At 43.4% G+C, this 280729-nt stretch overlaps 4 protein-coding genes and 2 pseudogenes across 7 annotated transcripts; 4 read left to right on the top strand and 2 right to left on the bottom strand.

Annotated features, from left to right (window-relative positions):
• The first annotated feature begins 57281 nt into the window (after positions 1 to 57281).
• Positions 57282 to 58306, top strand: LOC139412414 (somatostatin receptor type 2-like; annotated as a pseudogene).
• A 1752-nt stretch (positions 58307 to 60058) lies between these two features.
• Positions 60059 to 141969, bottom strand: LOC139411359 (phosphorylase b kinase regulatory subunit beta-like). Of its 4 annotated transcripts, none has more exons than XM_071157631.1 (32): positions 141855 to 141965; positions 140472 to 140575; positions 138679 to 138765; positions 129980 to 130118; positions 124362 to 124461; positions 122651 to 122758; positions 122435 to 122515; positions 114302 to 114417; positions 113111 to 113174; positions 106887 to 106982; positions 105623 to 105820; positions 99955 to 100012; positions 99638 to 99715; positions 98563 to 98721; positions 98123 to 98217; positions 80809 to 80864; positions 78126 to 78219; positions 74904 to 74987; positions 74044 to 74148; positions 73805 to 73887; positions 70973 to 71063; positions 70437 to 70495; positions 69249 to 69411; positions 69026 to 69107; positions 67583 to 67640; positions 67215 to 67305; positions 62469 to 62665; positions 62160 to 62294; positions 61940 to 62069; positions 61488 to 61595; positions 61138 to 61275; positions 60059 to 60757 (listed from the first exon to the last, which is right to left on the bottom strand). In XM_071157631.1, the coding sequence occupies exons 2-32, from the start codon at positions 140524 to 140526 to the stop codon at positions 60620 to 60622; spliced, it is 3246 nt and encodes a 1081-aa protein (XP_071013732.1). In that variant the 5' UTR covers positions 140527 to 140575; positions 141855 to 141965; the 3' UTR covers positions 60059 to 60619. The 4 variants fall into 4 exon arrangements, with proteins under 4 accessions (XP_071013732.1, XP_071013733.1, XP_071013730.1 ...); XM_071157632.1 differs by lacking the exon at positions 67215 to 67305 and adding an exon at positions 63883 to 63973; XM_071157629.1 differs by lacking the exon at positions 140472 to 140575 and having other exon boundaries at positions 141855 to 141969.
• On the top strand, positions 141970 to 252573 carry LOC139411360 (T-cell immunomodulatory protein-like). Its single transcript, XM_071157633.1, has 18 exons — positions 141970 to 142398; positions 143609 to 143693; positions 143905 to 144044; positions 144181 to 144232; positions 144376 to 144453; positions 144671 to 144765; positions 162198 to 162256; positions 167193 to 167274; positions 174240 to 174334; positions 189277 to 189449; positions 213122 to 213272; positions 214965 to 215073; positions 225421 to 225464; positions 227081 to 227159; positions 240837 to 240961; positions 243654 to 243736; positions 247390 to 247507; positions 250881 to 252573. Exons 1-18 carry the CDS (start codon positions 142221 to 142223, stop codon positions 250938 to 250940), a joined length of 1806 nt encoding a protein of 601 aa, XP_071013734.1. The 5' UTR covers positions 141970 to 142220; the 3' UTR covers positions 250941 to 252573.
• A 290-nt stretch (positions 252574 to 252863) lies between these two features.
• LOC139411357 (neuropilin and tolloid-like protein 2) lies at positions 252864 to 266286 on the top strand. The gene is made up of 9 exons (XM_071157627.1): positions 252864 to 253255; positions 255691 to 255747; positions 255890 to 256036; positions 257691 to 257939; positions 258254 to 258301; positions 258608 to 258735; positions 259374 to 259602; positions 264433 to 264546; positions 264675 to 266286. Exons 1-9 carry the CDS (start codon positions 253246 to 253248, stop codon positions 265337 to 265339), a joined length of 1647 nt encoding a protein of 548 aa, XP_071013728.1. The 5' UTR covers positions 252864 to 253245; the 3' UTR covers positions 265340 to 266286.
• A 1259-nt stretch (positions 266287 to 267545) lies between these two features.
• LOC139411358 (dnaJ homolog subfamily A member 2-like) lies at positions 267546 to 272357 on the top strand. The gene is made up of 9 exons (XM_071157628.1): positions 267546 to 267700; positions 268873 to 268932; positions 269067 to 269293; positions 269431 to 269511; positions 269692 to 269825; positions 269930 to 270126; positions 270886 to 271030; positions 271148 to 271275; positions 271549 to 272357. The coding sequence occupies exons 1-9, from the start codon at positions 267623 to 267625 to the stop codon at positions 271732 to 271734; spliced, it is 1236 nt and encodes a 411-aa protein (XP_071013729.1). The 5' UTR covers positions 267546 to 267622; the 3' UTR covers positions 271735 to 272357.
• Positions 272358 to 279793: 7436 nt separating this feature from the next.
• LOC139412413 (borealin-2-like) overlaps positions 279794 to 280729 on the bottom strand; it is a 2605-nt pseudogene continuing 1669 nt past the window's right edge.

The following is a 280729-nucleotide window of genomic DNA, read 5'->3' as shown; positions in this document are numbered from 1 at the left end:
AGCAGTGTTACACCTAGTAACATCTCCAATGGTTTATTACCGCAAAGCAAATTAAAGGAGTTTTGCTTAGCAGTAGAGAGAACATTTGTACATACAGAGTGTGTGGTGGGATTTCCCCCGTTTTACTTTGATCTTGAGGCGATTACAGGTTTTAAAATGTTTCATTACTTTTAAGCCAGATGTCAGGAGAAAGACATTGCCCATTTCCTTTGAATCAGCACTTGTATTTTTTTTTACTCCATCTCTTTATACCCTCAAACAAATCGACGTGCTAACTGATTTGTGTGTGTGTCTGATAGGGCTACTTACTGAAAGAGGGTTAAAGGACAGATTGCATGATATATTTCCACAAATCTAACAATGTAGATTGATGATATTCCATCTAAATGGCAAAAGTTCATACAAAAATAAATAATTATACACTTCTATTTTTGACCTCAAGAGGAACGGCCTGGTGGTGGCGGCAGTGTGTTGTTTACTGGAATACATGTTTGGTCAAGATGGGAAGAAAGTCGGACCGCTTCGGGTAGACTGGGTCATGGGAACCTATTATGTCCCATTATGTCTGGTGAAAACCAAACACTGCATTCCACAGTAAGAACCTCATACCAACGGTCAAGCATGGTGATGATAGTGTGATGGTTTGGGGATGCTTTGCCGCCTCAGGATCCTGCTCTGTATCAGAGAATTCTACAGGAGAATGTCAGGCCATCCGTCTGTGAGCTGAAGCTAAAGCGCAGCTTGGTCATGCAGCAAGACAATGATCCAAAACACAATGAAGTCTACAAGAAAATGGCTAAAAAACAGCAAATTAGAAGTTTTGGAATGGCCTAGTCAAAGTAAAGACCTAATCCCAATTCAGATGTTGTGGCAGGACTTGAAATGAGCCGTTCATACTTGAAAACCACAAATGTCGCTGAGTTAAAGCAGTTCTGCATGGACGAGTGGGCCAGAATTCCTCCATAGCAACGTCAGAGACTGATAAACAACTACACAAAGTGTTTGGTTGCAGTCATTGCAGCTAAAGGTGGCACAACCAGGTATTGAGTGTAAGGGGGACATTACTTTTTCACACAGGGGAATTGAATGATGCATAGCTTTGTTAATTAAATCAATTAAGCATATATATTTTTTGTTATTTGTAAATCCAGGTTCCCTTTATCTAATATTAGGTTTTGATTGAAGATCTGATAACATTCAGTATCAAAAATATTCAAAAGTAGAGAAAATAATAAAAGGGGTCAAATACTTTTTAATGCCCCTTCACTCCTGCTTGTGTAGTGTTTCTCTTCACGTCACTTTTACAAATGTTTTTTCCGACATGACCAGTCAAATTCGGATAAAATATAAATGTAAAATAATATGTCGTATTGGGACTTTTAGTTGGAAGGATGAAACAAATCAGAATGTTTAACAGCAACAGACCTCTACACTGTTCCCAAATGAAAACAATTAAACAAGTTACTGTCACAAATAATATTCAGTTGAATTATTTTGTGAGAAGAGTGCCAACCCTTTTTTCCCTATAGTTTTGGGCTCCAGGGCCCTTAAACATACTTTAGATGATGTGATCAGAAAGCGTACCATTTGGCCCTGGTCCAAACCATCTGGGACTCTTTGGGAAGAGGCACTAGAAGTAGAACCCAGAGAGAGAGAGAGAGAGAGAAGAGCCTTATCAGGCCCCAGATTGTACCTGGTGCTATAGGTGGGCCCAAGGCCTAGAGGGGTGGGCTACACCAGCCAAGCCACCTGGCTCAAAGACAGACCCCTCTCAAGTGAACTGCCACTCATCTCACACAAACAGATTCACACACACACACACACACCCATACTGATTCACAAATTTTTCACATTGTCATAGGAAACACATATAGAAACATACACTGCACAGCAAGCACACATAGAAACCAATGATCAAAGGAATGAGAAATTGACTTTCATGTGTTCTTGTTTATCCATCTCAATGTAAAATGCACCAGTATGACTTAATGATTGTTCAAGATTTTTATTATGAGTGAGTCATGTACTGTCTCCAGCTTTATTGATCCAACATGAATCACAACCGTTGCTGAAGGACAAGTCCCTGTGTGTTTCTAAATGCCTGTGCATGCATTTATAGAGAAACTTTATAGGAACCATAATGATGCATGACACTCAAATAACCTATATTACTAAACAACCGACTAAAAAGCTTAGAATGAATAGTGACCGTAATCTGCGGTGGATTTAGGTATGGGTGACATGGGCAGCCGACCAGGGCGGCATCACGGGGCGCCTGCACCCAAAAAAACTGTTATGGTGACATTTGCACGTCGCGTCAATGATATCATGTGTGGGACTGTGGGTCAATTAACCTTGTCAGAGTGGGTGCCCTGATTCTAGTTTGTGAGCTAGGCAGGCTACTGCCTGGGAAGGTCTCCCACTCAGAAATACAAGATGGGGAGGGGGGCAGGGGTAGGTTGACCTCAGGACCGGAGGCCCGAGGTAGGAGGAGCGGGGGAATCTATCAAATAGTGCACCTCTAACTGTCACGCCCTGACCATAGTTTACTTTGTATTTTCTATGTTTTGATTGGTCAGGGTGTGATCTGAGTGGGCATTCTATGTTTCATGTCTTGTTTGTCTATTTCTATGTTCAGCCTGATATGGTTCTCAGTCAGAGGCAGGTGTTCGTCATTGTCTCTGATTGGGAACCATATTTAGGTAGCCTGGGTTTCACTGTGTGTTTGTGGGTGATTGTTCCTGTCTATGTGTTTTTCACCAGATAGGCTGTTTAGGTTTTCGTTACGTTTTGTTTTGTAGTATTGTATTGGAGATTCGTGTTTCGTATTATTAATAAACATGGATCGTAAACCACACGCTGCATTTTGGTCCGACTCTCCTTCGTATGAAGACGAAACTCGTTACAGAATCACCCACCACCAACGGACCAAGCAGCGTGTCAACAGGCAGGAGCAGCGCGAGGAGAAGCGCAATAAGGATTTCTGGACATGGGAGGAAATCCTCGACGGGAGAGGACCCTGGGCTAAACCAGGGGAGTGTAGCCGCACTAAGGTGCAGCGGGAGAAGAAACAACAGGAGCAGCCCAAAGAGGAGATATGGACATGGGAGGACGAATTAGAAGGAAGAGGACCCTGGGCTCAGCCAGGAGAATATCGCCGCCCCAAAGAAGAACTGGAGGCGGCGAAAGCTGAGAGGCGCAGATATGAGGAGGCAGCACGACGTAGCGGATGGAAGCCTGAGAGGCAGCCCCAAAAATTTCTTGGGGGGGGGGCTAACAGGGAGTATGGCTACGCCAGGTAGGAGACCTGGGCAGACTCCCTGTGCTTACCGGGGGGCTAGAGAGACCGGACAGGCACCGTGTTATGCAGTGGTGCGCACGGTGTCTCCAGTGCGGGTGCATAGCCCGGTGCGGTATATTCCAGCTCCGCGTGTCTGCCGGGCTAGATTGAGCGTCGAGCCTAATGCCATGAAGCCGGCTCTACGCAGCTGGTCCCCAGTGCGTCTCCTTGGGCCGGCTTACATGGCACCAGCCTTGCGCTCGGTGTCTCCGGTTCGCCTGCATAGCCCAGTGCGGGCTATTCCACCTCGTCGCCCTGTCGCCGCACTGGCAGGGCGACCGTGAGCATTCAACCAGGTAAGGTTGGGCAGGCTCGGTGCTCAAGAGCTCCAGTGCGCCTGCACGGTCCGGTTTTTCCAGTACCACCTCCACACCCCAGCCCTCCGGTAGCAGCTCCCCGCACCAGGCTTCCTGTGCGTGTCCTTGGCCCAGTACCACCAGTGCCAGCACCACGCATCAGGCCTACAGTGCGCCTCGCCTGTCCAGCGCTGTCGGAGCCCTCCTCCTCTCCAGCGCTGTCGGAGTCTCCCGCCTGTTTAGCGCTGTTAGAGCCTTCCTTCTCTACAGCGCTGCCGGAGTCTCCCGCCTGTTCAGAACTGCCAGTTAGCATAGAGCTGCCAGTTAGCATAGAGCTGCCAGTTAGCATAGAGCTGCCAGTTAGCATAGAGCTGCCAGTTAGCATAGAGCTGCCAGTTAGCTTAGAGCTGCCAGTTAGCAAGGAGCTGCCAGTTAGCAAGGAGCTGCCAGTCTGCAAGGAGCTGCCAGTCTGCATGGAGCTGCCAGTCTGCATAGAGCTGCCAGTCTGCATGGAGCTGCCAGTCTGCAAGGAGCCGCCAGAGCTGCCTGTCTGCAGGATGCCGCCAAAGCTGCCAGTCTGCAAGGAGCCGCCAGAGCTGCCAGTCTGCAAGGAGCCGCCAGAGCTGCCAGTCTGCAAGGAGCCGCCAGAGCTGCCAGTCTGCAAGGAGCCGCCAGAGCTGCCAGTCTGCAAGGAGCCGCCAGAGCCGCCAGTCAGCATGGAGCAGCCAGGGCCGCCAGTCAGCATGGAGCAGCCAGGGCCGCCAGTCAGCATGGAGCAGCCAGTCAGCATGGAGCAGCCAGTCAGCATGGAGCAGCCAGAGCAGCCAGTCAGCATGGAGCAGCCAGAGCAGCCAGTCAGCATGGAGCAGCCAGAGCTGCCAGTTAGCATGGAGCAGCCAGTCAGCATGGAGCAGCCAGAGCTGCCAGTCAGCATGGAGCAGCCAGTCAGCATGGAGCAGCCAGAGCTACCAGTCATCATGGAGCAGCCAGTCAGCATGGAGCAGCCAGAGCTGCCAGTCGTCCAGACTCTTCCAGATCTGCCAGTCGTCCAGACTCTTCCAGATCTGCCAGTCGTCCAGACTCTTCCAGATCTGCCAGTCGTCCAGACTCTTCCAGATCTGCCAGTCGTCCAGACTCTTCCAGATCTGCCAGTCGTCCAGACTCTTCCAGATCTGCCAGTCGACCAGACTCTTCCAGATCTGCCAGTCGACCAGACTCTTCCAGATCTGCCAGTCGACCAGACTCTTCCAGATCTGCCAGTCGTCCAGACTCTTCCAGATCTGCCAGTCGACCAGACTCTTCCAGATCTGCCAGTCGTCCAGATTCTCCCAGATCCGCCAGTCGACCAGATTCTCCCAGATCCGCCAGTCGACCAGATTCTCCCAGATCCGCCAGTCGACCAGATTCTCCCAGATCCGCCAGTCGACCAGATTCTCCGCCAGATCCGCCAGTCGACCAGATTCTCCCAGATCCGCCAGTCGACCAGATTCTCCCAGATCTGCTAGTCGACCAGGATCTGCTGAAACCGCCAGCCAGCCAGGTTCTGGTAGTTTCTACTACCTGCCTGGGCTTCCTCTCAGTGCTGAGCTTCTTCTCAGTGCTGAGCTTCCTCTCAGTGCTGAGCTACCCATCTGTCCCGAGTTACCTCTGTCCCGAGCTGTCCCTCTGTCCCATGTTATTATTGTGGTGGGTAACCTATTTAGGGACGTTTAGGAGGGGGATTAAAACTGTCATGGAGTGGGGTCCACGTCCAGCACCAGAGCCGCCACCGCGGACAGATGCCCACCCAGACCCTCCCCTATAGGTTCAGGTTTTGCGGCCGGAGTCCGCACCTTGGGGGGGGGGGGGTACTGTCACGCCCTGACCATAGTTTACTTTGTATTTTCTATGTTTTGATTGGTCAGGGTGTGATCTGAGTGGGCATTCTATGTTTCATGTCTTGTTTGTCTATTTCTATGTTCAGCCTGATATGGTTCTCAGTCAGAGGCAGGTGTTCGTCATTGTCTCTGATTGGGAACCATATTTAGGTAGCCTGGGTTTCACTGTGTGTTTGTGGGTGATTGTTCCTGTCTATGTGTTTTTCACCAGATAGGCTGTTTAGGTTTTCGTTACGTTTTGTTTTGTAGTATTGTATTGGAGATTCGTGTTTCGTATTATTAATAAACATGGATCGTAAACCACACGCTGCATTTTGGTCCGACTCTCCTTCGTATGAAGACGAAACTCGTTACACTAACTTTGTACAGTACTAATGCAATAAGTAAAATCAGTCACACTACAAAATGCTACGAAATAAACCACAATTCATTCATAATACTGTGAATATATAGCTTCACAGACATATTGTTGCATTTATTTCTGGTTTGTGTGAAATGGTTAAGAATAATATAAAACCAGTCTGCACACCACCAAGGTGAATTGGTTTAGTCTTGACTCTTGGTTGACAGTGTTGAGGGATAGGTAATGTATTAGTGCCAAATCAACACAAATGGATAAGAAAAGGTCTAAGCCATCAGGTGCCCAGTTTAGGAAAAAGAGGGAAGAAGAAGAGGAGAAACGCGCAAAAGATAAAGGTATGCAGCTATGTCATCTCTTTATGACTATAATAAACTCAGCAAAAAGAGAAACGTCCCTTTTTCAGGACCCTGTCTTTTAAAGATAATTTGTAAAAATCCAAATAACTTCACAGATCCTCATTGTAAAGGGTTTAAACACTGTTTCCATGCTTGTTCAATGAACCATAAACAATTCATGAATATACACCTGTGGAACGGTCGTTAAGACACTAACAGCTTACAGACGGTAGGCAATTAAGGTCACAGTTATGAAAACTTAGGACACTAAAAATGACTTTCTACTGACTCTGAAAAACACCAAAAGAAAGATGCCAAGGTCCCTGCTCATCTGCGTGAACGTGCCTTACGCATGCTGCAAGGAGGCATGAGGACTGCAAATGTGGCCAGGGCAATAAATTGCAATTCCGTACTGTGAGACGCCTAAGACAGTACTACATGGAGACAGGACGGACAGCTGATTGTCCTTGCAGTGTCAGACCACGTGTAACAGCACCTGCACAGGATCGGTACATTCGAACATCACACCTGCAGGACAGCTACAGGATGGCAACAACAACTGCCCGGGTTACACCAGAAAAGCACAATCCCTCCATCAGTGCTCAGACTGTCCACAATAAGCTGATAGAGGCTGGACTGAGGGCTTTTAGGCCTGTTGTAAGGCAGGTCCTCACCAGACATCACCGGCAACAACGTCGCCTATGGGCACAAACCCACCGCCACTGGACCAGACAGGACTGGCCAAAAGTGCTCTTCACTTACGAGTCACGGTTTTGTCTCACCAGCGGTGATGGTCAGATTCATTGAAGGAATGAGCGCTACATCGAGGTCTGTTCTCTGGAGCAGGATAGATTTGGAGGTGGAGGGTCCGTCATGGTGTGGGGTGGTCTGTTACAGCATCATCTGACTGAGCATGTTGTCATTGCAGGCAAACTCAATGCTGTGCGTTACAGGGAAGACATCCTCCTCCCTCAGGTGGTACCCTTCCTGCAGGCTCATCCTGACATGACCTTCCAGCATGACAATTCCACCAGCCATACTGCTTGTTCTGTGTGTGATTTCCTGCAAGACAGGAATGTCAGTGTTCTGCCATGGCCAGCGAAGAGCCCGGATCTCAATCCCATTGAGCATGTCTGGGACCTGTTGGATCGAAGGGTGACAGCTAGGGTCATTCCACCCAGAAATGTCTAGGAACTTGCAGGTGCCTTGTTGGAAAAGTGGGGTAACATCTCACAGCAAGAACTGGCACATCTTGTGCAGTCCATAAGGAGGAGATGCACTGCAGTACTTAATGCAGCTGGTGGCATAATGCACAAGATACTGACTGTTACTTCTGATTTTGCCCACCCCACCTTGTTCAGGGACACATTCTTATATTTCTGTTAGTCACATGTCTGTGGAACTTGTTCAGTTTATCTCTCAGTTGTTGAATTTTGTTTTGTTCATACAAATATTTACACATGTTAAGTTTGCTGAAAATAAACGCAGTTGACAGTGAGAGGACCTTTATTTCTTTGCTGAGTTTATTATGCATGTAATGAAATAGGCTAGTATAACACTTATGCCTGTTAGCCTATGTTACTATGTTGCTTGCTATGCTATTACACATAGGGCGACAATTTTCCTTTTTCTGTCCAACTAGCTTACATAACATTGGATATAATTTCATACAGTTTCATCATGATAATGTGTGTAACCCGCAGCAAACCGATTACAACCTACCGTAACTAGCACATTAGTGATTTGGTTAACTTTCATTGAGATGACATCATAAAGGTTTTCTGTGATTGTATTGACTAGGTCCTAAGCTCAGTAAGGGGAATTGTGTGTGCGTGTGTGTGTGTGTGTGTGTGTGTGTGTGTGTGTGTGTGTGTGTGTGTGTGTGTGTGTGTGTGTGTGTGTGTGTGTGTGTGTGTGTGTGTGTGTGTGTGGGTACACGCACATGTGTTTATGTGTGCATCCCTGCACAACATAAACAAAATAACAAATGTCCCTTTTGCAAAGTTTTATATTGTAGGTAACAATGATGGTTTTATTATTGTTGAGTTTGTATGTGGGATGTTCCACCACTATAAATGCTGTGAATAACTTGTGTAAACGAATGCCCATGTGCTCTCCATTAGAAATGCCTGCAACAGCATCCCCACCAAATCCTGCTGCTGAGGATGAACCACTGTCTACAGACCCTGCTGACTGGCCTTCGGTTCTGACTGACAGAATTCGGACACAACTAGTTTGCATAGGACCAAGTGGGGTACCGCCTAACTTTGTTTTCCCAAGGAATGAGAGTGATGGAAGAACTTGCCACCACCAGTATTTCAGGAAGACCTTGGTGAGTGGTGAAAAAATCAGTAGAAGTTGGTTGGTGTATTCTGAAAGAAACAACAGCCTCTTCTGCTGCAATCTCTTAGCAAACGCAGGACTGACAGACTGGAAACATGCAAGTTATTTATTGACTTCACTCAACAGCAGTCCAGAACACCAAATCTGCATTACAACAAGGAAATAACTGGCAATAAGGATCAAAAAAGGGGAAACAATTGATAAACATGAGATGGCACTTATGGAGCTTGAGAGGACAAGATGGAGAGAGGTGTTGACACGTCTGACTGTTATTGTGCAGTCTCTGGCAGTTAGAAATCTGGCACTAATGGGCCACACAGAAACACTGTACTCTCCATCAAATGGACATTTCCTCAAAGAGGTTGAACTGATGGCACAATTTGATCCAGACATGAAAGAGCACCTTAACCATGTCCAAAAAGGGACCTTGAGTCACACCACCAGCTACCTTGGCCACCAAATACAAAATGAACTCATTGATTTGTTGAGCAGCAAGGTCATTTCAATAATGGTGAGTGACATCAAGCTGGCAAAATTCTTCTCTATCATTCTGGATTGCACCTCAGATGTCAGCCACACTGAACAGTTGTCAGTTGTGATTAGAATTATGTCACTGAAGGAAGAGCCCCACATAATGAACATTTTATGGGGGTTTTGGAAGCAGAGGAGTCCACGGGCCAATATTTGGCATCCCTGATTCTCAAAAGATTATAGAAGCTAAAAATTCCTTTTGAGGACTGCAGAGGACAGTCATGATAACAGGGCCAACATTATTGTCTAACTTATTTATTTCAACTTATTTAACCAGGTAGACCAGTTGAGAACAAGTTCTAATTTCAACTGCGATCTGGCCAAGATGAAGCAAAGCAGTGCGACAAAAACAACAACACAGTTACACATAAACAAACGTACAGTCAATAACATAATAGAAAAGAAAAATAGAAAAATCTGTACATGTACAGTGTGTGCAAATGTAGGGAGGTAGGCAATAAATAGGACAGAGGCGAAATAATTACATTTTAGCATTTATACTGGCGTGATAGACGTGCAGATGATGACGTGCAAGTAGAGATACTGGGGTGCAAAAGAGCAAGAGGCTAAGTAATAATATGGGGATGAGGTAGTTGGGTGTGCTATTTACAGATTGGCTGTGTACAGGTACAGTGATCGGTAACCTGCTCTGACAGCTGATGCTTAAAGTTAGAGAGGGAGATATAAGACTCCAGCTTCAGAGATTTTTGCAATTCGTTCCAGTCATTGGCAGAAAAGAATAATAACTTATAGATGACCTGAGCCAGTGGGTTTGGCAACGGGTATGTAGTGAGGGCCAGCCAACGAGAGCACACAGGTTGCAGTGGTGGGTGGTATATGGGGCTTTGGTGACAAAACGGATGGCACTGTGATGGACTGCATTCAGTTTGTTGAGTAGAGTGTTGGGGGATATTTTGTAAATGACATAGCCGATGTCCATGATCAGTAAGATAGTCAGTTTTACGAGGGTATGTTTGGCAGCATGAATGAAGGAGGCTTTGTTGCAAAATAGGAAGCCGATTCTAGATTTCATTTTGGATTGGGGATGCTTAATGTGAGTCTGGAAGGAGAGTTTACAGTCTAACCAGACACCTAGGAATTTGTAGTTTTCCACATATTCTAGGTTAGAACCGTCCAGAGTAGTGATGCTAGTCGGGCGGGAGGGTGCGGGTAGCAATCGGTTGAAGAACATGCACTTAGTTTTACTAGTATTTAAAAGCAGTTGGAGGCCACGGAAGTAGTGTTGTATGGCATTGAAGCTTGTTTGGAGGTTAGTTAACACAGTGTTCAAAGAAGGGCCAGATGTATACAGAATTGTGTCGTCTGCATAGAGGTGTATCAGAGAATCACCAGCAGCAAGAACAACATCATTGATATATACAGACAAAAGAGTCGTCCCGAGAATTGAACCCTGTGGCATCCCCATAAAGACTGCCAGAGGTCCGGACAACAGGCCCTCCGATTTGACACACTGAACTCTATCTGAGAAGTAGTTGGTGAACCAGGCGAGGCAATCATTTGAGAAGCCAAGGCTTTTGAGTCTGTCGATAAGAATGTGGTCATTGACAGAGTCGAAAGCCTTGGACTGGTCGACGAATACGGTTGCACAGTACTGTCTTTTATCGATGGCGGTTTGATATAATTTCGGACCTTGAGCGTGGCTGAGGTGCACCCATGACCAGCTCGGAAACCAGATTGCATAGTGGAGAAGGTACAGTGGGATTCAAAATGGTCGGTGATCTGTTTGTTAAGTTGGTTTTCGAAGATTTTAGAAAGGCAGGGCAGGATGGATATAGGTCTGTAACAGTTTGGGTCTAGAGTGTCTCCCCCTTTGAAGAGGGGGATGACCGCGGCAGCTTTCCAATCTTTGGGGATCTCAGACAATACGAAAGAGAGGTTGAATAGGCTAGTAATAGGGGTTGCAAAAATTTGGCGGATCGTTTTAGAAAGAGAGGGTCCAGATTGTCTAGCCCAGTTGATTTGTAGGGGATCCAGATTTTGCAGCTCTTTCAGAATATCAGCATTCTGGATTTGGGTGAAGGAGAAGCAGGGGGAGGTTGGGCAAGTTGCTGCAGGGGGTGCTGAGATGTTGGCCGGGGTATGGGTAGCCAGGTGGAAAGCATGGCTAGCAGTGGTAAAAGTTCTTATTGAAATTATTGATTATCGTAGATTTATCCGTGGTGACGGTGTTTCCTATCCTCGGAGGAGGTGCTCTTATTTTCCATGGACGTTAGTGTGCCAAAACATTTTGGAATTAGTGCTACATACAGGAAGCAAATTTCTGTTTGAAAAAGCTAGCCTTAGCTTTCCTAACTGACTGAATATATTGGTTCCTGACTTCCCTGAAAAGTTGCATATCGCGGGGGCTATTCGATGCTAATGCAGAACGCCACAGGATGTTTTTGTGCTGGTCAAGGGCAGTTAAGTCTTGGGTAACCAAGCATCCTCTACTGACGGGATGAGGTCAATATCCTTCCAGGATACCTGGGCCAGGTCGATTAGACAGGCCTGCTCGCTGAAGTGTTTTAGGGAGTGTTTGACAATGATGAGGGGTGGTCATTAGACTGCGGACCCATTACGCACGCAGGCAATGAGGCAGTGATCGCTGAGATCCTGGTTGAAGACAGCAGAGGTGTATTTAGAGAGCAAGTTGATCAGGATGATATCTAAGAGGGTGTTCATGGTTATGGATTTAGGGTTGTACCTGGTAGGTTCATTGATAATTTCTGTGAGATTGAGGGGATCGAGTTTAGATTGTAGGATGGCCGGGGTGTTAAGCATGTCCCAGTTTAGGTCTCCTAGTTAACATGTATGAAACCAGTGCTTTTATGGTTACAGAAGTCAACAAATGAGAGCGCCTGGGGAATGGGAGTGACGCTGGGTTACCCTCTACATCACCAGAGGAACAGAGGAGGAGTAGGATAAGAGTACGGCTAAAAGCTCAAATAACTGGTTGTCTAGTAAAAGGAGCAGATTTCTGGGAGCGGAAGAATAGATTCAAGGCCTAATACACAGACAATGGTAGGGTAGGATGTGAGTACAGTTGAGGTAAGCCTAGGCATTGAGTGACGATGAGAGAGGTTTTGTCTCTATAGGCACCATTTAAGCCAGGTGCGGTCACCGCATGTGTGGGGGGTGGAACAAAAGGGCTAGCTAAGGCATATTGAGCAGGGCTGGAGTCTCTACAGTGAAATAAGACAAAAATCACTCACCAAAACAGCAATAGACAAGGCATATTGACATTAGGGAGAGGCATGTGTAGCCGAGTGATCATAGGGTCCAGTGAGGAGCTAGGCGAGCTGGAGGCGCAGCGATTCAGACAGCTAGCAGGCCGGGGATAGCAGGCTAGCTGATGGGCCTCAGGAGGACGTCGCAATGAGAGAGCCTGTTGAAACCCCCTCGGACAGTTACGTCGGCAGACCAGTTATGATGGATCGGCGGGGCTCCGTGTCGGCAGCAAAGGGTCCAAGCCAATTGGCAAAAGAGGTATTGAAGCCCAGGAATTGTCTGATGGATCTCTTCGGCTAGCCTGGAGATGGGCCTAGCTCGAGCGTATGTTCAGTCTAGATGGAAATTGAGCTAAAAAATATATACGAAGAAAAAAACGATATATACACGGGACGGGACAAAGCAGACATCGACAGCTACGCCATCTTGGAACGTGAGAGGAAAAAACAAAGGTGTCCAAGCCAGACTCCTGGAATTGAATCCAAGAGCTCTATTTGTGCCATGTGGGGCTCAAACATTGAACCTGGTTGTGGCTGATGCTGCTAAAAGTTCTGTCGATGCCACAGGTTACTTTGGCATCTTACACAAATTGTACACCTTGTTCTCAGCCTCCACACAGCAATGGGCCATCCTGAAAAAACATGTGAACATCACTTTAATGATGATGATGATGTGGACTGAGACAAGGTGGGAGAGTAAAGTTAAGAGTCGAGCCACTGACGTATCAGGTAGCAGCCGTGAGAGAGGCACTGGTTGAGGTGGCTGAAGAAGGAGGTTCACCAGGGAGCTATACAAGCTGGAACCGCCACTGACTGTAATAAAGCAAAAGTCATGCCGTATTCTTCAATTACTCACTATATAGAGATCATTGAACTGACCCTCTCTGATTACAGGCTACAGCATAACAGTAAAGATGTACAGTAGATCCTATCACAGCATATGATGGAGTCTGATTGACCCAATATTGTCCCACTTCAGTATATGTATCGACTGGTCTTCCTCTAGATTTATGTCCAGCTGTACAGTTGACCTTCTAGGTAACTATACACTTTTAAGATCTGTAATCTATTCCCCTCTGGATGGATAAGGCCATCTTTGATCACAAGCTGGAAGAGAGGAGGGGAGGGGATCTGATTTAGGAGTGTTGAGGATATCTTTACTGTATCTATACTGTTATTCTTTTTTGGGGGGGTGTAGTAAAATATGTTGATGAAGAATACATGTCAATTAAAGTACAAGTGAAGCCAGTGTGGGACTTCTACAGACTCCCAATATCTGTTGTAAGAATGAATCTCTCTGTACACTGTAAGAGAACTGACCACTCTCCCGCTCACTGGACTATGGCTTAAAGTCCTCATAGCTCAGCTTAACATTTTTCCAATTGCTGTGGTGGACAGAAACATGACTGCACAAAATGTTAATACATCGTTTAATTCCCCTTAGCCACGGTCTGGTGGTGGAGTCGTGCCCTGAATTTTACTGTTTGTATGGCTCACTTCCCACCCACTGCACCACCAAATGACCAACTGGCAGGGCTGCCTGCAGAAGTGTCCTGTCTTATCCTGAAAACATTACTCAATCTAATCAGCCTGACCTTTTCGATCGAGGCTCCACCCATGCAGATATATCGACGTTACTGTGAAACCCTGTTATTTTACAACCTGGATCTTTTCCTCATTGATAGATAGTGAGGTGACAGTTAAATAGTCTAATCAATAACAACATTGACAACAGAGAGAGACCTCTCCTCTCACAATCTTCACCCGGAGTTTGTGATGCTCTATTTCTGACAAATGAGCTTTCTGAATAGGGCCACACTCCTAAACTGAGCTTTGAGGACTTCGTTGTTTTTCTCCTTTTCTTTATTTTGTCCATCTCCATGTGCTTTCGGGAATGGGATTTTGGGTTCCATCTTTCCAGAGTCTAGAGTGACAAATTGCAGCCAATGTGGGTGTTTATTTTTTTCTAAAAATGAAGATAAAGTATAGGTTTTGGCCATTGGAAGGCTGTGTTTTGTGGATTTGAGGTCAGATTCTAAAAGACTGAATTAACCACTTCAGTGACTGGTGAGAGAGACATTATAGAACCTACGGAAGCCAGTTTGGCTAAAAACTGGTAATGCATGTTTAAGTGTGTGTGACTGGAATGGCACGATGAGTTTGAACAAGGCCTTTCCTTTACGGCGCCGCCACTTCCCTAACTTCAGTCCCTATGAATTCGTAGGATTCTTTGTCTTGTTTTATTAAGAGGAGATTGCTAAATAATGTCTATCTGTAAATGTCATTTATATGACAAGCAATCCTGCCGATGGCGCTGTGGTACGTATGAATTCTGTTTTATGCATTGCGAGGAATGGTTAACATCTTTTAATTTAATTTCGATTTATCAAAGGCTGTGTAAATCTTAACTGTTTTAGGTTACTCCTAGAATAGTCCACTTTTCATACCTTGTAAAATGGAACGAGGTGCATTAGAAGTTCAGTGTATTTTGTCTTTACACGGCTCAGTGAAATCATAGGATAGGGTGAGGTGGCTTGGGGATAAATGTCCTCAGTGATTCCCCATCTTAACAGACATTCAGATAGAGGCGAACAAGGCATCCACAGGGAGGCATGTCATGAGTCTTATTGCTAATCCTGTCACATTCAGAATATACAGACCAAGGTGGCATTTGCATGGCTCTGAAACATAATACTACATCCAAAACCCTTGGGCCCAGTTCAGCTGAGATCTCCCTTCATTCAAATGCCACACACACAAGTGCGCAGGAACGCACACACACACACACTTAGCGCATCAGACTTATCTCAGGAAGTGTATTGAAGCATTAACAAGTGATGCTTTAATAACAATCAGCTTGGATCACCAAGTTACCTATTGTAAATTTCAAAAAAATACTTTGCCAATATGAGATCAACCAAAACAAAATAGACAAAGTAATATGAAGATGCAACACACAAACATGCATGCAGGCATTAGCAAGATTTATATGTAGTAACAAATTACATTTCAATCAAAAACAATTAACTTTATTTATATTATAGTCCCATAATAAAGTTAATATACTTTACAAGTACTTTACACCTACTCATTTCAGGACTTTTCTTTATTTGAACTGTTTTCTACATTTTAGACTAATAGCAAAGACATCACAACTATGAAATGACACATATGGAATCATGTAGTAACCAAAAATGTTATTTTTGAGATTATTCAAAGTAGCCACCCTTTGCCTTGATGACAAATTTGCACATTCTTGGCATTCTCTCAACAAGCTTCATGAGGTAGTCACCTGGAAAGCATTTCAATTAACAGGTGTGCCTTGTTCAAAGTTAATTTGTGGAATTTATTACCTTCTTAATGCGTTTGAGCCAATCAGTTGTGTTGTGACAAGGTAGGGGTGGTATACAGAAGATAGCCCTATTTGGTAAAAGACCAAGTCATTATTATGGCAAGAACAGCTCAAATAAGCAAAGAGAAACAACGGTCCATCATTACTTCAGACATGGTCAGTCAATCCGGGCAATGTAAAGAACTTGGAAAGTTTCTTCAAGTGCAGTCACAAAAACCATCAAGCGCTATGATGAAACTGGCTCTCATGAGTACCGCCACAGGAAAGGAAGACCCAGAGTTACCTCTGCTGCAGAGGAAAAGTTAATTAGAGTTAACTGCACCTCTGATTGCAGCCCAAATAAATGCTTCACGGAGTTCAAGTATCTCCTTTAAATAGTACCCGGCCTTCTAGGCAGAGTTTCAAAGAAAAAGCCATATCTCAAACTGGCCAATAAAAAGAAAAGATTAAGACATTGGACAGAGGATCTCTGCCTAGAAGGCCAGCATCCCGGAGTCGCCTCTTCACTGTTGACGTTGAGACTGGTGTTTGCGGGTATTATTTAATAGAGCTGCCAGTTGAGGACTTGTGAAGTGTCTGTTTCTAAATCTAGGTCCCCTTGCTCAATTGTGCACCGTAGCCTCCCACTCCTCTTTCTATTCTGGTTAGAGCTAGTTTGCGCTGTTCTGTGACGGGAGTAGTACACAGCGTTGTACCAGATCTTCAGTTTCTTGGCAATATCTCGCATGGAATAGCCTTTATTTCTCAGAACAAGAATAGACTGACGAGTTTCAGAAGAAAGTGCTTTGTTTCTGGCCATTTTGAGCCTGTAATCGAACCCACAAATGCTGATGCTCCAGATACTCAACTAGTCTTAAGAAGGCCAGATGTATTGCTTCTTTAATCAGGACAACAATCAAAAATCTTCAGTTTCCATCTACAATAGTAATTTAAAACATTAACAATGTCTACATTGTATTTCTGATCAATTTTATTTTCTTTTAATGGACAATTATTTTTTTTTTTTTTTCAAGAACAAGGACATTTCTAAGTGACCCCAAACTTTTGAACGGTGGTGTATATTTCCAAAAAGGTATTTGCATGCCCTCTTAAGGGGATGAGCTACCAAAATGGCAATGGCAGACATTTTTTTAAATGAGAAGACATAAACCTTGCAAGGATTTTCTAACTTTAAACCAGTCATATGGACAGTACCTTCAGAAAGTATTCAGACCCCTTGACTTTTTCCGCATTTTGTTAGGTTACTGCCTTATTCTAAAATTGATTTAATCGTTATTTTCCATCATCAATCTACACTCAATACCCCAAAATGACAAAGCAAAAACAGGTTTTTAGAAATGTTTGCTGATTTATTAAAAATAAAAAACAGAAATATCACATTATATAATTATTCAGGCCCTTTACTCAGTATTCTGTTGAAGCACCATTGGCAGCAATTACAGCCTTGAGTCTTCTTGGGTATGACGCTACATGCTTGGCACACCTGAATTTGGAGAGTTTCTCACATTCTTCTCTGCAGATCCTGTCAAGCTCTGTCAGGATGGATGGGGAGTGGTGCTGCACAGCTATTTTCAGGTCCGTCCAGAGATGTTCGATCGAGTTCAAGTCCGGACTTTGGCTGGGCCACTCAAGGATATTCAGAGACTTGTCCCAAAGCCACTCCTGCGTTGTCTTGGCTGTGTGCTTATGGTCGTTGTCCTGTTAGAAGGTGAACCTTCGCCCCAGTCTGAGGTCCTCTGTACTTTGCTCCGTTCATCTTTGCCTCGATCCTGACTAGTCTCCCAGTCCCTGCCGCTGAAAAACATCCCCACAGCATGATGTTGCCACCACCATGCTTCACCATAGGTATGGTGCCAGGTTTCCTCCAGATGTGACGATTGTCATTCAAGCCAAAGTGTTGAATCTTGGTTTCATCAGACCAGAGAATGTTGTTTCTCATGGTCTTAGTGTCTTTAGGTGCCATTTGGCAAACTCCAAGTGGGCAGTCATGTGCCTTTTACATGTTTTCCGACTGGCCACTCTACCATAAAGGCCTGATTGGTGGAGTGCTGCAGAAATGGTTGTCTTTCTGGAAGGTCCTCCCATCTCCCCAGAGAAACTCTATAGTTCTGTCAGAGTGACCATTGTGTTCTTGGTTACCTCCCTGACCAAGCCCCTTCTCCCCCGATTCCTCAGTTTGGCCAGGCGGCCAGCTCTAGGAAGAGTCTTGGTGATTCCAAACTTCTTCCATTTAAGAATGATGGAGGCCACTGTGTTCTTGGGGACCTTCAATGCTGCAGATATTTTTTGTTACCCGTCTCCAGATATGTGCGTCGACACAATCCTGTCTCGGAGCTCTACGGACAATTCCTTCGACTACATGGCTTGTTTTTTGCTCTGACATGCACTGTCAACTGTGGGACATTATATAGACAGGTGTGTGCATTTCCAAATCATGTCCAATCAATTGAATTTACCGCAGGTGGACTCCAATCAATTTGTAGAAACATCTCAAGGATGATCAATGGAAACAGGATGCACCTGAGCTCAATTCCGAGTCTCATAGCAAAGGGTCTGAATACGTATGTAAATAAGGTATTTCTGTTTATTTATTTTAATACATTTGCAAAAAAATGGAACCTGTTTTCGCTTTCTCATTCTTGGAAATTGTGTGTAGATTGCTTAAATTGCATCCATTTTAGAATAAGGATGTAACGTAACAACATTTGGAAAAAGTGAAGGGGTCTGAATACTTTCCGAAGGCACCGTATGTATCAATCTGCCTAACACCTCACACATCGCAATGGTGAACGTTTGGGCAGAACAAATGTGAGTACCAGTTTTCTTGTGTGAGAAACATTCTCTCTTTTTGCTTCTCTACGACAAAATTATTTTGTAGAGTAATTAAACCTGAATTATCTTTGGGTAAGCCAGTATGTGCACAACTCAATTAGTATAACAATGTTGAATGGCAAAAGAGACACATGGAAACAAGGGTGAGAAAGTTTAAAGATGGAATCCACAGTAGTGGGAAACACTGCCACTGTCTGCCCCACCGCTGTTATTTGTTTGTTTTGCTGACAAAGTGGATGTGAGGAGCGTCAGAGAGCGCTGCGCAACCCGGTTTTAAAAAAATGTCAGAGCATATTCTACTGTTCCTTCACACATGCAATGATGTCAGAGGGGGAAAAAACAGTGTTGGTTGTTTGCAGTAACTTCTTTGTTGTTGTAATATCGCAAACGGACATGGCAGTTTCACCATTGAGGATTTCATGTAGACAAAGAGATGCATCAGAAGAATGGAGGAGAGAGAGAAAGGGTAGAGGGAAAAATGAAGAGTGTTGGCTGTGTCGGTTTGAATGAGGTTTAGCTGAATGAGGAGCCAGTCTGAGAGAGGATTGTCATGAGGCTGAGCACCCTATTGACAGGCCCAGTTCTGAGTCCCAGCGGGCTGTAAGGGTGCCCACTGTGAGCTCCTGCTGGTGGGCCTTTCACTGCTCTGAATGCACCCCTGCCTCTCTGTTCCCTTTCCTCTGGCCTTTAACTAACATACACACACAGGCACAAACACACACACAGGCACAAACACACACACAGGCACAAACACACACACACAAACACACACACACACACACACACACACACACACACACACACACACACACACACACACACACACACACACACACACACACACTGAAAGATGCTTGGAAGAACTCTGCTTAGTTCACACTCCTCTTTCTTCAAGAGAGACAGAATCCTTACCTCATAGCTCAGTGTGAGCACTATCCAGGACAATACTGACAATATGGCTTTCTTCTTCCAGGAGAGAAGGTCAGAAAATGTCACTCATATCAGCTCTAGTTGGCCCTCAGATTGTGTGGCCTATTCAGACCAAATCTGAATAGGCCACTATTTTGCAGGAGGAAATAATTTCAATGTCTGAGTGGAAATGAGTTGGCTGTTGCACTGTGCTCTCTCTATCACACTGTCTTGACAGAGAATGGGCACGGGTGAGGAGATTGCGTCTATATTTGGTTCCTGAGCTAAAGGCTATAGCAGTGGAAGGAATACAGAGGAGAGCGTGGTGAGGTGACAAGAGCAGTCTTGAAGTGACACCTTAGTCTCCACCATTAGAGCAACCTGTATGAATAGGGTTTGATAATGACATCAACCCACACATGAACAATAATAACGGAACAATGTGATGAAGATCTTACAGTACCACTACTGTTGTAAGAGTGACCTGTATAAGAACCCCTTAACTAAACACACCATAGTCCATGAATAAATGTTTAACTTTCATTCATGTGCAATGCAATGTGAAAACATGAGAGGACTCGTCCCATTGAGGTCGCAACAGATAGGAGAAGACATTAAGCCAGCCACTGTCATTACCAGGGCCACCAGTGTTAACTACAGTTAGCCATTCAATAAGAACTTTTTTTTTAAAGGAAGTTGGCAGGCACATGGTTATGCGAGCAGCTCCAATTACCCATCCCACAGTGGAAGTTTCTGACCCAGTTTTTTTTGGTTGAGCACCTTTTTTATTTGTGAATGGAGAGGCATTACCTCATTGGAGGGGGGGGCACAGCAGAATGACAGAGTGTGTTTGTTGCTGTCACACGGCGCCCTGTCGGCCTGAGATACTAGCTTAATAGGTTAGACGAGACAAAGACATGGAGGCATCAGGTGACAGGTGGCAGACGGGCATAAGGATGCTAAGGTCTGGAAAAACAAAAACTCTTGGTCAGCGTTATTCCATTCTAACTGTCTTTAGTAAACCCTATACTTTAAAGAGAAGTGTTTGCTTTGATCTGCCCCTTTTTAACGAGTTAGGTAGTTTCCTCAATTACACAACAGAAGCATTTGGCATAAGTAGCTCTCAGAGCATAACTCAACCTGCCACTGCATGGCTCCTTGTTCTCCAGACATGAGAAGATTTACCTAATGTAGTCCTTGCTGTACATTTTAAAACTGAAAGCTAAAATAGTTATTTAAAATAATCATGTTCTGTTCAAATGCGTGAAAAAACAAATGGCTGATCATTTATCCTACACGAGTACAGCTTTAGCCGGAATTTACTTAAACAGTTAATGCATTATTGCATCACACCAGATGTATGGTCCTTGGCCTCCATAGATGGACTCAGAGATGGGAAGAGATTGCATGTTTGAATGATGAGCAAAAGCAAAGGGAGAGCTTCCTATCCCCCACTGTCAACAGGACTGCACACAAGCACCCTTGAGTGCCAGATCACAATACACTGCTATATTTGTAATACCATAAATTATGCTTTAGCCATAAATTGGTTTACTTTGTTCTGTTGTGTTATTTTTTTTTAAAACTCTATCTATGAAGAAAATGAGTGTGGCGAGACTTTTGTGGCATGTAAGTGGAGACGTTGGTTTGGGGGTGAAGAGGAGGAGGGCATGGCAGACGATTGGTGTATACTCCTCTCCTCTCAACCCATCTAGCCAGCCGTTTGAGAAATATTCCCAAGAGTATGTCAGTGTTTTACTGAGAATAATGCTGCGCCTCCCTGCACTAGGTCACTACATTTTACAGCCCCTTCTGAGACCATCAACCTAAGTGGACGCTGTGGAAATCCAGATCATAAAACATTACAGTGCAGTAATCCACACAAAGCGAAAGGCTTTTTGACCCGTCCTGTGAAAGTCTTAAAGTCTATCTCTGAGTCGGAGCTAGTCACAGATATATTAGCCAGTATTATGACAGGCACAATAAAAAATACTTCACTTTGTAAATACCTTTGTGTCTGTCTCTCTATGTTGTATGTACCATTGCACGTGAAGCCACATGGGCGTGGGAAATTCATCAGAAGTTGAAATCAGCAGGGAAGGTTTGATGAATATTATCAGATCCAAAGAGAATATTTGTCAGGGATTACCTAAATTAGTTTGGATTTATGGATCGTAGGAGGATAAGAGAAGCATTGTTTTGGGGACCAGCTGTCACTCATTTGTGCAAATGAGACTCAGATCTTCAAAAAGGCTGCAACAAAGAAAATGTGTATTTACTCAAGCTCTCCTCCTCTTCACTCCCTGTGGAGCATAACGCTGCCATCATTCATCTATATCAGGATAAAATATGAATTGCATGATAGTTTTTAATCTCATGTGATGAATACTGAAGAGCATGAATAGAGTTTATCTTCCCCATATATTACTTAGAACTCAGTGGCGGTCAATGCCGTTTAAGATGAGGGAGGACAAAGTTTTTTCATGATCATGGTCTTATTTCTATTACAGCATTTTGGATGACTGTCATTCATATTCCATTCACCGAGGTCAATTTAACATTGATAGGTTTAGACTAATACATGATTCTTGAATGTTCCCTATACCCATAATGAGGTTGCTACAACAACAAAGATTACAACATGCAGTAAGTGCACACAGGTCGAGAGAAAATGCTGAGGTGACAGACAGTGACACATGGAAAGACAGCGACACATTCAATACCGCCTTGCACACTCTTGCTTGCATCTTGCTGATCTAGGGTGTAATCATTAGTCCAACAGTTGCAAACGAGAGTTTCTATTGGACAAATTCAGGTATGTTTATCCCCGTTTCGTTCCATTTGCTTCCGTTTAAGAAACGTTTTTCAACAGAATTGGCAGAATGTATACACCCCTTGTCACACGTAAACACAGTTCACATTCATAGCAGCCACATTGTATACCTTCTTGCATCTACTGTATGCACTCTCATCCTCTCACCTTTTCCCTTCGTTTGTGGACTTCAATGCACAACACATCAGCTGTATGTGACCAGGCGAAATCTTTACAAGCCAAACCATATCATAACTGCCACACACAGCCTACATCGTTGTCACCATATTAGCTAAAGTAACGTCATAGTCAACATATCTAACAGAACTAACTCATTAGTAAACCCGCTTCAATCATGCAGTAACTGTACAGTAATCATGCAGTAACTTTCAATCATGCAGTAACTTTACAGTAATCATGCAGTAACTTTCAATCATGCAGTAACTTTACAGTAATCATGCAGTAACTTTCAATCATGCAGTAACTTTACAGTGTACTGTATGGTCAGTTAGCAGTTACACAGTTAAATTAGTAAAAACCAAAAGCCTTGACTTGGATGAGTTCCAGTGTTGTGTTGGATAGTCAAATCCAGCAAGCTAACATAGCAACCCTCTGTTTGAGCAGGGTGTTTGAGTAGGCTAAACTAGCTAGATGCATTTGCTAGCTAAGTAAGTGAAACTGAAAATGAAAAGTAAATAATGAAATCTCTCTCTTGCTTCTCCTTCATTTTTGAAGAAATTAATTTTTTCAAAACCGTTCAACTATTGTCTTTCTCTCTCTCTCTTTGAGTCAACAACTCACCACATTTTATGCACTACAGTGCTAGCTAGCTGAAGCTTATGCTTTCAGTACTAGATTCATTTTCTGATCCTTTGACTGGACAACATGTCAGTTCCTGCTGCAAGAGCTCTGATAGGTTGGAGGATGTCCTCCGAAAGTTGTCATAATTACTGTGTAAGTCAATGTACCCAGAGGAGGAACGGAAGCTAGCTGTCCTCCAGCTACACAATGGTGCTACCCTACAGAGTGCTGTTGAGGCTACTGTAGACCTTCATTGCAAGATAAATTATATGGCAACGTGAATATTTTTTATAGTTTTATCTAAAAAGGATAACTTATTTAATGTTTTACATTTAAATTTAAAAAATCACTGAGGAGTATAGTCCTCCCCTTCCCCTCCTCTGAGGAGCCTCCTGTCACGTTCTGACCTTAGTTCTTTTATTATGTCTTTGTTTTAGTATGGTCAGGGCGTCAGTTGGGTGGGTTGTCAATGTTCCTTTTTCTATGTTTTGCGATTTCTTTGTTTGGCCTGGTATGGTTCTCAATCAGAGGCAGCTGTTTATCATTGTCCCTGATTGAGAACCATATTTAGGTAGCCTGTTTTCTATTGTGTTTAGTGGGTGATTATTTTCTGTTTTCTGTTGTGTGTCTGGACCAGCCAGAACTGTTTTCGGTCGTTCTCTTTGTTAGTTTTGTTATTTCCGTGTTCATTTAATAAATATGGACACATATCACGCTGCACCTTGGTCCTCCTCTTCTCCTTCATACGACGACCGTTACAGAATCACCCACCACCAAAGGACCAAGCAGCGTGGTAATGGGCAGCAGCAGCAGCAGCGATCTCAGGACTCCTGGACATGGGAGGAGATCCTGGACGGCAAAGGACCCTGCGCACAGGCTGGGGAATATCGCGCCCCAAGGCAGAGCTGGAGGCAGCGAAAGCTGAGAGGCGGCGGTATGGGGAGGCAGCACGGCAGCGCAGCTGGAAGCCCGAGAGGCAGCCCCAAAAATGTATTGGGGGGGTCACACGGGAAGTGTGGCGAAGTCAGGTAGGAGACCTGCGCCAACTCCCCGTGCTTGCCGTGGAGAGAGATTGACCGGGCAGGCACTGTGTTATGCCGTGAGGCGCACGGTGTCCCCGGTGCGCAGGCATAGCCCGGTGCGGTACATAGCAGCACCTCGTATCGGCCGGGCTAGGTTGGGCATCGAGCCTGGTGCCATGAAGCCGGCTCAGCGCATCTGGTCTCCAGTGCGTCTCCTCGGGCCGGGGTACATGGCACCAGCCCTACGCATGGTGTCCCCGGTTCGCCAGCACAGTCCAGTGCGGGCTATTCCACCTCGCTGCACTGACCTGGCTACGGGGAGCATTCAGCCAGGTAGGATTGGGCAGGCTGGATGCTCGAGACCTCCAGTGCGCCTTCATGGTCCAGTCTATCCGGTGCCACCTCTATGCACCAGCCCTCCAGTGGCAGCCCCCCGCACCAGGCTGTCTCTCCGTCTCCTCCCTACAGGTGCTCCCGCCTGTCCAGCACTGCCAGAGCCTTCCTCCTGCCCAGCGCTGCCAGAGTCTCCCGTCTGTCCTGAGCTGCCAGAGTCTCCCGTCTGCCCTGAGCTGCCAGAGTCTCCCGTCTGTCCTGAGCTGCCAGAGTCTCCCGTCTGTCCTGAGCTGCCAAAGTCTCCCGTCTGTCCTGAGCTGCCAGAGTCTCCCGTCTGTCCTGAGCTGCCAGAGTCTCCCGTCTGTCCTGAGCTGCCAGAGTCTCCCGTCTGTCCTGAGCTGCCAGAGTCTCCCGTCTGTCCTGAGCTGCCAGAGTCGCCCGTCTGTCCTGAGCTGCCAGAGCCGCCAGTCAGCCAGGAGCTGCCAGAGCCGCCAATCAGCCAGGAGCTGCCAGAGCCGCCAGTCAGACAGGAGCTGCCAGAGCCGCCAGTCAGACAGGAGCTGCCAGAGCCGCCAGTCAGCCAGGAGCTGCCAGAGCCGCCAGTCAGCCAGGAGCTGCCAGAGCCGTCAGTCAGCCAGGAGCTGCCAGAGCCGCCAGTCAGCCAGGAGCTGCCAGAGCCGCCAGTCAGCCAGGAGCTGCCAGAGTCGTCAGTCAGCCAGGAGCTTCCAGAGCCGTCCGTCAGCCAGGAGCTGCCAGAATCGCCCTTCACTCCGGAGCTGCCGGAGGCTCCCGCCTGTCCGGTGCTGCCGGAATCTCCCGTCCGTTCGGTGCTGCCGGAATCTCCCGTCCATTCGGGACCCGTGGCATGGGTCCCCCGTCCGAGGTCGGCGGCGAGGGTCGCCGCGTTAAAGAGGCCACGGAGGCTCGTAAAGAGGCGGAGAAGGACTATGGTGGAGTGGGGTCCACGTCCCGCGCCAGAGCCGCCACCGCGGACAGACACCCACCCAGACCCTCCCCTATAGGTTTAGGTTTTTGTGGCCGGAGTCCGCACCTTTGGGGGAGGTACTGTCACATTCTGACCTTAGTTCTTTTATTATGTCTTTGTTTTAGTATGGTCAGGGCGTGAGTTGGGTGGGTTGTCTATGTTCCTTTTTCTTTTGGGATTTCTGTGTTTGGCCTGGTATGGTTCTCAATCAGAGGCAGCTGTTTATCGTTGTCCCTGATTGAGAACCATATTTAGGTAGCCTGTTTTCTATTGTGTTTTGTGGGTGTTTATTTTCTGTTTTCTGTTGTGTGTCTGCACCAGCTTTCCGTGTTCATTTAATAAATATGGACACATATCACGCTGCACCTTGGTCCTCCTCTTCTCCTTCATATGACAACCGTTACACCTCCACTGTTAGAACTTCCATTTTGAAACAGGATTCTGTACTTCGAGATATTCAGAATAGTCTAACAGAAATAATAATATATTATACAACTTCACATTAATACTGTATGTTACTGTACATTTGCAGTTACATCTAGCAGAAGGATCGAGCATATTAAGGCAACCATTTTTTAATCCTTCCAAACTATGCTAGCAGATAAAATGAAATATTTATCCAAAGTAGACAGACAACAGGTATCAAGCATGCTGGAAAACCTTGTCAGTGCATCAGTAAACCTTTGACCACCATCAGCTTACACTACATTCATCCCAGTCTAATTGACAGTTTAAACATGTGGTACTTAGATCAAATTAAATGGAAGTTACATTAATGGTGATGTCATTCCCAGATTGTTCTAGTGTATCTTTTACCCAAATGGAACGTTAGTGTTGGTTAATGCATGCCTGGATCATGATCATGTTTTAACCTTGAAGACAATCTGGAGACAGAAACATAAATACCTCAAAACACACACACACACACACACACACACACACACACACACACACACAGAGAGAGAGAGAGAGAGACAGAGACAGAGAGAGAGAAAGAAGGGACATAGAGAGAGAGAGAAGGGACAGAGAGAAAGAGAGAAGGGACAGAGAGAGAGAGAAAGAGAGACAAGAGAGAAAGAGAGAGGTTAGAGGAAGTTTCCCTGAGTGAGTCACTTCAGAGCAAATTGAATAATGAGGGCTGTGAGATCCAGACTAGGCCATGCTCCGCAACGACGTGCCAACATGCAGCTCTCACCCATGAGGGAGCCATCTGTGCCACATGGCATGGCCTGCTGGGCCCACAGGCCCAGCCCACAACACTTGCTGCCTAGGGCAGGGCCCGGGGGATGTTACTGAGCTCAGGACCTTCTGGAGATTGAGTCCTGGACACTGAGGCACCCACTGCACAGCACATGCTATCAGCAGGACAGCAGGAGCCTAGCGGTCAGAGGCCACAGCCTCCTCTCTCTCCCCAAAGCCACTCTGGACGGCCAAAATTACAGCTCACTCAAAGTTCCTGGGTAAACATCTGCTGTAAAAATAAACCAGGAGAGGAAAAACACAACCTTCCAGAGCAAGCAGGCAGCAAAGTGGAAGACATGCTGGCATGTTGTATTTTTAGCCTCTCTTTCCAAGAGGTCATCTCATCCCTGATTTTGGAGACGTTAATTCCCAATGTGTGGCTTTCCCTGACTGAGGGTATAATGGTTGCATTTGATGTATTTATAAATATGTATTGCTTGTTTGTAAAACGCACCACAAAATAGAAGGGGGTTGAAAACACAAGTGATATTTGGGAACAGGGATGTCATCCTTTATGTTAAATTAAGTCTTGCTGAAGATATTGAAGACTGAACATTGAAACATATAGTGTTTTATAAGATCGCAGATTTAAGTCAAGACATTCGGACAACTTTACTGAAGGGAGAGGGTACATGAGGACATGGGCAGGCAATTACATTTTTCAGTGGCTTCTGAAGATCTTTTGATGGTCAGTATCAAAGTCCAGCTATGAGGTGTGAAGTTCATTGACCTCATCTCCATTCCTGCCCCTTCCCGCTCTTCCCTCGCTTCCCTTGATCACCAATATAAACTTGGGGGCCCTCATGCTGTTTGTCAGCGCTCGCCACTCCTGGTGCCTATTGTCTGGGGTCAGTGCCTGGAAAGCCGACCTTGTCTTTGGGCTCCAGGGCCATACAATAGAGGGAGACAAGCTCCTGACCCCATCTCAAAGAGGGCACCACACTGGATTATTGTATTGTTGATTTTCTTGTTTTTCTCATTTTGGATCGTACTAAGATGTGTGTGTGTGTGTGTGTGTGTGTGTGTGTGTGTGTGTGTGTGTGTGTGTGTGTGTGTGTGTGTGTGTGTGTGTGTGTGTGTGTGTGTGTGTGTGTGTGTGTGTGTGTTTAACTATTCTTGTGGGGACCAGCAGTCCCCACAAACAAACAAAAAATTTGACGAACTGGGGACATTTTGTTAGTCCCCATGAGGTCAAATGCTATTTCTGGGGGGTTTAGGGTTAAGGTTAGAATTAGTGTTAGGATTATAATTACGTTAAGGGTTAGCAGCTAGGGTTAGGTTTAGGGTTAAGGTTAGGTTTTTGGGTTAAGATTAGGGTTAGGGTAAGAGTATGGGTTAGGGGTTAGGGAAAATATAATTTTGAAAAGGCCCCACCCAGCCTTTTGGGGAGAAAATATGCAGTTTTACAGCAAATTTGCTGAAATTCTACAAATTTTGCCATGTTAATATATCTCAGTGAGAGTGACTAACAAAATCAATGGGGGCCTGCTGGAGGTATGAATGCCTGGCCATGTGCCTGGTCTGCAATTTGATAGCTGGGTTGACTAATTTACCACTTTAATATTTTTCAGCTGACATAGGCTAGTTGAGTGACTGTCAGAGGAAAACTGCTGATGCACAGCCAAATTTGTGTATTCTACTATTATAACCCTCAACAGGTTAATGGAGGGGTCAGGGGCCCCCTAGGGGGCGGGGGCCCTAGATGACCACCTATGTCGCTTATGTCCAGGGCCTTGTGTGTATGTCCCTGCATCAAACATTTGTTCAAAGGGATACTGAGAGATTCTGGCAGTGCGATGTGGAAGTGACGTCGTACTATGTCATACTTCCGGGTCCTGTCCCCTAATCTTTTGAATGGGCTTGACGATCATTAAATTCATGAAAATGTGTTAATTTAAGATAATTATACAAATATATTTGTTTTTGTGGATTAATTTACTTCTGCCAGATACCTTTTATGAAGTTTTTGAGCTGAAGACCATGTTTTTGTCCGTTGAATACCAGCCTACAAAAGTTCCAGAACTACAAGACTACTTCCTGGAAAACAACGTGTCACTTTCATGCCGTATTAAACATTTATTCTACTTACTACTTGAGTCAGATGAACCATGTTATGTCTCTGCGTGCAGTATGAAGGAAGTTAGAGGTCATTTTGTGAGCCAACTCTACAGGTATGCTAACGTAGACTTATTTGCCAGAATCTTGCAGTATCCCTTTGAAAGAAGCACAGTGACTATCCTGAAGACAAGAAAAGAAGGAATGAGGCAGAGAAAAGGAGCAGGGCCTCATTGATGAAGTGACCTGAGGAGTGGCACAATCCCCTGTCACACACTCAATCTATACAATGGAGACAGGATATTACAGCAACATGCAGCCCTTCAGAGTATGATCATGGATGGCATTTCAAATCTTATCAGCACTCGGGGGCAATTAGAAGTGTATTTGGATGCCCTGAAAGAGCTAGTGCAAGGAAGGTGAAAGTGTATCTCCCTTGTAGGTTGATAGTTTAGACGGGAGGTTAGATAGCTGAGTTAAATGACAGAGCTCAACTGGAGCCATTCCACCTAGTGCTTTTTGATGCACGTTTGGACTTATGACCTTGGAAGGAAGCAGTTTATTTAAATGCAAAACTATTTAACTCACAATTGCAGGTTTTTACATGAGCTGAGAGTAACATTATGTCACCTTATCTAGTAATAGTAAAATAAAAAATATAATAAAAAATGTCTATTATTGAATTGAAGTGGATTCGAAACTCCCGTCTCTGCGCTTGAAATGTAGGTTTGTGAAAATAAGACGGGATCTGTGTGCATGCCGGCCAGCTCCTCCACTGTGGAATGACTAGGAATCCCTTCCAAGTTCAACAGGTTTGCAGAATGAAGTGCTTTGACCCCAAAGCCCACAGGAGGCATAGTGCTGCGTTGTGTGTTGATTGGTTAGGGCCTGGCGGGGTTTAGGTTCGGCCTTCTGCTGAGATCCAGTTTCATAATATAACAACCCAGACTGGGCACCTGCACACATGCACTGGGACTTTCTAAACAATAAAAAGTCATTTATTTCTGATTGGAAACAGCGGCTCTTCATTTACCACCCCCAAGAGCATGCCAGAAGACTGCATGATGTCCCCCTTAGCGCAATACATACTGTAGATGCATTCTATGTTCTTTACTTGAAAACCCAGAGGCAGGTCTGTACTGCTCGTTAGATAAAATACTATATCTACTATATATGTAGCATGTTATTGTCCCTATTGTTCCTAGAAAGAAGAGCAGAAACTCAATTTCCAAAGTATAGGTCTGATTTAGTCATCTATTTTGTAGTTATCCTTTAATTACAGAATGAATAGGTGGATCAACTGTAATTGCAGGGGGTTTGATGGACTGATAATCCCAGAAGTAACAAATACGGAGTATAATCAAGGCATTTCAGGGCAGTGAGCTTGTTAAGTTAAACTATGTAAGTGAAAAGGAAAGCCTTGTGCACGTCATCCACGCTACAGACTTCCCAAAGGCTTATTCAAGGCCTGCAACAGTGGGACACATTCACCTGTCTTGTAAAGCCAATGCCATACGAGCACTTCTGACACTTAGGACACATGGGCCAATAATGACACCTCTGACTGCGTCTACCCTTCTCTGCCACCTAATACACCCCACATGCATGCGCACGTACGTGCACACTCACACTCATAATACTTTATACACAATGGCTGTGTTTATTCTGCACCCTTATCGTCTTTTGGGCGTGAGTCCTTCAGGGCTGAAGGGATAATGAGTCAAACAGATCGAAATGGAAAGAGATACCCATTGAGATAGCTTCGGCTTTCAACCGGTGTGGTATAATTATTTGTGTCATTAGCTAGAGAGTTTGTTTAAGTTTTGTGCCAGAGGGATGGTGTGTTTGACTTGTCATAAAGCTTACAGGTATCATACAATGTATCATTCATACTATTTCACTATTACAGAGGGTAGTGATCTGGCCTACTAGACAGAGGTTATCAATAACCAGGTCACACCCTATTTTTAAGACTGATACCACCTTCATTAGTAATGTTATGGGTTTCTCAAACATCTGAGTATGCTGTCCATTTATACAAAGAAAGCGTCAAAAAAAAATGTCTCCCCTCAAGAGTCCAACCAAGTCACGTCTCATTTCTCCACAGACATTTTCACATATAAATCAGATTAAAAAATAGCAGCAAAACCATATTTAAGTAAATAGACGAGTCATCAATTATATTCTGCAGACAATTTGTCCTCTGTTAAAACAGGACCACTGCATGACCAAAAGCATCATAAAGTTTGAGGCGTCTATCTCGTTATGTTGACATTCAACTGCAGTAATTCAATCTCCATCTCAGTAACGTCGTTGAACAAAACCACATTAGTACTAATCAAGAATTCATTCTCTGGAAGGCGCGCTCTAAATTATTTTTTGAGAAAACAGTTGAAAAGTATTGGTTTTATGTGTTTTGGGAAGACATTTTCATTAGTTTCTACTTGCCAAAGACATTTGACCCTGATCTTAGAGTGCCGAGCCCTTGTTTCATTGAGATGTACAGCAGCCAATTCACAACCAAAGAAAACAACAACTTGTGTTTTTCATGTGTTGGTGTAATGAATCAAATGAATATACTGTATGAACACAACACAACTGGTCCATTAAATGCTGACCCAGCAGAACATTTTCTCTGTCAAATTTAGTTCCACAAATCCTATAGCAAATAGATTTAACCTCAGTCAGTAAACACAATACTGGTTTCTGATATTATGTAATTATCCATTATTGAAAAACTGGTTAACTGGTTCCCAAAATCACTAATGTGACAAATCCACGCAAAATGCTACAAACATGAATAGATTATCCGCCCTGAGTCACAACATGATAAATGGTGAACCGTCAGGAACGTAATATTCTAGGGAAAGCGTTTCAGTTTTATTAAGACAGACTTGAAGAGACAGTGAATTATGTAAGCTCGTTCCCTCACATTGCTCCTCTGATAGTGCCTGTCTGTCTGTCTGTCTGTCTGTCTGTCTGTCTCTCTCCACACACACGCACGCACACACAACCACACACACGCACACACACACACACACGCACGCACGCACACACACACACACACACACACACACACACACACACACACACACACACACACACACACACACACACACACACACACACACACACACACACTCTTCCCTATCTCTCGCTTTCCCTGTTTCAGTTGCCTACTCTACTCTGAGCCTGTGGGGCTGAGGGCTGCTGGTGGTTGTGAACCCACAGAGCTATCTTCATTAGGAGTACTGTCCCCGGCCTGCCTGAGGACCTACATGTCGGCACGATAAAAAATGGTAATTACCTCATCACACCCTCCCTCTAGCATGAGTAATTACACATGTCAAAGAAATGACATTTGTTTCCCAATGATCTGTTACAATAGGGATTGTTTTGCTGATCTGTGAGGGCACTTTGAAAGGCTTCCAAGGCAGAGAGGAGGCATTTTGCCATTGTCAGTGTCGCACTGGTCAAGCACTGGAAGTCCAGGGAAAGGCTCTTGTCTCCGATTTTCCGCCCTGTTTGGTGAGAATGAGTAGCTACTCTGTTTGGATGTGTCAGCTGAACTAAGCACTCCCCTCTCTCTGGAGACAATTCATATTATGCACACCAAATTGTAGACGTGACATCATTTCACTCATGGTAATTATTTACATGCTCAGGACACGCATTAAGTTATGTTTGTAATATCTAGGAATTCTGTCAGACATGAAGCAATGGGGTTATGCTTTGAGGGATTTGTACAGTACGCCAATATAATGATATTAATGTAATATGTCAATCGAGAGCTTTTTGAATATTGACAGCTAAGTAATGAAATTACTCCTTCTAAAAATATAAATAAAATTACAAGGAATCCCCTGTGAACAGGCAAGGTACATACTTTTAGGAGTATAAATTTTAAAAAGCACTTACAACTATCCAAACTGCAGTTGGAGCTTGTGTCTTCAATCCCATCAGCCAAAGTCAGTGGGAGATCCCAGTATACCTGAGGTAGTTCACATGTTCAATTCCAAAGTGAATGAGATACATAATGGAATGTTACCAACAGAGAAGGAAATGAAGAAACTCTGTAATGGGCTTCTATACACAGCTTTGAACGGCCTATCTCAGCTGGTGGGGACACCATAAGCCACACAAGCTACACTGCATGAAACCACATTTCCAAGAGTCTTCACAATGTCTTTGTCTTGCCTGAGCAAACATTTTATGTATGAAGGGCCATTTGGTTAGAAAATACAGTCATACACATTTATTACAACAAAAACTACTGTATCCTACAATGAAATATGGAACACAAAATGTGCAGATGAAATGTGTGTGTGCAGACATTGACTGATGTGGGTAAATCCTGTTTTAGCAGGTGTTTAGATCTATGTGGGTTTGGCACACTGCGGGCAGGGGAGCCTGAGCGGTAAAGCTGATTTACATGGGATAAAGAAGAGCCCAGAGGGACTGGCCCCATAAGAAATGGATCTGAGACTAGATGGAGGTGGAGTGAAGGATCTCTGGGAGTCCCGTAAGGGGAAGCTCCACCGACACTAACATCAGCAGCATGTGACACCCTTTTCTTGTCCATAATGGCACACGCAAATATAACTTAATTTAAATTGGTTATAATTGTGACATATTACTAAAGGCATGAGTAAATGCATGCAGTGTATTATTTGTTTTATTACAATTTTGAAGCAAATGTGGTAATTTGCAAAGTGTGAATTTACCACCATAGAGTTAGATAGAGGACCCTAGATGGCTAAAACCTGTATTGGCATGGTCATTGCCATTGAGGGCTTCCACCATTTTAAAGTAGTCAACTTGGTGGGCCTTCCTATGGGTGAAGGAAGGCTCACATGATCCTATTCGGGTCATCAGGGGGGATCAGACAATTCATTATAATCGTGGTCAAACGTTCCATAACTGCAGGAGGCAGTAAATCGCCAACCTTGGCTTTATACCTGTTCAAACAACACACTCTAGATGGCAGCATGCACCCTTTCAGTTTGTTTGCTAACTCAATGAAGTAGTAAAAAAGAAAATGGACTTCTTCAAAATTGAGATTACCTCAAGGGTGCTGTCACAGATTCCACAATTGGACATGTATAAAGAGGATGTCTCTATCATACTCTATGTTTACGACATAAGAGTGGAACATTTTTATTTAAACGGCCCTCCAACTGGTATTTACTAGTTGGAAACTTCTCCCACATGGTGACCTCTGACAAAACATTATGTAAAAAAGCTGTCTATTAATATGGTTTTTGAATACTATCATTTGTTTACAAGTCTGATAGCTGTACTTTTTGTTTATGATTGACACAGATTATAATAGATTGGTTTCCCACTAGTAATTACCAGTTGAAGGGCCGTTCAAATAGCTATTTCCCAGTCGTATGTGGTAACATAGATAATGATTTAGATATCATCTTGTTTGTTGAGTGGTAGCACCTGTGAGTGTGTAATTATGTCCCATTGTAAACCTTCGGCTCTGTTATAGTCCCATTTGTACTCTGTGACCACATGGGCGATTAAAGGAGCGCCATTGAGGCCATCTCCATTTTCAGCAGGAGCAGCGGACAAATCGTAGTCAACCGTTTTCGGATCGGATCCGCGATGGATCTACATCTATAAGTTGGCAAACAAACTGAAAGGGTGCATACTGCCAACTAGAGTGTATTGTTTGAACAGGTGTAAAGCCTGGATGACAATTTACTGCCACCTACAAAATGTTTGCTCACAAGTATAATTCATTGCATTTTTAAAGTGGTCAGAAATTACATTTCAACTGTAAAATTTGACAGCAATGGCCACACATTTTTGCCTTGAACAAAATATACAAATACTGTTAATTCTCCTTTCCCCGTGCATAGCCGGAGGGCAGGGAGGTCAGGGAACATCATCACAGTACACCATTTCTGTGAATCTTACTCAGAAGGAAATTGTGCCCGGCACAATTGAAATTCTGGAATATAGTTACTGATTTAAAAACAAAAAATATTTGTCAGTCTATTTGAGAATCATGGCATTAATGCATAAAATGGTTAATCGCTTTCATAAAGTGAAATGTAACACCTTATCGACCGGGAAGGTGGTGATCTCTACTTTAATTGTAGAGTCACGTGTACCCGCTGTTCCAGGAGGAGACTTTTGTTTGGAACATATGACAACGGAGTGCGTGTAAAGTACTTAAGTAAAAATAATTTTAAGTACTCCTCAAGTTTCTTTTTTGTGGGTATCTGTACTTTACTTTACTATTTATATGTTAAACGACAACTTTTACTTTTACACGCTACGGCGGTAAATTCCACGGAAAGAAAATAATGTAGCGCGTATAGTTTACTCCTTACATGGAAAACCGCATTTGACACACAAAAGTACTCATGCCGTATTTAAAGAATGCTCCAGCCGTTTTCCAATCCTTTGGACAGAATTATGGCACCTATCAGGGAGTGGTGGTTTATATCGATGACATTCTGTCTACTCGGCCACTCACACCGCGCCTCTGGTGCGCAAGGTGCTTGGTAGACTGCTGGAGCATGACCTATACACAACTACTGTGTTTGTGAATCTATGTCTGATATCGCATTTTCGGGGGTAGTGTGGAGGGTGACCGCTTAGGGCCGTGCGTAATTGGCCGACTCCGACCACGGTAAAGGAGGTGCAGCGTTTTCTGGGTTTTGCCAACTACTACCGGAATAATGCCTTCTGGCCAGGTTGCTTCACCTCACTGCTGAAGGGGGGCCCGGTGCGTTTGCAGTGGTCAGCAGATAGCATTCAACAAGTTGAAGGCGCTGTTTTTGCGCCCTGTTGGCGCATATTTTTAGCATTCATAGTGGAGGTGGACGCGTCCGAGGCTGGGGTGGGTGCCGTGCTTTCTTACCACTCCGACCCTGCGCTTTTCAAGGAAGCTCACCAGCGGAGCGTACTATGATGTGGGGGACCGGGACTAGCGGTGGTTAGAGCTCAAGGTGTGGAGTATTTTAGGGGGAAACTTTCACCTTGGACCGACCACCAGAATTGGAGTATATTCGGGCAGCTTTAACCCACGTCAGGCAAGGTGGGCCATGTTCTTCACCCGGTTCCAATTTACTTTGTCTTATAGACCGGGCTCCCAGAATGAAGGCTGACGCACTGTCCCGCCTTTATGACACGGAGGATGGGTCCACCGAACTTATCCTTCCCGCATCGAAGCTGGTAGCCCCAGTGGTATGGGAGGTGGACTCGGACATCGAGCGGGCGTTACGGGCTGAAGGTACGTGCCGCTTGGTGTTCGGGACAAACTGATTCGGTGGGCTCACCACCCTCCTCGGGTCAAGGACAGTGGGGACAGGGGAGGTATTGGTGGCCTACGTTGGCTAAGGACGTTAAGGGTTATGTCTCCTCCTGTTCAGTGTGCGCTCTATGTTCCACAGCGGCCATGGTCACATCTGTCCATAGATTTCCTAACCGATCTCCCGCCGTGAACACCACGGTTCTGGTGATTGTTGGTAGTCCTGCCGTTCCTCCCGTTGCCCGGTATCCCTACAGCCCTACAGACTGCGGAGGCGTTATTCACCCATGTCTTCCGGCACTACGGGGTGCCGGAGGACATGATCGGGGCCCCCAATTCACGTCCCGGGTATGGAGAGCGTTCATGGAACGTTTGGGGGTCTCTGTCAGCCTGACCTCCGGTTATCACCCCGAGAGTAATGGGCAGGTGGAGAGAGTGAACCAGGAGGTGGGTAGGTTTCTGCGGTCGTATTGCCAGGATCGGCCAGGGGAGTGGGCACGATACATTCCCTGGGCTGAAATGGCCAGAACTCACTACGCCACTCCTCTACTAACGTGTCCCCTTTTCAGTGTGTGTTGGGGTACCAGCCGGTCCTGGCACCATGGCATCCGAGCCAGACCGAGGCTCCTGCGGTGGAGGAATGGGTACAGCGCTCCAAGGAGACCTGGAGGGCCGTCCAGGAATCTCTACGACAAGCGAGTGGACGGCAGAAGAGGAGTGCTGACCGCCACCGCAGTGAGGCCCCCGTGTTTGTACCGGGGGACAGGGTCTGGCTCTCGACCCGAAACCTACCTCTCCGCTTGCCCTGCCGGAAGCTGGGTCCGCAGTGTGTAGGGCCCTTTAAAGTCCTGAGGAGGATAAACGAGGTGTGTTATCGATTACAACTCCCTTCCTATTATCGTATTAACCCCTCGTTTCATGTGTCTCTCCTCAGGCCGGTGGTAGCTGGTCCCCTGCAGGACAGTGAGGTACCGGAGGTCCCTCCCCCCCCGCTGGACATCGAGGGGTCCCCGGCGTACACGATCCGGGCCATTCTGGACTCAAGACGCCGGGTGAGGGGCCTGCAGTACCTCGTGGACTGGGAGGGGTACGGTCCGGAGGAGAGGTGCTGGGTACCGGTGGGGGACATCTTGGATCCCTCCATGTTGAGGGATTTCCATCGCCTCCATCCGGATCGCCCTGCGCCTCGTCCTCCGGGGCGACCTCGAGGCCGGTGTCGGCGCGCTGCGGGAGCCACGCGTCAGGGGGGGGGTACTGTCACGAGTCCGACCGAGGGTGTTTCCCTTTCCCGGGCAGGTGGCGCTCGGCGGTCGTCGTCACCGGCCTATTAGCTGCCACTGATTGTTTTTCCTTCCCCTCCTTGTTTGTTGAGTGGTAGCACCTGTGAGTGTGTAATTAGTTTGTCTTTATTAGACAGCCGGCCCGCCTGGTTGTTGTGCGGGATTATTTCATTGTAAACCTTCGGCTCTGTGGTATAGGCACGTTGTGTCCCATTTGTACATTTTGATTCCCTGTGTTTTGGGAACGTAACGTTTTTGTGAGCACCCTGTGGTGCATTGGTGCGATTAAAGGACGCGCAGCATTGAACTCTCTGTCTCCTGCATTTGACTCCACACCCACGACACCCGGAGCATTACAGATTTAGATATCATCTTTATATATGTCCCATTATAGTGTCTCTGTGACCACATGGGCAGTGCCATTGAGGCCATCTCCATTTTGAAGTAGTCAATTTTCTTCTCCTACATCTATAAGTTGGCAAACAAACTGAAAGGGTGCATACTGCCAAGGACCAACCTACCATGCACGCACAAACATGTACGGATGCACGTATACACACACACACACACACACACACACACACACACACACACACACACACACACACACACACACACACACACACACACACACACACACACACACACACACACACACACATCATGGGGGATAAGAAGTCCATTTCCTCTCAGACATCATCAATGAAGTTTAAGAAAACGTTCGTATTGTTTGGTGTCAAGTCTGCATCTTTTCATGAATGAGAAACTTGAACGCCAAAAACCATCCATTATGTCTGTGAATTTCTATGCCTGTCAGATTCCCTTTGATAAGAGAAATCCCCTGACATGTCTTCTGTACCCTCTCTAAAGTTCTATAGTGTTTTGGATAAACCCTGTTCCGGAAAATCTCACAATCCCCATCCAAGACTTCCTATGTTTGGCAGGATTTCAACGTTGTGAGTGAAGTCTTCTCTCCGGGTTAAAGTTCGGGTACATCATTGTATTTAGAGCCAAAACACCATAAACACAAACAGGGCCATCATCATAATGTTTGACTGACAATGGGATAGGTACACATGAAGGTAAGCAGATGTGATGATGTCATACAGGTACAATGACACTAAGGACACAGGATGTTTGATTTATTTTTTTGACCCATTTGTCCTGAATATGTCATTGGAGCTATATGGCATTGCACTCATGTTAAGAAATAGCCACATTTACTGAGATCAAACATCTTTAATACTTCGGTTTGGAAACGTGGTCTATGTTTATCCTCACCCACACACAGAATGAATGAATGCCTCTCTAATGGTGGTGAGTCCAAATCAATGCTACTGTACGCTGTCGTCGCACCGCAGCAAATTACTGTCTCATAAAAAAATGTAAGAATGCGCTTCTGATGTATTACCAGACTATACATGATAATAGCTTACTGAATTAGATCACATTATCCACTTTCAGCCAACATCAGAAAATCTTTCAATCCAAGTAGACTGGGTTGCAGAGGCATTTTCAGCAGGACAGCAATACTGCTATGCTTAAAGTTTTAATCAATGTTTGAGAGAGATAATGCATAAATAAGATAGTAGCCAAATACCTGGATCACTCACACACTACTGTATATTATTAGTATTGTGTACTATTAGCACCACTGACAGTAATATACTGCTGTATACTCACTTCCCAGTGAGCAAGGGTAACAAGAACTTCCCTGAAATATGTATGTTAACATCAAAGCTGGCTGCAAAGCATCAAGGTCATGTTTCAGCAAGTCTACTGAATGCTCAGTCCATTTGCTGTATAAACAGTATAGACCAGGTATTTACCCTACAGACATAACTGAGGTATTTTAGGAGTAATTTAAGTATCATGTTAGACGCTCAAATCCTGACTCATTTTATAATCCTGTGCCATTTTTCTCTAATATGCTTGGAGTTCTAATCAGTATTTGAGAGAGATCATGTATACATGAGATAGGGGTGTACAGATTTGCCTTTTTCAGGTACCGCCCCATTGACAAAGCCATTTGTTCCTTTTAAGTGGCAAATATGTATCTCTTCACTCAACCAAGTCCCTCACGTGTACACAGTTCACCCCTAATCCACTTTTGACACCAATGTAGCAAGTTCAGGGGACTAGCCCCAATCAGCACTTGAACCTGGGACAAGCAACTGTCAAGCCAACACCTTAACCATTACACTAAGAGGTCTGTTCATCTTGACGAGGTCACTCAGTGTAGTGCTAAGGTGGTTCTAATTTGAATTACAGCTCTTTATTGTCACATGCTCTTACAGTATGTAAGCCTTTAAAAAGACTTCACAACTTCAAACTTTAATTCACATAACCATAGACCACTTAAACTGGTACAACACTTCCACTCATGGATGTTGGTTATTAGTTACCACAGCCACAAAGTCGAAATTTGGTTATATGTTAAAAATTGATGAAAACCAAAATGCTTTTTGGTATTAATTTAAGGTTAGGGTTAGGCATAAGGTTACCAGTGTTGTTAAAGTTAGGGTTAGGTTTAAAATCCGATTTTAGGAAGAGAAATTGTGTACCGGGTAGGCCGGGTTTAGCCATAATTCTGACTTTGTGGCTGTGATAACGAGCAACGGCCTTCATGGGTGGCCAAAAATAACATTGCTGTGGGTGGCCGCTCTGACATTGCTCATCCAAGTATGTATATATTCTTAATTCCATTCCTTTACTTTAGATTTGTGTGTATTGTTGTGAAATTGTTTGATATTACTTGTCAGATATTACTGCACTGTTGGAGCTAGAAACACAAGCATTTCGCAATAACATCTGCTAAACACGTGCATGTGACAAATAACATTTGATTTGATTTTGATTTGAACAGTACCATCTAAAGTCATATTTGAAGGTGCTGTACATTGTGTATTTTGATATTTTACTGTACCCTAACCGTACCTTTTTTTCTGAGAGTGTATAGTACTGTATATCCATCATCATGGTATAGTATACAGACCTGGGTTCAAATACTATTTAGGGTATTTCAATTATTTTCATTTCAAGATATTTCAAAGTAATTATTTTGATATATCTTCTTTGAAGATACAAGTAGTTGAATAGTGGAATGTATTTGGAAATTCACTTGGAAAGTATTGGTGTGTATTTGAAAATACTGAAATACACAAACAATTGTTTTTCAAATACAAATATTTAAATACTCCATGCATTAAAACTTGGGTATGTTTGTTCTGAGCGAATATTTTAATGTGTTTGAAAAATAAATAAATAAATAAATAAATAAAAGTAGTTGATTTGGTCACAGAAAATAAGTATTTCAAATGCAAATACTCAACACATTTATTTGAACCCAGGTCTGAGCCATACCGGTATACACTGAGTTTACAAAACATTAGGAACACCTGCTCTTTCCATGACATAGACTGACCAGGTGAATCTAGGTGAAAGCTATGATCCATTATTGATGTCACCTGGTAAATCCCCTTCAATCAGTGTAGATGAATGGGTGGAGACAGGTTAAATTGGATTGTGTATTTGTGCTATTCAAAGGGTAAATGGGCAAGACAAAAGATTGAAATGCCTTTGAACAGGGTATGGTAGTAGGTGCCATGCTTTGAGTGTGTTAAGAATTGCAACACTGTTGGGTTTTTCACGCTCAACAGTTTCCTGTATGTATCGAGAATGGTCCACCACCCAAAGGACAACCAATTGAGGCTGTTCTGAGGGCAAAAGTGGGGAGGGAGGGTGTGCAACTCAATATTAGGAAGATGTTCCTAATGTTTTTGACACTCAGTGTATACAAACCCATGTAGACAGATGTGGGAAGTGAGCAGGATTATATGAAACATTTAAATGATTCACACAAAATCATTACCCATAATTCTCAACCGCAGTGCTGACAATCAGCAGCCATTCCCCAAAGAAATATACAAGTATCTTATAGACAACACACACACACACACACACACACACACACACACACACACACACACACACACACACACACACACACACACACACACACACACACACACACACACACACACACACACACACACACACACACACACACACACACACGTGGAACAGAGAGGGATTTGGCTTTTCTGGTAGAAAAAGAAAAATGAAAGATTAAATCAAGAGGTGCATCAGTATCTAAAGACGTATTAAAAGGGAGGGATCCTCTAAGCCACCGTCTGGCCACTGAGCAAATGAAACACGGACAGATTTGGGGATTGGTTCTTCCTCCTGGAGATTATGCGTCTGAGGATATGACCTTGTCCGTGCCACACGAACCGGTTTGGTCAAACAGCATTCATGGAGAGGCTGTCACAGTTGAGAGAGGGATGCTAGAGACCTACATTCTCTAGCTCCTCATACATTGGGACCACGAATGTACGACTGTACAGTAGGTATTCATATAACATATGTGTATTTTTTTCTCTTCCTCACCCCCGCCCAAATTTAGCCGTTATCTTTACAGACCGCATGGAAGGTGATACTCATGAAGGGGAAAACAGCCTAGAGGCTAGGGTTTCAGACCAAGCTTTTACTCTTTCCAGAAATGACATATATGGATGGATAGACAGACCAATGGGACACACAAACATGGTGGTTTGGTAGAGTGGTAGACAGATCAGCTGTTGAGCTGCACTGACCAGGAAAAGGAAATGGGAAATGTTATATGATATGTACATCACTATCCATGTGTATCTGTCTAAACACGGTTATGATACATACCATAGTCTGGTCAACAGATTTGTCTTGGGTGCAGGGGCTCCTTGATATTGCTTCTCTGTGCTGATGTGTAAGGTGTGGTTTTTGAACATGAAACATCATCGGTAAAATCATTTAAAACACAATAAATGTGACTACTCTCCTGTGATTGACTATTATTATTGTCCTTTCTATATGACAATAACTTATCATAAACTTACAATATTTACAATTGTAAGTTTACGGTAAGTTATTGTCATATAGAGTAATGCATACACTAACTCAGATTAAAAAGGTGAGGCACCATATTCCTGAACCTGTTTGGGACTATGCTGCTATTTGTTTCAGATAGCTCTCTTGAATCAATGCTGACCATCTCCATCTTGTGGCAGTCAGTAGTACTGTGGGATGGATTATGAAACGCTCATAGCAAATGTCTCACAATACTCAGTTCTTTCGAAATAGCCATGTTCAATTTACCGGAGGAACTACAGCGCATAAAGTATTTGGTGTTAATCTCAAGGTGGAGCAGTGAGTTCACAGTCAGCTTGGCTGCTTCCTCATGCTAGCATGCCATGTAGCAGAGCAGCAACACCCTAAAGGTTTAAGATATGAACAACCAGGGGCAATTCTTCATTCTTTCTTAATGACTGTATCCAAATCACCGGTGTTCAGTGGGACTGCAGTCTATTGTTTCTCAGAAAGCACGAGTAATGTTCTGGGCAGACCCAGGCTAGTTCTGATAGGGAATCCCCCTCTACTCTCCCCTGCCTGACCCTCCTGTACACGTTACACTATAAATGACTTAGCCTACTACAGGGAGAGGCCGTCTGTGTTATAGACTGGTCAACTCCCCCTTGGATGGTAAGAATGTGCTACAAAGAGCATAACATCTGCAGCACGAGAAGGTCACGCTGGCGCCTAACCCATATTTTGTGTCAGCTGATACCCCCCTTTCATTTTCTCTTACTCCCTCTCTCTCTGTCACTCTCTCTGTCATGATCCCTGTCACAGTTTCAATCTTTGCCTTTCCATATCTCTCATGAGTTACTCAATTCCAAAGTTCAAATGCTGAACCGAATGCAATCTGGCCGAAATGATGAACAGGGGTGCAAACGGTGCATTATGGCTCTATACTCCAAGCTAAGACAGGAGGTAAGAGTCTCAGAGCTACTGGGCATGTCAGCACCTGAACGAGGTAGCCTTGTCACTGGCAAAGGTGAAAGTTTGTTTTGGTGGAGAGGGGAGCAGCAGTACTACACCTTCAGGCAAGGTGTGGATTGGAGAAATGGTCTGGCCAGCTGCCCTGGTTTTGTCATGGTCACCTAGTGTTGGGCAACGCTTGGCCCAGCGTCGTCCAGGTTAGGGGAGGGTTTGGTCGTTGTAGGCCGTCATTGTAAAAGAGAAATTTGTTCTTAACTGACTTGCCTAGTTAAATAAAGGTTACATAAAATAAATAAATAAAATACTGTATTTAAAGTACAACAGTAGGCTTACAACATTCCATAAAATCGATCCTCCGTGTATCACGTTCCCTCCCCTTCCTCTCACCCTGAAAGGATGGTACCAGGTTTCTTCTCCAGTGTTCTGCCTGGCCTAAGTTTGCCCCTGTCTCTCCATTTTCCCATCCCATCCCTGCTGTGAAAGGGAGGTTCTCTCTGACAAGTCAGGGCTGGGACTCTTCAGTGAGCTCCCGCAGCTTTCCAGCTCCAAACACCACAGGATGCTGGGGACGAATACCAACATCCTCCTCCTCTACCTCAGTCTGCACATGTGCAGAAAACATTACTGACATTTTCCACCTCAAGGGCCCTTTTTAGACAAGTAAAGGATTATGTTACCTTAGAAAGGTAGTAGTATTTGGGACAGGTCCAAAAAAGGTGGTGGAAAACTTCAGGATGCACAATGTTCATGTTTATTTGCACCTAACCCTAGCATCCTGGCCTGGGGAATGAGAATGAAAGTATCTGTTAACCCACTCGTTAATCTCACACACTCCCTTTTCTCACACTGACTCTGCTCCCCAGTCCCACTGCTCCTGCTATTGCCACTAGCTCCTAGTTTCCTTTTAGGCTTGGATCAGTGTAATCCTAATTCAAAGAGGCAGTAGAGGACCTGCAGTCACAATGAAATGTCTTTGCAGTGAGGAAGGGTAACAAGAACTCCTCTGAAATGTGTTTACATCAAAGCTGTCAGCGAGCGTCGGGGTCATCATGTTTGAGCAAGTTAATTCAATGCTCAGTTTATTTACATACAGTACTAGCTATTTACCCAACAGAAATTCTAATTTTATAATCCTGTGCCAGTTTCCTCCAATATGCTTGGAGTTCTAATCAGTGATTGAGAGAGATCATGTATACAGACAAAATTATCCTGCAACAAGGTGTATCGAATTACATAATTTATTGGTGAGCCTGTGGGTATTTTTTTTCACACACACAAGGCCACATTAAATATTTATTTAAACCTTATTTTACCGTGTAAATTGACTGACAAAACATGATCATTTACGGCAACCACCTTTGGGAACAGTTGCAGAGGAGAGGGGGGAGGGTGAATGAGCCAATTGGAAGCTGGGGATGATTGGGAATTTAGCCAGGACACCAGGGTTAACACCCCTACTCTTATGATAAGTGCTATGTTTTTTTTTAATGACCACAGAGAGTCATGACACCCTTTTAACGTGCCATCTGAAAGACGGCACCCTACACAGGGCAATCACTGCCCTGGGGCATTGGGATTTATTTTTAAGACCAGAGTTAAAGAGCGCCTCTTACTGACCCTCTAGCACAACTTCCAGCAGCATCTGGTCTCCCATCCAGGGACAGACCAGGACCTACCCTGCTTAGCTTGGGATGCAGGGTGGTATGCTGCTGGCAAATATAATATATATATAATATACACTGCTCAAAAAAATAAAGGGAACACTAAAATAACACATCCTAGATCTGAATGAATGAAATATTCTTATTAAATACTTTTTTCTTTACATAGTTGAATGTGCTGACAACAAAATTACACAAAAATTATCAATGGAAATCAAATTTATCAACCCATGGAGGTCTGGATTTGGAGTCACACTCAAAATTAAAGTGGAAAACCACACTACAGGCTGATCCAACTTTGATGTAATGTCCTTAAAACAAGTCCAAATGAGGCTCAGTAGTGTGTGTGGCCTCCACGTGCCTGTATGACCTCCCTACACTGCCTGGGCATGCTCTGCCTGGGCATGAGGTGGCGGATGGTCTCCTGAGGGATCTCCTCCCAGACCTGGACTAAAGCATCCGCCAACTCCTGGACAGTCTGTGGCGCAACATGGCGTTGGTGGATGCAGCGAGACATGATGTCCCAGATGTGCTCAATTGGATTCAGGTCTGGGGAACGGGCGGGCCAGTCCATAGCATCAATGCCTTCCTCTTGCAGGAACTGCTGACACACTCCAGCCACATGAGGTCTAGCATTGTCTTGCATTAGGAGGAACCCAGGGCCAACCGCACCAGCATATGGGCTCACAAGGGGTCTGAGGATCTCATCTCGGTACCTAATGGCAGTCAGGCTACCTCTGGCGAGCACATGGAGGAATGCCACCCCACACCATGACTGACCCACCGCCAAACCGGTCATGCTGGAGGATGTTGCAGGCAGCAGAACGTTCTCCACGGCGTCTCCAGACTCTGTCACATCTGTCACGTGCTCAGTGTGAACCTGCTTTCATCTGGGAAGAGCACAGGGCGCCAGTGGCGAATTTGCCAATCTTGGTGTTCTTTGGCAAATGCCAAACGTCCTGCACAGTGTTGGGCTGTAAGCACAACCCCCACCTGTGGACATTGGGCCCTCATACCACCCTCATGGAGTCTGTTTCTGACCGTTTGAACAGACACATGCACATTCGTGGCCTGCTGGAGGTCATTTTGCAGGGCTCTGGCAGTGCTCCTCCTTGCACAAAGGCGGAGGTAGCGGTCCTGCTGCTGGGTTGTTGCCCTCCTACGGCCTCCTCCACGTCTCCTGATGTATTGGCCTGTCTCCTGGTAGCGCCTCCATGCTCTGGACACTACGCTGACAGACACAGCAAACCTTCTTGCCACAGCTCGCATTGATGTGCCATCCTGTATGAGCTGCACTACCTGAGCCACTTGTGTGGGTTGTAGACTCCGTCTCATGCTACCACTAGAGTGAAAGCACCGCCAGCATTCAAAAGTGACCAAAACATCAGCCAGGAAGCATAGGAACTGAGAAGTGGTCTGTGGTCAACACCTGCAGAACCACTCCTTTATTGGGGGTGTCTTGCTAATTGCCTATAATTTCAACCTGTTGTCTATTCCATTTGCACAACAGCATGTGAAATGTATTGTCAATCAGTGTTGCTTCCTAAGTGGACAGTTTGATTTCACAGAAGTGTGATTGACTTGGAGTTACATTGTGTTGTTTAAGTGTTCCCTTTATTTTTTTGAGCAGAGTATATATATAATAAACTCAATCAACAAACTTCAAAAAGACACTGACCTTCATCTGTAACTCCACCAATTACGGCATCCGTAGTGCAACAGCAGAACGATTTCACACTCAATGACCTTGTTCCTCTAAACTCATTTAGTCAGATGCTGATATTCCAGGGTACTTGTTCCTAAGAATCTCCAGGAATATATTACAATAAATAATATGAATATTTTATTTCCTATTGAGCATAGATTCTCGCAGAGATAGTTTTAAGACATTGGAACTGGAAATGATTAATTTCCCCTTTCCATTCCATGGGGCCATTAACTGTTGTTGATGCATCTGCAAATATAAATATTTTATTGTCTCTTCCTGATGATTTATCGCTACCAAAAGCTTTATTCTCTTGTATTTGTTTGCTGATTGTCTAAGCGTAAAGTGAACACTATCTCAAACCCTGAGACTCAAAGCCCTTTGTAGTCTCTTGTGTATGCCTGCTCAGCCTGTGGTTAGCATTGCTTAATGTTGGAGCCACAGGCATGAACATACCAGCACCAGCAGAGTCTCTGAGGGAAATGAGCGCAAGAGGCAGCACTGCGTAACATTAGCGGTATAATGGGGGTATAATGCGCTTGTGAATGGCTTCCCATGGCAAATCGACTCCCAATCCCAAAGCCTGTCCACACTCCTTTATCCCTTGAACCATCCGTAGAGCGATGACATCATCCCGCAGTGGGACTACAGAGGATATCGCAGGGCATCCTGCCATCCTCAGCCAACAAATCACAGGGAGATAAAACCCACATCAATATGCACATCGGAATGAATAGATTGGGGAATAGTCACCGTATCAGACACACCGTATCAGAGCTGGACACGAGACAAATTAAACAGCCTTTCCTTCTCTAATAGGAGTATCATTGCTCCTCTGGCTGAAGGCTCTAGAGAGGCTCTTGTTTGTTCTGAGATGAAACAGGAGATAGAACAACGCAACATTTGCCAGCAGTGCTGATGATTTATGCAGAGGTGGAAATGTAGGAATATGCTTAACATTTTGAAAGCTCCATCTGTTGGAGAGAATACTATCTTCTCTTTGATTGGGTCATAGGGTCATCAAAACAAAAAGCACATATACAGTACCAGTCAAAAGTTTGGACACACTTACTCATTCAAGGGTTTTTATTTCTTTGACTATTTTCTACATTGTAGAATGTATAGTGAAGACGTCAACACTATGAAATACCACATATGGAATCATGTAGTAACCCAAAAAGTGTCAAACAAATCAGTACATATTTTACATTTGAGATTCATCAAAGTTGATGATTGACTGACCTTCATGTTTGAAGTAATGATGGACTGTCATTTCTCTTTGCTTATTTGAGCTGTTCTTGCCATAATATGGACTTGGTCTTTTACCAAATAGGGCTATCTTCTGTATACCAACCCTAAATTGTTACAACACAACTGATTGGCTCAAACGCATTAAGAAGGGAAGAAATTCCAGAAATGAACTTTTAAGAAGGCACACCTGTTAATTGAAATGCATTCCAGATGACTACCTCATGAAACTGGTTGAGAGAATGCCAAGAGTGTGTAAAGCTGTCATTAAGGCAAAGGGTGGCTACTTAGAAGAATCAACAATATATTTTGATTTGTTTAATCGTTTTTTGGTTACTACATGATTCCATATGTGTTATTTCATAGTTCTGATGTCTTCACTATTGTTCTACAAATAATAAAAATAAAGACAAACCCTGGAATGAGTAGGTGTGTCCAAACGTTTGACTGGTACTGTACATTATGGTAATATAAGTGGCATATTGCAGTATGTGTATATCCTACAACAGTAGTCAACTAAGCACAGTATAGTACTATTGAGACTGAAACTATCCACAATTTTAAGTTAATCCTGAACGTTATACAACAGCAGCCAATATAGTCAATGTTTGAAGCGTCATAAAAAAGAAGAAGACAAATCATACTTTGGGGATGAATCAGTCACACATTGTGCATTGTTGTTTTTCAAGAGGAAAGTGTTGAGGGTAAACTGAACATTCGGACTAAGTGGTGAGTGAACGTGTGACACAGAGAGCTTCACCTATGCCATGCCTTGGCATCCACCAGCCTTTAAGAGGAGTTGTGACTTGCACAGGCTGCCACTGCAGATACACTTTCTCCCCTTTGGTTTTAGCTCATGGTTAAGAAAATCAAAAATATACACACAAATAGCAACCATGCTATTTCTTCCCCTATGTTGCCACAACACGCGCAGGCTCTGCCAGCCGAGGCATGGCAAGGGGTGCCAAGCACAATACTGCACTTAAAAAAATCTACCACTGCTAATTGATGGAAATGTGCATTTTATCCTATTTCCTGCGTGTTTTCCTTAAGGGTGGGTGTGTTAGATAAATATGTTTATAATTTGTTCTCTTGATTTTGTATTTTCTGCAGCAGCTTTGCCCCAACAGCGTGACAACTAAATGCTGAAACAATAAGGTTAGTAGGATTTGGATGCTTTTATCTTTTAAACGTATGAATGATCCTTATTTGCACTTTAAGCACTCAATAAATGCTGAAAGTGAGACTACTGAAAAAAGGTTGCGTATACTGCAGATCACAGGTGGCCAATGGAACCTTAACTAGGGGAAGACGGGCTAATAGTAAAGGCTGGAATGGAATCAATGGATTGCTATCAAACATGGTTGCCATGTGTTTCATACCATTCCATTCACTCCGTTCCAGACATTATTATGAGCCATCCTCCCCCCCCAGCAGCCTCCTGTTCTGCAGATGCTTTGTATGATTCTGTAACACATGGTTCCAGGCATCAACAATGCTCTCAGATCATCCATTCTGGTTTATCTCTTAAGTTCTCTGTGTTGGGCAGGAGATAGATCTCTGACATGAGGCATGTGCTGATGGGTGTATGTCATCATGTCACTCTCCTTATTCTGCTGCCAGCACATGAGGGATGTGGTGCCTGTAGGACCTATTCCATGTCACAGGGTCTTCCTAATTCATTCTTTCTGCACTGACACTGCACAGATGTAATGAAAAGATAGTCTCTTCTCAGAACTGCCCCGGGATGCAAAATGTTGTGTTACTAACAACATGAGCTGTAATCTCAGTGGAGCCGTACCATAGTATTTGCAGTGATTTCATGGCTATCATCAATCTTAGATAAAGAGAAAGCTCAATGTGTTTTACTACAAGCCACAGCACTGTTCTGCACAGATGTTGTATATGGGAGAGCAAGGGAAAAGGAGCATGATAAGGCCAAACACCATATTCAGCTTGTAAAGAAATGCAAGATACCATATGACCTCTACTTGACAACCAGTCATTTGCAGCAGAGGCATGAGTCTCATTTATCCGGTTTTAAACTTTTCGATCTAGTTTTTTTTCGCAAGCAATAAGTAAAATAAACATGCTTTATGAAACATTATGGATAAGGTTGTGATGTTTTGTTTTTCTCATTAGAAATAAATTGAAACAAACTGGAAGGCTTGAGTTGTTTTTAAGGGGACTAGCTCTGGCAGTCTAGGAGAGAACATCAGAGACACCTTATGTATCAGATATAATTGCAGTGTATTTTTTTCTAACTTTGCATGCTTTCTCTATGTTGACATATCATGTTCCGTCTATTCCAGGGAAAATGCTGATTACACTGCCATGTGAATACTTAGATTCAAGGAGTGAGTGAGAGAGAGAGAGAGTTGTGTAGTCCCATATCCACAGGTCATCTGTCTGCACAACAATACATCACCCAGAATTCCCTTTCTCCCCAGCTCTGGGCTTGCTCTCTCAGGCCAAGCCAAGCAGAGGCTGCTGCCAGCTCCCTCACATTGTCACCTTGTATTGTTCCTAGCAAGACTATCTGGTGGAAAAGCTAACTCTGTCTGGCTAGTGCGCAAAAACAGTACATTTGTTTATCTTAACAGTTTACAGTCTGTCATTTTTCCCCCCTCTTTTTTTGTGCAAAGAAGAAAAAATTTAATATATAAGATGCTGTCTTAACAATGGGAGGTTTGATTGTGAAACTGATACAGAACTTGTTTTTGGTCATTGTTCTTAGATTTTAATTGAGAATTTTGACATACAGGAGACAGTAATTCGTCATTTTAGGACAACAAACTCTTTACCAAGATTAGTCATCATTATAAGTGAATTCTGCTGTCCCCTGGTGGACTGATATAGGTATTTCTGCTTATGCATGTCTATCCAATGGGATGTCCACCAGGTGGTAGCAAAGGGTTGTGAAGACTCAATCTCCACAACATGGTTATCCAAGTCCAGGAAATGACTATGGGAATAGGGCAGGAGAAAAAGACCATAGTGAGCTTCAAAAGGCTTTCTCCTTCACTTATTCACAAAAGCTTCTTCTTTTGGGGTTCTGCTATTGTCCACCAAGTACTAACATTAATTATCTGGATAATATGTGTGCATTGCTTGATAATGTGGGGGGAAAGAAACCTTACCAAAAACTGTGGATAGATGGCGGCATTTGCACAAAACTGAAAGCATGAACCACTGCATTTAACCATGGAAAGGTGACTGGGTATATGGCCCGAATACAAACAGTGTAGCTATTCCCTCCGCGAGGCAATCAAACAAGGGAAATGTCAGTATAGAGACCAAGTGGAGTTGCAATTCAACGGCTCAGACATGAGACGTATGCGGCAGGGTCTACAGACAATCACGGACTACAAAAGGAAAACCAGACACGTCACGGACACCGACGTCTTGCTTCCAGACAAACTAAACACCTTCTTTGCCCGTTTTGAGGATAATACAGTGCCACCGACGCGTAGCCCATTACCAAGAACTGTGAGCTCTCCTTCTCTGTGGCCGATTGTGAGTAAGACATTTAAACGTGTTATCCTTGCAAGGCTGCCATAAAAAAAAATGTTGGTCTGATGTGTGTAGTGAGGGCCGTGCAGACGTTGCACTTGATGCATTTATTCAAATGTTTCTTCCAGTTATTGATAATCAAGCACCTATTAAGAAACGGACTGTTATAACTGTTTTTAAGACCCTGTGGATTGATGGAATTGAATTGAAAAAGCTGTATGAGGCAAAAGGAGCGAGGAGCTTTTTCTCCCCAATTTTGTGGTGTCCAATTGGTAGTTACAGTCTTGTCACATCGCTGTAACTCCCGTACGGACTCGGGAGAGGCGAAGGTCGAGAGCCATGCGTCCTCCGAAACACGATCCAACCAAGCCGCACTGCTTCTTGACACAATGCCCACTTAACCCGGAAGCCGGTCACACCAATGTGTCGGAGGAAACACTGTACACCTGGCAAGTGTCAGTGTGCACTGTGCCTGTCCCACCACAGGAGTCGCTAGTGCGTGATGGGCCAGGGACATCCCTGCCGGCCAAATCCTCCCCTAATCCGGATGACTCTAAGTCAATTGTGCGCCGCCCCATGGGTCTCCCAGTCGAGGCCAGCTGCGACAGAGCCTGGACTCGAACCCAGAATCTCTAGTGGCACAGCTTGCACTGCAATGCAGTGCCTTAGACCACTGTGCCACTCGGGAGTCCCTCTGCAAGCAATTTCCTAGACATGTCAGTGGTTTTGTCATTATGCGTTCCTCTAGTCCCTTTACATCCCCCTTTCCCAGTCCATGCCCTAGACAACCGTCCCCTAGGAACAGGACTGGTGTGCCAGACCACGATTCCCATTTCCCTCACAGTTGCTCACAACCACCATGAACACATCACTTTCCTCATCTTAGACTCTCCTGCACACCCTGTAGTTTTAGGTTTCCCCTGGTTACAGTTTCATAACCCCAGGATATCATGGACAGAGAGGAGGTTGTTGGTTTGGTCGCAGGAGTGTCAGGGGAGTTGTCTCTCTGTGTTTATCTCTGCCACCTCCGTGGAAAGTCCGGACCAGGCCACACACATCCCTATCCCGGAGGAATACCGGGACCTACAGGTGGCTTTTCAAAGACTCGTGCCATGTGCCTGCCCCCTCATCGCCCATGGGACTGCACTATCGATCTACTGCCTGTTTATACCCTCCCACGGGGGCATATCTACCCTCTCACGCATGCAGAGACCGAAGCCATGGAGGTCTACATCCAGGAGGCGCTGGCCCAAGGATTCCTCCATCAGTCCACCTCTCCAGCCTTCTCCAGCTTCTTTTATTGTGAAGAAGAAGGACGAAGGTCTCCGCCCCTATATCGATTACCGGACACTGAATAAGACAACTGTTAAATTCAGCTATCCCTTGCCTCTCATACCCACTCTGATCGAACAGATGCATGGTGCCCAGTACTTAACAAATTGGATTGACGCAGTGCCTACAATCTGGTGCGCAATGAGAGAGAGGGAGGAATGGAATACCTCCTTCAGCACCAGCACTGAGCACTGTGAATACAGGGTAATACCCTACAGCCTGACAAATGCACCCTCTTCATTTCAATCCTTCATTAACGAGGTGTTTAGAGACATATTGGGTCACTGTGTAGTGGTGTACATAGACGACATCTTGGTGTACTCCACTACACGCGAGCAACATGTCTCTCATGTCAGGTCCATTTTGGAGAGGCTGATAGGGCATCACCTGTACGCCAAGGTGGAGAAGTGTCTTTTTTTCCAGCAGGCGATCTCCTTCCTGGGCTATCGGATATCCACCCTGGGAGTGGAGATGGAGGAGCAGAGGGTCAGTGCAGTACATTCATGGCCTGTTTCATCCAACATAAAGGTGCAGCGCTTCCTAGATTTTGTCAACTATTTCTGGCGCTTCATTAAGGGTTTCAGCACAGTGGTGGCCCCTCTCACCTCCCTCCTGAAGGAAGGTCCTAGACAGCTGCACTGGACTGAGGAGGCCAACGAAGCCTTCCGTGCGCTCAAGGAATGTTTTATGAAAGCACCTGTTCTGGCTCATCCTGACCCATCTCTGCCCTTCATCTTGTAGGTGGATGCCTCGAAGGTTGGAGTAGGGGCTGTTCTCTCCCAACGCACTGGATCGCCATCTAAACTCCATCCATGTACCTTCTACTCACAGAAGCTGTCTCCCGCCGAGTGTAATTACGACGTGGGGGATCGTGAGTTTCTGGTTGTCAAGAAGGCGTTGAAAACATGACACCACTGGCTGGATGGTTCTCAACACACATTCCTTGCTTGGACAGACCACCGGAACCTAGAGTATATTTGAGCAGCGAAGAGGCTGAGCCAGCATCAGGCCAGGTGGGTCCTATTCTTCACCAGGTTTGACTTTACCCTCTCCTACCGGCCGGGATCTAAGAACGTCAAGGCCAATGCGTTGTCCCAGGTGCATGACACAGAGGATTGGAGGGAGAAAGTGACACCCATTATTCCCCTGTCAGCATTGTGACTCCTGTTGTGTGGAATGTGGATGCGGACATCCGTCGAGCCCTGCAACAGGAGCCCTCACCTGCCCACTGTCCCAGGCGGCATACCTACGTGCCCTCTGATGTGCGGGACTGTCTCCTCAACCTGGGCACACACAGCACCTGTGTCGGGGCACCCGGGTATAGCCCATACTATTGACTGTCTCTCTGTCAAGTACTGGTGGTCCACCTCTCTTCCTGCTCCAACTGCGCACAGAGCAAACTCCACCTGCTATCCACCTGCTCTTTGTCACAGAACCTACCCCTTCGGAGGGGCACACAACCATCCTGGTCATTGTGGACCGGTTTTCCAAAGCCTGTCGTTTGATTTTTCTGCCTGGTCTCCCTATGGCCATGCAGACTGCGGAGGCTCTCTTCTCTCACATCGTCCAGCACTACGGGATCCCAGAGGACATTGTGTCTGACCATGGACCTCAGATCACCTCCCGTGTCTGGAAGGCCTTCATGGAACGACTGGGGGTCATGCTCAACCTCACCTCCGGGTACCATCCCCAATCAAATGGGCAGGTGGAAAGGGTAAATCAGGAACTGGGAAGGTACCGTCGTAGTTACTGTCAAGACTGGCCATGGGAGTATGCTGCATTTCTGCCTTGGGCAGAATACTCATAAAACTCCCTCCGTCACTCGTCCACTAACCTCACATCCTTTCAGTGTGTTCCAGGTATCTGCCGGCCCTGGCACCGGAGTCAGATTGAGGCTCTTGCGGTGGACGATTGGTTTCGGCGTGCCGAGGAGGTATGGAACACAGCGCACACCTGTCTCCAGCGCGTCGTCCTCCAGCAGAAGGCGCAGGCCGATTGTACTGGTGGTACTGTCACAACAGCCTTCGCTTTGGCTCCCCCTCCTGTCCAGCTCAGGTGTTCGGTGTTGTCGGCCTTCTAGCTGCTGCCGAACCTGCTGCTGGTAAACGCCCTTCACTCATCAACCCCGGACTTGTCTCGTCATCATTGCACACACCTGGTTGCAATCCCCACTCTATCACTGTATATATACTCATATACTCCCTCTGTCATTTGTCTTTGTCGGTCATTGTAAATGTTGCTTCTTTTCCTGAGAGGAATCTCTCCTCTTATTTCCTGAGTACTTTATAATTTTGCACTTTGGGTTTTGTCCCGCTCTTATATATACAGTGCTTTAATAAACTCAGTAGTTCTAACCCTGCAACTGCCTCCTGCCTACTTCTCTCTACAGTACACTTGTGATATCCATTTTAGTCTATCTAAGTCACAACAATAGACAAACACAGTGTGCTTAAACTAATAACACACAAATTATTGTATTTTTCTTGTCTATATTGAATGCATAATTTAAACATTCACAGTGTAGGTTGTAAAAAGTATGTGAACCCCTAGATGAATGACTTCTCCAAAAGCTAATTGTAGTCAGGAGTCAGCTAACCAATCAATGAGATGAGATTGGAGATGTTGGTTAGAGCTGCCCTGCCCTAAAAACACTCACAAAATGAGTTTGCTATTCACAAGAAGCATTGCCTGATGTGAACCATGCCTCGAACAAAGGAGATCTCATAAGACCTAAGATTAAGAATTGTTGACTTGCATAAAGCTGGAAAGGGTTACAAAAGTATCGCTAAAAGCCTTGATGATCATCAGTCCGCGGTAAGACAAATTGTCTATCAATGGAGAAAGTTCAGCACTGTTGCTACTCTCCCTAGGAGTGGCCATCCTGCAAAGATGACTGCAAGAGCACAGAGCAGAATGCTCAATGAGGTTAAGAAGAATCCTAGAGTGTCAGCTAAAGACTTATAGAAATCTCTGGAACATGCTAACATCTCTGTTGACGAGTCTACGATACGGAAAACACAAAATAAGAATGGTGTTCATGGGAGGACACCACGGAAGAAGCCACTGCTGTCCAAAAAAAACCATTGCTGCACGTCTGAAGTTCGCAAAAGAGCACCTGGATGTTCCACAGCACTACTGGCAAAATATTCTGTGGACAGATGAAACTAAAGTTGAGTTGTTTGGAAGGAGCACACAACACTATGTGTGGAGAAAAAAAACACAGCACACCAACATCAAAACCTCATCCCAACTGTAAAGTATGGTGGGGTGAGCATCATGGTTTGGGGCTGCAGTGCTGCCTCAGGGCCTTGTCAGCTTGCTATCATCGACAGAAAAATTAACTCCCTAGTTTATCAAGATATTTTGCAGGAGAATGTAAGGCTTTGTCCGCCAATTGAAGCGCAACAGAAGTTGGATGATGCAACAGGACAACGACCTAAAAACACAGAAGTAAATCAACAACAGAGTGGCCCAGTCCTGACCTCAACCTGATTGAGATTCTGTGGCATGACCTCAAGAGAGCGATTCACACCAGACATCCCAAGAATATTGCTGAACTGAAGCAGTATTGTAAAGAGGAATGGTCCGAAATTCCTCCTGACCGTTGTGCAGGTCTGATCCGCAACTACAGAAAATATTTGGTTGATGTTATTGCTGCCAAAGGAGGGTCAACCAGTTATTAAATCCAAGGGTTCACATACTTTTCCCACCCTGCACTGTGAATGTTTACACGGCGTGTTCAATAAAGACATGAAAACGTATAATTGTTTGTGTGTTATTAGTTTATGCAGACTGTGCTTGTCTATTGTTGTGACTTAGATGAAGATCAAATTTTATGACCGATTTATGCAGAAATCCAGGTAATTCCAAAGGGTTCACACACTTTTTCTTGCCACCGTATGTACAGTATTTACTATAGTATTCACTGTAGTGTTTTTGCAGACATGACTGTAGTATTTACTGTAGTGTTTTTTCGGACATGACTGTAGAATACTGTAGAATATACAGTCCCTGATTAGAGCGGAACAATAAAAAAATGCAGTGGAACTGGCTTCGATGTCCAGAGTTGAGTTTGAGGGGTCTAGAGCATCTACAGATGGACTATCCAAATGAAGTGTTAACCTACAATATAGTACTACAGTCATGTCTGCAAAAAACACTATAGTGAATACTATATTATACTACAGTCATGTCCACAAAAAACACTATAGTGAATACTACAGTAAAGTCCGCTAAAACACTATAGTGAATACTATAGTATACTAGTAATGTCCGCAAAAACATTACAGTAAATACTAAAGTAAAGTCAGCAAAAGCACTAGTGAATACTATAGTATATAAATATAGTAATATTACAGTATTTAGACTATAGAATACTTTAATAGATGTTCATGTGGGTTAGCTGTAAATGTTCAACATGTTTTAACCAGGACATTAATGGAAATACTTTTTTTGTTTTTGTTATTGTGTTATTCTCAACACATTTCTAAATGCATTGTGTCCACATTTGTGACTCACTACCTGGATTTGGTCTTATGTAGCAAAATTCGAAATTGTGTATTTTACATTATATAAAAGTAGAGACTCAAAAATGTCTAAAAACATGTTTTTACTTTGTCATTATGGGATATTGTGTGTAGGTGGGTGAGATTTTTTGTATTTGTATCAATTTTGAATTCAGGTTGTAACACATCAAAATGTGGAATAAGTCAAAGGTTATGAATACTTTATGAAGGCGCAGTATGTGGTTCAAAATAGACAATGCACAGGGCACGCGTGAAGAACTGAGCTTCCTGACTTCACACCACTCAGACACCAATCTCTCTCAAGTCATGACCATGGATCAGCTCAACATCTCCATCTCCATCATCACCTCAAGGAATCCTGGCAACGTTGTATCCAGTACACTGATGGGACTGTGCTGCCTAGTGGGCCTCCCTGCAAATATAGATGTTTGTGGTGGTCATTCTGCGCCAGGTAAAAATAGATCATGTCACCCTGAAACTGATGCTGAATCTGGCTTGTTCTGACGTCCTGTGTCTGGCCTCCCTCCCTATGCGGATCTATTCCCTCCTGTGTGGATGGAATCTTGGCCGTGGGCTCTGCAAGTTCTTCTCCTTCATGGTCTATTGCAGCCTATATATCAATATCATGACTATGACTATGAGTGTGCAGCGCTACATGTCGGTTCTCTACCCCCATCAGTGGGCCAGGCTGGGAAGGAGAGGTGAGAAGGTATTCCTACTTGCACTATTGGGGCTTGCATGCATCCTAACCGGGCCTGCTGTTGCGACAAGGAATATAGTGGTTACAGGTTCTGGTCTAAGATGTCAAAGACACACTGAATCGGACTGGGAAAGAGTGGCTGTTTTTTTTTTTGAGACATTGGTGAGTTTTGTTCTGGGTTCCATTCTGGTCACCTTTTATTTATTCCTTCACAGGCGAGTGAACCAGACAGCCCTCTTCAGCACCCAAACTATGACCAGATTGGTCACTGGATTTACTGTGACCTTCATCATTCTCTGGGTTCCTGGTTATGTTGTTAACATTGTGGACATCTCAGCTATCTTACTGAAGTATTCACACCCTTTTTACATCTGCTAAACTGAAGACCTTTAGGGAGTTGACACGGGACATTGTTAAGTGCCTTGCCTTTGTTAACAGTTGTGTTGACCCCTTTCTGTACGCGTTCGCCTTTCAGAGGATTTGGCAGAGAAGTCCAGAGAAGCGGCAGAGAGCAGACACTGCTATTCAGACCTCTGTGTAACATTACAGTCAATCATTTATGTTTTGTTTTGTGTGAATATTTGTTTTGTTTTTTCTATTTGAGGTGTGCATGTAAATTAAAGGGAGGGGGTGACCATGGCTTTGAAGCAAAGAGGTGACCTATATTGTGATAACGTTTTTTTTTTTAATGGCCCCATCATGATTGACCAAAGACCAACAAAGTTGGTGAAAGCAGAAACAGAATGGAATATCTATAAAATGATCACAAAGCAGCTTGAAACCATCTTCCATGTCTCCTTTCAGACCACGCACACTTGGTCAGTGCTTAAATGCATCCATGCGATGCGTGGATTCGACTGAAATAGTAAATGCAAAATTGAAAGCGAAATTACCAACTCATTTTGCAGGAAGTGGGAGATAGAGTAGGTGAGAAAAAAAAACCACGCCTGTTGTCAGTATCTGCAACATGAGAGTCGGTGAGAAAGACAGAATACCGAGATATAGAAACATACTGGAGTTTGTGAAAAAGGATCTCACCTACTTACAGCCACTATCATCTAACATGACACAAAGAAAAACTGTAGGTCAAATATACTTTCACACACTTTACATTAACTTTCATTATTTATTCAGCCCTTTGGTTCAGACCATAAAGTGACTATAATCATTTTGCGAAAAAAAGGGAAACATTGGCTTAGACCTCTTCAAGTGGCACAGTCTTTGATGCCCTTCATGGTACAGAGTGTTGGTGTAGAAGGAGCAGGAATAAAGCTCTGACTGTCAGGCCCAAACGCTCGAGACAGATTGGCAAATAAATGCTTTTACTGCTGCCAGCAAAAGACATACTCTGGCTTTAATGCACAGTTAACTTTTATGGGAGTTCTTTAAGAGAAAACATTACACCTTTTACAGGGACGAGGAGGGGATGCGGCCTTGCTCGGTAAATATGAAAGATTGTTCTGCTCTGCAGATTTTAATTGAACTGTGAATTGATGAGTCCGGTCATAAAGTATCAAGTTAGTGTAACATATATAACCAGCATATTTGCTTTTCCTATGAAATGCTTTCTTCAATTAATGAAGCATCAGGCAGAGGTGTACAATGCATAACAGTGTATCATATTAATAAATTGCTCGCCACAAATGCTATTGCCACTGTCATTTCATACATGATCTAAATGGCAGACTTTGTACTCTGCTCTAACTAATAATAACTACAGCATACATGTACTGTATGCACGATGAGCATACTTTCGCATGGTTTGAATATCACCCTTATTTATGAACTTCCTCGCTTCAGAACACTGAAACAACCTTCCCTGCAACCATGACCTTTTTAAGCGTTTCTCGATCTATCAATCCCATTCTCCTGTCCAAGTGTTGGAGCAGCTTTAGAACAGATTCTGAAGTAAATGATGTATTGAGTCCTACGCAGAAATAATTCCTCTGCTTTTCTCAGTGTCTAACCCTTCCTTTGTATGTCAAATGGTGTGATTTTCCAGCTCCAGCGGTGAGATTGGTATGACTGCAGCTAAGCTGACATGAGTGGGAGTTACTAGTGGTGGGATTCAATACAATACACATACCCCCAGGAACAACTAGACACGCTTGAATAATCATGACATTTCTGTTGCAACTGCAGGCAAAATAAACAGAAACATGTTACACCATGTTGTGATTATAAAGCCTTTTACACATTTAGCTTCAATGATACAAGGCCAATATTATACAGCAGGGGTAACGCTCCACGAAATTCAAACATGACGAACCCAAGCAAATAAATCAACAGGATGTCACAGGTTCCACAAGTTTATTTTTTTGAAACTAGTGTTGAGCTTCCAAAATCCCCTTGATCGAGTGGCGGAACACAATGGCAATCGTCACACACATTGAAAAAGTTCTAATTCAGATTCACTACACTGGGTCGGCACACTCAAACCACGTGCAAACACATAAACAACTTAATGAATATATCATGTTATTAAGAGTGAAGGAACTCAAATGACTGTGTATTAACCACATTCAGAAAAATACAGCGACCAGGCTTTCAAAAAGACCTGGACTTTCTAAGACTTAGACAACAAAAAAAGTGTGCACTGGTCTGCCCTACAATGCTAATGCTATACAAACAAGTCTACATGCAAGGATTTCAGGGGGTAAGAGTTCAATGTTGTTATCAGTAGTAACGGTGTTGATAAGATCTGATACATTCTGTCCTAATAGCTTGAAGCTAACAGAACAAGGGTATTGCTGGTGGAACAACAGTCAGTGCTGCTGACTAATTTAGCATGTTGTTAGTAGTTCAACGAAGTACAGTAGAGGTGGACTCCTCAACTCCGCTGAACGGGTTTCGTTTAGCTGACTGAGCAGGGGTCATCCTTGGAGGGCTTCACGTCTCCCTGAAGCAGCTGAATCATCACAGCCTTGGTCAGGTAACTGGAGGTGCCTCTCCTGCCCATCGGAGGTGTCTTATAGAACTCCTCCATGTCATCCTGCGGACAACAATGTTTTTTTCATTGTAAACTAGCAGTACTGTTATATACAGTGCAAACTGTCGAAAGCTCTATAACAAAGCACTGCTTTTCAGCAACGAACTGCAGAATGAACAACTATTCAGATTGGAAATAATCTGATATGAATAACAAGTAACACAATTACTCCCATCCAAATTATCGCCAAAGCACCCAAGGTACCCTCCCCTCGAATATGCGGTCTGCTTCGACTTAGCTGAGATAACTTGTACTGTACATCATCGTGGGCGTACAACAGCTAAGCTTGCATGCTACATGAACTCCAAGGAGCTCGCGTGACAGTGGTCTGACCCAACCTTAGATTCTGTGAGTCTAGCGGAGAGTGTAGGGCAGGCACCTACCGGTTTATTCATCCCCTCCCGACTCCTGTCCTTCTGGAAGTCATGGAAAGCCTCCTTCACCAGAACGTCCAGGTCAACCTTCTCTGAAAACTCCAGCTCCGGGTTTCTCTCCAACACTATGGACACCACCATCAGCAGCTGCAACCATGGATATTAGGGCAGGTAAGAAAGTAGAGCCATGATAATATGTGTGTACAATTAGTATGTTTTGTATTGTAAACCCAATGTGGTGGAAATGTTACTAGATGAAATGCGTGGGTAAGATAGTCAATAGAGGGTCATGTTTGACCAAGAGTAGTGTACGGAAAACATGCAGCTGTAAATTACAGTGAAATCTAATTGGCCCTTACCTCTACTACTATCTGCCTGTACTCAGGCAGCACAATGTCCTTCAGTGTGTCTTCCACCAGCAGAGAAAAGTTCATCTCATACATGGTCATGTCAGATAGTGTAGGTTGCTGCAATGGAAGGAAAGTGGGAGATTTTAACAGTAACGCTTTAGGCAAGAACACCCTGATGACCAATTATTACCAAAAAGACTAACTCACATAGTCAAATAAACAGACATTTATTTAATAGTGAGGTATATGCGATGCATTGAGGATCTCCTGCATTCAAACCATCCTTTTGAATCAACTGTTGGGCCAAGCAGCCTAATATACTTCAAATATGCAGTCTTTTTGGGAATTTCACCTCTGTCAAAGGGGGCCTATAGTGTGGTCCTTCAGAGATGTGATTAAATGTGGAGTTTGAGGATGTAAATAAAGGATTATAATGTCACTGTGGCAATAACCAACACTACCTGTGGGAGATGGATCCCTGCCACTACGATGCCGTTACAAGTTCTCTCCAAAATCTGCCACACTCGGTCATAGAAGCCATGGGGAGTCCTGTTGAGGGAACCATCGATTTGACGCATGTTGATCCAGGACCTGGGATGGGTAACGAATAGGGAGATTAATAAAATAGAATAGAATAAAAAATGTGTGTGTGGAGGCTTGGGTGTGTGTGCGTGCGTTTACCTGCCGTGCTGTTGTGGCTGAAGGACATCCAACAGCAGCTGTTTAACATCGCTGGGGGACATCTGGTAAATGTCCTGGGGTGACATGTCACCTGCTCGGATCTCCAACTCATGCTTCATGGCCTGGATGATCCACCTACACCAATACCAGCGGAATACGAAGCAAAAACAATGCATCTCATAACCACAGATGGCTATCCTCAAACAGACAACTTGAGAGACAAACAGAATAACAACCACCCAGCTGTAGGATCAGAATGGCCATGGCTACAGCCTGCCTAGCTCTATTCCTCCCGGGCTCTATTCGTACCCGACGCGGATCTTGAGCATGCCGCTGAACAGCTCGGGGGTGTTGGAGATGATCCAGCCGATGTGGATGACCAGCTCCTGCTGCAGCACGGCCTCCCTCTCCCCGTAGCACTTGCTGTAGAGGATGCCCTTGATGACCCCAGGTGAGAGGGGGTTGGAGATCACCTCCTCCTCATGCCCAAACAGTCCCAGTGTTACCTGGCAACAGAGCACAGCCCAGCCAGCATCAGAAGAATGTCTGCTGTTCTGTTATTGTTTTGTGGGGATTATTTTTCTAAGAGGACAGAGTGACGAACCAGAAAGGTAGATGTGTTTACATGGATAACAAGAAGCAAATAGTCAAAAGGTTGAAATAAAAACATTAGATTTTATTTTATGGGTGACATCCCTCTACCTATACACTTTTTGACTGACTAGATAGTGTGCAATACTATGTAGAAATGCTGATGTTTCCGTATCCCCTTCGCTTAAACTATCTCTCCATCTCAAAACTGTAAAAGTGCCCCCCCCCACCTAGTAGAACATGGGATAAAAGATAATGACCAAGATTATCTTGTGATATTTCTTATTTTCAAAGCATAAAGGCCAGAAGAAAATTACACCTGGGTAATCATTATTCTTCCAAAACAACAAGATATGCTTTAATGTCCCTTTGAAAAATAGCCCCTCAAAACATATGGTTGCAGACTAATGCTCTCCAGTTAGATGGTAAATCACAGCTTTTAATCTGTACCTCGCTTCTAATATTACTAAGTGTAATCTAAACATGTCCTACCAGGTGACAGGTGCAGACAACTCTTGCTCAAAACCATCTTTCTCATCAAGTCCAGAATAGTTTTCCCTCTACGATGCAATCTACATGCAGATTCACACCTTGAGGTACTTCATAGTAATGAACCCCCCAAAACTCTTGGGTGGGAAAATGAGGCCACAAATGGGGACTGCTAAGAAGCAAGTAATATTTGAGAAAAAAAATGTATAATGATAAAACGTTATACTTTTAGGCAGCTCACTTCATATAAATCCAAGGGAACGGGTTGTATTAGGTCATAGGTTATAGGTCAGGTCACAGCATACATAGAGCCTGTTAAACCCAGGAATACACTTTCAGCAGGTTACTATATGAAACATATTAACAGCCTCGCTACAGGGCTAAAGCACAGTGAGTTAGCTGGGAAATACGAAGCGTGCAACTGCAATAACACTAAGCATTTCCTATAGGACAAAAGCATGAGGAGCTCACTGTCAACTGAACATTCCTAATACTTTCAAAATGGACATCATTTCATCCAATTCATTGATAATCAATGAACACTAAGATTGTGTTTCGAAATAGGCATCTGATGTGACAAAAAAATAAAATACATAAATTATTCAACTGTATAATTTTCCCCCATTTTCAAATGTCCACTTACCTGCTTGCCATGCACTAAAACACTAGTAATACTTGGGGCAATGCTGTCCACTAGCTTAGTTATCACACTGGCTGCGATTCGTACAACCCCCCTGGTAAACAAAAACACAAGGAGATCCTTAATAGGGTCAATGCTATATGTGTCAATACAACTACAGTAGGAACAGTTCATAATGACAGTGCGATAACAATGTAGTCAGCTGTGTTCTCTATCATAAGAACCACACATACAGTATAACCATGACATTAAGGCTGATGTGCTGTAACGTGATTTGAGTCACACTACTGAAGGTGCGATTCGTGTAATGAAGTTCTAAAACAAAGTCATGTGTGTGGCATGTCCCACTCATGTCCACCGGTGTGTCTATACAGTACAAAGAGCCTTGTTGTGCTACTGTTTTACACGTCAAGTATTGATTTTTTTGCTAAGCAAATGAAAAACAAATCTAAATCGACTCTGGATTTCACCTCCAGATTGTCAAATAAATGATCATCATTGTGATTCTGCACATGTAAAACCACAACTCTACAAACTTCCTTTCCTGCAACAGAAGGACTTTTGTATAAATAACTAAATGGCGAACTGATCAAAACACAAGATGCCATCCCCATAGAATGGAAATCTATTAGCATGGTGGGTGCTTCCCTCAGGGACACCTAGCCTAGCCTAGCCTAGCAGAACAGGCAGTGGTTCCAAATGAAGATTCCACCGCATGAATTCAGCTCTGGCTCCTGCTGTTGTCTCCTGACTCAGCCTATTCATTTTCACATATTTCCATGTTCACTATTTTACGATTGCATTATTCACTAGAGTGACTGTGCAGTACGTCTCCCCATGCTTGCTGGGTTCCTGTGAGGAAAAAGCAACAGGCATGGGCTGTAGTTATGGTACATACGCTCCCCTCCATATTTATTTGGACAGTAAGCTAAAACTAAAATGTCTCTCTATACTCCAGCATTTTGGATTTAAGATCAAATGTTTTATAGGCGACAGTACAGAATGTCACCTTTTTTTTTAGGGTATTTTCTTTTATAAATCTGTTTTACCGTTTAGAAATGAAAGCACTTTATGTATCTAGTCCCCTCATTTGGACGTATTCACTTATAGTGTTTTAAAGTAGTCAAAAGTTTAGTATTTGGTCCCTATATTACTAGCACTCAATGATTACATCAAGCTTGTGACTCTACAAACTTGTTGGAAGCATTTGCAGTTTTTGGGGGGTTGTGCTTCAGATTATGTTGTGCCCAATAGAAATAAATGGTAAACAATGTATTGTGTCATTTTGGAGTCACTTTTATTGTAAATAAGAATATAATATGTTTCTGAACACTTCCACATTAATATGGATGATATGATGATTACGGATAATCTTGAATGAATCGTGAATAATGATGAGTGAGGAAGTTAGAGGCACCCCCCCCCCCCCCCCCGGAATGCTAACCTCCCCCGTTATTGGTAATAGTGAGAGGTTAACATGTTTTGGGGGTATGATCTTTGTGCATCTGTAACTTTTTCACTTGCGTGCTAGGAATTGCCAACAAGTCAATTTGTCAAATTTCTGCCCTGCAAGAGCTTCCCCGGTCAAACATAAGTGCTGTTATTGTGAAGTGGAAATGTCTAGGAGCAACAACGGCTCAGCCGCAAAGTAGTAGGCCACACAAGCTCACAGAACGGGACTGCCGAGTGCTGAAGAGCATAATAATCATCTGTCCTCAGTTGCAACACTCACTAGCGAATCCCAAACTGCCTCTGAAAGCAACGTCAGCACAAGAACTGTTAGTCGGGAGCTTCATGAAATGGGTTTCCACGGCCGAGTAGCCGCACACAAGCCTAAGATCACCATGTGCAATGCCAAGCGTTGGCTGGAGTGGTGTAAAGCTTGCCACCATTGGACTCTGGTGCAGTGGAAACGCGTTCTCTGGAGTGATGAATCACACTCCACCATCTGGCAGTCCGGTTAATGAATCACGGGTTTACGGATGCCAGGAGATCGCTACCTGCCCCAATGCATAGTGCCAACTGTAAAGTTTGGTGGAGGAGGAATAATGGTCTGGGGCTGTTTTTCATGGTCGGGATAGGCCACGGGAAGGGAAATCTTAACACTACAGCATACAATGACATTCTAGACAATTCTGTGCTTCTTTATAGCAACAGTTTGCACAGAGCGCTGACCTCAACCCCATCGAACACCTTTAGGATGAACTGGAACGCCGACTTCGAGCCAGCCCTAATCGCCCAACATCAGTGCCTGACCTCACTAATGCTCTTGTGGCTGAACGGGAGCAAATCCCCACAGCAATGTTCCACCATCTAGTCGAAAGCCTTCCCAGAAGAGTGGAGGCTGTTACAGCGTCAAAAGGGGAGACCAACTCCATATTAATGCCCATGATTTTGGAATGAGATGTTTTTTTCTAAACGGTTTTGGAATGAGATGTCATTTTTGAACGGTAACAGATATGTATGAAAAGACCCTCAAATAAAAAGATGACATCCTTTACTTGTGCCTCATATGAAACATATTGATCTCACATCCAAAATTCTGGAGTATAGAGACCATATAAAAGTTCTAGCTTCACTGTCCAAATACATTTGGAGGGGAGTTTACATGGCAGCATTCAGGGTTGTTTAGCCATACACATGAACTTAAAAAAAACATTCTCAATAGATTTCCAAATAAAATGGAGAAAACACAGTGTTTTAAGCTTTAAAAAGGTGTACTTTCATCGTATCAACAATATTCATCACCCAGCCATCTATACCTATAGTAAATTGTGCTCATATCGTTTTAGCACTGATATGGTCTACAGCTTATACGTCTACATATTTTGTCCATGAAATGTCAGGCTAAATGCTCAAAGGGCATGTTGTGATGTTAAACCATTGATGTTTTGTCATATAAAAGGAAGTTATTTCAAGCTCCACTTATTAACCCGTGTTAAATAAATGAGAAAGGAAATTGGACCAAGTACTGATGTGGTTCCAGAGCAAGGTGGAGCCCGGCTGGATTATGGGCTGTTCCACTCTCTGACTCTCAGGTCTCTTTTCAATTATGTTCAATCGTAGCGCTGAGCAATATGAAAACTCACGACCAGTTCCCCATAACACAGCCGAACCATCACAACAACAACAACGGCCAGAACAAAAAGGCCAACGGAGCACGTGAACGTGAAATTGATCGATTCCATAGAGAGCAATTGGACAGTGCTGCAGAGGGAAGTAGCGCATGAGCGAAGCATAGCACTCACAGTTAATGGTACACGTTGTGCACAGTGACTGAGTGGCTAGCTGAGCTAATACAGCACACATGCTACACATCAACTCTACTCCATTACCTGCTTGCCATGGACCACCAGTGTGGTGATATGAGGGGCTATAGAACTGGCAAACTTCTTGATAACGGCTGCAGCGTAACGCACCGCCAGCCTACACCCGTAGAAATGTCTTTAATTGTTTACAATAGTTTGGAATTCAGTGGATACATTTACAATTTTGATGAAGACAGACATAGGAGAACAAGAGAAAATGTTATTTAAATCTTGAAACGACAGTAAAAAGTATCTGAAAGGCAAAAATGTTGAAGGCTCTTCATAGAGGTACTGTAAATGGAAGGATATCATCGGCCACATAAAATAAAATACAAACTATTATTTCAGGTTAAATGGAAAGGGAATGATATGCTAGAGAAAGAAGGAAATCTGACCAAAGTTTTCTGGTCCCAGCTATTCTGTAGAGTCTCTCCATGTCTTCCATTAGGGTCTCTGGAAACAGTTAAAAAGGCCTCTGTAAGTGAACTGAGCAATGCAAATCACTGGATATATTCTAGAAATGATGTAAAACAAACAATGTAAACATGGGTCTGAAAACAGTGTTTGCCAAGACACTGCTATTCTTGACACTAGCTGCATAGACTATTCCTTGGTTGAATTGACCCCATTTTGTATTTTTATTATCAGTTAGTCATGGGGTGCTAAATGGATTAGGCTATGGACATTTCATTTACAGTGATGCACTGATTCCCACCCTGGGGCTAGTTGGCCCGTTAGTCTGGCTCTGATGAATAGTGTTAAAGTATCTGTTCAATGTTACAAAAATATTACCTACAATTAATTACAATATGAATTAAATAGATGTCCTTCCAAAACATTATAATTAGGATATTAAAAAGCACATTTTCTCTGTGCCCCTGCTTGGCCTGTTAGAAAACAACAGAGTGATCTCAGTCCCCAAATCTCAACCCAATTGAACACTTATGGGAGATTCTGAAGCAGGGCCTGAGACAGCGTTTTCCACCACCATCAACAAAACACCAAATGGAAGAATGGTGTCGCATCCCTCCAATAGAGTGCCAGACACTTGTAGAATCTATGCCAAGGTGCATTGAAGCTTTTCTGGCTCGTGGTGGCCCAACACCCTATTAAGACACTTTATGTTGATGTTTCCTTTATTTTGGCAGTTACCTGTATTTCAGTCAACAACAGCTAACTAGGTTTCCTCTTGACATAAAACTTTAAGCTATAAACCACACGATTTAAAATAGAAGGGAATGGAGAGATGATTGTTGTGTGGAGGATCTGCTTTTTCTTGCTTTCTTGCTGGCTACAGTTAGTCGCGATAGCTAACATTAGCATGCTAGGTAGCTAACTGCTTCTAAATAGCCAGCAGGCCAACTCTTACAAACCACATCATTTGAAATAGAAGTGATTGGCGAGAGTTGTTGCATAGGGTTTGTCCTTTTTGATAACAGCAACTGTGGATTGTTGGCTTGCTAGCTAGCTTGCTTGTGTGCAGTGAATGTGCACTCCTGAGCCTGAGTCTCGAGAAGGATCCTTCACCCCACCGAAGAAAAAAAAAAAATGCTGCTGGACCAATCACGGCCTGTCTCGGCCGAAGAGGATGATGTCATTATCCAAGCAAATTTCAAGTGTATTTTTTTTTTAACGGTTTGTTTCAATAACAAGTTTGAGTGAGTTTTACTGAGAGGTTTTTCTCATTTATGTTTTGGCTACAATTACAAGTAAAGGACGAGTCAACAACATTATTTGGGTATGAGCAAACAGAATATTAGTAAAAATAGATTTTCACTGGACTGTTACTTTAACAGAGTAACACCATTTTGCATGTGTGTTTTTGATTCTGTGCCTACCATCATTGGCAAAGAAGTCAGGACCCTCTTTCTTCATGAGAATACTGGCAAGCTGTGCTTGACTGGCCAGGCAGTCACAGTCCTGAGTAAGACAAAAACACAGAAAGAGGTCAAAGGTCATGCCATAGGAGTGTAATGACAGTTTAGAGTCAGATCTAGAGCGCTACATTAAACACCCATCAACTTTTGATTGAAGTTGTCCTAATATCGACGCCGTACTCACATAGAATTTCTGCATGATCTCGTTGGTGGATTTGTGTTTCCACTCCTCAATGTCGATCTCAGGCTGCTGCTCCAGGTTTGAGGCATTGGGCGTGCTCGTCTGCCTCTTTACCTTGGAGTGCTTGGGCATCTCCAGCTCCTGAAAGTTCTTAAACTCTGGGATTCTATACCAGCAGAAGTTACATGAGTATTTTCAGGTTTACAGGCAAGTTAAGTTCTTTACACACTGATTCCTCTATAATAGTGGTCACCAACCGGTAGAACGCGATCGATTTGTCGATCTCCAAGGCATTGCTAGGCGATCGCCAAACATTTCTGTAAAAAACCCAACGATAAAGCCTTGTGTTCCTATTTTTTTATTAGTCTCGGATTGTTGGTGGTAGGTGCAGCCAATTCAGCTGCCCTGCGTGCCGGGTAGGCAAACTATTGCCATTTCATGTGTCTGAAGGTACAAACTCTGCCTTCCCGGTGGGCCTGGAGAGGAAATCAAGTGCACTATGCCACCGCTGGCATTTCTCAGATGACAGAGTCTGCAGTAACATAGCAGGCATAAAATAAATCTACAGCAAAATTGATTCTGTGATATTTCAAAATGCTCGTTTTTCCTATTTCCACTCTGCGCTACAACAAGCAGTGCAGCAGTAATGAATGAATGTTGTTATTATTAGCGGCTTGGGTCTTTTTTAATATCTCCTCTGTTCATAGGAGTAACAACACAAATTTGTGCATGAGGCAGAAATAATGCGGTGCGACTCGAGTTTCAACATCAGCTGGAAAACGGTGTCCCTTTTTGGTGAGTGTCAGTGGAGGAAAGGGAGAGTGGAGGGATGTTGAGAGACGGACCCTCAGTCTGCTGCTCTCTCCCTCTGCTGAGACTGACAATTAGATGCAGGCACCATCAGCTCAGTAAAATAATTGGCAGGTAAATTCAAGCAAAGCCAGTATGTGGTGATAATGTATTGGGCCTATAACTTACTGCACAAACCTCATTGCCACAATACTGTTTTTAATTGGTTATTGTTGCATAGGCTTAGATTTTTTAAGTCATGTTAATATAAAAATCAGAGCGGTAGATCTTGGCATGCATTTTGACTCAGAAAGTGATCTTAACTCAGAAAAGGTTGGTGACCACTGCCGTATAAAGATTGTGTCACAAAACAAAGGCGGAACGACAGGAACAAGCTCTTACTCTGCTTCATTGACACGAAGGAAGTCCAACTGCTCCACAATAGCTCCTGATATCAGGGTCTGGAAGCACAAATTAATAGTTACATCTAGTTACATCATTTACAGGGGATAGGAACAGTTCCGGTGATTTCAAACATTCCCGACTGAAGTCACATCCAAATGAAGACAGCCAGTTAGATGTGCAAAGGGGAATTATGTCCCCAGAAGAATGAGATGATAAAAGGGATTGACTATGAGGGATGGAGCCCTTTGTCTGCTCCTAGAGTTAGGTGCGAGGGGAATATTGAGTGTCCTTCTTTAAAGACGTCACATCAAAACATCTAAAGAACTCTCTAGAGACACTGAAAGTCATTGTAACAGTAGGAAATAGAACTCGGTGAAGGCAATTCAAAGGCATTGGATTTGCAAACATACATATTCACTATATCTGAATGCATTTACAAAGGAAAGGAGAACTGACAATAGTATTGTGAGGGTAGATATCACAACGCCTCAAAGAAGTGTCAGTAGACAGAAACAAGTGAAAGTGCAGAGAACCTGAAGTCTGTCCACGTGAACTTTGACCCCACCGACGCTCCCCTTCTTGAATGATGCCAACATGTCCAGGACTGGGTTGAAACGGCTCCCCCTGATGGATAGAAACCAAGGGTATTCTACTGTTACCATTTTCAACGGTCATCATTTTCTCCATATTAACCTAATGCAGGCCTGGGCAATTATTTTCCATGCAGGGCCACATTAGAATATATTTTTGTCATCACGGGACAGAATCATATTACAGGATTATACATCATGTGTATGACTGTGTTGACAGATATATCTACTGTAAATCACATCCAGATATGCTACTGATTTAACTTTTTTAACATGCACAGGAATAAACCACATCCATGTTCTACTTTTGGTAGGTATTTTCATTATTAAACAGGCAATGAACTACACAGGGAGGGAAAAGTACACTGTGCATTCAGCACCACGGACAAAACTCTTGTTAACAGGTATGCAAAAAACACAAGAGAGAGAGAGAGAGAGCTCAATCAGTGTGAGGAGTGAAGTCTCTGATGGGGATTGACTAGAGCAGTGAAGTCAGGTATAGTTTCTGACGTGGCTATGCGCAGGATTGCTGAGAGTTGAGAGTCAGTAAGAGATGATCTGTGCCTTGACTTGTTATATTTCATCATTGAAAATTTTTGTTCACACACAAAGCATGACTCCTAATGTTTGGAAAGTGTTGTTCATCGAGAGATACATAGAACCTCGTCAGTGACATTGTTTTGAATATTTCTTTAATCACTGCATCAGTCTGAAGATTGATAAGCTCAAGTTGCAGGTCTGTGGGAGCGTTATCCACATTGAAGGTGAAAGGAGAGGAAACCAACAGCATGTCATTTTCCGACACTTTGAAACGCTCAAAATTATGAGAAAACTAACCGTTCAAAGCACGCAGCAGCGATGTATACTTCTCCCGCTGGTCATCTGATAGGGAACAGACTAGTAGTGTCGGAAAGTGGGTGAGATGGTTGGCTTCTAGTTGGCGGGTCAGGAGGAGTAATTTTCCCTTGAAGGCTTTGACAAGGCTGTACATCTGATGTGCAAAAAGGCCCTTCTCTTGTAGTTTGGAATTCAGTTCATTCATGAGGGTCATGATGTCCACGGTGAAGGCAAAATCAGCCAACCATTCTTTATCTTTCAGTTGAGGGAAATCCACATATATTCCTTTCATTTGCAAAAACTCAGCAATCTCCAACTTCAGGTCCCACACCCTTTTAAGCACTTTCCCCACGTTTGTGTGTTAGGGGAGATCCGCATGACCTGACTCTGTTTCTTCCAACAATGAGACAAACTGCCTGTGGTTTAAAGATTTTTCTCTTGTGAAGTTTACCTCTTTAGTGAATGTATCCACAACATGGCTCATTTTCAGAACACATTTACAGAGTACCTCCTGATGAATAATGCAATGCAGGAAAAACAATTCTGATCTGGGTTCAGCTCAGCTACTTGATCTTGTATCCTTTTCAAAAGGCCAACATTTTTTTCCTGCCAAGTTTGGGCATCCATCAGTGGTCACACTGGATAACTTTTCAAAACGCAGTCCCAGCTTTGCCACACACTTATTAACCTCCTCCAATAAACATTTCCCTGTGGCTGTGCTCTTCATTTGACGACACTGAAGCAAGCTCATCTGTAACTTCAAAGTCTGGGGTTATGCCTCGTAAGAATATCAACAACTGTGCCGTGTCACGTGCATCACTGCTCTCATCCAGGACCAAGGAGAAATAGGTGAAATCCTTTACCTTTTTCTTTTAACTGTTGTTCCTTATTCTCTGCCATGTCCTCAACACGCCGTGTCACTGTTCATATTGACAGGGAAACATTTTCAAACAGCTCTTTCTTGTCGGGGAAAAGTATTGCTGCAGAGTCAATTAAACATTCTTTAATGAATTCGCCCTCAGCGAATGGCTTGCTATGTTTAGCAATTTTTGTGGGAGAGTACATAGCTAGCTCTCGCAATTCCGTTGTTTGCTGAATGCAGTTTTGTGAGAAGTCCTTGCCTCTTTTGCAACTCTTTCAATGCATTTGCCCTCTGCTCAGAAGACATATTCCTACAGTTCTCTGCATACTTCATCTGGAAGTGTCGGGACAAGTTGTAGTCTTTCAAGACAACGATGCTCTCGTTGCACACTAAGCGCACTGCTTTCCCTGATACCTCAATAAAGAATTATTTCGATGTCCACTCTTGCTGGAACACCCTACATTCATTGTCTACTTTCATTTTCTTTGAAAACCTCATTTTTGCGCAATTTCTAGCTAGCTACTATTCGTAACTGTGATGTGTGTCAGCCTGTCAGTCGCTCTCTGTCCTCGTGTAGTTGTTATTTATACGTGCCTTCAAAATAAATGTCCCACAAGAGGTGGGAGTTAAATCATGACACAAAGGTGAGTATTCATTGGGCTTTAAGTTGAATAACAAATGTGTTTTTCAAACCTTTACTATCTCAAAATCTTTGTGATCTGAGCATGATTCCGCGGGCCGTATTGAACTAGGTCGCGGGCCACATACGGCCCCCGGGCTGGCCTTTTCCCAGGCCTGACCTAATGAGTATTGAGCTGTTTTATATGTTATTCCACTGACTCCTATAGAACAACCTCTACTGTGGACAGGTAAGCTATTTTATTGTATTTAAAAGGTGCTCTTTGGATAATGATCAATACTGCTGTGATCAGCATAACACCCAAGCTAAAGTGATATAAATGACCATAATGAAACTCTTATCGGCAAATACAGGGGACACCTCCTGTGCTGGATTCCAATACACTCTAAAGCAGTAACCCTTACAGTACAGAAGAAAATACAAAAGTAGATCTTACTTGATGTTGTCCTCTCTGATGAGGACCAGGAAGAGTGGGCGACCTTTCATTTTCCAGCTATGCTTGATGAACTGCAGTGCATTCTACATACAAAGATATGTAACACATTAAACTTGCATTGACCAAACAGACAGACAGTTAGGGACACAACATGGTGAGTGTGCAGGCCCCAGAACAAGGATTAAAACAGACGAATGTCTAAACAGCAGTGTGTATGAGGTGAGTTCACCCCAGCTCACCTTGATGTCATCAATCAGCAGCATGACGTCCTGGGATAAGTAGAAGTCACTGAGATCAAAGACGATAGGGTAGCACACCACAGTCTTCCCCAGGATTCGATAAATCTGTGGGGAGTGGAGCAGACACATTGCATTACTTGATCCTGCAGGCCAAGATGGATGGCTCGGAGGTACCGACATATGACTCAGGACAGGACGTAAAACAACCCATCGATCTTGAGGAAGGAATACACAGAAGCTGGAACACAGTCCTGCGAGCACAGATACTTCCTAAAACTAACACACAACCTCTCCTCCACAAACAAACACACAAATATGCACAGGCACACTCGCTCTCCCTGTCCGTCTCTAAAACACAAGAGCACGCCGACGCACACAAACAAAGAGATGATCATAATGCCCTCTGGCAGGACGCCCTATTCCATCAGAACACATAAAAGTTCCATTAAAAGATTGTCTTAGTAATAGGTTTGGACCTGTGATTGATTCATTTTGCAATTTTGTATTTTTTTTAATGCAATTCAGCTGTGTAAACTTATTTAGATGACCTTCACTGGAGACAACTAGAAGGAATACCAAAAAAATGACAGCAGCTCACAATATCAAAGTGGATTACGAAATTGAATGACATATATTTTCATCATGCATTGCATGGCAGCAGTACTTTGTACAATGTTAAGAGTAAGGCAAAAATATGTATAATATCTATGTACATTATATCTGTACATGTAAATTAATATTATTCTGTTTCTGACATGTGGTTTCACATGGAGAAGTGCTGGTTTATGTTAATCAGTGAGGAGGTGGTGGTATGCCCATGACCTCTGAGTATGTGCTAGCATTGAGTGGTGAACACTCACCTTGCAAGTCCCCATGCAGCCCACTGGCCTTTCTGGACGCCCACTCAGCCCCAGCTTCTTATTGATGGCCAGGAAGCGGTACGCCTGGGGGGGGGGGGAAAGAAAAATACATACATATTTCAGTTGAGTTTTTTTTTTTATAAGCCTAGTTTTAAAATTACACATAAAATCTTGGACTGTGGCCTATTGACCAATGACATTTACATTACAGCTGACACTAACAAACAGACCACAACAGCATTACCTTCCTTCTATTCCTCCAGGCAAGTCACAGATCAATCGACAACTGCTATCAACATAGCTAGCTACCTTCCTTGCCTCTCTTACACATATCCAGCCTTCAGATCTGACAACACACTCAGCTAGATATGACAGAGATCATAATGGGAGTCATTTTAAAAATGCCAGGCAGGGAAAGTTGTCTATTTTCACTGCACCTCCAAAGATCAATCATTCTCATATCCCTGGGGGATTTTATTTTGTTGCGATCCATAATCTAAAATTACTTCCCTCTGAAGTTATGAGACGTGTCAGTAGTTAATGGCCCCTACAGAGCCTGCATAAGACGGCTCTGTTGTGGAGCCTCTATGGGTCTGTTTAGTGCCATGGTGCAAGTGGGTTTACTGGAGAGTTGTCAGAGGGCAGAGATATATTGCAGGCCCTTGCTGTAAAGCTCAACACCAAGTAGCTCAGTTAGTTAGTAGGCTCCGTCAGTCAGGGTCGGCCCTCACTGCTCCCCATTCTTTCACTTCTGCCTGGTATGGTCTTGTTGTAATATTGCCTTGGCAAATGGAATTTGAATATTTAAAATATATTTTAATTCAATTTTAGCTATGTAAATGGTACAAGGTCACAGAGTGTCTGTTTCCTGAAGACACTCAAACTAAAATAGAGGTAACAACCTGTATGCCAGAGTGATCTGGAAAATTGTTGTCAATCTATAATGCAACAAAGCAGATAATGGGCATTGATTTTACACCACCTGATCCATTCATGTGGAGAGGCACACTGCAGTCCATGTGACCTCTGTTTCATACTGCCCTTATCTTTCCACACCAGGCTATAAATGCTCCTGGTCAATAACACTGACTACATACTTCAGTGGCGCTGCAGGAAACGTAGCTAACCAGCTTCAAGACACAGCAATAACCAGTCTTACCAAAGAGCAATGTGTACATCCTACCACTAGATAGAGCTCTGCCACTCCTCCTGCTTTTCCCCTTCTTCGAATGAGTTGGAAAATAATTATACATGGATGGAAAGCACGAAAGATAATAGGAGAATCAAGCAATTAACAGAATATTATGATAATATAAAAAAAAGCAGAGTTCACAAAGACGGGAAACATTTATTCAGAATTAAGTCGCACAACAAATTCCCAGCGCCCCTGGCCATGCCTCCTGTTTGAGGAGAGACGTTGTGTGAACCTTTGTCTGCACCCACAGCTCCCTGTCCCTGCCTATGGAATACCAATGAACACAGCACAGCATACGGCTCACATCACAAAGTCCTCTCATTCAGACCACAGTTGAAAGCAACCAAACTGCTAATGTGATTGCTGCTAATGCCATCAAGACGGCTACACTCTGAGTGTGTCATTAGGTTGGGTGATATGAGGACTGTTGTAACAGAAGGCTTTAGTGTCGCAGTGTCTCCGTTTATCAATCAAAAACCTGCTCTCCTCTCTCCGAGACATCTGGGTCGTTCCACGAAAAGGGGGGCCTTTTGCTATTTGCTATTTAAAGTAGAAATATAGACCACATTGAGAATTCAATCAATTGTGTTTTCAATTGAATAGCGGCTTGCTAAAGTGCCAAAATGCAGCATTTCGACATGTCCCTCTGTCAACCGCATCACCTTTGGTAAGATTTTCCCAAAATGTCTCCCAAGTTTCACCATCAATTAGAAAGCCCTAATTGTTTTGTTGCTTTGACAAAGTAATTTCTGAAGAGTATAATGCATTTCATGTGATTAGGTATTCATTTACATCTGTCCCTCATGTTAAGGTTCAATAAGAAAATTGTCAACCCTGTTACTTTATTTGGCACGTACTATAGTATTTAAAAAATAATAATAATAAATTACCTCATGAGATGGGAAAATGTGTTTTCTTTATGACCGAATGTTCAAATTAGTTGAAATCAAAACGTTTTTTTGGACCAAGTTACACTTCTCAGAAGGCACCAAGAATTGGTGGAATGACCCATTGGCTTTTATAGACATGATCGCTGGGAGATGGGTCAAAAGACATGCAGAGGGGTTGGGGAGGCATCACCGAGGCAAATGGAAGCTATTTTGGCAGCGCTGTTGCTGTGCCACCTGGGTTGAGATAAATAACATGCTGCTGGACGTAATTGCCGCTCTCCTGTTGTCAAGCAGCTGTTGTAAACACAATCGAACGGCAGAGAGAGATGAAGCGAGCGACGCAATGCAGAGCGGTGGCCCAGCCTTTAACAGATTCAAAACGCATGGGATTTAATATTTAGCATGCTGCTCGTCCTGGCTCGTGACACCTACCCAATCCACTGCTGCATAACTACATGCCCAACAACAGGGAGGAAGAGCAGAGGCAGACCTTTCTAAGATGAATTAATATATTGGGAAAGGCCAATGCTTTTCAATACGCATTACAACAATACAGTAATACTTTTAAGACTTGAATGCCATATTGATCAAGTCACAGGTCAACTGGTAAATCACACGGACCAATCTCTAGCCTCACTTTGACTGATTGAGCAACCAAGAGGGATTTCTTAATAGAACATGGATGTAAGATTGACAGTCAGACGAATTGACTAAGCCCATATGCTCGGCTGACATATTGATAGATGGCCTTGGACATCTAGGTAATTGACTGATTTGTTTATTGATTTTTAAAATCAGGTGTATTTACCTACCTTCAGATAATGTACAAGAACGTTGCACAATCGTCTCTCCTTGCAGTGAGCATTTAATGACCAACGTTTGGGCTCGCAGCAGGCCTACGGTCAGGATGTGGTGTTACCCATTTGGGTGCGGCAGGTAGCCTCGGATCCCCGAGCTGACAAGGTAATAATCTGTTGTTCTGCCCATGAACAAGGCAGTTAACTCACTGTTCCCCGGTAGGCCGTCATTGTAAATAAGAACTTGTTCTTAACTGACCTGCCTAGTTAAATAAAGGTACAACAACAAAAAAAGATAGTGACGAATATCACTCATATTTCATTCTGTGTTATAACTCACATTGACCAGCTCCTTCTGGGCCCAGATCTGAATGGGCTCCACCTGCTGGGGTGTCTGAGTCTGGATGCCATAGGTGTTCAGAAACACCTGCAGTCTGCAACACAACACAACACACTGTTAGGCTACATAGCCGGGACTGTTCAGGAAGCCCAACAGTCTGGGTGGCCAAAAGTACATTAGCTATGAAAAAGAGCGCCACCAACTGGTGGTGGACTCCGATAGAGGTGCCGGTTAGAGGACGTAAATGACCAGTAGGAGACAGGTGTACAGAAGACACGTTAAATAACCAGACACACAGGAAACAAGAAGGAGGATAGACTACTGAAAGTGTTGTAGTGAATAGTGTATAGTGATTTTATGGTCAAAGACACACGAAAACAACAGTCCAGAAGAAGGATTGTCCATGTGGAAAGGTTCAAATGTGAGTTGATGTGGAGGATGGGAGTTTACAGAGGTTGTCTCAACCTGTTCTCCTCTTGGAAACAACTGAAGTGTTGAGAGGCAGAGTGGGGTTTGCCTGCTCCCAGGATAGGCTATTGATTGGCTGACCAGGTCAGCTGAATCTGTTCCCTGACAACCTGGTCCCTAACACATTGGTGTGAATTGGCCTCTGCCACTGGACAATAGGGTCAGGCTGAGGTGGGGGATGGTCACTTCTACTGCAGAGGGAAAAAATCACACAGAGTTTGTCTACACGTCCTAGCCAGAGAGAGGGTTCAGTAAGGGTTTAATGATTAAAGTTATATGGTTTTGTACAAGCTACACCTTGAAAAATCCTCTGAAACAAGCATTAGGTAAAGGCTTGGAGGAAGTGAGCAGGCAGAGTGTTAGGTTAGCTGCTGAGGAAAACCTGCCATCTGATTGGAACAGCAGGACAGGTTAACAGGCTCCACAGCTAAATTAGGGTGCTAATAGATGAAGACTGCACACTGGCCAGTCGCTTAATGTGCACAGTGCAATAGCACCACAGATGAGAGAGGGAGGAAAAACAACCATTTTTCTAAACTACCACAGACTCTCTCACACACACGTACACATACAGTTGAAGTCAGACGTTTACATTACACCTTAGCCAACTACATTTAAACTCAGTTTTTCACAATTCCTGACATTTAATCCTAGTAAAAAATCCCTGTCTTAGGTCAGTTAGGATCACCTCATTATTTTAAGAATGTGAAATGTCAGAATAATAGTAGAGAAAATGATTTATTTAAGCTTTTATTTCTTTCATCACATTCCCAGTGGGTCAGAAGTTTACATACACTCAATTCATATTTGGTAGCATTGCCTTTAAATTGTTTAATTTGGGTCAAACGTTTTGGGTAGCCTTCCACTAGCTTCCCACAATAAGTTGGGTGAACTTTGGGCCATTCCTCCTGACAGAGCTGGTGTAACTGAGTCAGGTTTGTAGGCTTCATTGCTCGCACACGCTTTTTCAGATCTGCCCACAAATGTTCTATAGGATTGAGGTTAGGGCTTTGTGATGGCCACTCCAATACCTTGACTTTATTGTCCTTGAGCCATTTTGCCACAACTTCTTTGGAAGTATGCTTGGGGTCATTGTCCATTTGGAAGACCAATTTGCGCCCAAGCTCTAACTTCCTGACTGATGTCTTCAGATGTTGCTTAAATATTTCCACATAATTTTCCTGCCTCATGATGCCATCTATTTTGTGAAGTGCACCAGTCCCTCCTGCAGGAAAGCACCTCAACAACATGATGTTGCCACCCCCGTGCTTCACGGTTGGGTTGGGATTCTTCAGCTTGCAAGCCTCCCCCTTTCTACTCAAAACATAATTATGATCATTATGGCCAAACAGTTCTACTTTTGTTTCATCAGACCAGAGGACATTTCTCCCAAAAAATACGATCTTTGTCCCCATGTGCAGTTGCAAACCGTAGTCTGGCTTTTTTATGGCGGTTTTGGAGTAGTGGCTTCTTCCTTGCTGAGAGGCCTTTCAGGTTATGTCGATATAGAACTCGTTTTACTGTGGATATAGATACTTTTGTACCTGTTTCCTCAAGCATCTTCACAAGGTCATTTGCTGTTGTTCTGGGATTGATTTGCACTCTTCGCACCAAAGTACGGTCATCTCTATGGTGGTATGATGGCTGCGTGGTCCCATGGTGTTTATACTTGCGTACTATTGTTTGTACAGATGAACGTGGTACCTTCAGGTGTTTGGAAATTACTCCCAAGGATGAACCAGACTTGTGAGGTCCTGGCTGATTTATTTTGATTTTCCCATGATGTCAAGCAGAGGCATTAAGTTTGAAGGTAGGCCTTGAAATACATCCACAGGTACACCTCCAATTGACCCAAATTATGTCAATTAGCCTATCAGAAGCTTCTAAAGCCATGACATAATTTTCTGGAATTTTCCAAGCTGTTGAAAAGGCACAGTCAACTTAGTGTATGTATACTTCTGACCCCCTGGAATTGTGATATAGTGAATTATAAGTAAAATAATCTGTCTGTAAACAAATGTTGAAAAAATGACTTGTGTCATTCACAAATAGATGTCCTAACCGACTTGCCAAAACTATAGTTTGGTTGAAAAACAAGTTTTAATGACTCCAACCTAAGTGTATGTAAACTTCCGACTTCAACTGTACTATTCTCTAATCTCAGAGACACATAGCTACCACCCACAGTTTTCTATTTATCTTTCCCATCACATACCTCTGGCTCTCAGCAATCAGGGCCACATGGACCACCGTGTCATTATCAATGGGACCCTGGAACACAGAGAGAAAGAGATAGGAAAGGTGAACATACTCAACTGCAGGGGAAAATACAAATTCAGTTAATAGTATATAATAAAATCACAATAATATACTGAATTGTTATCTCTGGTATAATACATTGCAGTGAAAATTGCTCCGCTTGTAAAGTAAAGCTGTGAATAGGAGATAAGGTGTTTTGAGCGAATAAAAGAGTGATGAGAGGAGGGAGAGAGGTGAACCACGAAACATACCTCACCGTACCCTGTCATTACAGAAGTTTGAACAGTGGTAATCTTTAGAGTGGTTATAAACTACTGATTTTGTAGTAGTTGGGTTGGCCATATTAAATCAGGAGTATCAGTGACCACAGTATTCTGGATAGTAGCTCATATTTCTGGATAACCTGTGTGTTACATGCACCTTTGATATCCCGTTCCCGGGTATCCCTGTATCTGTGAATAAACAGAATATTCCTAATTGAAGTTTGTATGGTTGAAATGGAATAGTAACTGAACTCTGGACACTGACTGTAGGCCTATAAACTCTCACATGTACAGTAACATTATAACTACTGCAGAATTATGCATTTCTTGCAGTAAAATGCTGGTGTCTCGGGAACAGGAGTGGAGAAATATGATCTCTTTCTTTCATCATCTCTTGAGAAAATGTGAATGGGTGCGTATTGTGTTATCTTTGACACTTATGCAAGCAGACTGTTTTAACCACATACCGTAAAATATGCGCCCAAGATGAAGTGAAGTCTTATTAGAAACGTGTTTCATTGTTTTCTCAGCTTTTCATTTACTTCATTAAAACGGGTTAAACTGATGACAATGGCCATTTTGCACAGGACCAATCTTTCCACTGTTTTGAGTTATTGCATTTTCTCCAGGTCCCTAAACCAAATAGAGAACTTTACCGGTGTTAGCTAGATTAGTGCATGCATTCTACATTACTCTGGTGAGCACAACTTTATTTACTCTTCTAGGGCAACAAGTTACGACAGAAGAAAATCTGCCTATATCTAATTATAGTTGACAAACAAATGTCCTACCAAATGTCGGAAATGATAAGCAGAAGCAGTATAAATTAGGGGTCAATAAATTATGCTAGAATTATCATGGGGAATGGAACTGCGCAGGTGGCCTACTTTTTGAAGTGATTTGTTTGATAATCAGATGAAAACATCATCACACTGCGTAGACTGAGAAAAACACCAGTAAACAAAATAATATGTTTACATGCCACAGTATCCCGTCTAAGATCAGCATATTCCAGGCATCTTACCCTGGTTTAACATAACCGGGATACAAGCTTTTTTGGGTTAATGTAAACGGGATATGATGTTTATATGCGTGAACTCAAAAGCAGAATACTGGAGTATCCTGAACAATAACAAGATACTGGTGTGTGCATGAAACAGTGTCACAGATGCGTCGGAGAAGCAGTGCCTCTGCTTCAGAAGTAAGTTACATGAATAAACCTCACAACTATGGCATAAGGTGAAAGGATTGCATATGATACAACTGCCTGTCATACACCTGTGAATCTTTCAAGGAATCATCTTTCAGGATAGAATGACGTTGATCTAATGATCATGCTTACTTTCTCTTCTATTTGCCGCAATTGCATTTCCGCCTCAGCTCCGCTGAGTCCCGGGAGATGTATTCAGAGATAAGTGATTTGTAAACAGAGTGAATCATATCACTTGAGTTAAATGATTAAAATCCCTGAGCCATTAGAATAGAACATCTTGTGATTCACAGGAGGGGGCTGTTCATCAGAGGCAACGCTCCTTTAGATGACCCGGCGGGAAGCCTGACGCAGGCAGAGAAGAGAAGGCTGGAAGCCATTTTGTTTGGGCGGAAAGAGCAGGCTTTTCTCAACACCCTCGTTATCATTAATCAGAGGAATCCGGGGGGGGGGGGGGGGGGGGGGGGTAAAAGAGGTTCACAGATATCTCTGCTGATTAATTGTGAGCAGCGGCTTCTAAAACACGGCAATGGAAATCGTATCTCATTAGCATTCTGCTCCAAAACACAAAATAACCATTTGAAGAGAGAAAGAAGTAAAGAAAGAAAAAAAGAAATGAAGATGGAAATAAAAAACCAGAGGGAAAAAAATGCTAGATCACCTGTACTCCACACAGAGACGCGTGCAAAGCTCTCCCTCGCCCTCCATTTGGTAAATCCGACCACAACTCTATCCTCCTGATTCCTGCTTACAAGCAGAAATTAAAGCATGAAGCACCAGTGACTCGGTCTATAAAAAAAGTGGTTAGATGAAGCAGACGCTAAACTACAGGACTGTTTTGCTATCACAGACTGGAACATGTTCCGGGATTCCTCCAATGACATTGAGGAGTACACCACATCAGTCACTGGCTTTATCAATAAGTGCATCGAGAACGTCGTCCCCACAGTGAATGTACGTACATACCCCAACCAGAAGCCATGGATTACAGGCAACATTCACACTGAGCTAAAGGGTAGAGCTGCCGCTTTCAAGGTGCGGGACTCTAACCCGGAAGCTTACAAGAAATCCTGCTATGCCCTGCGACAAACCATCAAACAGGAAAAGCGTCAATACAGGGATGAGATTAAATCATACTACACCGACGCGCATCGGATGTGGCAGGGCTTGCAAACTTTTACAGACTACAAAGTGAAGCACAGCCACGAGCTGCCCAGTGACACGAGCCTACCAAACGAGCTAAATCACTTCTGTGCTCGCTTTGAGTCAAGCAACACTAAGGCATGCACGTGAACATCAGCTGTTCCGGACGACTGTGTGATCACTCTCGCAGTAGCCGACGTGAGTAAGACCTTTAAACAGGTCGACATACACAAGGCTGCGGGGCCAGACGGATTACCAGGACGTGTGCCCGGGCATGTGCTGACCAACTGGCAGGTGTCTTCAATGACATTTTCAACATGTCCCTGATTGATACCAACATGTTTCAAGCAGACCACCATAGTCCCTGTGCCCAAGAACACAAAGGCAACCTGCCTAAATGACTACAGACCCGTAGCACTCACGTCCGTAGCCATGAAGTGCTTTGAAAGGCTGGTAATGGCTCACATCAACACCATTATCCCACTCCAATTTGCATACCGCCCAAACAGATCCACAGATGATGCAATCTCTATTGCACTCCACACTGCCCTTTCCCACCTGGACAAAAGGAACACCTATGCGAGAATGCTATTCATTGACTACAGCTCAGCGTTCACACCATAGTACCCACAAAGCTCATCACTAAGCTAAGGAACCTGGGACTAAACACCTCCCTCTGCAACTGGATCCTGGACTTCCTGACGGGCCGCCCCCAGGTGGTTTGGGTAGGTAGCAACACATCTGCCACGCTGATCGTCAACACTGGAGTTCCCCAGGGGTGCGTGCTCAGTCCCCTCCTGTACTCACTGTTCACCCACGACTGCATGGCCAGGCACGACTCCAACGCCATCATTAAGTTGCAGACGACACAACAGTGGTAGGCCTGATCACCGACAACGATGAGACAGCCTATAGAGAGGTCAGAGACCTGGCCGGGTGTTGCCAAAATATCAACCTATCCCTCAACGTAACCAAGACAAAGGAGATGATTGTGGACTACAGAAAAGGGAGCACCGACCACGCCCCTATTCTCATCGACGGGGCTGTAGTGGAGCAGGTTGAGAGCTTCAAGTTCCTTGGTGTCCACATCAACAATAAACTACAATGGTCCAAACACCAAGACAGTCGTGAAGAGGGCACGACAAAGCCTATTCCCCCTCAGGAAACTAGAAAGATTTGTCATGGGTCCCGAGATCCTCAAAAGGTTCTACAGCTGCAGCATCGAGAGCATCCTGACCGGTTGCATCACTGCCTGGTACGGCAGTTGCTCGGCCTCCGACCGCAGGGCACTTCAGAGGGTAGTGCGTAAGGCCCAGTACATCACTGGGGCAAAGCTGCCTGCCATCCAGGACTACACCAGGCGGTGTCAAAGGAAGGCCCTAATTGTCAAAGATCCCAGCCACCCCAGTCATAGACTGTTCTCTCTACTACCGCATGGCAAGCAGTACCGGAATGCCAAGTCTAGGACAAAAAGGCTTCTCAACAATTTTTACCCCCAAGCCATAAGACTCCTAAACAAGTAACCAAATGGTTACTGGGACTACACTTTAACTATACATTCGTGTACATACTACCTTAATTGGCCCGACCAGCCAGTGCTCCTGCACATTGGCTAACCAGGCTATCTGCACCGTGTCCCACCACCCACCAACCCCTCTTTTTACGCTACTGCTACTCTCTGTTCATCATATATGCATAGTCACTTTAACCGTACATACTACCTCAATAAGCCTGACTAACCAGTGTCTGTATATAGCCTTGCTGCTGTTATTTTCAAATGTCTTTTTACTGTTGTTTTATTTCTTTACCCCCCCCCCCCCACACACCTTTTTTTTGCACTATTGGTTACTGTAAGGTACCTGTTGTATTCGGCGCACGTGACAAACTTTGATTTGGTTTGAAATAATGCAGGAAATATCTTCTCTCTCTCCAGCCCACCACTATACTTCCCTGGCGGGTAATTAGGTTAAAAGCAACGCTTCAATAGGACAGCAGAATGTACTGGAACTTCTTAAAAGGTATTGTAGAGATCTCGTTATGTCTTAGGAACAAACAAAACACTGGATAAGACAGGTCAAGCTTCAATTAGCGCCTCATGTTCCTGCCTGCTGGCACCTGGCACTGGGCCCTAGGTCCTGGGCCAGGGTCCCCCCAGCTCCCGGGGTAACTGGGGCCATAGCAGATGGAGGAACAACACACTGAGGACACTACAGCCAGGAAACACTGACCAAGCGTTCTCTCATAATGCCACCTCAATGCTCAGTAAATGTGTGAACAGACATACTGTATAAACACAAACAAAACACTTAACATTTTGACTGGGGTTAGAGGAAGACGTGTATTGTTTGCAGAGGAAGAGATAGATGGAGAGTTTCTTTTTTCCGTATTTGTTTTCTTTTAGAGTAATGATGGTCTTATTTAATAGTGCAGTATATACCCAAGGCTCTACTGTCTGAAGGAGAGTTGAAATATTTACTTCGTCAGACACATTCTCCATATGCTGCTACTAAAGTAATAACATCAATACATTGAGAGAAACATCAGTCAGAAATATCGCACTAATTGGAATAAACGCTCTTTTACAACTTGTCTAGCTACTCCTCTCGCATATCAGGCTGATGAAAAGAATGAGTACAATAAATTGCTCCTGAAGAAGAAAAAAAAAAGAAACACCTGCAAGTAGACCTCCTCCAATTTAGGTAGGCAATTTGCATCAACAGTAGCTTGTGTCTCAGCATGAGAAATGTGCATCTCAACTAGTAGAAGCCCAATTGCAAAACAAGCTTATTCAGGAGTGCCACTTCCAGACTGCAAATATAAATGAGTTTAATCTCTGCTTCATTTGAGATTTTCACAAATTAAAAGCATTGAAATGTGACACAGTGGTGCTGATGGAGGGAGAAGGCCCCTTCAGACTTCTCACACTGCACGCTTGGTACCGACACGTGTCCTCTGCATACAGATTGCGTTTCACACACTGGAACTTTCCAAGCATCTGGAAAGCACCTTAGTTCTCAGAGGCATAATCCTGCTTTGCTCACAAATTGTAAGTAACTAAAATATACATATTAGAGGTCGGCCGATTAATCGGAATGGCCGATTAATTAGGGCCAATTTCAAGTTTTCATAACAATCGGAAATCGGTATTTTTGGACACCGATTTGGCCGATTTTTAAAATATTTTTTTCTTTACGCCTTTATTTAATCTGTATTTAACTAGGCAAGTCATTTAAGAACACATTCTTATTTTCAATGGCGGCCTAGGAACGGTGGGTTAACTGCGTTGTTCAGGGGCAGAACGACAGATTTTTACCTTGTCAGCTCGGGGATTCAATCTTGCAACCTTACAGTTAACTAGTCCAACGCTCTAACCACTTGCCTCTCATTGCACTCTACGAGGAGCCTGCCTGTTACGCGAATGCAGTAAGCCAAGGGAAGTTGCTAGCTAGCATTAAACTTATCTTATAATAAACAATCAATCAATCAATCATAATCACCAGTTAACTACACATGGTTGATGATATTACTAGTTTATCTGGCGTGTCCTGCGTTGCATATAATCGATGCGGTGCGTATTCGCGAAAAAGGACTGTCCTTGCTCCAATGTGTACCTAACCATAAACATCAATGCCTTTCTTAAAATCAATACACAGAAGTATATATTTTTAAACCTGTATATTTAGCTAAAAGAAATCCAGGATAGCAGGCAATGTTAATCAGGTGAAATTGTGTCACTTCTCTTGCGTTCATTGCACGCAGAGTCAGGGTATAATTATGACATAACATTGAAGGTTGTGCAATAACAGGAATATTTAGATTTATGGATGCCACCCGTTAGATAAAATATGGAACGGTTCCGTATTTCACTGAAAGAATAAACGTCTTGTTTTCGAGATGATAGTTTCCGGATTCAACCATATTAATGACCAAAGGCTCATATTTCTGTGTGTTATTATGTTATAATTAAGTCTATGATTTTATAGAGCAGTCTGACTGAGCGGTGGTAGGCACCAGCAGGCTCGTAAGCATTCATTCAAACAGCACTTTCGTGGGTTTTGCCAGCAGCTCTTTGCTGTGCTTCAAGCATTGCGCTGTTTATGATTTCAAGCCCATCAACTCCCGAGATTAGGCTGGTGTAACCGATGTGAAATGGCTAGCTAGTTAGCGGGGTGCGCGCTAATAGCGTTTCAAACGTCACTCGCTCCGAGACTTGGAGTAGTTATTCCCCTTGCTCTGCATGGGTAATGCTGCTTCGAGGATGGCTGTTGTCAATGTGTTCCTGGTTCGAGCCCAGGTAGGGGCGAGGAGAGGGACGGAAGCTATACACGGGCAATACTAAAGTGCCTATAAGGACATCCAATAGTCAAAGGTTAATGAAATACAAATGGTATAGAGAGAAATAGTCCTATAATATCTACAACCTAAAACTTCTTACCTGGGAATATTGAAGACTCATGTTAAAAGGAAACACCAGCTTTCATATGTTCTCATGTTCTGAGCAAGGAACTTAAACGTTAGCTTTCTTACATGGCACATATTGCACTTTTACTTTCTTCTCCAACACTTTGTTTTTGCATTATTTAAACCAAATTGAACATGTTTCATAATTTATTTGAGGCTAAATTGATTTTATTGATGTATTATATTAAGTTAAAATAAGTGTTCATTCAGTATTGTTGTAATTGTCATTATTACAAATACATGAAAAAAAATATATACGATTAAAAACAAAACAAAAGTCAGATTAATCGATATCGGCTTTTTCTGGTCCTCCAATAATCGGTATCGACGTTGTAGACCTATCTCCTCAAAGAAATTGAACTATGAATGTACCCCAATACATGGTTCAATAGCCTGAAAAAAACACTACTTCAAAAGAATAGTCACTATGTAAATTATGACTAAGACTGAATCATTTCACAGAGGAAAACTGTCAATCTAAAAAAATATATGAAGTAATTGCAATGTTAGGAGATTTCACATATCTTAGACGCAAAACCAATGTACAAAAACAGGAACTTAAACATGTGTTACATGGGTTTTGTATAATTCCACCCAGTAGATTTGAAAGTAGCGCTCACGAGCCAAAATGGGTCCCTGAAAATGTTTTGCAATAAACTGTGTACAATACCATCCATTTATGTTATGTCCTGCAATTCGTAAAATATGTTACACATTTCTAAGTGCTTAAGATCCAGTTCAATCTCTTTAAATACCATAGTATGAAAAAGCATAAAAATGTATATTGTATATGGTAGGAAACCGCCAGGAGTCCGATGGGGGGACATTTTGTTTTTAACACATAGTAGCCTGTATTTCCATCTTTTGTAGCTCCTTTGATAGAGCACGGTGCTTGTAACACCAGGGTATTGGGTTTGATTCCCATACGTATAATGTAAGCACGCATGACTAAGTCACTTTGGATAAAAGCATATGCTAAATGGCATATATTATACTACAGTTTCTGTCCTTTTCTGACACAGCTTGTGAAGACAACAATCCCTCCCAGTCCCATCCCTCTTCTTCCCATCCCTCCTCTCCCAGTCCCATCCTTCCCATCCAAGTCCCATCCCTCAAATCCCAGTCCCATCCCTCATATCCCAGTCCCATCCCTCATATCCCAGTCCCATCCCTCATATCCCAGTCCCATCCCTCATATCCCAGTCCCATCCCTCATATCCCAGTCCCATCCCTCCCATCCCAGTCCCATCCCTCATATCCCAGTCCCATCCCTCATATCCCAGTCCCGTCCCTTCCCTCACCGTCCCATCCCACCCCTCCTATCCCAGTCCCATCCCTCCTATCCCAGTCCCATCCCCCTCCTCTCAATATGTCTTCAGTGATTCAGTGCTAGACCCTGCTGAGCCCTTCTGTCCACTGACCCAAGCTAACCAGCTCAAGGTTGCACAGCCCGACAGGGACTGGCCATGGGCCTTCACAGCATCACTGAGTGATTTCCTCATATGACCTGCAACTCAGTGACATCTTTTGAAATTGTTGCATGTTGTGTTAATATTTTTTGTTCAGTGTACATAGACACAATCCTATACATACACATGAACGTTCCCATGAGCGTGCACACAATAGAGACACACCAAATAAAATGCACTCTGTTGTTGCTCGCCATTTTTACGAGCACGTTTAGATCAAAGGGGTTATGACCTGAATGTACATACATGTATACTAAACTTGCATCACTGTACGTGTGTTACTGGTGGGTTGTTTAAAATAAGCTTGACAAGGCACTAAGACAACGCTATCTCATAAGCTATCGGCAGTGACGTGCCACACATTGTAAGTGCGCAGACAGCCAAGCAGGAGCCACGTTTTTGATTGTACTTTCTCAAGGTTGGCATTTAAAAGCACACTTTATTTCCTTGCATTTAACATTTCCAGGTAGCATGACAAAGGCTGACTTAATGAACTTGGTTTGGGATATGAATGCAACAGTGGCGGTACCGACACCATCACATCACAGAAATTGAAAAGGTGGGGATTGGATTCTTTGCCATGTAATTATGGAGGGATCCTTTGCTGAGAATTTGATACGCATCGGCCTCTCTCTCTCTCTCTCTCTCTCTCTCTCTCTCTCTCTCTCTCTCTCTCTCTCTCTCTCTCTCTCTCTCTCTCTCTCTCTCTCTCTCTCTCTCTCTCTCTCTCTCTCTCTCTCTCTCTCTCTCTCTCTCTCTCTCTCTCTCTCTCTCTCTCTCTCTCTCTCTCTCTCTCTCCCTCTCCCTCTCCCTCTCCCTCTCCCTCTCCCTCTCTCTCTCTCTCTGGGCATGCTGCAGATATATTAGGTTTAGTCCACAATCCTTATGACAAAAAAAAATAAAATCAATTTATATTAAGCTGAGCCCTATGAAAGCCTCCTTGAGCCTGGGCTTGTCAAACCTGGTGTATTTGATGTAATTCCCATTGAGATTCTGCTAGGGAGACTGGGAGAGATAGGCAGACCCGATTACCAAAGACTATGAACTGTTCTGTATGGGTGCTGCAGCTGCGTCACCCAGGGAGCGGACACACCAGCCCAGACACTCCTGAACATGCACTTGCCATGAAAATGCCGTCGTCTCTCCCCAATACAATAAAGCCCTCTAAGCTGACAGCGCCAGCCCACATTCAAGTACCGTTTTGCCATTATGGATTACAGTCCTATTAAAATGGGGATGGAAAACGAGACTGACAAGTCACCTACGTGGCAGTAATTGTCATAATAATGTCAAAGCCCTTTTCCCTTTTCCAGCTCGCCACCCACAAGCCGTTTTCTTGTTTGTTTTTAATGCACCGAGCCTGGTGTGCAGTAACATTGGCATGGCAACTGCAGCAGCACGAGCGAGTTAGGAGACCCATATGACTGTGCCATTTAAACGGGGTCTGCTCTGGCACATGTGACTGACCTGGCTCTAACCCCAGCACAGTGCTCATCATGACAGATAATTGATATGCCCAGACAGGGATGATGACACACAACTGTTGTTTTTACCCAAATAGAGACCTTTCTGATAAAGGGCACTGGGAGAGGGGGAGAGCACACGATGGGCCACATTCAGCGAGACTCACAAAGAGAATCACATTCAGCAGCATGGAACCCCATGATAAAAGATCAAACTGTGTTTGCCTGGCGAGGAGGTGGTCAACTTTGTAGATGCTTGCCTTTGGAAAGACAATGAAAGCCAAATTGGAAGTTATCCTGCTCACAGCTCACTATCCATTAGTGGGCTCCCGAGTGCTTGAGACGTATCACAACCGGCCCATAGGATGGCGCACAATTGTCCCAGCATCGTCTGGGTTTGGCCGGTGTAGGCCGTCTTTGTAAATAAGAATTTGTTCCAAACCGATTCGCCTAGCTAAATATTTTTTTTTTTAATGATGGCCAATAAGCCAGACAGGGAGCTGGGAAAAACCACTGGGCCAAATGTATAAAAAGACATTAATGCTGCTTTGATTTGGGACCGGGGCCTTGTAAAATTGCTAAAGCAGACGCTGTGATCAACTTTTGAAGTCACGTTAAGTGAGAGATGGCCTACTCGCTGCAGGTTCAGGTCACCGGCAATCTCTCCTGGGCTCTTGCTGTCAGAGGGGAGCCCAACCTTGTTCTACTGTGCTGTCAGAGGGGGGCCCAGCCCTGCTGTACTGAGCTGTCAGAGGGGGGTCCAGCCCTGCTCTACTGTGCTGTCAGAGGGGGGTCCAGCTCTGCTCTACTGTGCTGTCAGAGGGGGGTCCAGCCCTGCTCTACTGTGCTGTCAGAGGGGGGTCCAGCCCTGCTCTACTGTGCTGTCAGAGGGGGGTCCAGCCCTGCTCTACTGTGCTGTCAGAGGGGGGGTCCAGCCCTGCTCTACTGTGCTGTCAGAGGGGGGTCCAGCCCTGTCCTACTGTGCTGTCAGAGGGGAGCCCAGCTCTGCTCTGCTGTGCTGTCAGAGGGGAGCCCAGCTCTTCTCTACTGTGCTGTCAGCGTGCCATTTGGCAGCCCTGTCCTGCTAATGAACATTATTTATCTTTGGATGCAAGGGAAAAAATAACATCCATCTGTTCACAACCATTCAGTATGTCACATCAAAACAGGGAAGAAACATTGTCTGGATAATGCATATAAAATGGTGTCCTCAGAACAGCCTAATCTATGGCAAATTGAAATCCCTCTAAGGTTTGTTCTACTATGTTAAAACATGCAAATGTAGTCCCTGTGCCCAAGAACACTAAGGTAACCTGCCTAAATGACTAACAACAAGTAGCACTCACGTCTGTAGACATGAAATGCTTTGAAAGGCTGGTCATGGCTCACATCAACACCATTATCCCAGAAACCCTAGACCCACTCCAATTTGCATACCGCTCCAACATATCCACAGATGATGCAATCTCTATTGCACTCCACACTGCCCTTTCCCACCTGGACAAAAGGAACACCTATGTGAGAATGAATTAATTGACTACAGCTCAGCGTTCAACACCATAGTGCTCTCAAAGCTCATCACTAAGCTAAGAACCCTGGGACTAAACACCTCCCTCTGCAACTGGATCCTGGACTTCCTGATGGGTTGCCCCCAGGTGGTAAGGGTAGGTAGCAACACATCCGCCACGCTGATCCTCAACACGTGGACCCCTCAGGGGTGCGTGCTCAGTCCCCTCCTGTACTCCCTGTTCACTCATGACTGCACGGCCAGGCACAACTCAAACACCCTCATTAAATTTGCCGATGACACAAGTGGTAGGCCTGATCATCGACAACGATGAGACAGCATAGAGAGAGGAGGTCAGAGACCTGACCGTGTGATGCGAGGACAACAACCTCTCCCTCAACGTGACCAAGACAAAGGACATGATTGTGTACTAGAGGAAAAGGAGGACCGAGCATGGCCCCATTCTCATCGACGGGGCTGTAGCGGAGCAGGTTGAGAGTTAAGTTCCTTGGCGTCCACATCACCAACAAACTAACATGGTCCAAACACACCAAGACAGTCGTGAAGAGGGCATGACAAAACTTATTCCCCCTCAGGAGACTGAAAAGATTTGGCATGGGTCCTCAGATCCTCAAAAGGCTTTACAGCTGCATCATCAAGAGCATCCTGGCTGCATTACTACGTGGTATGGCAATTGCTCGGCCTCGCCTCCAACCGCAAGGCACTACAGAGGGTAGTGCGTACGGCCCATTACATCACCGGGGCCAAGCTTCCTGCCATCCAGGACCACTATACCAGGCGGTCAGAGGAAGACCCTAAAAATTGTCAAAGACTCCAGCCACCCTAGTCATAGACTGTTCTCTCTGCTACCGCATGGCAAGCGGTACCGGAGCCCCAAGTCTAGGTCTAAGAGGCTTCTAAACAGCTTTTACCCCCAAGTCATAAGACTCCTGAACAGCTAATCAAATGGCTACCCAGACTATTTGCATAAAAACATTGTTGGTTAAGGGCTTGTAAGTAAGCATTTCACAGTAAGGTCTACTACACCTGTTGTATTCGGCGCATGTGACAAATACAATTTGAATACATTTTCCTTTGTTCAACAATGGATCTGAGAAGCTTTTCCCTTCATATGGTGACACAAAACAAACCTGTAGCATGGAACCCAGAATGCAGGAAAGGTATGAGCAAGGGGTTTAGAGTTTGACTTTCAAAAGCCTGGAAAGTTGGAAAAAGACATTCTGGGTTACTGTCGGGACTGTAAAATTAATTCCCCAACTTCATTGTGCATTTAGTAGAGACACTAAAATCGACAACCTCAAATGCCTACCATGTTGCGCCTCTCTTTCTCTGAAGGGGCTTATTTGTGCCTCATACCGTGATGGCCAATTGAAGCCCTCTCACCTTCAGACCTTATCACAGATGCAGGGCTGAGTGACAGCGCTGTGCTTTGGACATTTTCCATTAACCTTGTTCTGTGGCTCACAGAATCACTCAGTTAAAGAGAGAGCTGTTTCTGTTATGGGGACTAGAGCTATACGGAATTAGCTGCCAGAGAGCAACTGTACAGTAAACGCATCCGATACTGTGACTAGGTGTGTGTGTGATGAGTATGTGTACGCATGTAGAAAAGAGAGCGAAAGAAAAGAGAAATGACTTGTATTTATCTGCTCATTTCATTGGTGGTGGATGAGGCGAGTTCCCCCACAAAGTAAAGCCCTTTGAGGTTACATAAAACTCCAATGAATTATTATGTGTTTGAATGCGTCTTTGCGTGTATTTGTGTTCATATGTGTCCTTCTTTGACTCAGTATTACGGTAGTGAAAATGTGTGTCTGATTAGCTAATCTGGTGTATACTTGTGTATTACGTGCATTGTGTATTACGTGTTTGCTGGGCTTTGATGGTGTGTGTGTGTTTGTGGGTGGGTGTATATTTTAAGGCATAGGGTTTAATGATATCTCCTCTCTGGCTTTTGTTCTGTGTTTATTTGGAGAGTGTTTCCTGAAACTCCCTGGGGTGTCTTTGATCTGACTCAACCTCTGAGCCGAGCCAACGCGTCGCTTCTCATGTGGAACAAACCACAGTCAAGGAGCATTCATTTCACATTCTCCTCTTTTACGCTACTGCTACTCTCTGCTTATCATATATGCATAGTCACTTTAACCATACCTACACACACGTACATACTACCTCAATTAGCCCGACTAACCGGTGAATGTAAATAGCCTCGCTACTGTTATAGCCTCGCTACTGTACATTATATAGCCTCGCTACTGTTATAGCCTCGCTACTGTTATAGCCTCGCTACTGTTATAGCCTCGCTATTGTACATTATATAGCCTCGCTACTGTACAGTATATAGCCTCGCTACTGTACTGTTATAGCCTCACTACTGTACAGTATATAGCCTCGCTACTGTACTGTTAAAGCCTCACTACTGTACTGTTATAGCCTCACTACTGTACTGTTATAGCCTCACTACTGTACTGTTATAGCCTCGCTACTGTACATTATATAGCCTCGCTACTGTACAGTATATAGCCTTGCTACTGTGCTGTTATAGCCTCACTACTGTACTGTTATAGCCTCACTACTGTACTGTTATAGCCTCACTACTGTACTGTTATAGCTTCGCTACTGTACAGTATATAGCCTCGCTACTGTACTGTTATAGCCTCGCTACTGTACTGTTATAGCCTCGCTACTGTACTGTTATAGCCTCGCTACTGTACAGTATATAGCCTCGCTACTGTACTGTTATAGCCTCACTACTGTACTGTTATAGCCTCACTACTGTACTGTTATAGCCTCGCTACTGTACTGTTATAGCCTCGCTACTGTACTGTTATAGCCTCGCTACTGTACTGTTATAGCCTCGCTACTGTACTGTTATAGCCTCGCTACTGTACAGTATATAGCCTCGCTACTGTACTGTTATAGCCTCACTACTGTACTGTTATAGCCTCACTACTGTACTGTTATAGCCTCACTACTGTACTGTTATAGCCTCGCTACTGTACAGTATATAGCCTCGCTACTGTACAGTATATAGCCTCGCTACTGTACAGTATATAGCCTCGCTACTGTACTGTTATAGCTTCACTACTTTACTGTTATAGCCTCACTACTGTACTGTTATAGCCTCACTACTGTACTGTTATAGCCTCACTACTGTACTGTTATAGCCTCACTACTGTACTGTTATAGCCTCACTACTGTACTGTTATAGCCTCACTACTGTACTGTTATAGCCTCACTACTGTACTGTTATAGCCTCACTACTGTTGTTTTTTATTTATTTATTTACTTATCTATTGTTCACCTAATACCTATTTTTTACTTAAAAATTGCACTGTTGGTTAGGGCCTGTAAGTAAGCATTTCACCTGTTGTATTCGGCGCACGTGACAAATAAACTTTGATTTGATTTAATGGTTTCTAAATACTAAACTACCCAGATACACACACACACACACACACACAAACACACACAGATCTGTGTCTAATGCTTACTGGGCCTGACATTCTGGGAAGTGCATAAAATATATACACTACCAAAAATAATGTACTATTTGTATTGCTTAATAACAATTTAACACACAGTATACGGGCTCTGGGAATTTCATGACGTTTCAATTCAGAGCTGCTGAGCATACAAAATTGCACTATATTCTTCGTAATATGTAGAGCACTAACGTTACATAAATAAGACGTGTACTATGTGAATCCCATTCTCTCGTGAATTATCTAGAAGTTCTCAGGGCATCACCTAGATGTGTTACCACATTACACATGTAATGCATAGCATCGGGCTTGCTGACCAGTCCAATCTAAATGTAACCACACTCGTCATTCTAATGTAGCGTTAATGTGTGTTATTCTATTCGCAGCACAGCAGAATCTAGCTGCACTGCCCTCTTCCATTCGGGAACAGTTTAGCAGGTCCAGTCTAATGTATCATGGAATGGTCTTATGTAGAGTGTGCCTGTAAGTGCATTGCAGACATGATGATGCAAAGTAGATCAGAGAAATGGGAACACAAATCAACCATAGATTCCATGTGAAAGTGCAGCGCGCCCACGCACGCAGGCACCGCCCCCACAGACCAAAGGGTTAGTGATGTAAAGGCAACGAGACAGCCGCTCCACGCGCTTGTGTACATTACGCAATCCCCTCCCATCGTGCCCTCTCCCCCGTTCCACCGAGAAAGGCTTGAGACGGTACTGTCGGGCCAACCGCTCCAGGGTGAGCTGCTTAGCTGAGCATTTGCATCATGAATAAAACAACAAACCTGCTTTTCCACTGAGGTGAGATAGACTGTAGATTCCTGCAGGAGGAAAGGTACACTGAAGATAAATTATGTAGACTCCTGATCTCTCTCCCTCCCATTGATTTTTACCTCTCGTTTGAGCCTTGAGCATTTCAACACAGGTTTGGAATAACACATCAAAGTTTGTCCTAGAAAATCCGAACATGACATCCGAATCAATGATATATAGAATGACGCAGACTCATGTATACACGCAGAGGGGGTATAGTAGTCTGCAGTAGTTCCCTTATAGCAGGATAATTATTTAAGCAAGGTCTGAGGAGGTGTGGTATATGGCCGATATACCATGGCTAAGGGCTGTCTTTACGCATGACGCAACGCCTGGATACAGCCCTTAGCCGTGGTATATTGGCCTTGATATATCACACCTCCTCAGACCTTGCTTAAATAATTCTCCTACTATAAGGGAACTACTGCAGACTACTATACCCCCTCTGCGTGTATACATACATGAGTCTGCGTCATTCTATATATCATTGATTCGGATGTCATGTTCTGATTTATAAATTATAAATTGATCGCCAACATCATTAGAACAGTAAACAAGTTATTTTGATTCATACCCTTGCTATATTGTCTACACATGGCTGGAATGCTGTTTCAGCCAATCAGCATCCAGGACGCAAACTACACGGTTTCTAAAGTGAATTATAGCAGAGAGGAAGAGGCGAAGCGAGAGGCTTTAATCCGCCCAAACTCTGTCCACATTAAGCAGATCATTAGTTATTAAGCAAGTGAGGAGTTTTTGAATGGGGGGCAATGAGAGAGGGTAGAATTTAGTGAAGTTAAAAATTATACGTGACGCTTATTTGATCTAATAGAAGTTTTGAAATGTTAAGAGTGTACTGATATACACTGAGTGTACAAAACATTACGAACACCTTCCTAATACTGAGTTGCACCCCTCCCCCTTTTGCTCTCAGAACAACCTCAAATCGTCAGGCCATGGATTCTACAAGGTGTCGAAAGCGTTCCACAGGGATGCTGGCCCATGTTAACTCCAATGCTTCCCACAGTTGTGTCAAGTTGGTTGGATGTCCTTTGGGTGGTGGATCATTCTTGATACACGGGAAACTGTTGAGCGTGTAAAACACTTTATATGTGAGTTGTCACTGTTGAAATTCGAGGACGTCTATGCATATTCATGAGGCTAAGCACTCACTCTCCATTGGATACAAGCAGTTGACGTCAACACTCCTCATCTAATATTTTTTTAAAGAACTCAAATAACCAGATGTATCAACCAATTCAAAGTGAGAAACAAGTGGGAGCTTGACAGTCTGCCATTCTGATCTGTGGACAACGAACCCCATTGTTAAGGCGGAGACACAAGCATCTTGTCATTATATCTAGTATCTCTGATTGTAGTGATGGCCAAACACGGCTGATCATAGGATGGTCACATGGGAATGGGAGTCTAACCTGATTGGAGTATCTCATGCTGACGTTCCTCTGATCCTGTCGGGGTACGTAGCGTTTGATGGGGTCGATGTCTTGGGGGCTGATCAGCTCATCCACTGGAAAAGAGACATGGCAGAATGGAGGGGTGAACACACAGAGAGCACACTAAAGGTTCCTACTGATACACTGGACATACACCCCATAAAATGACTTTTCCTTACAAAAGTCCTTACTTTGTAATGAGAACCCATTAACCTGTGAGCAACTTCACAAACATACAGCAAACACATATGTTGAACTGAACATCTGAACTCCGTAACCTCTGCAGTCTGACGTGACAACAGTATAGTGAACACCCCAGCGAGCATGCTCTATAGAGAATACCTCTCCAGCCAGCGGTCAGAGAAGGTATTTGACAGTGAGGCGAGGTCAGTGAAGAGAAGACAGACAGAGAGACTGACCCAGCAGCCTGGCGATGTTGAAGAGGGCCTGGCCCCACAGGAACAGCATGCCATCTTGGCCCGTGTTGGCAGGGAAACGCTTCTGGCTCCCGTGCTTCTTCTGCTCCGCCTCCACAAAGTCGGCAGGTACGCGGTAGTACTTCGGGATGACAGCATGGCCTGATCCACGACACACAGGACGGAAATAGATACACTTTACGGTGCTGGGTGATTACAAACATGTCGAATAGAAGGCACTAATGGAATTTCCAGGAGGTTGATACATCGAAAGGAGTGCAGTTTATGTGTCTGCTGCTCAGGAGAAAGGAGTGGGAGTTATCTATTCAAAGGTATCTTAGCAGACACACGTGAAGAAATGTCAAATTTCCAAGAAAGAACGCACCGGGAGTACAATATTTTCTCTGCATAACAAATGCAAAGACACCACAAAGCCAAAAGGAGGTGAAAACTCTGTCTGCAACCACTGAGAAGTATTCCTGAAGCAACATGCATCCTTCAGAGGCTATTGGCTCCTGAGTCTTTTAATGTGGTTTCTTAACTGAGGAAAAATACAGCTTTGTGTGAAGGCTAATATAAAAACGAGCTCCTTGAAATATGAGAACAGCTTTCGTGCACTCAGCATGTGGGAGATTAATATGGATATTGTATTAAGTGTAATATGAAAATAACAGTAATCTTCACAACCAAAATGTATGTGCACTTCTCAAAGACTCCCACGGATGCCAGCATGAATGTGTATGTGAGAGGGACTAATAAGTGTTTCCCCTATATTAATTTAGCAGCAGCGGCCCACCACTGCTGAATTGTTGCCACCGCCGCAAAAAAAAATTGGATGTCATTTTTTGCAATATAAATATTCCTGCTCGAACAGCTAGCATGTCATTAGGCTAACGCTAGTAGAAATACACCCCCCCCCCCGCCACCCTTACCACCACTGCTGAAAAAAGTCCTAGGGGAAACACTGCTAGAGTAATTGAGAGTGTGTGTGTGTGTGCATGTGTGTGGCTATGTGTGGGTGTGTATGTGTACAGTAGTTCCATAAGAACACAGATCCTTGACGGAGGAGGAAACTCACCATCAAAAGATTGAAAGATGATAGGTGTTAACAGGTCTTGGTATTCTTTGACTTGGGCGTTGTTCCCCCTGAAGACTCCTGGAAATCAAAAAAAGTGTCAGATATTCAACTTCTATGTAACCCAATACTCAAATCAAATCAAATGTTATTTCACACGCGCCAAATATAACAGGTGTACACCTTACAGTGAAATGCTTACTTACAAGCCCTTAACCAAAAATGCAGTTTAGAAAGTATTTAAAGTAAAAAACAAATAAAATGAAAATGAAAAAATAAAAAAATAAAAAATCACATGTTATTATATTAACATCACATACCATCAATCATCATGAAGATGAAAAATATGGGAAACTCGCATTCAATGCCATCAAAAAGCTGAAAGAGAAGAGAACATTTGATTTTCATAAAAGTGTCTTTGAAGAAATGAAAAAGCCATAACACAGAGGTCACTAGTTTCCTAACGTGAAAGAGAAATACACACGCACCGTGTGCATTCATCTCTACATATGGTGCATTCATCTCTACACATGGTGCATTCATCTCTACATATGGTGCATTCATCTCTACATATGGTGCATTCATCTCTACACATGGTGCATTCATCTCTACACATGGTGCATTCATCTCTACACATGGTGCATTCATCTCTACACATGGTGCATTCATCTCTACACATGGTGCATTCATCTCTACACATGGTGCATTCATCTCTAAATCTATCGCTGTGTGTCAGTGGATGCATATAGATTACAATGAAAAATGCTCAGACACCAACAATCCTTTTCGACAGCTTTTATAATGAATGCAGCAAGTAGCAAGTGATGGCCTGTCCCAAAACACACACTTAAAACACCTGTTGACAGGTGACGACTGGTGAGTTTGTTTTCCAATTGTAACAGTTTAACAGAGGCAAAAACACTTACTTCTGAGATGCTATCGGAGTCTCAGCCAACCAGAAATGACATGACGTCTCCCCTCACCACCCACCCCTCTGCCCATAAATCATCTGGGGTTGAAAAGAAAAACTAGCCAAATGTAGATACGTTTGTAAAGCAAAACAGCAATTGATTAATTTCAATAATTCCAAAGAGAAATTTCAACAGTAACTGTGAGGATGTAATAAGTCTTCAGTCCTTTTGTTGTTGTTGGTATTAATCATTTGTCAGATGGTGTCCTTGGTTCTATTTTCGTGTAGCATTCACAAACCAAAGGCAGCATAAATAATTTAAACTTAGTGGATCAATTACTGGAGGACACACTAAAAGAACACTGAATGAAACAGACCCAAGGATATATCTGCATTACCGAACAACCCTTCTTCAAATTGACTAGCTCTCAGACAGTCACCTAAGTGCTCTTTTTGGGACCAAAGCAGCACCTCACTTTCATGATATGCCTGGCTTCCCTGCCTTCTGAGAGAGGAGCACAACATCTCCCAACCCTCCTGAAACGTAATTAAGACTTTGTTATCGCCGTCTCCCATCTCTGCAGACAATCTCCATGGCAATAGGAGATAAGAGAGAGACTACAACATAATGAAATAAAGGCTGTTAATTGGAGCGGTCACACATCATTTCCCGGCCTGTAGTTTGGCTGTTATAGCAGAGATAACAGGGACTGCTTCAGCCATCAGTCCATCAAATCAAAAGAATCTAACATATGATTCCCACAACCATCTCTATTCTCCATCTGTATTCTTGTATTCTGTTATCAGCTTTACCAAAGCTATGTTGCAAACCATACTGTGAGTTGTTCGTCATTGCTCAAGGGTTAGGCTGATACAGCTGGGTTATGCTAGTGTGTGAGTGTATGTGAGTGTATGTGAGTGTGTGTGTGTGTGTGTGTGTGTGTGTGTGTGTGTGTGTGTGTGTGTGTGTGTGTGTGTGTGTGTGTGTGTGTGTGTGTGTGTGTGTTACTTGCGTCTGTGCCAGTAGAGATAAGGTACAAAATGGTGGAGATATTTAATAAAATGCTACAGGGGTGGAGAGACCAATCACTGAGGCCTACTTGGGCAGTAAACACCAGCTATCCCAGGAGCTTTCTGCCTCAGCTATTCCACAGACTGTAAAACTCTATATTGTTCGACAGGATGCCCTCCTTCACTTGTAATAGGTAACATTGCAGGATTTCAAAATTCTTAACAAGTTATGTGTTTTCAAATTGAATAAACCTGCAATCAATGCCTTCCCACCTGAAATAGCATATTGCAGATAAAGAATATGATGTACAACTTCCATTGTGATCCAATACACTCACATGCGACTTCTAGCTTTTTGAGTGGGCAGCAAGAAGAGGTTGTGCATGTGCAAAGAACCATACAATCCTAGAATGTTATGTAATGGTCTACTGCATTACTTACCGTAATGGATGAGATTTCAAAATGATTTATCACATGAGGCATTTTATAGTGTAATATCCAGCTTCCAATTAAGAAATGGGTTGACTGGGACCTGTTGATTGCACCTACTCTACATCCTATAATGAAACTTTAAAGTTTAGTGGCTCAGATTATTCCCATATTACCTCCCTTTGTGCTTCCCCCTGTTGAATCCAAGCTCATTAATTCTGGGAGGTCAGTGCTGCGGCTAATGCAATGATTTGCTCAGTGTTAAGTAGCTGCCCTGCTCCAAATTCACACTCTGCAGCAACAGCAGCTAATCCTGAAGTTAATATGCCTTCAGTTGGGATTTATCAACGGCAGAGCAGACACAATTGTGTGGCTTCTGTCGTAGGAAAACAAAAAAACTGGGTAAACCCTTTACACTCGTATCCGCATACGGGTTGACAATGGTAGATTTGGGCACTGATAAGCGTCTAAATTGGAATGCTGTGGTAGCCTAGTGGTTAGAGCGTTGAGCCAGTAACCGAAAGGTTGCTGGATCGAATCCCTGAGCTGACAAGGTAAAAATCTGTTGTTCTGCCCCCGAGCAAGGCTTTCGGTTACTGATCTAATGCTCTACCACAGCCACTGTGTTCCAAGGCAGTTATTTGACTGTACGTTTGTTTATGTGTAACTCTGTGTTGTTTTTGTCGCACTGCTTTGCTTCATCTTGGCCAGGTCGCAGTTGTAAATTAGAACTTGTTCTCAACTGGCGTACCTGGTTAAATAAAGGTGAAATAAAAATATATATATACATTAAAAAAAACACTGTTACCCGGGCGCCGAAGACATGGATGTCGATTATGGATTCAGAGAGGTTGGGTTAAATGCGGAAGACACATTTCAGTTGAAAGCATTCAGTTGTACAACTGACTAGGTATCCCCCTTTCCCTTAGAGTAACATGCTATAAATTACGTCGGAGCTCAGTGTCTTCACAGCGCAGAATGGGTTTTGACTGACAGCAGTTCTGAACTTGAGCACTGAACACAACAAGAAGTTGCCTCATCGCTCCCGCTAAAGTTATTTTGCTATTTTGGCAAACGGTGTTGTCCGAGTGAGGGAAATTCTGTAAATTACGAGGACTTTACAGATGAGACGTTGAGAATTATAAGAAATACCGCTTTGATGTCAAGACAGGCAATCCAAAACACCTCCGAGTCCACTTCACATTTCCATCTCATAAAACTCATGTAATATATAGTGTCAACATTTACAATCACCGTGTTTGATGTGCAGTTAGAAGATGACGTGGTGTTATATCCTGGGTTGTCCTGAACAGAATGATCCTGTTTGTTGTTTTGTGAAGAAACTTTGCCCGCGGACCACGCATCTGAACGCATCCCGCGTCTCCATTCAATGCACACCAAAATGACCATCTGCTTCTCTGAATTCCCTAGTATTTGTATTTGTAGTGAAAGCCTAAGACTGTAAGATCATATTTTATAATTTAGCTTTGGCAGTAGAACAAGCTTTCAAATGATGCCAACCTGACCCAGATTGCGATGTATAATGGATCGTAATTGTGTAAAGGCGGGTGGGGATGCAGGGCTGTGCTCCAAAGAAAACAACTAACAAGTGTGATTGTTCTAGCTCCTTAACGGCACAGCTGGGAGAGATCAAAATAGCACCTTATAGTTGAAGACTCTTCTTTGAGTCATAAAAGTGCATTGAAATTACTTAGGAACTGTGTACACTTTGGAGAGGTGTGTCCCCACTTGGAAACACGTTAGACCTCTCACTCAAACCCTTGTCAAATTTTCAAAAGAATCTTCATGTTACTGAATGTATCCAAAGAATTTTCTGATTTGTTATGAACAAATGCAGCGAAAAGTACAGTAAATATAAAATGAACATAAAACTGAACTGTTGTGTCCTCACCTTTAGTCTAATCATTTCCCCATAATAATTTCCTGTTCCCTTCTAATTTCTGTCATTGTCACAGTGGGGCAAAAAAAGTATTTAGTCAGCCACCAATTGTGCAAGTTCTACCACTTAAAAATATGAGAGAGGCCTGTAATTGTCATCATAGGTACACTTCAACTATGACAGACAAAATGAGAAAAAAAAAATCCAGAAAAATCACATTGTAGGATGTTTAATGAATTTATTTGCAAATTATAGTGGAAAATAAGTATTTGGTCACCTACAAACAAGCAAGATTTCTGGCTCTTACAGACCTGTAACTTCTTCTTTAAGAGGCTCCTCTGTCCTCCACTCGTTGCCTGTATTAATGGCACCTGTTTGAACTTGTTATCAGTATAAAAGACACCTGTCCACAACCTCAAACAGTCACACTCCAAACTCCACTATGGCCAAGACCAAAGAGCTGTCAAAGGACACCAGAAACAAAATTGTAGACCTGCACCAGGCTGGGAAGACTGAATTTGCAATAGGTAAGCAGCTTGGTTTGAAGAAATCAACTGTGGGAGCAATTATTAGGAAATGGAAGACATACAAGACCACTGATAATCTCCCTCGATCTGGTGCTCCACGCAAGATCTCACCCTTTGGGGTCAAAATTATCACAAGAACAGTGAGCAAAAATCCCAGAACCACACGGGGGGACCTAGTGAATGACCTGCAGAGAGCTGGGACCAAAGTAACAAAGCCTACCATCAGTAACACACTACGCCGCCAGGGACTCAAATCCTACAGTGCCAGATGTGTCCCCCTGCTTAAGCCAGTACATGTCCAGGCCCGTCTGAAGTTTGCTAGAGTGCATTTGGATGATCCAGAAGAAGATTGGGAGAATGTCATATGGTCAGATGAAACTAAAATATAACTTTTTGGTAAAAACTCAACTCGTCGTGTTTGGAGGACAAAGAATGCTGAGTTGCATCCAAAGAACACCATACCTACTGTGAAGCATGGGGGTGGAAACATCATACTTTGGGGCTGTTTTTCTGCAAAGGGACCAGGACGACTGATCCATGTAAAGGAAAGAATGAATGGGGCCATGTATCTTGAGATTTTGAGTGAAAACCTCTTTCCATCAGCAAGGGCATTGAAGATGAAACGTGGCTGGGTCTTTCAGCATGACAATGATCCCAAACACACCGCCCGGGCAACGAAGGAGTGGCTTCGTAAGAAGCATTTCAAGGTCCTGGAGTGACCTAGCCAGTCTCCAGATCTCAACCCCATAGAAAATCTTTGGAGGGAGTTGAAAGTCCGTGTTGCCCAGCAACAGCCCCAAAACATCACTGCTATAGAGGAGATCTGCATGGAGGAATGGGCCAAAATACCAGCAACAGTGTGTGAAAACCTTGTGAAGACTTACAGAAAACGTTTGGAAATTTTTTTTTTCTCATTTTGTCTGTCATAGTTGAAGTGTACCTATGATGAAAATTACAGGCCTCTCTCATCTTTTTAAGTGGGAGAACTTGCACAATTGGTGGCTGACTAAATACTTTTTTGCCCCACTGCATGCATATGCTTTCCATATTTCTTATGTAAGAAACATTTCAATTTAGCCCTATCCATAATAGGCCAATTCCCACGAGTGTAAGGGGTTTTAAGAGCTGAAATGGAAAAAGTCAAGTCACTGTAGCGCATGTTAGTCATCACAATTAGTCTGTAGGGTTGGCTTTTAAACTAAACCACATACCTTCATCTCAGCCGGTTTGTAGTGTCTCCTGTTCTTGTCCTCATTGGCGGTCCTGTAGCCGTCACGCAGGAAGCGCTTGAAGCCATACTTCCCCTTTAGCTTGCGCACCACCTTGTCCAGGGTCTGACTGTAGAGGGCGTCGTCATCCACAGCGAACGCAGGGTAGCTGATGCAGGGCAGGAGGGCAGCGTCCGTATTCTGTTTTAGGGTTCAAAGGGGGTTTCAAAATGTGTAACATTTAAACAGATGCCAGCTTTTGATAATTTGCTAAGTAAACCCTTCACCCCCATGTGCCAGCTGTCTCCAGGCAGTTAGTAAAGGGTTAAGAGACTAAGGGACCCACTCTCTCTCTCTCTGCTAATGGCCACTTTTCAACATTAAAGAAGCTGACATTTAATAACATATTAGTCAGAGACTCATATATAATTAAGATGCTCAATGTTTTACTTGCATAAATAAGCCTTGTACTGTACTCCCTTCATCCCTTCACCTCCTTCTTCCGCAGCCTCTCTCTCACTCCATCCCCACCTCTCTCTCACTCCATCCCCACCTCTCTCACTCCATCCCCACCTCTCTCTCACTCTTTCCCCACCTCTCTCTCACTCCATCCCCACCTCTCTCTCACTCCATCCCCACCTCTCTCTCACTCCATCCCCACCTCTCTCTCACTCCATCCCCACCTCTCTCTCACTCCATCCCCACCTCTCTCTCACTCCATCCCCACCTCTCTCTCACTCCATCCCCACCTCTCTCTCACTCCATCCCCACCTCTCTCTCACTCCATCCCCACCTCTCTCTCACTCCATCCCCACCTCTCTCTCACTCCATCCCCACCTCTCTCTCACTCCATCCCCACCTCTCTCTCACTCCATCCCCACCTCTCTCTCACTCTATCCCCACCTCTCTCTCACTCTATCCCCACCTCTCTCTCACTCTATCCCCACCTCTCTCTCACTCCATCCCCACCTCTCTCTCACTCCATCCCCACCTCTCTCTCACTCCATCCCCACCTCTCTCTCACTCCATCCCCACTTCTCTCTCCCATTAGCCCACGTTGTAGCTCCAATGCATTTCTTCCATTTCCCCTAATTAAACCAATTGATTTACAGGAGCACTTTTCTGTCTAGTTGCTCTTACTACCGGAGAAAAATGATTATTCCTCTCTTTACTGGTGAACTGGGAGATTGGACTGGTCACTGAGCCAATACATCATAATGGCACAGAGTGGTATTTAGTAATGAGTGGTTTAATTATCTTTACTCACGTGGGACCTGGATTCTCTGGGTAGGAGGGAGGACAGTGTCTGTCTGTTCCTGTTGTGGGCATCCAGGTCCACGAAGATGACAGACCAAGAGCAACCCTGCAGAACAACAGAGATGACAAGAGTCATGTTCACTGGTGGTTGTTAGGTTGATGTGGGTCAGACGAGGTCTGACACTGTTTCGTTGTGGATGAAAATTGTAGCGCTTCCGTATTGTCACTATGCAAGATTCAACGTAGCCTGCATGCTACCATGTTTGGACATAATGCATTTGGCGAACCTGTTCGAACACCCGACTTTTCACAGGCAAGCAGAACTCAAAACATCTAGGACATATTTATATTTATTCCCTTTTCGAGCATTTGTTTCCGTCCGTGCCTTTGAACAGTGCCACTAGTGAGCCATGCGACTGCAGGGCATGGATGGCAGCTACTGGCTGTTCCCAGCATGTCCTGATATAGGCCTGTCGCACTGCAGCTGTCACCACCACTTCCACTAGCTCTCTGAAAAGAAGCCTTAATATGCAGGAAACAACATCAAATGTCACAACCATGAACACAAGCATTTCGCTACACCCGCAATAACATCTGCTAAATATGTGTGTGACCAACACCATTTGATATGATTTGATTTTGACAGTCGCTCACGCACGGACACACGTACAGACATGTACAGAAGACCTGTTTGTTTATGTTACTGTGAATTCAGCTCGGAGGATGAAGTGCTGGCCACTAACCATTTAAATGAAAGCCACACACTCAGAGCCTCCAACATCTCACCTGCCGCCTCTGCAGAGCAAAACCAGCTTTGAAAGCAGCAATATTATAACCGTATTCTTACAAAAGACCCAATATTGCACAACCATTTGATATTTTTGGGTACAAAGCTAAAAAAGCATTGTGTTTTTCTATGCTTTGAGCACAGTGCGGGGGCACTCCAACCATGAAGGGCCATCCAATCACCTCGATACCACATCATGTTGTTAGACTGCAAACTCTTTACCTACGGTATGATTACCTACCCACAAGCCCCTCTGTTGAGATGAGGGCCTGAGTGCTTTTTCTGGGTTAGTTGACTGTGCCATTTTTGGATTAACACACCTCACAAATGTATGCTACAAATGTTCCTGGACACGTTTCTTCACCAACACCTCAACCATGTTCACATTAAAGTAAAGAAAAAACATACTAAGCTGCTTCTGCACAATGCATTATGTATGCTGCTTTCAAACAAGCCAACCTAAGCTTTTAGCCATCAGAGTGACTCTCATCAGGCCTGCTTTAGTGATTTAGTGTACATACTGCAGGGTTTGGTGGAATGGGATGTAAATGATTGTGACAGCACAGAACGTGGTCTCCACTGTGACCTACGCTTCTTAGGATCATACCTTTATTGACAGCACTCCACATTTTGCTGTGAAACAGGCAGTCACTTTAGAAGTTGACAACCCACACATAAAAGTTGGGTAAAGTTAGTGATTGGCTCCCGCTCGACCATTGTGCTCTGGCTAGTCATTGATTGGCTGTTGCCTCTAAGGAACACAGTAGGGGAGAGTCACTGATCATGGCTTATTCTCAGTTGAACATCTAAAAGAAGTCAGAGGGGCACTGAGAGCAGGCCATCATTAATAACCTATGTGATGACTCATAGCCACTCCATCCCCAACGTGGGCCACACAGCAGCCCACACACCAGCCACTACTATACTACTGCCTAATGACAGGAACCAAACCCAGTGGGGCACAGAGTTTAATCTAAAACTCTGATCATCAATGAGTCAATTTAACATCATTGGCTGTGGATTAATTAGATGAAGGGGGCGGCTAAGGAGAAGAGCACATCATTAAATCACTGATAATAGTAGCAAAAGAGACTATAGCAATCATAAGGTGACTTCAGAAAGTATTCACACCCCTTGTTACAAAGCGGGATTAAAATGGATTTAATATGATTTTTGTCAACAATCTACATTATGAAAAATAAAACAATATATATTGATTAGATACAGATGAAGTCGGATGTTTACATACACCTTAGCCAAATACATTTAAACTCAGTTTTTCACAATTCCTGACATTTAATCCTAGTAAAAGATCCCTGTTTTAGGTCAGTTGGGATCACCACCTTATTTTAAGAATATGAAATGTCACAATAATAGTAGAGAGAATGATTTATTTCAGCTTTTATTTATTTCATCACATTCCCAGTGGGTCAGAAGTTTACACACACTCAATTAGTATTTGGTAGCATTGCCTTGAAATTGTTTAACTTGGGTCAAACGTTTTGGGTAGCTTTCCACAAGCTTCCCACAATAAGTTGGGTGAATTTTGGCCCATTCCTCCTGACAGAGCTGGTGTAACTGAGTCAGGTTTGTAGGCATCCATGCTCGCACACGCTTTTCAGTTCTGCCCACAAATTTTATATAGGATTGAGGTCAGAGCTTTGTGATGGCCATTCCAATACCTTGACTTTATTGTCCTTGAGCCATCTTGCCACGACTTTGGAAGTATGCTTGGGGTCATTGTCCATTTGCAAGACCCATTTGCGACCAAGCTTTCACTTCCTGACTGATGTCTTGAGATGTTGCTTCAATATATCCACATAATTTCTCTTCCTCGTGATGTCATCTATTTTGTGAAGTGCACCAGTCCCTCCTGCAGGAAAGCACCCCAACAACATGATGCTGCCACCCCCGTCCTTCACGGTTGGGATGGTGTTCTTCGGCTTGCAAGCCTCCCCCTTTTTCCTCCAAACATAACGATGGTCATTATGGCCAAACAGTTCTATTTTTGTTTCATCAGACCAGAGGACATTTCTCCAAAAAGTTTGATCTTTGTCCCCATGTGCAGTTGCAAACCGTAGTCTGGCTTTTTTTTAATGGCGGTTTTGGAGCAGTGGCTTCTTCCTTGCTGAGCGGCATTTCAAGTTATGTCAATATAGGACTCGTTTTACTGTGGATATAGATACTTTTGTACCTGTTTCCTCCAGCATCTTCACAAGGTCGTTTGCTGTTGTTCTGGGATTGATTTGCACTTTTCGCACAAAGGTACGTTCATCTCTAGGAGACAGAACGCGTCTCCTTCCTGAGCGGTATGACGGCTTCGTGGTCCCATGGTGTTTGTACTTGTGTACTATTGTTTGTACAGATGAACGTACCTTCAGGCATTTGGAAATTGCTCCCAAGGATGAACCTGACTTGTGGAGGTCTGACTGAGTTCTTGGCTGATTTCTTTTGATTATCCCATAATGTCAAGCAAAGGGGCACTGAGTTTAAAGGTAGGCCTTGAAATACAGCCACAGGTACACCTCCAATTGACTCAAATTATGTCAATTAGCCTTTCAGAAGCTTCTAAAGCCATGATATCATTTTCTGGAATTTTCCAAGCTGTTTAAAAGGCACAGTGAACTTAGTGTATGTCAACTTCTGACCCACTGGAATTGTGATACAGTGAATTATAAGTGAAAAAATCTGTCTGTAAACAATTGTTGGAAAAATTATTTGTGTCATGCACAAAGTAGATGTTCTACCGACTTGCCAAAACTATAGTTTGTTAACAAGAAATTTGTGGAGTGGTTGAAAAATGAGTTGTAATGGACTCCAACATAAGTGTATGTAAACTTCCGACTTCAACTGTAAGTACTCAACCCCCTACATGTTGGAATCTCCTTTGGTAGCGATTACAGAGGGAGTCTTTCAGAGTATATCTCTAAGAGCTGTCCACACCTCGATTGGGCAACATTTTCCCATTATACTTTTCAAAGATTCTTCAAGCTCTTTGAAATTGGTTATTGATCATAAACAACCATTTTCAGGTCTTTTCAAGCAGATTTAAGTCAAAACTGTAACTCGGCCACTCAGAAACATTCACTGTCTTAATGGTAAGGAACTCCAGTGTAGATTTGGCCCAGTGTTTTAGGTTATTGTCCTGCTGAAAGGTGAATTCATCTCCCAGTGTCTGGTGGAAAGCAGACTGAACCAGGTTTTCCTTTAGGATTTTGCCTGTGCTAAGCTTTTTTTATTTGCCTGTTTCTTTCTTTTTTATCCGGGGAAAAAAACTATCCTGAACGATTACAAGCATACCTGTAACATAGTAATGTGTTGTATTGGATTTGCCCCAAACATAACACTTTGTATTCAGGACAAATGGTTAATTGCTTTACAACATTTTTGCAGTATTACTTTAGCACCTTGTTGCAAACAGGATACGTGTTTTGGAATATTTTTTTATTCTGTACAGGCTTCCTTATTTTCACTCTGTCAATTGGGTTAGAATTGTGGACTAACTACAATATTGTTGATCCATCTTCAGTTCTCTCCTATCACAGCCATTACACTGTAATTGTTTTAAAGTCACCATTGGCATGGTGAAATCCTTGAGCGGTTTCTTCCTCTCTGGCAACTGAGTTAGGGAGGACACCTTTATCTTTGTAGTGACTGGTGTTGGGGATTAATCAGAATAGCTGGGTAACATAGATAAGATGTTTTATTTTCATTATATGCTTGTGAGTTACTTCTCATTTAGAATGTATCTTGTTGTACTATAGTGGTGGCCATTTGCAGTTATCCTTTCTCTGTCCTGGGGTCAGTTACTTGGGCCGCAGAGAGGGGAGAGGTCAAGCTTGTCTTCATATGTAAACATATCTTTTAAACCATGTGAAGGGATGATTGAGGGGGAACCAATTATCTCTTGGCTCCACAATGTCTGTGTGCCAGTCACTGTGTCTCTGTGATCTTGTCCAGGAGGGGTGTATTTGATATATGCCTGTTGATGAGGTTTTGTTTTATGGTCCTGAGTGGTACCAAGAGCGAGATAAGAACATAGTTTAGGAGACAAAGCTGAACGATAATTTATAGCCAATGCTGTCTGGCTATGTGTGTCTTTGCTATAAAGGATCTCAGTTGCAATGTGTAAGCACTCTCAGATAATTCATTTATAGACACTGAATTGATCTGAGAGTCACAGGGTTGTGATGGAGCTCAAAATAATTAAAGATGGACTTTATGATAACTCTGACTTGTGTGGTGGTTTGGTCTCATGATTTGGTAAATACAGGAAATTTCCACTAAACTGGGTATGTCGACACACCATCCAAAGTGTAATTAATAATGCAACCATACTCAAAGGGATATTTAATGTCTGCTTTCTCAATAAGTTCCCTTTGTAAAGCCTCCCTGGTCATTGTGGTTGAATCTGTGTTTGAAATTCACGGCTCAACTCAGGGACCTTACAGATAATTGTATGTGTGGGGTACAGAGATGAGGTATAGGTAATCATTCAAAAATCATGTTACACACAATTATTACATTTTTCAACTTACATTTTTAGTCTTGAACCCATGTAAGCATGCCATAACAAAGGGGTTAAATATTTCTGATTTCTAAGAGAACTCTGAAACGTGCGTGTGCGCTTCCAATCTGTATTCTCTTCATGAGCATGTGGTCTGTGCAGACTAGTCAAATTGAGTGTAGTCCTACGTTTTGCTGCTTCTTTTTATTTTTATTTCAGCTTTTAATTTTTAAATAATTTGCACAAAAATGTAAAAACATCATTCCACTTTGACATTATGGGGTATTGTGTGTAGGCCGATGAAGTTGATGTGCTTTATTTGATTGAAATGCTTTGTGCTGTGTGCACGAACGAACAAAACGGAACAGAAAGAAATCCATTTCGAAATAAACAAGAATGCTAAGTTTCTCAGTTTTCCAATCCATTAGCCCATATAACGGATGTTCACATTCCTGTCTTTACTTCCTCTAGACTCCAAAACAAATGAATCCTACAAATGGCTGATCCAGAAGGAGCAAGGAAATCAAGGAAATGGGAACACCAGTAATCCATCAAATCCATTAGTGCATCTAGCTAGTCAGCACTGAGTACAACACAAGCCCACTCAATAAAACCCCCGAGTGTATGGTTCCCTTTCCACACGCAGAACATTTCCATCACCGTCTTCAGGCGATTTCAATATTTCTCTGAGAACTGTTGTGCTATGATCATCTATAAGATCTTGAAGATGGATGGTGATGTAATGGGACTCCCGATTTGAAGTATAAATCAGTTACACACCATCTATAATGCAATCTTAACGCATCAGACGCTGTTACACCAGAGGTGAATACCCAGTTCGGTCATTCAAATCCTAAACTCTTATCTTCAGAGTAAGCGAGGACAATGTCTGGGACTCAAGACAGAACGTGGATGAAGTTGGAGAATGAATCAAACATACCTGATTCCCAAACAGGTTGAATCCATTGATAGCCTCGAGAGCAGCTTTGGCCAGCCCCACAGAACTGCAAAAGAAAGAACATGTTTTAGAAACCCAATATAAACCTGAAAGCACTGTCTATGGTATTTATAATTGAAATACCATAGGCTACACATTTTCTGTTCTGTTCCATAGCTCCAGGTCACATGCACGCAAACATGCATATGTTACTTTATAAAAGGGGGTTTGGGTACACTTTTTATGAACCCCTTATGTATAAGGCACATGACACCCAACACTAACATCCCTTGACCTGTAATGAGCCTTACATTTATACTGTAAACAAGTATACATTTGAATGCATTTGAAGCAAAATATTACTACAGAATTACTATAATTTGGTTGCGCTATCTTCTACTTGGTAAGAGACTGCCACAGGATAATCCAAGTGCTCGATAGGACTAAAGCGTAGACATTTTTGCACAAACTCAATACCGTCTAGGCTTGATGACATTAACATTGTTTTATAATGACTTCCATTTTCCTTTCAGCTGAGCTTGAATGTCATGATTTAAAACTCTAGATGAAGGCATTTATCACAGCTTTCTGTGACACACACAGGCACTACGTCTCCATCGGCAATCTGGTACACCAAGTTAATGGAACGGTTTTTTCCCCCCATTGTAAATGCGCCTGAAACTCGGTGAATGACTCCGCATTGAGATAATGAACTCAGAAAGTTACTGCATGTAAAGTTGTGATTCTGCCCCCGCAATTGTTTTGCCTATTAATGTGTATTATGGAAACTGAACTAGAAAGCAGTCAGTCTGAATTTGACTAACGAACTAGGTTGCCAAATTATTGTCTGTATAGAATGCAATGTCTATAGTTTATCTATAGAAAATGGTGGTAAGTTGCAACCAATTTTCATGCATTCTTTAGGAGAAAACAATGTTTTCCAGAGATAAGGGACAGAGGAAACAGAATCATTATTGAGGTCTTAAGAGAGGGAGAGGCAGATCTACAGCTCGAATGATAGGCCATCGACATGCACGGTCTCCCCTTAGCCTTGACTACCCTAAAAACTCTGATGGAAATATACTCTCTTTGTTTTTGTGGAGAGGTGAACACATTATGTGTGTGGAGACTGTGTCAAGCAGTGTATTCATATCTTTATAAATCAATGTATTCACTAGAGGAGGAAAAACAGACCTGGAGTGCAATTCAGTGCTTCCATTGTTGTACTTGCTCCCTCTCTCCCACATGCCAAAGTCAGGCACTCTGTATGCCCTCTCTACACAGAATACCAGATTCTGGATGAACGATACCTGCAGGGGTAGAAAACACAACAATGTCACATGAATCTCTAGCGAAATCTTTCAATCTCAACATAGAACGCTTTCTCCCTAGAATTACAGTGCATTTGGAAAGTATTCAAGGCTCTGGAGTTTTTCCATTTTGTTACGTAACAGCCTTATTCGAAAATGAATTCAATTGTTTTTTTCCTCATCAATACCCCATAATGACAAAGCAAATAAAAATATTATTTTTTGCAAAAGTATTAAAAAAAATAAAAAACAGAAATATCACATTTACATAAGGATTCAGACCCTTTACTCAGTACTTTGTTGAAACACCTTTGGCAGAGATTACAGCCTCAAGTCTTCTTGGGGATTACGCTACAAGCTTGGTACACCTTGTATTTGGGAAGTTTCTCATTCTTCTCTGCAGACCCTCTCAAGCTCTGTCAGGTTGGATGGGGAGCGTTGCTGCACAGGTATTTTCAGGTCTCTCCAGAAATGTTCGATTGGGTTCAAGTCCGGCTCTGGCTGGGCCACTCAAGGATATTCAGAGACTTGTCCCGAAGCCACTACTGCATTGTCTTGGCTGTGTGCTTAGGGTCGTTGTCTTGTTTGAAGGTGAACCTTCGACCCAGTCTGAGGTCTTGAGCACTCTGGAGAAGGTTTTCATGAAGGATCTCTCTGTACTTTGCTCCATTCATCTTTCTCTCGATACTGACTAGTCTCCCAGTCCCTGCCGCTGAAAAACATCCCCACACATGATGCTGCCACCACCATGCTTCACCGTAGGGATGGAGACAGGTTTCCTCCAGACGTGGCGCTTGACATTCAGGTCAAATAGTTCAATCTTGGTTTCATCCGACCAGAGACTCTTGTTCCTCATGGTCTGAGAGTCTTTAGGTGTCTTTTGGCAAACTCCAAGTGGGCTGTCACGTGCCTTTTACTGAAGAGTGGCCACTCTACCATAAACGCCCGATTGGTGGTACTGCAGAGATGTTTTTTTTCACCTTTATTTAACAGGTAGGCTAGTTGAGAACAAATTCTCATTTGCAACTGCGACCTGGCCAAGATAAAGCATAGCAATTCGACACATACAACAACACAGAGTTACACATGGAATAAACAAAACATAGTCAATAATACAGTAGAACAAAATAAAACAAAAAGTATATATACAGTGAGTGCAAATGAGGTAAGATAAGGGAGTTAAGGCAATAAATAGGTCATGGTAGCGAAGTAATTACAATATAGCAATTAAAACACTGGAATTTTAGATGTGCAGAAGATGAATGTGCAAGTAGAGATACTGGGGTGCAAAGGAGCAAGATAAATAAATAAATACAGTATGGGGATAAGGTAGGTAGATAGCCCATCTGTAAACAGCCCATCTATGTACAGGTGCAGTGATCTGTGAGCTGCTCTGACAGCTGGTGCTTAAAGCTAGTGCTTAAAGCTAGTGAGGGAGATATGAGTCTCCAGCTTCAGAGATTTTTGCAGTTTGTTCCAGTCATTGGCAGCAGAGAACTGGATGGAAAGACGACCAAAGGAGGAATTGGCTTTGGGGGTGACCAGTGAGATATACCTGCTGGAGCGCGTGCTACGAGTGGGTGCTGCTATGGTGACCAGTGAGCTGAGATAAGGTGGGGCTTTACCTAGCAGAGACTTGTAGATAACCTGTAGCCAGTGGGTTTGGCGACGAGTATGAAGCGAGGGCCAACCAACAAGAGCGTACAGGTCGCAATGGTGGGTAGTGTATAGGGCTTTGGTGACAAAACAGATGGCACTGTGATAGACTGCATCCAGTTTGTTGAGTAGAGTGTTGGAGGCTACTTTATAGATGGCATCACCGAAGTTGAGGATCGATAGGATGATCAGTTTTACGAGGGCATGTTTGGCAGCATGAGTGAAGGATGCTTTGTTGAGATATAGGAAGCCAATTCTAGATTTAATTTTGGATGTGAGATGCTTAATGTGAGTCTGGAAGGAGAGTTCACAGTCTAACCAGACACCTAGGTATTTGTAGTTGTCCACATATTCTAAGTCAGAGCCGTCCAGAGTAGTGATGCTGGACGGGCGAGCAGGTGCGGGCAGTGATCGGTTGAATAGCATGCATTTAGTTTTACTTGCGTTTAAGAGCAATTGGAAGCCACGGAAGGAGAGTTGTATGGCATTGAAGCTCGTCTGGAGGTTAGTAAGTATACAGAATGGTGTCGTCTGCGTAGAGGTGTATCAGAGAATCACCAGCAGCAAGAGCAACATTATTGAGGTATACAGAGAAGAGAGTCGGCCTGAGGATTGAATCCTGTGGCACCCCCAGAGACAGCCAGAGGTCCGGACAACAGGCCCTCCGATTTGACACAGTGAACTCTGTCTGAGAAGTAGTTGGTAAACCAGGCGAGGCAATCATTTGAGAAACCAAGGCTGTCGAGTCTGCCGATAAGAATGTGGTGATTGACAGAGTTGAAAGCCTTGGCCACGTCGATGAAAATGGCTGCAAAGTAATGTCTCTTATAGATGGCGGTTATGATGTCGTTTAGGACCTTGAGCGTGCCTGAGGTGCACCCATGACCAGCTCTGAAACCAGTATGCATAGCGGAGAAGGTACGGTGGGATTCTAAATGGTCGGTAATCTGTTTGTTAACTTGGCTTTCGAAGACCTTAGAAAGACAGGGTAGGATAGGTCTGTAGCAGTTTGGGTCTAGAGTGTCTCCCCCTTTGAAGAGGGGGATGACCGTGGCAGATTTCCAATCTTTGGGAATCTCAGACGATATGAAAAAGAGGTTGAACAGGCTAGTAATAGGGGTTGCAACAATTTCGGCAGATAATTTTAGAAAGAGAGGGTCCATATTGTCTAGCCCGTCTGATTTGTAGGGGTCCAGATTTTGCAGCTCTTTCAGAACATCAGCTCTCTGGATTTGGGTAAAGGAAAAATGGTGGGGGCTTTGGCGAGTTGCTGTGGAGAGTGCCATGCAGTTGACCGGGGTAGGGTTAGCCAGGTGGGTGGAAAGCATGGCCAGCCGTAGAGAAATGCTTATCAAAATTCTCAATTATAGTGGATTTATCAGTGGTGTCAGTGTTTCCTAGCCTCAGAGCAGTGGGCAGCTGGGAGGAGGTGCTCTTATTCTCCATGGACTTTACAGTGTCCCAGAACTTTTTTCAGTTAGTACTACAGAATGTAGATTTCTGTTTGAAAAAGCTAGCCTTAGCTTTCCTAACTGCCTGTGTATATTTGTTCCTGACTTCCCTGAAAAGTTGCATATCACGGGGGCTGTTCGATGCAAACGCAGAACGCCACAGGATGTTTTTGTGCTGGTCAAGGGCAGACAGGTCTGGAGTGAACCAAGGACAATTTTTAGTTCTACATTTTTTGAATGGGGCATGCTTATTTAAGATGGTGAGGAAGGCACTTTTAAAGAATAGCCAGGCATCATCTACTGACGGGATGAGGTCAATGTCATTCCAGGATACCCTGGCGAGGTCGATTAGAAAGGCCTGCTCGCAGAAGTGTTTTAGTCAGCGTTTGACAGTGATGAGGGGTGGTCGTTTGGTCGCAGACCCATTACGGATGCAAGCAATGAGGCAGTGATCACTGAGATCTTGATTGAAAACAGCAGAGGTGTATTTGGAGGGCGAGTTAGTTAGGATGACATCTATGTGGGTGCCCGTGTTAACGGATTTGGAGTTGTACCTGTGAGGTTCATTGATAGTTTGTGTGAGATTGAGAGCATCAAGCTTGGAATCCTCTGGCAGATTATGTCGGTATTCCAGTCGTAGAGGATCGGTGGGGTTCCGTGCCCCGTACCGGCAGTGGAAGGAGTCCGGATATTGTAGCCCAGGAGTGAGCCGGGAGATGGGTCTAGCATGTGCTAGCTTCAGGCTAGTTGGTGCTAGCTCCGGGACGGAAACATTAGCCAGGAGTAGTCAACCCGGGTTGCGGTTAGCTAGCTGTGATGACCCAGATGAAAAGGTTCAGAGTTTGTGGTAGGAATTCGGGGATATGGAGAGAAAAATAGGTCCGGTATGCTCTGGTTTGAAACGCGTTGTACGAACTGGCGAGAGCTTTTCGAGCTAAAGGTTAGCTGATGACCGCTAGCAGTGTTTAGCTGACTGATAGCTGTTAGCTAGCTAGCTTCAGTTGAGGTATTCCATTTCAGAGGGAAATATAAATAGTTTAGGCGAAAAAAACAGATCCACACTACATTGGGTGAGGCGGGTTGCAGGAGAGTATTTTGAAGTTGAGGATTAGGACAAATATGAACGCTAAGAAAAATATATATATACACATGGGACGGGACAAGACAAAGACGTCTGACTGCTACGCCATCTTGGATATACAGTGGGGCAAAAAAGTAATTAGTCAGCCACCAATTGTGCAAGTTCTCCCACTTAAAAAGATGAGGCCTGTAATTTTCATCATAGGTACACTTCAACTATGACAGACAAAAATTAGAAAAAAAATATCCAGAAAATCACATTGTTGGATTTTGAATGAATTTATTAGCAAATTATGGTGGAAAATATGTATTTCGTCACCTACAAACAAGCAAGATTTCTGGCTCTCACAGACCTGTAACTTCTTCTTTAAGAGGCTCCTCTGTCCTCCACTCACCTGTATTAATGGCACCTGTTTGAACTTGTTATCAGTATAAAAGACGCCTGTCCACAACCTCAAACAGTCACACTCCAAACTCCACTATGGCCAAGACCAAAGAGCTGTCAAAGGACACCAGAAACAAAATTGTAGACCTGCACCAGGCTGGGAAGACTGAATCTGCAATAGGTAAGCAGCTTGGTTTGAAGAAATCAACTGTGGGAGCAATTATTAGGAAATGGAAGACATACAAGACCCCTGATAATCTCCCTCGATCTGGGGCTCCACGCAAGATCTCACCCCGTGGGGTCAAAATGATCACAATAACGGTGAGCAAAAATCCCAGAACCACGCGAGGGGACCTAGTGAATGACCTGCAGAGAGCTGGGACCAAAGTAACAAAGCCTACCATCAGTAACACACTACGCCGCCAGGGACTCAAATCCTGCACTGCCAGACGTGTACCCCTGCTTAAGCCAGTACATTTCCAGGCCCGTCTGAAGTGCATTTGGATGATCCAGAAGAAGATTGGGAGAATGTCATATGGTCAGATGAAACCAAAATATAACTTTTTGGTAAAAACTCAACTCGTCGTGTTTGGAGGACAAAGAATGATGAGTTACATCCAAAGAACACCATACCTACTGTGAAGCATAGGGGTGGAAACATCATGCTTTGGGGCTGTTTTTCTGCAAAGGGACCAGGACGACTGATCCGTGTAAAGGAAAGAATGAATGGGGCCATGTATCGTGAGATTTTGAGTGAAAACCTCCTTCCATCAGCAAGGGCATTGAAGATGAAACGTGGCTCAGTCTTTCACAATTGGTGGCTGACTAAATTATTTTTTGCCCCACTGTAATGTTTGTTCTCCCATCTCCACATAGGAACTCTGGAGCTCTGTCAGAGTGACCACCGGGTTCTTCGTCACATCCCTAACTAAGGCCCTTCTCCCTCGATTGGTCGGGCGGCCAACTCTAAGAAGAGTCTTAGTGGTTCCAAACTTCTTCCATTTAAGAATGATTGAGGCCAGGTTCTTGGGGACCTTCAATGCTGCAGAGATTGTTTGGTACCCTTCCCCAAACCTGCGCGTCGACACATTCCGGTCCGAGCTCTCTGGACAATTCCTTCCACCTCATGGCTTGATTTTTGCTCTGACATGCACTGTCAACTGTGGCACCCTATATTGTTAGATGTGTGCCTTTCCAAATCAAATCAATTGAATTTTCCACAGGTGGTCTCAATCAAGTTGCAGAAACATCTCAAGGGTGATCAATGGAAATAGGATGCTCCTGAGCTCAATTTTGAGTCTCATATTTCTGTTTTTTATTTTTAATTAATTTACAAACATAAAAAAAAAACAGTTTTCGCTTTGTCATTATGGGGTATTGTTGGTAGACTGATGAGAGAAAAAAAATATTTCATACATTTTTTGAATAATGATGTAACGTAACAAAATGTGGAAAAAGTCAAGGGGTCTGAAAACTTTCCGAATGCACTGTATACTGTACTGTGTCATCATATTGTCAAAAGAAGGGGTCACATAAATGTGAATACATTCTTCAGAAGTTAAATGGAATAAACTATTCTCCAGTAACTCCCATTTCATGCAAATATTCAGTAGAAAAAACACACACACATTTTGCCATTGATGTCATTAACATTTGTGTGCTGCAAATTAAAAGACAAACATCACCCAGTCACATGGGTAGTCAAAATCATGTCCTTAATTTCATCTTGATCAAGGAATGACTCTCCTCTATGCAGCAGAATGAGACTACAGGAGAGAAGGACACTCAGAAAATATTTAAATGATGACGTCGAGGCCATGAAGAAATGTTTTTAAAGTACCAGGGGAGATGTGACTGACAACAGTTTTAATTTAAAGTGAGGGAAACAGAGAGGCCATAAAGCGTACAAAAATGGGACAGGCAAGGAGGGAAGACAGGGAACGAAATAGAGCCACTGAAATAGGGACATTGTGGGTTATTTTACTTGGGGATTGAGTAGAATGATTATTGTAAGGCTCTTTCTGGCTTCTTTTTTTAAATTTATTTTTTATTTTAACAATACAACAACATACACTTAGAAAAGACAACATACAGACACATACAAACATCAACGACATCACACCTGCTCAGGCCCACCTGTTCTCACCCCTATCTCCAGTGCCTTCCCTACTCTCCACCACATGTCCTCAAACTGTCCCATTTTGTTCCTCTCCGTCACCCACGCTCTTTCAATATTTAGATAATGAAGCACGTGACTTTTCCATTTCTCTTAACAATGGAAGATCTTTCTGGTATCTTGATAGTATCTTAATGAATGTTACGGTCACAAATGGACGCATACACAAAACACACACACACAAACATACAAAGCATCTACCTGTATTAATACTGCAATGAAGATTCAATTGAATTGAAATTCCAGTCAGGAAAATATACTGAACGACTGCTAAGAACCAAAATCGGACGAATTAGATTATTTTGTTATCATTTAAATAAGGTGCAGAAATAACACACATTAAGAGTCCTATTTCCTGCTTATTTGTTCTGATGTAGATTAATAAAAGGATGCATGCTCGTTGATTTCATGTTCATGCTCTCTACTTGTATTATGCAGCTCAATAAGCACTGTTTAAACGTGCAAATTGGGTCTGCTTTGCAAATAGGGCTGGCCCCATTGAAGCTACACAGGCAATTGGTTTGCCTTTGGGAGAAAATAAACACAACTTTTATAATGTGAGGGTGTCCTTTGCTGCAAACAAAGTGCATGTTCACTGTAATTGCATCACGGCATACTGTTCTAGAACAACTCTATTTTTGAAGATAAGTCTGGATAAACAAAAGCTTTTTCTGAAGGCAATAATTTCACCCCTGTGCCCAAAAGTAAAGCTCCCAGTGAGCAGACAAGTGAATTAAGAGATTGAATTAATGAATTTCAAATCTCCCAAAGGGCTATAAAAAGCAGGAGACAGAGAATTAACAGCACTACTGCTGCAGCCACTTTAAAGTACCACTATAACGAATTAGTTACTATTACTTTAGCTGTATGCTTCACCATGCCTCCACTCAATCACTTGCTCACTAATGAAAAAGGGTGCCGAATAAGTTAGTGTATGTCGAGAGGCAGGTGTAATGAATTTGCCATCTGTTATATAGTCATCAAATCATCACATTTAAATTGTTGCGTTTCTAAAGACGCATGCACCTTTAACAACTGCTGCCTCTACTATTACGATTGACTGCATCAGGGACTTTGGCACACATGAGCTTTCTTTGTTTGCTTTGTTTATAGTCTTGTCTGTGTGTTTCTTTCGGCTCACTGCTGACACAGGGTTTCCCCTTGGGGATCAATAAAGTATTATCAACCTGTCTAATCACTATGAAGAAGCCATGTTGTGTAAGAGTCGTGCTGAGCGAGAGGTCATGTGACGAGGCCAGTAGGCCGTACCTCATCCGTGTTGTAGATGATCTGGAGGCCGGAGCAGATCATCTCCACCAAATAGAGCAGGAACAGGGACAATGCATCAATCTGACAGAGGGAGACAGGGAGGTGGTATTTAAAAACGTAAAACCCGGAATCCGTTCGGACATCATTCGTTATCTACAGTATAGGGTTTTTGCCCTACGCAGCATCAACGCTGCCAATGTTTGTGAGAGGGTGTACCTGTAGGTGATGGTAGTCATTGTAGGACAGAATCTCATCTCCTGTGTCTACATTGAATATTGAGTGCAGGCACTTGGAGGGGCTGGGGTCCTGTTTGAATTGTTCCACCTGGAAATAGAGGGAATGTGAAGAAAGAGAGCGAAAGAAAGAGAAGAGAGAGAGAGAAAGGGCAAATAAAAGAGGAGTCAGTCCATAAAAGATGCATCTTACTCACTGGGCAATCTTTCCATTATTTATCCTATCCTCACAAAAGGCAAGTGAGGTGGCAACCAGGACTGGGATGGAGACATCACTAGGATATTCCACTGCGTCATCACTAGGACACACACTAGAATTTTCCTCAAATGACTGGCTTTGAAGACATGAGCAAACCACTCATAAAGATTGGCACAGGTATGCATTAATGTATCTGTAAATATTTCAAACAGATATGCCATTTATTTTATCAAGGTGCATTAAGCAATTCATGTAAAAGACGTGCACATATGACATTCCTCCTCAAACCATCCCAGGTCAGATTTGAGTGATTCACATCGAGTAACACACTCTGGATGAGTTTGCTTCACACAGCACGTGAGCGGATAATTTTGTGCCAACATTTGGTACTGACCGAACCATTCACCCCCTTCCGGCACACTTACTTTTTTCACCTCTGTAGGCTAGTTGTCAGGTCAACAGGGGCATACCCCAGTCCCAGATTTACACTGTTCTGTTCTGCTGAGCTTGTCAACCCACTGGATAACTAATTGGTTGGGGAAATGGCTGAAACTGTAATGTAGTCCATAAGACGAACAAAGCAGTCAGCTGTTGCGATCCAAAATACCCTAACATTTGTTATTGAAAGTGCATTTTCACAACGGTGCAGTTTATGAATCTTGTCAAATGTCACTGTGTGTCAGTGTGTGTGTGATCTTAGCATTAAATAAATGGTTCCGGAGTCAAATATGTCAGAACACATTCGAGAAGCATGCGTTGTGTGGCTAATCCGTTAAGACTGTGTTTAGTTTCCTTGGTACATTGTGGCACACTTTGATGCCCTCTCTTTAATGTATTTTATGGCTCTGTAGTTCTTTTTATATGATAACATTTGCTTCCTGGTCCCTCTATATTTTGGGTTCATTAAAAATGGCATGTTCTCTGTGAATGCAAGAGACAGATGTTAATGAGCGCTGCACTGTGTAATTAACTGAAGAAACGGTGCATTATAATTAAGACACAGAAAAGCTTTCCCATAAATTAGGTCGTCAAGGTCATGAGTAAATGAAACAAAACAATTTCAAAGGCAACAGACCAGAACATTAGAAAAAAACACAGGGACTTAAGAAGTGTTCGATTGTACTAAAGCTGTAATTATGCGTTCATAGAGGCCTATAAACAATATAAATGCTGCTATTTTGACTGAGCGGTCTGCTCAAATACTTTACACAAAAGTGTTCTGCTGAGGCAAAAACCATTTGGAAACCTCTATGTTATTCCATCCACATAAAGATAAAACCAATCCAAGCGTGAGATAGTAAACCGCTGAAGCGCGAGAACAGAGAAGATCAGTAAAAGGACAGAGATCTTTAACTTTGCCCCCCATTATTGACAGTTTCTGTGTTTGCTAAAAATCGATATTCATTACTGGATAATGGCATTTGTTTAGATCACTAAGAATGAACTACAGTGTTTCCTGTGGTCCTATGGTCTGACGTTTCATTTGTGGACTCACCTTGTCAGACTGGCGCATGTAACAGTAGAGGATACCCCTCATGCACTTGATGGCTGAGTGCTCCAGCTCATGGGTGCGTCCCATGTCATCATCGATGCGTCTACGCGTCAGGGTTGATCGTCGCCATAATGAGATAGAGAAAAACGGCCCAATGAGCAGAAGAGCACGTTAAATCAACCTAAACTATCCTACTTCACTGCACAAAATTACCAGAGTCTAGTTATACTGCCTGTGCCTACAATAATGGTACATATTAAATTCGACAACTTATTGTATTTGTACACAGTTATAGACAGGTTTTAAATCCTATTAGGACATTAACAATAGTTGTTATTCATTGATATTCACAATGGCCTCTACATAACATTCAGAAAGTATTCAGACCCCTTTATCCACATTTTTATCCACATGTTACGTTACAGCCTTAATCTAAAATGGATGACATAAAACATTTTCCTCATCAAGCTACACACAATACCCCATAATTGGTCAATTCAATTGATTAGACAGGCACATACCCATCTATATAAAAGGTCCCACAGTTGACAGTGTATGTCAGAGCAAAAACCAAGCCAGGAGGTCACAGGAATTGTCTGAAGAGCTTCAAGAAAGGATTGTGTCGAGGCACAGATCTGGGGAAGGGTACCAAAACATTTCTGCAGCATTGAAAGGCCCCGAGAACACAGTGGCCTCCATCATTCTTAAATGTTAGAAGTTTGGAACCACCAAGACTGTTCATAGAGCTGGCCGCCCGGCCAAACTGACCGATCGGGGAGAAGGGCCTTGGTCAGGGATGTGACCAAGAACCCGATGGTCACTCTGACAGTGCTCCAGAGTTCCTCTGTGGAAATGGGAGAAACTTCCAGAAAAACAACCATATCTGCAGTACTCCACCAATCAGGCCTTTATGGTAGAGTGGCCAGACGGAAGCCACTCCTCAGTAAAAAGGCACATGACAGCCCACTTAGAGTTTGCCAAAAGGCACCCAATGGACTGAGAAATAAGATTAGCTGGTCTGATTGAACTGGTGGTGGTGGCAGCATCATGCTGTCGGATGTTTTTCAGCTCCAGGGACTGGGAGACTAGTCAGGACCAAGGGTAAGATGAACGGAGCAAAGTACAGAGAGATCCTTGATGACAACCTGCTCCAGAGTGCTCAGGACCTCAGACTGGGGCGAAGTTTCACCTTCCAACAGGACAACGACCCTAAGCACAAGACAACGCAGGAATGGCTTCGGGACAAGTCTCTGAATGTCCTTGAGAAGCCCAGCCAGAGCCCGGATTGAACCCGATCTAACATCTCTGGAGAGACCTGAAAATAGCTGTGCAGCGACGCTCCCCAACCAATCTGACAGAGCTTGAGAGGATCTGCAGAGAAGAATGGGAGAAACTCCTCAAATACAGATGTGCCAAGCGTTATACCCAAGAAGACTCAAGGCTTTAATCAATGTCAAAGGTGCTTCAACAAAGTAAAAGGTCTGAATACTTTCAGTTCTTATTTTTTCATTAATTTGCATTATGGGGTATTGTGTGTACTGTAGATTGATAAGGGAAAGAAACAGTTTAACTAATTTTAGAATAAGGCTGTAACGTAACAAACATTTCCTGGAAAAGGTGAAGGGGTCTGAATACTTTCCGAATGCACAGTATACTGTACTCTGTCATCATATTGTCAAAAGGGCTCACATAACTTCTGAAGAATGCTTTCACATTTAAATGGAATAAAGTATTCTCCAATAACTTCCATGTCATGCAAATATTCAGTAAGTTGTTTATTCAACAAAGCACATTCACTTTTTGTCATTGATGTCATTACCATTTGTGTGTAGGCCTAGTGTATGTTTTCATGAATTACATAAATTCACTTTAATTTCCTACATTTCCACCAGTGCAGTAGACTTACTGGGCACACAGACATGGGCATCTGCCCATCCATCCACTCCAATCTAGTGCACACACTCCAGTCCCCTCTCTAGTCACATGGAGGGTAAGTAATGGTTTGGGCCTGTGCTGTCAGATTGGAATCATCTTAATTAAATTCCTGTGACAATGCTAATGGGAAGAAACCATGACGGATGAGTAGGCCCCTCTGGTCTACTTGAACACTCTATTTTTACTCTCTTGTCCCCTGGGAGAAAAAACGCACACCAGTGCGGTTTTGAAAGAGCACTTTGTTACAAGGTCTAGTGGAGAAAGTCCCTGACTATTTTGAGTATCTCAGATGTCCACTTGAACTTGAGCCCTCAGTGTATGAAGTAAAGGACACATTACTACAAAAGAAAAAAAGTGACCTGTTTCATAATCAGAGATCCAGAATGTACAGGATGTCTGAAGGTGAGAGGATTGTGCCTCGAGACGAGAGAAACATTTGGAGGAAATATGGTGCTGTTGATGTTTAAACCCCCCCCCCCCCCCCCAGTCAAAGGCACTTAAATCTTTTGTCTTGCCTATTCACCCTCTGAATGGCACACATACAAAATTCATGTCTCAGTTGTCTCATGGCTTAAGAATTATTTAACATGTCTCCTTCAGTTCATCTACACCAGTGGTTCCCAAACTTTTTAATAGTCCCGTACCCCTTCAAACATTCAACCTCCAGCTGCATACCCCCTCTAGCACCAGGGTCAGCGCACTCCCAAATGTTGTTTTTTGCCATCATTGTAAGCCTGCCACACACACACAGTAAACGATACATTTATTAAACATAAGAATGAGTGTGAGTTTGTCACAACCTGGCTCGTGGGAAGTTACAAAGAGCTCTTATCGGACAAGGGCACAAATAATAATATAATAATAATCAATAATTTTGCTCTTTATTTAACCATATTACATATAAAACCCTATTTGTTAATCTAAAATTGTGAATAACTCAACACAGGTTAATGAGAAGGGTGTGCTTGAAAGGATACACATACTGTAACTCTGCAATGTTGGGTTGTATTGGAGAGAGTCTCAGTCTTAAATCATTTTCCACACGCAGTCTGTGCCTGTATTTATTTTTCATGCTAGTGAGAGCCGAGAATCCATTCTCACATAGGTACGTGGTTGCAAAGGTCATCAGTGTCTTAATAGCGCGATTTGCCAAGGCAGAATACTCTGAGCGCAGCCCAATCCAGAAATATGGTAGTGGCTTCTGATTAAATAAAATGTTTGTTAAAATAAAATGTTCACAGAACCGGTTGTTGCAATTTCGGTATATCGGTAAGTGGACTGGAGGCAGGGCATGAAAGGGATAATGAATCCAGCAGTTTGTGTCATCCGTTTCGGGAAAGTACCTGCGTAATTGCGCACCCTACTCACTCAGGTGCTTCGCTATATCACATTTGACATTGTCCGTAAGCTTGAGATCATTTGAACACAAAAGACCTGTGTGTTATCCTTGTTAATGCATACAGAGAATAGCTCCGACTTCTTAACTTCTTATGGCTGCAGGGGCAGTATTGAGTAGCTTGGATGAATAAGGTCCCCAGAGGTGCCCAGAGTAAACGGCCTGTTCCTCAGTCCCAGTTGCTAATATATGCATATTATTAGTACATTTGGATAGAAAACACTCTGAAGTTACTAAAACAATTTGATGTCTGTGAGTATAACAGAACTCATATGTCAGGCAAAAACCTGAGAAAAAATCCAAACAGGAAGTGGGAAATCTGAGGTTTGTAGTTTTTGAACTCAGCCCTATCGAATACACAGTTGGATATGGTTCAAGTTGCACTTCCTAGGGCTTCTACTAGATGTCAACCGTCTTTAGAAACTTGAATGATGCTTCTACTGTGATGTGGGGCCGGCTGAGAGCTCTTTGAGTCAGTGGTCTGGCAGAGAGCCAGGTCCTGGTCACGCGCATTTCACATGAGAGCGACCTGCGTTCCATGGCTTTTTTACAGACAATGGAATTCTCCGGTTGGAACGTAATTGAAGATTTATGATAAAAACATCCTAAAGATTGATTCTATACTTAGTTTGAAATGTTTCTACGACCTGTAATATAACTTTTTGAACTTTTCGTCCGACGTTCGGCTGGATCTGCATGAGCGTTTGGATTTGTGCACTAAACGCCCAAACAAAAGTAGCTACTTGGACATAAATAATGGACATTATCGAACAAATCAAACATTTATTGTGGAACTAGGATTCCTGGGAGTGGATTCTGATGAAGACCATCAAAGGTAAGGGAATATTTCAATTGTTATTTCTGATTTCTGTTCCGTTCTGAGTGCCGTTCTCAAATTATTGCATGGTTTGCTTTTTCCGTAAAGCTTTTTTGAAATCTGACACAGCGGTTGCATTAAGGAGAGGTATATTATAATTCCATGTGTAACATTTATGATGAGTATGTCTGTAAAATGAATGTGGCTATGCAAAATCACAGGATGTTTTTGGAACTACTGAAATGTAACGCGCCAATGTAAACTCAGATTTTTTTATATAAATATGAACTATAAACATACATGTATTGTGTAACATGAAGTCCTATGAGTGTCATCTGATGAAGATCATCAAAGGTTAGTGATTAATTTTATCTCTATTTGTGCTTTTTGTGACTCCTATCTTTGGCTGGAAAAATGGCTGTCTTTTTCTGTGGCTTCGTGGTGACCTAACAATCATTTGTTGTGCTTTCGCTGTAAAGCTTATTTGAAATCGGACACTGTGGTGGGATTAACAACAAGATTACCTTTAAAATGGTATAAGACACATGTATGTTTGAGGAATTTTAATTATGAAATTTCTGTTGTTTTGAATTTGGCGCCCTGCACTTTCACTGGCTGTTGTCATATCGATCCCGTTAACGGGATTGCTGCCCTAAGAAGTTTTAATCATAGCCTCAATTTTGTCCCGCACATTGAATATAGTTGCGGAGAGTCCCTGTAATCCTAGATTCCGATCATTCAGGTGAGAAAAAACATTGCACAGATAGGCCAGTCGTGTGAGAAACTCGTCACCATGCAAGCAGTCAGACAAGTGAAAATGATGGTCAGTAAAGAAAACTTTAAGCTCGTATCTCAATTTTTAAAAACGGGTCAATACTTTGCCCCTTGAAAACCAGCTTGTAAAAACATTAAATGGTCGCTGCCCATATCATTGCATAGTGTTGAAACTACACAAGAGTTCAGGGGCCTTGCTTTAACAAAGTTAACCATTTTCACTGTAGTGTCCAAAACATCTTTCAAGAGGTCAGTCATTCCCTTGGCAGCAAGAGCCTCTCGGTGGATGCTGCAGTGTACCCAAGTGGCGTCGGGAGCAACTGCTTGCTCGTTACCACTTTACTTCCCAGTTTGGGAATACCTGATCTACACTGATGGAAGCGGATTCAGCAAGCGACATCAATAAGATATCATAGCTTTCCCTAGGTCAGTCTATGTCATGGAAAGAGCAGGTGTTCCTAATGTTTTGTGCACTCAGTGCAGTCTGGATGCTCTATTAAGTGGGCAGCAGCAGTACGCAGCACCCCCTTGGCATTACAAAAGCCGTCTGCTTTGATTAAGAATATTGGTCCCTGGCGGAGCCCATTAACTAAGGTTGTACTAGATGAATTATTAAGATCAACTTTAAAATGTACAGTGATCTAAGGTGGCTGTGGATACAGTGTGTGTGTGTGTGTGTGTGTGTGTGTGTGTTGTCACCTGTAAGCTAGACCCAGGGCCCAGGAACTGGCTGCACAATACAAGGAGTCCCGCACCTTGGCTTCCTTGCAGCTGGAGCATGTCTTGGTAGGGAAGAGGCCAGTGGTCGGGCTCTGGTAGTTCAGAATGGTGGTCTTCACTAGAGAGAGAGAAACAAGAGAGCGACAGGGTGATCCCTCAGGCTTTCAACTATATTTTTGTTGTGTGAAATATTGTACAACAGCTGATGAAACAAACATTGACCAGTGTTCTCTCCTGATAGTTGCTGGTTAGAAATGCAATCTACACAGGACCTTCGAATCAGCCTGTTTGCGTGGGCGAGAGTTTAGGCTTGCCTGGTGACCGTGCGGTAAATTGGTTAGAGAGAGTTACAAACCTCTCTGACAGTTTTAAGCTTTCTCCTGCCCACTCAGACCACTCCCAGACAGTCATAGCTAAATTCTTGATTGATAAATAGTTTTTTGTCCATTGTAGTGGAAAACTATTACAGTAAGGTACTTAATTGTTACCCAGAAATGACTTGATATAAAAATGGCTACATTGGGCCATTAACATTGTTGGTTGTTGCAAATTGTGAAATGGAATGGAATATAAAGGTATGTTAAACAGCTGTATGTTGTGTAGTTATTGTTGTAAAACCAGACATCCTTACAAGGTGTGTTACTGCACATGTGAAGGTGGCAATAACTTCAGTCTTCAGGTCATATACATTCCAGAGTTACATACATGTTTATCTTCATGGAAATCCTCTAAATATTATTTAGCTTAAATAAAGTCACACTAAAACAGAAGGCCTGGAATCACAGGAATGTATCTGTCACCGCACCACCCTCTACCCCTCCAGATGAATAATCTGTCTGAACAGGGTACTTCATTTTTCATCACCACATTATGCCAGAGCAAATGAAGGGAACATCCATTCTGCCAGATCGTTTGTTAAAGAGAGTCCGGGTCAATTCAAAGAGACAATGTCAGCATAGCCGGGATAAAGAGGCAATGGAGGGAATTAAGCAGAATATTAATAAACCCTTCAGTAACTCGGCAGTGAAAATTACTTTGACCCCAGAGGCTGCTTGGGAAAAAAACACAAACGGACAGTGCTTCTTCTGGCCAATTTCATATGTTAGCCAGAGTTAAAAAGTATTGGGGCTTCCCCTGGCATTGTGAATGTAAAAAGAAAGCTGATTGAAAAATTGCTGTGTTATTTCCCGCCATTTCTCCCCACATGCTCTGGACAATGTTATTTTGTTTCCAACGATACTTCCTTGTAATACTATGATATTGCTAGTCCATTAAAATATGTGCTTGGTAATATAAATAATAAACGCCAGAATTGGAAACACCAACCTATTTCTCCTCACCACTGTCTCACCAACACTGTGAACTAGCTTCTAGTGAGCGTGTACCAGTAGATTCACAGATTATTTTTTTTTTTTTAAGTTCTTCAACCGGTTGTTCAAAACAGCACCATTTCTGTTTTCTTGCTGAACACGGCCCAGGTCAGATGTGTAAGATTACGGCCGTATGGCCCTGTGATTTTGTCTGGTTATTATAGTATTGGCCAATGTATTATTTTGTACTTTCTTTCAACACATTTTCATAATTTATCATCACCAGTAGGCTATTGTAAATAACCTCAGGATCCAGTCTTCTCGTCATCTGCACTGTTTAATAAATACCACCTATTTTGACCTCGGCAAATCCGACCCCGACGCCATCTTGCTCCTTCCGTCTTATAGGCAGAAACTCACACAGGATGTACCAGTGACGAGAACCATTCAACGCTGGTCCGACCAATCGGAAGCTACGCTTAAAGATTGTTTTGATCACGCGGACTGGAATATGTCCTGGTCAGCCTCAGAGAACAACATCGACCTATACGCTGACTCGGTGAGTGCATTTATAAAGAAGTGCATTGGAGATGTTGTACCCACTGACTATTAAAACCTACCCTAACCAGAAACCGTGGATGGAAAGAGGCATTCGCCCAAAACTGAAAGCGCGATCCGATCCACCACATTTATCCATGGAAAGAGGTCTGGGAATATATCTGAATATTGACAGTGTAGCTATTCCCTCCGCAAGGCAATCAAACAAGCGAAATGCCAGTACAGGGACAAGGTGGAGTCGCAATTCAAAAACTCAGACAAGAGACGTATGTGGCCGGGTCTACAGTCAATCACAGACTACAAAAAGAAATCCGGCCATGTCACGACACCGACGTCATGCTGCCAGACAAACAAAATACCTTCTTTGCCCGCTTTGAGGATAATACAGTGCCACCGTCGCAGCCCGCTAACAAGGACTGCGTCCCCCCCATCTCCTTCTCCGTGGCTGATGTGAGTAAAACATTTAAACATATTAACCCACACAAGGCTGCTGGCCCAGACGGCATCCCTAGCCGCGTCCTCAAAGCATGCACAGACCAGCTGGCTGGTGTGTTTACGGACATATTCAAACGCTCACTATCCTAGTCTGCTGTCCCCACATACTTCAAAATGTCTCCCATTGTTCCTGTACCCAAGAAGGCAAAGACAAATGAACTAAATGACTACTGCCCCGTAGCACTCACTTCTGTCATCATGAAGTGCTTTGAGAGACTAGTCAAGGATCGTATCACCTCCACCTTACCGGCCACCCTAGACCCACTTCAATTTGCATACAACCCCAACAAGTCCACAGACAACGCAATCGTCATACATCGTACTGCACACTGTCTTATCCCATCTGGACAAAATGAATACCTATGGAAGAATGCTGTTCATTGACTACAGCTCAACATTCAACACCATAGTACCCTCCAAGTTCATCATCAAGCTGGAGGCACTGGGTCTCAACCCCGCCCTGTGCAATTGGGTCCTGGACTTTCTAACGGGCTGCCCCCAGGTGGTGAAGGTAGGAAACAACATCTCCACTTCGCTGACCCTCAACACTGGGGCCCCAGAAGGGTGTGTGCTCAGCCCCCTCCTGTACTCCCTGTTCACCCATGACTGTGTGGCCATGCACGCCTCCAACTCAATCATCAAATTCACAGACGACACAACAGTAGTGGGCTTGATTACCAACAAGATTACTAAATTACCAACGAGACGGCCTACAGGGAGGAGGTGAGGGAACTCGGAGTGTGGTGTCAGGAAAACAACCTCTCACTCAAAGTCAACAAAACAAAGGAGATGATCGTGGACTTCAGGAAACAGCAGAGGCAGCAGCACCCCCCCCCCCCCCCCCCCCCCCCACCCACCCACCCACCCACCCACCTACAGCACCCGATGTCACAAGAAGGCCAAAAAGATCATCAAGGACATCAACCACCTGAGCCACTGCCTGTTCACACCGCTACCATCCAAAAGGCAAGGTCAGTACAGGTACATCAAAGCTGGGACCGAGAGACTGTATGACAGCTTCTATCTCAAGGCCATCAGACTGCTAAACTGCCATCATTAACTCAGAGAGGCTGCTGCCTACACTGAGACACAATCACTGGCCACTTTAATAAATGGATAACTAGTCACGTCATACAATGCACTCTAAATAATGGCACTTTAATAATGTTTATATATCTTACATTACTCATAATCACATATATGCTGTATTTTATCCCATCTATTGCACTTTGCCTATGCCGCTCGGCCATCACTCATCCATATACTTACATGTACATATTCTCATTCACCCCTTTAGATTTGTATGCATTAGGTAGTTGTTGGGGAATTGTTTGAATACTTGTTAGATATTACCGCATTGTCGGAACTAGAAGCACAAGCCTTTTGCTACACTCGCATTAACATCTGCTAACCATGTGTATGTGACAAATACAATTTGATTTGATTTGATCCTCTGACTCTTCGACTCAACTGTTTCTGCTCCAAGCCCAGCTAACTCGGCTGCTGGGTCCATAAATTTAACCTACATTGACTCACTTTTCTCACATTCAATCTCTGCTTTAGATTTGGAAAAGGCAATATAATGAATTTGGAGGCACATCAGAAGAAAAATGGCACCTTAGTAAGACTCCTCTGTATCAAAACCACAGTAAAATATGTTATTATTCTCTAACTCCAAAAGACACAACAGCACTCTAGATGCAAATAAACTGAGGTTGGAGTTGCTCAGTCTCATATGATGATATTATCATCCATCAACCTAATGTCCCACTAAATCAACAGCTAACGCTGTTTCTTAGAATGGGCCATTCCTCTGCTCCCAGACAGTGAGTGAAAGAAAGAAAGAGGTAAAAGAGACCTCCACAACAAAACATAAAGCTTGTTTTAACATTTCTTAATCTCCCCGAGCCAGTGTCAGATACGAGCCCTATGCCTCCACTATAATCAAGTGTGAGAATGAAATAAGAGGCACTGGAGTGTGGCCACATTACCACATAAATAAGAAACCCGAGGCCCACACAGGAGAAAAAGAAGACAGAACTGTGAGGGACAGTGATGTCCCTAATGTCTTTTGCTCAGGAATGATAGGGAATAAGTCCACACTGCATCCTAAGAGCATGTAATGCCACTGGCTTTACAATTGCACTTTTTTGGTAGAAAATGGAAATCGAATCATCATTTCATTACCTCTGAGGCCAAAAAGAAGGTATTCATCCACTGGCCTGTGCATTGGCGATAACAACTGCTGCTATGCTCCCTGCTAAAATTAAGCAAGCACATTCAACTGCTATGTCCAGACCACAAAATTAAGCAACATTTCAACATATTGTTATCTCACAGAGAACGTTTCTGAGAGAGCAACAGGGGGCTTGATGCATGTTATTGTTGCAGTACTCTTTCATTCATTGCTAGTAGAACAAATCACTCACAACCTCACCTAGAGCAATCTAAAGCTTTCTGAACTTTGACCAATCTGACGGAGCAGAAAAGGGAATGGGAAAAGCACTGTGTAAAATATTACTAAAATATAGTCTACACCACAAAAAGTGTGCTGTCACATTATTGCAAAAGCTAAAATTGCATCCGTTTACCTTGGAGAACAAAACATGCACCAAACATATAAAAGCTACAGGGGTAACATGAATACAAAATTCATGAGTAATGAGTGGGATTCACTTTCATCCAGGGAGCCCAGGTGGTGGGAAACACTGATATGTTGTTCTCTTTAGGGATGTCTGTCACCATGACTTCACACTGCAGGACTGGTTTCAGATGAGGGACCAGTTGCTCCCCTACTGTCTTTCACTTGGCTGCTTTTCCTGTAGCATCCTCATTTCAACCTAGACAGCCTGTGAAACAACCCTCACTTCGGGGAAACCTTTTTTCATCAACATTTCACAAGTATGCTGTCTTTTCTCTACAGCTGTCTCATACTAGCCTACGGGGTGGATACAAAAATAATACAACCCTCTGGATTTTCAAACATCAAGCATGACACCATATTGATAAAGTTTGCTCCCCAAAAAACATGGGCAATATCTGATAACTCGCTGAAGTATCTTTGTCGCCTGTCTTCAGTAGAACAAACATTTATTTTTCCTTTATAGGCTCACAACATAAAACATAATAGAAGCTGTATTGCCCTTGAAAAGTAAATTGGTTTTGAACATAGGTATAGCATTTAGACCACAGCCCCAGGTCACAGCAAAGCACAGATCACAATAGACTACATTCTATCCTTCATAAAATTACAATGTAATGCAATACACTTCCTCTGTTTCCACACTGAGCAAAGGGTGTCCTGCCTTTAATGAAGAAAGTCATGAAATCTGTTGCCATGCTGTATCCATGCACCCCCTGTCATCAACACAACTGACCAATGGGGTGTGACATGTCTGCCAATGGTGCGGTAACTTGTGAAAATGGCGTGACCTGACTCAGACAGACTCAGATTAGAGCCCATGGGCTCTATTTTCGGGTAGTGTTAAGGCAGCGCTAGTATCAAATGCACGTTAGTTTGAAATTTCCCAATGGCTATTTCCAGCCCTAACGCCAGGTTTGTCAATTTATGGTCTTGAAAATCCGCTTGCTGACGGTCAGATGGGCGGAGTGGAAATATTTGAGGTGTGTCCTTAAAAACATGATCCAAAGTGCTAATTTCAGGCAGTGCCGACCAATCAAAAGCTGTTTTTAACAAAAGTACCAAGAAATTGGGGAGAAAGGGGAAGTAAAAACATTTTAAAAATATATATATATAATTTTTTTTTTTTAAGTAGCCTAACGTGCTTTTGGTACCTGTATACTTCGTATTTAGAAACATTAAAAAAACAAAACATTTTTTTAACATTAAGTTATTTAATTAAAAACCCTCCCCTCCTCAATTAAGTTTATTTTTTGTCTGCCCAATGCAATCGCGAAGTAGATAAAGGATTTGGCTCCTGAGACCGCTTGGAAATAAATCTTAATCGCCAAAGCTTAGTCACCAAAGCTTTATTATATCAAAAAAATAGAATCAAACTTTATTTGTCACCTCTGCCGAATACAACATTACTGTGAAATGCTTACTTACAAGCCCTTAACCAACAGTGCAGTTCAAGAAAGAGTTAAGAAAATATTTACCAAATATACTAAAAGTTAAAAACATATAAAAGTAGCACAATAAAATAACAATAACAAGGCTATATACAGGGGATACCGGTACAGAGTCAATGTGCGGGGGCATCGGTTAGTGGAGGTAATTTGTGTAGAAGTGTAAAAAAAAAAAAAGGAGGGAGGTTGTCAATGTAAATAATCCGGTGGCCATTTGATTACCTGTTCAGCAGCCTTATGGCTTGGGGGTAGAATCTGTTAAGAAGCCTTTTGGTCCTAGACTTGGCGCACCGGTACCGCTTGCCGTGCGGTAGCAGAGAAAACAGTCTGTGACTTGGGTGACTGGAGTCTCTGACTATTGTTTGGGCTTCCTCTGACACCGCCTAGTATATATGTCCTGGATGGCAGGAAGCTTGGCCCCAGTGATGTACTGGGATGTACGCACTACCCTCTGTAGCGCCTTACGGTCAGATGCCGCGCAGTTACCATACCAGGCGGTTATGCAACCAGTCAGAATGCTCTCGATGGTGCAGCTGTAGAACGTTTTGAGGATCTGGGGACCCATGCCAAATCTTTTCAGTCTTCTGAGGGGGAAAAGGTGTTGTCGTGCCCTCTTCACGGCTGTCTTGGTGTGTTTGGACCATGATAGTTTGTTGGTGATGTGGACACCAAGTAACTTGAAACTCTCGACCCGCTTCTCTTCAGCCCCGTCGATGTTAATGGGGGCCTGTTCGGCCCGCCTTTTCCTGTAGTCCACGATCAGCTCCTTTGTCTTGCTCACATTGAGGGACAGGTTGTTGTCCTGGCACCACACTGCCTGTCTCATCGTTGTCAGTGATCAGGCCTACCACTGTTGTGTCATCAGCAAATTAATGATGATGTTGGAGTCGTGTTTGGCCACGCAGTCGTGAACAGGGAGTACAGGACGGGACTAAGCACACACCCCTGAAGGCCCCCAGTGTTGAGCATAGCAGACATGTTGTTGACCACCCTTACCACCTGGGGGCAGCCCATCAGGAAGTCCAGGATCCCGATGCAGAGGGAGGTGTTTAGTCCCAGGGTCCTTAGCTTAGTGTTGAGCTTCGTGGGCACTATGGTGTTGAACGCTGAGCTGTAGTCAATGAACAGCATTCTCACATAGGTGAGAATTGCGTCATCTGCGGATCTGTTGGGGCGGTATGCGAATTGGAGTGGGTCTCGGGTATCTGGGAGGATGCTGTTGATGTGAGCCATGACCAGCCTTTCAAAGCACTTCATGGCTACCGACGTGAGTGCTACAGGGCAGTAATCATACATCAAGTTAGAGAGGAGTAAAACACTTTTATCTATGCATTGTAGGCAGGACCACATTATTTTAGCCATGCAGGTCCCGCTTTAGATTTTTGGATGTGCGTAAAACCCTCCATATTCTGTGTTGTTTTAATATTATATGCCCACGGAGAGAAATTATGGTGCCTGTAAGTGTGACATTTTAAAACAAGTTGTTTCTTTGTTTAGTTAAGAATTTGATTAGAATCATTAGTTCTCTTTTTAGGCCTTATCAATAATGAATTTAATATTGCTTAATGACAACGTTTGGCACGTCCATGCTCAGCCATAATACAATTTGCAGTAGGCCTCGCCTCTATATCAGTGGGAATGCTATTGAAGCCATGCAATTACTCAGAACACTGTGGACTGCAAATGGGTTCAAGTTAACCTATTGAGGAAAGATGGGATAGTTCTATATTTTGTTATTTTGTTTCTGTAAGCTATTTAAAAAACTATAACGGACTAACATTGATATTGGAGTTGTTACCAAGGCAATACATAAAAGTCTGTAAATACACAACCTGAAGCAACACATATTTTGCCATGGAGCACATTCTGATTGGGCCAGTGAGGGGCCAAGCCTCAACTTGTTTATTTGTCAAAACCCAGACCTTTCGTGGCAACACCAACAAATTGCGCCAATAATTGTGATAGTGAAAACAGCTCAAATATTTCTAACACATCCCTGAAACAATAGCGCTACCACCTGCACTTAGATTTACCATTGCGTCAGCTTTGTTAAAATAGAGCCCTAAGAGTAACATACCAAATGAAATCCATATTTCAAACCTAAATACTGTAAAGCTACACCCCCTAGAAGTAGACGAATAAGCTCGAAAGGACCCCACCTTTGAGGACGTCTTCAAAACAAGGATTTTAAATAGTAAGTACTTTAATCACAATCACAGTGCTTACCCGCATTGTAGTAGCGGTCAAGTTTCTCCCATAGTGGCTCATCCTCCCGGTGGAGAATGGAGAGCTTGAGAGGTTCATAGATGGAGCCTGAGGAGAGATACAAAACACAATTCTTGACAGAACATTCATTGTTGAGCTAGAGCTCATTTGGAGGTAATTTGTTCATGTCTCAGGTGCCTCAATGGTACTTTCCGACACACTCTGGAGACACACACTACAGTAACTATATGTCAAATTAAGACTCCCATCAGCACTTGGGGAGTATTAGGCTGTAAGACTGATGCCACAAAGGTTCCTAGTTATCAGCACTTCTATCACACATCTTCAGAAACAAATGTATTTAGACCTAAATGCTAAACATATTTTACAGAATGGTTTTAGATAATGAAGACTAACTACACATGGGATTGAAGAGCAACATCCTAAACACATTGTCAAAGTAAATCAGTATCATTCATTTTTTGTGATTTCCGTCAGAATACAATGAACAGTCCAAGTCACACAAAAACCACAATGCATTGACGCATGCAATCACGACATGGCCCCATTTCCAACTCACATTTAGTCACTGTAAATATCAAAACAAGCCTCCAGCAAGAAGTGTGATTTCATACGCTGAGCACAAATTTAAAATATAATGGAACTTGCCACCATTTCAAGCTTTCTTCAGAACCAAGTGAATTTCAGGGGAGCCCCATCTGTTGGACCACTATTTCAGACAAATTTTATTTTGGAGTGATTTACATTTTAATGGGATCGACCTTGGGTCAATACCTTAGGTACTGAAAAATCCACATTTCCAGTGAAATTACCATAATTTCCATCAGCTTTTAAGTAGTAGGGACAAAGCCATCACTTTTCAAGATAACTCTGCAGAGGCAGTGTGAGGCTAATATGCAAATTAAAGGTTTTTATTTCATTTCTACTGCATAGAAACATGGATCGAAGTCTGTGGTTGTTGGAAAATATTGTGTGATTAACTTCACTGAGAGAGTTCAATATTTGTTAATACTAGGCTTATGAATTGAATACTGGTTAGTATCATTTTCTATTTCCATTCAACAGTATATTGGTTGTACTACATTTGGTGGTAACCCTAGGGAGAGACTGTCAATCATAGGTGCAGCAAAAAAAAGTGAATTATGACGACAACTTGATTACCTGGATAATTTTTAGATACAGTAGTGTATACCCAATTGTATCTCACAAAATCTACCCCATGTATTGAATGCAGCCTATATCCAAGACTGGTATATTGGTATAGCATCCTGACCAAGCCACGTAGACAGTAGTAATAAAAGTGTATTACAGCATTATCAGCATATCATACCATTCACCTGAAGAAAACTGAACAAAGCAGGATGGTAGCAGCTTCATTTGGGAGGACAGGCTTGTGGTAAATCCTGAATCGGAATGGTTTCCATGTGTTTGATGCCATTCCATTTGCTCCGTTTTAGCCATTATTATGAGCCATCCTCCCCTCAGCACCCTCCACTGAAACTGACATATGATACTAGGGTGGTATAGTAGTACAAAACTCTGGCTGGCAAGATTAATCATTGAAATGTATAATTTGGAGTGATGTCATCCTGCTAATTCTCTCATAGAATGATATACAGGCATTACACTCGATTAAATCTAGATTTAGTTCAACCTAGTTTGAAAGGCTTTGGGTTTGGAGTGCTTGTTACCTCTTTTTTAAACTTATTTTACCATGTAAGTTGACTGAGAACACATTCTCATTTACAGCAACGACCTGGAGAATAGTTACATATGCTCAATTCACTACTTACCATATCTTTTTAGTTTCCGAGGAGCTTTGGAAATCTCACATTCCGAGCTGGCCATTTTCAAAAGGTGAGGTAAAGGGCAATCGTCTCTCAGCTAAATTACAAATCTACAGCAATTCACAGGAGGGTTAGTAGAGCGGCTTAAGAAAAAAAATCAAAAATGAATCACATAGCAAGTTAATATTAGGTGGCTACAAAACAGACAACAAATGACAAAACATGAATACGCCATGTAGCCTACAATGGTCATTAAAGGATTAGCCTACTTGGAAATGATATGTTGGCATAGGATGGTTAAGATGAGTGAACTAGTAATGATGGTTTGAATTAGCTTAATGTCTGAATGTGTCTTTTTTCAAATAAAAGTTCATAAATGTCGATACATATTTTAAGGCATTCATTCGTCAAACTATAATGTTTGTATGAATGATACTCAACAAATTAAAATGATTATTATGATTATGATAAGGTATTTCTTAAATACCGTACTATTGCCTTTAATGTTGAATAAAAACATTTTTATGAAAAATTGCATGAGGCCTTTAATTGACAGCAGGCTTGATTAGTCACTGATCATAATCAAAATCAGTATATGAGTTATAAGACATGGACATAGGCAAAGCCCGCAAATGATTCCACCCCCCTCGCTCAAGGGCACATTAACAGATTTTTCACCTAGTCGGCTCGGGGATTCAAACCAGCGGCCTTTCGGTTACTGGCCCAACGTTCATAACTGCTAGGCTACCTGCCATATTTGATCGTATCTCAATATAATCAAGGTATGAAATGATTGTTATTTTCCGATATAATCTCTTTTGGCACCCCAACAAAAATGGCTGAATCTCATTGCCTACCCCTGCACTGTCTATGTGAGCAGGTTGCCATGTTGGCTAATGTAATGGCATCTAGCCTGATAAACGAGGAACATAGCCTACATCAGAGGAGGCTGGTGGGAGGACCTACATGTATATGAGGACGGGCTCATTGTAATGGCTGGAATGGTATTAAATAGAATGGAGTCAAACACAAACACATGGAAGCCACATGTTTGACTCCGTTACATGTATTCCATTCCAGCCATTAAAATGAGCCCGTCCTCCCACCAGCCTCCTCTGGCCAGCATGTACATTTATTCTCTTTCAATATGATAACATTGCTGTTTTATGTAGCCTAACACAAACGGCAAGGGTAGAGAGGCAACACCTGATGTAAAAATCTTAAAATAGCTCCAGTAGCTGCAAACTTGACCTTTCATGCTCATGCATGCCCACTGTAGTGGGCTATAGCAGGCAAGGAATTTATATAATCTGTTTCGTTGATGTTTCACTCAGGACATTCGCAGAGGTTTGCAGATAATGCAGTGTCAAGCAAGTGAATATGTCAAACCTGAACGTTTTTGTCTGGCTTTGATTTCCAGGAGTTTCCTGCCGACATCTGCCAAGCTTGACATGTTGGTTGGTTCTCTGTGTTTACTAAGTAACAGCACGTTATGACACTGCTGCAAACTAGGAAGTGCTGATGGTGTGACGTCACACCACCCATTTATTAACATGTCAATAGTCTATCTCCCTCTTGTGCCATTGATGTTCTTTACCTTTATATTTACGACTAAATAAGGCTGTCGATTGTGTTATTTTTTGACAAGTGTCAAACCCCACGAGTTTATGCTTAATGCATTTCTTGCTGTCATTTCTGCCGTAAACCAAACGCGCACTGCAGTATTCCAGTTTGTGTTGTTTGAATTGAACAACTATGAGGATATTGTTTATCAAGATTTGTATATTTACTGTGTATTTTGCAGGGCAGTATTCAGCATCTGCTCTTCAAGATGTAACAACTGACTTGTTCGGGTCTGAAAATCATGGTACTGTGGCTGCGTTTGGGGATTTCAACTCGGATAAACAGACCGATATTTTCATCATCAGAGAACGTGAGTAGCTAACGTTAGCTAGCTGGCTAGAATACTGTTCAGTGTTTTGTATTGCCTTTTCAATAGGATTCATTTCGTTAGTGAATAATATAGAAACTTTAGCTAGATACTAGATGAGACTACTTGAATGAATGACATGTGTTCCAAAAACCCATAGGATGCTAGCTAATTTAGCTAGCTAAACCAAGCTGTTGAGTGCTGTCATATTGTCTGGTAGGCAGTTAGTTAGTCATGTAGCTAACACAATTATTTACCACTGGATACAATTTGCTCTAGCCTATATTGACTAATAGGGATAGTACATAACGGGTGCCTGTCTTGGATATAGAGACAGGAAATGCAAAGCAATAAAAACAGTGATGACGTAGCAATCTATTTTCTCTGCTTGAAAAGCTGTTGGGTGTTCAATGCAATGCAATGGTGTTCAGTGTAATGACACAGTGGTGTAAAATACTTTAAAGTACTACTTAAGTTGTTTTTTTGGGGTATCTGTACTTTACTATTTATATTTTTTTGAACTTTTACTTCACTAAATTCCTAATAAAAATAATGTACTTTTTACTCCATACATTTTCCTTGACAGCCAAAAGTACTCGTTACAATTTGAATGCTTAGCAGTACAGGAAAATGGTCCAATTGACGGACTGAGAGAACGTCCATAGTCATCCCTACTGCCTCTGATCTGGCAGACTCACTAAACACAAATGCTTAGTTTGTAAATGATATCTGAGTGTTGGAGTGTGACCCTGGCTGTCAAATAATAATAATAATAATAAGGAAATTGTGTCGTCTGGTTTGCTTAATATAAGGAATTTGAGGTATAGCTTTTACTTTTTAGTTTGACAATTGACTACTTTTCCCACCACTGTACTTAAGTATATTGAAAACCAGAATTTTTTTAGACTTTTACTCAAGTAGTATTTTACTGGGTGACATTTACTTGAGTCATTTTCTAATAAGGTATCTTTACTTTTACTCAAGTATGACAATTGAGTACTTTTTCCACCTCTGGCATTACCTACATCACAAGACACAGTAGCCTAGTAACTAGAATGAAACAAAAACATAAAATGGTTATAGCTCACCAATTAATGTCTTTCAGTGAATGTGTCACTGCATTGCTGATATGGTTATGTGACTTTGCTGTGCTGAGTATGAAAGTAAGCATTTTGTGAATTTGTTTTTATTGCATATTTGATTGAACTTTTAGAATCTGAGTTGGTGATATTCTTGGCTGATCTGAAAGCCCCATACTTCAAGCCAAAAGTCCATATCCCTAAAAAGGCTTTGCCCGCGTAAGTTTCTGATCTTATTCTCTCAATTGTATTAGTGCACACACCACTTCTCATCTTGAATCATCAATAATTCCACAATGTCCTGGCAAACCCTGTGGGTTAGGGTAGATTGACACAAGAGGATTTTAGCTGTCACTGAGAAAAGCCCTATGCTATTCTTTATTGGCTTATGTCAACAGCAGGCACTCAGTGAATGTCTTTCCTCTTTCAGCAATTGTATCATAACTGGTGTTGTTCCTGGAGACTACGATGGAGATTCTCAGATGGATGTGCTTCTTACAGTTCAGCTCAAGACCAAGGCCACCTCAGACACAATGGTTTTTGTATTCTGGGGAAACAACCAAACCCTGGGTAAATTGTTGCTCTATTAGGCCTAGATTCAGGCTTGTTTGAGGCTTGTAGAACAAAAATAATGTATTCTAATACAGAAAGTTAACTTATGTTATTAAATAGCTAACTGATTAACATCTCTAATCTGGTTTTGCAGATGGGCAAGCGGACCTTAATAAGACATTTGTGGACCAACCTCTGATAATGGAGTAGGTTAAGAAAAATATAGATTACAAATCACCTGTAGCAGTTGTTTCCATGCAAGCAATACTGTTTACCTAAACTTTGTCCTTTGATCTTGCTCAAGAGTAGGGAGTTTTGACGGTTTTATAAATGAAATTATCTTACGCAGCTTCAATGGGGACATGATTCCAGACATCTTTGGGGTTTCTGCTGATTTCTCCACTGAAGTCTGCTATCTTACTGGAAGGTAAAGTGGAGATTAGAAAAGTGACCCAATGCTTTGCAGTCCCCATAAACATTGTTTTATTTTACATTATTATCCATGTCTTGACAAAACTCAATTGCAATACATTGAAATATTGTAGATGTATGCAGTGTTAAAAACAGCACCTTTGTTGGTTGGTTCTGTGTTTTTTCAGAATGTCTGCTGAGCACATGAATCATGTTGTTTTCTTTCCTCACAGGAACGCAGTGTGGCAGGCAGCTCTAAGTTCACGTGTCAAGATGCGTGTTCCTCATTCCAATGCTTTCATCGACCTAAACAAGGATTTCACCGCCGGTGAGTAGGCAAATGTCCTAAATGGTTTATTGGAACCTTGCATTGCCAGACTCAGTAATCTGGCATTACAGTAAGGCTGGATGGAAGCTAATTGGGAACGATACCAGATTAGACTAATGCAGGACATGGTGTGTGTAGTGTTGGTGTGCAATATCTTTTTCATTTCTTCAGCAAGATTGGAGTCTGTAGACTCACGTTCTACAATGGAACATAGGGACAATGTGGCATGGCAGTCTAATGGCTGTGTGATCAGTCTCTTTAGCATTAGAGTCGAGTAGTGAATTCATTCTGGGGAATTGGGCACTCTTCTGGAGCTTGGTAAGTAGATGCTTGTATATAGATGGTCAAAATCTGTGTTTCACACACTGTATACAAAAGCGAGGAAGTTGAGTCGGTTCTTGGCAGCCCATCTCCTTCTCTTCATATCTTTTTGAATTGATATGACATAGTAACTTGCTAAAGATTTCCCGTCTGTATTGGGATCAGTTTGTGGGTTACCTTGTGCTATTCAACCCTTGGAGAGAATGTCGGTCTACTAGGGCCGGTATCGCAATATTTTTTTCCCCATGGCAAAAATGAAAACACGCAGCAGACCAAATTTGAAGCACTCCAAACATTGCGTGCTATAGCTTGAAAAATATAAATAAATATGACTTCCTGAAGAAGTTAAATCCGCTTTGTGTTTTGCTTCCTTGCCGTGGGACTAATGAGTATCGCAGTACTGGTATCGTCCCGGCCCTAGGGCCTATTCTACAAGTTTCATGAGACAGCTGGGTAGATGATCTGTCAAGGCAATTATCATTTTTTATTTATATTGTGTGGAACACAAACTTTCTCCTGAGTTCCTTAAGCTCCAAACAATTGGATTAAAATATATTATAGTTAAACAATTTTCAAGTTGACTAAGAGAGAGAGGAATTCCCATTTTCCTCACCACTGAATAAATAAATTGGGCTTCTTCTTGTTTTACTGGCTTTCTCTTTTTCCACAAAATGCCATCCGACAAAAGCTGTCACTTAGACTTATGGTCCTGACGTTTTAGCTTTTTTTTTTCTCCCAGGAAGTTAAATCTCATATTAAGACAATCACAGAGACTGTTGTCGTGTCTGACCTAAGGTATCTTTTTGGGGTATTTGCTTACTGAGCTGTGACAATTTAACCAGAGCATAATCATTCATATTTAAGCTGCTAAGGGATTAGAAAGCATATTCTTTTGGACATGCCAGCCCAGCTGGAGAGAGTATCTTAAAGGTTAGCCTGTCTGTAATTTAGCAAGGAAGTCTATGTTACAGTTTGGTTTATGATTTATAAAAAAAATAAATCTGTGCTGGAGCGAGGATTGGAACTGTGGGTGTTGACCACTTTTGTAAAATGCAAGCAGGAATGTTACAACTCACAGATTCAACTAGTCAGTCAGTTTGAATGGCTGCTCGTTGCCTGCTTCTCATATTCATCTTGTGCAAGAGGCTGCTGCAAGAGACTAGAGCACCTGTCCTAGGGGGATTTTTGCCTAGGTCTACAGACAAGCTGAGCCCCGGGGCACACGTCACACTGGCAGGAGCCTGGCTCGAGTGCAGGCACCCAAACCAGGAGACTGCCATGTCGCCATGGAAACGCTTTGTTGTTTCACTGATTGTCAATCTGCAAATGTAAAAAATAATAATATATAAAAACATTCAGAGACTATACACCTGTAGAGAAAATTGCTGCTGATTAGAAATAGCACTGAAATGTACAATTATATTGTCCTCTGCAATGTGTGTGTGGTGCAGCCACGTTTAGCTGTGAAGAGCTTAGTGTGGGAGTGAGGATGCTGCTTTTCAGGAGGAAATTAATTAGAGAATTAGGTGAATTAGAGCTCTGTCTTTCCACTGCACCTGCCAGCCTCTCTAAGCATGGGGAGAGAGAGACTCGGACATGACTGTATAGCCTGTACTAGAAATCAAGAGTGTGCAAAGTTGTTCCTATGTTTTCCAATACCCCATAGGATGCACAAAAAGGACTGTTTTGGCGAATCGACTACAGCCGGTACAGTAAGTGGAAAATCATGTTAGGTTTTTGTGTGGAACATTTTAAGTGGACCTCATTTGGTTTGGACCACCACTTGCTATCTTTGTGGCCTGGTCAGCAGTGTCACAGAGAGGTATTTTATTATCATGCGTCCTATCCAGGGATGATCAGAGGAGGGTCATCCCGTGTCGCAGCTCCAATTTTAGTGGTGTTTAAAGCTGTAAAAATACACAGCCGAGCTGCATCCAGTGACCCTCTACCCACGACTCCTTTTAAGAGATCTGAAATTGCTTCCTGTTCAATGTCGAGGCCTATTTAAGCTGTAAATTGGACTGTCGAGCAGCCGCTGTCCCCCTCTACAGTATCACATGGCCAGTCTGTATCATGTCTCATCGCTCTCTTCCACTTCTGGTGTTGTCTGTTCAACCCTCCTCATCTACAGTTGAAGTCGGAAGTTTACATACACTTAGGTTGGAGTCATTAAAACTTGTTTTTTAATCACTCCACAAATTTCTTGTTAAATAACTATAGTTGTGGTAAGTCAGTTAGGACATCTATCTAAGTCATTTTTCCAACAATTGTTTAGAGAGATTATTTAACTTATAATTCCAGTGGGTCAGAAGTTTACATACACTAAGTTGACTGGGCCTTTAAACAGCTTGGAAAATTCCAGAAAATTGTCATGGCTTTAGAAGCTTCTGATTGACATCATTTGAGTCAATTGTAGGTGTACCTGTGACTGTATTTCTAGGCCTACCTTCAAACTCAGTGCCTCTTTGCTTGACATCATGGGGAAATCAAAAGAAATCAGCCATGACCTCAGAAAATATTTTGTAGACCTCCACAAGTCTGGTTCATCCTTGGGAGCAATTTCCAATGCCTGAAGGTACCACGTTCATCTGTACAAACAATAGTACGCAAGTATAAACACCATGGGACCATGCAGCCGTCATACCGCTAAGGAAGGAGATGCGTTCTGTCTCCAAGAGATGAACATACTTTGGTGCGAAAAGTGCAATTCATTCCCAGAACAACCGCAAAGGACCTTGTGAAGATGCTGGAGGAAACAGGCACAAAAGTATCTATATCCACAGTAAAACGAGTCCTATATGAACATTACCTGAAAGGCCACTCAGCAAGGATGAAGCCACTACTCCAAAACCCCCAGTTAGCAACTGCACATGGGGACAAAGATCGTACTTTTTGGAGAAATGTCCTCTGGTCTGATGAAACAAAAATATAACTGTTTGGCCATAATGATCATTGTTATGTTTGGAGGAAAAAGGGGGAGGCTTGCAAGCTGAAGAACACCATAGATGGATAATAGATGGAATCATGAGGAAGGGGAATTATGTGGATATATTGAAGCAACATCTGAAGACATCAGTCAGGAAGTTCAAGCCTGGTCCCAAATGGGTCTTGAAAATGGATAATGACCCCAAGCATACCTCCAAATTTTGGCAAAATGGCTTAAGAACAACAAAGTCAAGATATTGGAGTGGCCATCGCAAAGCCCTGACCTCAATCCCATAGAAAATTTGTGGGCAGAACTGAAAAAGCGTGTACGAGCAAGGATGCCTACAAACCTGACTCAGTTACACCAGCTTTGTCAGTAGGAATGGGACAAAATTCACCCAACTTATTGTGGAAGGCTACCCAACACGTTTGACCCAAGTTAAACAATTTAAAGGCAATGCTACCAAATACTAATTGAGTGTATCTAAACTTCTGACCCACTGGGAATGTGATGAAATAAATAAAAGCTGAAATAAATAATTTTCTCTACTATTATTCTGACATTTCACATTCTTAAAATAAAGTGGTGATCCTAACTGACCTAAGACAGGGAATTTTTACTAGGATTAAATGTCAGGAATTGTGAAAAATTGAGTTTAAATGTATTTGGCTAAGGTGTATGTAATCTTCCGACTTCATCTGTATGTTCTGGTAGTTTATTAAGATGAGCAGGTTGTGACAACTACAGATGGTTAAGTATCCCTGTAAAAAGGCTCCTAATTGGCTAATTCCGACATACTTGAGTGGTTCTACTGCTACCCAGGTCACCAAGTCAGTACTGACACAATAAGCCGAGGAATAAATGCGTAACGTGCCAACGAGCTCCAATACTCCTATAGCATCACATAACAACCTTGAGGGATTTTTGCATTTCATTTTATTGGTTATATTTTACTAGAACGTTGAGGTTCCCTGGGGTTGGTATCACAGTTTTATATCTCTATAATGGTTTTGCTATGCCGGGGAATCGGATTGTGAGAACTCATTAGAAAAAAGTGGTAATTGCCAAATAATTATAAATGTCATTATGCTCAAAGACACCAAACCGATACTATCATATGGCTTGTCGCTAGGCAACGTGGCTTTGCAATGCTCCCCGCAGCATCCAATTAGGAATTGTTTTTTCTGTTAGAGAGAAGTTGATTGTTGGTGTAATGTGAGGGAAACAGATTTGCCTCATATCAACGCTACTGGAGTGGGACTTTATAAAGGGATTCACTCATTGCAGAACTGGACAATTTTAAAAGGCATATTTAGTAGTTTAGCCTGTTTTGAGTCACTGTGTCACATTTTGCGTGTTAGAAGCATTGCGTTTCTTTTTTTTTTTCATACAGAATCGTTTCTGTAATATTGATTAGGCTACCACATGTTTGACATTGGCCTACCTGTTTTTAAAGATCTACTGTAGGCCTGCATGTAACATTCATGACATATGCTGTAAATTAACATGATATAACAGCCACGCAGATTTTATACAGATATTGCAATCATGAAAGGATGAAATTAACTTATGTCTCATAATGGTATTGTACCGACCTTAACATGGAACAGTACATTCTGTCATAAATTCTAGACTTGCTTCCCAGTGTTCGCTACTAATTTGAATAATTACAGAATTAAAACGAGCACAGCGTGGCTAGTGAGGGACCAGGCTTTGAGGTGCAATGTTTACACCGTGTCTCTTCCTGGAAAGCTGGCCGAGTATCGAACATACAGTACATTTGTTTACATCAGTTTGTATAGATACATGAATGAATGAATAAATAATCTAATTTCTCACTGATGTACTGTATACAGTATGTCTGTGGCCTCTGGTTGTGCTACTGTTTCCAGTGCAATCCTCTTATGTGTAGCACTCTCCCCCTCCAGGCTTATAGTGGTATATTAGCATAATACCAAACAGGGTCCATCCATAAAGACCAAACAGCAGTATCTGCCTGAAGCTTAACACTAAATTGCGTGAATAAATAGTTTTTATTGAAATATCTACTGTATGCACTCACTCAACATGGAAATATGTAACTGCTCTCTCTAAGTCAAATCTTTGTCAAACCCACATTGTTGTTCTGATTAAGTAGCTTGAGGGGCGTCTGGAGTGAAGCCATGTTCACTACAGGAATCAAATAGGTTTGCAAGTACACACACACACACACACACACACACACACACACACACACACACACTCCAACATGGTCACAATAACATTGCTCACATAGGCCTAAAAATGTACGTAGGCTATGCTCCACTGCAAGGATGGGCTTCTTAAACTTGTTACAGGACTTCAGTGAGCAGTTAAACTCCTGTATTTGCTCCACAGAAGTGGCAGAGAAATGGAATGTGTGAGGAGTTGGTGTAATCCCCCATAATGCACCTACGTTGTTCCCTTAATGGTTTTATGAGATTATTTCTCCTGCGAATAGCATCTTTCCATTTTCTGGTGGTGTTGTGTCATGTTTGTGAATGAGGTGCTTTGGGTTGAAGGCACACGGTGTGTATTGACAGGAATTGGCTTATGGAGGATTTATTTATGGGATTTCACTTTTTCCTGTCCTGAATTTCATGCTCTTCTCCGGAAGCTCACTTTGATGGAGTCTTTTGGGTTTGTCCCTAACTCGTTTTAATGTCAGTTACACAAACAAGCTGAATGGGGAAAACATTGATACAATATTTTATTTGAGCGATTATTGCATGGAGAGTGTCGGCTCAGTCCAGCTCTCGTGCCTTTTTCTCCGGCCTGTGTAGTTGTTTTTTCATCCCTTGAAAGCTACATACAATATCGTACAAATACAAAACCTTCAACATATTGTTGGTATCTCAATGCTGTCATTGCGTCTTTTAATGTCATGCCTAAATCCTCATTTGGGATTTGGCAAGTTAAATTGGCAGTTTCACGGTCTGATCAACTCCTCCCAGCAGAAGACAGAGCCATATTTCATTCAAGCTGGCCAGGCAGTCTGGATCTCTCCCTTCCCATCTTCCTTAATGGGACAATGGGCTGAGTCCTGGGTTACTGTCCTTGAGAGAAAACATAGCCATGTAGTGGGGAGAGTAAACCTCTTTAACCACTGACTGTCCATGTCCTGTCCTTGCTCAAGCAGTAGTCATTGGAGCATAAGTCCCTGCTATTTTCAGCAGCACAGCAATTATTAATTAAAATGCTTCAAGTAAATGTCCATTTTTCATTTGTTCAGTTTTGGTGGCTGCATATTGTCTGCGGCTGTGGCTATTTGGCTGCCATCGATTTTTCATTGGCTGACGTTTCAAATGTTGCCTGCCTGATGTTCGTCAAGTCTGAAATTAAATGTTAAATGTTATAATAGATTTGAGCACTCTACTGTGAGATGAAGATCTCTTTCTAGTCCCATAGAGATGTACCCTAGATCCTCATGTCACACACGGATCTACTCTGGGATATTGGCCTAGTTGTTTTTACCTGTTGTTTAGCCTGTATTTCTCCTGGGATTCTGAATTCTATCTACACCATTACTTTTCTTCAAGGATTTTGTGTTGGTGCAGGGATTCAGCAGTTCGACGCTACAACCCCTGCTTATCTCCCGTGCTCTCACACTGGAAGGCTCCTTATGTCTGGTGGTTGTTGTATCCATTTCACTGATGACTGACATGACATTACCTTTTGTAATGTCAAAGGCTTATTTCTCCTGTGCAACAGCAGAAATGTGGACTGGAGTAGGGAGGTCAACATTTTAAACTTTTTTATTTAACCTTTTATTTAAGTAGGCAAGTCAGTTAAGAACAAATTCTTATCTACAGTGACGGCCTATCCGTCATTGTAAGAGAAGAGAATGCATGAAAACACAACTGACAAACTGATGAGAACAGAAAGGCCTATCTCAGTGCTCTGAACATTTAGCACCCGCACACAAACACAATTCTGACTTAATTTTTGCCTCATTGTGGGCTGCCTAATTCAACCCATATTTCCCTTCTGAGTCCTCACTCGTTCACAAATTGACATGCGGCCTCCAACCCCTGGACAGAGAAATGAGATCAAACTCACTTGGCCCTGCGTGATCCCATCTCCTCTCTGGCCTAAGGGGTGAAGCCCCCCCCCCCCCCCCCTGTTCCCCTCCGTCTGTCACTGAGCGGGGAATTGGAGTCACAGCTTGTTTGCTGAGTAACAGTCTAACAAATATGCTGCTCAGGGGCATTAAAGCCTATGGAGAGGGGCAGCCTAAAAGCAACCCTTTCCCATCTCAGCTAATGGGAGTGGGCACAGCAGTGATAACTGCAGACAGGTGGGGCTTGGGAGGTGTCTGGATTCATAGGACACTAATGCAGAGGAATGTCATGTTTGGTTTACAGCCTTGCTGGCACAGGGGCTGAGGAGGCTCTGAGCTTTAGGTAATAACCACTGGTTAAATGCAGGTAGGGTAGAGAAGCCTTACTGTGGATTTGCATTAATATGGTTTAACTAGCTCTAAATGCAGTTGGCCTATTGATGCAACTTTAACAGTTGCATCATTCTGAAATGGGATGCTGTGATAATCTTGTAGATTGGTTATTACTGACTATTATGTACTTTGTTTTCTTGCACCCTCGTATTATTGTTCTCATACCTTATGCACCATTCATGTAAATATCTTTGTCAAGACAAGCCATTAACTATATTTTTTCCCATTGGAAAAACAAAGAAAATATTTCACAACAAAGCCCTGGTTAATTTGACAACTGTCAGCTGTTTGACTCCTCCTCGTTAGGTCATAGCCATGTTCTCTGTGTGAATGTGTTCTGTCTGGCATGGAGGAAACCTCTCAGGAGACTGCCTTCCTCTGACTCCAAATACAAAGCACCCTACTTGAATAAATGAACAATGGTGGGAGAGAAAAGCCACCAAGACTGCTCATTAACAGCCCTGCACCTTGCTGAACCCCAGGCTTGTGTGTGAGAGGGTGTCAACGCCAGCCTACTGTAGCACATGCTGGAGACAGTAGGGATGGCTGAGCATCCCACATACAGTGTGAGCATTGTGTGAAACTTGTGAGAGAGAGAGAGAGAGAGCTGTGGATGCACTATAATTAGCTACAAATCTGCTCGCCCTCATTTTTCATCAGCTGCTGTTTGTTTCCTCTTCATTTTCTCCAAACAGAATCTCTCTCCAATTACCAGTCCTTAGTGGCTGACCCAGGGATTTATTATGGCTCTTTAATCATCATAGTGGGTCGAATGGAAGGAGGAGGAGATTTCATGTTTCGTTTAGTTAGTCCCAAACTCATCATTTGGCCTGCTGACATGACTCTGCTGCTCCTCTGTGTTGACTATACGATAACCTAGTAGGAGTGCTTTCTTGCCGTTAGTGCTGAGCGATTAGTGCTTTTTGAGGTCCGTTCGGTTTCCGTTCGATTATTAAAAAGTAATCACGGTTATCCATTTCCGTTTGGATATTTTTTATATGCACTATGCATTGTGTGTTGAATGCTCTAACAACACTGCATTAAACTGTTAATCAGTCCCTTGGTGTTAGTGACTGCCCATTACTGCTTATCACTTAATAACCAACATTTATTCACATTACTTTACTTGAATAAAATATTTTATTTGATGACTTTATCATTTCATTCCAAGTCATCATCTCATCTCTTTAGATCTGCTGCCTATACTGTGATAAAATCACAATTTAAGTTGTTCTTCAAATAATTTTTATTTAATTTAACCTTTATTTAACTAGGCAAGTCAGTTAAGAACAAATTCTTATTTACAATGATGGCCTAGGAACTGTGGGTTAACTGCCTTGTTCAGGGACAGAATGACAGATTTTTTTACTTTGTCAGCCCGGGGATTTGATCTAGCAACCTTTCGGTTACTGGCCAAACACTCTAGGCTGAAGACAGTATTTGTATGATTTTTAAGTAATTTGCATTTTATTGCATGACATAAGTATTTGATACATCAGAAAAGCAGAACTTAGTATTTGGTACAGAAACCTTTGTTTGCAATTACAGAGATCATATGTTTCCTGTAGTTCTTGACCAGGTTTGCACACACTGCAGCAGGGATTTTGGCCCACTCCATACAGACCTTCTCCAGATCCTTCAGGTTTCGGGGCTGTCACTGGGCAATACGGACTTTCAGCTCCCTCCAAAGATTTTCTATTGGGTTCAGGTCTGGAGACTGGCTAGGCCACTCCAGGACCTTGAGATGCTTCTTACGGAGCCACTCCTTAGTTGCCCTGGCTGTGTGTTTCGGGTCGTTGTCATGCTGGAAGACCCAGCCACGACCCATCTTCAATGCTCTTACTGAGGGAAGGAGGTTGTTGGCCAAGATCTTGCGATACATGGCCCCATCCATCCTCCCCTCAATACGGTGCAGTCGTCCTGTCCCCTTTGCAGAAAAGCATCCCCAAAGAATGATGTTTCCACCTCCATGCTTCACGGTTGGGATGGTGTTCTTGGGGTTGTACTCATCCTTTTTCTTCCTCCAAACATGGCGAGTGGAGTTTAGACCAAAAAAGCTCTATTTTTTGTCTCATCAGACCACATGACCTTCTCCCATTCCTCTTCTGGATCATCCAGATGGTCATTGGCAAACTTCAGACGGGCCTGGACATGCGCTGGCTTGAGCAGGGGGACCTTGCGTGCGCTGCAGGATTTTAATCCATGACGGCGTAGTGTGTTACTAATGGTTTTCTTTGAGACTGTGGTCCCAGCTCTCTTCAGGTCATTGACCAGGTCCTGCCGTGTAGTTCTGGGCTAATCCCGCCATTCCAGATTAATACAGTGAATTATAAGTGAAATATCTGTCTAAACAATTGTTGGAAAAATTTGTTGTGTCGTGCACAAAGTAGATGTCCTAACCGACTTGCCAAAACTATAGTTTGTAAACAAGAAATTTGTGGAGTGTTTGAAAAACGAGTTTTAATGACTCCTACTTAAGTGTATGTAAACTTCCAACTTCAACTGTATTTATATATATATTTGGTTAATCTCAGCACTAATAGTCTTTAACTTTGAGAATGAACATGTGCATTTTTTTCAACTCTGGGTGTAACATCAATTGATGGATTCAGAGAATTAGTTTGAGGAGAATTTTCTCTGCAATCAGAAACAGCAATACTCGGAAAGCTCTGGGGTTATTTACCATGAGATTAATCTGGAATCGCATTGATTAGTGTTTAGCAAGAAATGTTCTCATGCTACCATACTCTTGCAGCTCTATCTTACCAAAGGCTGCAAACCTACAGTGGCAGACGGTCTGCGACTGACATAAAAACCCAGTAATAGCCACCTTGGCTCACAGCGAGACTATTTGCATGTTTGCTTCTGTCTTGCAGCTCAAGCTATCCTTACCTGTAATCCTCAACCCTTAGCTGAAGGTCCCCGTCTAGGATTTACCAGCAATAATGAAAGGATCTCAGGCAGAAAATAAGTGTGTGAGAGAGAGAGATGCAGGTGGTCGGGGAGGGAGAGAATGCCCCCCCCCCCCTCTACTATGCACTGTGTCAAAGCCCTACTTCCACCTGGGTGGAGATCAGAACGGTGGCTCTGTTTATTCACAAGGTAATGTGATGAAGGGATATTATGGAGCTGTATCCCTGCTCCCGTTCTGTATAATGGAATTGAGAGCTATAATAAAGTCCAAGTCAAACCGTCAGCAGATGCCTTAAATTGCTTCCAATCCCCTTAACAAATCTGATTGAGAGGTTATGAATAACTCCAAAGCATCCCTCTCCAACTACACACACAAGCCTAGTGTTTTCCTTGAAAATAAGTCAAATTGAGGATCGATTTTAGATGGAAGCTATATTCCTTCTAGATTGGATCTGGAGATTCTTTCCGGAGTCATCTGCATACCCAACATGTAGAAGCCAACAACATTGATTTGCTTTGCTTTAGAATCTCCCACTCTCCTTCTCAAGACCGTCTACAGCTTACTATTCTTCTCATGCTGTTTGTCTGCCGTAGTTGCTGTAATGTACGCCAGCTCTCTGTATCAGAGAAATGAACTCGTCACTTTGTTGCGTCGCCTTCCTCCACTCAGAAAGATGGGCAACAGGGAAGGTCAGTATATAGGGTATTGGAGAAGATGAGGGATTTCTCCAGAGTTGTCTCCTCTTCCCTAGAGCACCCCACTCCCTTTCTGTGGGTCTCCCTGTCTACCAACATGTGTTCATGATGCCTCAGGAAAAATCTGCTCCAAAGCAGAGCACGAGGAAGAGTTTGCAAACCCATCATAGGGCCAGGTATTCCTAACACTGAGAGTATGGATGTGGGGGATGGAACTCCACACAGTGCTCTCGATTAAACACTCTCATTAGACTTAATTGAATATTTCTAACAAAGCTGCAGGATAATGTTTCCACTTCTCAAACATGAGCTCTCTCCCTTTGCTTTAAAAAAAAATGTTTCTCATTGTAATCCGTATTAGATAGATAATATGTGTGTAACACAGCAAGCCAGATGGATAGATACACGTTTTTTTGTTGTAAATGTATGTTTTGTAACTACGTTTGGGATCATGCTTTGCGCCTTTCTCCAAACTGTTTGCATAGTCATTTCATGATTAATTGTCACTTCCATAGACACTAATCAATCAAGTAATTCCCATAACATGTCATGTTTAGCTGCTGCATTGCAGTTTCTATGTAGACCTGTATGTGTGAAGTCTGTCAGGTCATGAATAGAACAACAACTTTTTATGGCATGTTTCCCCTAAAGGTATAATCTAAAATGTGCTCGTTAATATTTTAATCCTGGAGTTCTTTGAAATATGCATGCCATAATGGAGAGGTAGTATGCCAAGCTGGGCTTGAAAAACACACAAACAACCACAGAATAGAGCACAGAGGCTTTCGCAATGCATGCTGGGAAACCTCCGTCAGCCAATGAAGAAAAGGCGCTGTGTGAAATGCTGGGTTGGTCCACATATACAAGTGGTCTAAAATGAGAGTGTGAAATTAACACTGTTAATCAAGACTATATAAATAATTTCTCTATAATTTGAATCTAATTTAATCTGGGGCTCTGGAACATGATCAATAATCACTCTTTTCCTTTTTTTAATGTCACTCCATATTATTATCAGTGACACTCCTGACTATTCAATTAAGGAGGCAGTAAGACTGAAAGGACACTTGATTTGAGCTGATTGAATGGGCTACGTCAGGCTCCATGATAAGGAGAGGTAAACAGATACCCAGTCATCGGATCTGTAATGGCTGGTTCAAATCGACTATGATTATCCTGCAAGTAACAATTAGCCTACCTCATCTGTAAATATATTCATGGTCTTGTGTGTTTTCTTCGATTTTTCTATTCTTAGGAGGAGAATATTAACTGAATCGAACATAATCACCCTTAATCCAAGAGAGGAGGTGAGAGAAACAATCAACTGATTTAAAGATGAACACTTTGGAATTATGATGTTCGAAATCACTATTTTGGGATTTTCTGCTTCGTATGTTTTCATCTGCATCTGATTTTTACTCCATTGCCACAGCTTGTTAGTCTTGGTGTAATTAAACAATCTGTTCTCTATTTTAAAGCTGCAATATGTAACTTTTTTGGCGACCTGACCAAATTCACGTAGAAATGTAAGTTATAGATCTTTCATTCTCATTGAACACAGGTATTGAGAAGCAGTAGATCTGTTTTATGTGCGCTATTTCTATGCTTCCCGTTCTTAAGTTTTGTTTTTTCATCTATTACTTTCGGTTTTGTAAACTAGAAAATATATTTCACAGCGGTTTAAATGGTACAATGATTCTCTACACTATACTTGCTTGTTTTGTTACAAACTCAATTTAGCAAAAACCTATTCGAATTTTAGGAAATGCCAGAGCGATTTCTACTTAGGACACCTTTTTAATAATTAAGACTGTTTCTTTAATTAGCTTTGTGGTTGCAATCCTGCAACTAGACTGTGACATGACATATCACTTAGAGCCCAGAGCCTTTACTCATACCTGAATTATGCATTCATTGGAGTCACGGATTGAAAATGAACGAATCGGTTTTGAAGTCTATCCATTTGCCAGTACTGTATATCAACCTGCAAGTTTATGCACCTTTTTGTAATTAGTTTTGGATTTTAAGGTCATGATGAATGGCTTTCCCTAATGAATTATTCTCGGGAACCCAGACCCTAGGCAGGGTAGCCTAGTGGTTAGAGCGTTGGACTAGTAACCGGAAGGTTGCGAGTTCAAACCCCCGAGCTGACAAGGTACAAATCTGTCGTTCTGCCCCTGAACAGGCAGTTAACCCACTGTTCCCAGGCCGTCATTGAAAATAAGAATTTGTTCTTAACTGACTTGCCTGGTTAAATAAAGGTAAAAAAAAAAAAAGGCAACAGCAGTGATTAGGGTCTGGGATGAATGACGGAATCTCTTGGTAACTTTAAAAAGGGGGGGGTATCTGGGGAGGGTCCTCCTCAGACAGACAAATCATGAGGCATGCCGGAATGTTGCGGTTCGATACCAACGTTTGCCGGTATAAAGCAGTGGTTTTAGTGAAGGTAGTTGACGCAAACTATCCACTTGAGAAATGCCCTCATTAAAAGTAACCTCCATTATTTCCATCTTTAATAAGCTTGTAATCTTGTCCATCTTACCCCAGCACTGTTTCTAGTAGATGTCCTGGATGGGTGGGAGCACATCCCATTTATATTGTGTTATATTGACTACTACTGGGTTTTTCCTGATATCCATCTTACTCAAATAGTGTTGCCATTGTAAAAGAAGTGTAGTATGCGTACAACTGTGTTAAACCAAGTGACCGAAGAAGTTTATACAGCCGTTTTTATTTTACTGGGCGGAGGTCTTTTATAGAGCCACTGAGGTATGTCCGTTATTGTGAACCATGGAGAGGAGGAGGGTGATGGAGAGGAGTAGGAGGAGTGGCCCGTGGGGACTGTAAGTGTTTACAGGATTTCTCAGTGATGTGGAGATCTCCCCTGCCTCGTCCATGCCCCCTCTAATCAGACAGGCAGATAGACACCCACTGCTAGTTGGGGAGAGCTTCCTTTTATAGCCTGATTATTGAACCTGTTTACTCCTCATCAGCAGACTGCAGGAGGCTACACACTCCACATGGGTCACACGTCTGAAGATCACAGATGGAGTGAGAGAGAGAGAGAGAGAGAGACTCGTGGAAAGTGAGAATGCAGCTAAACTCAGCGGTTCCTTCAGCAACACACTATGAACTGTATAGTAGTGTCTGTCTCCAAAGGTCTCTATCTATCTGTATGGATAACCTCTCCACCCCACTCCTCTCTGTATCTACTGCCCACAGTGAGACCATTGATCAAAGCAGCCTCTCTGTGTGTGAGATTATTGCTCCCTTCCATGAAAAGGGCATCTGCCTGCATGAAGGCAGATTAAAGGCCCATGTGTTGTGTGGAATTTTCTTTGTGTGCCTTCCATTTTGCCACACTTAGGCTTATCTCGGTTAGATGTTGGATTTCCATGGGCGGTATGAAGCAGACACTGCATGAGTGGAATAGGAATATTGACTTAAGAGTAAAGGACAGCACTCTACTCCAAAAATCTGTTTTAATATCTCACTGAAATTAGAAGACGCCATCCAAATTATCATGCTGTCTTTTACAGTGCACAGAATATAAGTGCTTTTCACTTATGACTAGTGTATTTCTATGTGGAGAAGACACATTGGACCCTGTAGGCATTTTTTCCTGCCACCCTGATAATGTTAGAAGACGCGTTGAGAAGTTTAATTTAGTATTCTGTCTTGCATGTGATAGTCTCACAATAGATTAATGAATAACTGTAGGGATAGGGATCCCAGCTAAGTTGTTCCATCCTTTTTCCTTCTTTCTTAGTGTTGTTGCGGAGTTCCCCCAGCCCTGAGCTTAACAGGGAGCCCACAAAGAGCCCAAGGGTTAATCACGACCATTAGTTAATGTACAAATAGCTTTTTAAATTGTGAGAAGTGCGGAGTGGATGTCAAAAGAAAAGCACTGAAATATGTACAGGACCAGTCAAAAGTTTGAACACATCTACTCATGCAAGGGTTTTTCTTTACTATTTTTTACATTGTAGAATAATAGTGAAGCCATCAAAACTCTGAAGTAACACATATGGAATCATGTAGTAACCAAAAAAGTGTTAAACAAATAAAAATAAAAATAAGTTATATGTTTTAGATTCTTCAAAGTAATTCAACATTCTAAAGGCACTCACACATCTAATCTTTTTTTGCAGGTGCATGGTAAAAGTTGAATAAAATGAGAAAAAAGAAGAAACCCGCACACTGCTCTTGCTAGTAACACTGCTCTTTAATAAGCTTTACATATCGGATTCTTCAAAGTAGCCACCCTTTGCCTTGATGATAGCTCTGCACACTCTTGGCATTTGCTCAACCAGCTTCACCTAGAATGCTTTTCCAACAGTCTTGAAGGAGTTCCCATATATGCTGAACACTTCTTGGCTGCTTTTCCTTCACTCTGTGGTCCAACTCATCCTAAACCATCTCAATTTGGTTGAGGTCGGGTGATCTGATGCAGCACTCCATCACTCTCCTTCTTGGTCAAATAGCGTGTTGGGTCATTGTCGTGTTGAGCGCAAACCAGATGGGATGGCCTATCGCTGCAGAAGGCTGTGGTAGCCATGCTGGTTAAGTGTGCCTTGAATTCTAAATAAATCCCTGACAGTGACACCAGCAAAGCACCATCACACCTTCTCCTCCATGCTTCACGGTGGGAAGCACACGTGCGGAGATCATCTGTTCAGCTACTCTACATCTCACAAAGACACGGCGGTTGGAATCAAAAATCCATTGCTCGTGTTTCTTGGCTTTGGCAAGTCTCTTCTTCTTCTTGTTGTCCTTTAGTAGTGGTTTCTTTGCAGAAATTTGACTATGAAGGCCTGATTCACGCATTCTCCTCTGAACAGTTGATGTTGAGATGTGTCTGTTACTTTAACTCTGTGAAGCATTTATTTGGGCTGCAATTTCTGAGGCTGGTAACGCTAATGAACGTATACTCTGCATCAGAGGTAACTCTAGGGCTTCCTTTCCTGTGGTGGTCCTCATGAGCCAGTTTTATCATAGCGCTTGATGGTTTTTGTGACTGCACTTGAAGAAACTTTCGAAGTTCTTGACATTTTCCGTATTGACTGACCTTCATGTCTTAAGGTAATGATGGACTGTCATTTCTCTTTGCTTATTTGAGCTGTTCTTGCCATAATACACATTAAGAAGGAAATACATTCCACAAATGAACTTTTAACAAGGCACATCTGTTAATTGCAATGCATTCCAGGTGACTACATCATGAAGATGGTTGAGAGAATGCCAAGTGTGAATGCTGTCATCAAGGCAAAGGGTGGCTACTTTAAATAATCTCAAATATAAAATATATTTAGATTTGTTTAACACTTATTTTTTTGGGGATTACTACATGATTCCATATGTGTTACTTCATAGTTTTGATGTCTTCACTATTATTCTACAATGTAGAAAATAGTAAAAAATAAAGAAAAACCCTTGAATGAGTAGGTGTGTCCAAACTGTTGACCGGTACTGTATATTATGTAAGAAAAGAAAACACTTTACTTTTCATCATGCTCCCATCTCTTTCTCTGGCCATTGGGCCTACTTGTCTCACACTGTGAACTGAAGTGTGATTGGACAGTACAATGCTGGAGAAACAGACTAGCTGAAGACAGTAGAGAATAATCAATTTGATGAACAGCACTGCACAGTCAGAAACCCAACTAATTCAGTGGCCTTGTGGTTAGTGTGAGTGTCCGCCCTGAGATTGGAAGGTTGGGTGTTTGATCCCCGGCTGAGTCATACCACATACTGTAAAAATGTGACCCGATCCATCTCTGCTTGGCACTCAGCAATAAAGGAGATAGATTGTGGGTAAGGCCCTGCGATAGACTAGCATCCTCTCCAGGGTGTACATCAAGCGGACTCACGCCGCTCCCATCAACCATTCTGGCTCCACAAGCAAATCTACTTAACTTTTTTTACTGCACAGTCAAGGGTTGCTATAGCTTCTGTATCTATACTGTTGGCTTCTGTTCTCTAATGTAAACCTCTGAAAAACACTGTATGCCTCAGACGGTTCCATTTGTCTCTTGTTTTCTTCGGTTCTTCTAGGGAAATGGCTCCCAGTGAATAATAGCATATTTTCTCTCATTCTATTTTCAGATTTGTTCCTCACAACCCAAGATGACAATGGTCTTGGCTTCGAGACGTGGATTAATAAGGTACGGCACAATCACATTTGTCTTTTATGTTGACTCTTGTCTACAATTGACGATCTCTACTCAGTGAAAACATGGGTAAAGTTTTTAGTTGGGGCGGCAGGTAGCCTATCGTTGGGCCAGTAACCGAAAGGCCGCTGGTTCAAAACCCCAAGCAGACTAGGTAAAAAATATGCCGACGTGCCCTTGAGCAAGGCACTTCATCATAATTGCTTCTTAAAGTCGCTTGGTATAAGAGGGTCTTCTAAATGACACGTGTAAATGTAATTGTTTCTCTCACAGCACAGTCGTTTCAGAGATACTTTATTTTTGGTAGATTTTATTCGGCCCTTCCGCTGTTGTGGTAGTTTGCATTCTGCAAGTGCACTGATACAGTCAGTTCAGGTTTTTTAGGGGTATTTAAAATTCAGCATGCGGAGGCTCACAAAGCACAAGCAGGGCACCCGCCTGTTGTGAAGAAGAAGAGAGGGAAAGGGGAGGGTTGAGGTTGCAGGTATATGAAAAATGTGACCGAGGAAGGAGGGCAAAATGGAGGAAAATGGGGGGCAGGGGAGAAAAATAGACTTTCTTTGGTGTAGTACTGTAGATGGACACTGTTCACCTCCCGCTGAGTTTGACCTCTCCAATGCTGCCACTGGTCTGTCTTTGAGCTGGAGGGAACCAATCTGACTTGTGCTTTAATAATCTATTTTTATGGACGTAATCTCCACGGGCCGTGCTGCTTTGCTTCAGCCTGTAGGGACACTGCACAGTGCACCAGCCAAAGACAGACGGTACAGCAGGGAATACTTGGGTTGGTGATTAAAAGCAGGGGTGTGTTCACCAATCGTTAATCCCATCTGATTCATCCAGCCAGTTTACCCTTTCCTGTTGTTCTTCTTTTTGTTTCTATGACTTATTTTGGGAGGAAGAGGAGTTTGGTTTTGGAGTTGATGATAGAATGCACCAGTGGTTGGTGGCAACAAAGTTATTGAAGTGTGTCCATGATTGAATTCACCAACGTAACACATGCACACACTATGTGACAGACACAACCAGGGGCTAATTTCCTGGTTTCCTCTGTGTAAGACCCCAGTAATCCCTGGCTGCCGCCTTTACTGGGTGGGCTTTCGTTTAACAGCCGCAGTTCACGGGCCAGTGCTTTAGCCCATTTCAACACTTCATTTTAATGACTTTTTTCTTTCTGAAGACTCCCTGGGCACCCTTCTGCTCTTCTCTCTGATTATGCAAGAACAGCCTTTGTTTGTGGAGAATGCAAAGGCAGAGGGGACGCTTTTCATTGGCTAATGCCAAGCCATGGACAACCCATTTACTCTAATACCTGATATGATCTGTCAATTCACCAGCTGAAGGAGCCGTTCCTGCTAAACAAACATGCAGGGAAAGCATTAGCTGTTTGATACTTTGATTAGTTTTCTCAGTAGTCGCAGTAAAGTGAATTCGAAAAGTGCATCGTTGCATGAGAGACACACCAAATGCGCTCTGTGTAAACAGAACCTTCTGCCGTAGTCTGCGGATCTTCACACTTCAATCAGCTCTCTTCACTCAATCAGAAAGGCAACACAACAGATTTAATCACGAACGGCTACCGTGCCTCAAATCAGTAGGCCACCACCAGTCAGTCACAAAGACTTAGATCTCCCCTACTATACTCTAGAGATGGTTACCACATTCCTGACTGTATCGTATTATATTTCTGTTGTTGGTTTTTACCTCTTCTTTCTCCCCAATTTCAATCTTGTCTTATCGCTGCAACTCCCCAAAGGGCTCGGCAGTCAAAGGTCGAGTCATGCGTCTTCCGAAACATGAACCGCCAAACCGCACTTCTTAACACCCGCTCGCTTAACCCGGAAGCCTACCGCACCAATGTGTCGAAGGAAACACCAGTCAACTGATAACCGGCGTCAGCCTGCAGGTGCACGGCCCGCCACAAGGAGTCACTAGTGTGATGAACCAAGTAAAAGCCCCTGTGGCCAAACCCTCCCCTAACCTGGACGACGCTGGGCCTATTGTCCCCTGCCCTATGGGACTCCCGATCCCGGCCGGTTGTGACACATCCCAGGAACAAACCCGGGTCTGTAGTGACACCTCAAGCACGGCGATGCAGTGCATTAGAACGCTGCACCACTCGGGAAGCCCCTGTGTGTGTGATTTTTAAAACTCCCAATCAGATGGGCACCGTGAGATAATCACACAACTCGATCTTCTTGTTTTTAAAGCACGCCCGCAATTGGTCCAGCGGCCGTTCTCCACAAGTTAGTCACACACACACACACACAATACGCACATACGCACATGGACACACTCAGTCAGAGCATCGCCATGTGTTTAGAACAGATTTAACCATCCAGATGTCTGTGTTCTCCAAACACACCATCGTAGGTGCTCCATGAGTCAACCCCAGTCTCAATCAGATGATCACTGTGTAACGTAACACAGACCCAATCAGCCGAGCCACACTGCGGAGCGGTGCGTCCTGCCATGCCGTAGCTGCTTGGTCGGTGGGTATTGACTAACGGAGAGAGAGAGAGGCGTGATGGATGGGCAGGTCTGGGATCACACACTTTGACAAAACCAGAGGAGACGCTCACATGCTCGCTCAGTCTGAAAAGCTGCTTACTTTTTGTCTGACTGCCAGGTAATAAATAAGCACAAGCATAAAGGAAGAGCAGTGAACGAATGGGATGGTTTTTTTCTGTTTTCTTGCTGAAACTATTCTCAGATGTCATAAATCACTAATGGGTCGCTCGGCAGGCCTCTGCTCTCCTACCGGGCCGGGCCACATCTGCTGCTCCAGAAGGGAGAAGGAGATAAGGAGAGAGGAAGAGTTTTATAGCCCCCCCAATATCTCCCCCTTTTCTGTTTGTGTTCCAAATACACGATTCATTATGTCACATCATGTAGAGTCACGGAGTAGGGAGGGAAGTCCTGCTGCATTCACATGATGGTTTCAAAACTAAAGCAACTCCTGTTTGAGAAAAGTATTTGGCGTTATCTTTTTGGGACCTCACATTCTAAGGCAGGGGTGGGCAACTCCAGTCCTCGAGGGCATGATTGGTGTCATACCTTTTCTCCATCCCTAGCAAACGCAGCCGATTAATCAAATTGCATTCTAAATTGACGATCATGATTTAGGTGATTATTGGAGTCAGGGGTGTTAGCTGGGGCTGGGCCAAAACTGTGACACCAATCAGGCCCTCGAGGACTGGAATTGCCCACCCCTGTTCTAAGGTAACGGGGCATATGTTTGAGTTGCAAGAAGCCGGCAGAACCTACAACTGAGCCGTGTGTATCCCAGCCTGCTAGTGTGTTTCTATATGTAGCTAGCTGCATGGTTCTTGGGTGCAGCATGTTCCCTCTGGCTGGAGAGTAAAGGCCAGAGGGTCTTCTGTGTGGTAACAGGAGAGTGCTCCTGCTCTCTGGGGCCTTGCGTCAGGGTCCGCTGAGAGCTCTGCGTTCATGAATTTCACTGTGTTGGTCACTGGACACCAGTCCCCCAAGAGGCCAGAGTCTAATAAGAGCACTGATACTTCTGCCATATTTATTTTCGATAAACAGAAACCATTTGTATAGAGAGACTATTCCAGCTTGAATCTCAAAGCTCAGCCATCCAGATTTATATCAGAGTGTATCACATATAGTCACCTCCGAAATTATTGTTACCTTTTTATAAACATGAGAAAAAAATACTGTATAAAATAATAATACAAACACTGATCTCAGTCTCCGGACTTGAACCCATTGAAAGCCTGTGGTTTGAATTGAAGAGGCCAGTGAGTTTATAAGCACAGACCGAAGGATATCAATGATCTGGAAATATTCGGTATGGTGCAATGGTCTAAGATCCCTTCCAAAGTGTACTCCAATCTCAGTGCCCTTATCATTGCAAGGGGAGGGTGCACAAAGTATTGAAAACATAGGTGTTGAAATGATTGGCACCCTATCTTTTTGAGAGAGAAAAAAAAGATAACTTGTTTAAAAAGATCTATTCCTTTCAGCAATTGTATTAGTATAAAATAATATCATTTCTCAATTTGTTTTCCATACAATATACAGGGTAGAATTATACAGTCATTTTTGCTCCTCTTTTTATCAAGGGTGTCAATAATTTCGGACCCCACTGTATCTAGCTGATCATGAGCTCATTTCTCAAACAAACACTAATTTAGTGATGACCATGACTCCCATTGAGCTCAAGGCCCTCTCCATCACCTTAGAAATAATCTGCTAACAGATTGGCATTGACACAACTCCATCTCTAAGATTATCCTAAAATAGCCCTGAAGCCCATGTCTCCTCACTACTAAATCTATGTGTAATCTCTCGCAGACTATTTATTATCTCTCGATGTCTGATGTGCTAACAACTGATGTTGGCAGCGAGGTGACAACTGGAGGTGGTTTTGTTAAGAGTGTAGACTGCAGTTTGGCTGTTGTGCCGTTCGTTACATGTGGGTCTGTATGTGTGTGAGCGTTTTTTTTTTCTTTTTTCTCTCTCTCTCTCGGCATTCAAGACCAAAGCACTGTCTGTTCCATTGGCTGACTCTTAGCATGACTGCTAACTGCATGGAGCTCCTGTAGTTCAGCACACCACTGAGCTGAAATCAATTCAAACGTCAGGCTGATCATGCCTGCTCCTTCCCTGCTGTTGCCCTCGCTGCACTTTTCTACTGGTCCCCTGTCACCCGATGTGTCCCCTGTCACCCACTGTGTCCCCTGTCACGCACTGTGTCCCCTGTCACCTACTCCGCCTGCCCACACAATTAAAGCAGCCCCTGACTAATGGTTGGTCAAAGGACCATGCTACTTGTCCTTTCACTCAATCATTCAGTTTTGAAATGTACAGTAGCCTACTGTATCTACTCTGGCAACTTGTGTTTATGTTTATCTCAAAGGAAAAATCATTCTGCGTTTAATATGAACATTACTTTTTCTTTCAGGATGGGAACTTTACCAAAACCCAGCCCGGACGTATACCAGAAAATGTCAAGAAAGTTGGCCAGTCTTGTTTTGTCGACTTTGGTGAGTTTTCTCATTCAGTCTTTTAAACTCCCTGTTCCATCATTGCTCTTTTGCAGTGCCAGGAATTGTTGGTGTCTGTCTTCAAAGGCCCCTAAACGTAACTCTCTGCTCTTCGGGGATGACATTTTCAAACAGCTCTGATCTAATAGGATTTCCCAGACAGAGAGAGAAACAGAGTTTCCCAACATCTTATCTAGTTAGAACGTCTCATCTTTACTCCTTGTTTCTGAAGTTTGTTGGCTTGGGCGTTGAAGTAAAATCTCAGTCCTAGTAAATGAGTTGTAATCTTAAAGTTGAAGTAGGTCCAAAACAAGGTGGCCGGACAACATTTTCAGAATTGATTTCTTGATCGACCACAAGGTTCTAATCTACTCCATATCATGAAGCATCATATCCACTTTAAGTAAACTATTTGTTGACTTTTTACTGGATGAAACACACACACAAACAAATATATACATACACATCATTGCCAATATCAATATTTTAACAGTCAGGGGTGTCATGAAATATTTAGAGTACAAATTTCCTCATCCCAAAATGCAAATGATTCATGAGCCCAGGGAAATACCAAGGGAAATTACCTATGTGGTTTTCTGTGTGTATTTAATTCTTTATTTCAGACGGACTTGGCCTTTTTATGTTCAAATCTCAAGCTTATCTGAGCAAACAAGAACTTTTCCCTTTTTCAATCTTTAACATTTTTTTTTATCTTCTTTTCACTTTTGTTACTATGGAAATGTCACTTCAAGCTGTTACCATGGTGAGGAAGGTTAAGCGGAGGTGCTCAAAGACCTAAAGATTCAGAGGGATAGATCTTGTCAACGCTTCTACACTTTCAGACTCTGGAGGTTAATAAGGATCAACTGGAATGCGCTTTGCTTTTGCCACAGTTTATGACGCTACACGGGGCCTGGGATATAACATATGAATAAATTAAATACAAATATAGGACAAAACACATCACGACAAGAGAGGCAACACTACATAAAGAGAGACCTGAGATGACAATGGCAGCAACACATGACAAAGCAGCATGGTGGCAACTCAACATGACAACAACATGGTAGCAACACAACATTGGTAGCAGCACAAAACAGGGTCCAAACATTATTGGGCACAGACAACAGCACAAAGTGCAATAAAGTAGAGACAACTGTAAGTAAGAGTGTCCATGATTGAGTCTTTGAATGAAGGGATGGAGATAAAACTGTCCGGTTTGTGTGTTTGTTGCAGCTCATTCTAGTCACTAACTGCAACGAACTGAAAAGACGAGGATGTGTGTGCTTTGGGGACCTTTAACAGAATGTGACTGGCAGAACAGGTGTTGTATGTGGAGAATGAGGGCTGCAGTAGATATCTCAGATAGGGGAGAGTGAGGCCTAAGAGGGTTTTATAAATAAGCATCAACCATTGGGTCTTGCAACGGGTATAGAGATGACCAGTTTACAGAGGAGTATAGAGTGCAGTGATGTGTCCTTCAAGAAGCATTGGTGGCAAATCTGATGGCAGAATGGTAAAGAACATCTAGCCACTCGAGAGCACCCATACCTGCCGATCTATAAATTAATCTAGCATGGGTAGGATGGTCATCTGAATCAGGGTTAGTTTGGCAGCTGGGGTGAAAGAGGAGCGATTACGACAGAGGAAACCAAGTCTAGATTTAACTTTAGCCTGCAGCTTTGATATGTGCTGAGAGAAGGACAGTGTACTGTCTAGCCATAGTCACCTCATACAAGCACTTGGGAGTATCTCAAGCTCTAAACCCTCAGAGGTAGCAATCACACTTGTGGGGAGAGGGGCATTCTTCTTACCAAACCACATGACCTTTGTTTTTGAGGTGTTCAGAACAAGGTTAAGGGCAGAAAACTTGTTGGATACTAAGAAAGCTTTGTTGTAGAGCGTTTAACACAACATCTGGGGAGGGGCCAGCTGAGTATCGTTGTCACATGTGCAGGTGTTACTGTTTAAATGGAAAAGGATGACTAATGAATCAAGACGGACTGACCATTCATTGTATGAAACACAAGAAGTGTTGATGTTGGTGCTCCCAATTACTGCACGTTGCCCTCTCATTACATTCTAATAACCACTTCAATTCATTATATTTTGCATCCTTTTATTTTTCTGCGCTTGCTTGCACTTGAAAAGGTTCTCCCACATCACACACACACACGCATACATTTGTTCATCTCTGCCAGTAAAGTAACGACTCAGAGGTGAGGTTGCTGCTGACTGACTACTAGATCGATGGAGCACAATGTGGCGCTCTGGCCTGCTTTAGAAGAGATTGTCTTTGATATGGCAGGACCTAGGGAGGGGATGGAATATCCAAAACTGACAGACACATACACCCTCACCCAAACACAGTGCTGGGAGAAATATTCCCAATTGTAGCAGCCGCTTCTTGGTAGGCCCTCCACCAGTCACCAAGGGCATTATGATGCTAACGTGGCCCCTGTCACTACATCAAGCCAGGTAGGCATGAGCACCGGGAGCAAAGGCCAGCACACGCCTGCAACGAGTTTAAAGAGCTTAATTGAGCATGATCTTCAAAGCACGTTATCCTTGATTTCACTTTTGTTCCCTGAGAGCCTTTGGTGCTGATTTGAATATCAGCACCTAATTAAAAATATATATATTGGATTCAGAGCACCTGTTCTTTGGAGATGGGGGGGGAATATGACCTCCGGTAGAGGAATGAAAGAGGAGACTGGGTGCTTCAAAGACTCAAATGATTTCAATGTGTGAGAAATAAAAAGGAAAAAAGGGCACAGAAAAGCTGGAAGTGTGCAGATAGAACAGAGACCGAGGGAGATGGAGCTGGGAGAGGGAGGACTAGAGAGAGAGAGGGAGATGGAGCTGGGAGAGGGAGGACTAGAGAGAGAGGGAGATGGAGCTGGGAGAGGGAGGACTAGAGAGGGAGATGGAGCTGGGAGAGGGAGGACTAGAGAGAGAGAGGGAGATGGAGCTGGGAGAGGGAGGACTAGAGAGAGAGAGGGAGATGGAGCTGGGAGAGGGAGGACTAGAGAGAGAGAGGGAGATGGAGCTGGGAGAGGGAGGACTAGAGAGAGAGAGGGAGATGGAGCTGGGAGAGGGAGGACTAGAGAGAGACCGAGGGAGATGGAGCTGGGAGAGGGAGGACTAGAGAGAGAGATGGAGCTGGGAGAGGGAGGACTAGAGAGAGAGAGGGAGATGGAGCTGGGAGAGGGAGGACTAGAGAGAGAGAGGGAGATGGAGCTGGGAGAGGGAGGACTAGAGAGAGAGGGAGATGGAGCTGGGAGAGGGAGGACTAGAGAGAGAGAGGGAGATGGAGCTGGGAGAGGGAGGACTAGAGAGAGAGAGGGAGATGGAGCTGGGAGAGGGAGGACTAGAGAGAGAGAGGGAGATGGAGCTGGGAGAGGGAGGACTAGAGAGAGAGAGGGAGATGGAGCTGGGAGAGGGAGGACTAGAGAGAGAGAGGGAGATGGAGCTGGGAGAGGGAGGACTAGAGAGAGGGAGATGGAGCTGGGAGAGGGAGGACTAGAGAGAGAGAGGGAGATGGAGCTGGGAGAGGGAGGACTAGAGAGAGGGAGATGGAGCTGGGAGAGGGAGGACTAGAGAGAGGGAGATGGAGCTGGGAGAGGGAGGACTAGAGAGAGGGAGATGGAGCTGGGAGAGGGAGGACTAGAGAGAGAGAGGGAGATGGAGCTGGGGGAGGGAGGACTAGAGAGAGGGAGATGGAGCTGGGAGAGGGAGGACTAGAGAGGGAGATGGAGCTGGGAGAGGGAGGACTAGAGAGAGAGATGGAGCTGGGAGAGGGAGGACTAGAGAGAGAGATGGAGCTGGGAGAGGGAGGACTAGAGAGAGAGATGGAGCTGGGAGAGGGAGGACTAGAGAGAGAGAGGGAGATGGAGCTGGGAGAGGGAGGACTAGAGAGAGGGAGATAGGAAAGCAAGCAGTCTGCTTGATATCGGAGTGGGAATTATTCTGATCACACTCCAAGCTTTCAATTTTCGCCTACACCTCAGTGATAGATGGCGGATACAGGAGTGACCTTCCCTCTAAACCTCTTCTCCAACACACACACTCACTGTATCATCAACAATTCATCCATAACATGAATCTATGAGCTTTCAAATAGTGATAAAGGTAATATAATGTTGGGCTGTTTCCATTTTAGTTCCACATGTATACACATTTATTGTGTGGTTTTTCAGTATTACCAATTCTAGGATGAGTCTTAGACATTAGACATTAGGATGAGTCTTAGACATTAGACAGGAGTCCCCCCCCCCCCCCCCCTCTCTTAGTTAAGACCTAGACAACCATGTGAGGGGAGTTCCTTGCTAATTAGTGACCTTAATTCACCAATCGAGTACAAGGGTGAAGCGTAAACCCGCAGACACACTCGGCCTTCCGTGGGATGAGTTTGACACGTGCATCAGAAGGACTCGGTTAGAATGTCTGTTGGAACTAAGCCGCAGGTTAACGGCACCATCCGCTGGCGCAACACTTCCGTCACACTGTAGCCACGCCACCGTAGTCTTAATGCATGCACAACATACGCCAGACAAAACATTCCCATCTGCCTTATCGTAGCTGTAATTGCATTTCTCAAAGCGACAGCGCCCAATACATAATTCATTGATGGAGACTGCACAGCTAAGGACCACGGGAAGAGTTGACTGCTAATGCAGTTAGAGGAATTACGTTGATGACATGATGATTTGTGTTCTTTTCTTCTCTCTCTCCGAGCTGAAGTAGCTCATGTACTAGAGTACATCTGAGGTGATTTTTAAAAATAAAACTGAACGCTACCCGGAGGATTTCCTCTCCTCCATTAGTGTCTTAACAGTGACAGCTCGGTGGTAGAACTACAGTGGTCCGTGTGCCGAGAGTCTTCTCAGGGAAGGCTTTTTGAATATGTATGGGGTATTTGTGATGCATCCCTTGATATGTTTTATTTTTTTCTGCCTCTCTCCCAGGCATTGTTTTTTTAGTTTTTTTCGTCTCTTCTGGTGTGATATTTCTCTGATGTTCTCGTGGTACACTTCATCTTCTCTGTCTCTTTTTGAGAGCAGTGTTGTAGAGGCAAAATAGTGACACGTTGTTCTTGGCTTTTGGATTGGGATCAGTGTCGTGGTAAGAAAGTCTGAAATCCTTAATGGTCGTCGTCAAGGATAACACCTCATACATAGTTTTCTCTTTAATCGGCGCGCACCGGCACACACACACACACACACACACACACACACACACACACACACACACAAATACAACTTTTCACATTGACACAGACACAGAGTTAGCCTCCTGGTTGCATGGCAGGGTCCAGATAAGATTACAGACTTGGGGGTTGTAATGTGTCTGGCTGCAGGCTGGTTCCCTGGGCCAGGGGGATACAGGAGGTGTGGATGAGTGGAGAGTGTGTAATCTCTGGGTTTCTCTGCAGGCCCGGCCTCTGATTTGCATTGTTATTGGTCCTGTGTCGTATCCTATGAATGCCAATGGGGGTGTCACCCGGCATCATAGCTTCACCAGGCACTGCTCTCTCTCCTCCTCCTCCTATATCTCTCTCTCTCCTCCTCCTATATCTCTCTCTCTCCTCCTCCTATATCTCTCTCTCTCCTCCTATCTCTCTCTCTCTCTCTCTCCTCCTATATCTCTCTCTCTCTCCTCCTATATCTCTCTCTCTCTCCTCCTATATCTCTCTCTCTCTCCTCCTATATCTCTCTCTCTCCTCCTATATCTCTCTCTCCTCCTCCTATATATCTCTCCTCCTCCTATATCTCTCTCTCTCTCCTCCTCCTATATCTCTCTCTCTCCTCCTCCTATATATCTCTCTCTCTCTCTCCTCCTATCTCTCTCTCTCTCTCCTCCTATATCTCTCTCTCTCTCCTCCTCCTATATCTCTCTCTCTCCTCCTATCTCTCTCTCTCTCTCTCTCCTCCTATATCTCTCTCTCTCTCCTCCTATATCTCTCTCTCTCTCCTCCTATATCTCTCTCTCTCTCCTCCTATATCTCTCTCTCCTCCTCCTATATATCTCTCCTCCTCCTATATCTCTCTCTCTCTCCTCCTCCTATATCTCTCTCTCTCCTCCTCCTATATATCTCTCTCTCTCTCTCCTCCTATCTCTCTCTCTCTCTCTCCTCCTATATCTCTCTTTCTCTCTCCTATATATCTCTCTCCTCCTATATCTCTCTCTCTCTCTCCTCCTCTCTCTCGCTCTCTCTCTCCTCCTATCTCTCTCTCTCGCTCTCTCTCCTCATATCTCTCGCTCTCTCTCTCCTCCTATATCTCTCTCGCTCTCTCCTCCTATATCTCTCTCCTCCTATCGCTCTCTCTCCTCATATCGCTCGCTCTCTCTCTCTCCTCCTATCTCTCGCTCTCTCTCTCCTCCTATCTCTCGCTCTCCCTCTCCTCCTATCTCTCGCTCGCTCCCTCTCCTCCTATCTCTCGCTCTCTCTCTCTCCTCCTATCTCTCGCTCTCTCTCTCTCCTCCTATCTCTCGCTCTCTCTCTCTCCTCCTATCTCTCGCTCTTTCTCTACTCCTATCTCTCTCTCTCCTCCTCCTATATATATATATATATATATATATCTCTCTCTACTCCTATCTCTCGCTCTCTCTCTCTCTCCTCCTATCTCTCTATCTGAATAGTAATGTGGTTCATCAATGGGAGCCAGTGCCATCCTACTGGTCTGACAGTAAACATCAGTGGATGATAACACAGAATAAAGACCGACAAGCTCGCTCCGATTGTGAAACTACTGTATTAGTCTCTCTTGTTCACCTTTTACCTCACTCACTCTCTCCCCACCTGCCATCTCTCTCTCTCTCTCTCTTTCTTTCCTCGGTGCTCTGATTGAATGTTTTTACTCTTACCTCCGCTGTTCTGTCTCTGTTCATTTCAGTTTTCCCATCATCCTGCTTTTTTTGTTGCTCCTTGTTTTTTTATTCATGTCTTTCTCTTTTTCTTCCAGATGGAGATGGGTTCCAGGACCACCTTCTCCCAGTGTGTCTGGACGATGCATGCCACAGGAGTGCCATCTACCTTTCTAAGCCCGGGGAACCTGAGGTACCGTACTCCCCCCATTGAAACCTGACACGAGACCTCAAATCCTGCTCCATCCTAAAACTAAACTAGCCCTGCCCTCGTGCTTTACAGGTTGCCATTTTGAGTGTCCGTTTGTTTTCTCTCTCCCAGGCATGATCCTCTTGGTCGTGCTGTAAAAATCAGGTATCCTTTACGAGAGCTGTTGAGTGACACAGCCAATACCTGCACCACCTCTCTCTGACTCCCGTCTCTTAGTCTCAGAATGACTCTACCTCATAATTACTCCCCTCATCCAGGAGATCGACAGCACACACTCATAAGTGGCAGGACTACAATAGAGAAAATGAGTCCATAGCCACTCCGAGACTAATGAGGGTCTTGCAGAGAAGATAAGTCAGCACTGCTTTCATATTTTCCCCCCACAAACGTCTGCTTTTGTATGCCTGTCACAGACAATTGTGATTTGAGCAGGGGGAGACTGAGGGAGAGGAGAAGACTGAGGTAGAAGGAAATGAGAAAGACGGCAGAACATATGTTGTCTTTTGTTTGGTTGTCATACTGTTCAGTTCTTTACCGTCAGAGATGAGGAGTCTGAAAAGTTTTCCGTAGTTGATTCCACTAGCTATCCTCTAGCTAGCCACTTCTACCTTTTTTACTCACTCTCTCATCATCTTCTCCGCTTTCTATATATAATTTGTCGCTCTCCATCTTTTCTCTCATCTCCCTCCATCTATTCTTCTATTCTTCTTTTTGTCTCTCTCTCATGGACTGAGCCCAGTGGGGTGGGGAGCACCACTGAGTCCCTGCTCATTTTCTCTCAGCTAGCCTGTGTAGCTCTCACTGACCGCAGGCCACGAGACATGATTGGATTAGAAGCTTGGTAGGAGGAGATGCTCTGTTCAATCAGTGTCTGGGATCTTTGTCTTTGTCGGTACGTGTTCCGGTATGTTCCTGCAGGTGTGTATGCTTCTGTACAGATGTGCACGTGTCATTGTGTGCAGGAACATGCGCCCCCCCCCCCCCCCCCCCCCCCCCCCCCCACCCCACCCCACCACACACACTGATTGAGACCAGTTGATCTTGCGGTGTGTTATTTCCATCACGCTAATCCGCTGCTCATTGACAGCGTAAACATGTAGCTTCACACTCATTAGACTGTTTACAGAGGCTGTTCATTATATTCACTCACACTGCATGTGTACACGCCCTCTGAATATGAACATAGCACACTGAGTCTCATTGAATTGCTGCATGAGAAGGGATAGGCTATTTTCTCCTATAGGTGGAACCCCATACCTCTACCTACCATATCCATCCAGACCTATACCAATCCACCCCATATCCATGAAGTATTAGTATCTCTCTTGTGAGTGTAGGTTTAATTTCACCCAGGCCTCTGTGTCCGTGGTCGGGGGAGGAGTCGGTGTCCCCGCTCTGACAGGAGACAGACATTTTAATGGAGCCTATATCCAGACGTTCCTCCAGAGACGGGGATCCGTGGGCCGGGAGGCGGCCTAGGATTTGATTGTCCCTTAATCGGCGTGCCGGGAGGAAAGCCCATCCATAAAACATGGAGAGGGGAACGGCGGATTGTCTGAGGGGGCATGAGTAAGCGCCAAGGGATGTGCAAGGAATTCCAATGCAGAGAGGGGTGGGTACATGGGTTGGCCCGTATATCTCCACCTCCCTTCCTTCTCCCGGCACCACACTGTTATTCATTTCATTTTCATGTACTGCATAACCAACAATTTGTCCCGAGGTTTGACAGTATCTGGAGCTGGTGGGATTGTTTCTTTGTATTCATTTTTGGGAGGAAGATAAATAATATTTATGTTCCTGCTGCCTGATTTGTTATTACTTTGCCTTCTCAGCATTCTGCTGTGCTGCTAGCACCATTACAGCATGGGGCCACTGTCCTGAATAGAAGAGTAAGTTGAGCCGTGTGTGTGTGTGTGTGGGGGGGGGGGGGGGGGGGGGTTAGGTAGCCTACGTCTTCTTGATCCATTTGGATGGCCAGTCAATCATCTGAAGACTCAGGGCGTGAGTGGGAACAGACAGTTGAGTTGAATCTCAGCCAAGCCCCCGTCACCTGATGCATAGGAGAGTGGAACACGACATGGCCATTATCTCCACCCCGCCGATTTAATATACACTGCCAAGTTTCCACTGTGAACGAGTCAGGCCATCAGTCTGAGACAGCCGGACACAGGGCACGGTAGCACCAGGTGCCATCCACAGATACCCTCTGTCTTTGTGACATGCTGACATGTGGGTGTAGTCTGTCACCAGCTTTGTCATCAGCTCTGCCTCCCCACTCTCGCTCTCTTTTGGTCTCAGGGACACCTGTTCAATGTTTCTTTATTCATCACAGGACAATGAAATACACCCTCTCTCTCTCTCTCTCTTTTCTTTGCTCTTGCTCTCTTCCTCACTCATCAGCACCTCGTGCATTTCCCCTATGTTTGAACTTTTTTTCACATTTGTGTTAGAAGGTATTTTATCTTGGCCTCAAATCTATCAGGAGAAAAATGTGACGTGCGATATACAGTGCCTTGCGAAAGTATTCGGCCCCCTTGAACTTTGCGACCTTTTGCCACATTTCAGGCTTCAAACATAAAGATATAAAACTGTATTTTTTTGTGAAGAATCAACAACAAGTGGGACACAATCATGAAGTGGAACGACATTTATTGGATATTTCAAACTTTTTTAACAAATCAAAAACTGAAAAATTGGGTGTGCAAAATGATTCAGCCCCTTTACTTTCAGTGCAGCAAACTCTCTCCAGAAGTTCAGTGAGGATCTCTGAATGATCCAATGTTGACCTAAATGACTAATGATGATAAATACAATCCACCTGTGTGTAATCAAGTCTCCGTATAAATGCACCTGCACTGTGATAGTCTCAGAGGTCCGTTGTATGTGTATGTGTATGTGACAAATAAAATTTGATTTGATTTAAAAGCGCAGAGAGCATCATGAAGAACAAGGAACACACCAGGCAGGTCTGAGATACTGTTGTGAAGAAGTTTAAAGCCGGATTTGGATACAAAAAGATTTCCCAAGCTTTAAACAGCCCAAGGAGCACTGTGCAAGCGATAATATTAAAATGGAAGGAGTATCAGACCACTGCAAATCTACCAAGACCTGGCCGTCCCTCTAAACCTTCAGCTCATACAAGGAGAAGACTGATCAGAGATGCAGCCAAGAGGCCCATGATCACTCTGGATGAACTGCAGAGATCTACAGCTGAGGTGGGAGACTCTATCCATAGGACAACAATCAGTCGTATATTGCACAAATCTGGCCTTTATGGAAGAGTGGCAAGAAGAAAGCCATTTCTTAAAGATATCCATAAAAAGTGTTGTTTAAAGTTTGCCACAAGCCACCTGGGAGACACACCAAACATGTGGAAGAAGGTGCTCTGGTCAGATGAAACCAAAATTGAACTTTTTGGCAACGATGCAAAACGTTATGTTTGGTGTAAAAGCAACACAGCTGAACACACCATCCCCACTGTTAAACATGGTGGTGGCAGCATCATGGTTTGGGCCTGCTTTTCTTCAGCAGGGACAGGGAAGATGGTTAAAATTGATGGGAAGATGGATGGAGCCAAATACAGGACCATTCTGGAAGAAAACCTGATGGAGTCTGCAAAAGACCTGAGACTGGGACGGAGATTTGTCTTCCAACAAGACAATGATCCAAAAGATAAAGCAAAATCTACAATGGAATGGTTCAAAAATAAACATATCCAGGTGTTAGAATGGCCAAGTCAAAGTCCAGACCTGAATCCAATCGAGAATCAGTGGAAAGAACTGAAAACTGCTGTTCACAAATGCTCTCCATCCAACCTCACTGAGCTCGAGCTGTTTTGCAAGGAGGAATGGGAAAAAATGTCAGTCTCTCGATGTGCAAAACTGATAGAGACACACCCCAAGCGACTTACAGCTGTAATCGCAGCAAAAGGTGGCGCTACAAAGTATTAACTTAAGGGGGCTGAATAATTTTGCACGCCCAATTTTTCAGTTTTTGATTTGTTAAAAAAGTTTGAAATATCCAATAAATGTCGTTCCACTTCATGATTGTGTCCCACTTGTTATTGATTCTTCACAAAAAAATACAGTTTTATATCTTTATGTTTGAAGCCTGAAATGTGGCAAAAGGTCGCAAAGTTCAAGGGGGCAGAATACTTTCGCAAGGCACTGTACATAAATCCATCCTAGATTACATATATAATTGAATTAAGTAAGGGCTAAACGCCAACGTTCTGTACATTACCTTGGTATTAATGGACGACCGGATAGCAGAGTCCTTCCGTGGAGTTAATTTTTCCAAGGTAGTGGGCAGAGCGGAGGCGTTTCCCCCGTTTATACAAAATAATACTGAAGCACACATTTACTGGTATAGAAATTACATGTTTTGATAAGTACATTCAACTTTTATCATCCCAACAAACCTGGTTGCCAGAGACGTGACCCAGTCGTTCGTTTATTCGGTTGCCATGATAGCTGGCAACGTTCTTATCCCTTGCTTGCTAGCTAGGCAACTATAGCTAGCACAGGCACGTCAAACAGTGCAGCCTTAATAACAGAATAGCAGTATTTGCATTTGATTAAACTGTTTTCCGGTGGCATTTATTTGGATACATCCATAACAATGAGCTGATGATTCACGATTTCACCTGGCACCGAAAGGTTGCTCTCTTCTCAGGACTGTTCATTACAGTAGAGGTCACGTTGCTAATGAAACACTAGGCTAAACACTAGCTAAATCGTTTGTTGCTAGCAAATCTGCCAATATAACCGAATTCAACAATAACAGTTGCTGAAAACAGTTGGTCAAACTGTACTGAACAAAAATATAAACGCAACTATTTCAAAGATTTTACTGAGTTACAGTTCATATAAGGACATCAGTCAATTGAAATAAATTCATTGGGCTCTAAATCTATGGATTTCACATGACTGGGCAGGGGCACAACCATGGGTGGGCCTGGGAGGGCATAGGCCCACCCACTGGGGAGCCTGGCCCAGCCAATCAGAATGAGTTTACCCCCTACAAAAGGGCTTTATTGCAGACAGAAATACTGTTCAGCAGGGATTATCGTGACAAAGGAGAAATGCTCACTAACAGAAATGTAAACAAATGTGTGCAGAAAATCAGCAACACTGCAAAATGCTGGGAAGGCAAAGTAATAACAAAATAAGCTTTTTGTGCATATGGAAAATATCTGTTTTTTAAATTTTTATTCCAGCTCAGACCAACACAACATTTTGTATTTATATTTTTGTTCAGTGTAGAAACGTGGGAGGATTTGACGGCATAGTGCCACTTGCGTGATGACCGCGGCATTGAGGATATTTACATGCACAGTAATAATTCGATATTAAAACTGTTTTATGGCAGTAGGCAGATTATACAATAGTCATATAGTCAAACTCGAAGTAAGCATACGCCGACTAAAACTCCTGGTTTTCTGAGGAATCTTTCAAATGATTAGCACATGTAAAGACCTTATTCTGCGTTCCAGTGGTGTATTTGATCTGCGCATGTGCTATCAGCCTAGGGACCCTCCCTCTTTAGCGCGAGGGATGTGAGTTCGGAACAACTGAATGTATACTTCTTAGAAGTAGTTTCCACATTCAAATGTTATATGTCCGACCTCACAAACAGATTTGCTTAACAAAAATAACATGGTCACTGTGGTAGAGCGTTTATTTTGATTGGCAATTGTCTGCGTTTATCAGAGTGATTATTTGGGAAATGATTATTTGGGAAATTGTTCTTCTTGCAAAGCATGTAAACGTTTTAATCGAACTTTTGCATTAATCTGATTATCCACAATATTTGCATTATTGTGTGCATGTAACCGTACTCATTGATGTACCGTACTCACCATGTTAGGTCATCAGATGCTGCAAAAAAATATGTCTCTGCAAAAACAAATGAATCCTAGTTAGCTAAGTACATTTTTCCTCGTTTGACCTGTGTTTAGAATGTATCCAATTTCGGTTTGTGTCGTTGTTGATTTGACTTTCTGTAACATGGTAGCAAGTACTGTCTGCATGGTGCAGTGCTTTTGAACGGTAAAAAAAAGCGCTTATTGCTGGAACTACTTCACATGTGTCTTTTCCAACTCTCCCATATATCTGCTTTTAATGCTAACTCTACAATTCCCTTTTTAACCAATCAGAAATGAGTATTCGACAATACTGTGGTATGAATCATAATAATAGTCTGATCTCCATGGGAATTGAAAGAACAAAACAGCTGCTCGCTAGATGCAGTCTTGTGAATGAACTGGAATGGCTTTGCAATGATGATGTGATGAGCGATATAGTTTTTCCTTTGCGGCTCATAAAGCAGGGAGTTCATTAGATGTTTTTTGATGTCCACGGCGACGTCTGTGTTCTCTCTGGATATAATGGCACCTCGTCTGCCGTTCCCCGCGGCTTCTGACATTTTAATTTCTTGGCCTAATGAACCGTCGCTGCCGCGGTGGTCGAATCGATAGGGGGGAACCTGCTAACACTGTAGCTTTAGTAAACAATGTGTTGACGAGACCGCTGTGTCTGTGCTGCGTTGTATGCTGAGATTTCTCTGGGATTGATAAAATGACATTTGTATGCCTGCCGCTTCCCTCTCTCACCATCAAATGTTGAGAATTACCTTGGAGGAGAAAACACCGTCATAGTTTTCCCGATTTAATAAGATCATCGTCTATTTTCGGCCCTGCACTGTCACCTCTTCCAATGATATATGTTAAATCCATTGACCTTTTGATCCAATGAATTTCAGAATTTAAGGGAAATGTTTAGGGCACTCTATAAAAATTGAAAAATGGGTCACCTCTCTGAATGATTACACACATATCAAGAAGTCGTGTTTAACAACTTCATTTAAACGATAACGTGGGATTGCATTATAGGCTTCATGCTCACCTCATTATTCAAATGTGCTTGGCTTCTCTGCCTGACCTTCAAATTATCTCAAGGTTTTGTGACCTTATGAGTCTACTAATGCAGGCCTTGCTGACTCCATCACTCGTATTACCTGGGTAATCGCCTCATGCATGATCTCCCTCTTCCACACACTGCACCTGCTGTAATATAATAATACCTATGCCATCAACATGCATTCGATGTGTTGCGTCTCCTATTTTACTTTGCAACGTTTACTTTGCCCACATCTGCTGTAAGGTGGCGTCTGTCTCTTGCTCCTCTTTGGGTGTTAGCCTAGATTGGGGATGTCTAGTTGTCCTGATGTCTATAAAAAACATAATGACACCCTTTTGAGTCATTGTTGTGATAGTCAATAACTTCCTGATATGTGCAATATTTGCTGATTTTAGTAAATGAATTCTACACATCCCAAACCATTGTTAATGGTGTATATGGGAAAAGTATCTGTTTGTGGGGACATTACAATCTTTTTGCTTGAGTGACACAAAAAGGGTAAATACATGGTTGGAGTGTTGCTCCTAATGACCAGGAAACAATAATAATAATAATAATAATAATAATAATAATAATAATAATAGCAGCAATATATTTTAAGTAAATGGAAATTCCCTGACAGAGTCAGTTAATTACTGAGAGGCTGGTTGTCTAGGATGACACTGATTGCCTCGCCTTTTCTGGTTCCCGCTTGATTAATCTCTGCGTTCTGCTCAGGCTGATTAACCCAATCAGGAGCGGTGAGGATCGGGAGACGCAAGGAGAATACCTTATGTGTGTCTTTAGAACATCCCGTCGGCTCAAACCGGACCTAGATCTCTCCCCTCCAAACATCTGCAGCAAAAATGTACAATTTCTCATCTCCACCGCCACATCTCTCCTCTCCTCTGCTCCTCTGTCAGTCACGGTACAGACGACAGCATGTGATGTGCCTTTTTAAATGGGCCTGATGCGAAGAAGTGGTCTGTACCTTGAAGACCAGAACATGTCTTTTTATATCCATGTTAGCTTGTGGGTACCTGTCTGAGTAAGAGAACATGAATCCCTCTCCAACTGAAAGATGGACACACAGTGTAAAACTAGGCACAAGCTCCTCTGTGTGTCTATGTACAAACCTGAGACACTGAAATGGAGGCTGACTGGAAGTGGAGGGCCTAGAGACTGACTCATGGGAATGGAGATGGAGCCATGATCCAGCAGGGGTAATGAAGGATGATTGTCTCCATCCATCAGAGGAGCACTCCACTCAGCCACTGCTATCCCTCCAACATGCAGCATAAATCTACTTTCTCTTCTAGGAGGGATCAGACCTACGGCAGAGTAGCAGAGAGAGCTCTCTGTAAAGACACTGGGACAATGGCCGCACTTCTCCTGTCAAATCCAGCACCTCCAACCCTCCCTGTTTCCCCCAGTCAGTCACGCCTCTACAGGCAGCTCTGGAGCAGTTCCAGCAGGCTTCAGCTCAGCAGACTTCCTTGCCACTGGGAGGCTCAGCCAGTCCTCCTGTTGGTATTCTGAACACATCCTCTCTCTTCCCCTCCTTCTCTCGCTCCCTCTCTTCCCCAACACTCACTCTCTCTCTCTCTCTCTCTCTCTCTCTCTCCCTCCTCCTCCTCTCAAAATGGCATTAGAAAGGAAATAGAAAGCAGGACTCATCAAACCGCTGGCCTGGAATATGATTTGTTGTATACATCTTTACCAATCTATTGGGATTGTTGTGCAGGAAAGTATGTTAGTCTGGTATGCTGGCTGCCAGCCTGGTAGGGATGGTTTGGGTTTGTTCAGCTCCTAGAGTCACCCACTGCCTCACAGAACTTCTGACTGGCTGGTACCCAGGCTGCCTGGCAGCTCCTTACGTTTATTTATAAACTTTGTCTGGATGTCTTCCATTGAAAAAGCGTCTGAAATCCCTTTAGTCAATGTACTCTTCTCTCTCTATTGCTTGTTCTCTCTCTCTCTCTCTGTATTTCTTTCTCCATCACGTCTCTCATAATTATATTAATCAATGGGGATAATTTGCATGTACAGTAGAAAGCGTTGAGGTTTAATGAACCAAGTTTATTTGTTATTTATTTCACCTTTATTTAACCAGGTAGGCTAGTTGAGAACAAGTTCACATTTACAACTGCGACCTGGCCAAGATAAAGCATAGCAGTGTGAACAGACAACACAGAGTTACACATGGAGTAAACAATAAAAAAGTCAATAACACAGTAGAAAAAAAAAACAAAAAGAGAGTATATACATTGTGTGCAAAAGGCATGAGGGGGTAGGCGAATAATTACAATTTTGCAGATTAACACTGGAGTGATAAATGATCAGATGGTCATGTACAGGTAGAGATACTGGTGTGCAAAAGAGCAGAAAAGTAAATAAATATAAACAGTATGGGGATGAGGTAGGTAAATTGGGTGGGCTATTTACCGATAGACTATGTACAGCTGCAGCGATCGGTTAGCTGCTCAGATAGCAGATGTTTGAAGTTGGTGAGGGAGATAAAAGTCTCCAACTTCAGCGATTTTTGCAATTCGTTCCAGTCACAGGCAGCAGAGAACTGGAACGAAAGGCGGCCAAATGAGGTGTTGGCTTTAGGGATGATCAGTGAGATACACCTGCTGGAGCGCGTGCTACGGGTGGGTGTTGCCATCGTGACCAGTGAACTGAGATAAGGCGGAGCTTTTCCTAGCATGGACTTGTAGATGACCTGGAGCCAGTGGGTCTGGCGACGAATATGTAACGAGGGCCAAGCCGACTAGAGCATACAGGTCGCAGTGGTGGGTGGTATAAGGTGCTTTAGTAACAAAACGGATGGCACTGTGATAAACTGCAACCGGTTTGCTGAGTAGAGTATTGGAAGCTATTTTGTAGATGACATCGACGAAGTCGAGCATAGGTAGTATAGTCAGTTTTACTAGGGTACGTTTGGCGGCGTGAGTGAAGGAGGCTTTGTTGCGGAATAGAAAGCCGACTCTAGATTTGATTTTAGATTGGAGATGTTTGATATGAGTCTGGAAGGAGAGTTTACAGTCTAGCCAGACACCTAGGTACTTATAGATGTCCACATATTCTAGGTCGGAACCATCCAGGGTGGTGATACTAGTCGGGCGTGCGGGTGCAGGCAGCCAATGGTTGAAAAGCATGCATTTGGTTTTACTAACTTTTAAGAGCAGTTGGAGGCCACGGAAGGAGTGTTGGCTTTGAAGCTCGTTTGGAGGTTAGATAGCACAGTGTCCAAGGAAGGGCCGGAAGTATACAGAATGGTGTCGTCTGCGTAGAGGCTGATCAGGGAATCGCCCACAGCAAGAGCAACATCATTGATATATACAGAGAAAAGAGTCGGCCCGAGAATTTAACCCTGTGGCACCCCCATAGAGACTGCCAGAGGACCGGACAACATGTCCTCCGATTTGACACACTGAACTCTGTCTGCAAAGTAGTTGGTGAACCAGGCAAGGCAGTCATTAGAAAAACCGAGGCTACTGAGTCTGCCGATAAGAATATGGTGATTGACAGAGTCAAGCCTTGGCCAGGTCGATGAAGACGGCTGCACAGTACTGTCTTTTATCGATGGCGGTTATGATATCGTTTAGTACCTTGAGCGTGGCTGAGGTGCAGTCAGCACAATGCTGATGATAGACTTCTGCTCCCCAATGTAGACCAGCTGTGAGTAGAGCTGATGTTTCAAGCAGCACACCTAGCCAAGATGCAGAGAAGTTCCTCTTTTTATTATCAGACTCAACTGTTGAGGATCCACTTACTAGTGACCCAGCCTAATCCATTTTGTGGAACACTTGAGTGATGCAAGGTTGTCTGTGCACTGCTGTGTCCAAGGTGAGCTTCATCCCAAGTTTCCATTAGCATAGTTGTTGCTTGTTTGGTTCTAAGTGGCAGTTAAGCTCTAAAATGTGTTGTGTTTTCAGAGTACTTTTGGGAGCACTTATAGAAATGAGAGACTGGGTGTGCATGCGTGGGCTCAGCAGTTTAATTTAGCGGTGTAGTGTTTGTTACCGTACAAAGTACTAATTAGCTTAAATACGCCATGGTTTCATTTCCCAGTTTCTATGTAACCTGGCAAAAACAAATCATTGGGACGTACAGTTGAAGTCGGAAATTTACATACACCTTAGCCAACTACATTTAAACTCAGTTTTTCACAATTCCTGACATTTAATCCTAGTAAAAATTCCCTGCCTTAAGTCACTTAGGATCACCACTTTATTTTACGAATGTGAAATTTCAGAATAATAGTAGAGATTTATTTCAGCTTTTATTTCTTTCATCACATTCCCAGTGGGTCAGAAGTTTACATATACTCAATTAGTATTTGGTAGAATTTACTTTAAAATGATTTAACTTGGGTCAAATGTTTCGGGTAGCCTTCCACAAGCTTCTGTTAAAGGAATTAGATTGCTCTATGTTTTAATACCCAATTAAAATTAAACACTCTGTCAATTCATAAGGATTTGTAAGACCCTTATTCTATAGTAATAGACAGAGCCCAGTCTTAAAGTCATACAGCAGAGTTTATTCACGTACTGAATACGATACAGTTTACCACAGGTTAAAAACTGAAAATGACGTCATTAGTTCCAACACCAACCCGTGCCATCTCCGTTTCCAGTACAAAGGCTGTATCTCAAGCCTTCCCACATCCGTCTCCCTCCCAATTTAATATAATTCACGAGTCAAGGTTTTCTTGTGTAGATAATAATAGTATTCTGATTAGTACATATACAGTAACATTATAGTATTCGGATTAGTACATATACAGTAACATAATAGTATTCTGATTAGTCAGTCCTGATTGAAATGTATACATAATTAGTCATCATTGATAAAAATTCCCTTAACAGCTTCCCACAATAAGTTGGGTGAATTTTGGCCCGTTCCTCCTGACAGAGCTGGTGTAACTGAGTCAGGTTTGTAGGCCTCCTTGCTCGCACACGCCTTTTCAGTTCGGCCCACACATTTTCTATAGGTTTGAGGTCAGGGCTTTGTGATGGCCACTCCAACGCCCTTGACTGTGTTGTCCTTAAGCTATTTTCCACAACTTTGGAAATATGCTTGCGATTATTGTCCATTTGGAAGACCCATTTGCAACCAAGCTTTCACTTCCTGACTGATGTCTTGAGTTGTTGCTTCAATATATCCATATAATTTCTATTTTGTGAAGTGCAACAGTCCCTCCTGCAGCGAAGCACCCCCACAACATGATGCTGCCACTTCCGTGCTTCACGATTGGGATGGTGTTCTTCGGCTTGCAAAGCCTCCCCCTTTTTCCTCCAAACATAACGATGGTCATTATGGTCAAAAAGTTCCATTTTTGTCTCATCAGACCAGAGGACATATCTCCAAAAAGTACGATCTTTGTCCCTATGTGCAGTTGCAAACTGTAGTCTGGCTTTTTTATGTCGGTTTTGGAGCAGTGGCTTCTTCCTTGCTGAGCGGCCGTTCAGGTTATGTCGATATAGGACTCGTTTTACTGTGGAAATAGATACTTTTGTACCCGTTTCCTCCAGCATCTTCACAAGGTCCTTTGCTGTTGTTCTGGGATTCATTTGCACTTTTCGCACCAAAGTATGTTCATCTCTAGGAGACAGAACGCGTCTCTTTCCTGAGTGGTATGACGGGCTGTGTGGTCCCATGGTGTTTATACTTACGTACAATTGTTTGTACGCAATGAACGTGGTACCTTCAGGCGTTTGGAAATTGCTCCCAAGGATTAACCAGACTTGTGGAGGTCTACAATTTGTCTGATTTATTTTGATTTTCCCATGATGTCAAGCAGAGGCACCGAGTTTGAAGGTAGGCCTTGAAATACATCCACAGGTGCACCTCCAATTGACTCAAATGATGTAAATTAGCAATCAGAAGCTTCTAAAGCCATGACATCATTTTCTGGAATTTTCCAAGCTGTTTAAAGGCACAGTCAACTTAGTGTATGTAAACTTTTGACCCACTGGTATTGTGATACAGTGAATTATAAGTGAAATAATCTGTCTGTAAGCAATTGTTGGAAAAATTACTAACCGACTTGCCAAAACTATAGTTTTGTTCACAAGAAATTTGTGGTCGTTGAAAAACAAGTTTTTTTTCCGACTTCAACTGTATTTCATAGCTGTTCCAGTTATAACTATTCCTGTATTTAGATAATCATAGCCAATCATTAAACCCTCGTTAAAACCAGTCAGTATTCATCACACATATGATGAATGATCATTAAACTTCGTAATGACCTGTCATTATTACCAGTTAATCTCACTCAAAGGAAGTCGTAATTTAAGCTCAGTAACCGCCTGTCGTTCTTCCAAACACCCATAACCTTTCACATATAACTTTAAATAATGTTAATTATCATTGTCGGCAGTCCCCGTGAAAGGTAGGAGGCCAATCGACCTCTGCAGCCAATGACGCATGGTTCTGAGCTCGGCTCAGTGGGACTTCAATCACCTGGGTGGGATTGTTTGAATGGCTTTCTGGCCAAGAGCCCTAAGATGGAGATGCTATTTCACCCCCAGTACCTTGCACAAATTGTACATAGCTCATAACACATACTCCCAATTGTTTCACCCACACTGTCCAGACAAAAACACTTACCTTTCCCACACACCCTCATCCCTAACACATTCCCTGCCGGTGCAGCCATACTGTACATATCACGCCGTCTTCCCCTGCCCTATCATGTAGCGGTACCACGTCAACAGGGTTATACATCAGAGCCTACGTGGTACTGATTCATCAAAGGAGCACCAGCCGTCCAGCACTGAGGTCTATCCCCTGTAAATACTCACACGAGACTATACACTTTCCTCATGAGAGACTTTCTTATGGCCTCAACTCTCCTCTCTTGCTGCTCGTTTTCTCTGTCTGTAAATACGTTGCCTGTGTTTATGTATTCAGAGAGGGAGAACAGCCATATTAGCAGACATTGCCGCTACCTTCATGGCGGTACCTCTGGCGGATATAATGTGCAGAGATGCACCTGTTTTTTCCTGTTTTTAACATCATGAATATTTAAACCCACAGCATTCCCGCCTCCCCAGTGCTTCCAATAATAGGTGGGCCTTGTGGAGACGAGAGGAAAACAGAGAGGCGTTCAGCTGCATGAAGAATAGCTCCTATCTCCGCTGCCCTCTCTTTTAAAGCTCTTTGTGTAGTTCTCGTATTCACATCCGTCTATTCAGTAACGGTTACTAATGATGGTATCTGAGGATGTCGCTCTGTGAGACTGGCCATTTTTATCATTGGATGCATCACTATTAGGGAATCTTACTTGGATTTGATTCACTATTCGTTATAGTGTTCAATGACTAATTAAATATGACACTTTAAAAAATATATATATATTTAGCAGGCGCTCTTATCCTTAGTGATGTACAGTAGTGAGTGCATACATTTTTGTGAATATAATGAATTTACCCACAGTAGTTAGTATGCATTTTTGTACATTCACATTCTATTATGATGAACATCAGTCACTGTCAGAGAGAGAGGTCCCCAGGGTTTATTGACTACTCAGTTGAGCTGTCAAGGGTGGAATATGTGCTGTTAGAGCTTTGCAGGGGAGGGCAGGGGACGAGTATCTCTATCAATATATAGTCTCTTTCACTACAATATTTATCATAGTACTGTATAATCAGGGGAGGTCAAGGATAGGCCACACAGTCATAGTGGGTTTCACAGGGTTATATCTCATTTCTGCAGCTCTTTTCAAATACAAAATATGGTCTGATGGGAAATGACTGCTTTATTGCTGTGAACAGGAAGGAAGAAATTCCCTCTGCCCTAGCACTTATTTCGAACTTTTGACTTGTAGGATTTTGAATGGCGGTAATTCAGCAACCCTTCTGAACCCGCTCTCACCGCGATGTCATTTCTGCTAAATACAACAGCAATTAATAATAGTCCATGTTGTTTTTCTTTTCGCTCCGAGTCTCATTTCGGTGTAGTATACTGTTTCATCAATGAGCTGAACCAGCGTCGTTGTTTTCTCTCCTGTTGCAGTGGGTGCCAGTCCTGACTGATTTCCAGAGGAAGGAGACTCTCTGGGGCTTTGTGCCCCCCCAGACCACCCCTCCTGCTGGGGAGCTCCACAACCCCATCACCCTGCACCTGGGAGACTACAACATGGATGGCTTCCCTGACGCCCTGGTCATCCTGCGCAATACCAGTGGGAGGTGAGTGGCACACTGACCCATAGGAAAAATGTAATGGGGATTAGGGGAGAGGTCTCATGCTGGGTCAGATTAGGCTCTGTTCGAGAAGAATTAATTGGTAATCGCCACGACTTTCAATTATCTATTTTGTGTTCACTGACCCGCAATGCTTTTTGGATTAGATTAGTTTGCATGAAGTGTGATTTGTACGTTGAAGGCCAATATTATGTGTCAATATCCATATAAAACATGTAATTCTAACCTTGAATGGCTTTCGATTTAAATAGATTAGATGGATGAGTTTTCAGTGATGAAGTGAAAGCCACAGGTCACACTTCAGCATGGGGACATGACCGATAAGAGACAATGTTAGCAGCAGTCTTTAAAACACTCCTGACCTTGGGATAAGGTGGCACGGTCAGAGAGGACAGACAGCAGGAAGAGGATGTGTGGATTATCAGCAGCCCGTAGATTGAGATAAGATATCAGTCAGGACAGGGCCAAAGCTAGGCCTATGTTCATGCTGATTGTTTTGTTCCATCTGTGCGACTTCATAATAGACAATGTTAAGACTCACATAGTTAAGAAGACGTGGAGCATTTCTGGGACATTTGTAACACGTTATGTACACACGCTTGTGAAGCTACATACACGCATACACGTACATGTGAGCCTCGATTTCTGGCGGAGGGTCAGTCGAATCTCTCCGGCAGCTTAACTCCTTCTCTTTGGGCCATCCTCATCCTGGGAGGTCCATTCTATCACACCAAGTCCTCGTCTTCAAGCCATGGAACTTAATCACATATTAAGCTCTGACCCAACCATCATACATGACCAATCCAGGGTGATAGTTTAAAACCAGATCGGGAACATGGACAGAAGATGGCTGTGGTGATTGATAATGATTCTCCTGTCAATAATTATAGACCATGTTTATGGTGTGTAGTGTAAACACCATCAAAACAGATGGTCCGGTTTCACCCTAAGACCCGGGCATGGCCCGTAATTGCGACATTGTGTAGATTTAGCCCACATTTTCATGCATCTTTTAGTTAGTTTGTAATTGTCTGCAGTTGAGTGTACTCTGTGCTCGAACAGACTCTGCTTACCAAATGTTTGGCCAGTTTAATGTGCCTCCCACTCTCACTCTTATTTTTTTTCTCTCTCTCTCTTCTATTCTTTCTCTCACATTCGCTTGTTATTTATAGCTGGGTTTTGGATGAAAATCCTGCCTGCCCACACACTTTCTATCTTTACAGAATGAATGTGTATTTTAATTTTAAGATGGGCAGTGAAAACCATTCACTGAGCCCAAAAAGCCTTGTGTTCCTGGGAAAACGAGCAATGTGTCGTGTTGGGCACTGGAAGTCTGGAAGTCAAAAACAAACAAGCGCCTATGTAACGAGAAATAGGGCAAAACGTTGCACCGTTCTCGTGTCTGCAGACTGGCTGTGATGAATGCTAATAGCTGCTCGGGGGGTCATTTGATGCGTCACAGCACACAGTGTTTAAGCACGGCAGTCTCCAGCCTATTTCCTGCCAAAGAGATTGACATTTGACCTTTTCAAATAGTATAATCATGTTTTAATTTAATGAGCAACACTCTATGCCAGAGCCATCAGCCTCAGGCTTTTATTGACTCGTCTGAGGAGGTGTCAATGGGATCGAGGAGGTCGAAAAATATGCGTTTCAGGCCCTTAGCAGTTGAAGATTCATTGTTGATTCATTAGTTTAGAGGTAAAAAAAATATACTGAACAAAAATAGAAACGCAGCATGCAACAATTTGAAAGATTTTACTGATTTACAGTTCATATAAGGAAATCAGTCAATTGAAATAAATAAATTACGCCCTAATCTATGGATTTCACATGACTGGGAATACAGATATGCATCTGTTGGTCACAGATACCTTAAAAAATAGTTAGGGGCGTGGATCAGAAAACCAGTCAGTATCTGGTGTGACCACCATTTGCCTCATGCAGCGCGACACATCTCCTTCACATAGAGTTGATCAGACTGTTGATTGTGGCCTGTGTAATGTTGTCCCACTGGTCTTCAATGGCTGTGCAAATTGCTGGATATTGGCAGGAACTGGAACACGCTGTCCAGACCATCCCAAACATGCTCAATTGGTGACATATCTGGTGAGTATGCAAGCCACGGATAGAACTGTTCAGCTTCCAGTAATTGTGTGCAGATTCTTGCGACATGGGTCGTGCATTATCATGCTGAAACATGAGGCGACGGCGTCGGATGAATGGCACATCAACGGGCTTTAGGATCTCGTCGCGGTATCTCTCTGAATTCAAATTGCCATCAATAAAATGCAATTGTGTTCTTTGTCTGTAGCTTATGCCTGCCCATTACATAACCCCACTGCCACTCTGTTCACTTGTTCACAACGTTGACATCAGCAAACCACTCGCCCACACGACGCCATACACATAGTGTCGGTTGTGAGGCCGGTTAGACGTACTGCCAAATTCTCTAAAACGACGTTGGAGGCAGCTTACGGTAGAGAGAAGAACATTCAATTCTCTGGCAACGGCTCTTGTGGGCATTCCTGCAGTCAGCAAGATCTTATATTTCAGCTTCATGAGACCAACACATTACATGTTGCGTTTTATATTTTTGTTCAGTATAACATGGTTTGTCATACTATAGGGACACAGGTTTTTTTTATTCAGTGTTTTTTTGTGTCAGGTTCAATGGGAGTTGAGAGATATGGCAGTTTGGGTACCTCCTCTTTGGGCTCGCAGTATGGAGTGGTGCCTCTCTGCATCATACAATATGCACTTGATTACTTCATCACACTTCTCCCAGATGGAGGTTTCTGCTCTGCTGGCTGCACACAGTCACTCACTCTCTCACCCTCTGTTTCCAAGCACACACACACACACACACCCATTGTCTTCTATTCCCCCCTGCTGTGACTGTCTCCAGCATTCTCTCAATCCCACTCACTCCAAACCTATCAAATTGATTATCATGGTGTTGGATCTTCGCTGATCTCATACACTGAGTGTACAAAACATGAGGAACACCTGCTCTTTTCATAACATAGACCACGTGTCAAACTCATTCCACCTAGGGCCGAGTATCTGTGGGTTTTCTTTCCACCCTTGATTGTCTCATTAAGGTCACTAATTAGTAAGGAACTCCCCTCACCTGGATGTTTAGGTCATAATTGAAAGGAAAAAACTCAAACCTGCAGACACTCGGACCGCCGTGGAATGAGTTTGACACCCCTGACATAGACTAACCAGGTGAAAACTAGAATCCCTTATTGATGTTACTTGTTAAATCCACTTCAATCAGTGTAGATGAAGGGGAGGAGACAGGTTAAAGAAGGATTTTTAAGTTTTGAGACATGGATTGTGCATGTGTGCTATTCCGAGGGTGAATGGGCAAGACAAAATATTTAAGTGCCTTTGAATGGGGCATGGCAGTAGTTGCCAGGCGCACCAGTTTGTGTCAAGAATTGCTGTTGGGTTCAAACACAACAGTTTCCTGTGTGTATCAATAATTCAATCTAGCCAGCTTAACACAGCTGTGGGAAGCATTGGAGTTAACATGGTCCATCCCTGTGGAACGCTTTCGACACCTTATAAGGTCCATGTCCCGATGAACTGAGGCTGTTCTGAGTGCAAAAGGGGGTGTAACTCAATATTAGGAAGGTGTTCTTAATGTTTTGTACACTCAGTGTATGTTGTGTATATCTCACACACCTCTTCAAAGCAAACGGCATGGATTCTATACCTCTCTGAGGATGGAGTAGTGCTCTAGTGTTTCAGTGGTTTACTTAGTGGGACTGTGACTGTCTGTATGACAGCATGGTGACTCAGGTGTGTCTAGGGGCTGTTCTCCTGCAGCACATGCTCTGACCTGGGCATAACATGTTCTCCGGGGGAACTGTCAGAGGATTTTGGGTGGAGTTGCCAGGGATGGGAATAAGACTTTCAAAAGATTGTCTCCTACATTGTTTCCCTGTCTTCATAGATAGACACACATTTAGTTTGTTCTTGTATGAACCAAGCAAGATGAGTGGTTCATTGCAACACTCGACAAACACTACTTTTCCTGTACAGACACCAACAGAAGAGAGGCTTTCACCCATTTTACCAATTTTGCAGCTGACAAGCACATAATAACTCTGGGCGTTCAGAGGCTGTTGCAGACAGACAGTAATCAATATGTTCGAATGGAGTGGTCGGGATGCTGAGATCTATGGATGGACAGTGTAATGAGCCCCTTTCAGCTGTCCTTTGGCTGAAGAATAAGCACCAGTTAAAACACCTTCATATTTTGTATCATAGAGCGTCCTGGAGAAACCCACAAATCCAGTGGTCTGAGAGCAGTAGCAGTCGAGCAATCTGAATGTAAGCCAGGTGTATTTTCCATTCTTAAGTTATTGAAGTGTTTTGCACTCTTGTATCATCCTTTATACAGTTTTCAACCAACAAAGTAGGGAAGAGCATGGTGCTCTAATCGTTTCAATCATTTAAATGAACTGAATCCTCAAAAAACATTTCCACTGCATTTCAGCCCTGCCACAAAAGGACCGGCTGACCACCAGTACAGAGCTTGCTCAGGAATGGCAGCAGGCAGGTGTGAGTGCATCTGCACGCACAGTGAGGCGAAGACTTTTGGAGGATGGCCTGATGTCAAGAAGGGCAGCAAAGAAGCCACTTCTCTCCAGGAAAAACATCAGGGACAGACTGATATTCTGCAAAAGGTACAGGGATTGGACTGCTGAGGACTGGGGTAAAGTAATTTTCTCTGATGAATCCCCTTTCCGATTGTTTGGGGCATCCGGAAAAAAGCTTGTCTGGAGATGATAAGGTGAGCGCTACCATCAGTCCTGTGTCATGCCAACAGTAAAGCATCCTGAGACCATTCATGTGTGGGGTTGCTTCTCAGCCAAGGGAGTGGGCTCACTCACAATTTTGCTTAAGAACACAGCCATGAATAAAGAATAGTACCAACACATCCTCCGAGAGCAACTTCTCCCAACCATCCAGGAACAGTTTGGTGACGAACAAAGCCTTTTCCAGTATGATGGAGCACCTTGCCATAAGGCAAAAGTGATAACTAAGTGGCTCGAGGAACAAAACATCGATATTTTGGGTCCATGGTCAGGAAACTCCCCAGACCTTAATCCGATTGAGAACTTGTGGTCAATCCTCAATAGGTGGGTGGACAAACAAAAACCCACAAATTCTGACAAACTCCAAGCATTGATTATGCAAGAATGGGCTGCCATCAGTCAGGATGTGGTCCAGAAGTTAATTGACAGCATGCCAGGGCGGATTGCAGAGGTCTTGAAAAAGAAGGGTCAACACTGCAAATATTGACTCTTTGCATCAACTTCATGTAATTGTCAATAAAAGCCTTTGACACTTATGAAATGCTTGTAATTATACTTCAGTATTCCAAAAAACATCTGACCACAATATCTAAAGACACTGAAGCAGCAAACTTTGTGGAAATTAATATTTGTGTAATTCTCAAAACTTTTGGCCACGGCTGTACATCACCCCAGATCCCTTTCAATGCACTTTAAGCACACTCGTGTGTGTGTATATATATATATATATATATATATATATATATATATATATATATATATATATATATATATATATATATATACAGTTTGAAGTCTTACTCTCTCCTTTCCAGCCTTCTACTGTTTTATAATCCATTGGTACACATTTTCTATCAGTTTTAGTAACTTGTTTATGTCAGCCAATTTATTTAAAATGTCTATTATTCACTAATGTAATACCAGCAGCTCATTTTTGGATAAGACTTCTAATGACAGTCTTTCTCAGTGGGAGAGCAGCAGAGTCCGACACTTATTTCTAAAAGGAATAATATCTCAGGAGAAGGAGAGAGCTGTTGTGTCCCCATTTCACCCCTTACTCCTCTTCTCGGCAGCTGTGAATGGTGTTTTGGGAGCTGAGAGACATTCAGGGGAAACAGCAGGGGGTTCAGTCCAGGTGAGGTGCACTCAGAACTCAATCTGGAGCTTCGACTGTGAGAACTGAGAGGGCTGTCTGTGTGTCACTGGCCCCAGGCCTTTCAGACTGGTTCACCTGCAGTCTGAACTCAATCTCTGTCCGGGAGTCGCTACCGGTTTGTCTGGGCTGAAGGCTAAGCTTGTGACTCACTCTCTCCCTCTCACTGACTGTTCTTAGACTGGAGAAACTCAGTCAGGGGCAATGTCTCTCGCTCTTTCTGCTTTCATTGTGTTCTTATTCATTTTACCCAGTGTCTTTCTCTCCTCACTTGCACCCTTGACACCTTCTATACAGGATGGCAATGAGTTTGCGAGAGGGTTTGCCAGATTCCTCGCTCACAGTGAGGAACATTGGGGTTTTTCTTTCTTTCCCCCTCTTCCATTCTCCCCGCTTTGCAGATCAAAGTCGCTCCCCGCCATGAGAGAAACATGATCGACTGGACCGCCACAGCTCAGCCCGGAGATAATAGCCGGCGTGCTCCACCCGTTTAGTTTGAAAATTTAATTAACGTTCTGCGTTAATGGTTTGGGCTCTTGGGCACAATGGTTGGAGTGGGACGAGGGGCGGCACGACATGTTGATTTATGGTGAAGACGTTTGAACAAGGGTAGGGGGGTTGACAAGGGCTTATGGCCTACAGCATTCTCCCCTAACCTTTTCAAGTCAAAGTCAATTTATTCTGGCTTAGTGTAACTGAATTCAATGGTTTGTCCCTCCTACTGTACGTCCCCAAAAACTATGCCATAGTGTAACTCGGCCACCTGCCATGCTAGTGTATACACCTTTTTACTGTAAAGATGACACAACCACTCTCTCCCAAACCAGAGCATGAATAGACGAGCACCAAGCCCTGGCATCATCAATGCTATGGAATTATCTTGACCACATATCACTGTATAGCACAGTATTTTCAGATTAGATTAAAAACAAAGGAGCACTGCTGTCGGTCTCAGCATGTGTCACTTTAATATTAGATGTTGCTGTGATTCCCTCAGACCAGTATGTTGTGTGCATCAAAGAGCCATATGAACACAATCAACAGTGAAGCATGCCTTTGCATCCACCGGGTTACAGGAGATTGATACTTGAAAAGCAGCAGCTGCCATGTTGACCTGTGACCTTCCCCAGGGCAAGGGTCTGATGAGACACACGGATTGCAATACCAACGACCAACCCGCCACCACTCTTGGCACATCTAATCTGCTTTTCTTAATGTGTCCAGAAACCAGGAACCAAATTAGTTACTGTGTCCGTCCTGTGACTGTGTCCCCCCTGGACAGCATCCGGCCATCTGCTCCATTTCAGCCAACTGCAACCATCCCTGTGTCCATGGTCCATGGACCTTTTTCCTCTTTCAAGAAATTGCTACAATACTCAGCTTGGCTTTCTGATTCCAAATGCTGCGCTCTTTGGATAACGTCCCCTAAGTGTCTCTATGTTTAGCCCGTCGCTTACCACCATTTGCTGCTGTTCCTTAATTCATATAATTCCATTTTCCGAAATGTCAATAATGATGGCGGAAAAGAGACTACTTTTATCAATAGTCTCTTATTTTTCATCAGGAAGGTATCTTGCTGTGCAGCACGTTGGCATCTCACTTACCGTCCTCCACAAATGAAGTGGCTGTTTGTAATAATATAATCAACACAGTTTGTGTAGGCGAGGAAGGAGCTCTACTTGTTCCAGTCTTCGGTCTCCTACCTCGGGGGCAGTGGACCAGCCCACCGGCAGCCAGGAGCACACTAACTTTGACAGTGAAGAATCCCCAGATGTAGCGATTTCCCTTTCCATTGATCATGTTGGATAGTATCTCATGACATGGCTTCTCCCTCTCCGTTAGCACACTGGAGAGCCATTAAAACTTGAGTGTTTTTCTTTCTTTCCCCCTCTTCCATTCTCCCCGCTTTGCAGATCAAAGTCGCTCCCCGCCATGAGAGAAACATGATCGACGGACCGCCACAGCTCAGCCCGGAGATAATAGCCGGCGTTCTCCATCCGTTTAGTTTGAAATATAATTAACGTTCTGCATTAAACGGTTTTGGCTCTTGGGCACAATGGTTGGAGTGGGACGAGGGGCGGCACGACATGTTGATTTATGGTGAAGATGTTTGGACAAGGGGAGGGCGGTTGACAAGGGCTTATGGCCCACAGCATTCTCCCGAAACCTTTTCAAGTCAAAGTCAATTTATTCTGGCTTATTGATTTTTGTAACTGAATTCAATGGTTTGTCCCTCCCACTGTACGTCCCGACAGACAAAAGGATTACGTTAAGTCCAACACTATTAGCATAATGAATTGATCTATTTATTAAGTACATGATGAGAGAATGCATTAGTATTCATTTGTCGATTCAAATCATATCAGGAGAGGACTGATTCAATCAAACAGCTCAGGCCCAAAGTGAACGTCTATGCTCGACTCAAACAAACCAGTCATAGCAGCATTTCTATAACATAACTTTTGGTGGCGGTCTATGTAATTGAACTTGACCATGCATCTGAAGCCACAACCATGACCAATTGAGGCCAGTCTCTCTGACCTTACAGCTTGTCTCTGAGATGAATGACAGGTGTGTTGTGGTCACGGTGGTCTCAGCTTGCTAATGTTGTTTGGAAAGTCTTTGATCTCCAGCTGTCTCTGAAGACAGACACAGACTTTGAGTATGGCTGGCAGCAGTGCTTTTGAAGCTTTAAATCGTCTCCTTCTGGGGAATCATGCACATCTTGCAGATCAGTAGGTGTGTTCTTTTCCTTTCGCTCGCCTCTCTCAGCTGCCAATCATGTCACGACGCACCAGCACTCATCAAACACCTACCATCCTCTCACTGTGGGAGGGAGGGAGATTTAGCTTGGATGTGGTTGGGTGGGTTTGCGTTTGTTTGCTTTCATAACATACTGATTACACCGGACACGCCCATGTGCCATCGTGCGCATGTTGATTTTGTCCATCCACACCAGAAGCGATCATGACACGCAGGTTAAAATATTAAAACCAACTGTGAAACAACTATATTAATTTGAGCGAATATCAAACACACATGACATTCATTGACATTTAGCTGTCTTGCTATTGCTAGCTAATTTATCCTGGAAGACGAGCAATGGGTTGTTATTTTACCTGAAATGTATATGGTCCTTTTTTTTGTTGCTGCTAACATCTAGTTATCCCGTTCTGAGCCAATGCATTCTAACAGTATAATAAATACATTTTGTATATGCTGTTTAGGGTTTAATACCAGTAACCGGTATCTCGAGACTATCCCGACCAAGCACCTGCCATTTCCCGAAAATTCTAATGTTGTGGACCAATAATATGGCCTACCATTTTTATGCTGCACTAATGCAAAAATACAAAATATGCATGTGTGAATAGCTGCCCGAAACTGACATCAGCTTTCGCTTCATTCATACATTAGACCAGTCATCACAACGCAAGCAGCCGACCATATTTCGCCTACTCAACTTAAAGTCCCCAATAGAAAATGGCCCTTACTTACATGACTTCTATAAATTGCAATGCTAGGCTACAGGTGACATCTCGACTCAGTTACTGAAGGCGATCTCCATCTCACATTCACAAATCCCCAAACTAGCTCAGTGGCACTGGTAGAGGATGAACATATAAACTGCAGCTACTCACTGTTAACAAAATGTCCGATACATTGTGTCCACAAATGCGCTCGAGGAAATAGACATTTGCAACATTTGTTATAGTAACATCATAGAACAATGCGAGTGCACGGGCTTGATGAGTCAGGTTTGCAGGACTTTGATCAACCGCGGCGCTATCCATGGTGCTGAATCTCAGCTACTAAGCCTATTTGTTTAGCCGGAGATGTTCTATGTGACAGTCACTACAATAAGCAGGTTATCATATCATCAAGTAAAAACAGCCACAACCTTCCTAAATCCCACTGATAGCCAGATGCCAGGGGAGAAGAGGGCCAACAAGCTGGGTGACATCTTTCAGTCAAAGGTAAGCTGAAACGAATGTAATTTCCACTAAGCTGTAGGATGGTAACCTACGTTTAGGATACATCAACAAAGTAGTGTGGTGACTTTGACAACTTTGAGTTAATTAAATTGTGCCAATTACAACAAGAAACCATTTAGATTCTTGTCCATATTTCTCCATTTACAGTGGTAAAACCATGTTAGATTTTTGGGGACTGCTATTATGCTTTTAAATAGCATTTTCAGTTTGAAAAGCAATACCGGGATATTACCAGTGTGGTTGCAAATTTCCCAGGAAGGTAAATTTGTCGATTTTGGAGAAAATATTCAACACTAATGCTATTGCAAAAAATATATAATTTGCTTGTGTTTAGGAAGGTTTTAGGTAGGCCTACCATTAAAATACAAACAAAATAAAATTGTCATTTGTTTGTTACTGTAGGCTATATGTTAAACCACAAAACACCACAAGTGTTGTACACCATCACAAAGAAATGCATTATTATTTTCTTATAACAGTTCATTAAAAATTGTTTTTTTAATATAATTTAATTTCAAAAGAACAGTATCATAATTTTAAGTTGTATTATTTTACTTGTCTGTGCTCAGTATCCTATGCTGCCGCAAGTGCTTACATGTAGAACACATGGAATAGTGGCTGTAATATTCTACAAAAAAAGCTATATTTTTAATTATAAACCAGGTCATTCGAGCCCTGAATGCTGATTGGCTGAAAGCCACGTGTATGACACAAAATGACTTGTTTACTGTTCTAATTACCTTTTGTAACTAGTTTGTAATGGCAGTAAGGCACCTCGGGGGTTGCGTCGTGTCTAAGAACAGCCCTTAGCTGTGGTATGCTGGCCATACACCACACCCCTTCAGGCCTTCCTTATTGCTGAATTATACAATGGCATTGTTGAATGCTGTTTTTCTGATTGGCTAGAAGGGCATTCTAGAGTGCATTATTTCTGTCATGACGTTGGCCTGAGTGGGGGAGGTTTATGACCCCTATAAATACCTTTCCCCGTTTTCCTCTCTCGACTCTACCGATGTGACTATTGAAAATCCCTTTGTTAACGTAGAGAGTCTGGTGACATCAAAAGATGGGAAATGGAACCATATTTCGGTAATCCAACCAGTTGAAAATATGCGTTGGGACTTCGGTTCGGTTGGCGTCTGAGACATGATTACTGATGATAGGATGACATAAACTGTATCTTGGAAAATCTACACATTGTAGTTATCAGATTCATATGGAATTGCTGTGCAATTTAAATGTTTAAATATGAAACTATTTTTGAAAAAATGAAATGTAATTTTTAGCTTTAGAAGAACAACACTGCTCACTCAGAGGCCCCAGTCCAAGTGAACAGACATGAGTTGGAAACTATGAAACACAGCCCTCTCTCCCAATCCTATATAAGCCCCTTGACGAAAATGTAACTTTCTGTCCGAGGACGTTAGGGTGACGGTCCTACGTTAAAAGGGCTCAGATAACCTAACAAAATCAGCATCGAATTTCAACGTGAAAGTGACGGTCAACACGCCGAACGGATGAATTTCAACTATACCAGCCAGAATATAGCATGAGCTTAAAAGTATTTATTTATTTTTTATTTATTTAACTAGGCAAGTCAGTTAAGAAAAAATTCTTATTTTCAATGACGGCCTAGGAACAGTGGGTTAACTGCCTGTTCAGGGGCAGAACAACAGATTTGTACCTTGTCAGCTCGGGGTTTGAACTTGCAACCTTTCGGTTACTAGTCCAATGCTCTAACCACTGCCGCCCCATCACTCCTGTGTTCCAATGCCACGTTGTGTTAGCTAATCCAAGATTATAATTTTAAAAGATAATTAGAAAACCCTTTTGCAGTTATGTTAGCACAGTTGAAAACTGTTTTTCTGATTTAAATAAGCAATTAAACTGGCCTTTTAGACTAGTTGAGTATCTGGAGCATCAGCAATTGTGGGTTCAATTACAGGCTCAAAATGTCCAGAAACAAAGTACTTTCTTCGGAAACTCATCAGTCTATTCTTGTTCTGAGAATTGAAGGCTATTCCATGTGAGAAATTGCCAAGAACCTGAAGATCTCATACAATGCTGTGTCCTACTCCCTTCACAGTACAGCGTAAACTGACTCTAACCAGAAGAGAAAGAGGAGTGCAATTTGAGGCTGGTAACTCAAATTAACGTATCCTCTGCAGCAGAGGTAACTCTGGGTCTTCCATTCCTGTGGCGGTCCTCATAAGAGACATTTTCATCATAGTGGTTGATGGTTTTTGTGACTGCACTTGAAGAAACTTTCAAAGTTCTTTACATTTTCCATATTAATTGACCTTCATGTCTTATAGTAATGATGGACTGTCGTTTCTCTTTGCTTATTTGAGCTGTTCTTGCCATAATATGGACTTGGTCTTTTACCAAATAGGGCAATCTTCTGTATACCCCACCTACCTTGTCACAACACAACTGATTGGCTCAAACCCATTAAGAAGGAAAGAAATGACACATTCCAGGTGACTACCTCATGAAGCTGGTTGAGAGAATGCCAAAAGTATGCGAAGCTGTCATCAAGGCAAAGGGTGACTACTTTGAAAAATTAAATATAGTTTCATTGGTTTCGCACTTTTTTGGTTACTACTTGATTCCATATGTGTTATTTTATGGTTTTGATGTCTTCACTATTATTCTACAAAGTAGAAAATAGTAAAAAATTCAGAAAAACACTTGAATGAGTAGGTGTTCTAAAACTTTCGACCGTTAGTGTATTTTGCAACAGTCGCGCAACTTGGTAGTTGTGGTTTGCATTTAACTCCCCAGAGTTAGTTTGCGTTATGCATGTTTCTTTTAATCGCCTCCTGTCTTGCTCCTGTCTTATTACTCCCTGGCAACATCTGTCAGTGGCATCAAGGAGCAGGTAAATAGGCAGCCATTTTGAGGAATAGTGATTTCTTTTCAGCCCTCTCAATTGTGCACATGGTTGAGAGTGTACAAGTATGCCACTTCTGTTTTTCAGTACATACTAGCCTTTGTGGCACCGGTTTATACACACTTGAGACGTAATCTCCTACTAATGAGAGCATTGTGTACTTTGTAGAGTTCATGTTTTAGTAAAGATGATGAAAGACCTGTGTTTTCTCTGAAGAGTTAGGATATTTCTAGAGCGTCTAGGGGGCTATTTTTACATATGATTGGTTCTACCCAGGCAGTCCGCCCACCCACTCTCTCATACAGTGAAAGCAAGTGCCCCGCTGGTTAACACTGTTTCACACAGTTTCTTGTGCAATGGTTTCCTTGCTTTATATTATAGCCCCCGCCAGGAGAAGAACATCACACCGCTTAGAACCGGAGGTGTGTGTTGCGGTCTTGGAGGGTATTTCTAGAAAGAGAAAGGAGGTCACTAATGAAAATGGCTTACCCTCATTGCTATCTAACTCGAGGGAGCGCTCACTGGCAGATGGGATAGCGAAAGAGATAGCAGACCACCTAAATCCATTAAGGAATGCTAATCATCATTAAAAGGGCAGCTTTATGATGTCAGGATATTTTATGTGATAGATGTGAGTTGTTTCAGTGAGGACGACCGAACACACTTCAGGGCGGTGGAGTGTGTGTATGTGTAAAAGAAGTCACACTAACACAGCAGACATGATCATTTGGTGCTCCTCACACTGTAGGTCAATGGCAGTCTGGCACAAAGGGTAGGCATAAATTATTTAAACCCTGACACTTGCAGTCTGCTTAAGTACTAACACGATCAGCGATTTAAATTGGTTTTTAATTAGATATATCTTGCAATTGCTCTCACATCAAAGTAGCATACCCCGTTCTTGTCAGTGGGGCTATCAGTAAAGCTAACCCAGACTCCACTTTTCCTGTGACCAGGTCAACATGTCTCTACCCCGCATCTGTCTGACTGCCCTGCTTGTTATCCAATTAGTGTGCCCACCCTAATTTGGCTTGTCAAAACAATGCAAATGGGGAAGGGAATCAAAGTCACAGCACATTGGTTTACTGCTTCTCCTCATGGTGTGTGTGCATGGAGACTTAGACAATATGAAAAATCTATAATTGTTGTTTGTGATTCTGATTTACCAAACCCATACTGTTATAGCATGTAAACACCAAATCCACCCGTCAGTTACATCCAAACACACTGACCTTCCATTCCACTAGTAATATATCCACACACACACTGACCTTCCATTCCACTAGTACTATATCCACACACACACTGACCTTCCATTCCACTAGTACTATATCCACACACACACACACACACACACACACACACTGACCTTCCATTCCACTAGTACTATATCCACACACACACACACACTGACCTTCCATTCCACTAGTACTATATCCATACACACACACACATACTGGCCTTCCATTCCACTAGTACTATATACACACACACACACACACACACACACACACACACACACACACACACACACTGACCTTCCATTCCACTTGTACTATATCCACACACACACACACACTGACCTTCCATTACACTAGTACTATATCCACGCGCACACACTGACCTTCCATTCCACTAGTACTATATCCACACACACACTGACCTTCCATTCCACTTGTACTATATCCACACACACACACACACACTGACCTTCCATTCCACTAGTACTATATCCACGCGCATACACTGACCTTCCATTACACTAGTACTATATCCACACACACACTGACCCTCCATTCCACTAGTACTATATCCCCACACACACACACACTGACCTTCCATTCCACTAGTACTATATCCACACACACACACACACACACTGATTTTCTATTCCATTAGTACTATACACACACACACACACTGACCTTTCATTCCACTAGTACTATACACATACACACACACACACACACACACACACACACACACACACACATACACACACACTGACCTTCCATTCTCATAGTACTATATCCACGCGCACACACTGACCTTCCATTCCACTAGTACTATATCCACACACACACACTGATCTTCCATTCCTCTAGTACTATATCCACACACACACACACACACACACTAACCTTCCATTCCACTAGTACTATATCCACACACACACACACACACTAACCGTCCATTCCACTAGTACTATATCCCCCCCCCACACACACACACACACACACACACACACACACACACACACACACACACTAACCTTCCATTCCACTAGTACTATATCCACACACACACACACTAACCTACCATTCCACTAGTACTATATCCACACACACACACACACACACTAACCTTCCATTCCACTAGTACTATATCCACACACACACACACACACACACACACACACACACTAACCTTCCATTCCACTAGTACTATATACACACACACACACACACACACACTAACCTTCCATTCCACTAGTACTATATCCACACACACACACACACACACACACACACACACACACACACACACACACTAACCTTCCATTCCACTAGTACTATATCCAAACACACACACACACACACACACACACACACACACACACACACTAACCATCCATTACACTAGTACTATATCCACACACACACACACACACACACACACACACACACACACACACACACACACACACACACTAACCTTCCATTCCACTAGTACTATATCCACACACACACACACACACACTAACCTTCCATTCCACTAGTACTATATCCACACACACACAAACACACACACTAACCATCCATTCCACTAGTACTATATCCACACACACACACACACACACACACACACTAACCTTCCATTCCACTAGTACTATATCCAAACACACACACACACACACACACACACACACTAACCTTCCATTCCACTAGTACTATATCCAAACACACACACACACACACAAACACACACACACACTAACCATCCATTCCACTAGTACTATATCCACACACACACACACACACACACACACACACACACACACACACACACACACACACACACACACACACACACACACACACACACTAACCATCCATTCCACTAGTACTATATCCACACACACACTCACACACACACACTAACCTTCCATTCCACTAGTACTATATCCACACACACTGAGCCGTGGCTCTTTGTGGTGTTCTATCTGTATCCACCCCGACTGAGTTGTCAACCGCAAGCCATGGTGTTGCTAGGCAATGCCATTAAATCACATACAAATCAAATCAAATCAAATCAAATTTTATTTGTCACATACACATGGTTAGCAGATGTTAATGCGAGTGTAGCGAAATGCTTGTGCTTCTAGTTCCGACAATGCAGTAATAACAAGTAATCTAACTAACAATTCCAAAACTACTGTCTTGTACATACGTGGGTAGCAAGACTAGGAAAGCAAGTTAGGCTTAGCCACAACCTACTAATACCTCTGTAAAATATATACATTTTACATGTCATTTACGTTACCATGGACCTATAATCCCTGAGTCCTGTGAACAGAAGTGTGTTATTGTGACACTGACAGCACCGTAGGTTCTCCTGAACTGACCTTGGAAAGAGAGGAGGGTTGTCTGTCTGAGCCAGTGGGGGAGAGGTTATGAATGTTGATTTGGTTTTAAGTTCACGGAAAGAGGTGGAAATGTAATGTTGACCTTGTCATAGACACTTGCTTTCCTTGAAAGAGGTTGCGCGCAGAGAGATAATGTTTGTGCACAACTCTCATCCCAACAACACTAGCATGACCCTTTCACGTTTTGTAATCTTATTCCTTTACTGTAGATTTTAGGATATAGGCATACTCAGAAAACGGCATGCTCTCAAACAAAGAGTCTGTATGTGGTTAGTGGTGTATTTAAATGGGTCAGTGTCCTTTTTAGATGAATAATCACAGGCTGGAGATCAGAGGGCACAGTGCTCAGGGAGTAGCAGGGAGAGGACCAGGAGGAGGAGGAGGAGGCTGAAGGTTGGCCAGGGTAGGAGACGGCACTAGGCAGACGGGCACTGAATATGTTATGGTGGAATGGGTAAGGACTGAATAGTATGTCATTCTAAGGGCTTGTCTTCTCTGTACCTCTCTGTCTCACTCACTGACATTATATCTGTGTCTCTCATGTCTCTCTCGTGTCTCTCTCTCTCGTGTCTCTCTCTCCCTCTCTCTCTATATATATATATATCTATATATATCTATCAAGCAGCCTTAGGGGGAGGGATGGACAGACAGGAAGGAACTGAAGCCTCCTCATCACTTTGCTTTTGTTTCAGTAGTGTTTGTCAGGGGTGATGGGAGTAGGGAGGACAAGAGAGAGAGGCACACATGATAATTACAATACGGAGAAGTGCCTCTTTATCAGAAGCCGTTTTTGTGAGTGCCTGAAGGTGTAACAGCTTTTTTCACCCAGCTCCCTCTAAAACTACACCCTCCTGCCTATATCTATTGTTCTCTCTCTCTGTGTCTCTCTCTTTCTGTTTCCCCCTCTTTCTCTCACACACACATTCATTGACAGAAGTAGTTGGTCTTGCTGAGTTTCAATGACCAGTGAGTTCTCTTCCTCAGATGGGGTGAACTACTGTCTGGGCTGTTAAACCCGCCCCTGGGATGGGTGTCCTCTCCCGACAGGCTTTGCTAGCTGGTGGATGGAGAAGAGGAGGAGGAGGAGGAGGAGAGTGAGATCAGGCAACAGGCACCCTGTCAGTCTGGCCTCTGAGGGTCCACAGTGGCCAATTAGTGAGGAGCCTGAGAGTGCTTTGGCTTGGCAGGTCCCCGGTCAGGACTCACACCTGCATTATAGGGGACGGGGCTCTGTGTCTGATATAACAGGCCCAGTGCTGAGCCCTTTAGCTCACTTAGATGCACACACAGTCGAAGAGTTACACATCTGTCTAAAACCTGTTACCTTATCTCCTATCTGTTTACTTTTGCTAATGAGAGTGGATCTGAGACGTCTTTAATATGGATTCTGTGCATTTCAGTGATTTGTCTGGATCTTTCCGCGTCCACAGCTACAGGATGCTGATGACAGCTACAGGGTGCTGATGACAGCTACAGGGTGCTGATGACAGCTAAAATGCTGCTGTGCTGAGTGGGGGAGTGGGTATTTGATGTTCAGGCTTTCTATTACTCCGAGGGTCTGTCTACAGTCTCCAGTTGTGTCCTGTGCGATTTCACTCTTCAGTGTCAGTCTCATTGCAGAAGTAGGCTCTTTGCTGAGAGGGTAGTTATTGCCTTGATTGGCCAATTCCACGCCAGCGTAGGCGGAAAACATTTTTGGGGATAAGTACTTTTGAGATATTAATATTCATCGTTTTAATGTTGAATAAATTAATGTGAAAATGTGTGTTTCAGAATCTAGACATACCCCATATTATGAGGAGTACAATGTCACCAAGATGTTGTCTGTATCATGTACGGTTCACAGATCATAGGGTCTTACAGGAGGCATGTACATGTCTAAAAATGACCTAAAATGGCCGCTTTTATGTTTTTTTTTCTCACAAATGGTTTGGGATACAAATGTAAAAAGCACGTCAAACGTCCTTCCTCCCAATGACGTTTCTATGTGAAAATTGCCAGAACAAACTGAGAACAAAATGATTCATTGGGAGGAAGGATGTTTGGAATCGCCCAAACCCCACACTGGGGCCCACCCTGGGTTGCACGTTTTGGTTTTAGCACTACACAGCTGATTCAGTAACAAACTCATCATCAAGCATTGGTTATTTGAATCAGCTGTGTTGTGCTAGGGCAAAAACCAAAACGTACAGTGCATTCGGAAAGTATTCAGAACCCTTGACTTTTTCCACATTTTGTTACATTACAAACTTATTCTAAAATGGATTGAATCGTTTTTCCCCCCCGTCATCAATCTACACGCAATACCCCATTTTAAATTTTATTTTATTTAACCTGGCAAGTCAGTTGAGAACAAATTCTTATTTTCAATGACGGCCTAGGAACAGTGTTAACTGCCTTGTTCAGGGGCAGAACAACAGATTTTTACCTTTTCAGCTCGGGGATTCGATCTAGCAACCTTTCGGTTACTAGTCCAATGCTCTAACCACTAGGCTACCAGCCGCCCCTAATGACAAATCTAAAACTGTTGTTTTTTTTAGAAATGTTTGCGAATGTATAAAAAATAAAAAGCTGAAATATTAAATTTACATAACTATTCAGACCCTTTATTCAGTACTTTGTTGAAGCACATTTGGCAGCGATTACTGCCTTGAGTCTTCTTGGGTATGACGCTACAAGCTTGGCACCGATATTTGGGGAGTTTCTCACATTCTTCTCTGCAGATCCTCTCAAGCTCTGTCAGGTTGGACAGGGACGTCGCTGCACAGCTATTTTCCACTCAAGGACATTGAGACTTGTACCAAAGCCACTCCTGCGTTGTCTTGGCTGTGTGCTTAGGTTCGTTGTCCTGTTGGAATGGGAAGCTCTCCCCCAGTCTGAGGTCCTGATCTCTCTGAAGCAGATTTTTGTCAAGGATCTCTCTGTACTTTGCTCCGTTCATCTTTCCCTCGACCTTAACTAGTAACCCAGTCCCTGCAGCTGAAAAACATCCCCACAGCATGATGGGATGGTGGCAAGTTTCCTCCAAACGAGACGCTTGTTATTCAAGACAAAAAGTTCAACCTTGGTTTCATCAGACCAGAGAATCTTGTTTCTCATGGTCTGAGAGCCCTTTTAGGTACCTTTTGGCAAACTCCAAGCGGACTGTCATGTGCCTTTTACTGAGGAATGACTTCCATCTGGCCACTCTACCGTAAAGGCTTGATTGGTAGAGTGCTGCAGAGATGGTTGTTCTTCTGGAAGGTTCTCCCATCTCCACAGAGGAACTCTGGAGCTCCGTAAGAGTGACCATTGGGTTCTTGGTCACCTCCCTGACCAAGGCCCTTCTCCCGATTGCTCAGTTTGACCAGGCGGCCAGCTCTAGGAAGAGTCTTTGTGGTTCCAAACTTCTTCCATTTAAGAATGATGGAGGCCACTATTCTTGGGGACCTTCAATGCTGCAGAAATGTTTTGTTACCCTTCCCCAGATCTATGCCTCGACACAATCCTGTCTCGGAGCTCTACGGACAATTCCTTCGACCTCATGGCTTGGTTTTTGCTCTGACATGCACTGTTAACTGTGGGACCTTTATATAGACGGGTGTGTGCCTTTCCAAATCATGTCCAATCGATTGAATTTACCACAGGTGGCCTCCAAGTTGTAGAAACATCTCAAGGATGAGTAATGAGAACAGGATGCACCTGAACTCAATTTCAAGTCTCATAACAAAGGGTCTGAATACTTATTTAAATACTGTATTTCAGTTTTACATTTTTTATCTTAACCTGTTTTCGCGTTGTCGTTATGGGGTATTGTGGATTGATTGTGGATTTACGTATTTTTAAGAATATGTTATGTAACAAAAAGGGAAATAAAACTTTCAGAATGCACTGTACACCCAGGGTAGGACCGAGTTTGGGAAACCCTGGTCTATAGTATGTAATACTGTTGAATTTCTGTCATCGTAAGTCATTGTGGAGGGTTGAAAAGTACATTCAATTTGATGGAGCTCGTACAGGTGTGACTGCAGTTGAATTATTCTGCTGCAGTAAATCATTTAACTTGGTGGAGAGCAAGACGTGTGTACTGCATCTCTGTCTGTTTATCTCTCTCTGTGTGAGCTTTGGTGTGAGCACTTCTCTCTCTCTGTGTGTGCGTGTGTGTGTGTGTGTGTGTGTGTGTGTGTGTGTGTGTGTGTGTGTGTGTGTGTGTGTGTGTGTGTGTGTGTGTGTGTGTGTGTGTGTGTGTGTGTGTGAATGAGCTTTTGGAGCTGACTCGTTGGGTGGGATCACGTGTTCTGCTCTCAGGCTATTGCCCTTTATCAGTGATGCTAGCACCTCTCCTGACCTTGTGCTCATCACAGCCCTCACATCCCCTGTTGAGCGAGACGGGCTTTTCAGAAGACAAAAAGGCAGAGAGAGAGAACACACCCATAGCGGTGAATAACAATGGGTGCTATCTCTAAGGTTCAGCCTGAAAGTCTTAAATGTCAGCATCACTCTTGTGTTGCAACACGTTCTACGGCAATCGTTAGCTGCACAGAGGAGATCGATAAACACAGGCATCAGTTCGATTGAGATGTGGGGCTGATAATGGGGCGGACACCCAATCAAAGACAGAATATTAGTACTTTCATCCAGTTGAGAATAGATATTACTGATTGAGTGTCCTTCCAGGGAAATCTCTTTCTGACAGAGGGGTGATTGTATTTACCCAGGAGGCAGTTCTAGGACGTAGTTTGGGCTTGATGTTGTTGACCACTTCAAGCTAGAAGGAATCCTTATCTCCAACAGGCCTGTAGACGGACAAGACACTGTGTGTGTATTTAGTGAGCTGTGGAATGAGGTTTGTCCACAGGAGTGTGTGTTGCAACACTCCTCTCTGCAGGTCTGTGTGCCCACCCCTGGAGGCTGGCCACTGGGGGCATTCACTCAGACTGGCATCCACAGGGGAGAATTGCAGACCATTGTCTGCCTATCCAATTTTGGAATAAGGACAAAAAATATCCTTTGTTTGTTAGGCTTTTACAGCCAAAAGAGCCTCAACCACATTTCTAATCCTGTCTCAGGTGTGAGATTCTGTTGAGCTGCACACTACATGGTTCATTCAGATGTACATCGAACTGTTCATTTGAATGAAGGCTCTGATGTGCCAAATTCATAAGGGCATGTGGTAGCGCTCCAGAGTGGCATTAGTTCGACTTAGTCATGCCACACATTGTGGTTGGCACTTAGGACCAATTTGTGACTTCAATCTGTGTCCAGACAGGGCCTTGTGTTGCCCAGACTTCCTTAGTAAACATCTAATGTTAATACAAAGTTCTGGATGGTTATTCTAACAACTAAAGGCTCGTGGTGTGTGTTGGATCCGGCCATGCGGCAGGAGAGGAAAATGCCAATGTCTGTATTAACATGACCAGAAAAGTCAAAGACAAACGTTCCCTACATGTGTCATTTCACCTGTCCTTCCAATCCCTTACAAAGTGCCAGTGCGGCATGATGCCTGTCCTCAAATTGTCTTCGCGTGATTTCATCCAGACACCTGGAACACTATCCACCAGATCAAGTTTTAATTGAACCTTGGTAGATGAAGGCTCCGTACTGGAAGTACAGCAGGTTGTTATTTCAACACCTTAGTATCAAACGTCCTCCCAGTTAGACTTAAGCTGGCCTTTTTTGTTCTGTTAAAATGAATATGCAGACGTGTGTCCTGGTGGGAGAAGAGAGGGACGGAGAATATAGGGAATGTGTGAGTTTGTCCTCTGGCTTCATAATGTGCATCGACATGCTTTTGTGTGTGTGTTGGAGTTGGAGACTGTCTCCATTTCCTAGTTTGTTTATCTCTCTCCATCTTGCTAGGCGATGTGGTGAGCATACCGATGGAACCTCGTTGCAGTGTGACATTTCTCAGTCTTTCGGCGACACACAAAGATGGAAACACATTCTCACTCATACCTTGTCTCTCTCTCTCACTCACTCACTCACACACACACACACACACACACACACACACACACACACACACACACACACACACACACACACACACACACACACACACACACACACACAAGCCGTCCTCAAGGGTGAGAGTTTCTATCAGCCTCATAGCCGCTGGTTCTCTCCACCACAACGCTCCCTCCAGTGCTCAAGACGGCTGCAGTCAGAAAAGAGAGAGAGAATGGAATGAAAGGACAGGTGGAAAAAGAGAACATTTTCACGCTGATTCTATTTTTAGACTTGCTCCGCTTCGATACTCAGGATAAGATCTAAAGACGTATACACGGGCAACCGTCTCGACAGAAATGAGTACAGGAAGAAAGAAAGACAAGAAAAAAACACCTCAAACAAATGTTGGAAAATGGAGTGGAAATGAAAGCTTTGCAGCCCAACTTTTCCATTTCCCTGTTCAATACAGTCTGGAGTTCTAACCCTCCCCCCATTCAAATGGATTGAAACAAGTCGTGTGTTTCTTTCTCCGTTGTGGACACGGCTACTAATTGCCTATTAGCTGAGTATTTTCTGCACAGGTCTCTGTTGTATCGTTGCTCCCTTTCACTAGTCCAGGGGTGTCAAACGTACGGCCCAATTCGGTCCGCGGGTGGTTTGAGTAAAACATTTAATTAAGAAATAAAATACAATATGTATGTATATTTTTTAAATTAATATACTTTAAAATAACTAAACCCAAATGGAAACTGTATAGGAATGAAAATGGACCTACATTTATACAGTTTCTTGACTGTGTCTAGCTTGCTAAAGATCATCAAAATGAAAGTTAGACAGCCGGGGAGTATCAAAACTCCCAAAATGAGGGATAGAGGTCTATTTCTAGCAGATTTTTATGTAGCGCAAATATAACAATTTTCGGTGTGGCCCTCCAGACCTCGGTGAAGACCGAATGCAGCCCCGCGGGCAAAGAGTGTTTGACAACCCTGCTCTTGTCAATTTTCAGCTATGTTTTAATTATGTTGTAGCATCTTTCGACGAGTACCTACCTCTGTTGTTTTGTCCGTCCTTTTCTGTGTTCCTGTCCGTGTGTGTGTGTGTGTGTGTGTGTGTGTGTGTGTGTGTGTGTGTGTACAGTATCCATCGATTAACGCAGGATGTGTTTGTACAGTCCCTAACAGCATCTCCCCCTCTCTCCTCTGTGTTGTAGTGGTCAGCAGGCCTTCCTCCTGGAGAATGTTCCGTGTGACAACGCCAGCTGTAAGGATGTGGGCCGCATGTTCCGTGTCCACTGGGACCAGTCTGACCTGGGGGCCATCCCCGGGGCTGCCATTGCAACCTTCTTCGACATCTATGAGGATGTGAGTACATCCACCTATCTCTCTCTCTCCCTCTCCCTCTCGCTTCCCCCTGCCACCTTATTTGACATCTATGAGGATGTGAGTACATCCCCCTATCTCTCTCTCTCTCCCTCTCTCTCTCCCTCTCGCTCTCGCCTGCCACCTTATTTGACATCTGTGAGGATGTGAGCACATCCCCCTATCCCATTCTATTCCTCTCAACCTCTCATCCTCTCTCTCTCTCTCTCTCGCTTTCTTTCTCTCTAATTAGCCCAGGCTCCTGTCTTTATGCCTCGGCACTGTAACACAAGCAAGGGCTCTGCTCATTTAAAGGAAGACCACTGGTGACCTCAGGGTCTCGCGTCTCATCATTAACCAATTAACCAGCAGCAGAGTTGTTACTACACCAGCTGTGACTGGGAGACTGGCAGACTGGCCGCTCTCAATGACTTTAGTATTGCCATTTTTTCACTCTGTCTTGTAGTCTAGATCCCACCAGCAGCTGTGTTTACTGCTGTGGATAGGTCAGGTTAGGTCACCCTGACCTTCATCCAAGTTTGTCATGTAGTCTCATTTATATCATTGCAGAGCAGGGTTTAGTGGGATTTTGTTTCAATTTGTATGACAACCCCCACAAATTCCAAGTTTAAAATGGCACAGAAATCCATTGGGAGTGTTTTCATTATGTCTGCAAGAATTGGCTCTTTTCAATGTGTCTTCCAGTAAGTTAGTCTTGTTAATTGTCCTGTTTGTGGGTGGCTCTGGATCCTCTTTTGTCAACAGTCTCCCTGAGAGGCTTCAGCGGCGGTAGCTACATGAGGCTGGAAATGGCGCGCTCATGGGGCACTCTCTCCCACGCTGGCCAGCAGATTACGGCAGCATCTCTCTTTCCTAATCCCACTCTGGGCCGACGGAAGGGTGTGCCAAGATGAGCTTGTCACTGCAGGGCACAACTAGCGCAGGATGCCAGCCCAGCCCTGGCACAGTGAAGCGACAGGGCCTGACAGACAGAGCACGGTCATTGTCCCCTTAGGAGCCCAATCAGCTCACAGCACAGCTCCCCTCTGAGATGAGATGTGTGCGGTCGAGAGGTGTAGATAAGACGGGTTGGGCCCATCAGCTCTTCAGGAGATTTGGAGAGTGGGATCTGCTGCATCTCAAATCTGGTTGTTTTCTTTAAATCTTTAAACAGACACGTAGCTTTCATCCTGACCAAGATTCACCATCTGGGACAGCTTACGTCTTATTTAGTCAAAGTTTTCCTCCACTCCTCCCTCCCCATCCTTCTCCCTGAGAGCTGTGTCTCGCTCTGACTTAACCCATCACCGCCTGCCTCCCGGCATCCCTCACTTTCATTACCGCATCCAAGACGGCCTTGCCTGCTTAGAGTTTACATAATCAATGTGTTTGTTTTGGCTGTGTGATTTATTTTTGATATGTATTTTAGTGCGATATGCCCCATCTCCTCGTTTCCGTGGAGGGAGTAGTTATCCATCTCTATATCTATATTCCACTCCTGTCTCTGGGAGTTGGCTCATTTTCTCTGTAATTCCCTGACAAAGAGTGTGAGAGGAGTGCAGATAACTGCTGTAATGGAGGATCTGTTCTCTGTCCATAACGGGGATGAAGTGGTACATCAGAAGAGACCGTCAAAGAAAGCTTTGCCTCCATTTCCTTTTTGTCCGTCGTGTATTACCATTTTCTCATTTGCAGGGAATATTGGATATGATCGTGCTCAGCAAAGAAGAGGGGAAAGAGGGCTTCATCATCCACGCTTTGAAGAACAACTTTGAAGCCGACGCGTACTTCGTCAAAGTGATTGGTGAGTCGGAACTTCTCACCTTCGTGTGTGTGTGTGTGTGTGTGTGTGAACATCCACGTTTGTATGCGTGCTTTGTATTCCTTTTCTGTGGACACGCCTTTTGTTTCTCTCCAGTTCTGTTTAGACTCTCCAGTTCTGTTTGAGAACTGTTTGAAAACTTTTCATGTAGATCTCCCCTTTTCATCACCGCATAATCGTATGCCCTCCTCTCAGCATTAGGCCGAAGAAGAGCACATGAGGTTTTTATATCGGACTGTTTTCAGGATATCACATCCTCATTCCCTGAGACAAGAGTCGGCAGCGGTGTATATGCTCTGATGACTGCAGGCTACATCCCTATTAGTTTGCGTTAGACAACTGCACACGCATCAATACAAACACGAATGACTGCAGGGCATGCATCTCCCAGCATCCTTTGGGTGTTTTAACTGAACTCCTTACCTCATTCCTCTGTGTGGCTCCCCTCCCCAGCCTAGAAGAAAGAGTAGCAGTGTGGCTGCAGTGATGGCTGACATTTGGGAAGCTGACATTTTGAAAAACGGAAAGTGTCCACTAAAAAGCTACTTTCATGCCATTTAATCCTGTCTGCTGGGTTTTAATTAAAGGAGAAGCAGTTATTCCCTTCTCCTTCATTCTCTTGTCCCATCTCTCCCTCACAGCCCCACTGGTGGGCTGCTTTAGTTTGTGAGCTATGACTGCTCCTCTGCCTATAACGTCAGGCCCAGATACTGAGACACTGCCATATTTGCCCACATACACCAACTTTCGCATATACACTCCCTCGTCTCACACGACTGACCCCAGTAGGATTTGTCCTCTTCTCTTTTCTGTGCTGTTGGTTGTTTCTCTTCAGTAAAGCACTGGTAGATCAGCAGTGTGCTGAAGTCGTCAAGTGGCCGGAGATGGAGCAAGCACTCTGGTAATTAACTACGAATGGTAAACTGCTGCCTGTGCCCTCTTGCTCCTGCTGTGGCGTACAGTACGCGTCAAGTAGCACACTGAGTAGTGCGTGCTCGCGCGCCTCTGACGGCGCACGCCGGGAACCCAGAGAGACCAGCTCTGTCCTCCTATTGCCCTAACATATTCCTCCCATCTGCAAGAGCGCTCGGAGCAGTGTGGACATCCTCCCTTTTACAAACCAGTTTTGGTGTCACACAATAACACACTGGTGGGCATGCAGAGCAAACTCTGCTGTCTCGCAGTTCACCTGTGACTGTTTGAAACACGAGCCGCGTCTTCCAGCCCTCAGCCGGAAGAAAGCCTGTGAACGTAGTAATGGGGGAGGTGTTTGGAAGGATTATGGGTAGATAAACTGTCTTTGTGTGTTGTTGTGGTGATCAGAGGGATGGTGTCAGGGGGTTAGAGAGGGAGGGAATGGGAACAGATGAGGTTGGGATTGATTGACTTGTCAGTGTTGGACATTGAAGAAGGTGGGCATTGATGGAGGAAGAGCAGGTGATTCATCTGGCCCTAATGGAAGTACAGTAAGGACAACAGTCTCTGGGGTTCTATCAACATGCAATCAATAATGGATGGGGTGTTGCTGCCAAGTCCATAGGGTGACTTTTGACAAGGCTCAGACTCGAGCAACCCCACCCTCCTCCCCTTGTTGGTGTGTTGTACGTCAGGTGGTGACAGGAGCTGTTTTCCGCCGGCTTCAGATCCCCTGAGCTCTTATCGAGCGGCCTCACTGTGGTATTGACTTTAAGTCTGGGTCACTCACAGGATGAAATTATAAGATAAAGGCCCACGGTGGGACCCAGAGACACAGCTAATTGCTGCATTCAGCGCCCAGCCTAGACCCAGCATTGATCTTTTTAAACTCATCTTCAAACTGCACCCGCCTCTGGTTCCTGAGGCTCCGGTGCTATTATGGTTAACGTGCCGGCGCTCGGTAGCTCGCTGAGTCAGACTGATATGCTTTTGTCTCCATTGCACCGATGGCACTCTTTTATTTACCTATAACAGGGTGTATATATATATATATATATATATATATATATATATAGAGGGCGCGATGAGCCAAGAAAAGCCGCACCAGCCAAACCCTCACCAAACCCGGACGACGACGGGTCAATTGTGACTAGCCCTATGGGACTCCTGGTCACGGCCGGTTGTGATACAGCTCGGGATCGAACCTGGGTCTGTAGTGATGCCTCTAGCACTGTGATACAGTGCCTTAGACCGCTGCACCACTCGGTAGGCCCTATTTTTATTTAGTTTCAATGTTTTTATGAATTTCGCTAGCAACAACAGAATTAACTACTATTCCTACGATAAAGAAGAGGATCATATTTCTCAACTCCTAATTTTGAGCAAATTACACTAGTATCTGACATAGGCTTTGAAAAAGCACCGGTGAGTAGGCTACCAGTGCCGCTGGCTGCTGGTAAGCTTTCTTGACATGGACATACAGTACCAGTCAAAAATGTAAACACCTAGTCATTTCAGGGTTTTTCTTCCTTTTTTAAACTATTTTCTATATTGTAGAAAAATTGTGAAGACATCAAAACTATGAAATAACACATGGAATCATGTAGTAACCAAAAAAATTATTTATTTCCTTAATGCGTTTGAGCCAATAAGTTGTGTTGTGACAAGGTAGGGGTGGTATACAGAAGATAACCCTATTTGGTAAAAGACCAAGTCCATATTATGGCAAGAACAGCTCAAATAAGCAAAGAGAAATGACAGTCCATCATTACTTTAAGACATGAAGTTCAGTCAATTCGGAGGACCGCCACAGGAAAGGAAGACCCAGAGTTACCCCTGCTGCAGAGGATAAGAACATTAGAGTTAACTGCACTTCAGATTGCAGCCCAAATAAATGTTTCACAGAGTACAAGTAACCGACACATCTCAAAATCAACTGTTCAGAGGAGACTGCGTGAATCAGGGTATCATGGTCTAATTTCTGCAAAGAAACCACTACTGAAGGACACCAATAAGAAGAAGGGACTTGCTTGGGCCATGAAACACGAGCAATGGACATTAGACCGGTGGAAATCTGTCCTTTGGTCTCATGAGTCCATATTAGATTTTTGGTTCCAACTGCTACGTCTTTGTGAGACGCAGAGTAGGTGAACGGATGATCTCCGCATGTGTGGTTTCCACCATGAAGCATGGAGGAGGAGGTGTGGGGGTGCTTTGCTGGTGACATTGTCTGTGATTTATTTAGAATTCAAGGCACACTTAACTAGCATGGCTACCACAGCAGTCAGCATTCATCCCGTCTGGTTTGCGCTTAGTGGAACAATGTTGTTTTTTTCAACAAGACAATGACCCAACACACCTCCAGGCTGTCTAGGGGCTATTTAACCAAGAAGGAGAGTGATGGAGTGCTGCATCAGATGATCTGGCCTCCACAATCACCCAACCTCAACCCAATTTAGATTGTTTGGGATGAGTTGGACCGCAGAGTGAAGGAAAAGCAACCAACAAGTGCTCAGCATATGTGGGAACTCCTTCAATACTTTTGTAAAACCATTCCTCATGAAGCTGATTGAGGGTATGCCAAGAGTGTGACAAAGCTGTCAACAAGGCAAAGGGTGACTACTTTGAAGAATCTAAAATATGTTTTGATTTGTTTAACACTTTTGGGGGTTTCTACATGATTCCATGTTGTGTTATTTTTATAAGTTTATTCTACAATGTAGAAAATAGTCAAATAAAGAAAAACCCTGGAATGATTAGCTGTGTCCAAACTTTTGATTGGTACTGTACATTTTTTGCTGACCTTTGTGTAACCAGCTAAATAGCTGCTCTTAGCTGCCCTTCCGATTTTATAATGTCGGTAGGTCAAAATAATGAAAAACTATCTACCAAATCTATGAATTTTAAAATGTTGATTACTTCGCAATTTACTTTGCAATTATCATTCACCTGGTGATTTTGGGCAAATGCATGATGGGGGTCCCTGGGTTGCCGGTTTGCCTGGGAGGGGGTCCCTGGGCAAGAAAAGGCCTATAAAACTGGCTCTAACTATTGCCTCTTTGAAGCCAGTGTTAACTCAAACTGGCCCTTCAATTAGGAGAGTTAATCAGGTAGCTGAGATTTATCAGGTTGCTGAGCGTCACACCGGGACACAGGGAAGATGATACCCAGCCGTTAGGGGAGAGCAGGAACCGTCTATCTCAAAGTCAGCGATGTCTTATTACTCTGTTTTTACTGAAGAATTAGGTAGTGTGACACTAGTCCTACAATGTCATAAGTTTACTTCGGTGAACTAGCCTAGTTCAGCAGTCATATCCCCATGATCTACCTGAGGATCAATAAAAATAAAGAGATATTGAGAGATTCGAAGTTGAAACGTTAGAAAAGGGTTACAGAGAGAGAGGGTGTGTGTGTGTGTGTGTGTGTGTGTGTGTGTGTGTGTGTGTGTGTGTGTGTGTGTGTGTGTGTGTGTGTGTGTGTGTGTGTGTGTGTGTGTGTGTGTGTGTGTGTGTGTGTGTGTGTGTGTGTGTGTGTGTGTGTGTGTCTAGATCTGTGCGTGGGTGTGAGTGACAGACAGAACTATGTGAGCTGATTACGTTCTCCTCCTCTCTAGTTAGGATGCAGATTCGCTGCATTGAGGAACATCTGCAGCCTTTGTTCAGTCCAGTACACTTCCTCCTTTCCCTTTCTCTCTCCACCTCTGCCAAGCTGTCAGTCAGGAAGTAACCACCCTCACTCACATTTCAATTCAGCACAACAGATAAGGGAGCTTTCATAGAGACATTACTCTCCGCTCTCTTTTGGAATTTGACAAGTCCATATTTCTGGAGGTTTTTCTGCTGGTTTATTGGTTGTTTCTGCATTTGGTGTGTAATATTGAGTGTTGAATTTAAATATACAGAATTAAACTCACAATGGAGGCACACATGCAAAGGGCTCAAACAGGCACATATCAAATGTGAGAAGAGGATTCGGGAAAACAAGGATATAGTTGAAAAATATATAGATGACTGTGTTTCCTCTCTCCGGTTTTACAACAGCTGTCAATCTGACACAACTTTGAAAGCACTCCGAGGGTTACCATTTTGCAGAAGGAAACTTTTCTCCCATGTCCAGTAGTCATCCGATGACTTTGGTCTTAAAGGTCTTCTGACTACTCCACCACCCTCATATATAATGCATCTCCGGGAATACAGATGGAATATTTTATTTCATGTCTGCAGCCTGCAGATGATTGACAGCTGAAGCTCGTCCTTCAAATAAGCCTCAAACAAAGGTAGTTGAATGATGTCAGAGCAGCAGGCTGGATATGACTATGACTTACCATTAGATCAGTCCAACATAACAGATAACTAGACTTCAAAACCGTCTGGGAGGAGATTGATATCATACACACACACACACACACACACACTTCCTTTGTGGATTACTCAACTATGAGCAGGTGGTCATCCTGAAGACAGGTAATAGTAAAATACAAATGTTAGCGGGTAGAAAGACTGTGTGTGTGCACGCACACTTTATGATTGTGTGTGTGTGTGTGTGTGGCGGCAGGTAGCCTAGAAGTTAAGAGCATTGGGCCAGTAAAAGAAAAGGTTGCTGTTTCAAATCCCCGAGCAAAGTAGGTGAAAAAATCTGCCGACGTGTCCTTGAGCAGGGCACTTAACCCTGATTGCTCCTCTAAGTCGCTCTTGATAAAAGAGCCTGCTAAATGACGAAAATGTCAATGTAAATGTGTGTCACTGCCTGTCTGGCAGATGTGAAGCCTAGGGTCAGCACCAGCCCAGATTAGGCCTGAGGAAAAAGAAAGCAGCATCACGGGCTGCTCAGCTGTTTGTGTAGGACTGCTCAGCTGTCAGTGTAGGACTGCTCAGCTGTCAGTGTAGGACTGCTCAGCTGTCAGTGTAGGACTGCTCAGCTGTCAGTGTAGGACTGCTCAGCTGTCAGTGTAGGACTGCTCAGCTGTCAGTGTAGGACTGCTAATTGATTTGTAGCCGCTGGCGTGGCGTGGTGGCATAACATGTGGCTTCCCCCTGTCAAGAGGCAGCCAGGCCTGCTCCGTGTGACGTCAACTGACAGCTTGGAGTGGCTCTTCTTATGGTTTTATCTCTTTTTATGACGATGATGATACGGAGGCGGTTAAATGTGGGAGCCGTCAGACAGCATCTCCAGGGTAGGATCTAGAGGGACTGGACTGGTGGAGGATTTGAACATGCTTTGACAGTACTTGGGCCTGGGAAGGCAGTTGTCAACCCAGATCAGCTACAGGCTCTCATGCATGTACACTACAGTACCCTGCTGTTCTGTTGGCTCCACTCTACAGTCCTGGAACAGAGTCTCATTCAGAGCACATCAACAGCACCATGCAGCCCTGAATTATAGTGCTGTCAGATTTCAGGTCAAACTGATGCAGCCAAGAACAGAGAGAGGGCATCTCCCACAGCTCTCATTAGGATGTCAGAGATGGCTCAGACATCTGGCCTCGCGCGCGCATGATGTTATTTCCTCTGAGCCATGCTGGTGTCCTGCTCAATGAAGTGGAACGATGAACCGGACACTCAGTCCCTTATCAACCCATCTGTCTGATAAGTCTACAGCCCATGCACCGGCCTGGCGGCAAAGTAGCAACATGCCACCTCTTAAAACATTACAGCATGATAGCAGGGTGACATAAATCCTAACACAACAAGAAATCCCACCTAACTCATGGCGACAGCCAGCAACTGAGATAGCTAAGTTCTCGTTCTGCTCCACGGTCTCTCACATGCACAGACATTAAAGGAACAAACCCCAAAGCCTTCTCGCCGAATGACGATCATGTAAAAGCCCTCATGAAGATGTCGTAATGTGCATTGGGTGAACAAAAGTCTGCATAGAATCCCTTATCTCCACTATAGGCTATATGAAGCTCTTGAACTAAGCCCTGGCATTAAATAAGCACATTATCCATCAGATGAATCCACAGGTCTTTAACAGGTCTTTACTGTTTATATTTATTCTCCTCTAAAGCTGCTCTCTTAGCCGACCCTGTGAGTTCTTTATGTCCCACACTTCATTCGCTAGACTATTGCATCACATCACTAGACTGGCACATCACTCTCTACAGTCACTTTATAGATGGGGGATTTTAATTTGATCACTATTTTGTTGCTGAGATTTTTCCTGTACAGCAGGAAATGTTTAATTTATTTAACCTTTTATGTAACTAGGCAAGTCGGTTAAGAACAAATTCTTAGTTACAAATACGGTCTACCAAAAGGCAAAAGGCCTCATGCGGGGACGGGGGCCTACAAACGTATAGTGTATTTGAGTTTTAAAAAGGCTTATAAAGTTTGTAATTTCCACTTAGAAATGTCAAACTTGATTTGCCCAAACAGAAAATGTATTAAACCCTTCAAAAAAGTCAATTTAAGGCACCTCCCGAGTGGCGCAGTGGTCTCTGTGCCCCTAGAGATCCTGGTTCGAGTCCAGGCTCTGTCGCAGCCGGCCGCGACCGGGAGACCCATGGGGGACCCAGCGTCGTCCGGGTTAGAGGAGGGTTTGGCCGGCAGGGATGTTCTTGTCCCATCGCACTCTAGCGACTCCTGTGGGGGGCCGGGCACGGTCGCCAGGTGTACGGTGTTTCCTCTGACACATTGGTGCGGCTGGCTTCCGGGTTAAGTGGGCATTGTGTCAAGAAGCAGCGCAACTTGGCTGGGTTGTGTTTCAGAGGACGCACGGCTCTCGACCTTCGTCTCTCCCGAGTCCGTACGGGAGTTGCAGCGATGGGACAAGACTGTAACTACCAATTGGATACCACGAAATTGGGGAGAAAAAAAAAAAAAACATTAAATATAATTCACATTTCCTGTTGCTATACGATTATTTTCCTGCTGTAGCAAACTGGATCAAATTTAAGATCCTATACACACAAAACTGTACACACAAAACACACACTAGTACACAGGCCCAGATGTACACAAGCAGAATACACTGACAGTCCATTTCATCCTCCACCTCAGTGGGCAAGTCCTGCCGGGGAGCTGCCGTTGCCCTTGTTGCCCTTGTCGCAGCTTCCTCTGACAAATAGCTCTATCCAATAGAGTAGAGGCAGCAGACTAGTGTCTGTGTGCACAGTTGTGGATTTCTGGATAAACCCTGAATACTTACTGTGTTGGCGGTCCCAGGTCTGTATGTGACCCTTACTTGGTACCTGTTGCATACGAGTTTAATGAATGACAACAGAAGAGAAAAGGTGTAGAGAGCTGTGAATAAAGACTATGTTTTTAGAAGGAAGGGGGGGTTGCTCTGTGAGAGTCAGAGAGGGAGAGTTGTCTATCCAAGCACGCAGAGAAGCATCCACATCCTGGAGCAGTAGTAGCATGGCCAGTGATTCGTGAAGGACAGCGGCGAGGCACAGTCACTGACGCTCCCCGCCTCTGTCTCTCTCCCAGAGCCACGCATCACTGCCTGTGTCAGGCACTTTATGGAGTCTCCATTGATTGGATTTACCCATTCTACTAACCAATTTACAACACGACACGCTCCCCATAGTCCTTTAAACAAGCCAGCGATGTTGAGCTAGCTCCTCTTCATAGTGGCTCCACTAGTGACTAGGGATCACATCTTTGTTGTTATGATCCCTTGGAAAGAGAAGGGTTTCTAATCCAACCTCAACACCACGGGTCAGTGTGGATTGGAATGAACTTGGCATGGTGAGAATAGTAATACAGGTTACATAAAAAATAAATAATAATAATATTTTTTATAAGGGTTCCCAAAATCGAAATGAATTTGTAGAGGGAACCCTTAGTTATATGAGATGGGTTCATCCCAAGCAGAGACTGGGTCAGTGTCGAGCATGGTTTTCAATGAGAAAACAGAAACACCCTTCTGGGTTTAGAGGCCCGACGTTTTATCATCTATTGATCTGCTCTGTCCTCTGCACACGGCTGACTGGTGTTGGACCTGATCCCAGGCCCCGGTGTCCCAAACGAATGTTAAGGCTGTGTTCATCGTTAGAACAATTGAGCTCAATGGTTTTAACAATGAATTTGGCCTTAAGCTGCTTTTGGGAAACCGGGCCCAGGTCAGTGTTTGATCAGATGGATATCTGCATTCTCATGTCCTGAATAGGGCTGTAACCGATGAAATCAGCAGCAGAACATGTACCTTTCAACATGGGCAGTATCGATCCCATCGACCACAGAGGTATAACCCAACAAATTGTTCCACGTGGAGGTCAAAGGGCCTCATCTCAAGGCCTCCCGAGTGGCACTGCAGTGCTTGAGGCGTCACTGCAGATCCGGGTTCGATTCCAGGCTGTGTCACAGCCGTCCGCCACCAGGAGACCCATGAGGCGACGCACAATTGGCCCAGCGTCGTCCGGGTTAGGGGAGGCTTTGGCCGGCCGGGATGTCCTTGTCCTAGCGACTCCTGCGGCGGGCTGGGCGCGTGCACGCTGACACTGCCGGCAGTTGTACGGCGATTCCTCCGACACATTGGTGCGGCTGGCTTCCAGGTTAAGCGAGCAGTGTGTCAAGAAGCAGTGTGGCTTGGCAGGGTCGTATTTCGGGGGGCGCGAGGCTCTCGACGTTGGCCTCTCCCGTGTCCGTACGGGAGTTGCAGCGATGGGACAAGAATGTAACTACCAGTTGGATAGCACAATTGGGGAGAAAAGGGGTAAAAAGTAAAAAAAAATGTAAAAAATGAAATGCCTCACTTCATTCCAATGTCGACACATCCTTCAGTTCCATACAGTAGGCCACACGGTCCAACAGTGACGGTCGGTCTTTCTGGGACTAGGTCTAGTAGCTCTAAAGAGGAAGAACTTTCATGTGTTTACTTTGAATGGGGTTGTTTGTTTATCTGCATTAAGGAGTGCAGTCAGTCAGTGTGCAGCAGTACATCAAATGCATGATGGTACATCCTAATTAAAGAAGTAGTCAGCAGCTCAACTTCAATGTGCAAATTACCAGCGCCAGCCAATTAGTATGCTAATATATTAATTCCTCTTATTGCTGATTAAGAATTCAGGATTTTTTCCTTGCTGCTCCATATGCACACAAATACTCATACACTTCCCCTGCAGCTTATTATTGAGCTCATTTATTCTCTGTGTTCATTTTACTACCAATTACTTTTTCAAATACAATTATTATTTTTTTTGCCTGTTTTTTGTTTTTTTACAGTTCAATGACTGCATTTATTTAGCTTCCCCATTTAATAAGCATCCACAGAAAAACAGTATAAGCACTGCAGGTCTAGCTTAAGTCTACCAAGTTTGGGTTCTCCTACAGGGATGACGTCATTAACCATTACAGCGTCTAACTCATTTAGCCGTGTTGTTAGTCACAGACAAATCTGTATGGGATTGTGTAAGACAAATATAGTCCCCTGTTGCTAGCTAATCAGTCTTCCTTTTCTCCTCCTCAGTGCTCAGTGGACTCTGTTCTAACGACTGCCCGGGAAACGTCAAGGTAAGACTCGTGCCTCTGTGTAGGCGTGTGCATTGTAACGCAATGAAAAAAAGATAGCCGAAGAGGTACATTGAAATGAGAGATATTGAAATGAAAGATAAAAAGGATAGGAACATTTTGAGAAAGTGAAAAGGCTTATCTTGTAACTAGTCAGTCTGGCGTCTGCTAAATGGCTAAAAAAAAAAAGGTCAAATGTGACAGTCCCTCATCCCCAGAGCTTGTGACAGACAGGCTTGGTGCTGGTCCTGTTGTAGTGTTTGTGTTTGGGTTGTTTGCCTCTCCACTGTGTCTGCCCCTCCACTGTGTCCCCCCCCCCCCCCCCCCCCCCCCATTGCCTGATTTAGCCGGGTGATTGATCGAGCCCATGTCTGGGGCTTTGGGCTGCTTTCCCCGCTCTCCTCCTCCTTAAGTCCCTCACATCTATCACTCTAACCCTCTTCCGTCTATCTTCCCACCTATTGTCTCGTTGTCCATCACTATCCACCTCCTCTCCCTTTAGTTTCCACAGAACTCCTGTTCAATTTCCAATCCCAGTACAACTGTTCAGTCTGGTGAAGCTATAGGCCTACACATGCCATATATATGGCAGTACTGTGTGGGAGGGTCTGTCGGTGTGGGAGTCTGGCTGCACTCTCTAACAGGCTGCAATAGTTTTCATTAGGCTGTTTAAACCGAGGCAGACAGAAAGCTCTCTTCATTAGGCGTCATCGGCCCATAATGAAGAGATAATACAGCCTCCACATGACCACTCAGTAATTTCCCGCTCCGCAGAGCCCCACCCCGCGGCATGCTGAGAGAACCGTCTCCCCACAGTACTAGTGGTGGGTGGGAAAAATGTGTTTTATTATTTTTGACGGTATCGCAATATTATTTTTTTTGCGCTAGTTGGCCGTACGTTAACCAAACCTCCAGAATGACTCAATTTGTTTTAAGCACTTTCATTTCCATGACTGATCAAAATGGGTTTTCTCATGGCTCTCTCCTATTCCGTCCGCAGCAGACAAAATGGTGAGCAATATGTTTGAACATCCAACGGCGAAAGAATCACAGTATCAAATCGCAGTACATATAGCATCATGAGAATCGCAATACATGCACTGAGTGTACAAAACATTAGGTTTGTCAATATAAATGTCATTCCATGCCATCTTAATGATTAACTTACCATTTATGTGGCTTTTTTCCCCCGAACCGTACTGTTCATTACTATTTTTGAGGGATTACCAGGAGCAGTGGGTAGGACTGCATAATGCAGAGGATGTGATGGAGCTGGCTGCTATGTCAGGCTCACTGTAGCCTTTCTCTTTGTCTGCTGGGACCCAGCCAGCTAGGGCTTAGACCTGTGCTTTTATTTCACTCAAAGGACTCAGAGCAGAGCGCCCAGACCCCCCCCCCCCCCCCCCCCCCGGTTTCAGAAAGGTCAGGGGTGATTTGCACACGCTCTGAACACACGGCCAAAACCTCTGAGGCAGGTCATGGAAGGGGACAGATGTCTGTGTCAGACTTGGGCGTCTGCGTTGAGAATTTACATGGTGGGGGAGATCTGTTGTTTCAGGGAGAATGGGTCACTAATATGTGTGTTCTACTCTAATGCTGTGGGTGTTCTGACCTTGCAGCCGTTTGGTGTGAACCAGCCTGGGCCGTACGTCAGCTACACGACAGTGGACTCCAACGGCTACCTGAAGAACGCCTCGGGTAAGTCCAACGTGGACAGATGCTGTGTACAGTTGACAGTCTGCCAGCCGTCTTTATACAGGCATTCTGGCAATGGTGCAGATTTGGTGAGCCGTCAGCCATGACAGTTGTTCTAGTTGGGAATGGGGTTGTGTACGGACTTCCTCTCTATACTTGGCGATCGTCATCTCCGTGCTGCGGTAGCAAGTTTGAGTGACTGGGCTGTGGTATCGGTCAGTGTGGCGTGTGTGGGTGAGAGGCCCTTCCAGGGCTGTAGCCCCAGGGGTTTAATTGAAGCCTGGCTTCTGTGTTTTCCTAGATAATAGCCTTGTTGCCCATCTCACCAGAGGTTATCTCACTGCCCGGCCTGATAATGTTGACACAGCGCGTTTCCTGCTAGAGAAAGGCATGATGGGTAGAGGGTTATTGGTTTGCTTGCTAAGAAACGGAGGGCTTTGTTGCTCTGCTCTTTTTGGTTGAAAGCGAGGAGGAAAAGAAGGAGCTTGTCTTGTTTTCCTGCCTTGGAATATAAGAGATTTGATGAAAAAGAACCGAGCTATACATCCGAGATACAGTTTCAAGGACTTAGTGAAGAGGAGGGTGAAAGAATAGAGTTCTTAACGAAGATCTGTAGGAAAGGGTGTGTGTGTGTGTGTGTGGGTGGATACAAGAGGCTTGGAAGCAGAGGTGGAATTGCTATATATTCTGTGTCACTCCGTCAGGTCCCCTTCATCAGAAAGGCATCGACACAATGGCAGAATTTCTCTAATGAAGATACCCTCATTCCTCAATACAAAAATACGCTGTAGTACCTATGGAATGTGATGCTTTGTATTATCCCACATAGCACAATCACCTAGCCAGCCAGAGTAACGATTGTCATGCTGAGCTATTTCACCTGAAAATTGTAAGCACACACCTACACTGTAAAGTGGTCTTTATACCCAACCTAAGATACAGCCTGAACAGGACAGACTAGACATGAAACCATGACCCAGTCAGTCTCATTGTTCAACACCTGAGGAGATAGTTATGTTGAATGGAAAGGACAGATGAGTTGAATTAGGCCTAATGTCTTCAAGGAGGTGACAAAGACAAATCGCAAAATGGCTTAGAGGACAGACATTATATACAGATAACTGAGTCATGGAGTCAAGCATTTGCAAGATGTCTCAGTGAGTAATTCCGTCTTTTTAAAAAGCCTTGATTCGGTTCACCATTTATTTTAATTTTTCTGCAGTCTTTTCCTTTCCATGGTCTGTGTGTGTCTGGGTATCAACAATGAATAGGACAGCAAAGCCTAAAAAACAGATTTCAGGGATTTGAGTATCTAGCTACATCCTGTTCTGTTGGAATCATCCACTAAAGGAAAACGCAACAATACAATAGTCATTTTGAGAAGAACACTCTTCCCTCACTCCTCTCCCTCTGTGACAGGACACCGTTTATAGGGGCAAGAGAATAGATCAATCAGTCTACAAGGACTATCATCCAAAGAACCAGAGAGTCAGAAAGCCCTCTGTCTTTCCAAACAGTGTGTTTATTGTTCAATAATCCCCAACCTCTATTCCATTTTGCAGGGCTCAGACAACAAAACCGTGAGATTTAAATCTCTATTTCTTGTCTTTAAAGATAACCTTCTCTCAAGGTTTGGAAACACTCAAACCTTGACAGAGGAGAGGGAAAAGGCGAGGTAAACCTAGAATAATACATGTCTGACTGGAGGGAATGAAGAAGAATAGAAGTCCAGATAGTTCTCTTTGCGGAGAGGAATCTTCATCCTTTCTCCCATTCATGTTTGTTATCTGTGTAGATGTTGAGCCTCCGTGTTGTGGTCAAGGCTATTTAAAGACGACTTGGATTCATTTAAAGACCGGATTTGGGATTCAACACCCATGGGTGTGCCAACATGCAGCGGTTTAGGGTTGTCCTCTGACCCCTGTGCTGGAGCTCTGCTCTGTGGGCTTAACAGCAGCTGTGTCTGCACCAGACACCTCTCCCTGAGAAGGTCATCGAACAGGCTGAACTGAGGAACAAGCCCCAACCACTTCCTGCCTGGAGGCTGAGCCAATGAGAAGGGGGGTGAAAGGCCAGGGCTGTGTGTACACTGACTGAGGGAGATGCTTAGGGTATGCTGGTCTGTATAGAGAGTGGCTGGGCCAGCCCTGGCTGGGTTATTCCCAGGACTCCTCATTTAACAGTAATAAAGTGCAGTGTGCAGGGTGATTTTTAAAGTGTATTTATTCTGTGGCTAGGGGCATGGGGAGAAGGCAAGGTAGACTGACAGACCTGAGCGGTGGTGCGCGGACTGTCTGCTCTCTCTACTGGGGCCCCACGCTCTTCATTTACCCTTCAGCGCCAAAAGAGAGTGAACCGGGGTGATAGAGGGATGGAAGTCAAATACATGGATGGATGTGGAAGGAAAGGCCTATAGAAAAGACATGCTATAGAGGGAGAGGATAAAATGGCTGAAAAATAGCAGCAAACGGTGGCAAATAGTGGCAAGTGGGTTATAGGTTAGAGTAATGGAATGAAGATCTGTGTCAATGACGAAGAGGGCCTAGGGGGGACGGGGAAAATAAAGTGAAGGTTCAGGGAGGTAGGACACACTGCACTTAGCATTCTTACGCTGTGGTCCACAGATAGTGCTATTACCCCTGTGGCTTCTGTGTCACAGGGCTTCAAGCATTGGTGAACCTGCGACTCGCCGCTGCCATCTCCTTATGGTATTGAACCTTGGTTATAGTGCTGTACAGGCAGCTCCCTTCCTAGTGTTGAGGAATGGCACAGGCCCATGTGTTAGTGACTGATAATACCAAGGCGATTCCCTTCGGGTAAGTTCAGTGGTAATGATATGGTCCCGCAGGCAGGCATATCAGCGGGCCGGCATATCAGCAGTGAGTGTACAGTATTTATATGTTTTAGCATGTATTTTGCTGGTGTGAGGTCTGTATGAGTGAGGGCGCAAGAGACGTGGTGAATTTAATGTATCAGCACACGTGCTCTCAGCATGCGGCTGGGGGAACAACCAGGGGTGTATGCAGTGTGCCAGACAGGAAGAGCGTATTAGCCATGGCGGTTAGCCTCAGTGCGCTCCGGTGTCTCTGTGGGGCGGTTCTGCGGAGGCCTGGTCTCTGTGAGGCTGCGGCTGAGGGACATACGGAGCTGGTCCTGTCAGATGATCCCTGGCTGCTCTGCCTGGCTGCTCTGCCTGGCTGCTCTGCCTGGCTGCTCTGCCTGGCTGCTCTGCCTGGCTGTGTATCGATCCCCAGGTCCCAGGCGGTCTCCATCTCCACATCTCCAGCTGGAGCTAGTGAATCAACCAACAGAATATTAATGCTGGCTCTGCCTGCCTGGTGTGGGTGGGAGAGTTCATGTGTGTTTGTTTGTTTTTGTGTGTGCGAGCAAGCGTTACCATACGTGTTTGTTTGTGTATATGTGCATGCTTGATTGACTGCGTGTGGGAGGGTAGTTCATTTACTGTCTGTGCAGTGCAGTAATGCATGTGTGCTGCCTGGTTCTCAGAGATCCAGTGCTCCATCTGAACCTCTCACCTTAGTCTCCTCAACCCTCGGGCTATTGATATAAGACCTTGGCATGCAATAGCTTACCTTTCCCCGCTGTCCTTATTCCCTATTGAAAGGAATGGAATTAGAATTCAGCTATATTAGAGATGAATATTGACCTTAAAGGAAGATTTCCACACCGTTGGTTTCAGTGCAATTTACTCTGCACAGTTAGTAAATCAGTAGGCCATATGGGTTTTAAAGGTACATCTACATGTTGTAGGTGTGGGGTAAAGCTAGTGGTGTCAGGCTTAATAAGCAGACGAGATTGATTACCCTGGACTGTTGATGGCAGGACGGGCTGTGTGTGTCGTGTTCACTGCCTGGGGGAGGACTAGTCCCTCTGGGAGAATACTGGATGAAACGAAGCAGAGGAATCGCAGTCATTCGAAAAATGACGGATGGTGAGTGAATAGTACCACTGGTACAAAACAGGAGTGTCGGTGCGCTCTCTCGATCCACCTATCTCTGTGTTCCATCCCTCTCTTTTTCTCTCCCGACGGTGCCGGGGCTTTTGGCTGGCTCATTGGAAGGGAGGAGAGGAGGAGGGATGAGGAAAAAACAGCTCTACGTCGGTAGGGAACTTCGGCAGGCTCTGTTTCAATTAGGCAAATGAGGATGGTGGATTTAGGACAACGGAGAATAACACCCCCACACACCGACGCCTACACACACGATCGCTGTACTATGCTGTCGTCAATGTGAGACACACAGATTTGATGCTCTCTGTACCACACTCAGGAGTGATCAAGTCAGGCGAACAAGTCACTCTTTTATACAGATGCCCAGGTAACCAAACACACCGCACACAGGCATGCACACAGTACACACACTCTCTCTTACACACACACACAGCACTTGTTGGACTGGACATGTGTCTTGTCAGGTTGAAGTCAGTGGAAGGTGTGGGAGTTAGCAGAGCTAACCAACTGGAGAGAGAGGGGGGATTATTATTGATCAGAGCTTTGTTCTGCCCATGATTCTCTCCTGTGGGTTTCTGCACTCAGGCCAGTAAATTGGTCTCAAATTCAATGCAGGATTACCCCTCCGCCTGTTCAACTCCTCCTGTTTATCTCTCTCTACAAACCACACAGCACGCTCCCTCTTTCCTTTCACTCACTCTGTATCGTTCTCTCACATATAATATATCTTTCTCTCCATCTCATTCTGTCATTCTTCTTCTCTCTGTAGTGTGTTAATATTGTCTCTACGTCTCCTCTTCTCTCTGTAGTGTGTTAATATTGTCTCTACGTCTCCTCTTCTCTCTGTAGTGTGTTAATATTGTCTCTACGTCTCCTCTTCTCTCTGTAGTGTGTTAATATTGTCTCTACGTCTCCTCTTCTCCCTGTAGTGTGTTAATATTGTCTCTACGTCTTCTCTTCTCTCTGTAGTGTGTTAATATTGTCTCTACGTTTCCTCTTCTCTCTGTAGTGTGTTAATATTGTCTCTACGTCTCCTCTTCTCTCTGTAGTGCATTAATATTGTCTCTACGTCTCCTCTTCTCTCTGTAGTGTGTTAATATTGTCTCTACGTCTCCTCTTCTCTCTGTAGTGCGTTAATATTGTCTCTACGTCTCCTCTTCTCTCTGTAGTGCGTTAATATTGTCTCTACGTCTCCTCTTCTCTCTGTAGTGTGTTAATATTGTCTCTACGTCTCCTCTTCTCTCTGTAGTGTGTTAATATTGTCTCTACGTCTCCTCTTCTCTCTGTAGTGTGTTAATATTGTCTCTATGTCTCCTCTTCTCACTGTAGAGTGTGTTGTGTTCCATCAGTGGTAATGGTCTCAGTCCTGATATCTGCCATGCTCCCCTAATGCATTATATCTGAATGCCTCTCAGTGGCTGCTCTGTCACCACAGTAACCTGTAGTAGAGCACACATCTCAACTGGGAGGGAGGGAGGGAGGGAGGGAGGGAGGGAGGGAGGGAGAAAAAAAGCGTGTTGAAGTCACCTTCTATTCTGGCTACCTCTTCTCTCAACACCAGTCTTGCTCTGTCAAACACAGATCTCAGTGTTGCTTCATTCACCATCCTGTCATTGTGTTTCTGCTGATCAGACACGGCGTGCTGGTGATCTCAACGTACACTGTGTCACCCATGGCGCCGTTGGCTTTAATTCGGTCTTTTCCTCCTGCGAGAGCGCCAGTGAAAAGAGAGAGGAGTGGACAGGTGCCTCCACTTATCTTCTCCACTACAGACACACGCTTCTCCCCACAAATCAACGTCCCGAATCTGCCGTCTGCGTTGTGGGGGCGCTGAGGGCCCCCTCTCCTCTCCCAGGCTTAGCCGTGGCTCAGTGTGTACCACTTCATTTCTCAAACAGCCTTTATCCCCCAGGCCCTGCCACCGCAATGTCCACAAACCGCCACTATGTGTCCTTTCCGTCCCTCCCATTTCTGTGGAAGTGCCCAATCAGGGGAGAGAGTGGTTTCTATAGCGACGAATGTTGAGAATCTCTCCACAAACAGGTTGCCGAAGATGATCTAGGGCCTTGGGAAGATGTGTGAGAGGGTGAGGCTTTGTGTGTCTCACTGTGTGAAACCTAATCAAGATTTGATGTAGCGAGTGTGAGTTCTTTATATGCTGGTGCTAAAAGATTTCTACTGGTCACGATGGTCACTGTTTGAGATGATGTTTCATAAGATAATTTTTTGCGTAATTATGGGTCACTTTTAGAGGTCAAACGATTATGATTTTTCAACGCCGATACTGATTATTGGAGGACCAAAAAAAGCCGATACCGATTAATCGGCCGATTTTGTTTTGTGTGTGTGTGTGTGTGTGTGTGTGTATACATATACAGTGGGGCAAAAAAGTATTTAGTCAGCCACCAATTGTGCAAGTTCTCCCACTTAAAAAGATGAGAGGGGCCTGTAATTTTCATCAGAGGTAAACTTCAACTATGACAGACAAAATGAGAAGAAAAAAATCCAGAAAATCACATTGTAGGGTTTTGAATGAATTTATTTGCAAATTATGGTGGAAAATAAGTATTTGGTCACCTACAAAAAAGCAAGATTTCTGGCTCTCACAGACCTGTAACTTCTTCTTGTTAATGGTTAGGTACACGTTGGTGCAACGACAGTGCTTTTTCGCAAATGCTCTTGTTAAATCATCACCCGTTTGGCAAAGTAGGCTGTGATTCGATGAGAAATTAACAGGCACCGCATCGATTATATGCAACGCAGGATAAGCTAGATAACCACATGGTTGATGATATTACTAGTTTAACTAGTGCTTATGTTAAGATTGATTGTTTTTTTATAAGATAAGTTTAATGCTAGCTAGCAACTTACCTTGGCTCCTTGCTGCACTCGCATAACACGCAGTCAGCCTGCCACTCAGTCTCCTCGTGGAGTGCAATGTAATCGGCCATAATCGGTGTCCAAAAATGCAGATTACCGATTGTCATGAAAACTTGAAATCGGACCTAATTAATCGGCCATTCCGATTACCCGGTCGACCTCTAGTCACTTTTGCTACAATTCTAATGCTGATCTCCATTAGAGTTTGCCTGATGGTGTCTGTTGCAATATAATGATGTTGCCGTCCCATTGTTTACCACTCTCCATGTGTTCTATTTGTGTTGTATCATCCCTCTGTGACCAGTGAAGGTCAAAAGCCTGCAGCGTGTTTTTGTGTGATATGCGCATGTGTTTTTGCGTGTGCGTGTGGGACGGTTGGCCGTGGAGGCCCGTGTAGAGAGCTCGTCTCTTCTACCGCTGGTGTCTCTGAGGGAGTAGAGGGACTAAAGTGTCTTGAATACGACTGTGCTGGAGTCACACTCTGTGACATAATTCAGGAGCTGAGGCATCTCTTCATCCCTCTACTCACTGAGCGAGAGTCCTACTCTAAATAATGCACTGTACGTTAACAGGTGTGCCTCAGAGCCATACCTCCACCACTGTTGCCCAGCCCTGCATCGGGGGGGGGTTTCAACTCTCAGCCTCGCACACCTGTCTCTTCTCTCCTCTACCATTGGGCCTCAGTGCCTCTCTTCTGTCTCTGAGACTCGGTGAGGAACATTGCAAGTTGCCATTGTTCGTGTGTATGTCATTTTTGAGGGTTAGGTAGATATCCTCTCGTAGGAGTGCTCCCTGACTCACCAGAGCAGCATTGGAAGTGAGTGGCTGGGCAGGAGACTGCAGAGTAGCTTTTCCGTCCCTTATGTTGTGAAGCTGGCAAAGTTCCTCACCTCTTCCTCTCCACTGGATATCCACTCTCCATCTCTCTCTGTGACACAGGAGAGCAAGCATTGCAAGCTGTATGTTCTGAGTCAGGCTTTTGATGCTGGGGGGGCGGTCTATTTGGCTCACAATCTGTGTGTGTTGTTTGTGCGCACATTGTACTCGCCCATGTTTCTGAATGAACTTTTGGAGCTGAGGAGTCCTGACTCGTTGGGTGTGATGATGTGTTCTGCTCTGTTTCCCACACAGATAAAACCTGTAGGCTCTAGAGTGTTTGGGTGTTTTTATTTGTATTCATTTCACCTTTATTTAACCAGGTAGGCTAGTTGAGAACAAGTTCCCATTTGCAACTGCGACCTGGCCAAGATAAAGCAAAGCAGTGTGACACAGACAACAACACAGAGTACTTTTCAACATGCTTGAGACTCCTCACACCCAGATTGGAGAGAGCCTGAGAAGTGAATTTGATAAGCTGTGGAAGCGTAAGGTTCCTTGAGTAAGCCTGCTCTTTGGGAGCTGTTTGGCTGGCTGACCGCTCTGAATCTGTTTTGCGGCCGGGGGGGGGGGGGGGGGGGGGGCTGTCAGTCATGTGCTGCAGGCTGGAGCGCTCCGCCAAGGTCTGTCTGTGTGCTCCACGGCCGCGCTGCAGGGAGATAGGACTCCAGGCTGTAGCCCGCAGCAACTAGCCAAAACCCCAGCCACAAGCCTTCATCCAGCCAGCACAACCAGCATCCCCCTCCCATTTCAGTGCATGGCCTCTCTCCAACCAAGCTCCCCACCTGCAGAGTGGCAGTCCCTAAGCCAGCTTTCTCGCTGAGTGACACATCCTCCAGCCAGCGTCCCCAGCAGCACTGTGACATTTCCCCCCTACTGTCTCCATTCGCAACATGACACATCCTTTAGTTAACAACAGCCTGTCACTAGGGTAGCTGGTTAACCCCAAAATGTCTGTCGTCTACCATCCTCTCCTCCAGACCTAACACATACTTCCTAAGAGATTGTGGTTACATAAGCTGGGCGTGCACTAGACAATTTTGGCCCCGGTTTTAGGGTTGGGGTACGTTTTTGAGATCGGTGATCATCAGCAATAGCCAATGAGAGCTCGCCAGAGAAGAAGCCAGTGAGATGATGACGTAGTATCACATCACCCAGAATGTGTACTCTCCTGCAGGAGCCATGACTACTTCTAGCCTACTTGTCTTTAACCAAAGCCAAAGTGTCAAATCATTACAGCTCTGAAGTTAAAAAGCAATGTTACTCAATTCAAAATGTACTGGCTCGATATTTCAACTCTGTATGGCAAGCATGAATCTGAGTGAAAACATTTATGCGGCTGCTTTGAGCCACAGCTCGTTCTTGCCAAGTTAACAATCTAATCACATTAAGTGAAGAATCGTGTGGTGTGTGACCCCGTCTGTGCCACATTGTTTAGTATGCTCACCACTACGCTGGCAAGACGACAACAAAAACGTCAGGAAAGACGGTTGTTTAACGTGAGGATTTTGAAAGTCGTGTGGTGTTTGCCCGGCATTAGTCTGAGCTTGAATGGAGAAACGAGAGCGAGGGATGTGCATGTGTGTTTCTTAGTTTCAAAATTATTACCTTGACTAAACAGAGAGGACCTTCCTGCGCTTGCTCTGGAATTCAGTTAGATGGAGAAGCTGCAGTGCGTGTGTTTGAGACGAAGCTGATACAACAGTTCACAGGGGGACAAGTGAGAGCTCACACGCTTTCTGCTGACTATTGGGTGCATGTGTGTGTCTGAACCTTTGGTCCTATGCCTGACAGTATAGAGAAAGACCCTTGGGTTCGGGTCATGGTAGCCCAGTGAGAACAGGGTCTCCCAAACTCAGTCTCCCCCCCCCCCCCCCCCCAGTGTAAGTCTTCTCATTAGTGAACAATGACAAAACTGCAATGCATTCCTCAGCTCTACTGCCAGAAAGTAGAGCCAGGACAGTTGCCCAGATTTCAAAATCCATCTGAATGTACATGGATGAAGTCATTAGCTTTCCTTTGTCCTTTCTCCAGTGCGGTAACACCTCTAAACTGCTTTCACAGAGCAATTTTCTTTTCTTTTTAATAGCGTGATTAACCCGTCTCTCCCCGCTGAGTGACTTTTCTGTCGTTTTCTGTTGAACTGTACATGTAAGGAAGGGTCTTGGATTCCCCCAGGTCAGAACATATGAAACTGCACCTCATTCTCCACCACACATGCATAACACAGAGTCACTAGTGAGTGTCCAGAGAGGACTAAATTGATTGCAGACATGACATATACACTGAGTGTTCAAAACATTCGGAACACTTTCCTAATATTGAGTTGCACCCACTTTTGCCCTCAGAACAGCCTCAGTTCGTCGGGGCATGGACCTTACAAGGTTTCAAAAGCGTTCCACAGGAATGCTGACTCCAATGCTTTACACAATGGTGTCAAGTTGGCTGGATGTCTTTCGGGTGGTGGATTCTTCCTGATCCACACAGGAAACTGTTGAGCATGAAAGTTCTTGACACACTCAAACCGGTGCGCCTAGCACCTACTACCATACCCCGTTCAAAGGCACTTAAATCTTTTTTCATGCCCATTCACCCTCTGAGTGGAACACATACTCAATCCATGTCTCAAGGCTTTAAAATCCTTCTCTAAGCTGTCCCTTCATCTACACCACTGGTCACCAACTGGTCGATCGCAATCGACTGGTCGATCTCCAAGGCATTCTCCTAGTCAATCACCAAACATTTCTGTAAAAAACCAAAGATAAAGCCTTGTGTTCCTTTTTTAAAATTCACTTTTTGCCGTAGGTGCATTTGATTCAGCAGCCCTGACGGCTGAAATAATGCAGTTCGACTTGAGTTTCGCCATCAGCTGGAAGACTGTGTCCCCTTTTCTCAGCGGAGGGACGGTGAGTTGGGTGAGAGGCAGCCTCACTGCTGCTCCCTCCCTCCCCTCAGACTAACCATCAGACGCAGGCCATCAGTCCAGTAAAAAATAAAATATGTATTACTTGTGTAATGATATACCTACTTTTTTGTGTGTTTAAATAGAATTTAAAAATGGTCTGAGAAGAACAGCATTGGCAGGGCAATTCAAGCATAGCCAATATGCAGTCATAATTTATTGGGCCTATAGCTTACTGGACAAACCTGCACAAATTGGTTAATGTTACATAGGCTTACGTTTTTTTTAAGCAATGTAAAAAATAATAAAAAATAAACAAATCTGAGCAGTAGATCTAGGCTTGCATTTTGACGCAACTCAATATTAGGAAGGTGTTCCTAATGTTTTGAACACTCTGTGCATATGTCATGTGTGCAATCAATTTAGTCCTCTCTGGACACTCACTAGTGACTCTGTTATGCATGTGTGGTGGGGAATGAGGTGCAGTTTCATTATGTTCTGACCTGGGGGCATCCAAGACCCTTACATGTACAGTTCAACAGAAAACGACAGAAAAGTCACTCCGGAGAGAGAGAGACGGGTTAATGACGCTGTTAACTCAGAAAAGGTCGTTGACCACTGATCTACACTGATTGACGTGGATTTAACAGGTGAGTTCAATGAGGGATCATAGCATTCACCTGGTCAGTCTGTGTCATGGAAAGAGCAGGTGTTTTTACCCTCGGTGTATGCGTCAGAGTCAATACCCTGCTATTCTATCACAAAACTAATGAGAGGGATCGATGTCACATACACACACTCCAAGATCTCAGCGTGACGTCCATATTGGCAGTTAGCCTACTGGTTTAACTAGCACTGCGAAGTGGACTTCCAATCAGTGTCACTAGAATGGACAAGCCACTTTATTAACATAAATGTATACAGTACCACCTGTAATGACAGATTCCTTTGTCCCCCCCCAAATTTTTTTTTTAATTATAGCCCTTATTTTAAAAAGGTGAGCGTGATTGAAGTAATTACGTTGGCTTTTACAGCAACTGCTCTGAAGCTGCTCAGTATAACCTGCTCCGTCGTCGCAGGAACAGGGCTCCAAGCAGGGTCATGCTTTCATTTCAGAGGAGATGGTCTAGTTGGTCCTCATTTCGAACTGTTACATTGGAGATTCGTGGAAGGCAATATATAGATTCTCTCAAGATGGAGTTATACTTGCGCTTTACTCGTAGACAGGCAATCAACCCCAAGCTTTTAGGCTCTATACTTAGAGTACCGGTCAAACGTTTGGATACACCTACTCATTCAAGGGTTTTTATTTATTTATTTATACTATTTTCTACATTGTAGAATAATAGTGAAGACATCAAAACTATGAAATAACACATATGGAATCAAGTAGTCACCAAAAAATGTGTTAAACAAATCAAAATATATTTTGGATTTTAGATTCTTCAAAGTAACCACCCTTTGCATTGATGACATCTTTGCACACTCTTGGCTTTCTCTGAACCAGCTTCACAAGGAATGCATTTCCAACAGTCTTGAAGGAGTTCCCACAAATTCTAAGCACTTGTTGGCTGCTTTCCCTTCACTATGCGGACCAACTCATCCCAAACCATATTAATTGCATTGAGGTCGGGTGATTGTGCAGGCCAGGTTATCTGATGCAGCACTCCATCACTCACCTTACACAGCCTGTATGTGTGTTTTGGGTAATTGTCCTGTTGAAAAACAAATTATAGTCCAACTAAGCTCAAACCAGATGGGATGGCGTATCGATGCAGATTGCTGTGGTAGCCATGCTGGTTAAGTCTCACAAAGACAAAGTGGTTGGAACCAAAAAATCTCAAATTTGGACTCATGAGACCAAAGGACAGATTTTCACTGGTCTAATGTCCATTGCTCGTGTTTCTTAGCCTAAGCAATTATCTTCTTCTTGTTGGTGTCCTTTAGTAGGCCTGATTCACGCAGACTCCTCTGAACAACAGATGTTGAGATGTGTCTGTTGCGTGAACTCAGTGAAGAATTTATTTGGGCAACAATTTATGAGGCTGGTAACTCTAATGAACTTATCCTCTGCAGCATCGGTAACTTTGGGTCTTCCTTTCCTGTGACGGTCCTCATGAGAGCCAGTTTCATAATAGCACTTGATGGTTTTTGCCACTGCACTTGAAGAAACTTTCAAAGTTCTTGAAATGTTCCGTACTGACCTTCATGTCTTAAAGTAATGATGGACTGTAGTTTCTCTTTGATTATTTGAGCTGTTCTTGCCATAATATGGACTTGTTCTTTTACCAAATAGGGATATCTTCTGTATACCACCCCTACCTTGTCACAACACAACTGGCTCAAAGGCATTAAGAAGGAAATAAATTCCACAAATTAACTTTGAACAAGGCACACCTGTTAATTGAAATGCATTCCAGGTGACTACCTCATGAAGCTGGTTGAGATAATGCCAAGAGTGTGCAAAGCTGTCATCAAGGCAAAGGCAAACTTTGAAGAATACATTTTGATTTGTTTTTAACTTTTTTTGTGTCATTTCTTAGTTTTGATGTCTTCACTATTATTCTACAATGTAGAAAATAGTCAAAGAAAGAAAAACCCTTGAATGAGGAGGTGTGTCCAAACTTTTGACTGGTACTGTATATGTGTAGATAATAGCCAGGCAGAACACTCTGTTTTATTTTATGTGGACTGAATATCCTACTATAATCAGTCATTGAAGCTTTTCCTTGCTGCACATTGTAAATGTAAAAACATGCTTCCATCTGAGTGTAGGTCCAGACCAGCCATGCAGTCCATCCACATTTATCCTGATTTGTTGCCGGGGTGCTCTCTCTGATTACCATAAAGCGGGTGATTTACGTCGGCTGCGCTTGGCAGGGCCTGAGCGTGAGCCAGTGGCGAGGACACGGTGTTGTAGGGGGTGGTAGATGCCTCTGGACTGGGCGATGGTAGGAATAGGGATGGTCTGATTTGTGTCTTTTATGAGGCTTGTTTATGGGTCTGAATGGTTCTCATGGCTCCATTTTTTTGTTTTTTCCCATCCATGCAGCCGGCCAGCTGAGCCAGTCGGCCCACCTCTCCCTGCAGTTGCCTTACACTGTTCTGGGCCTGGGGCGCAGCGCCAACTTCCTGGACCACCTGTACGTGGGTATCCCCCGGCCCCTCGGGGACAAGGTACAGTATGGTGCGCTGCAGCACAGGGGGAGGGGAGCGGAGAGGAGGGACATGCCAGACAAAGCACAGACAGGACAGGATGCAGTAGGTCTAATTACTACGGCATAAAACTGATACTGTTTCTAGTCACTGTAACCATGTGGAGAACCCGCCCAGAGCCACTGATACTGACAATAACTCTACTGCAGGTTGATGTAAGTGTTGTAAACGTTTCTTCCTGTTGCAATATGATAAGTAGATGATCTATTATGCAGTAAATAATTAATTATCTTCTTCGTTTCACCCACTTTTGTGCTACCTCAAACATTGGCATGTGGTTTGGGTTCGTGGGGAGCCGACAGCCTTCTGTCTCTCTGTGCCGTTTGAAATGCTGTTTGTTGGTTCCTCGATAGATCCCCCTGCGCGGCTCCGTTGAATTTGAGACGCTGGCTCCCGTTCCTCACCTGTCAAAGAATAGAACAGAGGTCTTCATCATAGCGGATTTGCATTGCAAATTTCTGCCCATACCTCACTACCTTGGGAGCGAAGCTCGTACAGAGTAAAGCATCTAAAGTAACGCGACGTGCTTTTTTTCTCGCTCGCACCCTTTGAGTTATGCAAGAAAACATTTCCACTAAGGTTCACATTTCCCCACACACCAGTTAATAAAATCTTTATAATGCTTTGTATTATGCTAACCAATTTTTACATTCAGGGGGTATATGAAAACGGTGTCTTCAGTGCTACATACACGGAGTATAAAAAACATTAAGGACACCTGCTCTTTCCATGACATAGACTGACCAGGTGAACCCAGGTGAAATCTATGATCCTTTATTGATGTCACTTGTTAAATCCATTTCAATCAGTGTAGATGAAGGGGAGGAGACGGGTTAAATAAGGATTTTTAAGCCTTGATAAACTTGAGACGTGGATTGTGTATGTGTGCCATTCAGAGGGTGAAAGGGCAAGACAAAAAATGTAAATGCCTTTGAACGGGGTATGGTAGTAGGTGCCCGGTGCACCAGGTTTGTCTCAAGAACTGCAACGCTGCTGGGTTTTTCATGCTCAACCGTTTCCTGTGTGTATCAAGAATTGTCCACCACCCAAAGGACATCCAGCCAACTTGATACAACTGTGGGAAGCATTGGAGTCAACATGCATCCCTGTGGAAAGCTGTGGAATGCTGTGGAATGGGGGGAGTGCGCACAACACAATATTAGGAACGTGTTAGGAACGTGTTCCTAAAATGTTTACACTCAGTGTACACATTTAATGAACAGCTGTGTCTATCTGGCTGTCTCTGTGAGTTTGGGGAGGATAGTTTCTATCTCCAACCCTCCCTCACAGGGGAAAACATTCAGGAGGCCTGTGAGGGTTTGGGAGAGATAAAGAGAGGAAAGAGAGAGGAAAGAGAGGGGAGAGGAGGGAGAGACAGAGAGAGGAAGGGAGTGTGTTCTACTTCTACTCTCCTCCTGCACACTCGTCTCAATCCCATGAGGATCCTTTCCTCTGCTCACAAGGTTTTTCAAGATTCCCGCTCTGCTATTGCCTCCCCAAAACCCCCACTTCACTCCGAACTTCAGACCCAGCGCTCTCCTTTGAAACACTCTCTGAAAACCCAGAAACGCTTTCCTCCTCTTAAACACAGACGTCTTCTCTTAGCCAAAGCGCCAGAAGCGAAGCCTGTCACTGTCTCTCACTGCCGTTCTGCATAAACCACAATGCATTGAGGAGGAAAATGTCAGCGTTAGCTTAGTAGGTTAAGCACTGCAACTTCTAATGAACTAGCACACTGTTCACAATGCACTGACACGATAAGGTGACTCATTCAGTTCATCATTATTCTCCTTAACCTATTTTACCTCAAACACTAGCAATTAGTGAATCTAAATCCCTGAATCTGCAGCTCTGATTCACTTTGAGTCTTTGCCTTACATAGTATTTGTATCTGTGAGCTATGTAGGTATGTCATTCACTTTAATTGACATTTCTCAGTGTCAGGAAGGAGTCATATGCATGGCTTCCAAACGCACACAACCCTCGGCATTGTAACAATACTCCAGCTAATGGGACTGTAGGAAGTAGGCTGACACACCAGGGGGATACTTCAGCAGACATCAGTTATTTAATTGACTAGACTGTCTGTCTTAAATGCATGCCTTTAAATAGCTCGGGTATAGGTAGCTGAAAACCCTGGGCTCTCATTAGGGTGGCTCTGAGTCAACGAGGATGCAAAGTACACCGTCACACACTGCATGTGCGTCGGCATGCATCTGCGCGTGTGAGCGAGCAAGTGTGTTTCCCTTATCCCTTAATGTTGCCAATTGATAGATGTGTTGTCGGAAATGAGTCTCTCTTCTCTAGAGGACACTGTGAGAAAGGTGAATTTAATGTTTGCTGGTGATTTGCCATCCAGTAACAACTTGAAGAGGGGAATTTACCTTTAATTAATACAGAAGCGGGCTTTGAAAAGCTTTTGAGCTTGAACTTCTAATAATAAAGTTCCTTAAACTCTGAACTAGAGCGCAAATTGTAGTGCAGTACTGTACAGGAAATGACTCGGGCCCTACATCGTATGTGCACTGAGAAGTGTGTGATATATTGCCTGCATTGTGTTACCTTTGAACTAGAGTTGTTCCATTATTGTCTTCCCCTTCATTCTGCCTCCCTGAGGCTCTAATAACATTGTTTCTCTGTTTCTGCCTTGCAGGATGTGAGGAAGCAGGAGTGGACAGCCATCATCCCCAACTCGCAGCTCATAGTCATTCCATACCCACACAACGAGCCCCGCAGGTACACACACACACACACATAAATCTGTACATGGACGCCCACAAACATGCTCAGGCCATGTTTCAATGTTTTTCTGTTTCATTCACATGTAGTCCTACCCCCATGAGTGCCAGCAGATGGCAGAACCCCCTTTTCCGTATGGCCAGCTAAAACATTCTCTCACCAACACATGGAACACATACACTCTGACAAATGCTAGCACTTGCATATACAGTGCCTTCGGAAACGATTCAGACCCCTTGACTTATTCTAAAATTGATTAAGAAAAAACAATTCCCTCAATCTACACACAATACCCCATAATGACAAAGCAAAAACAGATTTTTAGAAATGTTTGCAAATGTATTAAAAATAAAAAAAACTGCAATGCCTTATTTACATAAGTATTCAGACCCTTTCCTATGAGATTCAAAATTGAGCTCAGGTGCATCCTGTTTCCATTGATCATCCTTGAGATGTTTCTGTAACTTGATTGGAGTCCACCTGCGTTAAAATCAATTGATTGGACATGATTTGGAAAGGCGTACACCTTTCTAGATAATGTCCGACAGTTGACAGTGCATGTCAGAGCAAAAACCAAGGCATGAGGAAAGAATTGCCCGTAGAGCTCCGAGACAGGATTGTGTTGAGGCACAGATCTGGGGAAGGATACCAAAACTTGAAAATAGATGTGCAGCAACGCTCTCCATCTAACCTGACAGAGTTTGAGAAGATCTGCAGAGAAGAATTGGAGAAACACAGGCGTGCCAAGCTTGTAATGTCACAGCCAAGAAGACTCGAGGCTGTAATCGCTGCCAAAGGTGCTTCAACAAAGTACTGTGTAAAGGGTCTGAATATTTAGGTTAATGTTATATTTCAGTTTTTTATTTCTCAAACATTTGCAAAAACCTGTTTTTGCTTTGTCATTATGGGGTATTGTGTGTAGATAAAAAAATAGTTCATCCATTTTAAAATAAGGCTGTAAGGTAACAAAGTGTGGAAAAAGTCAAGGGGTCTGAATACTTTCCGAATGCACTGTATATACCTACTACACTGACTTATTACTCATAAAAACACACCCACATTATGTAGACGCATACATCGTGTAGTGTTCATACATTACAGTGACTGCTCAGTGTATATCTGTGTAAAGACGGTGTCTTCAGTCTCATTATGCCTATGGGCATAGGTTCACGCAACATATGGTGGCTCATTTTGTGTCCTGCATTGCCATTGGTAGTTTTTGTTTTCACCACTAATATGTAATGTGTTTATTAGTTCTGATAGAATGTCTTAATGAAGTTATTTTGATTAATATTTCAGCAGATGTATTGTTCTTCAGCCATTTATTGTAGTATAATATCGTATCGCCACAATCTGGGTCTGTTCTTGTTTTTAGTCAAACCATTCAAACGAACTCTCCGTTGTCTTCGTTAGTCACAAAAATATGTGGATCTAAAGACAGGAAATGCGCTTGTCATTTTTTGTTTTTTGATCTTTTTCATTTAAATGGTTAGTCTCTGACAGTGATGTAGAGTTTTGCGATTCATTTTGACCTAATATGACATAAAGTCATATTTTGTGATTACAGAAACCTTGTCAAATAACATCTCTGATCAAGCAAAATATGCTAAATCAAATCAAAATCAAATTTATTTATATAGCCCTTCGTACATCAGCTGATATCTCAAAGTGCTGTACAGAAACCCAGCCTAAAACCCCAAACAGCAAGCAATGCAGGTGTAGAAGCACGGTGGCTAGGAAAAACTCCCTAGAAAGGAACCAGGCTATGTGGGGTGGCCAGTCCTCTTCTGGCTGTGCCGTGTGGAGTTTATAACAGAACATGGCCAAGATGTTCAAATGTTCATAAATGACCAGCATGGTCCAATAATAATAATAAGGCAGAACAATTGAAACTGGAGCAGCAGCACGGCCAGGTGGACTGGGGACTGCAAGGAGTCGGGGCGGCAGGGTAGCCTAGTGGTTAGAGCGTTGGACTAGTAACCGGAAGGTTGCGAGTTCAAACCCCCGAGCTGACAAGGTACAAATCTGTCGTTCTGCCCCTGAACAGGCAGTTAACCCACTGTTCCCAGGCCGTCATTGAAAATAAGAATTTGTTCTTAACTGACTTGCCTGGTTAAATAAAGGTAAAATAAATAAAAAATATATAAAAAAATGTCAGGTAGTCCTGAGGCATGGTCCTAGGACTCAGGTCCTCCGAGAGAGAAAGAGAGAATTAGAGAGAGCACACTTAAATTCACACAGGACACCAAATAGGACAGGAGAAGTACTCCAGATATAACAAACTGACCCTAGCCCCCCGACACAAACTACTGCAGCATAAATACTGGAGGCTGAGACAGGAGGGGTCAGGAGACACTGTGGCCCCATCCGAGGACACCCCCGGACAGGGCCAAACAGGAAGGATATAACCCCACCCACTTTGCCAAATCACAGCCCCCACACCACTAGAGGGATATCTTCAACCACCAACTTACCATCCTGAGACAAGGCCGAGTATAGCCCACAAAGATCTCCGCCACGGCACAAGCCAAGGGGGGGGGGGGGCGCCAACCCAGACAGGAAGATCGCGTCAGTGACTCAACCCACTCAAGTGACGCACCCCTCCCAGGGACGGTATGAAAGAACCCCAGTAAGCCAGTGACTCAGCCCCTGTAATAGGGTTAGAGGCAGAGAATCCCAGTGGAAAGAGGGGAACCGGCCAGGCAGAGACACCAAGGGCGGTTCGTTGCTCCAGAGCCTTTCCGTTCACCTTCCCACTCCTGGGCCAGACTACACTCAATCATATGACCCAATTCAGTAAAGACTTAAAGGTGGAGACCGAGTTTGCGTCTCTTACATGGGTAGGCAGACCATTCCATAAAAATGGAGCTCTATAGGAGAAAGCCCTGCCTCCAGCTGTTTGCTTAGAAATTCTAGGGACAATTAGGAGGCCTGCGTCTTGTGATCGTAGCGTACGTGTAGGTATGTACGGCAGGACCAAATCAGAGAGATAGGTAGGAGCAAGCCCATGTAATGCTTTGTAGGTTAGTAGTAAAACCTTGAAATCAGCCCTTGCCTTGACAGGAAGCCAGTGTAGGGAGGCTAGCACTGGAGTAATATGATCAAATGTTTTGGTTCTAGTCAGGATTCTAGCAGCCGTATTTAGCACTAACTGAAGTTTATGCTTTAGTGCTTTATCCGGGTAGCCGGAAAGTAGAGCATTGCAGTAGTCTAACCTAAAAGTGACAAAAGCATGGATTAATTTTTCTGCATCATTTTTGGACAGAAAGTTTCAGATTTTTGCAATGTTACGTAGATGGAAAAAAGCTGCCCTTGAAATGGTCTTGATATGTTCTTCAAAAGATAGATCAGGGTCCAGAGTAACGCTGAGATCCTTCACAGTTTTATTTGAGACGACTACAACCATTAAGATTAATTGTCAGATTCAACAGAAGATCTCTTTGTTTCTTGGGACCTAGAACAAGCATCTCTGTTTTGTCCGAGTTTAAAAGTAGAAAGTTTGCAGCCATCCACATAAATGTCCTTAATATAGCACGTTGACTCTTACCTTCTGATAGGGTTGGGAAAAGACGGGACACCTTTTTGTAGGAGTTTTATGTTGTGTAGTAGTTGATACGCTTTTCCTTTCTCCTACCTGTTCCCTCTTCTAGTTGGAGTGCGAAGTTGTATCTGACCCCCAGTAACATAGTCCTACTGACTGCCATCGCGCTGATCGGCGTGTGTGTTTTCATCCTGGTCATCATTGGCATCCTCCACTGGCAGGAGAAGGTAAGAACAGAATGACACAAATACATCTTGCACCGTTTATCATCGTCATTACCATCATTACTGTTTTAATCGACAATGAGCACCATCAACCTCATCTCTACTCCTTCATTTTTAGTTGTACTGTCTTGTCATTTTTCCTCTTCTCCCTTGCATTCCTCCTCACTATCCTCTCCTCCTCCTCCTCCTCTTAATAGTCTGAGCCAAAGCCGGTTATGTTCTTGTCAGAGCAGTGTGTGTCCTCTCTCATCCTCCCCACCATTGCCAGTCCATAGTATCTGGTGGGGGTCTTCTCTTCTCCTGGCCCTGTGGCGCTCCTGGGGAGCTCTGGTGCTGGTCCAGAGAGCAGGAGACCCGCTGTGGGCAAAGGGTTCACTCAGAGAGGAACAGATGGGTCAGAACCAGCAGATGGGCCCTGTCCTCTAACCTCCCACAGAGATCCAGCACGGCTGTTAGAGGGCCATAACCACTGAGGACGCTTGGCTGTAATTGCTTTGTTCTGCCCCTTCAGCATAGCAAATCTTTTGTTCATTATCCCTGTAAATATGTCCTCCAGGGAGTGTGTGTGTGAGTTGGTTGTCTTGTTACATTCCTGTGGGTGTTTGTGAATTTTACATTGAGTGTTTAGGTAATCATGTATGGTTTAAATTTTGCAAACTAGTGAGAATTTGCATGAGTTTACCATTCAACTATTGCCGACATGCGTGTGTGGTCTGTGTCCAGCCTGCCGTGCAAACACTCTGAGCGATTCATCCCCATCCCAGTGCAGCCGTGGCTGGTCTGTTTCTCCACCAAGCGAGGCCGGGCGATGTTGGCGTCTTCTCAAAGCCATCTGCTGTGGGTGCCTGATTATGCACGCAGGAAGCCATAATTGCTCTCTGCTTAGGGAACTGTTCCGGGAACACTAGCTTCATTGGAGTTGACACTGCATTAAAATAACATGTTTGACTCTATATCTGAGGAACTGAGCCCAGCAATTATATTTCATCAGAAAGAGAGGTAGAGACATGTCTCATTGTCCGTCATTGATTAGAGGTTGATTAAATGATAATGTTCGTGATGGCCAAGGTAATGGAAGCTCAGGTAATAGCTAGCTGTTAATTTGTTTAGGTGATTACTGGGCCAATGTACTCCACTTCAGTTCAGAGCCCCCTTCCCTTTCAGAGATACAGGTAACTGCCAAAATAAAGGAAACACAAACATAAAGTGTCTTAATAGGGTGTTGGGCCACCACGAGCCAGAACAGCTTCAATGCACCTTGGCATAGATCCTGGAACTCTTATTGGAGGGATGCGACACCATTCTTCCACGAGAAATTCCATGATTTGGTGTTTTGTTGATGGTGGTGGAAAACGCGGTCTCAGGCGCCGCTCCATAGTCTCCCATAAGTGTTCAATTGGGTTGAGATCTGGTGACTGAGACAGCCATGGCATATGGTTTACATTTTCTTCATGGTAGCCAAAATAATGGCCTGCCAAGCATTTTTATACTCTTTTTTTTTAATGATTTTTTTTATTTTTTTATACATTAACTCAGGAACCACACCTGTGTGGAAGCACCTGCTTTTAGTATACTTTGTATCCCTTATTTAATCAAGTGTTTACGTTATTTTGGCAGTTACTTATATATCCGCTTCAGGTTATTACTGTTGCAGCTGATGAGTCACATCTTTTGAATCGGCAGCCTGTTTTTGTGTCAGTATGACGTCTCAGTTCTTGTGAGGTTGTGTGTTCGTTCATGTTCCACTGGGATAGCCGACATCTCTGGTGTTGTGGGTCATTTTGAGCGAGGGTACTGCCTTTGTTTGCTTTCAATGGGGGGGGGGGGTTGTTACCCATTGTCATCTTTTTGTCTAGTCCGGTGTGTCATCTGCATTGTGAGTGTCACTGCCTTGCAGTCATATCTGAGCCTGGCTGCTGTGCGCTCCTGTTCTATCTGACTCACTCTGCCCAGCACAATAACACACCATAATTGAAAGAGCTCTCTTAGATAAGAGAGTCTAACCTTTCACGCAGGGGAAAATAGCATTTGGAAAAAGCTCCACATCTCCATAAGCCTTTCCATTTACATTGTGGTGTGGAGTTGACCAGGTCACGGTGCGATGGGTGATTGACTTTTGATATTTACACTGACCCCTGCTATTTGTTCCACAAATTTCAATGGTCAAATAGGAATCAGAGGCTGGTTTGAGACATAGTACCTCCTGCAACAGCCGAGACCGGCTCAGGAAGTTTGTTAGAACACTGTTAAATATAAGAAAGCCAAACGTTTTTTTTTTTATAAAAATGCCTTCTCTGTTTTAGCCTAGCTGTAAAACAGAGAGGTATTTTGGATTCTATTTATTTGTCAGGTAACTTTGGTTTCACGCCTGAGGAATCGATCGTTGTCTGTTTGGGCTATTTGAATTTTGCGTGGGTTTAAACAGAATACAGGGCTTTTCAGAGCGATGAAGGCTGCATTATGCCTCCACGTTGCGTAATGCATACAATGTGACAAAGGTCTTATCCCATTTTGTCCTGCATTTTATGCTTAGTTCAAGGCCCCACAGCCTTAGCACAGAGTATGGATAGGTTAGCGCATTCAGTAGACCATTCAAATAGGTCAAGTTATCGCGTTACTGAACCTCACGTTCAATCTGAACAAGATTGTATACTTGAGCACTCAATCAGTAGGTTTCAGACCATTCAATACATGACACATCGCATATGGAATAACGACACAATTATATCCCCTGAACACTCAATTATTTCATGTTCATACACCACAATGAACTTGGCAATATTGACAGGATTACAAGCCAGTTCACTGAATGAGACCTAAGGAGATATTACAGTATGTCCATGTACTGATGTACTGTGTACACGCCATAAAAACAAGCGGAAGTAACTGAACACTTAGTCCTAAAGACTGTCTGCTCCCTTAAGTCCTGAACAACACAGATACGGCCGACAGACTCTCTGCTTAGATGTTGGTGTACTCCATCAGGACTGTCTGTCGTATGGGGAGTAGTTCCAGAACAAATCTGTCAGCTTCGTCTCCACTGCATTTTGAAGGTTCCCTTTTTTTCATCATACGTGCCTTTTATGTGCTGCCTGTCGTCAAGGGAACGCTAAAAATAAACGTGAATTATCCTCATTCACCCACAGAGGGTACGTAATTGTACATTGAAGCGATACCACATTAACACTTGTAATAATGATTTCCTGCCTCAGATAGATTGTACCCCTGACCACTCAGTAGGTCTGCTAGTTTCATTATTATTCTATAATGGTTTCAGCCCCACCACTCTCTCACCATCGCTGACTGTTAGACTCTGCTTGTCTGCGTTTGTCTGACTCGTGACCCCTGACCATTGCCCTGTGTGTGTGTGTTTCAGAAAGCGGACGACCGGGAGAAGAGACAGGAAGCACACCGGTTCCATTTTGATGCTATGTGAAGGAGCACAGGAAGAGATGGACCATGGGAAATAGTCATGCCTGCTTTCTGTTTTATTTAAGTTTGCTGGCCGATGGAATTGTTTATTTATTTAATCCCCTCGCCCTCTTGAGGATGAGCCATTTAAGTGTTTAAATATCCATTAAAGATGATCAAATGTAAAAGAGACAGACAGGTTACTTCTCGCATACTTGCACAGATTTGGTTGGAATTTGAACGTGTTCTTTTTTAAATTCACATTCCCTCATACATTTCAACGGCCAAAATGATGGCTGAACCCAAATCTAAACAGGACTACTGAGTGAAAGTACACTGAGTGAAATCCCAGTTGACTTTTTAGTCAATGTTTTGGCTTAGCTCCTTATGTGTGGATGTCAAATCGGCACTAACAGTTTACGTCGTGAATTTGCCATGTTTAAATGTTCAATCCAAGTCCTCCTGATCTGCAAAACACAGTACTGATTTATTTGTTTTGGGGGAAGCATTGCTATTGTAATGCTACTTGAATTATTATGCATGTCCAGTCATCCATTGTCTTCCTGTATGCCTTCTGTATGTCAATTTGTAAAAGTTATTGTTTTCTATGGACTGCTATAGAGGAATCTTACACATGGAGTCCACTGACCCAAACAGGGTATTTACACTGGATGCATCCATTGTGCTCTGCTGTATATCATGCACATAGTACATGGTCCATAATGAGGGTTAATGTATGTGTCAAGTTTATTATGCACTTTTCCCCTCCTTTTTCTCAAATTCCCCTCCAAATACCTGACACAATGTCCTATCCTTGTTTGACAGCTCCCCCTTTCCACTGCCCTCACTCACAGTGGTATTGGAATGGCCTGTACTACTGACCCCTCTGGTTTGGTCATGTCCTTTTTAGTCTTTCTCACTCTTAATAAACTTGTTTGTCTCACATGATAAACATGGTGTGTCTTTGGACTGCCAAACATTGTGTTCATTAAAAACGTCAACTAAACTGTGGTGTTAAAAAGAAGAATGTTCCACATAACACTTAAACTACTTTTACTTACAAGGGGAAATAGGTTTGTTATTTAACCAACAGAAAGTGCAATCATCAATATTATCATCAATGTCTAAGCCTCTAATATAAAAAAAAATGTATTTCATTTTGAATTGACGTGGGGCACTGTTTTCAGGTGGTACTGGTCTAACATCCAAATATTTATTTTGCTATCATCTCATGCCTGTGGTTGGAACTTTTTTTTAACTAATGATTAATAGTGATGTCTAATAGATTTTATTTTTGGGGTTTTGTGTGTGGATTCTGCGTGTAATCGGGAAATATGATCATTGCTTTTGAATGTTTATGGGATGATGGGTTGAAAATTAAAGTGTTTATCATGCTTAATTCATGGTGGTTCTCACTTGTTTTGAATTCATTTACATGTATTTCCGTCTCACTATTGCCTTCCCATTTCATAGACTGGCATGTCCATCCGAAAAAGTCAATTCTCCTAGTGAGCTGATGACTAAAGAAACGATTGGAAGTGACAACTTGACATAGCCTACGGTTTTGAGTTATTTTTAGCTCATGCAGCATAATGTATTGCAATCTGGCACTTATGGTAAAATGATAGTCTAATAAAATGGTTGACATTTAAATAGCAGTTGATGTTTTACTGTCTGATGTCTCTTGGGAACAACTTACTGAGTAAAGAGTGTCCTGATTAAATGCTGTCAACATTTCCGTTTTTTTTTTTTTTTACTTGCTCGGTTCGTTTTGTATTATATCATATTGGCTCTGCTCAATTTTACCAATATAATCCTTCAATACAACACGAGCAGAGAAGATACTTGTACGCAGGGAGAAACGCAGCCGATTTTACGCTCGGCGATGGGGTGCATGCGTACAAGCAGCTCATTCACGCATACATCGCCCAGAGCTTAAATGAGCCTTGTTTGGTGCCATTACTTCAGTTAAGCCACAGACCACTCTGTGCGCGTCTGTCGGATACTTCTGCTCAACCTCACTGGACAATACAACCTACTTTAATAATAGCATATGTTACATTTGGAACTACAAGACACCTGTCTAGATGGAATTAACGTTGTATCTAATACTTACCGGGAGTGGTTGAAGAACAAGTGCTTATTTTCCTCAGAGGAAGTTCGGCGTGGATGGTTTTCTTTCTGACTATGGAATTAAGGCGATCAATGAAAAGTTGGATTGTATAAACAGCGACTCATTGCCTTGGATCCATAAAATGGGAAAATAAAGCGTGTAACTCCCCAAGCTTAAGAAGGAGAACGTATTTGGCACCACCACACAGGGAGAGGAAATGCACATAGGTGAGTTTAACAGAACATCCGAGTGATTTTTAGATCGTATTAAGAACCACTGATATTATACAGAAGGTTAATCACTCGTATCGGCTGTGGTGTAATTCATCCCTTATTCTTCTGCAATATAAGCGAAACTCATCCTTACCAAATGTATGCCGTTGTATTTTCTCTTGCGCCAAGTTGTATTGTTCTTCATGTTTGCAAGAATCCTAAATCCCTGAAAGGCATCGCCATCTGCAGGTTTACTTCTATTCAGTTATATGTTCTATTAGCTTTAATATTACTTTTATTTTTTACTGCAAGGGGTCGTCTTTGAAACGTGCAAATATCACATTTTATAGGGTAGGATATTGGCACAAGGCTACACAATCCGGAAGAATGCGTTCCAATTTAGGTTACTTTTCTATTAACACCTAAGGTCGATGTCCGCGTCACCGCGGAAATCTAATTAGCATAATGAAAATCCAAATGCGTCTCTATCCACTTTGTGTAACACTTTTGCATCTATGGTAAAAGGTGACCGAGCTAGAGAGCTTGAGACAGCTCCTGCTGATTCGCGCAACATCTGGGACAAGGCCACAGCTGCGGTTTGCAGCTCATTTTAAGCCACCATATTATGCTGTGGAATAATTGTGTTTTGTACTGTACTGTAGGCTTATTATTATTATTATTTATTATTATTATTATTAAAGGGACTGTCAAGTATTGTTTAACACACCTAGCTTGTAAACTACACCGAATCTTATAACCGAGGGCGAGAACCTCATGTTTCTGTTCACTTCAGTAGGACTGGGCTACTTCGGTCATGAAGGGCACAAAGTCTGGTCGGCTACGTATTATCAACAAGTTACTGTAGCGATCTAATAACCCTATGTTTTATTTTGCATTCTGATTCTGCAATTATATTACATCAGCCAACATCCAACGGGGACATAGTTATGCTTTTTGGGTTAATTTTAACCAAGCAATGTGGTAGGCCACCCATTTGTATTTGAAACGCTCTCCCACTCATGTTCTTCCGGTAGTGTAGGCTATTTTGTAAAGGCATTCAACCTTTTTAAATCAGACTTTCAGGTCCATTCAAAACTGTTTGAACCAACTGTGTTCTACAATGAATTCCTGCCATAGACTGCTTTTAGGAGGTAGTTACACTCTCAGTGGTCCCCCATAGTGGAGTAGTATCCAGAAAGGGCAAATCTCTGTGAATAGCCTTATAGTCAGGCCATGCATGGAAAAGTGTGTGTGTGTGTGCAGTTTGGCCTTCAGCTTATCAAGGCGGAGAAGAGGGAGGCTGTGTATGTGCGACTGGGTGTGTTTTAAATTCTCTATAGTAGAGAACATGCGGTCTGATTTCTTTTTGCAAGCCTGGGTGGCTATAGTCATTCCATGTTTCATTATGCATCTGTCAGGCTCCCCGCTCACGTTTTTAATGTGATATAAGCAGTGCAGTCTATTAAAATCCATTGGGGGTAAACCTACATCGGCTTATCTGGAGAAGACAGTAGTGTTGTGGGCTGAAATGTGCACAGGAGTACGGCGAGCAGTTTTAGCACTGATATTACACACAATGCAGTGCTGTTGCTGCTCCCTCCCTGATGCCTGTCTCTCATTATGGCATCACGCCTGTGAGCCTTATCCTATTTGTTCTGGTGCTGTCTTCATTCAGGAGGCTGGAGGGTTGGTGATGCTCTGACAGGCCTGATGATGTGGGCTTACCAATGAGTGGTCCCTGATACACCATCAGAGGACAATATGATAACACATACAGTCTTCTTGATTTATCTGTGAATGGAGGAGATGGCTCTTTAGGCGTCGATCTGAATTCGGCTTCAGGCTTTAGGTTGCGATACGTCTTGGGTCCGATAAGATGCTTTTTAGATAAGCTCTCAATGGCACAACCTATGAAGTACAATGGTAGGGATACATCTACAAGACCCAAGGATCAATATTCTGTCAAGTATTGTTTCATGTCCTACACACTTGGTGTTCATGAATTGCAAGATGCCTCTTTAGTGTATGTTACTGTCAATGTCGTAGATCATTGGTTCTTTCACTCTGTGTGTGTGTGTGTGTGTGTGTGCACTTATGTTAGGTTATTATGGATATAAGCAGGGCTATAGTTCTTAATGATGCCCGGTCTAGCCCCTGCGTCAGTTGTTCCAATCACACATACACCATTTAGTAACAACAACAAAAAAGGTTTATTATTATCTCACCCGTAAGAAAAGAAGGCATGTTTCTCATTTAAACTGCCTATGACGATTTCCTATCTTTAACTAGCCGATTTCAAGCTTCACATAATTGCTTTTTTAATAAGGGATGTGTGCCACACTGTGTTAGCTTGCCTATTGTTTTTACCTGTTCCACTCGTATTAGTCGGTTATTTTATGAAAACATAACGGTGCAAATCCATTTGACATTTGAATGTTTTTCTATTGCAGCCTGGGTACTCCTTATTCTGATAGAAGAGGGATTTGCCCTGGCACAGAGAACTAAAGGTGCGTCTCCTGTTATGGTGGAATAATTGGTCACGTTGTAGCGCATAGCATTTTCAGTGGCAGAGTCACAAGAAATTGATCTAATCCCATACATATCCCAATTCAAACATGGGCTTGATTCTTTTCACTGTCTTTTTCTCAGAGTCCATTTCTCAGAATGAAGGCAGTCCACCTCAGAATCTTAACGAATGTGGCATCTGGGTCCGCAACATCAACGGGGGAGTCTTCACGTCCCCCAACTACCCCAACACATATCCCCCTAACAAGGAGTGTGTTTACATCTTGGAAGGTACATTTCTGTTTCTGCCTTCTCTCTTTCTCACACACACACACACACACACACATGGCCTCAGCAGTGCCTTAGAATGTGGATAATAGGTGCTTATTGGTTTGTTGCTATTTTGTCAGCATTTCAGTCACTAGATACACCTACATCCAAAACCTATATATTTGTGATAAAACTCAACCAAGACAAAGTAGGCTGCAGGGACTGATAGTGTGATTTCATCAGTCTGAGAAAAATTGAAGACTTGGTGAAGCTCAAGGGCTCCCCCTGTGGAAACATCAACAAGCATAGCCATATAACCTACCTTGACAAAACGGCATTGACAATCCAAATTATCAATGTGCATATACAATGAGCAGGGCTAAACCAGGCCAATTCTCCAGATCAGCGTGACTCAAACCCAGTAATGAATTGCATCGCTCATCTCCAAAGGTCTTAGGAGGATGAGACACTCAATACTGATCACAGAAGTGTCAGTAAACCTGGTTTATATTTCACAATTTATGGCTTTGTTGAATGCATTCCAGAGACTTTTTGTCTCTCAGATGATATGACTCTTGGTTAGTGATTGTGTATTTATTTGATTGTTTCAGTGTGTTGTTGTATTGAGTTATCAGGCTAAGCTATGCAGGCTAATCTATGCAACACTATATTTGGTATGTAGCTACTTTGAACTGAGAGCTCTTGTTTCTAATCGTTACCAGGGGAAATATACATGTGATTTAGTGTTGTGATAACAGTAGTGCCAGTTTGGCTGAATCTGTATGATAGGCTTCCCGTTTCATTCCTGTTCTTAAAATAATGACATTATTGTTTCCCACATTCCTTCAAAGTACAGCTAATTTGTTTTGGTGTGTGAGCTGACATTTTTTAGTGTCGGTGAGCTAGTGACACAATTTGTCTTTAGGTGTGTGTCTGAGCTGTGACATCACTTTAAATGGTGGTATCAGTTGTTTCAGTTCAAAGGCATTGCCCGCTCTTACAAACGTTTCTACCGTTTGCCATTTTATCATAGCAGGCAGTCTGATTCATATGTAATTAATCTATAAAGACAGGAATTAGCTGGATTTAAACATTTTAAAAAAGGGTGTGTGCAACTGGTAGCCATGTTGATTCTGGGAGGTTACTTGAGCCAGTCATTTAGGGTGTGATTTACATGACAAGAACTTCTAAACTCAAATGAATGGTTGAGGTTTTGTGTTTTTGTTGGAAACATGCTGACATGTCATGCCAAGTCATGTGTGTATGCATCAGCACATGTGCATTAGTGTAAGGGCTCAATTCAATCCGTGTCACCGAAGTTCAGCGCAATTGAAATGTAAATCCCACACACCATCATAGCCATGGTTATAGCTGCATATGCCGGCTCAATTAAAACTTTTTTTTTTAATTATAGCGCTGAATTCGGCAATAAGGATTGAATCGAGCACTGAGTATGGATACCTTTCTGTGTTTATGCAGGCATCCATAAACTGGCTGTGAATATGAGTAGAAAACAGGAGTTTAGCTGTTACCATTTTTTACATTTTTATAAAAAATAAAAAAAAACTAGTTTCTGTGCAGACTGAGACCCTGCTGTACAGGTAAACACAGTCCATGGAGCAAAGCCTTTTGGCAAAAACCCAACACACCCCTCCTCTTCTCTCACCTTCTCCAGCTCTCCCTCGTCAAAGAATCCAGTTGGCCTTTGATAAGAACTACTACATGGAGCCCTCCTTTGAGTGTCGCTTTGATCACATCGAGGTGCGGGATGGTCCGTTCGGCTTCTCACCGATCATCGACCGCTTCTGTGGGTCGAAGAACCCAGGCCTGGTCACCTCCACGGGCCGCTTCATGTGGATCAAGTTCAGCAGCGACGAGGAGCTGGAGGGTGTTGGGTTCCGTATCAAATACACCTTTATAGCAGGTACACGTTCTCAGTTAGAGCTAGCCTACTGGGCATATCCTCATTACATACACAGTCATAGGTGTGGATAATGAGGACAGCAGCACAGCTACAGATTCACGGTCAAAGGCCTCATTTATCTTGTTTGTTCCCATCCAATTTTATACACTAGGACACTGAAGTCAGCGTCTCACATCGGGCCACAGATATTTGACCCCAAAGGCCTTCCCCAGTTTATCTGGCTTCCTTTTTAATGAGATCTTCTCACTTTTCTTTACTCATGAATTCCAACTCAGTGTATCAAGACTCATGTGCTTTCCTATTTATAATTTCAGACCCAGATTTTCATCTGCACGTGGGTGGACTGTTAAACCCGATTCCAGGTAAGCTCTTCAATATTTCACCGGTTTGTCCGATCCGATTTGAAGAGCTCTGTGCTCTAAAGCTTACTGGGTGCTATCTTTCACTGACACATGCTCTTTCACACACAGGCACCTCTCTTTTTCCTCTCTCTCACATTCTCTCTTTCTCTCTCCCTCTATAACATCTCTCTTGTCAATTTGTTCCTGTTTTTCTGTCTCTTCCCTTATGCTCACCTTTCCTTCTTCTGCAATCCTTCTCTTATATATATATATGTGTGTGTGTGTGTGTGTGTGTTCCCCCTGTCCTGAACCTTTCTCTCCCCTCAGATTGTCAGTTTGAGATTGCTGGCTATGATGGTGTTATCCGCTCCAGTCAGGTAGAAGAGGAGGATAAGATTAAGACTGGTGATGCTCTGGACTGTATCTGGACCATCCGCGCTCCTCCTCAGTCCAAGGTGAACATCTTGTTCCCCCGCTCCTTCTCTCCAGTGGCTAAATGGGTCATCACGTCACTCACTGCAGAGATCCAGCCACTGAAAACACACCCATTGATTAGAACACAGGAGACTGGGAGTGACCCCCTCTCTCTGCTGTGGAAACAATGAAGGGCATCTCAAATTAGCAGTAGCCTAACCAGGGCAGCAGGTATTAGGCCAATGTTGCAGAAAAACAGAATCAGCAGTATTGGGAATGAAGCTAAAAGCAGTCACTCGATGTCTGCAGTCTTACGAGTTAAAATGTGCTAAAGAGGCTGGATTGTTCCTGGCTGAATTCACAATGTGCTCTCTAGAACGATACAGCGACAGTTTAGGCATTGGCAAAATGTTAAGATTAGAGCCTTTCCTGTGGGTGCAAAGCATCAATCGTGTGCTCAAAAGATTTTAGTTCTGTAACTCTTCATCTGAGGTCAATGATTCCCAGTTGTTGTGTGCTACCAGGATAGGCTTAGCCTAAGTATGAGTGTATTATCCTTCAGTTCCAATATCCCTTTATAAATGCTTCAATTTTCCCTTCATTTTGGGTTTCATTTCTTTCTGAGTGTCAGCTGGGTCGCCATGGTTCTGTGTTGTAACGTGGTGATTTCTGGCTGTAGATTTACATTCGGTTCCTGGAATACCAGATGGAGCACTCCAACGAGTGCAACAAGAACTTTGTGGCCGTGTACGACGGCAGCAGTGCCATCGAAAACCTGAAGGCCAAGTTCTGCAGCACCGTGGCTAACGACGTCATGCTAACCAACGGGGTGGGAGTGGTGAGGATGTGGGCCGACGAGAAGAGCCGACTCAGCCGCTTCCAGATGCTCTTCACCTCATTTGTCGACCGTGAGTGTTCTCCTTATTTTTTATTTTTTATAATCTTACTTACAGTTATTGTGGGCCATCTGAACCAAGAGTTAGTATGGAGAGGAATATTTACGATCAGTCTGGGTACGTTATCAATTGGCAGGTCCTCTTTCCTCATTTTTTTTTTTTAATTCCCATGATTTAGTGGTCAGTATTTTCTCCAGACACACAGCAGATTTCTGAAAGGTTGGAAGAGATAAATGGGGCCAACTGCCCATTATTCTTCTTGATTTATTGACGACATCTGCATCCTCTGAATAGTAAATAACTAACTGACATTCAACTCTCCATTTTAGAAATGGAAAATGTAATTAAAGTGGCATACTAAGCAGTGATATTGCAAAGCCAATTCTTTTCCCCGGCCTTTGCTGAGTACCTCAAAGAAAATGTTATTGATATGCAGGTAACAGTGGAAGACATTGGCCATAAATATGGTTCATCGTTCACAATGGACAAATGGGATTTATCTTCCATTGATGAATGGAAAAGCTGAATAATTTGAAAATAGTAATGACAAATAATATGAATTGTTATTATGATCAGAAGCTCTGCATTAAGCTCTGCCTTTTGCATGGCAGATGTTGTATGTAAAATGCATTTCCATGGAGGAAATGGTTGCAAACGTTTTTTCCAAAACATTATATCCATTGTCAGAAATGTTAGTAAATTTAGCTTTTTACGTTTAACCCTTTACACTCTTGACCTATATAGACAATTATATATTGAAATGTTTCTTAGGCATTCATTCACAAGGAAATTCAGAGAAACCAATAGTAATTTTGGTGCGCGTGGAAAGGAGTCGGGTGCATGTTCTGCGGCAAATTTTATTCACCATAGACAAACGGGCTCATTTTGTTTAGAACAACCGAGGGTGTGACACCCTACTGTCTTGTAGTTTGACATCAAACGTAGTGGACTCATGTATATGACATGAGTTTTGTGATATGGAAATGTAAAGTGCACATTTGGATTCACAGGTGTTTGACATGCTTGAATGACATCAAAGTTGTATTTATTCTAATCCTCAACATCTCATCTTTCAAAATACATTAAGTTCTCTTAATAAATTGCATTTCCCTCACTCAGACAACAAACATTTGCAAATATTGCCCATTTAGCAGGAAGGATTGGGTAAACTTGTTATGTGCCGTGCTCAAATTCAGAACGGCTGTCAGTCAAAACCCATACAGCGCTGTGAAGCGCAGAGCCTGACCTCTGAAGTTATTTATAGCATGTTACTGCACAGCCACTGCGTTCAGATTTAGGTGATTATCAGTGCCAAAATATGCCATTCTCAACCCGTATATGGGTATGAGTGTGAAGGGCTACATAACTTCTGATAGAAATTGGTGTGTTTTTTTCCCCAGATCTAATCACGGCATTGGGTTTTTAAATAACAGACTAGTATTTGCTTGAAACATATCACTAGATGGTTTCATTTCAGAGAGACAAATAGCAATGTTGTATTGCAAAACAAGATATCCACCTCACTCTCAGAGAAGAAAGTAGTCCTGCAAGATTTTATACAATCAAATGTGACAAATAATTACATGTTTATTAAAGAACTGTACAAATGATACATTTGTGACATTGATATAAACATTTAAAAAATGAGATGTACTGTATATACACACAGTACCAGTCAAAAGTTTGGACACACCTACTCATTCAAGGGTTTTTCTGTAATTTGACTATTTCCTAATTTGTAGAATAATAGTGAAGACACCCAAATTATGAAATAACACACATGGAATCATGTAGTAACCAAAAAAGTGTTAAACAAATCAAAATATATTAGTAGCCACCTGTTGCCTTGATGACAGCTTTGCACACTCTTGGCATTCTCTCAACCAGCTTCACCTGAAATGCTTTTCCAACAGCATTGAAGGAGTTCCCACATATGCTGAGCACTTGTTGGCTGCTTTTCCTTCACTCTGCGGTCCAACTCATCCCAAACCATCTCAATTGGGTTGAGGTTGGGTGATTGTGGAGGCCAGGTCATCTGATGCAGCACTCCATCACTCTCCTTCTTGGTCAAATAGCCCTTACACAGCCTGTAGGTGTGTTTTGGATCATTGTCCAATTGAAAAACAAATGATAGTCCCACTAAGCGCAAACCAGATGGGATGGTGTTTCACTGGTTAAGTGTGCCTTGAATTCTATATAAATCACTGACAGTGTCACCATAGAATCACCATCACACCACCATCACACACACATGCGGAGATCATCCGTTCACCTACTCTGTGTCTCACTCACAAAGACATGGCGGTTGGAACCAAACATCTCAAATTTGGACTCATCAGACCACCGGTATAATGTTCATTGCTAGTGTTTCTTGGCCCAAGCAAGTCTCTTCTTATTGGTGTCCTTTTTAGTAGTAGTTTCGTTGCAGAAATGTAACCATGAAAGCCTGATTTCACGCAGTCTCCTCTGAACAGTTGATGTTCAGATGTGTCTGTTACTTGGGCTCTGTAAAGCGTTTTATTTGGGCTGCATTTTCTGAGGCTGGTAACTCTAGTGAACTTATCCTCTGCAGCAGATGTAACTGTGTCTTCCTTTCCTGTGGCGGTCCTCATGAGAGCCAGTTTCATCATAGCGCTTGATGGTTTTTGCGACTGCACTTGATGAAACTTGACTGACCTTCATGTCTTAAAGTAATGATGGACTGTCATTTCTCTTTGCTTATTTGTTCTTGCCATAATATGGACTTGGTCTTTTACCAAATAGGGCTATCTTCTGTATACCAACCGTACCTTGTCACAACACAACTGATTTGCTCAAACGCATTAAGAAGGAAAGAAATTCCACATGTTAAAAGTTAAATAAGGCACTCCAGTTAATTAAAATATACTCAAGGTGACTATCTCATGAAGCTGTTTGAGAGAATGCCAGGAGAGGCTAAGCTGTCAAGGCAAAGGGTGGCTACTTTGAAGAATATTTGTTTAACACCTTTTTGGTTGCTACATAATTCCATATGTGTTATCAAAATTATGAAATGTCTTCACTATTAATCTACATTGTAGAAAACCCCTGGAATGAGTAGGTGTGCCCAAACGTTTGACTGGTACTGTATATCAATATAGTAATATGAATTTTGGGCTCTGGTAAAAAGTAGTGCACTATATAGGGAATAGGATGCCCTGTGGAACGAGACTAACTCTAACCAAACACCATAGCATGAGGTTAGATTTATGATGGGTTTCATTTATATGTTAAATATACAGGATACGAACATTACATTCCAGCTAAACTGTGTGTGTGTGTGTGTGTGTGTGTGTGTGTGTGTGTGTGTGTGTGTGGTAATATTTTACATACTCATATGTACCCATAACGGGGCGGCAGGGTAGCCTAGTGGTTAGAGCGTTGGACTAGTAACCGCAAGGTTGCAAGTTCAAACCCCCGAGCTGACAAGGTACAAATCTGTCGTTCTGCCCCTGAACAGGCAGTTAACCCACTGTTCCTAGGCCGTCATTGAAAATAAGAATTTGTTCTTAACTGACTTGCCTAGTTAAATAAAGATAAAATAACCATTAATTTATCATGAAAAAAAACACAAAGAATTAGTCGATATAGCGTTTTGGAAATAAACTCTTCAGTTGTTCCTCGACCACACTATTTTCATTAAATGCCTGAATAATCAGAGATATATTAATTGCTGTATTCATTTTGGATATTTTAAATTTTTTATTCCCATCACTGCAACACTTAATGACTTTTTATTTTTTTTTTTTTTTTTTTATTTGTATTTTTTTTCAACAGTTTTGTAAGAGAGCTCTTAAAACATTCTGACACATATTAAACATGACTGCATATTAAACATGACCACATATTTCACAATGATTGCCTTGCTTTTCAAATTCATGTTGTCCCGACGTCAGAGACATTCAGCTTTAGGAATCAGTCAAGGCACTTTTACCCGCCTCATCACCTTGGACATTTTTGTCCTTATCCTTCTCAGAACACCACTGACACACTTAGTCCTGTGCATCATCATTTTCATTACCTCTGTGGTTCTGGGTTCTCTCAGAACCACAGATGGGGGAACACGAACCAGCGCTGACACCCAGAGAGAGTGTCAGGCTTTTTGAATGCGAGAGATGTCTAATCGGTTTGGAAGTGAGCGCATAGTCAGGGGAGCTCTACGCACTCAACGGGAGACGAAAGGCGTGTTCTGACCCCTTTTTCCCCGCTGTCAGAACCGCTTAGCCTTGCAGCAGTGGAGGGGAATGGTTTGGTGTTCGGCAACGTGCCCTAAACATCGTGTATGTGTCAGGGGTGCAATGGTACCTGGTGGGGGCTAGTGTCTACCTTGCTGTAGTACTGTCTGATGGGGTTTCAGAGGTGTGTGTGTGTGTGTGTGTGGAGGGGGATTTGGATTGGATCTCTATCAGAGAATGAGTGGAGTGGAGTGGGGTGGCAGGAGGAAAGGGGATGTAAGTGTGTGGCGGGGGGCATCCTGTTAGGACCCACAGAACCAGCCTCGCACATCCATCTCCTGGGCGCAGCAGCCCACGTTCAATTTACCAGCCTTCTTGGCTGTCTCGTGACTCGCATTGTAAGAGCTAGTTTAATCTGGAGTCTCAGCGCGCCTGGCCATCTGTGCCTCGTGATGGCCGTCTAAATTGATTTACTGCACTCCATACGCTGTTTTCCCCTCTACGCGGTGGCTAGGAGAAGCAGCCATTTCAATTGCCAATCATGTCATGCAAGCTGTAAATGATGATGTATGGTTTTAAGTTGCAGACATCTAGCATTTTATTGCAGTAGTTTTCATCTTTAATAACTTTACCTTGTCTCTTGTTTCAGCCCCATGCAATAGCAACACATTCTTTTGCCATAGCAACATGTGCATCAATAACTCCTTGGTGTGTAATGGGGTACAGAACTGTGTCTACCCCTGGGATGAGAACCATTGTAAGGGTGAGTGAAACTTTAATTTCCTATGGGATACTTTTAATCATTTAGTACTTTTATCGCGTGGTAAATTGACTTATGACAACCAAACCATTATAGTAGACTTACTATTTTTTTCCCCGCTTCACAAACAGAGAAGAAATCCAATGGCCTGTTCCATCAGATCACTAATACCCACGGCACGGTGATCGGCGTGTCTTCAGGCGTGGTTCTAGTCCTACTCATCATCTCCATCCTGGTACAGATGAAGCAGCCCAGGAAGAAGTTGGTAGCTCGCCGGCCAGTCTTCAACAAGGCTGGCTTCCAGGAGGTCTTTGACCCTCCCCACTACGAGCTCTTCTCCCTCCGTGATAAGGAGATCTCCTCTGACCTGGCCGACCTATCAGAGGAGCTGGAGAGCTACCACAAGCTGCGCCGCTCCTCCACCACGTCTCGCTGTGTCCACGAGCACCATTGTGGCTTGCAGGCCTCGGGGAGCAGCTTGAAGCAGAGCCGCACCACCCTCAGCTCCATGGAGCTCTCCTACCACAACGACTTCTCCAAGCCCCCGCCCATGAAGACCTTTAACAGCACCTATAAGAAAAGCTGCTACGGCTACAAACAGACTCATGATTGTGCCGAGAAGGTCATTGAAGACCGCGTCATGGAGGAGATCCCCTGTGAGATCTACGTCCGCGGCGGAGCGGCCGGGCCAAGTTCTGGACCAGGAGGCTGTGGCACCCTCAGCTCCCGCAACGGGGGCCGCAATAACACCAGCATCGTCGACCCCCAGCAGCGCTCAATGTCCATGGACTTCTAGGTGAAGAGAGGAGAGGGGGAAGAAAAGGAGAGGAACCTGACTCATTTATTTTCTGTTTTCCTTCTTTTGATCAGTATAATAGGGAAGACTCTCGCATGCAGATTCAGCCTTTCCCCTGTATGCTCAAAAGAACTGGACACTGCCACACAGGGAAACAGAGACACTGATGAAAATTACTTTAGACTGTTTGCTGTATTTACATTCATTCACATGTCAAGCACAGATATATTATTCTTCTCATAACTTATTTTCGTCTTTATTTTCGTCTATGTACTGTATATTAAAACCAGAATATCAAGCTTCATGTTGTTGCTTGGCTTTTAACCCATTCATTTGATATTGTTTGATTTGATAAAAATGTGCATATATGATGACAATGATTTGATGCGGGTTATGATTACCACACACACACACACACATCCACACACTTGCAGAGCCCCAATGAATATTCCATGTCTCGAGAGAACACCGTAAATATACATTCAGAAGTGTCAGATGTTCATGTATAATATCTAGACAGATGTGTGCTTTTTAACATCTTGGGTCCATTTGGGGATTTTTGAGTTCAGATGTGGACTATAGTGGTGAACCCAGAGGATATAAAACAGAGGGAATCTATAACGGGATTGGGATGCCCACACAAACTCGCCTGGTACAGGGTTGAGTTTCCATGAATTTTGACAAGATAGATGAGCTAAAAGGGTAATATAGGAGTGGGTAACGAATTCAGAGTGATGTGAAATAGTAGCCTAAATAGTTTAGCGACTTTTAATTCAGAAACATTGTTATACCTGAATGGTGGAATAAGGACTTCAGATTGTGTCTTCTGAGCTGACATTTAAAACAAGCACAACCTGTTGCATCAGACAGACATGGGCCACCATTTATTATTTCAATCATTGGTTGTAGGATTTCATTGTTTCATTAAAAGAGACCTTACTCACCTACCTGTGTCTGCCTTTAATTTCATAGGTAAACACTGACAGTTGCTCTACATAATACATTTTTAAAAATACCAAAACCCCACAACTTAATGAAACAGCATAGGAATTGCAAATAATGAAAATACCCTGAAGTTAAGTTTTTGTTCTGTTGATGTGTACAAATACATAGTATTCTTAGCCATTTTAGAATTTCAATTCATTATGTTTATTGTAATTAATTACCATGATTTACTCTGCTCAGTCATATAAAAATGTATTTATATGATTATATTATACATGGAACTGATGTAATAAAAAAAAATAGTTTTGTGCAACCGTCCTTTTAAGAGCCCTCTTCAATCAAAATGAACTATGCAGCATGCAGTGTATCGGATCTTATGTCCATTCGTGTCTGTAGTAATCAATGTCAATTAAATATAATTTCACGTAATTTACTGCAACATGATAGTCAGATGAGACACACAAAACATGGACAGACATCAGTCATAGAGGCTGATTCTCTCTCCACCAACCAACATCCCAACCCCCTATCTCTGCTGTCATGTTGCATTAGACAATATGAGAGGGCTTAGGGCTTCATCCATCTTAAAAAGGCAGAGGACAGACAGAGGGCTACTAGTACCAATGGGGTCTGAAGCTACAATGAAGCCCTCTGAAAGCCACAAAAACCATCTATGAACTCTATGAACGTAGTGACAGAGGTCAACAGAAGGTGCTGTGATGCTGGTAATTCTCAATCTGCCCAAATTGAAATAGACCCATAGTAATCTAATACTCAAATTATCTGTCACAAAGTTATGGGAACTCAAGTGTCCTTTTGTCCCAGGTTCCAGCCATTACAACACCTCATGGATACGATACACAGTTCATATTCCTACCAACATAGACCCAATGATATGATTCTGTCGGGCCTAGATGTAAAGATATGGTAGACGGTGTCAACCAAGAGAGGACAAATTACTCCTGACGCACATACAGAAATATACAGACTGTGCAAATGCTGTGTGTGTATAAATGCATGTGTGAGCTTGTATGTGTGTGTTTGTGAGTTTGTCAAAGTTTCATCTTAGAGGGGAATTAGCTTGGTGTGTGATGACAAAAACATGACACAATGTCACTAAACTGGTGAGCAATGTAAAATACCTGAATCAATTTCACATGTATAATAGAGAGGAGAAAATAGATGAGGTGAAAATAAGGAAGTCAACTGTAATTGAGATGCACCCTTTTTTAAAGCCAGGAGAAAGGTTCAAATTGACGCAACGTATGACGTTTTCGACCGGCTCTTCTTCTTTCTCTTTTCACTTCTCGTACAGAAGGTCCTTCCCTTAGCTCCATCATGGCGAACGTTGTCGATACTAAATTATATGACATCCTAGGGGTGTCCCCCACTGCCACTGAAAATGAGTTGAAAAAGGTAACGTTGATTGTATCTAGTCAAATTAAATCTAGGTGCTGTGGGGTTTGAATTGTTGGTAGAAACAGGTTTTTCTGGCTAAAAGCTAGTCTGGCCTAGAAACGTTAGTCAGAGCTAGCTAGCTAGTCAAACTAGCGATGTTCCTAGCCAACTAACGTTAGCGTCAATCAGAAAATGATAGTACGGGATACACATTGTACAACCATTTATCTACCTCAATGTTTTAGATAATTACCTCTGTCTTTGGCGCAAAGTATTTGGGTGTTAGTACTTTGCGCTTGTTGGCGCTAGCGTTCTGTTTCAATGATGGCATCTCGCGTATAACGAACGCTTTCGAGTAACGTTATATATTTTTGTAAAAGTTAGCATGCGGTTGGTCGCGAGGACGTTAACACTATCGCTTGTATTTTTGTTTATAGTCCGCATAATACACAATACATTGTTACATATTAAACCACTACTGTATCAACGCGTTTGATAGCATTGGATTAGCAGTTGTTTTGTTTACGTTTTTCCAGACTGGTGGTTGCTAACTAGTTAAGACAATGGTTAGCTAGTAACGTTAGCTAGCTAACTCTCGTGCGTCTGTCTGCTGATAACAGATACGATGCGACCGAGTCGCCTCATACCAGGTTGCTATAGATAAGGTACAATATCAAGGTTACCCCGGTTTGATCTTTTAATGTTAGCTAACGTAGTGTGTGCCGCTTAACTAGTTAGCTGGCTAGTTGCGTTATTTAGCCGGCTAGCCTACGACGTTAACTCACGTGTTATCAGTTTAATTCACAGTAATGGAATTTTGGGGCCAAATCTTCAGGTCAGAGATTTTTGGGTTGATTTTGTTGGGGAAATTCTGATGGATCGCTGGTTAATATTGATTTTGTCATTTATTTTAATTGTTTAGCCAGTCGCTAACTTAAGTCATTATGAGACAATTGCTACCGTTAGCTTTCTTCCGCAGTTTCAAGCTCAATTTACTAGTTAGCTAATTTAGGGAGGCTGACTAACCTTACTGTAAAAAGGAACGTCCGATTCCTGTCAATATTTCACTGATGGCTACTACGGGGATAACGTGGAAAGGGTGGTGGTTATACAACTCATTGGCTAATGTTGACTAGCATAAATAATCGAAACCAGTGCCTTGAGCTTATGTGTTTTGTCTTTTCTTTCAGTCATACCGGAAGCTAGCAAAGGAATATCACCCCGACAAAAACCCAAATGCTGGCGACAAGGTATTGAAATTGCATGAAGATTTTTTGGGGGGGAGGGATTCAACCATTCCTTACACTTCTGAGTAGCTACATAAATGTTAACAAATATCTGTAGATGTCATAGAACTTAATGTCCCCCTGTCTCCTTCAAACAGTTCAAGGAGATCAGTTTTGCGTATGAAGTGTTGACTAATCCAGAGAAGAAGGAGCTGTATGATCGCTATGGGGAGCAGGGACTGCGGGAAGGAGGTGGAGGTGGTGGGGGAATGGATGACATCTTTTCACACATCTTCGGCGGTGGACTTTTTGGCTTCATGGGCGGACAGGGGCGCAGCCGAAATGGTGGTAGACGAAGAGGAGAGGACATGGTTCACCCACTCAAGTAAGCTTACTCTATAGATTGGTGTCACAGATCTATTGAGTGATAATCAAAAAAATATATATATTCTGACTACATTGTCTGTCAGTGGTTTCTATGACCTTGCTACTGTCTCCAATTATGCTCATTGTTTTTTTAAGAGTTTCACTTGAAGACCTGTACAATGGAAAAACAACTAAACTGCAGCTGAGCAAGAATGTTCTTTGTGGCACTTGTAATGGGTAAGTGTTTCCACATTCTTCCATTTGTATCTGCAACAATTTTCCCTCAAAATTACTTCTCTAGCCCACATGAAGCAGTGTTCAGGTCTTGCTTTATCTGCCTGGCAATTATTGCATCTTACATGTTGCTCATGTAGGTTTGTTGGTGTAAGACAAAAAGTTATAACTTCTTCTCAACAGCCAGGGTGGGAAGACTGGCGCAGTTCAGAAGTGTGTGGCCTGCAGGGGGCGTGGTATGCGCATCATGATCAGACAGTTGGCTCCTGGGATGGTCCAACAGATGCAGTCCGTTTGTACTGATTGTAATGGAGAAGGTAAGCAACAGTACAGTTTAGAAACCATAAACTTGTAGTACCCAGCGATGCATGAAAAGGCTTTGCCCCCTCAGACTCCTAAACTTCTATGGTTATACCCATAGGTGAGGTGATCAACGAGAAAGACCGCTGTAAAAAGTGCGAGGGCAAGAAGGTTAGTAAGGAGGTGAAAATCCTGGAGGTCCATGTCGACAAAGGCATGAAGCATGGGCAGAAGATCACCTTCGGAGGGGAAGCTGACCAGGCACCTGGGGTTGAGCCAGGAGACATTGTCCTTGTCCTGCAAGAGAAAGAGCATGAGGTAGAGATTAACTGCTGTGCTCTGGACACCATGGTCCCCACTCCTTAAGACTACGTCTCTTGTTGACTAAAGGCAATATTACAATGTAGAAACATATTAGTGAAGGTGAAACATTGGTGTGTAAATGTGTTATTACTCAGCTGTTATGTCTAATTTCTATGAGCACTTGAGTAGTATAGATGGATAATGTTGAATGGCAGCTGGTTGACCAAAAGCAGCCAGCTGGCTGAGTTGGGTCCTCCGGGCACTCTTGACTGAGATCTTTTGGGAGCAGATTGCAGTGACGGCACAATGCTGCTAGGCCAATGTGAACATGCTGTAATCCAGTTTCCAGTACTGGCCTCCCACCCTCTGAGCCCCCTGCATGTCTGGCATAACTTGGTATTAGTTATAGTCACGAGTGGCACATCGTTCCTAATCCTAGAGTCCTAACATTTCCACTCCATTGTGTCACCTCCAGACTCTCACTCCTCTGAAGATGGGAGAACAGACACATGTTGATGGCACCAGCCTCTCATGTGGAGAATAGGCCAGTACAGGGGAGTCAATGGGAAGGGGAGACAATACTCTGACAGGATGTATATGCACAGCTTCCTGGGGCTATTATCTTATATTCATTATGTACAATCAGCCAGCAGTATCGGTTAGTCCTCGGGTATACTTTGTTACATTTCCAGCAAATGTTGGTCATTTTAAATTGGCCTAAAACAACCTCTCTATTACTATATTGAGACACTGCCTGTTTTCTCATGCCAACAGACATACAAAAGAGAGGCCCATGACCTGCACATGACCCATAAGATTGGCCTTGTTGAAGCACTTTGTGGATTCCAGTTTACGTTGAAACACTTAGATGGCAGACAGATTGTAGTCAAGTACGCGGCTGGCAAAGTCATTGAGCCAGGTAAGATTTTGATCTTTGTACTGGTTTTACATATTGTAGATGAGACCACAGCATGTGACTATTAATCAATGCAGTATGTGAAAGTAATGTTTCTATGATGCAATGTTTATTTTACAGGCTCGGTCAGAGTTGTGCGAGGCGAGGGGATGCCACAGTACCGTAATCCATTTGAAAAAGGAGACCTGTATATTAAATTTGATGTGCAGTTCCCAGACAACAACTGGATCAGCCCCGATAAACTCAATGTAAGTCATTTCTTGTGTCCGTTTCTGTCACAGTGCCTGTTCTATTATGGGATTGAAGGACACAATTTGATCATTCATAACGAGATTAGGATTTTGACCCAGACCATACTGGTTATGTTGAGCATTGTTTGATGATGGTATTTAAGAGCTGAGGTACCACACAAGTGTTAGATTTTTAAAATAAGTGCTTTGTAGTGATATCTGCATGCTGGATAGGGGGCTTTGCTAACTAGACATAACATTTTAAAAACTGTGGCCCTCTGTAAACCCCAGGAGCTGGAGGACTTGCTACCAACACGTGCCGAGGCTCCCATAGTGTCTGGGGACGCGGAGGAGGTGGACCTGCAGGACTACGACGTCAGCCAGGGCTCGTCTGGAGGACGACGTGAGGCCTACAACGACAGCTCAGATGATGAAGGAGGCCACCACGGCCCTGGAGTGCAGTGTGCCCACCAGTAGCATCTGGCTCAGAGGAAAATGTACGTGTTGCACCCGTCCCCCCCGTCTTCCCATCACGCATCCCTCACTTTCCTTGTGGCAACGTCAGATAAGATGGAAAAAGGTCATTTCTCCTTTGCTTGGTGTGTAACTTGCATTTTTTTCATAGTATTTACAATAATTAATTTAAACTAACCATAAAATGCAGTTTTGGCCTCCACCTCTGGACTGTGAGGTGTGAGTTAAGGAAGGGAGATCCTGAAAGGACCCAGGACACAATCACATTTTTAGGTTTGTATGTATCTGTGCTTGATTTTTACCGCTTGATTTTTCTTTTTGTAGGTTTTTACTTTTGTTTTTCTTTCTATATATAAAAATTCAAACATGACAACATTGTGTATAATATGAAAGTGATTGTCGGTGAGCGTTATCAGCTGCGCTAATACAGTGGTGTGATACAAATAGAAAAAACACCTGTATTTGTCCTCAACCCTGGTGCATGTTAAGACCGCATTGGTTCCTGCACCGATTAAACATCTAATCTAACGAGAGAAGCTGAAAAAATACAATTTAAAAGCAGCTTAACTTCTGTGAAAAGGTTTATTAAGTTGTTAAATAAAAGTTATTCAAATCTCAAACAGCAATACTTGATGTTTGTGATTCTGTCTTGTGCTTGTCTGGGAAATGACTTACATCCGTCAGGAAAATTTCTTGGTTACCACCTCAGTCCTTTTTCATTAATGTTGATGGGTATCATAGATAATGATAGAGGCCTCTAGTGGCCAAAATAATCAAAGCTTGATGAGCTGGTTATTTGTGTTTACCAACTCCAGTCTGAGTACCCACAACAGCACTCATGTTTATTGCCCTGGACAAACTTGGCTGATTCAGCTCATTGAGGGCTTGATTAGGTTTACTTGTCTGTGGCTACAACAAAATGTGTGCTGTTGTAGATACTCAAGGACTGGTGTTAGGAAACACTGCACTAGAGCTGCGTTTACACTTCTGATCTTCTACTAATTTGTCTTTTGACCAATCAGGTTGGCTCTTACCAATAATTGGGCTGCCTGTGTAAATGCAGCCTAGGTGTCATGTTAATGTGTTATTACACTGAACAAAAATATAAATGCAAAATGTCAAGTGTTGGTTTCATGAACTGAAATAAAAGATCATAGATTTTTCCCATATGCATAAAAAGCTTTTCTCCACAATTTGTTTCCACAAATGTGTTTATTGTCAGTGAGCATTTCTCCTTCGCTGAGAATCCATCCAACGGACAAGTGTGGCATATCAAGAAGCTGATTAAACCACCAGAGCTGTTGCCAGGGATTTGAAATTTAATTTCTCTACCATAAGCCACATCCAATAGGTCCAACTTCAGACCACGAACCACACCAGCCCAGGTCCTCCACATCTGGCTTCTTCACCCACGGAATTGTTTGAGACCAGCCAACCGACAGTTGATAAATGGATTTGCACAAACTCAAAACGGTCTCAGCGACGCTCATCTGTGTACTTGTCTTGATCTGACTGCAGTTTGGTGTCGTAACCAACCTCCAATGGGCAAATGCTCACCTTCGATGGCTGCTGGAGGATACTCTTTGCAGATTAATCACAATTTCAAATGTACCAGGCAGACGTATGGCGTTGTGTGGGCGAGCGGTTTGCTGATGTCAACATTGTGAACAGTTCCCCATGGTGGCGGTAGGGTTATGCTATGGGCAGGCATAAGCTATGGACAATGAACACAATTGTATTTTATCGATTTGAATGCACACCGTGACGAGATCCTCAGGCACATTGTCGTGCCATTCAGCCGCCACCATCACATGTTAAAGCATAATGCATGGCCCCCTGTCGCAAGGATCTGTTCACAATTCCTGGAAGCTGAATATGTACCAGTTGTTCCATGGCCTACATACTCACCAGACACGTCACCCATTGAGCATGATGGGATACTCTGGATCGACAGTGTGTTCCTGTTCCCACCTATGTTCAGCAACTTTGTGCGTGCTACTCTACTCTGTGGCCGTGGAGGAGAGCCTACCTGACTACAGGTGACCATCTCAGATCAATTCCGGCAAGGCGAGAGGTATTGACGACCGACACTTCGCTAACAGGCTGGGGAGCAGTGTACGAGGAGAGTGGTGCCCCTGCTGGAGGAAAGAGCATATTAACGTGCTAGAACATGATAGTTTACCTATCCCTCAATTTTCTGCCGGTTCTCAAACATGTCCTGATACGATCAGACAACATGGACAGTGTTCCACATCAACCATCAAGGGCGAACAAGGTCCCTACAGGTGGCCCAACAACTTTTGATATGGGCCCTACCACATCTGGCCTCCTTACGAGCCATTCATATCCCAGGCAAGGTGAACAAGGAAGCAGACTTCTTGTCGTGACAGAAAGTGCCCCTGGGGGACTGGAGACTTCACCCACAAGTAGTGAAGAGAATATGGCAGCGGTTTGGAATAGCACATGTGGACCTGTTTGCCTCAGAGAGCAAACATCCCACTGCTCCCTCTGGTTCTCTCTGGCAGAGTCCAAGAGTCACCTGAACATGGACGCTTTAGCCCACAGATGGCCTACTGTATGCTTTCCCTTCAACCCCCCCCAATCTTAGCAATGCTGCACAGTGTCTTTCATGTTCTGAAGAGCCCAACCCTCTACTGATCGACTGCGGTCCTGCTATTATCAGACGGAATCTCATTTCAAGCATACGAAGGAGCCAGACAAAATGGTTCATCTCTGAAAATGGCTTTTCGCTTAGCTATTTCATCAGTAAAATGTGTGTGCGCTCTCTAAGGCAGACGACCTAGGCTTGACCTTATGGTCGAATCCAGCCTTTTTGCCTAAGGGTTTATCACATCAATTGAAATGCAGGCCTACTGCCCCCTCCTTTCCAGAATGCAGAGGAGCGAGCAAATCACCTGTGTCCAGTCCGTTCCCTCAAATGCTATTTGCAAGCCTCAGAGAACTACAGGAAGTCAGACCAGCTGTTTCCGTGCATTGGTGGGAAAGGCCTAGCATTGTCCAAGCAGAGACTAAAACACTGGGTTGTGGATGTCATCACTCAGGCCTACCTGTCCCAGAAGGTGTGTAAATGTTATTTGACCAGAAGTGGTGCCACATCCTGGGCTATGCTGAGAGGCATCCCCCTGAATGAGATATGCGCAGCTGCTACCGGGTCGTCGCCCTGCACGTTCTAGATTTGACAAGGTCAACGTTGCATCTTGCCACACCATGGGCTCTGCCATTCTTCTAGTTGCACTGGTGCATTAGAGGTTAGTAGTCTATTCCTCGTGACCTTGTTGGTACCGTATTGACAGTCTTAAAGGTATGAAGTAGAATGGAAGTTACGAATGTAACTGGTTCTACGAATACCTGGAAGACCGTCAGTACTTACACATCACTCAATCTTTTGGGCGAGAAGATAGTGTGTGGTTATATTTGTACCGAGGGGCACGTCCTCCCAAGCTGTCACGTCACCGGCGTGACTTTATTACTCAATCTGTTGCGGAGCACGGGGGATATAATCCATACTTTCCACCATACTGAAGGTCTTGCAGGTATTCGTAGAACCATAGTTACATTCGTAACTTCCGTTTGAGCTACGCCCCTATTTTGTTATTTTTTTTTAAAGTATTTTACCAACAGATGCATATCTATTCCCAGTCATGTGAAATCCATAGATTAGGTCTTAATTTCTTTCAATTGACTGATTTCTTTATGAACTGTTTATTTTTGTTTGGTGTATATACAGTAGTTGTGTATAGCTAGCTTGCTAGCGCCAACACTACTCCCCTGCCTACACTTACCATATAAAATGTAATTCAGCATCGTTGTAGCATGTGATTAGTGGGATTGGTTCAGAGTATGATTAGCAACAGCCTTAAATTGTATTAAGCATTTGTCCTAGGATCAAACAATGAGTGGTTATTCATTATCACCCAGCAGTTTCATCTGGCAGATGTTTTCAAAAAGTGAGAAATTCAGGCACAATAAGGTGGGCTTTTTTATATTTTTAAGCAGTGCTCGACTTGGATAGATATAGGTGCCGGTACTGTTTATATTTGGTGCAGGAGCGCCAAATACCTTAGAGATAATATTCTATAAAAGAGGAACAGGAGCTCAAGCAGTTGAACATTTGAAGTCCCGGTACTCAGCCCTGGTGAGCTCTTGCTCAAGGCAAGCACTGTTTGCAACCATTATATTTGCTCATATAGCCAACTATCAAGTTTTTAAAAAAAAATGTACCTTTAACTAGGCAAGTCAGTAAGAACAAATTCTTATTTACAATGACGACCTACCAAAATGCCTCCTGCAGGGACGGGCTGGGATTAAAAAAATATATATATAGGACAAGAGACAATACTACATAAAGAGAGACCTAAGACAACATAGCAAGGAAGCAACACATGACAACATGGTAGCAACACAAAACATGGTACAAACATGATTGGGCACAGACAACAGCACAAAGGGCAAGAAGGCAGAAGACAATACATCACACAAAGCAGCCACAACTGTCAGTAAGAGTGTCCATGATTGAGACTTTGAATGAAGACATGGAGATAAAACTGTCCAGTTTGAGTGTTTGTTGCGGCTCGTTCTAGTCACTAGCTGGAGGAGCGACCCAGGGATGTGTGTGCTTTGGGGACCTTTAACAGAATGTGACTGGCAGAGCGGGTGTTGTATGTGGAGGATAAGGGCTGCAGTAGATCTCTCAGATAGGGAGGAGTGAGGCCTAAGAGGGTTTTATATACAAGTATCAACCAGTGGGTCTTGCGTCAGGTATACAGAGATGACCAGTTTACAGAGGAGTAGAGTGCAGTGATGTGTCCTATAAGGAGCATTGGTGGCAAATCTGATGACAGAATGGTAAAGAACATCTAGCCTCTTAAAAGCACCCTTACCTGCCGAACTATAAATTGACTTTCTGTAATCTAGCATGGGTAGGATGGTCATCTGAATCAGGGTTAGTTTGGCAGCTGGGGTGAAAGAGGAGCGACTACGACAGAGGAAACTGTAACTTTATCCTGCAGCTTTGATATGTGCTGAGAGAAGGACAGTGTACCATCTAGCCATACTCCCAAGTACTTGTATGAGGTGACTACCTCAAGCTCTAAACCCTCAGAGGTAGTCATCACACCTGTGGGGAGAAGGGCATTCTTATCAAACCACATGACCTTTGTTTTGGATGTGTTCAGAACAAGGTTGGACACTAAGAAAGCTTTGTTGTGGAGCATTTAAAAAATCTGGGGAGGGGCCAGCTGAGTATAAGACTGCATATAAATGTATGAGAGAGCTTCCTACTGCATAGTGGTTAGAGCGTTGGACTAGTAACTGAAAGGTTGCAAGATCGAATCCCCGACCTGACAAGTTAAAAATCTGTCGTTCTGCCCCTGAACAAGGCAGTTAACCCACTGTTCCTAGGTCGTCATTGTAAATAAGAATTTGTTCTTAACTGACTTGCCTAGTTAAATAAAGGTTACATTTTTATTTATTTAAGAGCGTGGGGCCTAGGATTGAGCCTTGGGGTACTCCCTTGGTGACAGGCAGTGGCCGAGACAGCAGATTTTCTCACTTTATACACTGCACTCAGGTAGTTAGCAAACCAGGCCAAAGACCCCTCAGAGACACTCCTTAGCCGGCCCACAAGAATGGAATGGTCTACCGCAGGTAATCCCAAACGGGGGTACGCAATGTCGCTAGAGGTACGCCAAATAATGCGATTCATGTTTTTTGCTTCACATTTTCAAACAGTACATATATTCCAACGGGGCTATACATTTGGGAGTTTTTTTCCCACCTCGCCTGAGTAGCCTTGACTCACTGGCAAAGATAAAATTATACCATCTAGTGTTCAGCGAAATAACAATGTCAAATACAAGAAGCGAAGTCAAATAATTAACATCCAATCACATTAACCATTACTGTTACGTTCCCCAGTTTCTGTGTTGTGGGTTTGTGTATATGTTTGTGTGTATTGCAGGAAATGGTTTCCTGGATTCCCCCAAGCAGCTGATTGGTCGGCCCCATTGCAGATTTGAGCTCTGATCCCGCCCTCTCGTCAGGAGATACAGCTGTCTGCAATTACAAACTCCTCCAGCTGGATAAAAGCCAGTGTTCCCTTGTTAGGAGAGAGCACTTCTTGGATGTCCTGTGTTGGTTGTTGTGCAAAGACAGTGGTTTAAAGTATTTTGTAACTGCTACTTCTGAGGTATGTGTGTGCCAATAGGACTGTGTTTTTTGATTATTGAAGTTCACTTTAAGTTAATTATTCTGTTTTTGTTCCCAGGGGGGAAGGCACCTTGGGAGTGCTTAGGCAAGAGGCCTGCGGGCATACTACACCCGTAGTATGTACTGTCTATGCACACTAGGTAAGACCTGGGCGGACCACCCCCTGTATTTTGGTTAGCGTGCCAGGTGGCGTTAAGGTTAGGTAAGTTGTGGGTAGGCAGGTAAGGACTAACTTTTACTTTCTTTGGTTCCATCCAGGCCCTTTTCCCCACATTAAGGAAATACATTCCTGGTTAACAGTAATATTCTGCCTCTGTCATCCTTACCTGCACCTAAAATCACATCTCTTTCACTCCACAGGGAGTTGTGTAGCAGGGTGTTGCATTCCCTCCAAGAGGTGTGCTTAAGTTACTCTTGGGGAATTCCAGTAACAGTCCGTATGTAGCCAAACGTAACTGCTGCTCATCTGTACTGATGGCGTGAAAGCCATGACAGGGAGACGGAGTGGTAATGCGGGTGCAAGCAGTTGCTCCCGACACAGAGGCGCTTGCTGCCAAAGGAATGTTTGTAAGACTGACACTAAAGTGAAAATTGTTAAAGGCTACTGAACTCTCGTATTTTCTGCACTATGCAATGATATAGGCAGCGACCATGTAACTCTTACAACATACCGAAGTCTGGTGGTTATCAAGGGGCAAAGTATTGACACCTTGAGACAAGCTTAGTTCTTTACTGACCATAATGTTCACTTGTCTGACGCTTGCATTAGTTTCTCGTCTGAATGATCTGAATCTAGGATTACAGGGACTCTCCACAACTATATTCAATGTGCGGGACAAAATTGAGGCTGATTAAGAAGTTGGAGTTCTTTCTGCATTAACAGATCTTTCCATAATTGTATGATGTGTGCAATTGAACTCAAGGTTACAATGTCAATGTGATATAGCAAAGCACCCAAATTGGGTACGCAGTTACACAAACTGGATTCGTTATCCCTTTCCTGCCCTGCCTCCAGTCCACTTATCCATATCTGGAGAGCATCATTGAAATTGCAGATGTCTGGATTGGGTTGCGCTCAGAGTATCCTAACCTGGCAAAACTCTGTTAAGACACTGCAACCACGTACCTTTGGAAGAGTGGATTCTCAGCACAATTATTTTACTCCCCAATATAACCCTACATTGCCGATATCTGCATCCTTTCAAGCACACCATTAACTTGATATTCACATTTAATAAAGAGCAAAATATTATTTAATTTGTGCCCTGGTCCTTTAAGTTGTCACTTCCCACAAGCCCGGTTGTGACAAACACTCATTCTTGTTTATTAAATGTACTGTATAGTGTGTGTGGCAGGCTTACAATGATGGCAAACAATTTGAGAGTGTGCTGACCCTGGTATGCAGCTGGGGGTGTAATGTTTGAAGGGGTACAGAACTATAAAAAGTTTGGGAACCACTGGTCTACCATATCAAAAGCTTTGGCCAAGTCAAAAATAGCAGCACAACATTGCTTAGAAACAAGGGCAATGGTGACATCATTGAGGACCTTTAAGGTTGCAATGACACATCAACCTGAGCGGAAACCAAGTTGCATAGGAATACTGTAGACATTAATAAAGCCAGTCAGTTGATTATTGATTATTAAGTTTCTAACAATTTTGCTAAACAGGGCACACTTGCATATCAGTTTGACTGGTCAATACGAAAATATTCAATAGGATGCTCGCAACCACCAACTTTGTGGGGCTATATATTCCTCACCAGCCAGTAAACATGAGTATACAAACAGAACTTTTTATTTAATCAACTTTTAATTTGAAAGTAAAACATGCATTAGTGGCTCAATGTTAGACATCTTGGTATCATTGCAGGCTGAGTCGCTTTGAATTTGTTGAAAAGATAGTCCATCAGTTTCTAAATGAGAAAAATGTCAGAATTGTAGGGGATAAATAGTTAGTTTCAATATGAGAAATTGACAAGAATATATTTTACCATCAACTTCTGCATCTGGAGAACAGCCATATCATCCAGTAACCCGATGTCAACATCTTCAACAGTATCATCCGAGAGGCACAAAGTCTTGGGGGAAAATGTGACTAGTTGCGACTGCTTGAAATAACTTAAAGCCCAACAACCTCAATATGAAAAGTTACCTCTCCATGGGATGTAGAGATCATTACATGTGGAGACAACCCAGACAGGGCGCAATACAGGTGGTCATCACTGGCTGACCGCAAAACAGATCTAGAAACCAAGGAGAATTAAGGACAGAATATATTTGATGAACTCAGACATCCTGTAAAAGATAGCAGTTTTGAAACTAGTGACAGTGCAGTTGACTAATAGTATTTTGGACCTAGTAATTGCAGAATAACTGCACTGACTGCAATCTTTTTTTTCATAAGGGAATGTGATAAGTGAAGACAAACCTGTGTTTTGTCCCAGTCAGTGGAGATTGATCACTGATTTTGGCAATGCGAGTTTTGGTTATTTTTGTACTTGTGGATGTGGCACTCCTGCAAGAGCAAATGAGCAGAATCAACCAGAAGAGGGCGTTTCAGCTAACGCTACTGAATTAGTTCAATAGGGTGTTTAATAAGTGGTGGACTGGAACAAAACTAGCAACCAACCGGTTGCTTGCCAGGACTGATAATATATATAGGGAGACATACCGTAGGCTTCCAGTGCTTGAGCCATTGGCAAGTGATCTGGCTTTCTTGGAAACCTTTAGAAGTGATTGTATTAAATTGTATACATTTAAGGAGAAAT

The sequence above is a fragment of the Oncorhynchus clarkii genome, chromosome 6 (assembly GCF_045791955.1).
Source record: "Oncorhynchus clarkii lewisi isolate Uvic-CL-2024 chromosome 6, UVic_Ocla_1.0, whole genome shotgun sequence".
Taxonomy (NCBI): Eukaryota; Metazoa; Chordata; class Actinopteri; order Salmoniformes; family Salmonidae; genus Oncorhynchus; species Oncorhynchus clarkii.
This window is presented reverse-complemented; position numbering and strand designations above follow the sequence as displayed.

Bases quoted from the DNA above. Each gene is read 5' to 3' on its own strand.
- LOC139411359 (XM_071157629.1), bottom strand. From the start codon at position 141,918: ATGTCAAGCTTGGCAGATGTCGGCAGGAAACTCCTGGAAATCAAAGCC. The intron at 80,865-98,122 runs GTTAGACTCCCA...TCTGTGTTCCAG, and splicing joins GCATGAGATACTCCAATCAG to GGTCCCATTGATAATGACAC. The intron at 62,666-67,214 runs GTAATGGAGTAG...CTCTGTTGCCAG, and splicing joins TGGTGGTCCATGGCAAGCAG to GTAACACTGGGACTGTTTGG.
- LOC139411360 (XM_071157633.1), top strand. From the start codon at position 142,221: ATGAGGATATTGTTTATCAAGATTTGTATATTTACTGTGTATTTTGCA. The intron at 143,694-143,904 runs GTAAGTTTCTGA...TTCCTCTTTCAG, and splicing joins CCTAAAAAGGCTTTGCCCGC to CAATTGTATCATAACTGGTG. The intron at 243,737-247,389 runs GTACACACACAC...TCCCTCTTCTAG, and splicing joins CCACACAACGAGCCCCGCAG to TTGGAGTGCGAAGTTGTATC.
- LOC139411357 (XM_071157627.1), top strand. The intron at 258,302-258,607 runs GTAAGCTCTTCA...CTCTCCCCTCAG, and splicing joins ACTGTTAAACCCGATTCCAG to ATTGTCAGTTTGAGATTGCT. The intron at 264,547-264,674 runs GTGAGTGAAACT...CTTCACAAACAG, and splicing joins GGATGAGAACCATTGTAAGG to AGAAGAAATCCAATGGCCTG.
- LOC139411358 (XM_071157628.1), top strand. From the start codon at position 267,623: ATGGCGAACGTTGTCGATACTAAATTATATGACATCCTAGGGGTGTCC. The intron at 270,127-270,885 runs GTAGAGATTAAC...TCATGCCAACAG, and splicing joins TGCAAGAGAAAGAGCATGAG to ACATACAAAAGAGAGGCCCA. The intron at 271,031-271,147 runs GTAAGATTTTGA...TTTATTTTACAG, and splicing joins TGGCAAAGTCATTGAGCCAG to GCTCGGTCAGAGTTGTGCGA.